A 288,358-nucleotide genomic window follows, 5' to 3' on the forward strand; every position below is an offset into this window, starting at 1 on the left:
TATTATAGAGCTATAGTCCTGAAAACTTCTTGGTATTGGCACAAAAACAGATAGGTAGACCAATGGAATCAAACTGAACACCCTGATATTAACCCATACATGTATGAACACCTGATCTTCGACAAAGAAGCTAAAAATGTAAAATGGAAAAAAGAAAGCATCTTTAACAAATGGTGTTGACATAACTGGATGCTGGCATGTAGAAGAATGTGGGTAGATCAATGTCTATCGCCATGCACAAAACTTCAGTCCAAATGGATCAAAGACCTCAACATATATCCAGCCACACTGAACCTCTTAGAAGAGAAAGTAGGTGGTACCCTTGAATGAATTGGTATAGGAGACAGCTTCATGAATATAACACCAGTAGCACAGACAGTAAGGTCAACAATTAATACATGGGACCTCCTGAAACTGAGAAGCTTCTGTAAGGCAAAGGATACACTCAGCAAGACAAAAAGGCAACCCACAGAATGGGAAAAGATATTCACTAACCCCACATCTGACAGAGGTTTGATCTCCAAAATTTGCAAAGAACTCAAGAAGCAAGTCTCCAAAACACCAAAGGATCCAATTAAAAAGTGGGCTGCAGAACTAAATATAGAATTCTCAATAGAGGAGTCTAAAATGGCTGAGAGGCACTTGAGAAAGTGCTCAACATCACTAGCCATCCGGGAAATGCAAATCAAAACAAATCTGAGATACCATCTTACTCCTGTCAGAATAGCTAAAATCAAAAACACCAACAACAATTTATGCTGGAGACGTTGTGGTGAAAGGGGAACACTCCTCCACTGCTGGTGGGAGTGCCAACTTGTACAGCCACTTTGGAAATCGGTATGGAGATTCCTCAGAAAAATGGGAATAAACCTACCACAAGACCCAGCAACTCCACTCTTAGGCATATATCCAAAAGATGCACATTCATACAACAAGGACGTCTGTTCCACTACGTGCATAGCAGCATTATTTGTAATAGCCATAACTTGGAAGCAACCTAGATGCCCCTTAGCCAAAGAGTGGATAGAGAATGGAGTACTAGTCAGTAGAAAAAGACAGTGGAATCCTGAAATTTGCAGGCAAATGGATAGCACTAGAAGAAACCATCCTGAGTAAGGTAACACAGTCACAAACAGAGAAACTTGGCATGTACTCTCTCATATATAGATTTTAGACATAGATCTTGGGAGTGCCAGCCTACAATCCCATGCCCAGTGTGTCTGGGAAACAACCTTCATTCAGTGGCTGATGGAAGCAGAGGCAGACTTCCACGGCTAAACACTGAGCTGAACTCAAGAAATCCAGTGACAGAGAGGGAGGACTGATGACCAAAGGGGTTGAGACTGGGCTGGTTTAACCCCCAGAAGTAGCTGACCTGACAAGGGTTAGCTCTTGGATCCCAGATTGATGGCTGGGAATCCAGCATGGGACTGATCAAGACCTGCTGAATGTGGATGTCAGTGAGGAGGCCTAGGTAATCTATTGAGCCTTGGGTAGTAAATCAGTATTCATCCCAGGTATACAAATGGACTTTGGGCACCGATCCAACAATGAGAGATGCACTCTCATCCTGGACTCTTGGGGGAAGGCCTAGGCCCTGCCCTGGATGAGATGACAAACTATGGACACCCCCATGGAGGGCCTCCCCCCTCCCTGGGAAATGTGGAGGTATTGGAAGGGTTGGTAGGAGGGCATGGGAGGAGGGGAGGGAAAGGGATATGGACCTGGAATTCACATGTGAATCAACCTTGTTTCTAATTTAAATTTAAATTTAAAAATAAATGAAAAGAGCTGGGCTGTGGTGGCACACGCCTTTAATCCCAGCACTCGGGAGGCAGAGGCAGGCGGATCTCTCTGAGTTCGAGGCTGGGCTAGACTGACAGCCTCCAAAACAATACAGAGAAACCCTGTCTCGTAAAAAAAAAAAAGAAAGAAAAAATAAATAAATAAAATTAAAAAGAAAGTCCATCAGTATAATCCACCATATAAACAAGCTGAAATACAAAAATCACATAATCATCTCACTAGATGCAGAAAAAGTTCAACAAAGTCCAACACTCCTTCATGATAAATGTCTTGGAGAGGTCAGGGATAACAGGTACATACCTAAACATAATAAAAGCTATATACAGCAAACCAACAGCCAACATAAAACTGAATGGAAAGAAACTCAAGGCAAATCCTCTAAGATCAGGAACAAGGCAAGGCTAATCCCTCTCCCCATATCTCTTCAGTATTGAACTGGAAGTTCTACCTAGAGCAATAAGACAACAAAAGAAGATCAAGGGGATAGAAATTGTAAAGGAAGAAGTCAAACTTTCACTGTTTGCAGATGATATGATAGTTTACATAAGTGATCCAAAAAACTCTACCAGGGAACACTTGCAGCTGATAAATACCTTTAGCAACGTGGCAGGATACAAGGTCAATCCAAGAAAATCAGACAATAAAAGGGCTGAGAAAGAAATCAGAGAATCATCACCCTTTACAATTGCCACAAACAATATAAAATACCTGGGGATAACGCCAACCAAACAAGTGAAAGACCTGTATTGCAAGAACTTTGAGTCTTTAAAGAAAGAAATTAAAGAAGACACCAGGAAATGGAAAGATCTCCCATGCTCTTGGATAAGTAGGATCAACATAATAAAAATGGCAATCTTACTGAAAGCAATCTGCAGATTCAATGCAATCCCCATTAAAATCCCAGCACAATTCTTCACAGACCTTGAAAGAACAATTTTCAACTTTATATGGAAAAACAAAAAACCCAGGATAGACAAGGCAACACTGTTCAACAAAGCAATGTCTGGAGGCATCACCATTCCTGACTTCAAACTCTATTATAGAGCTATAGTCCTGAAAACAGTTTGATATTTGCACAAAAATGGACAGGTAGACCAATGGAATCAAAGTGAAAACCCTGAGATTAATCCACAAACCGATGAACAGCTGATTTTCGACGAAGAAGCTAAAAATATACAATGGAAAAAAGAAAGAATCTTCAACAAATGGTGCTGGAATAACTGTATATTGGCATGCAGAAGACTGCAGATAGATCTATGTCTATCGCCATGCACAAAACTTAAGTGTAAATGGATCAAAGACCGCAATATAAATCCAGCCACATTGAACCTCTTTGAGAGAAAGTGGGAGGTGCCCTTGAAAGAATTGGTACGGGAGACTGCTTCCTGAACATAACACCAGCAGTACAAACACTGAGATCAACAATTAATAAATGGGACCTCCTGAAATTGAGAAGCTTCTGTAAGGCAAAGGACACTGCCTGCAAGACAAAAAGGCAGCACACAGAATGGGAAAAGATATTCACCAACCCCACATCTGACAGAGTGCTGATCTCCAAAATTTGCAATGAACTCAAGAAGCAAGTCTCCAAAACACAAAAGGATCCAATTTAAAAGTGGGGAACTGAACTAAATAGAAAAATCTCAATCAAGGAGTATAAAATGGCTGAGAGACACTTGAGAAACTGTTCAACATCACTCGCCATTAGGGAAATGCAAATCAAAACAACTCTGAGATATCATCTTACCCCTGTCAGAATGACTAAAATCAAAAACACCAATGACAGTTTATGCTGGAGAAGATGTGGAGAACGGGGAATACTTCTCCACTGCTGGTGGGAGTGCAAACTAGTACACCTAGATGCCCCTCAGCCGAAGAGTGGATAGAGAAAATGTGGTACATTTACACAATGGAGTACTAGTCAGTATGAAAAGACAATGGAATCCTGAAATTTGCAGGCAAATGGATGGCACTAGAAGAAACCATCCTGAGTGAAGTAACCAAGTCACAAAAAGAGAAACATGGCATGTACTCTCTCACATATGGATTTTAGACATAGATCTGGGGAGTGCCAGCCTACAGTCCCATGGCCAGAAAGTCTGGGGAACAGAAACTTCAGCCAATGGCTGACGGATGCAGAGGCAGACTCCCACAGCTAAACACTGAGATGAACTCAAGGAACCCAGGGACAGAGAGGGAGGACTGATGAGCAAAGGGGTTAAGACTGGGCTTGTTTGACCTCCAGAAACAGCTGACCTGACAAGGGTTAGCTCTTGAATCCCAGGCTAATGGCTGGGAATCCAGCATGAGACTGATCAAGACCCCCTGAATGTGGACGTCAGTGAAGAGGCCTAGGCAATCTATTGGGCCTTGGGTAGTAGATCAGTATTTATCCCTGGCATACAAATGGACTTTGTGTGCCCATCCAACAATGAGAGATGCACTTTCTTCCTGGACTCTTGGGGGAGGGTCTAGACCCTGCCCTGGATGAGATGACAAACTATGGACACCCCTATGGAGTGCTTCACCTCCCTGGGGAAATGAGGAGGAATTGGAGGTGTTGGTGGGAGGGCGTTGGAGGAGGGGAGGGAAAGGGGGAGGGACCTGGGATTGATATGTGAAGCAACCTTGTTTCTAATTTAAATTTAAATTTAAAAATAAATATTAATAAATAAAAACAGCTTGGTACTGGAATAAAAATAGACAGGTAGACCAATGGAATCAAATTGAAGACCCTGATATTAACCCACACACCTATGAACACCTCATTTTTGACAAAGAAGCTAAAAGTATACAATGGAAAAAAGAAAGCATATTCGGCAGATGGTGCTGGCATAACTAGATGTTTACAAATAGATCCATGACTATCAAACCACACAAAACTCAAGCCCTGGGAAAGACCTTAACAAATATACAATTACACTGAGCCTGATATAAAAGAAAGTGGAAAATAGCCTTGAATACATTGGTAAAGGAGACAACTTCCTGAATAGAATACCCTTAGCACAGACACTGAGATCATCAATTAATTAATGGGACCTCCTGATACTGAAAAGATTCTGAAAAGCAAAGGAGACTGTCAATAGGACAAAAGGGCAGTCTACAGAATGGGAAATGATCTTCATCAACCCCACATCTGGCAGATGATTGATCTCCAAAATATGTAGAGAACCAAGAAATTCGACACCAAAATACCAACTATATTCACAGCAACATTATCCATAATAGCTAGAACCTGAAAACAACCTATATGTCCCTCAACCAAAGAATGGACAAAGAAAATGTGGTACATTTACACACTGGACTATTACTCAACTGTGAGAAACAATGACATCATGAAATTTGCAGGCAAATGGATGGAACTAAGAAAAACAATGCTGAGTGAGGTAACCCAGACCCAGAAAGACAAACATGGTATGCACTCACTCATAAGTGGATATTAGGTGTAAAGGATAACAAAGCTGCAATCCACATACCCAGACAGGCTAGGAACAAGAAGGGCCCAAGATGGTTGCATGGATTTCCCTAGGAAGGGGAAGTAATTCTCCTGGATAAACTGGTGGAGGGGCCAGGAGAAAGGGGAATGGTTAAATGAGGGATCAGGTTGGGGGACTGGAGGTGGGATGGAGGGGGAGAGTAATGAAAGAGATGTTTTGATGGGGGAAGTATTTTGGGGTTAGGTAGAAACATGGTATCAGGGAAATACACAGGATGACTCCAGTTAAGAATCACGGAAATAGTGGATAAGTAGCCTGAACTGGCCATATCCTGTAATCAGAGAGGTGACTACCCTACTTGTCATCAGCCTTCATCCAATAACTGATGGAAGTAGATGAAAAGATCGACAGTCAAACACTAGGCTGAGCAAGGCAGAGGGAAGGGGGGGCGTCAAAGTCATGAAAAGGGGTATCCCCCAGAGACAGTTGACCTGAGCTCTTAGAAACTTATGGACTCTGGACATACAGCCAGGGAGAATGCATGGAACTGACCTAGGCCCTCTGCATGTGTGTTTCAGTTGTATAGTGTGGTCTGTTTGTGGGGCTCCTAGTAGAAGGTTCAGGAGCTGTCCCTGGGGCTTCAGCTTGCTTTTAAGAACGTATTCTCCATGCTGGGTTGCCTAGTCCAGTCTTGATACAGGAGGAAGTTCTGGGTACTGCCTCAACTTGGTGTGCCATGCTTTGTTGAGACCAATGGGAGGCCTTCCCCTATCTGAATGGAAATGGAGAAGGAGTGGATGGATGGGGGTGGGGTAAGGGGAGGCAGGGGGGAGAGGATATCAGGGAGAGGACTCGGGGGGAGAACAGGAGGACAGGAGGAAAGGAGAAACCGCAATCAGGATGTAAAATAAATGAAAATCTTCAATTAATAAAAACGATTTACTTCCTATTAGTTCAACATTCATAAAGAAAGCAACCAGAACAATTAAAAATTTCTCTAACTTAGTATTAATTATTCTCATAATCTAAGGACCCTCAACAATTTACAACCTCTCTTCGCTAGCTTCTGCTTAGCCTTGCTCAAGTCAGAGTCCTCTCCCCCAGGACACATGCTCACCCTATTCATTCCTGTCCCCTCCAACCCTACCCATATTGCAAACCCTTTCACATCCTATTTCTACAGTGAGACAGCCCTAAGAATACATCCTCTCCCTGAGTACTGAATGAACACTAAAAATATACAAAGACTTCCCTGTTCCCACAAAACTAATGCTCATACTTCCAGTAGTTGAAGGTTGATCTGGGATTGCTCTTACTGAGTTCATTCCCTCATAGTCAGTTTCCAAACAGACACTACATAGCAACTGGTTAACCCAAGGTATCCTGTCTTCCCTCTCTGTTCTGTACTCTTTCCCTCTCCATTGCAACGAGAATTTCAGTACTAAAGAATAAAGTTCTCATCCCTCTCTGTCCTTATGACATATTACCATTCATAACAACTAACATGTATTTTGTCATCATAGTGTTCATGTTACATCTTCAATAAAAAGTATACTATTACTCAAAATTATCATTACTATTTTTCCTAAATCTTTATTTGAATTTTAGTGAATATGATCAGCTAGCATCTACCTTTTTAGCTTTGTGTATATATGTGTGTTTCTGAATGTATGTGCACCATTTAGGTCCTGCAAAGATCAAATCCCCTTCAATTGGAGTTAGTAGCAGTTGTAAGCCCCCATGTGGATGCTAAAAACTGAACCCAGGTACTCTGGAAGGGTAGTAAGTGCTCTTAGCCACTAAGTGATCTCTGCAGCCTCATCAGCCAGCATTTCAAACGTGCATGTTATGTGCCATATTTTTAGTGTCCAACCTCAGCTCCAGAACGTTTTTAGAGTTTTAAATGACATTTCTTGATTTACTGACGATTGTGTGCAAACACACCACAGTGTGAGTTGGGTGCTCAGAGGACACTTTACAGAAGTCAGTTCTCTCCTTTCTTCCACCCTCTGGGATCAGTGTGGAGGAAAACACGCTCAGGTCATAACACTTGGAAGCAAGTGTCTTTATCCACTGAGTCATCCTGTGGCTCTTATATATCATGCTTTAAAAGTATGTGTTAATCCATCCCATTTTTGATAAGAACCTTGTGAACTGTCTCTGATTGTTATCAGCTTTTACATATGAAGAAATGTGAATTCAGATAAATGAATTAATTTGTATTTATAGCTTCTGAATAATTATGCGGCAGCAGAGCCAGGATTTTTTAAAAGGCAGTTTAACCACAGCACCTGTGCATTTTACCCAGAATCATACAACATTGGTAGCTACAGAGTATAAACATAATACAAACAAAGAGCTCAAATTCAGTGAGATGTTTGTAAAAAGTCAAAAGTGTCACAAGTATATTTATTTCGCTACAAAAGCAATGCCTCTTCTCTAAGGTTTGAGCATTATTTCTGGTCCATTAAAGAAATACAATATCTATGCATACAACTTTAATTTAATATACCAAGTTGAGACATCACACAGAGATGTGGAGAAAACTTGTACAGGGCCTTTTGTTTCCAGGCTGTATCTATCAACAGGAAGAACTTCTGATAACCTATCTTTTTAAAAATGACCTGCTCCTATTCAACTCTCTCAACTCTCTCAACTCTCTCTCTCTCTCTCTCTCTCTCTCTCTCTCTCTCTCTCTCTCTCTCTCTCTCTCTCTCTCTCTCTGCCTCTCTCTCTCTGCCTGTCTCTCTGTCTCTCTCTGTTCATCTGTCTCTGCTTATTGCAATTGAGAAATTCCTCCTCTTAGTAGCTCACCAAGAAACATAAAAACCAGGAGGACAAGTCTATAAAGTCACAAATCAGCAGATGAACATGTAAATATATACAGACAGGGCTAGAGAAAAACATGAGTTACCTCATACCTATAGCAAGCAACAGGCTTTGTGCCTTACTTCTAGTCACTTCACCCACCTTCGAGTCAGAAGAGCTGGTGTGCTCCTGCTCTGCCTTGGAGCAAGGAATTAGACCACATGGATTTCAAATAGATTGTCTCTAATTCATCATAAAATCTTCTGCTCCCATGAAACACACCATAGTTCAAGGAAAGGTTTGCTCTGGGGAAAAAAAGCTAGATAGGGAAAGAATATCAGATTCCTCCTTACAGATTCTGCTTTCTTCCATAAACGAAGTCCCTTGACTAAAAATATCACCAGATTTCCCTTTGAAAACCCAAACCCAGGTCACACTCAGCAATACCACCCTAAGAGCATTTTCTTAAAAAATTTAGAGAATAACTTATAATAATCTTAATTTAACTTCTGAATGTTTAAGAAGAGGAATGAGTCTGAGAGTGGTAAATTGATTTCCCAAAGCCACACTCTATCATTTATCCAGTACTATCATAGAAATTAATGAAATTAATCCAAACCATTAGGCTATGGTGGAGATATTACTGAGGTTCAATGGTTGGATCTGTCCCTTGTGGAATATTTAGAAAACAAGGTTATAGCTAAGACAAATCACAAGGAAAAGAAATTTTAGGCTGTCTGTAACAGGATTAATATTCATATTTACAACTTTTATGATATAACTATAATACATGAGAATAAAAATTCAAGAGTAACAAATTCCTATCAAGATGTATCAATTCTATCTATCCACACAATGTCCAAGGGTTGTGATTAAGTGCTCAGATACTTGGACTATTCATGATAAGTGAATCCACACATATAATCAAGAGACCAACATCCCCATGGAATTTCTTCTCCCTGAAGAAAACTTATTCAAATAAACAATGACTTGAGGAAAGTTTCTAAATCTTTTGCAATCATGTTAGTGTCATTGCAGTCTTGTTCCACACCCAACAATGAAAAGGTACATGAAGAAACATAAAGGTGATATAGCTTATTGCCTAAAGTTCCTGATTGATATAAATATCAGATTTTTTTTAAAGGAAGAGAAAGTCCTGGGCACTAGGTTTTGATCAGCTACTGAGTAAGCACATATCCACCTGAGGACAGGCTATTTCAATAACAACTTCCTATTCTCCTATTATCACTTTTGCACAAAACTATTGTGTTGATCAACATTATTATCATTTCACCTTCTCTTCTCAAATTTGCATATTTGCATATAATATCCATTTATAAAATCACTTGGTCTTCCTGTATTCTCTGTCTCTGGTGATGGTGATCCATAACCACTGAATATGGCAAGAATTGGGCTCTGAAAGATAACATTCATCAACTTGTTCAGCAAAATCCCTAGCTATGTTGCAGTCCTTCTACTAAGCAGGTGTTCATGAGGCAGGAAATTGCACAGACTTCAGCTGCACTCTTAGATGGGCAGTGAGAGTTCAAGATGAGCTGGCTGGGCATGGCCTGGGTCTGCTGACAATGCCCCTTCTCTCCAGCTGCCCTGACATTTGTGTAGGAATTGAGGATAATCAGATAGGATAGATGAGGATGTGATAAGCAGGTGGATAGTGAAAGCCTGAGATTAGAGGCCTTTAGTCACACAGCCATCAAGGTAGTGGGATAGAAGTCTCACCACTAGCACTAAGACATCTACAGTTTTGAAGAAAACATAGTTATGCTATCAAGTTTCATAGTTAGTACAGTGTGTGCCTATGTAGATTTAAGTAAGTTAAAATTGGGGCCCTGAGCAGTGGATCAGTGTCTATTCCTGGAAAACAAACAGTCATCGTGTGCCCATAGCACTAAGAGGGATGCTCTCTCAGCCTGGACTCTTAGGGGAGTGCCTGGACCCTACCCTGAGTGAAATGTCAGACTCTAGATATCCCCTATGTGGAAGGAATTGGCAATAGGGTGGGAGGCTGGGAGGGATGGGGGAGTGCGGGAGGAGGGGAGGCAGAGGGAACTGGGATTGACATGTAAAACAAGCTATTTAAAATTAAAATTAAAAAATCAAAAAAAGTTAAATTGTAGAACTAGAGGTTTTAGTGCCACTACATATACTTTATATACTCAGTAACCATACGTAATGGACTACCATGCATTAGCACAAATAGACAATGTTTTCATCAGCATATAAATTTGTCCATGCCTTGTCCTGCAGCCACAAATTGCTACTGTATATATCTCAGAGCCCAAAAGACACAGTGAAAGCACAGCCTGCTCTGGAATGTCACATGCTCGAGAAAAGCAGGGTTAATAGATGCAAATCAGCACAGTCCTATACAACTCCTAAGCCAGCAGAAACCAACTGTAAGATATACTCAGAACTTTTCTCAGTGGGGACAGACAATGGGGCAGTGAAGAGATTCTGAGAGATATAACAATGCAGATTGGCATAGACTCTTTTATCTCCCTTCAATGAAAAAAAGTAAGCAGGGGCTATTAGAAAAAAATTGTTTTAGCATGGTCACTTACAATAATGGGACAGAGATGTGAATTAGAAATAGGAGACCGTGTCTTTCATCCTTCAAGTTAAGACAGTAAGCATTTCTAACATACTTTATTGTTAACACCTCATAAGGCTGAAAATCATTTCCTTTTTGTGAAAACATTTTATTTACTTCCCAATACAGAGGTAGACTTGCGTCCCTTTGGTGTAACTTTGATTTATGAATGTTGGACATTGTGAGAAAGCCTCCAAGACAGTCTTTAGTGCCAGTATAACACAAGAACTAAACTGTCTTATCTGGTGGCTGAGATCAGATGGTCTGCAATACAAGAACCCAACATACACTCAATAGAAAAGTCCCTGGGTGAATTTCCCAACAACATGCTATCCACATTACAAAAAGACAGGTTGATAACTGCATCACTACATACCCCCTCGTAATACCTCCGATTGATTTCCTTTTTAATAAAATATAGGTTTTAACAAACAGGTAAAATGAAAGGAAAAAGTAGAAGTAATTTGTACCTTCATGCAGATGGATAGAAAGAATAATTCCAAATGTTTTATGACACAGTAAGGTAACCACAAGTGGTAAATATTTCAAAATAGCTACAAGAAATAATGTTGAGTCTTCTCAACTAAAAGAAATGCTACCTTGTGAAATAATAAGCCTGCCACTATAAAATGATTGTTATACACTGTATGTATTAAAATATACTTCACCCTATATTATAAATTATTGCCATGTCTCAAAGAAATGTTCTTTGCAGTTGTACTTGCTTTGAGCCTTCAAATTTCTCAGATCCATGAGTAACTTTCAGAACCCAAGAAATCATGCAGCCAATCAAATTCAGCATGTCAGTGAGACTACCTGACCTCTGTCCTTGGAGTGTTTGGTTACTAAGAGGGGTATAGCAATAGAAGAATGATGCTCTTCTTATTACTCTTATATTTGAATATGGACCAAAACAGAAAAGTCCATATCAACAACAGACTAATTTTTAAAATCATTTCCCATCATTTATTGCTCCTTTCACTCTGTCTCTGAGTTCTTTTTGCCCCACAACTTCTTCATGGCGTTTTTCACCTCTGCATTTCTAAGTGTGTAGATGATGGGATTCAGCATGGGAGTGATGACCGTGTAGAACACAGCCACAAGTTTGTCTTCAGTAAATGTAGAGGAGGGTCTCAGATAAAGGAAGATAGCAGGTCCAAAGAACAAGATGACCACTGTAATGTGAGAGGCACAGGTGGAGAGGGCCTTGCGCCTCCCCTCTGCAGAATGGTTCCTCAAGTTGACAAGGATGGTGACATAGGAGGACACCAAGATCAGGAGAGAGATTATAGAGATTAAACCACTGTTGGCCATCACAATAACACCCTCCATAAAGGTGTCAGAGCAGGCAAGCTTAAATAATGGCTGGAGGTCACAGAAGTAATGATCAATCACATGGGGACCACAGAAGGGCAATGGGATGGTGATGAGGATCTGGATTGTGGAGTGAACGAGGCCCCCCAGCCAGGAACCAGCCACCAGCATGTGACACACTTGGTGACTCATGATGTTCATGTAATGAAGAGGTTTGCAGATGGCCACATAGCGGTCATAGGCCATCACTACAAGCAAAAGAATCTCAGCAACACCAAAGAAATGGAAGAAGAATATCTGAGCCAGACAGCCCTTCAGGGAGATGGTTTTAATTTTAGCAAGTAAATCACTGATGAACTTAGGGACAACAGTAGAGGAGTAGCCAATCTCCACCAGGGACAAAGAGCTGAGGAAGATATACATGGGAGAATGCAGAGTCTTACTGATGTTGACTGTCACAACAATGAGGCCATTGCCGAGCACTGTGGCCAGGTACACAGGGAGGAACAGGACAAAGCACACCTTCTGCACCTCTGGATCCTGGAAAAGGCCAGTGATGATGAGTTCAGTCACATTATTTACATTGGCCATTGCATCAGTTCAGGTGTGCTGCATGTCAGAGATTACTGTTGAAAAAAATTATTTTAACACAAATTCATGACATGTACAGTATTATAGATAACGTAAAACAATGTATAATATATGTGTTACTCATTTATTTAATCAATAAATGCTAGTTACATATAAATTCATACTCTAACATTTTATATTATCTTAGTTTGTTTACCTTTGTACAAATGAGACTTTGTGGGTCTAAGAGGAAAATAAGGTTATACAGTACACAGTGGCTGCTAATGAACTCTGTACCTTAATACTAGTTACTTTACCTAGCTGTAGGTCAGAAGGGATGCTGTATTCTTTTATATTGCAAGAAGGAGCCACGGATTTCAACTAAACTCAAATTATCTCCAACTCAACATGAAGTTTGTCCCTGCTGGAATACAACATAACTCAAGGAGAAGTTTGAGTTTGGGAAAATTAATCTGGGAAGGAACAAGGAATAGCTTATGAATACTAGTCCCTGGGCAAGCAAGGCCCCTTAAATAATATCACTACCCAACAGATTGCTCACTGAACACCCAGTGAGCCAAGTTCCGGTCATCCTCAGCCTGGCCATGCTAAATTAATGTGAAGTAGGTTTAAAGGGATATCCCCTAAATCCGTCTGTTCATAGATGAAGTGACAAAGGCTGAGAGAGGAGAATCAGCTCCCCAAATCCATCTTTGAGTGATTTTTCCATATACTAAGACAAAACAGCAGTCTGGATAGCATTGGGATTTCTGACTATACTGTGTGGTGGTTGTCATTGCAATTCAAAGGTCTCACTTTGTCTCCAAGAAAATTGGAGACAATAGTCCTAGTAGCTGTTAGAAAGCAATGTAACCAATATCTAAAGCTAGTCACAAAATAAAGAGGAAACTCAGGGCATCCACATGAAGGTTAACATTTGAATGTAAACAATAATTACAGGCATAAGAAGCAGCAACGAAAGGAATTTTAAATGTTTTCTTTTCACAAGAAAACCTACCTACTCATTCTTTGTCCAAAGGTTGTGACTAAACACTGAGGTCCTTGAATTCTTTATAATTAACTAACTCATGGGCTATAATCAGGGGACAAATGTCCCCCGTGGAATTTCTTTTCTCTAGAGGGAAACTTTGTGACTAAACTGTGACTCAAAGAAAAGGTTTAAAATTAATCTAAAAAAAAACCCTGAAATGTATACATGGAAATGGGTTGTTGAAAAATTTTGTTACAACATTACAGGACCTTATATTCTATAAAAATCCTATGGAATAGGGATTATCATTTTAAATGCATACTGTATATTATTAAATATATCATCTGACTTTCTATAATAATAAATAAATAAAATTAATCTCAAGTACTTCGGTGACTTTTGCATACAACTCTTTCTCGTGTTAACTGGGAAGAGAAAGAAAAAAGATGAAAATCAAGCACGAGACTTATCTACTGAAAATAAATGATGGCAGATAAGAGAGACAGCACTGGAAGCCAGGACCTGAACACTAACTCTTGTTTAGCAGTAAACTATTTGCTTACAACCATCCTATGTTCACCTCCCCACTTCTCATTTGCCCATTTCTACCCCTACATACATGAACAGTTAACCTAGATTGTTGCCACTGAATCTTCCAATTCTCATATTCAGGCACAGTGTTTATATTTCAAAAGTCACTTCTGTTTCCATGAACCCCTTCTCTCCCTCAATGATGATAGTGGTCATGATCATGAAAGATAGAGGAAATTTCCTCTGGAAAAAAATTATCAGTCCGGGTGGGGGTAGAATAGGGGGAAGAGGGAATCATAGGATCGAAGACAGATCAGGCACCAGAGTGACCTCGAGTGATCTAAAGGTATAACATCAATTGGCAAGCTAAGCAATAGTGGAAGGACCACCTCGAATGCCCATTCCTGATAATGAACTTGATGTCTATAACTATCCGGGAGCCTTCATCCTGGGACTGATGAAAGCAGAGGCAAACACACAACTAAGCACTGAACTGAACCCAAGGAACCCAGTGACAGAGAGAGAGGAATGATGAGCAAATTGGCAAAGAATGGGCTGGCAAAACCAGCAGAGACAGCTGATCTGAACAGGGGAGTGCTCTTGGACCCCAGACCGACAGTGGGGAGGCCAGAATGGGACTGATCTGGACCCCCCAAATGTGAGTGTCAGTGAGAAGGCCTGGACAACCTATGGGGCTCTGAGCTATGGATCAGTGTCTATCCCTGGTATACAATCTGTCTTCATGTGCCTATAGCACAAAGAGAGATGCTCTCTCAGCCTGGACTCTTAGGGGAGTGCCTTGACCCTACCAAGAGTAAAATGATAGACTCTAGACATCCCCTATGTGGAAGGATTTGGCAATAGGGTGGGAGGGAGGGTGGAAGGGGAGTGCGGGAGGAGGGGAGGGAGAGGGAACTGGGATTGACATGTAAAACAAGCTATTTAAAATTAAAAGAAAAAAAAAAGAAAAAAATTATCAGTCGCCCCTTTCACTCATTCATTCACTTACTTACTCAAAAAATACCACTGAGTCCTACAATATGCTAGAAACTAATTTAGGGGCTGGGTTTAGTGGTGCAAAATCAAACTCCCTGGACACACGAAACTTAAATTTTCCCTCTTCCCTGGTTGTACCTTCATTTTGTAGGGCAAGAGTGATCAACAGAGAGCTATAAAAGCAAACTCATCTAATGATTTTTGGAACGTTAAGTCAAGAGTGTATGAGCACCATAAAATATCTGTACCCTTGTCATGCTTTTCTGTTGTTTGTTACCATGGTCTTACATTTATGTACGTAGGCTAATTTTAGAGTACTGTATATGTAAGATGGTATGTAATAAGTCTGATGCTGTAACATATTTAAGATTTTTCCTAATAACAGCCTAGCAGCTATGAGGTCAAGTGATAAAGTAGCCACAGAACACTGTCTTTATGAATTTGTTTTTATGTCACATTGGTATTTTTACCTAAACTAAATATAGTCTATGCTTAGACAAAAAACAAAAAAAAAAGAATTCCTTATTCCCTCCAAGACACAATAGTGAGAGAGAAAGACAAAATTAACAAAAAGTTCATATGAAACCCTGAAAGTAAGCAGTCCTGTCTTAGTTATGATGTCTATTGCTGTGAAGAGACACCATGACCATAGCAACTCTTATGAAAGAAAACATTTAATTGGGGATGACTTACAGTTTCAAAGGTTTAGTCCATCATTGTGGTAGGACGTGGCAGCATGTAGGCAGACATGGTGTGGAAGGAGCTGAGAGTCCTATACCTTGCAGGCAACAGGAAGAAATCTCCATGTCACACTGAAGGAAGTTTGAACAAAAGAGACATCAAAGCCCAGCCCCACAGTTACACACTTTCTCCATCAAGTCCACACCTACTTCAACAAAGCCACACCTAGGGGAAAGAGGGAATCATAGGTTAGAAAACAGATCAGGCACCAGTGTGACCTCTAGTGATCTAAAGGGATGACACCAATTGGCAAGTTAAGCAATAGTGTAGAGACCACCTCTAATGCCCATTCCTGATAATGAACTTGATGTCTATAACCATTCTGGAGCCTTCATCCAGTGGCTGATGGAAGCAGAGGCAAACACCCACAGTTAAACACTGAACTGAACCCAAGGAACCCAGTAACAGAGAGAGAGGAGTGGCAAGCAAATTGGCAAAGAATGGGCTGGGAAAACCAGCAGAGACAGCTGATCTGAACAGGGGAGAGCTCTTGGACCCCAGACCAGACAGCTGGGAGGCCAGCATGGGACAGATCCAGAACCCCTGAGTGTGAGAGTCAGTGAGGAGGCCTGGGGAACCTATGGGGCCCTGGGCAGTAGATTAGTGTTTATCGCTGGCATACAGACTTGTGTGTGTCCATAACACAAAGAGGGATGCTCTCTCAGCCTGGACTCTTAGGGGAGTGCCTGGACCCTGCTCTGAGTGAAATGACAGACTCTAGATATCCCCTATGTGGAAGGAAATGGTGATAGGGTGGGAGGCTGGAGGGGAATTATGGGGAGGGTGTGGGAGGAGGTGAGGGAGAGGGAACCGGGATTGACATGTAAAACAAGCTATTTAAAATGAAAATAATAATAATAATAATAATAAGCCACACCTAATAGTGCCATTCCCTTTGAGGGTCATTTTCTTACAAATAGCCACAGAGACCTGTGTAGAAATGTAAAACTCACACTCTCAGCTGTGAGACTGTGAAGTTTAAAAAAATTTTAAACACTCCCAATATTCAAGGGCACAAATAAAACAAAGGAATGAGAAAACAGCAGGCAAGGACTAAACTAAAGCAGGGCCAAAACCTAGAAGGGCAAACATTAAATACCCTCAGTATGTCTGGCATCAAATATATGCTGTATTGCAGTCTAAGCTCCAAAGGGCTTAGGTGGCATCACGTCTATGGTCTTGTTTGCAATCCCAAGGCCTTTCTCTTGGGCTGCCTTCTCTCACAGGCTGTGATTCTCCTTGACCCAAATTTCATATTTCTGGTACCTCCAGTATCCTGAAGTCTCCACCACAGCTTAGGCTTCATCCATACAGATTCATGTATTGCCTAACCCCCTAGACCTATCTTTAGAATTTCAAAGAAATTTCTATTTCAATGGAGCCTTATAACTCTTCCATTCTGCATTCCTGAAAATCCAGTACCTTTTGGAAGATTCTTAAGCCTACTTATAGCTCAAGCAGCATAGGTCTCCCTTGGACTGTCTGCATGAATTTTCCTGTGGACACATGGAAACACTTCTCTTCACTGCAATTACAGTCCCAACAATAGAGCAAGTCCACCCAAGTCTAACCTGGCAAACCAATGAGTTGCTTGAGGATAATGTCAAGAGCATGGGTGACCCTCAGGTAGCTTCAGGGATATCAACATGAGTGACAGCTCACAAAAACTGCATCCCTCACTCCCTGCCCAGATTGCAGGCAGCTCCACCAAAGAGAATCTCTCTTCTCTGGTATTGTGTTTGGTCTATATAGGCTCAAAGAGGGCCTCCTTGATTCCTGTACATTCCCTAGGCTTCCTGAATCTTATCAACCTGCAGGAGAGAATATTTCAGCTTGGAGAAAACAACTACACAACAGACCACAGCTGCAGAAGGTTCTAAGGACCTGGACAACTAAACCATGAAAACACTTCTCTGGTGGCCCAGCATGAGTAGGGTGCCCCAGCAGCACATAAGTTCACAGTTTTACATAGTTCAGTGAGTGATGGGTAGAGTCTAAGCAATTTCTGAGAGACCCTCAGTGTGGTTTTTCTATTGTTTCAGCATTTTGCTTCCTTTCCATGGTACTAGTCTTTTTTAAAACCATGACTTCTTCTCAGCCACAACTTTTCTGATCAAATTACAATTATTTTCAGCTCTTGTCCCCAATTCATCTTTGATCCCAAATTTCACATGAGATTGTAAGTAGCAATACTAACTGTGCCAGGCTATATGCTGGACTGCCTTAATAGTTGCTATTCTGGTCTTCTGCAGTCCCATCAGAATCACTAAGGCTTGGTTACAATGCCCTATGGTTTTTTTTGCCTATATCTTCAAACTCTTCCAAATTCTCCCACAAGTTAGCCCCAAAGGCTGAAAGCCCAAATGGCCACAGTTAGTCACAGCAGTGACCCTATTTCTTTGGAACCAGTATTTTATGTTAGTTACTTTTGACATCACTATGACAAAATACATAACAGAAGCAACCTAAGAAAGGAAATACTTATCTGGGTCCAGTTTCAGAGAAGTCCATCCATGGTTGCTTGACTCTATGTATTTGGACAGAGCATCACAGCAGGAGAAACATGTGACAGAGGCTGTTCTGCACTTTCTTGGCAGAAAACATGGGATTCCAGTCACCAGCCTGTAGAATGGTGTCACCCACAATCAAAGTGTTCCTTCCCTCTTCAGTTAGTCCTCTATAGAAATGCTCTTAATGATGCACATCAATGAATAAAATCTGAAAGAATATAGAACTCAAGAAAAACAATTCACTGTAGAAACACTATCACATCTCTCATCCTTGGTAGCATAGCTCCCATTCATCTACTTATGATGAATATTGCACCTTGGGTCATACTGGCAGCATTATAACAGGAAAAGGAAAAAGATAAAATAAGTTCCCCTCCCTTGAAGGGAAGCTGAGTAATTTAATTTTTATTGCAGTGAACATGTACTCAGATAAAATTTTAGGTGGTTTAAATATTGTAGGAGAAAAGAGAAAACAAGTGTCAGTGAACACCAGCAACCACTACAAGATCAGCTAGGCACAATACCTGGGCACAAATTCAGGTATTTTGACTCCCAGGACCAATGTGTCCCTCCATGTGATCCCCTGTTCCAGAGACATTTTACCTTTTTTGCTTGACATAAAATTTACATCCAGTGAAATGTATACCTTAAGTATACAATTCAATGACTTTTGACAGATTTATATACTGTACCACCGACATCTCAAACAAGATAGAAAACATTTGTAGCATTCCAGGACCCTTCTCATGACTTCCTCAGAATCTCTGAACCCAACCAGTGCCTACTGATCTAATTCCTGTTTTTGTTTTGTGTTGTTTTGTTTTTGTCTTTGTTTTTCAATACAGGTTTCTCTGTGGAGCCCTAACTGGCCTGTAACTTGTTCTATAGACCAGGCTGGCCTTGAACTCAGAGATTCACCTGCTTCTGCCTCCCAGTACTGTGATGAAAGGTATGTGCCACCATGTCCAACTTCACAGCTATAATTTCTATCATTGTGAGTTCCTATCATGTGTCTTATGATATGCCATTCTTGCTGTAAATTAAATTAAATTAGCGTAACACATACTCTTTCCCGCCAGCTATCTGGGTCCCACCAATGTCTCAGCCCCCAAATAACACACGAGACACTATATTAATTATGAAGTTGTTGGCAATTTGCTATGGCTAACAGCTGATTTAATTATTAACCCATAATTACTAATACATATTTTTACAAGGACTTACCTTACTGAGTATGCAGCCTCGTACGTTCTCTCTTCCCGAGATCCCATGGTGACTGACCCTCTTGACTACATTTCCCAGAATCCTCCTCAACTCCTAGTCCCACCTATCTTGCTTCCCTATTGGCCAACAGTGCTTTATTCATTAACCAATAAGAGAGACATATACACAGAAGGACTTCCCCCATCAAATTAGAGGTGTGTAAGTTTGTAGTGTGTGTGTCTGTGTGTGTGTGTATTCATGTGTGAGAATGGCTGCACATGCATGTAGGTGTGTATGTGGAAAAGCCAGAAATCAAATTAAGGTATTCCTAAATCACTTCTCTACATAATTTTTTTATTGCAACAAAGCCTGTCACTGAACCAGAGCCCATCAGTTCAACTAGGCTTGTTTGCTAAAAAGCCCCAAGGATTCTCCTATCTCTGACTTGAACCCCACCTCCAAACGCTGTGCTAATGTTAAGGCATACACCTAGATTTTATGTGAAATCTAGAGATCTAAACTCATATCCTCATGTGTTCAAGGTTACCAACTGAGTCCAATAGTTTGGTTTTTTTAATATGGTGAGGGATATCCTATTGCATGAATTAATCATAATTATAAAAATATTCTCTTATCACTGGGAGTTAAACTGATTTCATTTTGGCTATTAAAAGTAAAATTTTCAATAAACATCTTAAAATATAGGCCTAAACTGATATATGCTTACTCATTTCACATGCAAATATAAAATTATATCCCTAATTCTAAATGAGAAAGCACTAATAGGGTTGAACTGCAACTGAGTAAATAAAGTTGTATTCAATGGCTTAATCTTCTCCAACAGTTTAGAGACAACAATAACCTGTCCTGACAAGCATTGGAGAAAAATATTATTTTTTGCTGCAAATATTTAACAAAGACAGTTTCCTACAACAAGTGCTTATGGATATACATTTTTAATCTCCCCTCCTGGTGCTTCAGAGATGGCTCAACCATTAAAGGTACTTGTTGCTCTTGCAGAAGACCTGGGTTTCAGTCTTAGCACCCACATGGTGGCTCACAAATATCTGTAACTCAAGTTACATGGGACCTGATGTCCTCTTCTGGCCTCCACAGGCACAGACATACATGCAGTCAAGCATCCATATATATAAATTTAAAAAAATAAAATTAAAAAAGTTCCAACTTCCTTAGATTTATTAAACAGAATCCTATACTGGGTCTGACAGACTTTCACAGAAACTTGACTCCATAGAAACACATCAGAGAATATGTGCAAGTTTTCCTTAACTATTGAATTTTTGATGTAATTATTCACTAGATTACCATGCCTTACTCTCTGTATACAGTGTAATGATTGATTCAGTGTTTACATATGCAAACGCAATTATTTCAAAGCATTTATTAAATTTTATATCTCAAAGTCAACTTACTAATTATTAGTAAAACTGAAAATAACTTGTCTACTCACTTGATTCTTTTTTGGAGACTTGCTTCTTGAGTTCTTTGTAAATTTTGGAGATTAGCCCTCTGTCAGATGTGGGGTCAGTGAATATCTTTTCCCATTCTGTGGACTGCCTTTCTGTCTTGTTGACTGTGTCCTTTGCCTTACAGAAGCTTTTTAGTTTCATGAGTCTCCAAAACACCAAAGGATCCAATCAAATGGTGGGGTACAGAACTAAATAGAGGAGGCTAAAATGGCCAAGAGACACTTAAGAAAGTGCTCAACATCCTTAGCCATCAAGGAAATGCAAATCAAAACAACTCTGAGATACCATCTTATTCCTGTCAGAATGACTAAAATAAAAAAAAAACGAAGACAATTTTTGCTGGAGAGGATGTGGAGAGAGGGAAACACTCCTCCACTGCTGGTGGGAGTGCCAACTCGTACAGCCACTTTGGAAAGCAGTATGGAGATTCCTCAGGAAAATGGGAATCAATCTACCACAAGACCCAGCAATTCCACTCTTAGGCATATATCCAAATGAGGCAAATTCATACAACAAGGGCATCTGCTCCACTATGTTCATAGCAGCATTATTTGCAATAGCCAGAACCTGGAAGCAACCTAGATGCCCCTCAACTGAACAGTGGATAGAGAAAATGTGGTACATTTACACAATGGAGTATTACTCAGCAGAAAAAAACAATGGAATCTTGAAATTCGAAGGTAAATGGATAGCACTGGAAGAAACCATCCTGAGTGAGGTAACCCAGTCACAAAAAGACAAACATGGTATGTACTCACTCATATATGGATTTTAAACATGGATCAGGAGAGTGCCAGTCTGTACTTCCACTGACAGAGAGTCTGGGAAACAGGAAAGAACCTCAAAAATATACATGGTACCCAAGAGAAGAGAAATGAGGCAAGATCCTCTGAACAGATGGGGAACATGGCGAGGGGTTGGGGGGAGGGGGACCTGGGAAATAGAGAGGGGGAGAAGTGGAAGAGAGAGTAGAACGTGGAGGAACAGGAAGGTCGACTGGGGGGGGTAGGATAGGGGGAAGAGGGAATCATAGGTTAGAAGACAGTTCAGGCACCATTGTGACCTCTAGTGATCTAAACGGATGACACCAATTGGCAAGCTAAGCAATAGTGTAGAGCCCTTTAACAGATTTTATTAGGTGAACTTTAGGTTCACAGAACTTAGGAAAATACAGTCATTTCTATATGTCTCCTATCTCAAAATGTGAATTCACCTCTCCCACTATGGACATTTTCTCACTGGACACATCATTGTCACCCAAAGTCTATAATTTATTTTTGGTCTATTCTAGTTTTTGTACACTCTAGAGGCTTGTACATACACAAATGGGTGATGACATACCACCATCATAATAGCATATTTTCACTACCCTAAAAATCCTCTGTATTCACCAAGCGTAGAGATGCACGCCCTTAATCCCAGCACTCAGGAGGCAGAGACTGGTGGATCTCTGAGTTTAAGACCAGCTTGATCTACATGGAGTTCCAGGCTAGACAGAGTTATATAGTGAAACCATTTTTGTGGGTTTTTTTATCTTATCAGAGGCAGGTATGGTCAAAGCTGTGTAATGAACACTCATGTATTCATCACCCAATTTAAATGTATTCAAGGAAATTTTTGTTTATCAATAGTAGAACATCACAAGTCTGTGAACTCCTTGGGTTAGAATATTCTGTTATACAGGAGCATCCTATACACTGTAAGATACTTCCTTCATCTCTGACTTCTGCCTCCTTAATGCCAGTGGCAATCTCCCTCCCCAACCAGGCTGCTTAAGGAAAAATATCCCTAAGCATTACCAAGTGTCTTGTACAGGTATAATCACCCCCAGTTGAGAGCCACTGATTTATACATCTAATTTGCCTCACTCCTGCAGTTCCAAATTCCTGAGCCATCTTTAAAGGATATAATTTCTGTAATTTCACATAACTAAGTTCCTGGTGTGTAGGGGAGATCTCCCCAAACATGTAAGTGCTCTCTGAACAGTGGATAAGTTCCAGTTTTTTTCACATTTCTCACTGATTTCTCACGTTGTTTCCCTCAGAGACTTTAGGGTCCTTCTTCCTAATTAGGAAAGGGTGAGGATGAAGATCCCCAAGGACGCCCCATCTCTCAATCATGACTTCTCCCCCCGGCTTCTCTTGGAGTATACTTAAAGATGAGCTTCCCAGGTTCTTAGTTCTCTGAGTAACACCTGAGAGGCAAATCTACTTTGCTTTTATTTTTAATTCTTGGGAAGTTGAGGCTGTGGATTGCCACATTTCCAAGTCTAAGACTGCATGGGAGCATATCCTCATCTTGGGACTCCATTGAGGCAGGAGTCTATGTCATACCTGGCCTATGCATCTCCACCAGGTAATTGGGAAGCCATCATGAGCCAGGACTGTTCTCACAATTATTTGTGTCTATGCGTTAGGAACATAACAACATATCATTGTGCTCCGAACAGCAATGTAGCTGAAACACTGGTGTGGGCTATGTGGTCATATATAACGATATTCGATACTATATAGGGAAAACAATATATTTATTTACCAGAGAGAGAGAGAGTCGCACAGACTAGGAGTTAGAAGCCTGGCTGGCTTCCAGGAGAAAAAAGGGAAGCCCCTTTTCCTTTCACTTCCTTTTATCTCTACCTTGACCCCGCCCTGTTGGGCGGGTAGCTTTGTGGCATTCACTCCTACAGTCATAGGTTTAATTTAGCTGTTAACAGTTGGTTCCACTTTGACAGTAAAGGGAATAGTACAATGAGACACCTGGCATTTCTCTGAGTATGTCCACATGAATATTAGTGAAAACACTATCTAGACCCTGGGTGGGACTCCAGAATGAACAAAGTGTGATATCATACCATGGAGACTTTTCCTCTTTTGGTAGTTACTGAACAGCTACAATGTGTGGAGCACCAGACTAAGGAAAGTAAGTTTAGATATCAACTATTCATTTATCCTGTCAATCTGCACTGAATGCTATGTCATGAAATGACTTCAGTGAGCACTGGAGATGAAATGAAGATCCATGCATACTCTGTCCTCTGGAAACTCACACTGCATCATGATAAGTTGCAGACTGTCCTGAGAGAAGGTACAAAGGCTGCAAGGGCCTATGAATTGGGGAGGAGGTTTCCCATTTCTGAGAGGAACCCAAGAGGTCAAGGGCTAGAACTTAGCTTATGGGAGAATGGGACAGGACCTAGGATTTTTGGTGTCTTCCTCTAAGGTGTGTGCCACCTGCATGCTACAAGCTGTATCTTGAGTATCTGAAAACTTAAAGAACTCTGTAGACATTACAGAAGTTATTACCTGAGAACAGTTGAATGTTAGCCCAGCGCTTTCCTCCACAAAGAGCTTCCTGAGAGGATTGTCTAATGACCTGGAACATATGCCTGCTCTCCGCCTTCTGTGTGTATAATTGTAAGGAGTATTTCCTGAGTTCCCTCTAGTCTGCAGAGGTCTTCATCACTTCTCTGGATCAGCGAGCAGAGAGCTTTTGTGAGACGGGCAAAACAATCTGTCTCTAACCTCAGGAGTCCTGGAGTCTCGCTGGAGGAAGGGTCGTGTGAATGCACACAGTCTCAGCAACTTTTGGCAAAAGCCTAGTTTTTAAGTCAGTCACTATGCAGTCCAGACAATGCCCTTAGTGTTATATAGCTTGTCCCTGAGGAAGGGTGTTGGACCATTTCTGCCACTAAGAAATTAGAGGAAATTAAAGTGCCAGGAGAGATAAGAAAAGTAAATGGATTGAAGTGAAGGAAAAAGAAAAGATCAATAATTAATCAAACATAGAATAAGGACAAGAATTAGAAGAAATACAATCACAGTCATGTCTGTGGTGAGCCCTCATCCCCTTAAGGGATACTAAGAACCAAGGGAGCTACACCAGGGTTGCTATTCTGGAAACACTGACACCATACATTAAGTGGTTGAGGACTTTGTTCTGCAAACCAAGGGAAGAAGTAACAACGGAAAACTTCAGGAGAAAGAATACTTAAAACCATTCAAAGGCAATAGAAAGACGTGCAACGTATATGGAAACAGTGTCCTAGCAGCCTCTTCTTGATGAGGAAATACAACTTTTTAATGTCTTTCCTTCTTTGGTCTGTTTCCACAGCTCCACATTCTGCCTACAAAGTTACTTACTCATTAGATAGTGGCATTCTTGGTGATGGCCCTTGGCGTCAGGGTAAAGTCCCTAACAGTCCTTCATACACTGATGGTATCTCTCCTATAGCATTACACTTTGCTGTTTCCACCACTATTCCAGCCATACACAATACATTTGCACTTTCAGTCTTCATGGCATGGTCTTCCTTCTCCATGTGACTAACTCCTCATCTTTAATATTGTTTCAGGTCATACCACCCAACTTCCTCCCTCATGGCTAACATACACAATGTGACTGAGTTCATTTTTCTGGGACTGTCTCCCAATCAAGAGGTGCAGAGAGTCTGTTTTGTGATATTTCTGCTCTTGTACACAGCCATTGTGCTGGGGAACCTCCTCATGGTGGTCACTGTCACAGTCAGCAGAAATCTTGGATTCCCCCATGTACTTCTTCCTCAGCCACCTCTCCTTCGTGGAGATCTGCTACTCCTCTACAACAGCCCCCAAACTCATCTGGGATCTCCTAGCTGAGAAGAAATCCATATCTGTGTGGGGCTGCATGACACAGCTTTTCTTCATGCATTTCTTTGGTGGCATTGAGATGTTCCTGCTCACGGTGATGGCCTATGACCGCTATGTGGCCATCTGCAAGCCCCTGCACTACACCAGCATCATGAACCAACAGGTGTGTGCTGTCCTCGTGGGAACAGCATGGATGGGAGGCTTTGTGCACTCCTTTGCCCAGATCCTTCTCATCTTCCGCTTACCCTTCTGTGGTCCCAATGTCATTGACCATTATTTCTGCGATGTGCTTCCTGTGCTCAAACTTGCCTGCTCAGACACTTTGCTCAATGGTCTGCTGATTGCTGCCAATGGGGGTACACTGTCTGTGATCAGTTTTGTGGTCCTCTTAGCATCCTATGTGGTCATCTTGTTTCATCTGAGAACTCGGAGTTCTGAGGGACGACGCAAAGCTCTGTCCACCTGTGGGTCCCATGTCACCGTGGTTGTCTTGTTCTTTGCACCCTGTGTCTTCATCTATCTGAGACCTTCAGCCACTCTGTCTGTAGACAAGATGGTAGCTGTGTTCTACACAGTGATAACTCCCCTCCTCAACCCTATCATCTATTCCCTGAGAAATGCAGAGGTGAAGAAAGCCATGAAGAGTCTATGGATTAGGACAAGGAAAGTAGATAAAAAATAGAGGCTGAGTCTTTGTATGGTCATGGGTTTGGAACGATGTTGAATTCCTAATTTGTCCATAACTGGGCAAAATGAATATAAAGAAAAATCATAGGACTTGTTGACTCTAGAGTTATTCCTTATGGTCCAACCTAAATTTTTCATTTTAAATACTTGTAAAATATTATCTTGCTGTGGATATACTATAAGACACCTAGCCATTTCAGAATGTTTCAGATCTTTACCCCTATAAGTAACAATGTGAAAAATATGCAAAGGGGAATGTCCAGCTATACCTTTAGCTTTTCCTTCAGATTCACTCACTCACTACAGTGAATTTACTTTATTGAAGAATATGAAGGCCTTTGTTGCACTGTGGAATTGAACTGCATGCCCTGTGAAAGTGCTCCTCACAGAATCAAGACATTCTAATTCAGTACAGTGGGTGGCGGGGGATGTGGCTCAGCTGCTACAGTGCTTCTATTCATAAAGCCTTGGGTTTAATCACCAGTTCCTATAAACTTGGCATGATGATGCATTTCTGTTATCCCAAGAACCTGGGAGATGGAAACAGAAGCATCAGGACCTCTAGGTCATCTTTGATTATGCAACCAGTTTTAAGCCAGCCTGGGATATAATATCCTGATTTATTGTATATACATTTCTAATTAATAAAAATATTTTTCTGGGTGGTGGTGGTGCACGCCTTTAATCCCAGCACTTGGGAGGCAGAGGCAGTCAGATCTCTGTGAGTTCAAGCCGGGCTGGACCAGCAGCCTCCAAAACAATACAGAGAATCCCTGTCTCGTAAAAACCAAAAAAAATAATAATATTTTATTGGAGTTTATAATTTAATTACAATATTTTTTCTTCTCCTTTCCTCCCTCTAAACCCTCCTATATATCCCTCCTCACTCTCTTTCAAATTCATAGCCTCTTTTTTCACGGTTATTGCATACAATGACATATATGTGTGTATATATGTATACATACATTTTTCCAACATAACCTGTTCAGTCCATATACATGTATGCATGTATGCTTCAGGGCTGATAGTTTGGCACTGGACAACCTACTTGTGTACTCTTTCCTGGGGAGGACCACCTCTCCCACTCTCAAATTTCCTCAGTTGTCTATAGTTCTTTATGGAAGAGTGAAACCATTTGTGTGTGTGTGTGTGTGTGTGTGTGAGTGTGTGTGTGTTTTAAAACTGTCCCAAGGTATCTTCTAACAATATATCTATTAATTTCAAAGGGAAAATGTGCCATTTTCTACCCTCCTTACAATTGTTCAAAGTTAACATACCAGAATTTGATGAATTGATGCCATGTACCTCCTAATAGTTAAGTAGAAAGTCATAGCACCTCCTCAGTGGGAAACTTGGTCTAAATACAAATAATATATATAAAACAGCTATGTTTAATCTTTAGAAGTATAAAAACTAAGAAAAACTGAAGAATTATTCCATAAAAAAATAAGAATAATTGAGTGTAATATGGGAACTTTTGGGGTTGGGTCTTATCTTAGAAAAAAGGCACCAGTGAGACAAAATTTTATAAACAACCTAAGGAAGTTAGTTATACAGATGCTGATTTTCTTGTTTTGATGATTATAATGGGCTTTCCTCCTTGGGTTTAGGAATGTCTCATTGACATGTTCAGATACAGAAGCCTTCATATCAGCAACTTGCAGACATCTCAGAAATATTTATTTGTCTAAATTATTTAAATATTTAAATAATGTAGATAAATTTTATTTAAATATCTAAATATTTAAGTTATACAAAGTATGTGTTATATATACATATACATACACAATGAAATTATTAGTACAGTGAAGCAAATTAGCACATCCATTACTTCCATGGTTAGCTTATTTTGTTATAAGAGTTCCTAAAGTTCACTCTTGTGGCAAATTTTTAGTATACAATTGGATGTTGTTTGGGGAGATAGATAGATAGATAGATAGATAGATAGATAGATAGATAGATAGATAGAGATATAGGTATATGTATAGATGATGCATAGAAATTATACAAGACAGACAGACAGAAAGATAGATAGTCCAGACTTGCCTCAGACTTGCAGAAATCCTCCTGGTTCAGATCTTCAAAGGCTTAGATTTCAGGTATGTGTTCCTATACACAGCTGCAATAATCTTAAGTATAGTTCTCACGCTGTACACTACATTTCCAGACTTGATCATGTTATATAACTGTAAGTTTATACCCTTTGACCTAATACTTCCTATATCATTGTCTATGTATCTATTTACTTATTGAGAAAATAATGAAGAAAATATGACAAAATATTCTCAATGGGAAAATTGGATTAAGGGACATAAGAAATCACATTTTTGTACTTTTTCAAGGTTTTTTATGTCAAATCACTTTACAATAAAAGTTTATCTGTAGCAGTCTCATTCCTAGACTGCAACAGAACACAGAACACCAGCTGCAGTCTTCCTTCCCATATGGTCTGTCCATGTCATCTGTGAATCCCATAGACCATTGCTGTGGAATCATCCTTTTGTTCACTGTGAAGATTTGCCCCTCAGATTGATTTAATAAAGGGCTATATGTCAAATAGCTAGGCAGGAAGAGGTTAGAGCTTGCTGACAAAAAAGAGAGCTTGAGAAAGAAAGAGGGTGGAGTTACCAACAGACAAAGAGGAAGCAGGAGATGAACGTGCCATGTTGACAAAAGGTACTGCCACATGGCAGAGCACAGATAAGATATATGGATTAATTTAAGATGTAAAAGTTAGTAACAAGCTTAAGCTATCAGCTGATCATTTATAATTAGTAATAAGTCTCTGTGTGACTTATTATTTGGGGAGCCAGTGATCCTGATAAAAACCCCTGCCTACAAATGGCTTCCAATGTGGGGCCACATATATCCATATAAAACCTAATAAAGCTTAATAAAAGGTTCCAAACACACAAAGCAGAGCCAAACACAGTTTCCTAATCCCATAGTTTCTCATGCCCGCCACAGTACAGAGAGGCATCTCCTGGTTACTGCTTGCAGACTTGAGCTGTCAGAGTAAGCCCCACCAGTACACCATGAGCTAAGCCATACGGTGGGTTTAAGTTTTGCTCAGGCAAACAGAAAAGATTACAGATACACAACATGGAAGGAAAACTCCTCTAAATGGGCTAGTGTGTGTTTTAAAATATACATAGGCTTGTGAGTGGAAAGAGAAAGGATTAGACAGTCATAAAAAATAGTTTTAAAATAATAAAGTCCTTAAAGAAAAAATAAAGTAATACAAAGGGAAAAAGTCATTCAAAGACAAAGCATACATGGGGAATCAGGATCCTATATGTTATTGTGTTGTCTTTAATTTTTTTGATTGCTGATGAACAAGCTATAGCTGCTAAGAGACCCTGGATTATAGAAACTTCTGGATTAAACCAACCTATATATTTTTAAAATATCTTGACTTCAAAATGGGAGTCAAAAATATGTTGCTTTGGGGGAGAGATCATGCATTTTCTCTCACAGAAAATGAAAGGCTGTGAATTTGTTCAAAATTGAAGATGATCAGGTTTGATTGGGGAAGACTCTTAAAATCCTGTCTACAAACATAAAAAAAATAAACCTAGAAAAACTACAAGATATGTAATGTATATTTTACCTGCTCAAACATAAAACAAAAAAATCATCTTTGGCTAACTTGTGTACAACATACAGTCTATACTTGTGTTAACCAGATATGTATGTTATCTTTAAAAGTTTATGTATTTTCAGAGCAAGGGGACCAGACACTGATAAAAACAAATGGCCCAGGTGATTCAGCACCTCTTTTACAATTTCCTCTGAGTTCTGCACCCAGAGCAGCTTCAAGGCTGCTTACTGAGATGGTCTAGCCTCACAACTACTCCAGCTAGGACTTAACAATAATCCTGAATTTTCTCAGGATCCTCCAAAGATTCCAGTGCCACCAGACAACAGGAATAAGTCTAGAGAAAACAACACCCACATTCCCAAAAGACAGATTATGAATGTTTGTCATTTATGGAGGATTGATTGCAAATTATTATTGGTCAGAGTAAAGAAAAAAACTAAGCAATGAAGTTAGAGTCACAGATCTCTTTCTGATGGGAAAAGGGGGAATATAATATAGAAATTATGGAATAAAACTATAGGTTATTAAATCTACCTTAACACAAAACACAACTATGACTCTTAAAGTTTTTTCATTGGTATGGATTTTGGTTTATTGATATAAATTTAATGTTATTTTTGTTATACTGTATGTTTCTACTCTTGTTTGAAGTATTATACTTGTAACTCATTGAAAAATGTAATGTACAATTAAGAAATGCAGCTTAGTAGTCATCTGTAATAAGCAAGTCTGCAATCATATTAGATATGTTTTCAATGTTAAATAGATATATTTAGATAGACAGATGGTCTTCAAACACTTCAAAGACCTACAGAAGATGGCATTTAAGGTGTTTAATAATCTATGGCTTTTCTTTACAGTGAAACATGTCTGCTCCTGACAGCAGCAACTTACTTCAAAAGAAGATGATGGGCATCAAAGAACCTCCATATAGAGTTTGCTTTCTTTATGGCAAAGGCTATCCATTTGGCAAAAAACTGCCCTTGTTTTAACTGTTGACAGTATTCTGTCCAAACTGGACCAGCAGGAACTTTGCCAAGACAAGGTAAGATAATTCTTCAAAATTCCTGCTTCAGTAAAATATCTGTCACATTCATTAGGTCTGTAGACCAAAGTTAGATGCCCCAATGTTACTGAGGAACTTTGAGTGACTGTCCAGACAGCCAGATGCCCCTGTCATTACAGGTTGTGGTCTTTGATGAAATTAAAGACTAAATAATTAGACTTAATGTTTTCCTTAGTTATGATAAAAGGCAAATTAGGTATAAAATTTGGACTCACAAAGACAAGATATATAATAGAATATTTTCTCTAATTTTGCCAAATACAAATAGAATGGATATTATAACTATAATTTTATTGATAACTGTTTTTGTTATATGTAGTTTTATTATGTAAAGCCTTCTTATTTTATTTTTAAAAATTTATTTTTCATTTTACACACCAACCCCAGTTCCCACTCCCTCTCCTTCTCCCACCTCCTGAATCTCCCCTTCCCTCCATCCAATGCTCATAGGGAGTAAGGCCTTTCTTGGTGAGTCAACAACGTCTAACATACCAAAAGCCTTCCTTTTTAATTAGACAGAAAGGGGAAATGCTCTGAAAAAAATCCTTTTGTACACTGTGAAGATTTGTCACTAAGATTAATTTAATAAAGGGCTAAATGGCCAACAGCTAGGCAGGTAGCCATTAGGCAGGGCTTGCAGACAAAAGAAGAGCATGGGAAAGAAAGGGGACAGAGTCACCAGTCAGACACAGAAGAAGCGCACAATAAGTATGCCATGTTGAAACAAGGTACTGTCACCTGGTAGAGCATAAATTTTAATTTTAAATATAAGATCTAGTTGGTAATAGCCTAAGATATTGGTCAAGCATGTATAATTAGTAATAAGTCTCTGTGTGGCTATTTGGGGAGCCAGTGGCCCCAATAAAAAACAGACCATCCCTTCCTAACCTCTCTCCCTGACTCTTTGCTATATCCCAGTCCCAAACTCCAGAAGGTACCCCCTGATAAATCATAGGCCATGCATTCCAGAAACAGGTAGGCTGCCTGCAGACCCTCTCTCTCTCTCTCTCTCTCTCTCTCTCTCTCTCTCTCTCTCTCTCTCTCTCTCTCAGCTGCAGCCTTCCCTCCCCAACTCATATTTCCTGTAGATCCCACAGACCATCTGCTCCAAACCTCCCGCCCCCAGATTTTTTACTTTTTCCAAAATCTCAATCCCAAAAGCACCCCCTTCTAACCCAAGGGCTGCTCCTCCTAGGGCAACAAGTTGGCTGAAGGTAGACCTACACCTCTCCTACTATTTCTGAGATCCAATCCCCACAGTTTTATCCCCAAATATATAGCTGGAAATCTACTGTGGTCTCCCTGACATCTCTGATCCCTTCCCACAAGAGAATCACAAAGATCACCCCCAACCTTTCTTCACCTAACTCAGACCCAATATCCCAGACTCCAGCACCAGAAGGCATTCCTTGTGAACATACCAGATGAACAGGCCAGGAAAACAGGCTACCAAAACCATTGTACTCTCCAAAACTCCAGGGAGGAAACAGAAACCAAGGAACAAAAAACCCACTAAACAAAGACAAATCCAAAAGGAGCCCTAGACCCATAACCATCCCAAACCCAGATGCCTAGATGCCAGCATAAAAACACACAATAACAGCCAGGGTAATATGTGTCCACAAAACCCTAGATATCTTATCATAGTAGGCCCTGAATATTCCATCATAGCTGAAACACAAAAAATAGACCTTAAAATCAATTGTATGAAGATGAAAGAGGTCCTTAAAGAGGAAATGAATCAATCCCTTAAGACAAACAGTTGGAGGAAATGAATAAAAATTTCAAGACCTGAAAATGTAAATAAAATCAACAAAGAAAATGGAGAGGGAATTCTAGAAAAGAAAATTGAGGAATTTGAGCAGGAACTACAGAGATAAGCTTCACCAACAGACTTCAAGAGATAAACATCTTTTAAAGACCTGTAAAGGATTGTATTGGAAACCACAAGTACACTTGCTTGGTAATGTTCATAGCAGTGTTATTCATAATAGGCAGAACCTGGAAACAACCCAGATGCCCCTCAACCAAAGAATGGATAAAGAAAATGTGGTACATTTACACAGTGGAGTATTACTCAGCTGTAATGACATCATGAAATTTGTAGGCAAATGGATGGAACTAGGAAAAAAAACATCCTGATTGAGGTAACCCAGACTCAGAATGACAAACACAGTATGTATTCATATTAGATGTAAGGCAAAGGGTAACCAGACAAAAACCCACAGCTCCAGAGAAGCTAAGTAACAAAGAGGACCCTAAGAGGTCCACATGGATTGCCCTGGGAAGGGAAATTAGATGAGACCTCCTGGGTAATCTGGGGATGACAGGAGTCAGTAAAGGGAAAGGGCAGGGGGGGATGAGAACATGAGGAATGGTCAAAGGAGGAGGGATGGAGGGGAAAGCAATAAAAGTTGTATCTTAATAGAGAGAGTCACTATGGGGTTAGGGAGAAAAACCTTGTGCTAGGGTAACTCCCAAGAATCCACAAGGATGACCCCAGCTAAGACTCCTAGCAATAGTGGAGAAGGTGCCTGAACTGGCCTTCCCCTGTGATCAGCTTGATGAATACCGCAACTATCATCCTAGAGCCTTCATCCATTAATTGATCTACAGCCAAGCACCAGGCTGAGCTCTGGGAATTCAGTTGAAGAGAAGGAGGAAGAAATATATAAGCAAGGGAGGTCAAGATCATGATGGAGAAATATACAGAGACAGTTGAACCAAGCTTGTAGAAATTCATAAACTCTAGAACAACAGCTGTGGAGACTCCATGGCACCAAAGTAGGCCCTCCATATGTGGGAGATGGTTGTGAAGGTTGGACTATCTGAGGGTCCCCTGGGAGTAGGACCAGGATCTAAGCCTGATACATGAGCTAGCTAGTTGGAGCCCATTCCCTATGGTGGGATGCCATACTCATCCTTAATACATGGAAGAGTGGCTTGACACTACCCCAACTTAATGTGCCAGACTTTGTTGACTCCTCCCTTATCTGTTGGGAGGAGTGGATTAGGGAGATGGCCTGGATTGGAGGGTAGAGGGGTGGGGAAGGGAGGATGTGTGGGCAGAAAAAACTGATTGGAATGTAAAATGAAATTTAAAAAATATATTTTTTAAAAAGAATTGTATTGGAATTTTGATGGGGATGGCATTGAATCTGTAGATTGCTTTTGGTAGGATAGACATTTTTACTATATTAATCCTACAGATTCATAAGCATGGGAGACCTTTCCATCATCTGATATCTTCTCTAATTTCTTTCTTCAAAGACTTGAAATTTTAGCCATACAAGTCCTTCACTTAGAGATACAACAAGATATTCTATATTATTTGAAGCTATTGTAAAGGGTGTTTTTCCCCTGGTTTCTTTCTCAGTCAGTTTGTCATTTGTATATAGGAGGGCTACTGGCTTGTTTGTTGTTTTTTGTTTAATTAATCTTGCATCCAGCCACTTCGCTGTTTATCAGCTGTAGGAGTCACTTATGTATACTATCCTATCATCGGCAAATAAAGATACTTTGACTTCTTCCCTCTCAATTTATATCTCCTTGATCTCCTTCAGTTGTCTTATTGCTCTAACTAAAACTTCAAGTACAGTATTGAATAGATATTGAGAGTGGACAACCTTATCTTGTTTCTGATCTCAGTAGAATTGCTTTGAAGTTTTTCTCCATTTTATTTAATGTTGGCTCTAAGCTTGCTGTAAACTGCCTTTGTTGGGTTTAGGAATATCCGTTGTATCCCTGATTTGTCCAGGACTTTTATCATAAAGGGGTATAAGATTTTGTCAAAGACTTTTTCAACAACTAGTGTGATGATCATATGGGGTTTTTTTCAGTTTTTCATATGTTGAACCATCCCTTCATCTCTTGGATGAAGCCCACTTGATACTGGAAGATTGTCTTTTTTATGTGTTGTTGGTTTCTGTTTGCAAATAATGGATTGAGAATGTATGCATCTATGTTTATAATGTAAGTTAGACTACAGTTCTCTTTCTTTGCTGAGTCCTTATGTAGTTTGGGTATCAGAGTAGCTGTGACCACATAAAATGGGCAGTGTTCTTTCTGTGTGCACTTTATGAAATAAATTGAGGAGTATTGGCATTAACGCTCTATGAAAGTCTGGTAGAATTCTGCACTAAAACCATCTGGCCCTTAGATTTTTTTACACTTTTTTATTATATATTTAAATTATGAGCAAGGTTGCTTCCCATGTCAGTCCCAGCTTCCTCTCCCTCCCCTCCACACCCACTCCCACCCACCAGTCCACCCCAACCCCCACCCAATCCCCACTCCATTCCCCATAGAGGGTAAGGCCCTCCATGGGGGATCTCTAGACTCTGTCATTTGGTTCCGGGGAGGGCCCAGGCCCTCCCCAAAGTATCCAGATTGAGAAAGCATCCCTCATTGTGAGATGAGTCCCCAAAGACCATTTGTGTGCCAGAGATAAATACTGATCTACTACCCAAAAACCACATAGATTGCCTGAGTCTCCTCATTGACACCCACATTTAGGGGTTCTGGATTAGTCCCATGCTGGCCTCTCAGCCATCAGTCCCCTTGTTCAGGTCAGCTGTTTCTCTGGGTTTCACCAGCCCAGTTTTGACCCCTTTGCTCATCACTCCTCTCTCTCTGTCACTGGGTTCCAGAAGTTCAGTTCAGTGTTTAGCTGTGGGTGTCTGCCTCTGCTTCCGTCTATCATTGGATGGAGGTTCTAGGATGTCCTCAAAATCATTATCAGGGAGGGGCATTTAAGGTAGTGTCTCCACTACTGCTGAGTTTGCCAGTTGGTGTTATCCTCCTAGATGTCTGGAGATCTCACTAGTGCCAAATATCCCCCTCAAACCTAGAATGGCTCCCTCTATTATGGTATCTCTCATCCTGCTCCCCTCCATTCTTCCCCAACTCAACCTTCCTGCTCCCCCATGTCCTCCTCTCCCTCCCTTTTCTCTACCTCTCTTTTTCCTGGCTCCCTTTCCCCTCCACCACCCTGTGATCCCAATCTGCTCAGGAGAACTTGCCTCATTCCACCTTCTCTGGGGTACCAAGTATATCTTTCTTAGGGTCCTTCCTGTTTCCCTGCCTCTCTGGCTGTGGGATTGTAGGCTGTCACTCCCCAGATCATAGATATATCTAAAATCCATATATGAGGGAGAACATGCCATGTTTCTCTTTTTTGTGACTGGGTTACCTCACTCAGGATGGTTTTTTCTAGTGCCATCTATTTGCCTGCAAACTTCAAGATTCCATTGTTTTTCTCTGCTGAATAGTATTTCATTGTGTAAATGTACCACATTTTCTCTATCCACTCCAGTTGAGGGACATCTATGTTGCGTCCAAGTTCTGGCTATTACAAATAGTGCTGCTATAAACATAGTGGAACAGATGTCCTTGTTATATGAATGTGCATCTTTTGGGTATATGCCTAAGAGTGGAATTGCTGGTTCTTGTGGTAAACTGATTCCCATTTTCCTGATGAATCTCCATACTGATTTCCATAGTGGCTGTACAAGTTGGCACTCCCACCAGCAGTGGAGGAGTGTTCCCCTTTTAACACATCCTCTCCAGCATAAACTGTCATTGGTGTTTTTTATTTTAGCCATTCTGACAGGAATAAGATGGTATCTCAGAGTTGTTTTGATTTGCATTTCCCTGATTGCTAGGGATATGTTTTTTAGTGATTCTAGCATTTTATTAATCATAGCCAATTCTTTAGCCACAGCTGACCTGAACTACAGATTCTTAATTCGAAGTCTGAAATTTCACAACCCTTTATTATATGCATTATTTTCTGTGTTTTTATCTTCCAAGCTCCAAAAGAACAGATTGCTAGGGATATTGAGCCCTTTCTCAAGTGCCTCTCAGCCATTTTAGTCTCCTCTATTGAGAATTCTCTATTTAGTTCTGTAGCCCATTTTTTAATTGGATCCTTTGGTGCTTTGGGGACTTGCTTCTTGAGCTCTTTGTAGATTTTGGAGATCAACACTCTGTCAGATGTGGGATTAGTGAATATCTTTTCCCATTCTGTGGGCAGCCTTTTTGTCTTGTTGACTGTGTCCTTTGCCTTGCAGAAGCTTCTCAGATTCAGAAGGTCCGATTTATTAATTGTTGATCTCAGTGTCTGTGCTACAGGTGTTATGCTCAGGAAGGGGTCTCCTGTACCAATTCAAGGGTACCACCCACTTTCTCTTCTAACAGGTTCAATGTGGCTGGATTTATGTTGAGGTCTTTAATCCATTTGGACTTAAGTTTTGTACATGGTGATAGACATGGATCTATCTGCAGCCTTCTACATGTCAGCATCCAGTTATGCCAGCACCATTTGTTGGAGATGCCTCTTTTTTCCATTGTATAGTTTTAGCTTCTTTGTCAAAAACCAAGTGTTCATATGTGTGTGGGTTAATACCCGGATTTTCAATTCGATTCCATTGGTCTACCTGTCTATTTTTGTGCCAATACCACGCTGTTTTCAGGACTATAGCTTTATAATAGAGCTTGAAGTCAGGGATGGTGATGCCTCCGGAGTTTGCCTTGTTGAACAGGGTTATTTTGGCTATTCTGGGTCTTTTGTTTTTCCATATAAAGTTGAGAATTTTTCTTTCAAGGTCTGTGAAGAATTGTGCTGGGATTTCAATGGGGATAGCATTGAATCTGTAGATTGCTTTTGACAAGATTACCATTTTTACTATGTTGACCCTATGTATCCAAGAACATGGGATATCTCTCCATTTTCTGGTGTCTTCTTAAAAGATTCAAAGTTCTTGCAATACAGATCTTTCACTTGTTTGGTTAGCCTTACCCCAAGGTATTTTATGTTGTTTGTGGCAATTGTAAAGGGTGATGTTTCTCTGATTTCTTTCTCAGCCCTTTTATTGTCTGTATATAGTAGGGCTACTGACTTTCTTGAGTTGATCTTGTATCCTGCCATTTTGCTGAAGGCATTTATCAGCTGTAGGAGTTCCCTGGTAGCAGTTTTTTGGTCACTTATGTAAACTATCATATCATCTGCATAGTGAAAGTTTTACTTCTTCCTTTCCAATTTGTATTCCATTGATCTCCTCTTGTTGTCTTATTGCTCTGGCTAGAACATAAGTACAATATTGAAGAGGTATGGAGAGAGTGGGCAGCCTTGTCTTGTTCCTGATTTTAGAGGAATTGTTTTGAGTTTCTCTCCATTTAGTTTGATGTTGGCTGTTGGTTTGCTGTATATAGCTTTTATTATGTTTAGGTATGTTCCTGTTATCCCTGATCTCTCCAAGACCTTTATCATGAAGGGGTGTTGGATTTTGTCAAAGGATTTTTCTGCATCTAGTGAGATGATCATGTGATTTTTGTTTCTCAGCTTGTTTATATGGTGGATTACGTTGATGGATTTTCGTATGTTGAGCCATCCCTGTATCCCTGGGATGAAACCTACTTGATCATGGGGGATGAGTTTTCTGATTTGCCAGTATTTTATTATTTTTCCATCAATGTTCATGTGGGATACTTGTCTGAAGTTCTCTTTCTTAGTTGTGTCTTTGTGCGGCTTGGGGATCAAGGTTATTGAAGCCTCATAAAAAGAGTTTGGCAAAGACCTTTCTGCTTCTATTGCATGGACTACTTTGAGGAGAATTGGTATAAGCTGATCTTTGAATTTCTTGTAGAATTCTGTACTGAGGCCATCTGGCCCTTGGCTTTTTGGGGTTGGGAGACTTTTGATGATTGTTTCTATTTCCATAGGGGTTATATGTCTATTTAAATTGCTTATCTGTTCTTGATTTAATTTTGGCACGTGATATCTATCCAGAAAGTTGTCCATTTCCTTTAAATTTTTGAATTTTATGGAGTACAGGTTTTCAAAGTATGACCTGATGATTCTCTTGATTTCCTCAGTGTCCATTGCTATGTCTCCCTTTTCATTTCTGATTTTGTTAATTTGCATGTTCATACTCTGCTGTTTGGTGAGTTTGGATAAAGGTTTGTCTATCTTGTTGATTTTCTCAAAGAACCAACTCTTCCTTGAATTGATTCTTTGTATAGTTTTCCTAGTTTCTACTTTATTGAGTTCAGCCCTCAATTTGATTATTTCCTGGTGTCTACTCCTCCTGGGTGAGTTTGCTTCTTTTTGTTCTAGAGCTTTCGTTGTGCTGTTAATTCTCTAGTGTGACTATTCTCCAGTTTCTTCATGTGGGTACTTAGTGCTATGAACTTTCCTCTTAGCACTGCTTTCAAAGTGTCCCATAGGTTTGGGTATGTTGTGTCTTCATTCTCATTGAATTCTAGGAAGTATTTAATTTCATTTTTTATTTCTTCTGTGACCCAGGAGTGATGCAATTGTGAATTATTCAATTTCCATGAGTTTTTAGGGTTTCTGCGATTTGTGTTGTTATTGAATTCTAACTTTAAAGCATGTGGTCTGATAAGATACATGGAGCTATTCCAATGTCTTTGTATCTGTTGAGGTTTGATATGTTGCCAAGTATGTGGTCAATGTTTGAGAAGGTTCTATATGATGCTAAGAAGAAGGTTATTCTTTTGTGTTTGGATGGAATGTTCTATAGATGTCAGTCAAACCCAATTGGGTCATAACTTCTATTAGTTCCTTTGTTTCTTTTTTTAAGATTTTATTTATTATGTATACAGCACTTCATGTATGCCTGCAGGTCAGAAGAGGGCACCAGGTTGTGAGCCACCATGTAGTTGCTGGGAATTGAACTCAGGACCTCTGGAAAGAGCAGCCAGTGCTCTTAACCTCTTTTATTAATGTGTATGCCTTTGTGTTTGGGGCATAGATGTTCAGAATTGAGACTTCATCTTGGTGGATTTCTCCTGTGATGAATATGAAATGACCTTCTTCATCTCTTTTGATTTATTTCAATTTAAAGTCTAGTTTGTTAGATATTAGGATTGCTACTCCTGCTTGTTTCTTGGATCCATTTGATTGGAAAATCTTTTCCCAACCCTTAACTCTCAGCCTTTGAAGCTGAGGTGTGTTTCTTGTATTCAGAAGAAGGATGAATTCTGTCTTCAAATCCATTCCGTTAGCCTGTGCCTTTTTATGGGCAAGTTAAGACCATTAATTTTGAGGGATATTAATGACCATTGATTTCTCCATCCAAACACAAATGAATATTCCTTCTTCTCAGCTCCACATGGAGCTGTCCAATTTTAGTATATGTGCTGCCGAAGCGAACACGAGATTTTTTTTGATTGGGAGACCTTTAATGACTGTTTCTATTTCAGTAGGGATTATAAGTCTATTTAAATTGTTTATCTGATCTTGATTAAACTTTGGTAAGTGGTATCGATGGAGAAAATTATCCATTCTTTTTTTTTTTTTAGATTTTACAATTAAGTGGAGTATGGGTTTTTTAAGTATGCCCCTTGTGATTCTAACATATATTTTTAGATTTATCTATTTTATATTTATGAGTGTTTTTATGCATGTCTGTGAGTGCACCAAGTATGTGTCTGATGCAAGTAGAGGTCAGAAGAGAGGGTCTGATCCCATATAACTGAAGTTACAGATGGTTGTGAAACACTATGTGGGTGCTAGAAATCAAACTCAGGTCCTCTGTAAGAATATCAAGTGTGCTATCTCCCAGCCCTCATATATTAAATATGAATCTTCCAGACAGACTTCACACCTCCATCTCCAGGGGCTGACCTCCCCATCAATACCTCCTTGTTAAATCATCAGTTCAAGCACAAGTCTCACATCGAGTCCCTTAGCCTACTATAGGCACACCCATTTGAATCACCACCTACTTTTAAGCCTCTACCAGGAACCGACTTATCTGCCATCAAGCACAGGTTCCACTCCAGCCTCTACACCTAGCTGGACTTCCAACCTCCTTCTCGAGGTTCTAGCCCATCCCAACCTTCCAGATCTAGTCTGGGTTCCACATTCTGTGCCCCAAACTATTCTGCCCTCCCCTACCTGCACTGTAAACAATCTCTGGTATCCATCTAGGACCCTCCCAAACATAAGCCTCTCCCACATCACATCCAACCTTTCCACCCAGTCAGATTTACTCTCACATCCTCCAGGATTGGACCAGGAAGCAAATTCTATAATCCATCACCATCTCCTATTTTATCTAACTTCATTTCAATGAGGCATTTTCCAACTTCTAGGCTCAATCCTCCCATACGTCCTCAGTTCTGCCCCCATCCTGTTCTATCCATATCAGACTTAGAACAAAAGACTTCTATATGTTCAGCTGTCATTACAAAAATACCAAAAGTATGAAAGATCAAATAGTATATTCTCTCCAAAATCTATCAGTCCTATAGAAATGTTTGCTGATAAAAATTTCCTAGACAAATGCCAGGACACAGGAAGGGAAAAATAAACCTTTAGGACACTGCCCATGGCTTTTATCCCAGTACTCAAGAGACAGGGGTAGGCAGGGAGATCTCTGTGACTTTGAAGTCAACCTGGTCTACATAGTGAGTTCCATGAAAGACAGGGTTTTGAAGAGAGACTCTGTCTTGAACCACCCCGCACAAAAAATCACAACTTCATCAAAGAGATCATTAAATAAAGGGCATAGTTTATATAAAATAAATGCCTGAGCGATGCCCAAGAAAACACAAACATAAGACTGGTAGAAATAATAAATAATAATATTTTTTAAAAAGCCCAAGTCTTGAGAATGGATTTCAATAAGGAGACAGAAACAATGAAAATGAATCGAGCGGAAATGAAGATGAAAGTGAAAAACCGAATAACTCAACTAGAAACCTCAAAGGAAAACATCATAAATAGAAAGAATCAAGTAAAAGATAGAATATCAGTACTCACAGAGAAAATAGAGCATCAAGAACAAATAAGCAAGGGATACAAAAAATTTAAAAGCACACAGAGAAAGAACATAAAGGAAATTAACAACCAAGCTTTTAAGTTGTAGGTATAATTGGGGGAGAAAAATCACAAATCAATGACATAGACTAGCTCTTCAATAAGATCATAGAAGGAAATTTCACCAAACTAAGAAAAGACATACCCTTTCAGATATAAGAAGCATACAGATATTAAATAAACAAGACCAGAAAAGAAAATCAACCAAAGCATATCATAGTTAAAACACTATGTACACATAATGAGAAAAGAATATTTAAGGCAAAAGAAAAAAAATACAAGTCACATTTGAATAAAAACCCATCAGAATAAGACCTGAATTTTCAGTAGAAACTTTGAAAATCAGAAGAGCCTACAGCAATACATTCCAAGTCCTAAAAGACTATGACAATCTAGACTATATACCCAGGAAAACCATCATGATTTGTGAAGAAACACTTTCACAAAATAAACAACCTTTAGAAGAAAATATATTCCTGGGCTAGAGAGATGGCTCAGAAGTTAAGGGCACTAGCTTTTCTTCCAAAAGTCTCTAGTTTAATTCCTAGAACCCACATGGCAGTTCGCAACAGCCATAACTGTAGTCCCATAGGATCTGATGTCTTCTTCTGATACTCAGATTTTTTATGTATTTGTGATAGGCGGTTGTGGCACATGCCTTTAGTCCCAGCACTTGGGGAAGCAGAGGCAAGAGAATCTCTAAGTTCAAGGCCAGCCTAGTCTACAGAGTGAGTTCTAGGACAGCCAGGACTACACAGAGAAACTCTGACTCAGAAAAAAAATGTATTTGCAAGAAAATGCAGAGAGCAAAATTTAGAACTGAAGAGATGTATGAGCACAGCAGAGAGACTGTGGAAAGGAACACAAACCCATAATTATTAAGACATCACTGACAATGAAAACAACTCCAGAAATCAACAATGCAATAACCACAATTAACACACATATTTCAACAATAACATTAAATATTAATGGCTCCAATTCTCCATGAAAAGACACAAACTGACTGAATGGACAAATCTGTTTTCTACCAAAAAAAAATTGTAGGTTTAAAAAGATAGGCACTGCCTCATAGTTAAAGGACGGACAAAAGAACTTCAATCAAATGGAACCAGGAAGAAAACAGGCATCAATATCTTAATATCTGCCAAAAATACAGCCCAAAATAAAACGAATCAGAAGAGATAGCGACACTTCATCTTTTTATTTTATTATTTAAATTAAAACATGAATGCTTCACATGTCAATCCCAGCTCCCTCAGCCACCCCTCCTCCCTTGTCCCTCCACCAGCCCCCCCCAGGCCCCCACCCAATCCCCACATCATTCCCCAGGGAGAGTAAGACCCTCCTTGGGGGGGATCTCTAAAGTCTGTCATTTCATCCAGGGCAGGACCTAGGCCCTTCCCCATGTATCCAGGCTGAGAGAGCATCCCTCTATTTGAAACGGGCTCCCAAAGATCATTCATAAACCATGGTAAACACTGAACTACTACCCAAGGCCCTCACTGAGACTACACTCATGGAGTCTGCATCAGTCCCCTGTTGGCCTCTTAGGCATCAGTTTGGGATTCAAGAGCTCCCTACTATTCACCATAATGGTCTTGACCCCTTTGCTCATCACTCCTCAATCTCTGTCACTAGGCTCCATGAGTTCAGTTCAGTGTTTAGCTGTGGGTATCAGTCTCTGCTTCCTTCAGTCACTGGATGAAGGTTCTAAGATGGCATATAAGGTAGTCATCAATCCTACCATCAAGGAGGGGCATTTAATGTAGTCTCTCCACTATTGCTTAGTTTGCCAGTTGGTGTTATCCTTGTAGATCTCAGGAGATCTAACTAGTGTCAGCTCTCCCCTCAAGCCTATAATGACTCAATCTATTATGGTATCTCTCATCCTGCTCTCCTCTATTCTTACCTCGACTCAATCTTTCTGCTCCCCTATACCTTCTTCTCCCCTCCTCTTATACCCCTGTCTTTTTCCTGACTCCCTCTCCCCTCCCCCGATGTTCCCAATCTGCTGAGGATGTCTTGCCTCATTCCACTTCACTAGGGTATCATGCATCTCTCTTGGGAACCTCCCTGTTTCCCAGACTCACTGGCACTGGGATTGTAGCCTTAGACCCCCCTGATCCACATCTAAAATCCATATGTGAGTGAGTACATACTATGTTTGTCATTTTGTGTCTTGGTTACCTCACTCAGGATGGTTTCATCTAGTGCCATCCATTTGCCTGCAAATTTATAGATTCCATTGTTTTTTTCCACAGAGTAGTACTCCATTGTGTAAATGTACCACATTTTCTCTATCCACTCTTCAGTTGTGGGGCATCTAGGTTGCTTCCAGGATCTAGCTATTACATATAATGCTGCTATGAACATATTGGAACCAGACATCCTTTTTGTGTGAATGGGCATCTTTTGGGTATATGCCTAAGAGTAGAATCGCTGGGTCTTGTGGTAGATGGAGTCCCATTTTCCTGAGGAATCTCCATACAGATTTCCATAGTGGCTGTATGAGTTGGCACTCCCACCAGCAGTAGAGGAGGGTTCCCCATTCTCCACATCATCTTCAGCACAAACAGTTATTGGTGTTTTTTATTTTAGCCATTCTGACAGGAATAAGCTGGTATCTCAGAGTTGTTTTGATTTGCATTTCCCTGATGGCTAAGGATGTTGAGCACTTTCTTAAGTGTCTCTTAGCCATTTTAGCCTCCTCTATTGAGAATTCTGTTTAGTTCTGTACCCCACCTTTTGATTGGATCCTTTGGTGTTTTGGAGACTTGCTTCTTGAGTTCTTTGTAAATTTTGGAGATTAGCCTTCTGTCAGATGTGGGGTCAGTGAATATCTTTTCCCATTCTGCGGACTGCCTTTCTGTCTTGTTGACTGTGTCTTTTGCCTTACAGAAGCTTTTTAGTTTCATGAGGTCCCATTTGTTAATTGTCAATCTCAGTGTCTGTGCCACTGGTGTTATGTTCAGGAAGTGGTCTCCTGTACCAACTCATTGAAGAGTATCTCCCACTTTCTCTGTTCAAAGTTTCAGTGTGGCTGGATTTATGTTGAGATATTTGATCCATTTGGACTTAAGTTTTGTACAAGATGATAAACATGGATCTATCTGCAGTCTTCTGCATACCAGTACCCAGTTATGCCAGCACCATTTGTTGAAGATGCTTTATTATTTCCATTGTACAGTTTTAGCTACTTTGTCAAAAACCAAGTGTTCATAGGTTTGTGGGTTAAAATCAGGGTTTTCAATTTGGTTCCATTGGTCTACATGCCTATTTGTGTGCCAATACCAAGCTGTTTTCAGGACTATAGCTCTATGATAGAACTTGAAGTCAGGTATGGTGATGCCTCCTGAAGTTCCTTTATTGTATAGGGTTGTTTTGGCTATCCTGGGTTCTTTGTTTTTCCATATAAAGTTGATTATTGTTCTTTCAAGGTCTGTGAAGAATTGCGCCGGAATTTTGATAGGGATTGCATTGAATCTGTAGACTGATTTTGGCAAGATTGACAGTTTTATTATGTTGATCCTACCAATCCAAGAGCATGGGAGATCTTTCCATTTTCTGGTATCCTCTTTGATTTCTTTCTTCAAAGACTAAAAGTTCTTGATATACAGGTCTTTCACTTCCTTGGTTAAGATTATCCCCAGATATTTGATGCTGTTTATGGCTATTGTAAAGGTTGATGTTTCTCTGATTTCTTTCTCAGTCACTTCATCATCTGTATATACTAGGGCCACTGATTTTTTTGAGTTTACCTTGTATTCTGCCACTTTTCTGAAGGTGTTTATCAGCTCTAGCAGTTCCCTTGCGGCATTTTTCGGGTCACTTATGTAAACGATCATATCGTCTGCAAATAGTGAAAGTTTGACTTCTTCTGTTCCTATTTGTATCCCCTTTATCTCCTTTTGTTGTCTTATTGCTGTAGCTAGGACTTCAAGTACAATATTGAAGAGATATGGAGAGAGTGGACAGCCTTGTCTTGTTTCTGATTTTAGAGGAATTGCTTTGAGTTTCTCTCCATTTAGTTTGATGTTAGCTGTTGGTTTACTGTATATGTATATGGCTCTTATTATATTCAGATATGTTCCTCTTATCCCAGATCTCTCCAAGACCTTAATAATGAAAAGGTGCTGGATTTTGTCAAAGGATTTTTCAGCATCTAGTGAGATGATCATGTGATTTTCCTTTGCAGTTTGTTTATATGGTGGATTACATTGACAGATTTTCTAATGTTGAACCATCCCTGCATTCCTGGGATGAAGCCTACTTGATCATGGTGGATGATTTTCTGATGTGTTCTTGAATCCAGTTTGCTAGTATTTTACTGAGTATTTTTGCATAGATGTTCATGAGGGAAACTGGTCTATAGTTTTCTTTCTTAGTTGTATCTTTGTGTGGCTTGGGTATCAAAGTAATTGTAGCCTCGTAAAAAGAATTTGGCAGTGAGCTTCCTGTCTCTATTGTGTGGAATACTTTGAGGAGTATTGGAGTTAACTCTTCTTTTAATTTTTGGTAGAATTCTGCACTGAAGCCATCTGGGCCTGGGCTTTTTTTGTTTGGGAGACTTTTGATGACTGCTTCTATTTCATGAAGGGTTATAGGTCTGTTTAGATTGTTTATCTGCTCTTGATTTAGTTTTGGCAAGTGATATCTATCCAGGAAATTGTCCATTTCCTTTAAATTTTCAAATTTTGTGGAGTACAGATTTTCAAAGTATGCCCTGATGATTCTCTGGATTTCCTCAGAGTCCGTTGTTATGTCCCCTTTTTCATTTCTGATTTTGTTAATTAGCATGCTCTCTCTCTCTGTCTTTTGGTTAGTTTGGACAGAGGTTTGTCTATTTTGTTGATTTTCTCAAAGAACCGACTCTTTGTTTCATTGATTCTTCTCAATGTTCTCCTGGTTTCTACTTGATTGATTTCAGCCCTCAATTTGATTATTTCCTGGCATCTGCTCCTCCTGGGTGAGTTTGCTTCTTTTTGTTCTAGAACATTCAGCTGTGCTATTAATTCTCTAGTATGACTGTTCTCCAGTTTCTTCATGTGGCCACCTAGTGCTATGAACTTTCCCTCTTGGCACTGCTTTCAAAGTGTCCCATAGGTTTGTGTATGTTGTGTCTTCATTCTCATTGAATTCCAGGAAGTCTTTAATTTCTTTTTTTTTCTTTTTTCCTATACCCAGGGATGGTGCAATTGAGCATTGTCCAATTTCCATGAGTTTGTAGGGTTTCTGTGAATAGTGTTATTGTTGAATTCTAATTTTAATGCATGGTGGTCTGAGAGGATACAGGGGGTTATTCCAATTTTTTGTATCTGTGGAGATTTGCTATGTTTCCTATTATGTGGTCAATTTTAGAGAAGGTTCCATGTGGCGCCGAGAAGAAGGTATATCCCATTGTGTTTGGGTGGAATGGTCTATAGATGTCTGTTACCCAGTTGGGTCATAACTTCTATTAGTTCTTTTGTTTCTTTGTTAAGTTTCTGTCTGGAGGTCCTGTCTAGTGGTGAGAGCGAAGTGTTGAAGTCTCCCACTATTAGTGTGTGTGATTTTATGTGCAATTTGAGCTTTAGTAATATTTCTTTCACAAATGTAGGTGCCTTTGTATTTGGGGCGTAGATGTTTAAAATTGAGACTTCATCTTGATGGACTTTTCCTTTGATGAATATGAAATGTCCTTCTTCATCTCTTTTGATTGATTTTAATTTGAACTCTAGTTTGTTAGATATTAGGATTGCTACACCCGTTTGATTGGAAGATCTTTTCCCAACCCTTTACTTTGAGATAACGTCTGCCTTTGATGTTGAGATGTATTTCTTGTATGCAGCAGAAGGATGGGTTCTGTCTTCGTCTCCATTCTGCTAGTCTGTGTCTTTTTATAGGCAAGTTGAGGCCGTTGCCATTGAGGAATATCAATGACCATTGATTGATGATTCTTGTTTGCGCTTGATTTATTGGTAGTGAAGTTATTTTGTGTAGTTTCTCCTCCCTTTTTCTTTTGGTGTTACGTAAAGTGGGATTACATATTGCCTGTGTCTTTGTGAGTGTAGTTATCTTCCTTGGATCTAAGTTTTCCTTCTTGCACTTTCTGTAGAGCTGGATTCATGGACATGTATTGTTTAAATCTGGCTTTGTCATGGAATATTTTGTTTTCTCCATCTATAGTAATTGAAATCTTTGCTGGATATAGTAGTCTGTGCTGGCATCCTTGTTCCCTTAGTGTTTGTAGGACATCTGTCCAGGATCTTCTGGCTTTCATAGTTTCCATTGAGAAGTCAGGTGTAATTTGATTAGGTCTGCCTTTATATGTTTCTTGGCCTTTTTCTTTAGCTGCTCTTAATATTTTCTCTTTATTCTGTAGGTTTGATGTTTTGATTATTATATGGTGAGGTGACTTCTTTTTCTGGTCCAGCCTATTTGGTGTTCTGTAAGATTCTTGTATTTTCATAGGCATATACTTCTTCAGGTTAGGGAAGTTTTCTTCTATGATTTTGTTGAATATGTTTTCTGAACCTTTGAGCTGTATTTCTTTGCCTTCTTCTATACCTATTATTCTCAGGTTTGGCTTCTTCACGGTGTCCCATATTTCCTGGATATTTTGTGTTAGGGATTTATTGGTTTTGAGATTTTCTTTGGTTGATGACTGTATATCCTCTAATGAGTCTTCAACACCTGAGATTCTCTCTTGTATCTCTTGTACTCTATTGGTGATACTTGCATCTGTAGTTCCTGATCGTTTACCCAGCTTTTCCATTTCCAGTATCCCCTCATTCTGTGTTTTCTTTATTGGTTCTATTTCATCTTTCAATCCTTCAACTGTTTGAGTTGTTTCCTTCATTTTTTTGGTTGTTTTTCCTTGGTGCTCTTTAGATTCTTTGAGAGATTTGTTTAAATCTTGAATTTTTCCCCCATTTCATGGATTTTTCTGTTTGTTTTTTCCTCTATTTCTTTAAGGGATTTCCTCATTTCTTCTTTGAGGGTCTCTATCATCTCCATAAAATGATTTTTAAGGTCTGTCTCCTCTGCTTTATCTATGTAGTGCTTTTCAGGTCTTGCTGGCATTGGTTCCCTAGATACTGGTGGAGTCGTGTTGGTCTTTTGGCTGCTGAGTGAGCTCTTATTCTGTCTTCTTCCCACTTTTTCTTCCAGTGGGTGCTGGTGGGGTCTTTCTGTCTCCACTGGTCTCCTTCCTTCCTGAAGCTGACTGGGATCGCTGGAGTTTGGGGCCTGGAAGGGCTGATGTCTTTCCTGTGTGGGTGGGTCTTCTGGATGCCAGGAGTGTCCCCGGAAGATCGAGGGGATGGGGGTCAGGCAGAGAATGGGGAGTGTCCCCCTGGAGACCCAAGCTCACCTAGCTCAACCTGTGGCTTTTTATCGGCAAGTTAAGACCATTAATATTGAGGGAAATTAATGACCATTGATTTCTCATTCTTGTTGGGTTTGGAATGGTTGGTGGTGGTGGAATTGTATGTGGATTTCCACCACTTTTTCTTTTGCCTGTTGGTAAAGCAGGATTATCTATTGCCTGTGTTTTTCTGGTTGTAGTTAACTTCCTTGGGTTGGAGTTTTCCTTCCAGAATTTTCTGTAGGGCAGGATTAGTGGATATGTATCGTTTAAATCTGGTTTTGTCATGAAATGTCTTCTTTTCTCCATCTATATTGATTGAAAGCTTTGCTGGGTATAGCACTCTTGACTGGCATCTGTGATCTCTTTTTTTTTTTAATTAGAAACAAGGTTGCTTCACAAGTCAGTTTCAGGTCCCTCTCCGTTTCCCTCCCCTCATCCCATGTCCTACCCCCAGGCCTCCCAATATCTCCTCTTTCCCCAAGGAGGCACCCTCCTTGGGGGTGTCCATAGTCTGTCATTTCATCCAGGGAAGGGCCTAGACCCTCCCCCAAGAGTTCAGGGTGAGAGTGCATCTCTCATTCTTGGATGGGAGTCCAAAGTCAATCTGTATACTCAGCATATATACTGATCTACTGCCCAAAGCTCAATAGATTACCTAGGCCTACTCATTGACACGCACATTCAGGGTGTCTTGATCAGGCCCATGCTGGAGTCCCAGGCATGAGCCTGGGATTCAAGTGCTAACCCTTGTCAGGTCAGCTCTTTCTGGGGGTTGAACCAGCCCAGTCTTAATGCCTTTGGTCATCAGTCCTCCCTCTCTGTCACTGGATTTCTTGAGTTAAGCTCAGTGCTTAGCTGTGGGAGTCTGCCTCTTTTTCCATCAGCCACTGAATGAAGGTTCTGTTTCCCAGACTCTCTGGCCATGGGATTGTAGGCTGGCACTCCCCAGATCTATCTCTAAAATACATATATGAGAGAGTACATGCCATGTTTCTCTTTTTGTGACTGGGTTACCTCACTCAGGATGGTTTCTTCTAGTGTCATCCATTTGCCTGCAAACCTCAGGATTCCATTGTTTTTTTCTGCTGAATAGTACTCCATTGTGTAAATGTACCACATTTTCTCTATCCACTCTTCGGTTGAGGGGCATCTAGGTTGCTTCCAAGTTCTGGCTATTACAAATAATGCTGCTATGAACATAGTGGAACAGACATTCTTGTTGTATGAATGGCATCTTTTGGATATATGCCTAAGAGTGGAGTTGCTGGGTCTTGTGGTAGGTTTATTCCCATTTTTCTGAGGAATCTCCATACTGATTTCCAAAGTGGCTGAACAAGTTGGCACTCCCACCAGCAATGGAGGAGTTTTCACCTTTCACCACATAATTGTCATTGGTGTTTTTGATTTTAGCTAATCTGACAGGAGTGAGATGGTAACTCAGAGTTGTTTTGATTTGCATTTCCTGGATAGCTAAGGATGTTGAGCACTTTCTCAAGTACCTCTCAGCCATTTTAGACTCTTCTATTTAAAATTCTCTATTTAGTTCTGCAGCCCACTTTTTAATTAGATCCTTTGGTGTTTTGGAGACTTGCTTCTTGAGTCCATTATAAATTTTGGAGATCAGCCCTCTGACAGATGTGGGGATACTGAACCGAAAAATGGAAGAAAAAACCAAACCAAAAAATGAAAGAAATGGAAGAAAGAACAAAGCAAAAAATGCAAGAAATGGAAGAAAAAACAAAGCAAAAAATGCAAGAAATGAAAGAAAAAGCAAACCAAAAATCCATAAAATTAACAAATGAACGAAAAGATGAACTTAAAATTGCAAGAAACAATTCAAACAGTGCAAGGGTTGAAAACTGAAATATAGACAGTAAAAAAAACACAATCTGAAGAAAGGCTGGAAATAGAAAAGCTGGGCAAACGGTCAGGTACTACATATACAAGCATTACAAACAGAATACAAGAGATGGAAGAGAGAATCTCAGGTGTTGAAGATACACTAGGAGAAATGGATTCATCAACCGAAAAATCTTAAGTCCAACAAATCCTTAACACAAAACATCCAGGAATTATGGGACACCATGAAAAGACCAAACCTAAGAATAATAGGTATAGAAGAAGGTAAAGAAAACCACCTCAAAGGGGCAGAAAACATATTCGACAAAATCATAGAAGAAAACTTTCCCAACCTTAAGAAAGACATGCCAATGAAGGTACAAGAAGCTTACAGAACACAAAATAGAGGGGATCACAAAAAAGTTCCCTTGCCACATAATAATCAAGACCCCAAATATACAGAATAAAGAAAGAATATTAAGAGCAGCTAAGGAAAAAGGACAAGTAACATATAAAGGCAGACCTATCAGAATTACACCTGATTTCTCCATGGGAACTCTGAAAGGCAGAAGGTCCTAGATAGATATTCTACCAACACTAAGAGACCATGTATGCCAGCCCAGACTACTATACATGGCAAATCTCTCAATCACTATAGATGGAGAAAACAAGATATTCCATGACAACACTAGATTCAAGCAATACGTACCCACTAACCCAGCCCTAAAGAAAGTTTTGGAAGAAAACTCCAACCCAAGGAAGTTAACTACAACCAGAAAACCATAAACATTAGAGAATCCCTCTCTACCAACAGCCTAAGGAACAAAGGGGTGGAATTCCATACATAATTCCACAAGTAACAACCATTCCAAATCAAGGAAGAATGAGCAATCAATGGTCATTAATATCCCTCAACATTATTGGCCTTAACTCACCCATAAAAAGACTAGCAGAATGGATTCAAAGACAGAACCCATCCTTCTGCTGCATACAAGAAACACACCTCACCCTCAAAGACAGACATTACCTGAGAGTTAAAGGTTGGGAAAAGATTTTCCAAGCAAATGGACCCAAGAAAGAAGGAGGGGTAGCAATCCTAATAGCTAATAAATTAGACTTTAAAATAAAATCAATCAAAAGAGATTAAAGAGGTCATTACATACTTATGACAGGCAAAATTCACCAAGATGAAGTGTCTATCCTGAATATCTATGCCCCAAATACAAAGGCATCCACATTCGTAAAAGAAACATTACTAAAACTTAAATCACATATAAAGCCACACACACTTATAGTGGGAGATTTCAACACCCCACTCTCACCACTAGACTGAAACTCAACAAAGAAGCAAAGGGTTTAATAGAAGCAATGACCCAACTGAGATTAACAGACATCTATAGAACATTTCATTCACATAAAAAAGAATATGCCTTCTTCTCACCACCACATGGAACCTTCTCAAAAATCAACCAACAAATCAAAACTCAGCAGCTACAAAAAATTGGAATAACTCCATGCATCTTATCAGACCACCATGTGTTAAAATTAGAATTCAACAACAACACAAGTTGCAGAAAACCTACAAACTCATGGAAATTGAATAATACACAACTGCACCATTCCTGGATCAAAGAAGAAATAAAACGAAGAAATTAAAGGCTTCCTGAAATTCAAAGAGAATGAAGACACAACATACCCAAACCTATGGGACACTTTGAAAGCAGTGCTATGGGGGAAGTTCATAGCATTAAGTGCCCACATGAAGAAACTGGAGAATAGTTATACCAGAGAATTAACAGCACAGCTGAAAGCTCTAGAACACAAAGAAGCCAACTCCCCCAGGAGGAGTAGACCCCAGGAAATAATCAAACTGAGGGCTGAAATCAATAAAGTAGAAACTAGGAAAACAATACCAAGATTCAATGCAACAAAGAGTTGGTTCTTTGAGAAAATCAACAAGATAGACAAACCTCTGTCCAAACTTATCAAACAGCAGAGCATGAACATGCAAATTAAAAAAATCAGAAATGAAAGGGGGGACATAACAACGGACTCTGAGGAAATTCAGAGAATCATCAGGTCATACTTTGAAAACCTGTACTCCACAAAATTCAAAAATTTAAAGGAAATGGACGACTTCCTGGATAGCTATGACTTGCCAAAATTAAATCAAGAACAGATAAGTAATTTAAATATACCTATAACCCCTATGGAAATAGAAGCAGTCATCAAAAGTCTCCCAACCAAAAAAAGTCCAGGTCCAGATGGCCTCAGTGCAGAATTCTACCAGAAATTCAAAGAACAGCTTATACCAATTCTTCTCAAAGTATTCCATGCAATAGAAGCAGAAGGGTCTTTGCCAAGCTATTTCTACGAGGCTTCAATAACCTTGATCCCCAAGCCACACAAAGACACAACTAAGAAAGAAAACTTCAGACCAATATCCCTCCTGAACATTGATGCAAAAATACTCAATAAAATACTGGCAAATCGGATCCAAGAACACATCAAAACAATCATTCACCACGATCAAGTAGGTTTCATCCCAGGGATGCAGAGATAGTTCAACACCCAAAAATCCATCAATGTAATCCACCATATAAACAAGCTGAAATACAAAAATCACATGATCATATCACTAGATGCTGATAAAGCCTTTGACAAAATCCAGCACCCCTTCATGATTAAGGTCTTAGAGATCTGGGATAAGAGGAACATATCTAAACATAATAAAAGCTATATACAGCAAACCAACAGCCAACATCAAACTAAATGGACAGAAACTCAACCCAATTTCTCTAAAATCAGGAAAAAAACAAGGCTGTCTACTCTCTCCATACCTTTTCAATATTGTACTTGAAGTTCTAGCCAGAACCATAAGACAACAAAAGGAGATCAAGGGGATACAAATTGGAAAGGAAGAGGTCAAACTTTCACTATTTGCAGATGATACAATATTTTAAATAAATGGCCCAAAGAACTCTACTAGGGAACTCTTACAGCTAATTAACACCTTCAGTAACATGGCAAGCTACAAGATCAACTCAAGAAAATCAATAGCCCTACTATATACAGATAATAAAAGGGTTAAGCAAGAAATCAGAGAAGCATCACCCTTTACAATTACCACAAACAACATAAAATACCTGGGGGTAACGCTAAACAAACAAGTGAAAGACCTGTATCGCAAGAACTTTGAATCGTTAAAGAAAGAAATTAAAGAAGCCCTCAGAAAATGGAAAGATTTCCCATGATTTTGGATAGGTAGGATCAATGTAGTAAAAATGGCAATCCTGCCAAAAGCAATCTACAGATTCAATGCAATCCCCATTAAAATCCCAGCACAGTTCTTCACAGACCTTGAAAGAACAATAATCAATTTTGTATGGGAAAACAAAAGACTCAGGATAGCAAAAATAACCCTGTTTAACAAGGCAACGTCTGGAGGCATCACCATCCCTGACTTCAAGCTCTATGATAGAGCTATAGTCCTGAAAACAGCTTGGTATTGGCACAAAAATAGACAGATAGACCAATGGAATCGAATTGAAAACCCTGATATTAACCCACACATGTACGAACATCTGATCTTTGACAAAGAAGCTAAAAATATACAATGGAATAAAGAAAGCATCTTCAACAAATGGTGCTGGCATAACTGAAGGCTGGTATGTAGAAGAATGGGGATCGATCCATGTCTATCGCCATACACAAAACTTCAGTCCTAATGGATCAAAGACCTCAACATAAATCCTGCCACACTGAACCTATTAGAAGAGAAATTGGGAGGTACCCTTGAATGAATTGGCTCAGGAGACAGCTTCCTGAACATAACACCAGTAGCACAGACACTGAGATCAACAATTAACAAATAGGACCTCTTGAAACTGAGAAGCTTCTGTAAGGCAAAGGACAAAGTCATCAAGACAAAAAGGGAGCCCACAGAATGGAAATAAACATTAACTGACCCCACATCTGACAGAGGGCTGATCTCCAAAATTTACAAAGAACTCAAGAAGCAAGTCTCCAAAATTCCAAAGGATCCAATTAAAAAGTGGGCTACACAGATCTGGGAGATCTGATGAATGCTGGGTGGATCTCTCATCTTAAAACCTAGCCTTCATGTAATATACACTTTAAGTGAACCCTTTGTCATCCTCCCTTCTCATTCTGTTCCCTGAGTCACCCTCACCGCATTTTTTTCAGTTTTTCGCTAATGCTTACACCTATTTGAAACTTAAATGTATGTAAAGTCATTCAATGTTTATTGAAGAAAATTGGCCTATGTTTGGAAAATGGATTCTTTTCATCTCTTCCAAACCAATTGTGTATTAGCATAAATACAAAAAATGAACTGGAAAACTTCAAGTAAATCACTCCTCATTTGGGAAGATGTGTATGTTTATAATGTTAAATAAACTTGTGTTATCAATATTGCTTTATCACTACTAAACTTTGCACTTCCATGGTCTATGAAGAATAAACTTTGTTAACACCTTCAAAAAAAGTGGGCTACAGAACTAAATAGAGAATTTTCAATAGAGGAGTCTAAAATGGCTGAGATGCACTTGAGAAAGTGCTCAACATCCTTAGCCATCCAGGAAATGCAAATCAAAACAACTCTGAGATACCATCTCACTCCTGTCAGATTAGCTAAAATCAAAAACACCAATGACAATTATGTGGTGAAAGGTGAAAACTCCTCCATTGCTGGTGGGAGTGCCAACTTGTTCAGCCACTTTGGAAATCAGTATGGAGATTCCTCAGAAAAATGGGAATAAACCTACCACAAGACCCAGCAACTCCACTCTTAGGCATATATCCAAAAGATGCCATTCATACAACAAGAATGTCTGTTCCACTATGTTCATAGCAGCATTATTTGTAATAGCCAGAACTTGGAAGCAACCTAGATGCCCCTCAACCGAAGAGTGGATAGAGAAAATGTGGTACATTTACACAATGGAGTACTATTCAGCAGAAAAAAACAATGGAATCCTGAGGTTTGCAGGCAAATGGATGACACTAGAAGAAACCATCCTGAGTGAGGTAACCCAGTCACAAAAAGAGAAACATGGCATGTACTCTCTCATATATGTATTTTAGAGATAGATCTGGGGAGTGCCAGCCTACAATCCCATGGCCAGAGAGTCTGGGAAACAGAACCTTCATTCAGTGGCTGATGGAAAAAGAGGCAGACTCCCACAGCTAAGCACTGAGCTTAACTCAAGAAATCCAGTGACAGAGAGGGAGGACTGATGACCAAAGGCATTAAGACTGGGCTGGTTCAACCCCCAGAAAGAGCTGACCTGACAAGGGTTAACACTTGAATCCCAGGCATGGGACTGATCAAGACCCCCTGAATATTGGTGTCAGTGAGGAGGCCTAGGTAATCTATTGAGACTTGGGTAGTAGATCAGTATTTATCCCAGGTATACAAATTGACTTTGGATTCCCTTCCAACAATGAGAGATGCACTCTCACCCTGAACTCTTGGTAGTGGGTCTAGGCCCTTCCCTGGATGAAATGATAGACTATGGATATCCACATGGAGGGTCTCACCCTCCCTGGGGAAATGAGGGGATATTGAGGGGGTTGGTGGGTGGGCACAGGAGGAGGGGAGGGAAAGTGATAGGGACCTGGAATTGACATGTGAAGCAACCTTGTTTCTAATTCAAATTTAAATTAATAAATTAAAAAAGATGTTATGTTAGACCCTATGTTAACCTGTAAGCCTCTCCTGCCCAAGGACCAGAAATCTTCTTGGGATTCTGGGAGTTGTAGTTCTTGAAAATAATAACACAGACTCATAGGAAAGTATGGTGGACTTTGAGTTTTGTCTATAAAAGCCCTGACATATGACTCAGGGCCACTCAACTGCAAAGTTTACATGGAGTGGTCCCAACCAAATTCAAATTGGTCAGTATATGAAATTTTAATAAAGCTTTCTTTAATTTGGACAAAAAAAATAACCAAACAAAAGAGAACTCGGTGACTCCACCCCATCTGCAATGTGGTGGCATAAGTGAAGGAAAGATTCTCCCTCCCTCACCCCTTGCCACCTGTGGCAGGCAGGAGAGCTGGCCCCCGGGGTCATGAGAGTAAGCGATCTGGCCCTGCCCCTCACCAACTTGAGCAATTGGGAGGGCTGGTAGGCCATACTCCTCATGTGGGCAAAACAGTGGATCTGGCCCAGCTGGTGTGAGCCAGACCCAAGGGTGTGAGGGTAGGTGAACTGGCCCTGATCCTTGCTGCCTGCTGCATTGGGTGAACTAGCTGGGGCAGTACTAGAGAACTCACCCTGGTGGAAATGATGAGGGAAAGCTGGCAGGCTGACCAACCCAGCTACCACACAGGCCCTGAGCCAGGGCTATGAGTTCCCCAACATCCACCTCATCTGTGAAATCTGGAGTGTGTGAAGGGGCCAGATCTGCGAATCGAAAGCACAGAATCTCCATTTCACAGGACAACAAGATATCCAGAAGGAGTCCCAGTGTGGTAATTGCCCCCCATAATCTCATAGGGAGTGTCACTATTAGGAGTTGTGGCTTTGTTGGAGTGGGTGTGGCCTTGTTGGAGGAAGTGTCTCCTGTTGCCTGCAAGATGCAGGACTCTCAGCCACCTCTCAGTATCATGTCTGCATGCACACCGCCATGCTCCCCACCATGATGGTAATGGACGGAGCCTCTGAAACTGTGAGTCATCCCAATTAAATGTTTTCCTTTATAAGAGTTGCTTTGGTCATGGTGTCTCTTCACAGCAATAGAAATCCTAACTAAGACACCCAGTAAGGGCCCAGTATCTACAGAGGAGCGGAAGCCAGAGGCCTCAAGCCAGACCAACAATCCGTTGCAATGAACACTTACAAGTGAAGATGTATGGACTAAGGAGCATACTGTGTGATTCACTAGGCCTCACTAAGATTTTTTTTCTTATTGTGGGGGGTGATTTGTTTGCTTTTGGTTTGGAATATACTTTTAAATTTTGTTTTGTTTAGGGGGAAGGTCCCAAAGGCAGAGGACAGAGATGAGGGGACAGGGAGATGAGTGGGATCAGGATGCATGATGTGAAATTCACAAAGAATCAATAAAAAGTTAAAAATCACATATATAGAGAGGAACCAAAATATATATACAGTGAGAGGTAGGCATAGATGTGTTCTGCACCCATTTATCTGTGAAGAACACCTAAGCTGTTTCTATACCTTGGATATTGTGAATCACACAACAATAACACAGGCAGGCAGACATCTCTTTTGTATATTGACTTAGATTCCTTCGAGCATGTTCCCAAATATACAGCTGGATAATCTGGCAGCTCTGTTTTAGTTTTTGTAGAAAACTCCATTAACATTCATACTGAATAAACTAATTTACATCCCCTACCACAAAAGTATATAAATGTATACACACACATACTTAATGATGTGCACAAAATAAAACATTTGTAAATGTTAGAAATAATCAACAAGTGTTGACTTGTCAACCCTACACAAAGAAGTACAGGCAACCAAGGAATGCTGAGAGGGGGAGAAATAGTCTTCTCCTGGGAGGAGCCTACCAATTGGTTATCCAATATCTAATGGCCAGCCCTGACCACATACACATACAAGTAACAGTATACAGACTGGAAGGTTATATTTGGCAATATAAATGTATACACATACATGCATGTAACACAAAAAAGAGGACAGAAATTTGCAGGAGAACAGGGAGAGGTATATGGGAGGTTTTGAGGGGAGGAAAGGGAAAGGAGAAATGAGGTGATTATATTATACTTTCAACAAAAAAATAATGAGTAGGGTTATTATGAAGTAAAATAAAGGTTACTTGAAAACACACACACAATGAACATGTGTATACATTCTAGCATTGGAAAAAGTTCCAAAATGCATTGTTATGAAGAAAAGAGCAAGTTGCAGAATTATGTGTGTGCTATTACTACAGGTGGAAAAAGTACTTGCTGTTTCCACCAGCCCTGCACAACCCAGACACCAGCCTCTGAGCTCAGTAGGAAATATTCTCTGCTGATACATTGGTCTCCAGGGGAAGGGGGAGCCAATTAGTCCTCTGTTCTCTGAGGTCAGCCACCAGTCTTCTGCTTCTGGACCTGTGCCCAGGCTTTGTGGCACTGGAGCGGGCTTCAGCAACTAATTATACCCGAAGGAGCTGAGGCAAAGAGTCAAGAAAAGTTTGCAAAGAAGCAAATTAATGCCTTGGAGGCTCTTCAGAGCTGAGAACTTCTCCTTCCTTGAGATTCCCAGAAGTTTCAGATCTGTAACTAAGGGCACAATTAGAGAACAGGAGAAGCATGTGTTCATAAATTGGGTAAGTCACTTCCATGCCACCCTGAGATACAGTGTCACAGACTTATCTCAAAAATACAACATGAAAACAAATAATAAATTCAAGTCACTAATGAGCCAGGATATGTGATTCTAACCTCCATCTGTGACGGTAGTGTGGACCACACTGTCATCACCAATGACCCCATTAGGGCCATAACAACACATTCAGAAGAACTGCGTCACAATGCCAACAAGGGAAAACAGAGGCTAATTGCCTCCTCTCTATTCCTTATCCAGACAGCTCAAAATGGAAGGGAGGGTACTGTCCTTTAAGGAATGCACATGTACCACGTACAAGCACTAATCCAACTATTTGGCCAATGTGGCAGATAACGCCACCATTCTCAGTTCTTTTCTTCCTGGACATGCAGGTCAGTGTTGCGTGAACTACAGATGAAAGTGATGAAATTTGTCAAAGAAAACTAATACTCTAACTAGTCATTGTTGTAGCTCATTGTGATGTAGGTCCCATTTGATCTGGCGAACACGGCTCTACAGGTGCGATAACACTGCTGCAGGTCTGAACCTCCATTGCTTCATAGTTGGTCTCCACACTTGAGCTCCTTGTTCATCTTCATGTGCTTGGCTATGGATTCCTCAAAGTCACAATATCTGGGATGGTGGGATGCACATTCTACCTGTCAGCCTCCCACATGCCTCAAAGTGTCACATACAGTACCAACACAGGACCTGTGCCCTCACTGAAGGATCCCTAGAGAAACTGCCAATATTCTTTTAAGAAACCAGATGGTGGTCAATACTACTCTGAACCATTAAAAGTAAGTTTTCTTAACTGCAAATCTCAATCAAAAGTTAGACTTAGAAGAAAAAAAAGTTGAGGGTCTTACCTTCTTCATTTTCTGAACACTTAAGGAAATGTTTCCATACACAGGGAGAGGCACTTTTTCTGTTCTGCCTCAGCAAGGTGAAACCACACCTCTCACCACTGCATGTGCATTCGCACGTAGAGCACTCCATTGACTTCATAACAAAGACACTCACATGCAGATTTTTGTCTCTGCCTGCATAAAGGACCTAGTGTTTAATCTTGAATTCAACACTACTCCTTTAAAATTGTGAGCAATCACCCCCATTTATTACAGTATTATTCACAATAGCCAAGCCACCCATCAATGGGCAAATGGTTAAGGAAATGGAGTATGTATACCCAGTGTAGCTTTACCCTACCAAAGAAATTAAACTACAGTGCCAGGGATGGTGGTGCACATCTGTGGTGACAGCATTTGGCAGGTGAATGAAAAAGATCTCAAGTTCAAGAGCATCCTGGGCTACTTGTGGAGTTCACAGCAAACCTGGACTACATAGGATAGTCCTCACTTAAAGAATAAATAACTACATCATTCTCCACTTCCCTTATTCTATACAAACCTTCTCATGTACTCTCTGCCCACAGCTCTCTTTCAAATTCATGGCCTCTTTTTCTTTAAATGTTTTATTGTTACATATATATATATATATGTGTGTGTGTGTGTGTGTGTTATACATATATAATGTGTATTATAATATGTTATTATAAAATAATATATTATTATAAAAATCTCTACAGGCACCATCATGTGCATATATAAATATTTTTAATCTAATGAAAAGAAATTATTTTCAAAATAAGATTATATAATTTTCAGGAAAATAGATGGAGCTGTAGATTATCATGTTAACTAAAATAGACCATGCTTATAAAGATTGTATCATGTTTTCTTTCATATGCAGACTATAGATTGAAAATAGATAAGTGATAGATGATATATAGATAATAGAGATACACATATGATAGATATAGAGATATAGATGATTGATAGATAGACAGACAGACAGACAGATAGACAGATAGATAGATACACATGTATGATAGATAGAGAGATAGATGCTAGACAGGTATATGTGACATGGAAGTAGGAGGTAACTACTGGGGGAAGAGGAAGGGAACCATCAAAAGAGGGAGCAAGAGGGAACAAAGTGGAGGTAGTATAATTAACTACAATAACACATGTGTGAAAAATGCCATTCTGGACAAAACTCTCTAGGGAGTCAGACAGACAGACAATCTGGTAAACTTAGCTGTGCAGATTTGACACAATCCATTTTCTTTCCTAATATTTCTGAGGCTTAGAGTTATGGATTACTGCCTTTACCTGCTATAAATCCAACCTGTTTTGTGCATGGCAATAGACATGGATCTATCTGCAGTCTTCTGCATGCCAATATCCAGTTATTCCAGTACCATTTGTTGAAGATGCTATCTTTTTTCCATTGTGTTATTTTAGCTTCTTTGTCAAAAATCAAGTGTTTGTAGGTGTGTGGGTTAATATCAGGGTTTTCAATTCGATTCCACTGATCTACCTGTCTATTTTTGTGCCAATACCAAGCTGTTTTCAGGACCATAGCTCTGTAATAGAGCTTGAAGTCAGGGATGTTGATGCCTCTGGAAGTTCCTTTATTGTACAGGGTTGTTTTGGCTATCCTGGGTCTTTTGTTTTTCCATATAAAGTTGAGAATTGTTCTTTCAAGTTCTGCAAAGAATTGTGCAGGTATTTTGATGGGAATTACATTGAATCAGTAGATTGCTTTTGGCAAAATTGCCATTTTTATTATGTTGATCCTACCTATCCAAGAGCATGGTAGGTCTTTCCATTTTCTGGTATCTTCTTTAATTTCTTCCTTTAAAGATTGTTAGTGAGGAAGCCTCAGCATTCTGTGGTGCCTCAGTAAATAGACCAGTATTTATCCCTGGCATCCAAATGGACTTTAGGAACCCATACCACATGGAGGGATGCTCTCTCAGCCTGGACACATGGGGGAGGGCCCAGGCCCTGCCCCAGGATGATATGACAGACTTTGGAGATCCCCCATGAAGAGCCTGGAGAGTGGAGTTGGGATTGGGTAGGGGGTTGGGGGTCTGGGGGTAGGGGAGGGAGAAATGGGATTGACATGTGAAGCAAGCTTGTTTCTAATTTACATAAAAAATTTTAAAAAAACAACCTGCTCCAGGCTAGACCGACAACCTCCAAAACAATACAGAGAAACCCTGTCTCGTAAAACCAAAAAAAAAAATCTGTTTTCCCCATTTGCTGTCTGCCCATCAAATCAATGAATTTTAATATTTCATATGATGTTACTGATTGCTTACAACAATAGGAAAAGGCACTGGCCAAGCCTGATAACCTGAGTTTGATCCCAAAAAAACACATGGTAGAAAGAGAGAATCAACTCCTGCAGGTTGTCTTCTGGCTTCCATACATGCACCATGAAATACAAGCACACACAAGTATACACACACACACACACACACACACACACACACACACACAAATAAATAAATAAATACATGAAAAATTAATATTTCACATGAAGGGCAGATATTGACTATAAAATAATTCTAGCTTGGCTTTGGCTATTACATGGATTTCTGAAGATCTTAAGTGAAAAGTAGAATTTTTTTCAATTTCAAAAACTAATTTTTACTCATTGTTTTATTCAGTTCTTCATCCCTGTGACAAGTACCTGAGGAAAACATCAACTTGAAAGAAAGAAAGATTGCTTTTGGTACCTTATTTCAGAGGTTTTGTCCATGGGCAGCTTGCTCCATCACTGTAGAACCTGAAGTAAGGCAGAAATAGGGATGGAAGGGCATGATGGAACAAGGCTGCTCACTTCATGGCCACCAGAAAGTAGAGGGAGAAGAGTCATTCTGGAGACACATTACAACTTTCCTGGATACTTCTCCAATAACCTATTTCGTTAAAGTATTTCCAGCTCCTATTCACCATTTCCAATAATGCCATCATATCAATCAAGTTTCTATACCACCCAGTCCTACAGCTGTTTAATCTCAAATAAACACACAGAGGTTTAAACTAATTATAAACTGTGTGGCCAATGGCTCAGGCTTCTTATTGGCTAGCTCTCTCTCTCAATTATTAACCCATTTCTATTAATCTGTGTATCTCCATGTGGTCTTGGCTTAGCGGAAAATGCCAGGACATCCTGCCTTCCCAATAGTTACATAGTGTCTCCTCTACTCTGCCTATTCCCTTTTTTCTCCCTGTTTGGATTTCCCACATGGCTAAATCCTCTCTGTCTGTTGCCCAAAGCAGCTTCATTCTTTAACCGATAAGAGAAATATATATTTACAGGATACAGAAGGGCCTCGCCCACCAATTGTGGGCCATACTCAGTTAATATCTTCCAGAAAGTTTTAACAATCATTAAAGAGTTTGTAGTTTATCTCTCTTGATTCATACTTTCTGTGAATTTTTTCGTAAACCTATCTTAATATGATACACTCTGTATTTTTTCAGGAGCAATTTGTAATCCCTAACAAGGCAAATTTTCCTTTACCTCTTCAAACACTTTTTCTAAGATATCTGAGTCTGAATCATTCATATTATAGATTGAGAAAACTGTTTATGAATTATTTCCAATGATTTTTGTGCAAAATATTGACATAAGGTAAGGCTGCTTAATATCCCTTGTGGAAGAATTTTTCCACTGACATCTCTTTTTTAGATTTTTTTAATTTAAATTAGAAACAATCTTGTTTCACATGTCAATCCCAGCTCCCTCTCCCTATCCTCCTCCCCTGCCCCCTCCAATTCCCCAACCCCCCCAATCCCCACTTCATTCCCCAGGGAGGGTGAGGCCCTCCCTGGGGGATCTCCAAAGTCTGCCATTTCATCTGGGGCAGGGCCTAGGCCCTCCCCCATGTGTCCAGGCTGAGAGAGCATCCTTCCATATGGAATGGGCTCCCAAAGTCCATTTGTATGCCAGGGATAAATACTGATCTACTACCCGAGGCCCCATAGATTGCCAAGACCTCCTCACTACACCCAAATTTAGGGTGTCTGGATCAGTCCCAAGCTGGTCTCTCAGCCATCCGTCTGGGGTTCATGAGCTCCCCCTTGTTTAGGTCAGCTGTTTCTGTGGGTTACACCCACCCAGTCTTGACCCCTTTGCTCATCACTCCCTCTATTCAACTGGGTACCAGGGGTTCAGTTCAGTGGTTAGCTGTGGGTGTCTGCCTCTGCTTCCATCAGCCACTGGATAAAAGCTCTAGGATGGCATAATAAGGTAGTCCTCAGTCTCATTATTGGGGACTGGCTTTTAAGTTAGCCTCTCCACTATTGATTAGTTTGCCAGTTGGTGTCATCCTTGTAGATCTCTGGAAATCACACTAGTGCCAGATCTCTCCTCAAACCTATAATGACTCCCTCTATTATGGTATCTCTCATCCTGTTCTCCTCACTGACACCTTTTAACAGGCAGGGAATTATTATAAGTAAGCACTGTGAATGCAAATCTTTCTCTATAAATGCATAGTAAAAAAGCACTCTTTTAAATCAATCACTATAATAGTCCATCCTTTAGATAATAAAGTAAGCAAGAGAATTCCAGGCTGTAACGAGCCCATTGGTCACATCTTCTTATTTATAGCTCTTAAATCTGTTAACATTCTCCATTTTCCAGATCTCTTTTTAATGACAAATATAGAAGAATTCCAAGTCCTGGCCAATTCTTCATGTTGAGCACTTAGCTGCTCCTGCACCAACTGTTATAATGCCTATAACTTTTCTGACGTCAAAGGCCATTGTTCCACCCAGACAGATTTGTTAGTTACCCATTTTAAAGGTAGGGCTGTTGGTAACTTCAGAAGATCAGCAGCCATTGTGCCCATTTATGCACAACCTGAGCAGTTGATGACTGCTCTTGAGAATACCTTTTAACACTTTTCTCAGAAGTATATGTTAGTTTATGGTTTGGTTCTGAGATTGGAGGAATGTTAATCTGGGTTTTCTATTGCTGCAACAAACCATGCCCCCATAAACTCATTGTTATGTTAACTACATATATCTTTAATTTTCTTCTCTGTCATTCTTGCCTTATACACTTGACCCATCTTGTACTTTGTTTTATCTGAGATAAAGTTCCAATCCCTAGCTGAACATTTACCTTCTGAAGAGGCCAATTTGGATGCCAAGATTTTGGTGAAATTATTGTCACATTTTCCCCTGTGGCTTCCAAACCCTGAATTTTAATGCCATTTATTTGTATTTTTAACTTTGGCCTTTGATCATTTACAGAAGTTTGCCAAAATACTTGTTTTATGCTCTCTGCTGAAATTTTTGTTTTATCTACTGAAGCTGTTCTGTCATCCAGAGCAGTATGGTTTTCCACAATAGACATTAAGACTTTTAATTGTTCTGTGGAGGAGGTTCCTCAATGCTGACAGGTAATTATTGAACCAAATTTGCAAGAAGCCCCATAAGGCATTTTCTGATGGCAAAGGGTTACCTAGCCTGTCCCATGTTGATCTGCATTCATTAGTCCAATACTGAGTTTTGCCACACCTTCTGCATATACCAGAAGCCTGGGGTCTCCTGCTTGAATTATCTCTAGAAAAAAAATGTCTCTAGGAATGTCTTGCCTACATTCCCTTTAGTGATGACCATAATTAAAACATCTAAACTTTTCATTTTTTTAACACTTTTAGAAATCACTTCTTCTATTCAAACATCACCATAAGTGTGAGATCCAATATCAGCTGTATTTCTAATACATTCATCTATTGGTGCTGATTTTGCCTTTTAAGGCCTAATCACCCTTTCTACATTTTGAAATAGCATCTTCAAAAGCCAAAGATTCAATTAATATTTGTCTAACTTCTGGATCCGATATTCTATTTGAAGTTAGTTTTCAAAAATAAAAAAATCAGTGAAGACTTCTTTGGGGCCTTGTATAATTTTAGTGAATGACTCAGTCCTCTTTCCTAATTCTTCGACCCTGGCCCAAGTATTCAAAGCTACTATATAGTATAGAGCCAAGGTGTGATCATCAAATGTAGACTGTCTTTGCAAACCAGCAAACTGGCCCCCACTGAGAATCTGTTCTTGGGAAATTTCCATACCTCTAGGCCTACTTTGTTGTTCTATGACTCTAGTTTCCTCTCTCCACCATGTTTCCAATCATAACTAAGGACCAACTTCCAAAGCTGCTGAAACTAACTCTTAGCAGTCTTGTGGAATAATTCTATTCTAAGTGGCCCATGAATTTAACATCTGCTTCACAAAAAGTGAATGCACATCATATGAAACTACTGCTTCATTAAATCTCCTCAAATCTAACATTTCTATAGAATCCCAGTTAACTTCTGTATAGCCTTGAAAGTTCCTATCATTTGGTGGTCATTCTGAATGATAACTGGATAAATTAAGGTTGGTTTTCTAATAACCATGAGTCACTCTTCCTTAGTTTCATAATGCAATGGTACAGTAGGTTCTGCTCTAAACTCCTTTGTGTGTGAGTATTAGTTTTTATTAGTTTCATTAGTAGGTCTTTCTAAGGATTGCATCTTATTAGTCAATTTTTCTTATTTGGCATCAATAACTCATTAAGGATAAAATATGAATTACCAAACTGGTAATGATTATAATCAGCATTATGTCAATCCCAGCTAAGTTGATTATCCCTTCATTTAACTTTTCCAGTTTTAAACCATTCATTGTGAAACCAAAGAGACCTAACTCCCTGCATCATAATATTGTTCGCCATCCTTAAAGTGGGGGAAACCTTTTTTAAACTAATTTTCCATGTGTCTCACCAGATCTGACTATGACAGCAAGTGTATGACTAGACAGCACTGCACTCCACTCTACAGCTGGGCAGAGAACATGGACCTGGGCAGAGTACACAGCCTGGCTGAGAGCAGCTGCAGCTGCTGGAATGTAGCAATGGGCTGAGTGTGTGTGCCAGGGCCAGAGCAGTAAAAGCTCAAGCAGGTGTTGAGATGGCCAACCTGCCATAGCAGCAGCTCAATGGGGGGGATGGGGGAGGGTAAGGCCACACCCATGGGAAGAGGGAGCCAGTAGCCTGAAAAATGGGCATAGGGGGACATACGGAAACAGCCCACCTGTTGGGAAGCGAGGGCACAGAGTCACCTGAAGGACAGAGCTGGCCAGCGGTGGACAGCTAACTCTGGCAATGTTTAGGGCCCAGCCACCTATAGAGTTTGGGGATGGGGCCAGGTGGGGAAGCTGGAGGCTGCTGTAGAGAGGCTACAATGGGAAAACCCCAGACTCATACACAGTGTTTGGGGATAGGAAGGAAAAGCCAGCCACAGAGGTGGCTCTTATAACTGCGAAGTCAGTAACCAGCTACCTTTTAATCTTGTGCCCCAAGTTGGATGCCAGATGAAGCATTTATCTAATTATTCTTTAATCAATAAAAACTCAGGGGTCAAATATGGGGGTGAGAACCTGAATAACCAGAGAAGTGGTGGAGAAGCCACCAGTGATCTCATCTATCTTGTCCTCGAGCCAAAAAGCTGGGACTCTCTCTAACCCATGCGCTACTACTTTCTGTGTCTCTCTTTCAGTCCTCCAAAACCTCTCTGGTCAATTTTGGTCAACTAGTAGCTAGCTCAACCCTCTGATTCAAAGCAAACCTTATTGGCAGTCTCAGGAGCATCAGAATGTGGTCAAAATTATCCCATAACAGTAAAGATGCAATTTCTTCCACTCAAACGAGAGTATAAACTGTTAGACAGAAGTTGAGTAGGATTTTATCTGAAGCCTTAACCTTTTGTGTGTTTTATGCTTACTAGAATCTAGAAAAGTTACTAAGAAAGGAATCATGAATGTCTGCAATACTGAGCCACTGAAATAAGTGGCATAACCTTATTTACAGAACAGAATAAAAACAGAGATATTATCTAATGTCAAAAAACAAAAAAGTTCAATGTCATATGTCTGCACTGAAGAATATTATGCTGTTACCAAAATGGTGAGCAAGATAAATCAAGTATAAGAAGTAATTTTCAAGAAATAAACATAAAACTGACCTGTGGTGGCAAAAGACAAGAGGATAGTGAGTGGCTTTTAAATGTGCCTGGAGAGTCCCTAAGGTGGCTCCTAGAATGCTACCATCCCTCCACCACTCACAATGTGCTGCTTTTATTTCAAAGAATATAGTGCTGAACCAACTCTTCAAACTGAGAGAAACCCTGATCCTTGACACAGACTCAGTGAGGCAGGCATTGTCAGAGCCACAGAGCTCTGGAAGAGGCTTTCTGCTGTTCTCCTAGAACACTGAGTAAGATGAGAGCTGAAACCCCTATTCTAGTGAGCTGCTTAACTAAGGGTTTCCCCTTTTCATTCCCTGTAGGGGAGATCTCACGTACCTGAGGTACTGGCCATGCCCGTTTGGGACGTGGACAGAGGGACATGGGAAAGGTGAGAGATATAAGGGGAGAAGAAAAGTAAAAGCTCTCTCTTGGATCCTGGCTGTGGCTCTGAGACCTTAGAGTGCTGACCTGGCTTCTAATGTAATTAACTGCTCTCTCTAAATAAATATCTTAGACCCCCTTTTTTCCAATATTCATTGTATGGATCATTGTTTGGTGTCAGAAGTAGGATTAAGTTTACCCACCGCTGGCTTCTCATCCCCCTTACTTCCCAGAGCTGCTGAAATTATTGTCTGTTCCTGGGTTGTACCATCTGTTCTGTGACTGTTACAATATTTTGTTTGAAAAAATCAAATTGTTGTATTGATTTATATGATCTTGATGTTAAAAACTGACTCTACTTGCTTTAAATACTTTATCCAATACCTTTTGCATTTAACATTAGATATCAGTAAAGATGACAGAAGCTATAAATGGACAGCGGGCAGAGAATGAGAGACTCTGGAGCACTCAGTCCTAAATGGGACAGTTTGATCAAAGCCAGCCCCTTGGGGCTCAGGGAGCTATGTAGAAGAAGAGGTGGAAAGATTGTAACAACCAGAGGGGAAACCGTGTCTTCCAGACATAAAGGACTGGTGCACACGTGAACTCAGAGACTGTGGCAGCACTCACAGAGCATGCACAGTTCAAGCCAGACAGGGTCCCAGCACTGAGACGGGGAGGTGGATCCTAGGTCCATCCCTAACCAATAAGCTGCCTGCAATGGATATCGCTAGCAAAGGTTTTTCTCCACTGGAGTGTCACTGGGTATATCAACCATACTCCAGACCCCAAGTCCAGAAGTATTTGGCCAGCACCAAACAAACTCCATGTTTTTGGGGGGGCGGAGTTGGGGTGAGTATGAATTTTGGTTTGGTTTGGTTTTGGTTGGGCATATTTTGTCTTTTTGGCATTTTGCTTATTTGTTTTGATTTTTACTTTTGTGTTTTTGTGGGATGTGTTTAGTTTTGGGAGAGTTGTTCTTTTTTTCTAAGAGAAAGAACAAGTTAGGTAGGGGGATCTGGGAGGAGTTAATGGAGGACAAAGAACATTATCAAAATATATTGTACGAGACCCCCTGAATCTGGGTGTCAGTGAGGAGGCCTAGGGAATCTATTGAGCCTTGGACAGCAGATCAGTACCCATCCCAAGTATACACACGGTCTCTGGACTCCCATAGAACAATGTGAGGTGCACTCTCACCCTGAACTCTTGGGGAAGGGTCTAGGCCCTGCCCTATATGAAATGACAGACTATGGACACCCCCATGGAGGGCCTCACCCTCCCTGGGGGAATGAGGGGATAACGGGGGGGGATGGGGGAAGGGCACGGGAGGAGGGGAGGGAAAGGGAGAGGGACCTCGTACTGACTTGTGAAGCAACCTTGTTTCTTATCTAAATTTAAAATGGAAAATAAAAAAAAATATTAATAAAATAAAAAAACATTATAAAAAATATATTGTACGAAAAAAATGGTTATTTGAGATAGGCATTGTAAACCTCTGAGATGTTAACATGTTTAGGAATACTTCAGTCATGGTTGTTTTAGACATTACAAACTTGTGTATACCTCTTCCAAGAAAGTATTAGTAGTAGGTCCAAATATAACAGTACAAGTTCCAAAGTGTGACATTTGGAGTGGAACACATGTGCAGAAAGTAAAATAATTCCATAAAATGGCATTGTTGACCGCCCACACTGAATTCTAAAATGTGGCACATGTATTTCCCATTCCAAGCTGTCAACAACCAGCCGTGTTTTTCTATGGTGAGCGCTGCCCTTGGCTGATTTGGAAATAGACGCTCCAGTTCCTTGGATGAGTCAGCCTTCTAGGGCTTCCTGCTTAGCAGCACCAGAGCTGTTCCAGAGAAGGACCAGTGTATTATGAAAGACTGACCTCCAAGAAATCCCATTTTCTCTCTGGCTTCTCAGTCTAGCTAAACATCACTAGCTCAATAATTTGTTAGGAAATAAAAAAAACGAAACTTTCATCCATTTGGACAGTGTGTTCATCTATGATACTGATATGCTACCTTCCTTACAAAATTTCTTAAGGATAAAAGAAAGAGAAAGTTAATGAGAAAATGCACTGATCACATTATAGCTACACACTGGTGGTGTTTTTAATGACAAGCAACAGCTTTGTTCTGGTCCAAATCTCTTTATTTGGCAGCTAATCTGCTTAAATTGAGAATGAGACAGATTTAGCTGTGTGCCTGTGTCTACACATAGAGAGGCTGGCTAAGAACTCCATGGCAATAATTCCAGTCATTGCAGATGGCTAGGGATCCTCCGGGCATCACCCCAGCTCCTCTGTCCGGATGGTCAGCAGTGCACAGCACCAGCTGCAGTGAGGAACCCATGCTCGTGGTTCTCGCTCTTCCCCATCAGGAAACTGCAGCCCACGTTACATGCTGTGCCATGGCCATCAGTAAAACAGTAAGAGATTTCCTCTTTTCAGTCATCTCAGACATATTTACTCAAGACATGGTTAGTCTGAGCCACCATACTGCCACCTACATGAAATACTTTGAGTTTTCGGGACAAAAGATAACTAATCAAATGCTTCCATTTTGTTGCCAAAACTAAGTCATAATTTGTCAAGTCTAAATACTGCTGTTAGTACCTTCCTAAAAGGCCCAAAGTGACAATAATGAAGATCCTGTTTCCCCAAAATGCTTCAACTGCTGTTTCAACATTGGGTAGATTCCTAAAACAGTTTATATTTACAAGTTTCTTTTTGGTTTTGTTTTAAAATTGCATTTTATTTAGTGTGTGGTGGTGGTGGTGTGTGTGTGTGTGTGTGTGTGTGTGTGTGTGTGTGTGTGTGTGTGTGTGTGTGTGTGATCGCCTGCATACCACAGGATACATATCATGTCTGTCTCTTGATTTTGATTCTGGTTACGGACATAAACACATTTCTTTAAATCTATTTAAGCTACTAATCTGTAATTGGTGCATCTTTCTGTCTTTACCTTGCTTCGGTGATAATTTTATTCAAAATGAGGTAATCTCGAAAGAGGTGTGAATGCTACGACAGTCTCTCAGAGAAGAACCACGTATGTAGTGTGGAGAGAGGGTGGGAGACACACAAAGAGAGAGAATGCAAGCATTGGACGCCTCTGAAATCATTTAAATCGTTGTTAGCAGTGGCATCCCCTGGCTGGTGGAGTGTATTAGCTTACATTATTTGTCTCCTCTTGCATGCAATACTTAGTTGTCAGCTTAACAAAACCTAGAATTGATGGGGAGATGGACTCTAGGCATGTCCCTGGGAGAATATGTTAACTGAGACAGGACGAGCCACCCAATGGAGTGGAGCCATTCCCTAGGCAAGGAATCTTGTGTGTATGCTGAAGGAATGCAGACTGAGCACTAGCATGCATGCATTAATTCACGGCTTCTGCTTCTGACTATGGATATAATGAGTTCAGTTCCCTCAAGCTCCTTCCTTTGATTTCCTCAACATAGTGCACTGTCCCCAGGAATTGTGAACAGAAAAATAAAAGAAAGAAAACTTTCTCCCTTAGGTTGCTTTTGTCTAGCTATTTTATCATGGCAACTGGAAAAGAAACTCACTGCATAACAAATGATTCCAAACACAGCTGTTTGAAACAGCAACAACCTCTCAACATGTCAGGAGAACCTGGGTTTGGCTTGACTCAGTGATTCTCTGTAGAAATCTTAGATGAGACCATGGTCAAGCTGGAGTCCCCTGCCTCTGGCAAACACAACAAGGAGTTGGAAACCCACTCCTAAAAAGCTAGTTACTATGTAGCTGAGGCAGAACACTAAGATCCCCACCCCGGGGCCTCTCCTGCGGTTGCTCAGGACATACACAAGACAAGGGGTGGAGATAGGACCAGGGAAGGGGGCAGATGGCCTGCAGTTTTAGGACCTGATGCCAGGCTTGAGTCACCACCACCATTCTGTAGGTCACAAATGACCTTGTCAAGATGTTGGAGGAATGAATGAATACTAAGTAGCAAAGTCACTGGGGGACAGTCTTACAGGATTTTTTGTATTTGTTTTTGTTGTTTTCCCTTTTGAATTTTTTTCTTTTTTTTTCTGAACGTATTATGTCATAAGCAGAAGGGGGCGGGAGTCGTAAAAGCTACCAACTGCTGGCAAAAGCACTTCCTTGGCTTGTTGACTTGGGGGATTCTTGGGTGTAAACCTGGTGTGGTTCCTTTTCAGGTTCTGTTGGTCTTACACCCACCGGACAATTGCTTCTTCAGCTCAGTGCTCTGGCTCCACCTAGTGGAAACATTTAAAACTGTGACCTTCTGCGGGACAATTTACCTGATGCATCAAGGAATTTCTACAGTTGTCAGCTACCAATCATAAATGCCTAGAATCCGGTCCCTCCACTGGAAGCCTGGCTTGCCTACAAACGATGGTCAGTTCCGACTGCATCCTCCATTACTACACCCTCATACATTCCAGAAGTTTCCACTGCACTCGGTTTCCACACCATCCCTCCAGTGCCTCCCAATTCCAGCTGTCTCTCCCCGCACTCTTCCTCTGTGCCTCCCCTCACCGCAGCCTGATTTCTCCCGCTCCCATCTCCCCCGCCACCACCCCCGTGCCCCAGTACTCCCATAGAATTTACTCTATTTCCCCTTCCCAGGGAACGCCATGATTCCCCCATAGCCCTCCTCTTTACCTGACCTCTCTGGTCTGTGGATTGTAGCTTATCATTTATTTAACAGCTAATATCCACTTAAAAATGAATGCATATAATATTTTTATTTCTGTGTCTGGGTTACCTCACTCAGGGTGATTTTTTTCTAGTTGCACCTATTTGTGTAAATGTACCACATTTTCTTTATCCATTCTTCTCTGAGGGACATCTAGGTTATTTCCAGTTTCTGGATATTAAGAATAATGCTGCGATGAACACAGTTGAGCAAGTGTCCTTGTGCTATGGGCAAGGATCCTTTGTGTATATGCCCAAGAGTGCAATAGCTGGTGTAGGGATTCAGGCATTATGCTGGCCTGCCCCTGTTACCTGGCAGAATGCACTCAGGCAGAACTCTGGTCAGCCCAGGGTTCCACCAGTGCTAGTCTGCACGTAGGTGTAAAGGACCCTTTTAAAAGACAGACCCCACCCACTTATGCTCTCTTACCCCCTTCCTCTTGCCCCTCTCTCTGCTTTTTGCTCTCTTCCCTTGCTCTCTTGTGCTTTGCCTCTCTCTCTCTCTCTCTCTCTCTCTCTCTCTCTCTCTCTCTCTCTCTCTCTCTCTCTCTCTCTCTCTCTCTCTCCCCCCGCCCGCATTTAATGCTCCACCCCCCCAGCCCCCTGAAATAAACCCCATGATTAATGTATCTCCTAGTTCGTGTTCCATGGCGACCGGCAATTTAAGCAAAAGAACATTTGGTGTACGTGACTTGGCAGGTTTTCCTGGCATTTCCTCCTGCCTGTGGCCATCTGAGATATGCCTGTAACCTTCAACTCGGTCACTTTTCCAACTAAGGATCTCTGGATTCTTCCATCCACCACTGCCATGTCTGGTAAACCTGCCCCTTACTCCTTACCTCTGCCTATGCTTCCATGAGTTAGGAATCGTACTTCTTTGGAGACTGTGGTCTCTCGTGGTTTTGGACGGGTCGAAAATTCCAGTACTGGGTGACCACATCTCTCTGGGCTCCGGGAGCCCTGGCCCCTGATTTGTGCTTGATGGACCACAAAATCAGTTAGTGCCTTTTGCATCCAATCCTCCCTTAGTCTCTGGGATGCTGGAGATTATAGGCTTTGAATCTTCTCTGCCTCTCTCATGGAAGCTGGACCCCCATATCAAACCATGTGCCCACTTATCGGCTCCCTACATTCTACCAGTGATCCATAGTTGGAGTGCAGCCTCTGCTCTTTCTCACTTGTCTGTTTCCCTCTTCCCAGCATGCTAAAACTCTCCTGCCTGCCACAGCACGGTATTGCAGCTTCCCATCATGCCTTCCCCCCAACACCCCCCCCCGTTATCCCCTCATTCCCGCAGGAAGGGTGAGGCCCTCCATGGGGGTGTCCATAGTCTGTCATTTCATATAGGGCAGGGCCTAGACCCTTCCCCAAGAGTTCAGGGTGAGAGTGCACCTCACATTGTTCTATGGGAGTCCAAAGTCCGTGTGTATACTTGGGATGGGTACTGATCTGCTGCCCAAGGCTCAATAGATTACCTAGGCCTCCTCACTGACACCCAGATTCAGGGGGTCTTGATCAGTCCCATGCTGGATTCCCAGAGTTTTTTATTTTTCATTTTTACCCCACAAATGAGGGTTTCAGTTTTTGTACTGACTGATGCATTCGTTTCTCAGACCCACGAGGGGTCTCTCGGATTTTGTACGCTAGCACTGTCCATAGATGGTACATTTGTTTCTCGGACCTCCAATGGCTTTTCTGAATGCTGTGCCCCGTGGACTCTGGTGTCCTGTTGGTTTCCCACTGCTTTCTTCCTCACTCGTGGAGAAAAAGATCACATCTCAACACTTTCTAACTTCGGCCAGCAGACTGAACCGTGCTTATGGCAGCTGCCGTCTTACCCGCGTGGCCTAGCAGTAGGTTCGCCCGCTCCTTGCCTGGCAGAGGGGCAGTTTAGCCAGTCCTGCCAGACATAATTCATTTACCCTTTTGCCTTCTATTTTTGTCTCTAGCTTCTTTCGCTGGCTCTGTTGAGCACGGCTTGTTTGCTTAGCGGTGTGCCTTTCCACCCGCCTGCTCCATCTGCAGCAGACCCTAGACACTGGCAGTTTTACGTCTACTCCGTCTCTTTAAATCTCCTGTCTGTTTGCTACAACGCACAAATCAGAGAATGCACTCTGGTTCTCCTTTTACTTTTATCCAGTCCTGTTTAATATATCTACTTGTCTCTGTACATGTGATTTTAATTTAACTCTCTCTATATAAATGTAAGCTAGCTCTATGCAACTTAAATTCAGCAATGCTAAGTCTCAAATATTTCTAAATTGTTATGTATCTTTAAATGAAGGAAAACATATAAGGTTATAAAGGTCTATTTCAACTTAACAAAATATTTATACCACCCAGTCCTTCCTGTAAGCCGTTTACAAAGGTAAAGCTTCTGTTACAAAAGGGTGCTTTTATCCACTTCTTTGTCCTGTAGAGGTGTAAATCTAACCTTCTAAGTAAAAACCAGTTACAGCCAGGCTAGAGGACTCTAGTTAAAACAACCCTCCATAACCTCTCAGCTTCAGTCCAGTTCTCCAGACAAATCCTGCACTAATCTGTAGCCATACAAATTAATTACAGGGATAAAGCCTTACCTAGCCACCTATGTGCTTAAGGCAAGTAACTAAAGACAAATTTGTCTGCTGAGATTACTAAACAGACAGCCCTCAAATGCTCAGAGATCTAGAGAATATGGCATTTAAAATGTTTTATTAAAAAGATTTTTATAACAGAGAGACAGGCCAGACGCTGGCCCCACCCCATTTCCTCCAAGAAGACTGGTGGGCACTGAAGAAACTCCACCCACAAAACGGTAACACTAGCCACTGAGCAACCCTGCCCTAAACCTCAACCACTGCAAAGCACTCTTCAGACTGTGGACAAGAAGACAGTGGTCTCAACTTTCTCCACATTGCTTGGGCCAACTCTAGGCAAATCTTCCTACTACCCCTAATCCACAGGTCCCATGCTATCAGCAGAAAGCAGGTCTCCTTAAAACCGCTGCCTTCAACAACTATGGAGGACCTTGGAGGTGACTGTCCATTCAGCCAGCTAACAAGTCTCACTTATTCTGTAATAATTAATTCAAGTAAAATCTTATCCTTCTCAAGAACTCTGGTGCTTTTGACAACTGGTAGCTTTGCTAGCTTAAAGCAGCCACCAAAGCTCCAACTGTCACAGGACAGATGTCAGGAACAGGTATTTTGGGGTTTATCTATGTGAAGATAGGAAAGTGTAAGGTGTATGAATTAAAGTTATGAAGGTCTGAGGATAAAAAAGGCTTAAGTGATCCAAAGTGAGGTGAGGCATTCAAAAGAATGAAGCATATTCCAGATTTCTCTTTCATTATGCTACTGTTCATTAATTCTTAACATTAATCAATAAAGTTCTGATAAGCTACTAATTCCACCCCGACAGAGTTCAAAACACCATATTATACCACCATACAGTAACTGCAAAGTCAAAATTAAGATACTTTTCATTGTCTTAAAGATATTTGTCAGTTTTTAAAAATGTTAGTGCATTCAACCAAGTTGCTTCTAACATAAATATGCTGCTAACATGTATAATACTCATGTTTTCACAAACTCAAAGGATTCTTGTAAGTTCTAGGGAGCCAAACTGGACCCACCCAAATAAGTCAAATTCACTCCAGATATTATTCAACCCTTCCCTGGTCCTGGGACTCCCTTCCCTCATCTTGGGACCCCTTTAGGACCCCCTCCCTCATCTTGAAATCCTCCCCTCAAGTACCAGGACCTAAGAAATTTTTTTTCCTAAACTTAACTTTGTCCTCTACTCTTCTAACATCTCGCCAGGTATAAGAGGTGCCAGAGAGTTCCATACAGCCTGGACTGCAATGAAACAACCAGCTACCCCAGAACGTGGCAGCACCCCATCTTTCTCAGGTTCCCCAAAGATGGTCAACGCCCCCCCAAATCAGCCTTGAGAACTCGACGTCCTTATTCCCTAACCTGCCATGCCTACCCCCTCACCTTTCTAACAACAAGTAAAGGTAGGAATGTAAGCATTCAGGCATTGTGCTAGCAGAATGCACTCAGGGTTCCATGAGTGCTAGTCTGCACGCAGGTATAAGGACCCCTTTAAAAAGACAGACCCCGCCCACTTACACTCTCTTACCCCCTTCCTCTTGCCCTCTCTGCTTTTTGCTCTCTTCTCTTGCCCTTCACCCCTTTCTCTCCCTCTCTCTCTCCCCTCCCCCTCTCACGCCCCCCCCCACCGGCTCCCTGTAATAAACTCCATGGTTAGTGTATCTCCTGGTTTGTGTTCCATTGTGACTGCACCTGCTGGTAATTTAAGCAAAGGAACAACAGTTGGGTCTTGATATAGATTGATTCCAATTTTTCAGAGGATTCTGAAGTTCCATATTAATTTCCATAGTGGGTGTACAAGTAAGTTTGCACTCCCACCAACAATGGAGGAGTGTTCCCCCTTGCTCCACAATCCTGGCCAGCATGAGCTGTCACTTGTGACAGGGGTAATATGGAAGTTTTGATTTGCATTTCCCAACATTCCGTTGAGTTGTTGGCAGAGGAATTTCCATGGAGGTTCCTAAACAACCCAGGCTGATGCTAGGACAGAAGGACTCTGAAAATTGACAGTGGGGCCCCATTGCCAAGGACATCCACACAGCTCGTTGAGTATAGAGGGGTGAAGCTGGTACAGGCTTGGAGCCTTCACCCCTGGTTTCTAGCCACTTGAGCATAGGAAGTACTCTGCACGCTACAGAGAGAGAAGCCTGAACAAAACCTGCCACATACGATCTGCCCTGCCTACAAGTAGTGCTGTGGCAACGGTGGCACAGAACTTGTTGGGGTGGCCGACCAATGTTTGGTTTAATTTATGGTGTGGGGGGGGGCATGGCCTATACTGCCTGGATGGCCAGGAACCAGAGACTGGGTAGCACAGAGATGTAGGGTAGAACCAAACACAACTGACAAAAAAAAATCTTATCAATAAAATGATTCCTAATGATATTCTGCTATACTCATCGATAGGTGGTTTGTCCAGTTGTCATCAGAGAGGCTTCCTCCAGCACCAGATGGGAGCAGGTGCAAAATCTCACAGCCAGAAATAATTCGGAGAGTCTCCATCAGGACCCTCCCCTCGGAGACCAGTGAACCTCACAGAAGAAGAGGAGAGACTGTAGGATTCAGAGGAGATGGAGAACACCAGGAGAACACAGCCCACTGGATTAACTAAGCAGGGTTCACATGGGCTCACAGAAACCAAGCAGCCTACTTGCTTCTGCACCAGGCTCTCTGCGTATGTTATGGCTGTTAGCTTGATGTTTTTGTAAGACTCCTAACAGTGGGACTCCTTTGCCTGCTCTCTAGACTCTTTTCCTCCTATCTGGTTGCCTTGTCCAGCTTGGATATGAGTGCTTTTGCTTCGTTTTGTTTCTTGTTTTGTCCTGTTTGGCTCTCACCTCTTGGAGGCCTGCTCTTTTCTGAAGAAGAAACAGAAGGGAAGTAGATCAGGGGGAGATGGTGGGGGCTAGGAGGACTGGAGGAAGGAGTAGTTGGGTTGTATTATATGACAGAAGAACTATTAATTAAAAGAGAAGGGGGGTCTCAAGCAGTTCAAACTTGCTATGTAACTCCACCCTCCTGACAGTCACCTCCCAAAAGTCCCCACTCCTAATGCTTCCAATGTGTGAAAGGGAGAACACAAGTACATATCATAGCACCTGCCAAATCACCATCATTTATTCCCTAGACCATAGCTAAGCCAGACCAGGATGGTCTCCCTTGTAGCTCACTGTACTTACAGTGATCAACACAAATATGACTGTCCAGTGTGAAACTCTGATGGCTCCCATTGCTCATAGAGCCAACTCCCCATCTCCTTGCATGGCTGACTAAGCCTTGCCTCCTCACCAGCTAATTTCCAGAAAGCTTCATTTCCCAACTACTCTTCAAACTGCAAAGTTGTTTCCTGCCTCAGAGGCTCAGCACACACCATTCCTTCCTTCTTCTCTTCTACCCTTCCTGCTCCCTGTGTAACAGTGCATTCACACTTGATTCCCTCTATTTACCTGTCTCTCTCATAGGTCCTCAAATTCCATTCAAGAGATGTCTGGCTTGCCCACAAATGTACAACGACTGCCATCATAAGACTGAGGCATAAAACGGAAGTTGGACAGCCACCACTGCATTCTAGTACCTCATCATGTTATCACATCAAATGATATCATGCCAAAGGCTTGAATGTGAAATGTCGCCCATAGTTCATGTGCTTGAACACTAGGTCCCCAGCTAATGGCTCTTGTTTGCCAAGAAGTGGGTCCCTATAATCTGGCCCTACTCCCTGCTCATGCTTTGCTTCCAGACTGCAGATGCAGTGTGACCAGCAGCTTCTCCCACTGTTGAAATGACTGCCCACAATAAAGCCTTCCTCTCTGAAGTTGCTTCTGATCAGATACTTTGTCATGGCACTGATAAACACCAAAATCACCCTCAAGTAAATATCAGGAACAGAGACCTGAGTGTAGATTCGATGGCCTGATGATGGCACGGATCAAAGCACCTGGGGCAGGATTCCCAATTAGAAACCTGAGTCTAAACTTGTTTGATTTAGCAAGTTGTCAACCCATGCCCTTCTGTGCAGATCCTCATCTTCGATAAGCTAACACATCTGTGCCCTTAACTCTTGTGAAAAACTTCAGAAAACTTCTGTGGTCTCAACTCCTTCAGTTTAGGTGCCAAGTAAATTTAAGTGAAGGAAAAGCCCTGACTGCTCATGTTTGGAATAGTATGACTCCACCATACATCCAGTACATCAAAAGCAAAATACTCTGTAGCCTCAGCCAGAGACTAAGCCTGTTAGGGACCACTATATTATCAGCTGTCCCAGATTTGTACTTTTCACCTAATCAGAAAAGTTATGAAAAAAAAAAGACCCTTGAGTCAGTCAACTTGGACATACTAAAAGAAATTACATGGAAATTTTATTTCACATTAAATGACTCAAGAAATGTGGTGGGAATGATGATACATGCTTATTTCCAGGAAGCCCTGTCTCAACAACAAAGTATTTTTTATAAAGGGACACAAAAGATGAAATCACAGTGATTCTCAACCTGTGGATTGAATGATCCTTTCACAGTGGTTGCCTAAGATCACTGGAAAACACTAATATTTACATTAAAATTCATAACAGTAGCAAAATTAGTTATCAAGTAGCAACAAAAATAATTTACAGTTGGGGGTCACCATAACACGAGGAACTGCACTAAAGGGTGGCAGCATTGAGATGGCTGCCCTATCCAGTTGTCACCATATCCCAGTAACAATGTAATTATGAGATTCCCTAGATGACTCAACAAAAGACCCTCTCAAGATTCTGGTACTTCCTACGGTGAGCATACTTCTAACAAAGTGAGAACATCATTAGCTCTGTACACCCACACAGCCATATCTTCTAAATCTCATACCTTGAAGTATAAACCTCTGGTGCCTCAAAATGTGACGCTACTTGAAGAAGGGACCTAAGGAGGTAGTTAAGGTAAGACAAGATGGTGTGGATAAGGCTCTAGCCAATATCACTAAGCTCTTCAGGCCTGCATAGAGGAAAGGTCATATGTGGACAGGGAGGCCAGACTAGGACTTGCCACCTCTTGATCTCTGATCTCTAGCTTCCAGAACTGTAAGAAGATGATTCCTTTGGCTTAAACTATACAGTATGTGGTATGTCCAACAGTGACCCTAGAAAACTGAAAAAGTCCAGTGGAGACTTGATTTTGTTAGGAATGCCCTGGTAAAATACAACAAACCAGCAACCTGCTTAGTACACAGTAGATACGTAGACTAAGCGGGGTGGAGATAAAGGAAAGAAGGAATCAAGGACATAATGTGTTGACATATTTTGTATTTGGTATTTGTAAGTCTTTAAAAAAAAGATTTTCAGGCCATTTTTTTCTTTAAAAAAAAGCAACCAACAGCAATACTCTGTACAAGTATAACAGACATTAGAAATGTGCATCATTCCAAAATAGTTACAAGAAAGTACAGTTTAGAGTCCACATCAACACTTCTATTCTGTGCCCCGGGGAGAAAAAGCTACAGTTGTTAAACACACAGTTGCTACACGGTAGTCTGAAAACACAGAATTCCGATTTTGTTTTGAGGTGAACCAACTCCAGTCACCAGGCTTGTTTAGCTGAACAAGCGCAATCAAGCATTGCAGAAGAAAACCAGGCTTCTCCATCCCAGGGAAACAGGTGTGAATCAGCTGCATAGTTGACCCTTCCCTACCTCCTCCCTACCCCACCCCACCCCCAGAGCCTCCAGCCTCACAAAGCACAAATCCAGAGGGTCCACTGTGCCCAAGTCTGGCTGGAGATCACAAAGTGGCCTCAGAGAACAGACACCACATTTCCTTCTGGTGCCCACCGTCACTAGATTCAGCTCCAGAGGAAAAGTCTTTGTTCTTAGGAGAAGACATCAATGGCCCAAGTCCTCCACAGCATCTGGCCACCAGTCTGTAGCCCTTTCGTTGATGGGCAGGTTCCACCCTGGCTGCTTTTCTCTATGCAGCCATCACATCTGAGCAGGGAGCTCCACTGTTCCAATTCCACCGGACTCTTCCAATCTGGGTTCACAGTTCCACCGAGGGCTTGGGGCATCCAGTGAGGAGTGCCTTCCCCTCACCTCTGACCAGCCCTGGCCTCAGTCATGGGCCCTCCTGCCAACATGTTAATCTTCCCTTTCCAATGACTGTGCTACACAAACCCCCTACACAGTCCTCCTCCGGATGTGCAATGGCATGATGACCTTGCTGTGACCTGCCCATGTGGAACTCCCAACCTCTCTGCCTTCCTCCTGAGCCTGGGATTAACATGTGAGAGTGGTTTGCTGGGGCTGGTTCCTAAGAACTTTCCAGACCCACTCGGGCAGAAGCAGAGCTTTCTGTGTTTTGCATTTTTATACAGTATGTTTATGACTTTGCTACTTTCATTTTTTAAGAGACTCCATCAGATCTTTTACAGGACTTTGTTAGGGGCAAGTCCTTTCCCCAGCCTTTCCTATGGCAGCAGAGGCTGGGCTTAGGGCTGCACTGGATTTGACCCCTCACTACCCACTACAATGACTCCTAACACACTGAGGAGGTGGGCAGGTGGTATACTGTCAGACAGGCCCATCTGTACAGCACCCCCAAGTCAGCACGTGCAGACTAAATGGGATTTGGGAATAATGAACCCACATTCAGCTTCACTCCACACCTGGGGACAGCATGGCTTCCCTGATTCACAACTGCATTGTCAAAGTCCCCAGAGAAGGTGAGTCAAGGGGCCTACTCCACCCTGGCCAGCCCTTTCCTTAAAGGCTCTCACACTAAATGAACATCAAAATGCAAAGGGTTTAGCAAAAAGTGCAGTTTCCATTTGAGAAGTACAATTCTCCCCCAAAGCATGACAACGTCCTGACCTCTCCTTTCAATCCTCAGTACCTCCAAGGAAAGGGGGACAGAAGACATATAGCATGACAGCTTTTAAGTATATCATGGTTCACCCTCTATAACCCTACAATACTCATGATCCTGTCCAGACAGGCATCAAAGTGCTGGTGAAATGAAGAGCAAGGACAGAACCCCGAAGGCTGCCCCAGAGCCCACAGCCAGGACCCTCGGAGAAGACCCCGCTCTCATCTTCAACAGGGTACCGTTGTCCCAAACATACAGCAGGATGTGTCACTGTGGAAAACAGCCACAGGACTCCAGAGACTTGGCAATTCCTTCATAAGACCTTATATACTTCATTGCCTACTAGAGAATAAACTCAAAACTTCTTCAAATATAACCTGAGCCACAAGATAAAATAAAAGACACAAATATTGTCATGTTAATGCCTTGAGAAGTTTACAGATTATGTACCAATAAAATAAATCCACATAAATTCTGAAAAACTTGGTGAATACACACCTGAAGCCAAAAAAACCCTACATTTTCTTTAAAAAAATCAAAGTAATTACAGCAGCAGTGTAGTGAAAAGAGGTTTTAAAAATAATAATTACATCTTTGATACAAATCAAACTTTGTACACCTCAATTCATAGGAATGACTGGTGTAAGAGTTTAGTATTTATATATACAGTAGATACTGACATGTGTCACTGCAGATAGAGACTAAAGCCAGTGGACTTCGGGGGGGAAAAGGGTTAATCTGAGTTCACACTGAAATGTTCACAGATCACCACGCTATAAAACACACACACACACACACACACACACACACACACACACGCACGCACGCACGCACACGCACACTCACACACACACGTAAAATGCCAACCTGAGTAAAACATTACTAAAAACCCAGAGCATCGTGAACCACTAAGTCACATATTGCACCTTTAAATAATCCTTCTTACCAAAGACAGAAATGAGAGAAAGCAGAAGACGGGATGGGAAGGGGTACTCACACCATGGTATGACAATTCCTCTGCTTCTCCCATCCCCCACCCCACCCCACTATCATGGTGATACTTTAAATTTCTGTTCTCACCCAACTGATGGGATGAAAATGTCACCAACAGAAGCCTTTGGAGAGAACTGGGGGAAAAAAAGAAAAAAAATGGAGCACAAATGTATGTCAAGGGTGGGTCAAAGAGAAAGCCTCCTCTAATCAAATGAGAACAGGAATGTTACTGAGAAGGCAAACCTCTGATACGAAGCTACTATTTAAATATTCTGTATATTCCAATTATGAGATTCAATATAAAAATAGAGACATCTACTGAGTTTTGCCCGTGGAAGCATAATTCAAAAAAGGCACATGTTCAAATAGAAACCCATGCAGAAAAGGCACCATGTGCCCCTCCCTGCACGATAAACACCCACAGTCATGTATTTCCATCAGCTAGATTCCAAGATACAGTAGGTAAAAATAGACCTCTGATACTTAAAATATATTCAACCCAACATAATCCTTGCTTTTGCATGTGAATCATATAAAAGTCCTAAAAAATGAGAGAGAGAGAGAGAGAGAGAGAGAGGAGAGAGAGAGACAGAGAGACAGAGAGACAGAGAGAGAGAGAGAGACAGAGAGACAGAGAGAGAGAGAGACAGAGAGACAGAGAGAGAGAGAGAGAGAGAGAGAGAGAGAGAGAGAGAGAGAGAGAGAGAGAGAGAGAGAGAGAGAGAGAGAGAGAGAGAACCTGTTAGGAAAAGAAAAATAAAATCGTAGCTCACTTTTCCTGGTTTTCCACAATTCTCAAGGGGGAAAAAGTAAGCCCATCCCATTGGTAATCAGGAATGCAGCTGATTTATATACCACCTGTCCATAGCTCCCGACAGCCCCAACTCCCTATTTGCCATGTTTTACACGCACAGCCTCATGCCCTCCAAGGTAGTTCTAACAGAACAGAACAAAGAACTGAGAAATGAGACATATAAAAACATGTCCACATCAGGGCATTTTCTTTCACTGTGGGTGTGGCGGTCTGGTTAACTTCAGAAAGGGTTTGCTTTGGAACTAGGCGATGTAACCATTAGTCTTTCCAAACATGCTCACTGGCTCGAGGTTTTCATAGATTGTCATTGCGGTTGTGTTCTGATAGATGAGATCAACTTTTGAGTCTTTCTGGGCTCTGATAATATCCAAAACACACTGGTTGAGGAAAACATACTGGTCCTGGGAGAAAAGGCAAGGAAAGAGAACCAATAAGCACCAGTCCCAGGGATAAGCACTCAAATAACCACCACCACATCACCCCAAACACCAGCCATCCACCCGGCAGCCAAGGGTTCAAATTAACACATCTCGGGGTCTAAGAACACCCTGATGAACCGTCAAGACCACAAAGCATGGCTTTCTTAGTCAATGATGCTTAAACATCACTTTTCCTGACCAAGGAAACATCAGAACCTTGGGGACAGTGAGACAAAGATTCGGAGGAAATAAAGCATAAATACGTTCAAGACAGTAAAAGTCCAGTGAGATTTCCATGGTCAAGGAATCTGTATGGACTAAGAGTAAACTTAATTGTCCGAAGAGGAGAAGGATTAAAGGAGACGGGGGACCAGAGTGCGGACCATTCTTTAGGGAAGTGTGATGATTAATCTTAATCACCAACTGAATGAAATTTAGAATCACCTAGGAGACACACCTCTGGGTATGTATGAGGGCATCTCCAGAGAGGGTTACCTGCAGAGGGAAGTCACATCCTGAATGTGGGCGTCTCCATTCTAGGTGCTGAGAAGGGAGCTGAGTACCAACAGTCACCTCCCTCCTTTCCAACTGCAGGCAGAATGTGGCCAGCCATGTCATCCCGCCACTGCCATAGCTTAGGGACACTCTCATTGGTACACCTTCCCTTCCATGATGGGCTGGATCCCAAACCATGAGGTAAAACCAACTTCAGCACAGCAAGTTTTTGAAAAAGTAACTAATACAAGCCTCCAGGGATCTACAGGTAGTTGTTTAAATAGAGGAAGTATATGCCAACACAGAAAAATAACCAGGTGTAAGAAGAAACCTCATAAGGAAGTGTTGTATATAAAACATGATCTGATCTTTTCCAAATTCTCCACCTATGTATGTGTGCACACATTCACATCGTATGCAGAGTCCTACAGCGACACCTGCTGTGCCAGCTACTTCTTTTGCTGCCATGACCAATTATCTGACAAGAAGCAATTTAAGGGAAGAAGGATTTTTTGCAGCTCACAGCCCATCATGGCTGGGAGAGGGTGGTGACAGGAGCATCAGTTAGCTGGTCACACTGCTTCCACAGTCAAGAAGCAGAGGGCAGACAGGAAATAGAACCCAGATATAAACCCGTAATGCCCACCTCTAGTGACCCACATCCTCCAGCAAGGCACTGCTCCCTGAAGGTTCTACAACCTTTCAAAGTGGCACCACCAGCTGTGGACCAAATGTTCAAACACATGAGCCCAGGAGGTTATGGGGATTCAAACCAAAGCTCAAGCTAAAGGTGAATATGGCCTTCCTCTAGGAAGTAGGGTTAGTGAAGTAAAAGAGGTGGAAAATGTAGTCTCTGTAGCCCTACAATGTTAATTTTAATATATTATTTTTGAAAATAGGAAAAAGATGGGGGGCTGGAGAGGAGGATCAGTGTGGCTAAGCATTTGTCATGCAGCAGTAGGACTAAATGGCAGATCCACAAAACCCATGGAAATGCTGGGTGGGTGTGGCCTCAGAACAAGGGAGTCACCCCAGAGCAAGTCAGCTAACTAGATCAGCCATATTTTCATGCTCTGGGTTTGATGGTGAGACCTTGCATCACTAAATAAGATGGAAGGGTAATCTAGGACAATTACACGCATGCACGCACGCACACAGGCACACAAAAACGGAAAAAGTGAAATGAGAGAAGACTCTACAGACAGATAATACGATTTCTCTTCTTCTCACTCTTTAAAACTATAGTAGAAAACTGAAAATCTACCACAGAAGAAAGCAAACTTTCCTTCTTTCTCTCACAATCATGCAACCCACCCGAAAGCACACAATGTACCTAGTCCTCTAGAACACTCCCTGCTAGACTCAAACACAGCTTATATTCATAAGTTTCTAAAGTGGTGCATGGTAACAGCCTGAAACAAAATGAATATTCTGTTCTCATCCTGGTCCAGGAATATCTACCTCTGAGGGGACCCCTTCCCACCACACTGTGATGAGAATGTGCCTCGGATACGAGCTTACCAAGGACACCAGGAAGAACAAACCCAATAGCATTACACACATCACAGTCCATACTGAGCGTGAGTTCTCTCACTGCTCAGTCATCCTTCCATAGCTCCCATAACCGATTCCTTAACATTCAAGGCTGGGTAAGGACAAGCTGCTGCACTTGTGCTTCAACAGCAATGTGCTATTTCCCACCATTAAAATTTGGTAAGTCATCTGTTCTGATAGCTTAAAGACAGCCAGATCTTCTTAGAAACAAAGACCCAAGGTCTGGAGAGATGGATTAGCCATCAAAGGCTAGACTCACAAGCAAAAATATAAGAAACAAAGATCCAAAACTACCAGTCTTATAAATTTAAAATCTGGAAGCAGAGCCAAAAGACTCAAAAAAATTAATCTGAGGGCTGGAGAGATGGCTCAGTAGTTAAGAACACTGCAGAGATCTTGCAGAAGACACGGGTTTGAATCCCATCACCTACATGGTGGCTCGCAACTACCTGTAACTCCATTTCCAGGGTATCCAATGCTCTCTTCTGTCCTCTGCAAGAATGTTATACACAGACATACACACAGGCCAAATCACCCATACACACAAAATAAAAACAAACAATCTCTTTAAAGAAGATCGTTTGAAAAGTCAGAAGCCGTAAGGACTCCTGACACTCTATCTGCACGTGTGGTGCCACTGGTGCTATTGTGTCAAATGATTTAATTAGGATCTACAAAGAAATTTACAACCAAGAGCCAGAAATACCTAGAAGAGGTTAATATTTTAAGCCAAGCATGTGACTCCATATGATGTTTTAGAGACAGTTGGGGAGGGCAGAATGTCAAACCCAGATGGGACCTCACCTCTGTCTGTACCATAAGAGGCCTGTGCATCCGAAGATCATAGACAATACCATACACATCCACGGTGTTCTCATTCTCTATCTGATAGATCAGACGATCGATAGCAATGAAAGTGCCTGTCCTTCCGACCCCAGCACTAGAAAACAAGAGACATGAGCTCATCACCATCAGCTGCCTTCATCATGTGTCTCTCAGTTCCCCCGTTGGTACCCACGTCTCCATTATCACTGTTTGGAGCTAACACAAACACTGTTGCTCAACTGCATCCTCAAGTGAAAAATGTCACAAACAAAGCATCTTGCTAAACCATCTCATACTCCATGCCACTCAAATGGTCCTCTAGCCTAACACAGAAAGTTCTACCTATTTATGAAGGCCCTGCTCTAAATTAATTCTTTGGTCTTTAATTGCTAAATTCATACTGTTCTACTATAGGAGTTCTGTAAATGACCAGATGGCAACTATCTTCAGCTTAGCAATGTAAATGATACATAAGCCAGTGGGCGTGACTGTGTTCCAGTGAGGTTAAATATATAAAAATAAGCCACTAACCCTGTTTGGCCCACAGGTTATACAGCCTGCCAACTCCTTTCTTCATTGCTCAGTGACTAAGTCCCTGGTCTCCTCTTGCAACCTATCCTTGAGTTTCCAACTACCTATTGCATTTCCCCTTGGGTGTTGCTTTGGGAGGTGGTGCTTATAAATATCATTATATTTTATTAAAGTTGTCACACACACACACACACATGAGCTGTCAAATGTGTATACCTGCAGTGCACCAGAATTGGTGATTCGGGGGGAATCTGCTTCATGTAGTCTCGGACCAGGTAACGAAAGTTGATGAGCAGGTCAGTGGTGTCAGGAACACCGTGGTCAGGCCAGGAGGTGAAATGGAACTGCCGCAGAGGATGACTCTCACTTGTCTGCATCTAGAAGCCAACAAAGTGGGTTAGAGACCTAGAGAATAAGGATACCCGACAATATCACAATGAGAGAAGTCAAGCAAAGAACTGTATCACACAAGCGGACAACAGGCAGCCAGGCAGTAACAGTTCTAATCAGAAATTCCAATCACAGCACATTTGATCACCAAATCCTCATAATATTACCAGGAAGGAAGGGCTTCATATCTCCCACTAAAGACATGAAGCAGAAGTTCATGGGAAACAGGAGTACCCCCTCCCTCCCACCCCTCCCCGCTCATCTCACATGGATCCAACACACCCAGCTCAATTCTGAGTTTATATCACTTGTATTCTCAGCCACCAGCCTGTAAGAGCCCCACACCCACACACCTGCTCCTCCTGGGAACTTCATGAGCCCCATCCTACAGCCCATCCACAAATGGCACTTCCCTTAAATCCCAAAATCGTTTCCCTAAGTATGGTCAGAAGGTCAGCAAAAACCACCTAGTAAGTCCTGGGCTTTCCAGATAATCTATGGGACACACAACCACCAAACACCAAGCTGGTCTAAGAAAGGAATGAACACACACACACACACACACACACACACACAGACTCACAGTCTCCTACTTCAACATCTGGCAGGCAGGAGACAGTGAACACTATTATAACAAATCTAGTCAATCACACCAGTTTGTGTTCGACCTTAACCAAGCATGTGCCTGGAATTACCAAAAGCTCTGCTTGTGGGGCCAGTCACGTCCCTTCCAGTCCTTGATTCAACTATACTCATTCGTCATTCGTCTGTACCTGATCTTACCTATGTCCCCCACAGTTGGGCACTGGGCATCTCCATCACTGAAGTTAATTTTAATGTTTATTCATTATAAATCTACATTATTCAAAGTTTGAGAAATAGGAAAGAGGACACTGGAGAGCCTCACCACAGATAACCAACATCATAAATGTTATTGTAAGGGTTTACTGCGAGGATCAGGGAAGGAGACACAGAGAAACAGTAGAAAGTAGAGCTTCTTGGGAATAGCTCTGCAGAGGGACAGGGAGCAGGGACGCAGAGGCAGGAGAGCAGGTGGGCAGGAGGCAGGGGGCTCAGACTAGGGGCGGTAGTCAAGAAAGTGAAGCTCTATCTGTAATGTTCTTATTCTATAAAAGGAAATGTATGCATGCATTTCACATAATTACAAAACACTATTTTAGAAAATGCCATGTGGAAGCCTATATTGGATCTTAAAATAAGAAAAGCCTTCAGAGTGGAACATGTAGTCTCTAGAATCTGTAGAGCTTCCTTTATATATACACAACGAGAGCAATAGTATTTTCTTTAATCATTTGGTCAATCCTATGTACAACTTCCCAGTGAACCCCAAGCAGAAGCAATATGCCAGCCAACTTAAATGGGCAAAGCCTGCAGAAAGAAGCATGATGTATTTCAAAGGTTTCTTACTGGCTGTGATCTTACCTAGTGAGGTAGTCACGCCACTGTATGCTCAATGTCTCCAAAGGAGGACCTGAAATACTTCCTGAGGCCAGAGTCTTTGAACCCAGTAACTAGTAAGAATTAGTATTTCATACACTGTGCCTTACCTATGTCTTCAGGAATCTTTAAGATTGATTCATCCTTACAAACTATGACCCAGTCTATCAGCTCTGTTAAAATATAACACCACTGAATCTACTTATTGGCTTTTCTTTTATGCACTGTATCCATGTATGTAGGTATGTAGGTGTGATATTGATACACACACACACACACACACACACACACACACACAGAGCACCACAAACCTATAATTCCAGTACTGAGGCTGAGACAGAGGTTCATGAGTTTAAGGCCAGCCTTGGCTACCTAGTAAGACACTATCTTAAAACTTGGTCTCTAGGATGTATCACTGACACAACCTTTACACATCTTCTCATGGTAATTACAGTCATTCCTTGACAACCATGTGGATTGATCCCAGTAAAGTCTGAGAATGTTCAGGTTCCCAAAGTAATACAACCATGTGTGCATGCAACCTGCACACACATGCCTGTGCACAGTAATATACACATATGACAACATACATTACACAGCCCAAGTGCATATATAATGTTCACACAGACACCTTCCTCAGAATACACCCATCATTCAACAACATATGATTATACTGTAGAACATTTCTAAACTGCATCACCTAGTGTATTTTAAATAGTTGTTACACTATTGCTATACTATTATATTTTAAATATTATTATACTATACTGCATGGCTTAGGGAATGATGGACCTAACTGTACATGTTAAGTACAAACACTATTTTTATTCTGAATATGTTCAATCCCAGGTTGGTTGAATTTACAGCTGAACCAAGCAGCAGAAGTGAAAGGGCTGGTTGTATGTCGTCTACATACACAGTATGTCTAAAAGCTGGATGACACAGTATGTACAGAAGTCAGAGTTTAGTTATCCATTCACCAGAAGCTAGCTATACATGTGGTTTCCAAATTGTTCGACCACCACAAAGAATGCTGATGAGGTGGGTATGATCTAAATAATTTGTGAGTATATATGAAATTATCAAAGAACATGTAATAATAAAACAGCAGACATTGGACATATACCCAAGAGAAATAAAAATGAAGAGCTTACTCATTTCTTAAAGAAGCTGTTCCTTCTAAATAAACAACCTTCTAAAAATAACAGAGATTGTGACTAGTTACCAACACGAATAACTAATAAACAATGCTGATCTGTAACTAATAAGCCCATTCCTGAATTTCACATTGTTTCTTTATAATCAGAGACTCAAACTTGAGTCCACCAGATTAAAAGGGATGAACATTTTTAGATCCAATCTGAGCTAGAAAATATTAGAGCCATTTGCACGCTCAGCAGCAGATATCAATGGTGACTCTGAGCACTTTTGCTACTAAAAATGAAAAGTCAACTCAGCTCCTAGAATGTCTGTATGATTTAACTGGATTTGTTTTTGTAACTTTTGGGGGAAAGGGAGTACAGTGCATGTGCCCTGGAACATGAACTATGGAATTAACATAAACTGTTCCTAGCAGCAACCACCCACTCCAAGGCAAATCCCTACTAAGATGACCCAAAAGGCCTCCGGTCACCTGGAAATAAATACAGTGTCACTGACACAGCCATGCTCATAAGATTTATTTATTCAGGAAAGACACAAAAGTCCCATCAAAAAAGTAAAGCTAGGCGCTCCTGAGAGAGCATGTAGATGTGGGCATTTTAATTTTGTAAAAAGAAGCAAAAAAACACTTTTCTCATGTATCAAATATTAGTTATTTCCAACCTATAGATATCATTCCCAATTCATATCCATTAATTTTCTCAGATCAATGTTGACTTACATTTTTTACCACGAAATCTCTGATGGTCCATTCCGGAAGAACAACTTCTGAGGTCATTGCCACGGTTATGTTCCCGTAGTCATGAGCCTGCTTGGAAGGCCAGTACTCCTCACATTTGGTCTAGAACACAGGATTGGCTGTGTGAAGACACAGGGATCGCACTCCCACCACATCCAAGACTCACGAGCAAGCACAAGTCATGAGGCTGACAAGGGGACTGCTCGGTCTCTCAGCTGCTTCTGTCTCACCCAACACAGATTTGCACATGTACTAATAATTTCAAATACTATAGATGCATCTTTAAGGGAGATGAATCTGGCTTTTTCAAGGCTAAAGATCTGTGTCCAGTACTCAGATCTCATTTCAAGAAACATTACATGGAAGGTGACCTTTGACTACATGTCAGTTGTGGCATGTACACTCTCCAACACACATATACACATCATACACACAACATAACAAAAATCAATTATAGGGAATGATGTCTGACAAGTTCCAGTTACCACCCAGGACAGCACCATTCATGGTGAACATCTGGCCATCAGCAGCCATACCACTGAGCTGTCAGAACCCCACTTCTCAAAAGGGGGGGGGTGAGGCAGAAACATCCTGTGGATAGCTCTGGCAGATAGGCAGGTGTGGGAATCACTGACTCATGGACTGTCTTACTCTTCAAGAAAAGGATAGGAGGGAAAGAAGGAGGGAGGGAGGGAGGAAAAGAGGAAGGAGGGAGAGAAGGAGGGAGGAAAAGAGGAGGGAGGGAGGGAGGGAGGGAAGGAGGGAGGGAGGGAGGAAAAGAGGAAGGAGGGAGAGAAGGAGGGAGGAAAAGAGGAGGGAGGGAGGGAGGGAGGGAAGGAGGGAGAGAAGGAGGGAGGGAAGGAGGGAGGGAGGGAGGGAGGCAGGGAGGGAGGGAGGGAGGGAGGCAGGGAGGGAGGGAGGGAGGCACGGAGGGAAGGAGGGGAGCAGGGAGGCAGGGAGGCAGGGAGGCAGGGAGGCAGGGAGGCAGGGAGGAAATTCCTTATTCCAGGCATGGAAGCTCATGTCTGTAAACTCAGTCATTAGAAGGCAGGAGGATGGTACAAGTTCAAGTCTAGCCTGGTCTAAGAATGAAGCCCTGTCTCAAAATCAAACAAGCAAAGAAAACACAAAACACTGATAGCTGGGTATTGTTCAGCAGCACAGTACGTGCTTAGCAAAGTCAAGGTCCTAGGTCCAAAGCCAACACTAAATTATAGTAGTAATTCATAATTCTCCATGAAGTAATATTAATTCTCATTCTGCAGGCACACAATACTTTAGCATGTGTTTTTCAACTCATCTCTATTTATGGAAATAGGAGATTTTATTCCTAGGAGAGATTTTAATCTGTGACAGAAATGGTGGGAGGGTTCCAGGCCACACAAGAAGAGAGAGAGCTGATGGGACTCGCCTGGGGATAAGTCTGAAATGTTTTGTTTAGTGTCAAAAATTAGTTTGAAAATCAGAGGTTTGGAAGCTGGCTGCTTAGAGACGGAACAGGCAGGCTTTACAGGAGCAGAACTGACAACTGCAGAGCCGTGGGGTCTTGTATACCTCACTCCAGGCCTGCAGTGTCCACTGCACTAACCCCGGTCCATCCACTCACTAACTCCAGCAGAGATACAATCACAGACATCAATACGAGCCCACAAAGGAACATCATATAATTGTTATTTTTAAGATTCTTTTAAAACCTTCTTTCTAAAAGCTAAAAATAGAGAATATTTTCTAAGGATGAGAGTGTTAACATGTAGGAAAGGGTGCCTTTTAAAAGATGAAGATAACCTCTACCACAATAAAAATTTATATATTTTTTTCCAAAAGATACTTACCCTTCCCTGCTCCACACATTTGGTCAACATAACAATGGCATATACATTTTTCTCCCAAACCATACGCCAAAAATCTTTCAAAGTGTTGGGTAAAGGTCCTTGTGTGGCAATGAAATCTCCCTTGGAATGGTAGCCCTAGAAATAGAAAGTTCAGTCATCTTCAAAGACACAGAAAGAACTGTTCTGGTTCAGAGGAGCCCCCGGGGCTGTGGGCAGCCACCACTTACAGGCATATAGTTGGCATTGATGTAGTCATCCGTTGAATGGGTCAGGACTGAAAGTTTGACTCGAGAAATATCATCTGTGGCATTAAAGGAAAGAAAGATCCTCATTTGAAGCTGAGTTTCAAGCAATCTGCACACAGGGAGCTTTTAGAAGTACAAACTGGAAGCCCTCAGCTGACAGGCTGCTCACACTGTATGCTCACTGCCTCATCTGACTCTTGCGGATTCTGTGACTGTGGCGCAGAGAAGCTGCATGACAGCCTGAGGAGAACTAACCCTGAAACCTAGGCGGCCTGGCAACATGGCCTATGTTCTCACCACCTTCCCAGACTAAACAAGCCTTTGCTCCCAGCAGCCTCGGGTGCCCGTTTTGAGCAGGGCAGCTGCTAAGCAACCACACTCACACCTCAAAACCAGCTCACAAGCTTTTGAGATAAAGAAATCAGGAGTTTCAGAGATGAAGTGACAATTCCAAGTCCTTCTATCTGGGGAAACAACAGACAGAATCTGAACTCAAAGCCTATTCTACTATGGCAGAAAAGACATCCAAGTTAACCTTTCCCCACTGCCTTATAAAGTTGTTACAAGGCTAGTGAGATGCTTCAGGCATTGAAGCTGGCTGCCAAGACCGGTAACCTGAGTCTGGCCCCCAAGTTACACATGATGGAGGGAGAGATCTGACATCCACACACATGCCATGGCACATCCATACCCATACATATGGACAATCAGTAAACCAAAGATAGATGGATGGATGGATGGACGGACGGACAGACGGACGGATGACAAACCAACAGGCAGGCAGGCAGGCAGGCAGACAGACAGACAGACGAATAAAGTTCTATATTTGGAGTTGTGGAGAAGGCTCAACCAGTATAGTGCTGACATACAAATGTAAGGACCTAAATTCAAAACCCTAGTACCCACAATGCACACCTATAATCTCTGCACTGGAGAGGGAGAAACAAGCTTCTTGGGGCTCCATGGCCAGCTACTCTAATTGAATCATCAAGATCCAGGATCAATAATGACCCTTGTCTCAAAAATGAATGGGTAGGGAGGACCTGGGGTAAGATGATTGAGGAAAAAGTGTGATCAGAACATATTGTATTAAAAAAAGCATTTTCTTTTTTTTCCCCTTTGAAGGCCATTTTATTTCAAACCATCACATGCACAAATATAAGCAAACAAACAACTATTCACCCAAACAAATAAACAGACAAAAACCGAGTTCATTCTGTGTTGGCTAACTATTCCTGTTCATAGGGCCTGCCCTGGAGTGTTGTTGATCAAGGTTGTGAACCTCCATTGTGGACAACTGATTTTTCCTTATCAGTGGGAATAACAGGGAAAAAAAGCATTTTCAATTTAAAAAAACAGACAGAGAGCAATTGAGGAAGACAACCCAATGTCAACCTCTGGACCTGTTTCTCCTGCTGCCCCTTTCATCCAGAACAACTAGAACAAGAATACAACTCTGAATGGGTCACATAACACAGTGGTTCATTTTCTTCACCTGTGAAATGGATATCCACAACCTACTCTCCAAGCTGAGGTTGTTAGGGTAAAATTAAATATAACACTCTTCATGGAGTACCTGGTTCATTAGGTAAACGCTTGTGGGAATATGTGGTGCTCAATGATAGTGGAGATAGCAAGTGGGTTTCATTGACGTGAAGGCCAGTACCAGACAAAGGGAAGGCAGGAATAAAACACTCACAAGGCAGGACATTGTTATAGCGATTCTTCCCTCTGTTCTCAGCTATCTCAGCTGTACATTTAGATAGACTTATTCCAATCAGCTTCAGATCCTGAAAACAAAGTAAGTGAGTTGAGTATTTATTCGGGCACAGGGCAGAACAAAGTAGGAATGCAGAGGCAGAGCGGATTACTGCTCATTGGAAAGAGATGCTGAGCATCTGAACTCCGCAATACCTGTGAGTAGGCGCTTAGAGGATATGGCCATGCAAGATGCGATCAGTCAAATGAAGTCACACTGGAATAGGGTGAGTCCTTAACCTAATATGGGTTATGCTGTTATGAGTGCAGAAACAAGGAAACACCCCAAATCAAGGGACAATGGGGACTTTCCAGAAACAGGGAGTATCGTGGAAGGATCTTCCCAAAGGCTAAGGAAGAACATGTCCTGCTGACACTGTGACTTTGAGCATCTTGAACAATGAGACAGTAACTTTGTCAGCCACCCAGTTTGTGGTACTTAGATAGGGCAGCACTTAAGAAACCAAACTAGAGGTAAAAATGAAAGGGAAAGGAGGATTCTTGCCGTCTACAAGCTGGATATTCAGGAGTCACTAGCCTGGCAAGGCAGAGTGAGGCACACAGACAGAACCAGGCCCTAGAAGAACAAATGTAACACAGACTGAGTCTGCCTGTGGGATCTGAGGCATGGGGAGGAGGCAGTGTCAGAACTGACGATGAGCTATGATGGTGGACTCTGGGAATACAAAAGTAGACTTGGCCACAGGGGAACAAGAGTGTTTGCTCCTTCCAAGTGACAACAGTTCCTGGGGAACAGGAAGTAGCAGAGCCTGAAAGTCAAGAAACTAGTAAAGTCCAGAGTCACCTTTGACCCCACAGCTGTCAAGCCCCAGACCTCCAAATGGCCCATGTGGCTTCTTTATTGCTCATATAGCTTATCAATGACCCTGGTAAATGGTCCCCTAGCTTCAATCCCTGTCTCTGTCTCTCCCTGGACAATCTTCAGGTAGACTAAGCACATGTTCCATCACAAGTGAAGGCCCGTGTGTGCTTCCAGCCAACAGCAGGAGCAGGATGCCCCAGAGGGACAGGCACAGTCTTCTCTCCCCTCTAGGCTGCCTCTCACCCAAAGCTCTACCATAATACACAACAGTTTACGACCACGTACCTCGTATTCCTCTGCAAACCCACAGTTGGAGTCAGCTTGCTGTTTCTTAAAGTAGGCTTCAAAATTCTCCACTCGAATTAACTTGGATCTAAGGAGGAAAAAAAAAGTTGGGTTTTATTTTTTGCTTATTTTTTCATTCAATTAAGTTCAGACTCAAAACATAAAAATGAAACGTAAAAATGAAGCTACTCACTTTTTAGGTCTTCATCACAGAAAGAAAAAAGAAAAAAATTAATCAGTTAGAAAGACGTACTCATTTTAGAAGTAAGCATCAACTCAAAAGAACAAAGTCAGACACAGTGAGGGGTGTAGGTTGGAGACTAATGCAATGTTATTTAAAAAAACAAAATGCAAATCAGGAAAGCAGCCCTATCCTGTAACTGGTCATACTTGTGAAATAACTGATTTTCCTCAGCTCCTGAAAATCCCCTCACTTTTGTAAAACAGGACAATTACCCTGTGCGGGTGCTGTGGAGATAGCTCAGTGGGCCAGAGTGCCTGCTGCCCAAACATGGACACTTGAGTCCCAATCCTCAGCACCCACACATAAAGACAGGCATGGCCACATGCACCTGTAACCCCAGTGCTGGATGGGGTAGGGACAGGAGAATGACAGAGGCCGGCTGGTTGTCAGTATAGCTCTGAATTTAGCAGGAAGCCCTGTCTCAGGGGACCACAGCAGGCAGCGATAAGAGCCATCCCCTTCCGGTCTCTGGGCACTCATGGGGATGCATACCTGCACACACAAGTACACTAGGCATGCAGAGAACCCCACTTATCAGTAAAACTGAAGGACTTGTAGGGAAACAAAAACGAACGTAACTTCAGGAGGATAGTAAAACAAAGACTCCTTGCAGAAAACAGCAAGAACTTCCAATGATCGTGGTTGATCTGTCAGTCAGGGAAAATGTCAGCTATTTCTATCAAAAAAATGCTTTAGATAGTCACTGAACAGACTGGGGGAGGGCTGAGAATCTTAAAATATATTTGTAATTCAGACTTACTTAATTTGAGAAAACGAGACTTCATTATTTTTGGCATCTTTCCTATTTTGAAAGGGAGAAGAAAAAAGGCCCATTAGACAAAGACCTTCATCCTGCTCTGCCATCTTTCACGTATCCACAGACACCTTCTTCCCAAGCAGTGGCTCAGGTCAAACGAAAGCCTGCTCACCAGGGCCCCACCAACATAACCATGCTCACTAATGCTCAGCCTAACAGCCGTGCAGGAAACTGAGACGAATCAAAAGTCTATTTGAGTGAGAGAGAGAGAGAGAGAGAGAGAGAGAGAGAGAGAGAGAGAGAGAGAGAGAGAGAGAGAGAGAGAGAGATGTGTGTGTGTGTGTGTGTGTACAGTGTATGTGTCTGTGTACACATTGTGTGTGTGTGTGTGTGTATGTGTGTACACATTCCCTTACTGTAAAAGTCACGGTGGGAATTGATGCAGAGAGGGAGAAGCCCTGAAGCAGAGTCAGCTCCAATACTACCACTGTGAGCACCTGTACTGTTGGCTCAGCTCCGCCTGGTGCAGAAACTGCAATTGGGCAGCGTGTACCAAAATGGGGGGGTGCGGGGAGTATGCCTACTGACCCAGTAAGGATCCTGTTTGGAATTTAGCCTAGGGAAATAATCATGAGCATGCCCAAAGGTTAGGTACAAGGACATGCAACTGTAGCCAAAAGTCATTTAAATAGCCAGTAGAATGAACGATGGTAAATACCCGGCAGTTACTTAAAATGATGCTGAAATGAAGCCCTCCATCGGGTCTTATGTGACCAAAGCAGGGGAGACATTAATGTGTCTAACAACTCTACTGGGTGAGCATCATGTTCACATGAAAATGCTAAGAGCAGATTTGCTGTAATTATGGGTTACCGAATTTCTTTGCTTTCCTTGTGGTTTTTTTATATATAAAAACCAGGGGTTTGAGTTTCGGGTTTGGGGATTTACTTGTTGTTTTGAGACAGGTCCCACTGTGTGGCTCTATCTCTTGCCACCAGCTTCCTACTGAGACGTGACTGCCTGTGCCCTACTGACTTGACTACTGACATTCCAGCTTTTACACTCGGTTCTGATTCATTTTTTAGTAAAGTGTGAAAGATTTAATTGACATGAAGAGAAGCAACCGTATCTGGTTAGGAGAAAGGTAAAACAACTACTGTGGCACACGTGCCTATAGCTCAGCACACACTAGACAGTGGCATGAGTCACCCTCTGCTACATCTGAAATAGTCTAAGACACATAAGAATCGATCTCAAAAGGGGGGCAGGGAATGTTGAGAAAGCCAAATCCCAGATGGAAATTTCCATCTAGAAGCACCTGGCAGTAAGTGAATTCCAACAAGACACAGGCTTCCCACAGTCAGGTAAGACCAAGTTCAAGTTCCTCTCTCGGTGCTTCCAAGCCTGATGCTGCATCCCCAGAAGGGCTTTTAGACCTGCCTGTTAGAGCCTCGGGAAGGTCGTGAAGCAGAGGGCACCCAAAATGAAACTGCTGCTTTCCACTAATTAACTACGTCACGGGGTGGTGGGAGAAGAAACAACGGATAAAAAGACATGGAGTGAGACATCTGCCACCACGCCTCAGCATCCTGAGTCAAGCACTCACTCCCATACCACAGAGGAGGACGCTAGGGCTAAGCCACTTCCGACGGCTAACAAGGGTGGAACCTAAGTTCGAAGTTGGCCAACTCTAAAATCGTATGGAATTCTTAACACATTTGTAGGACCCGGGCTTGAAGGCAGCATCCTGCACAGCAGGGTAGGTCTGATGTGGTGACTGGGGTGAGACTCAGAATCAAACCACCCACTGGAGTCAGAGAGGAGTAATTCTGGTTCCAATGCCTTCCGATGAAAGGTTTCCTTAAACAGCAGCACGCGGTGACTAGAAAAAGTAGTATCACCTTTTCTTCCTCCAGAAGATGAAGCCTCCCACAGCCATAATTGCTAAGGCACCAAAGATACAGCCGAACACTGCTCCACAGATGACACCTGGGGAAGGCCCAACAAGAGGCATTTCAGTTGGTGTTCACAAAGGGCCGGGTGCTACAACCACCACCAGCCCAGGACCCACACAGGACTCAGGGAGAAAGGGGTGTGGTGCATGCAGCAGAAAAATCGGTATCTTTGGACATAAAACTGCAGCTTTCAAGAGCTGGTTTCTTCACCCTGAGCCCGCCATTAGCAGAATGGTCCTGAGACCATCATGAACCCCTGGCTAGGTCTCGGTTCAGCTGCAAATTTGGTGACCTGAGATCAGTGGATTTTCCCATCACCTATGAGCAGATGCACCTACAATACTACACACAGCATGGAACCCCCTTTTTATGGGCTACTTAAAGGGAGGAGTAGGGACTCCCTGGATTTTGCCTCTGAGTTATCTGTTCTACTTAGTAGCTATGAAAAACAAATGAATAGACCAGTCAGTCACTGTGTCTCCATCCTGGAGGGGGAGGGAAATCCTCACCTTGGGTCCATGAAATGCCCATATTTCTAACTCTGTGATACTGGATAGGAGGGGCTCTTTACAAGGAGTCTGAGGCTAGAATTTCAGGCTTGCATTTAAGCCACTGTGTAACACTGGGCCTCAGAAGCTTTATTTCTACACAGAGATTAGATAAGACAACTTTTGGGACACCTTCTAATGTGAACATTCAAAGACTCCTTAAACTCAGTCACATGTTTGCTGGCACAGGGCCCACACATGACTCTTGGAAAGAAAGCAAAGGACTGAGTAATCTGCATACTAGAAGTGTGACTGGTTTTAGAGAAGAAGTGGGGAGCAGCTCTTTGGAGTCGGGAGCTACGCTGGCCCAAAAGCCAAGAGACATGCCAGCTCCTGAGAGGAGAAAGCCAGGCACCTCCTCCGGTTAGGCGCCTGCCATAGGTGCACGGAGAGCAGGCTCCTGCGGACACGAGGTGGAGAACCCACTGCACTGATGTCAGTCAGGGCTGTTGTTTCCCTCTACCTGGGTCCTGAGGCAAGAACACGGCCTCCGAATATTGACTGAAAGACACATAGCTCTCATTCCCATTGATGAGTCCATCATTGTGAAGGTTATAGGTAATATTGGTGAAGCCAGCGACACACACCCTATGGGGGGCGGGGGAACAAAGGAGAAATTGAGTTAACTGAGGTGTATGTACCGCCTTGTTACTTAGAACCTTAAATTCACAAGGCTCAGCACCCAACTGCAAGAACCCATGTTACCGATAGGAGCCCAGCGGCTCCAGCCTCCCGTTGTAATAGCCAAGGGTGGTGGATTGGTTCCCCACATCAATTTCATATTTCAAGACTTCAGACAAGGCCGGAGAGCGCTCCTTCTCTTCTATTCTTATGAGGTATGTCACATAAGTATCCGAGGCCCCGTTTTTGAAATCCTCATATGTATACTTTAAAACATCTGCAGAAGGTTGGCCAGCTAAGAAGGGAACACAAAGGCAAATCATGAGTGACAGCAGAAAGACGTACATGTCATGAAATAACCCAGTGATGACACAGGTGGTGAGCGATGATGCCAGTGGCCACTGTCTCTCATGCCACCTCATTCCTTCATCTTGAGTTTCCCACAAAGGCTTATGATCCATATTCTCAAGCAAGAAAGACAAAGTGCAGAGAGGTAGCAGAAACCTGCCCAGAGCCACACTGCACGGGCCTTGAAGCTGGGTTCCTAGCCCTGATCACCTGTCTTTCTTGTGTCAGGCTGGTGCTGACTGGCCTGGTCACCATGCTACAGGATCTTTTTCATTCAGCATGGGTCTGAGTTTGAAATTTTTTGAAAACAAGTTCAATGACAAAGGGCTTATGAAAAGAATCAAAATTTTCAAATTCGGAGAGAAAGAGAGAGATCTCCACGTTTTGTTTATGTGTGTTCATCGGGGTTCTGGTACATGTGTGTGAGCTAGTTTGGCTGCATGTGTATCCATATGTGTGTAGGAGCCAGAGGACAACCTCAGCTATCAGTCGTCAGGCACCTTCTACCTTTTTTAAGTCAGAGTTTCTCTCTAGCCTGGAACTTCACCATGCTGGCTAAGCTGACTGGCCTGGGAGCTCGGGGATCCTCCTGCCTTTGCCTCCCCAGCCCCAGGATTACAAGGGCATGTCACAATGAATAGCTCTTTCTGTAATGTAGGTCCCAAGGACTGAACTCAGAGCCTGCACAAGGCAAGTACTTTACCAACTGACCTATCTCCCTAGTCCTGGTTTGGGTAAAACACTCCCATGCAGTGATCAGAGATGCCCTCAAATCATTCCCTTCCATCTGGCATAGAGAAGCTATTCTAATTCCCCTCCCCTTTCACCCAGTAGATGCCCTTCACGGAGTCCCACCAGCAAGGGCAATCATTTCGTGCTTGCTTTGAAGAGCTGGTCATCCTAAGTTGGCCAGTTATAGCCTATGGGCCAAATCTAGCCACCACCTGTGTGTAAACAGCTGTGGGGATGGGCACCCTCATCCCTCATGGATATTCCATACATGTTTCCACACCACCATGAAGGTGCTGGATAGCTGTGACAGAGACTGCATGGTCAGGAAAGCTTAAGCTACTTGCTACCTGATCACTCAGCGCATCAAGCAAACAGCTGCCTCCCTCCCTGTGAGTGCTGAAGCGCAGGCTGCAATGTCGAGAGGCATGTGCTTGTGCCGCTGATGTGCTCAGGTCACAGCATCCTCACAGTGGTGGTCCACTGAGAGTGGTCCCCATAGGCTCATACATCTAAATACTTGGTCTCCAGTTGGTGGAACTGTTTGGGAAGGATTAGGACATGTGGCTTTGTTGGAGGAGGTGTGTCATCAGGGTTGGGCTCTGAGGTTACAAGTGTGAATCCCAGTGTGTCATCGCCCCCACACACACCCACTTCCTAGCTGTGGATCGAGACGCGTGCTCTCAGATGTTCCCGCCACTGTGCCTTCACTCCACCATCAAGGGCTCTAACCCTTTGAAACCATAAGCCTGTTAATTAATCACTTTCTTGTATACGTTGCTTTGGTCATGGTGTTTTATTACAACGATAAAGTAATCAGGATAGTTATGTAACACAAGTTAACCCATGCTGGCCCCTCCTTACCTTCCCCAGTGGTGAGAATGATGGCATAGGCTTTGATAGGTCCATTGCTGGCTTTAAAACCACTGAACTTAACCTTTACTGAATTGTGACTGACAGATGTAATATTAGGGGATCCATCTGGAGAAGGTGGGTCTAAAACAATACAAAACAGAAGAATCACTCAACATTTAAAATAAAAGGAGAAAAACTACCAGGTAGACATTATGCTTGAATGCTCTTTACAAGACATGCCCCTGCCCAGGAATATCTACCCATGTCCAAGAAAACCCACCCCTTGTACAGTAAGCTATATGCAGAGCTCATCCAAATTATATCCCAAAGTAAGAGGCAGGAGGGGAGTAAGTACTGTGCAGAGACCTGGATCCTGCACAAGCCCGGATGGCAATGACTCCACAGATGCCCCCACACTTACCATCAGCTCTCCAGCTCTCAGACAGTCAGAAAGGATATCACACTTCCCACCCCAAGACTGGCAGCAGCACACTATGTAGCTTACCCAAGGCAGCTCCAGAACCCACTCCTTCTCTTTCCTCCCTCCCAATGCTAAACTTAGTCCATCCCGTCACATCCCTGACCCCCAGCACACAGGAAACAAACGCACCAGAGTCTTTCACCCCAACTAAACTTAGCCCACCCCGTCACGTCCCTTACCCCCAGCACACAGGAAACAAACGCACCAGAGTCTTTCACCCCAACTCTTCTTTTCTCCAATATTTCCCAACCCAGAGAAAATGTAACTTGGCATTTGTGTTAAATATATGAGTTTATAAATATTCATCTGCAAAAAGAAGCTACCAGTTGAAAAACATGAGAATTGCTGCATGAAGTGATGTATGGTCCTGTCAGTTCAGCGTATTTTTCCCCTTTCTTTTTGCTTATTTTCATATAGCCTAGGCTGCTTTGAAGTCCCTATGACAGCCAAGGCTGACCTCACACTTTTGAGCTTTCTGCCTTTCCCTTCCGTGTTGGGATTACAGGTATGTGCTGCCACATGCAGTTTACGGAGTGCCAGAGACTGAACTCAAACTTCATGCATGCCAAACAAGTGCTCTACCAACTGAGCTACAGCCCCAACCCAGGGATACCTAGTTCTGACGAGCTTCTATGCTCTCTACCAAGCGCTACACTCAGCCCAAGAGACACAGACTCAGCCTCGGTCTCTGTTCTTCAGCAGTTTATACGAAGATGATACCATGAACAGAGGAGCTACAAAGGGGGAAATGAAGTGGTCACTGTACCCACTATGTTCTACAAAGCCAAAGTGGTGTGCCACGGGGTAGGGTACCATCATGTGCTACACAACTTTAGGGAGCGCCATGCATGCTGTTTTCCCTGAGACTGCACAGTACACAACCTGAGCAGCCAAGGGTGCGGCCTTCAATGTGTGATGTGCAGTACAGCAGTCCCAGAAGGTAATCACAACTGAGACTCTTTGCAAGGCTGATTATCTTTTCTAAAGATCGCATGACTGGTGAATGGGATAAACCAAACTCAAACCACGGTCTACCTATCTATTCTGAGCCTCAACCACTTTTCCAAGTCAGGTCCTTATAATAAGAGGCCCTTTCAGAACAACCACTAGTTCTTTAGAAACTGGGAGAGATAGTCTTATGTCCTGAAGAAGATAAAAGTCAAAAAAAACACAAAGAAAATTATAACACCACCACCCCACTGGCTGAACTAAAACACAAGTTTGGCAAAGACAGGAAAGCAATGGACAGACAAAATAAGTCAATTCTCCCCAAGCAGGGAGGTGGGAGAGAAGGGGAGAACGAAAAGGAATAAATAGGAAGGGTTGAATGAGGAGATCCCTATGTAGTATGTGATCTTTTCTTTCCCCAAAGCAATCCAGGCTCTTGTCAACAGACTCCAGGCAAGTAAGTCCTGACTGAATACACAATAATGTTTCTGCTTTTTAAGTCTTCTTCCGTAAGTATGGTGGTCAGAGTACTATGGCTATAAGGGAAAGAGAGTCCTTATCTTGAAGTGGTCCATGTGGAAGTATTCACAAATACAAGGAAACCATGGTCAAATCAGGTTTCAGAAGCATCCTTCCAACAAGAGCTTAGAAGGAAAGAGGAGATGTAAACGTGCTGAGAGTGCCCAAATGCTGACAAGAGTCTCATCCCGCTGTCCAGAGTTAGCATACATCTGAACAGTTCTGTTAAAAATGCCTTTCTTAAATGTAATAAGGGAACTCCATACTATCAGGGGTGGGGGAGGAATGGAAGGGAAGAAATGAAACATGGTAACAAGCTATTCTGTAAGGCCACAGAACACAGAACCACTCAGGATGTGAAACACATACCTCTCTCACTCTGCAGGTTCAGGCTGGGTTTCTGCAGACTAAGGTAAGCAGTCTGCTGGTAAAAATACTTTAAGGGAATGTAAACACCCTGAAAGGATCCCTGGGCGGCCCTTGCATGCTGCTGGACCGGCTGCTCCGGGGGCAGCCGGCTTCGGGACCCACCTGTGATGCCGGTGGTGCAGGTGCTCTGGGTGGCAGTTGCCATCTTTCCATACGACAAGGTGACAATGCTGATGTTGTATGAGGTAGAAAATGCCAAATTTTGTACTTTTCCCCTGCATTCTGTATCATCCTCTGAAGTGCAGTTCTTCAGGTATGTCATATTGTTCCAAGTGTCATTCCGGACCCATAGCTCAAAGCCTGTATTCATGCCAGGGGGGCAGGGCCACTTCAGAATCAGAACCGGCTCCTTGGGGACCATCTCACAGTAGAGGAAGGACACTGGTGCAGGTTCTGCAAACACGTGCAGGGCAAGGTAAGGCTCACAGGAAGCAGAGGGCCTGGCCCAGCACAAAAAAAAAGACAGCATGGATATGCGCAGGCTGAATGAACTAAGAGATACCGGACCATGTGACCTTGGGTCAGCCACCTTATTCAGTGGGGGTCAGTGCAGACTGTCTGAGGATTAAATGAAACATGAGTGTCAGTCACCAAGCAATATTCTCGGAAGAGCTGGAGAGGAGGCTTAGCAGGTAGAGTGCTTGCTGCTCTTCTAGAGGACCCAAGTTCAGTTCCCAGGTCCCATTCCAACCATCCCAGCCACACATGCTCATGTGGGTTTTTCTCTTACAATGACAACAGAAGCCCCAGCAACACGACTCACAACACAAAGTAAGCAAGTAGACCAAGTGGGATGCAGTCACTAAAACCACAGAGATCTTTAACCACGCCATAGGAAAAACCAGGGGCCAAGCACCGAGCTCTGGTGCCTCCTGCCCCTCAAGGTCTAGCTCCTGCAGATCCACTCCCGCCACTCTGGCGTCGCATAAATGCTCCAGCACCCTGTTCTCTCCAGCCTCGCGGCCTCTGCACTGGCCGCTCCTCTGCTCACAATGCAGGGGTCAAAACCCTGTGGTGTCCATGTGGCTGGCTCTTTACTCCATCAGATCTTGATCAGTCACCTTTCCATGGGGCATCCTCACATGACACCCTAGATAGGAGTACCATTTCCCACTTCCATAGTTTTCTTTTCTTTTCCCTCTTAGCCATTATCATCACCTAACTGATATGATGAAGCTCAAGGGGGAACTCGGCAGATTCCATGGCAGGCAAGGGCGACCGAGGCAGAGGCACAAACATGCCAGGCAGACAGAGCTTGGTTTTATTAGAAGGTGGGGGGAGAGAAGGAGTAAAAAGACAGAGAAAAGATAGAAAAGTCCCGCCTGCCCCCAGGGAAAGAGAGAGCAGAAAGAGAAAGCAGAAAGAGAAAGCAGAAAGAGAACGTAAGTGGGCAGAGGTCTTTCTTTTAAAGGGGGCCTTTACACCTGGGCTGACCAGAGTACTGCCTGAGTGCATTCTGCCAGGTGACAAGGGTAGGCCAGCATAATGCCTGAATCCTTACACTATCCGCTCACTTTTATTTATTATGTTTTATTCACCAGGATAAAAGTTCTAGAAATGGAGGTTTAGCAAGTGTTCAGTAAACACATGCTGAATGAAGCAAGGGCGACAGCATCAATGCGTCGTTAATAAGCTGCTGACTCTCTTCCGGCGCTCCACATCCACAGCTGCCCACAGCAGGCACGGTAACTGACAGGCTTGGGAAGGCATCCCGAGTATCACACAGGGAAGAACAGGGACTACTCACCCATACAGAATGACTTCCAGCCAGGTACCAGTGACTCTGTAACATTCCCAACTTTTGCAAAGATCTCCACGGTGTAACAGGAGCCAGGGATTAAATCAGAGACCATCTGAGAAGTGATTCCAACGTCTGTGATGACCATCTTGGTTACACTGCCGCCATCTCCAGCCTTCGAGATGAGAAGGCGGTAGGTATACTCAGGAGAGGCTTTGTCCTCACTGTTCCACCAGATGGTTGCCACGGTGGTGCTGGTGTTTACTTCAATGTCAGACACATTGCTGGGTCCTTGGTTTAAAATTAAATAAACAAATAAAATGAACCACTTTGAATTACTATGCGATTTACTATATCCAAAACTGGCCTGGCTTTTTTTCAAGAAAAAAGTAATATAATTAATATATACTGTCACAAAAGATGATTACCCAAAAAGACATTCAGAAAATTATACATACCAAATCTAAAAAGAATTTAAAATGTTCAGGTTTCTTTTACTATTTAAGTTTACCATGTACATTTCAATACATTATTTCATAGAGGGGGAAGAGGGAACGCGCACTACAATTTCCAAGCTCCTTCTGGAACCTAACAAGGAAGATGAAGCATGTGATAAGCTGCCACTTCCACCATCTTTCCCATCGAAAGCTAAGGAAGCCTCTCTCTCACTGTCACAGGAAGAGACCCTCATCTGAGGGGACCTTCGGTGCCTCAGGACAACAGCTCTCTAGTCTGTGTTTCTGAGGCGTAAGCAGCAGGCAGCACGACATCCTTGATTCTCAGATGATGGTATTTTCTGCTTCCAGAGAACAGGTCTGTGTTCCCATGGCTCCAGCCACAGTGCCCACAAGAGCTGAAGAGTCTCTGCTAAGACTGGTGCTTTTAAGTTAACCTGAAACCCAGAGGCATAATCCGCCCTTCCTCCATGTGACAGGCGGACAAACGCCCACTGCCCCTTCCCCCACAAGACTCACGTGTGTACTGGGCAATGGAGTTGGCGTCACCCTGGACCTGGTCCACTTCTGGAATGACTGTGACATTATACAAGGTGCCTGGGGTGAGGTCCCTTAGTGTGATGAATTTCTGAGAACTGGTAGTATTGCTGTGGCCATATTCAGACTCTAGAACTACATGGTAGTTATATCCAGGAACACGGTCTGTATTCTCCCATTCCAGCTGCATTTCACTGGAGGAGACACTGACCACAAGGATGTCAATCACAGCGCTGCGATCTAGGCAAGAGAAAAAGGAAGAAAAGTGTCTAGTCATGATTCCAGCTTCATTTCAAAGGGTCTGTCAAAAGAACCAATTCGGTTGTTTAGCCAGGAGTTCAGACACAGTGAATCAAAGGTAAGGGACCCTCCGTGGAAAGGCCAAACTGTGTGCCTGGTACCCATGAAGGCCAGAAGAGGGGGCACTGGATCACCTGACCTGGAGTTACAGGTGGCTGGGAGTGCTAGGGATCAAACCCAGAGATCACTCAGTGTTCTTAACTGCCAGCCATTTCTCCAGGTCCATGCTCCATTTCTTACTCTGAACTGGGATTCTGATGCATTTGACCTGCAGCACTTCATCAAGCTATCCACTGAGTATGGGTACCCTTTTTATACCTATATTGCACCTCAATAACGAGTGTGCTTGAAGGTGAGCATGATGCACCCCTCACATCCCAATAATATCTATAAAGCTGAGGCGGGAGGATTTCAAGTTCAAGGCCAGCTTGATCTCCATAGCAAGACCCTGTCTAAATAAATAAGCTAAGCATTGTTTTGCTTGTTTTTCATCATTCACTCAAAAGACCGTGCATTCTTATGGCCCACCTGGCACACTAAAGAGGAAAGAGCTTTATAAACTACAATATGGCTACATGATGAAACCTTTCTCTAAAAGCAGGAAGATCAGGCTAGCATGGGGAGGATCGCTACACACACACAGCAAAACGTTCACATGAAAATAAAATTCATCGTATAACTATGACGATGTGAACAAAAGGTATGGCTGTGGACACAGACAGGAAAGAAATGCAGTCATATGAGAGCAGTTAAGAGTTACATATGTTCCTTTCCCTCTAGCACAGTAAATAAACCATCTGTCAATGTGCATTTTGGCATCGCTAAGTATATCCTTAGTATTGTATAAACATTACCATTATCACACTCAAAATGTTTTCATCATTTTTCAATGTAAAATCTGTACCTACCTCACACTACCTTTCCCTTCCTACCTACCCCTAGGCCACACACAAATACAAGGCTGATTTTAAATTATCCCATAAAATAAACATTGCCAGACATGTTGGCACATGCCTTTAACATAACACTTGAGAAGCAGAAGCAGGCTGATCTCTGTGATTTCAAAGCCAACCTGGTCTACAAAACCTACCAGTTCTAGGCCAGCCAGAGCTACACAGTGAAACCTTGTTTCAATAAATAAATGAGTAAGTAAGTAGCAACGGCAGGGGGAACTATTCACAATACACAGGTAAGTGAAGAGAAAACAGACTATTAAAAACCACAAATGAACAAAGACAGCAAGGTTTATAAAAGGTAAATATGCATGTTTGCATGTGCCTTAAAATAGTATCAGGGAGATAGTTATCGTAGCATATAACCCTGATCTCAGCATTTGTAAGGTGGAGTTCAAGGCCAACCTCAGTTACACAGTAAGTTAGAGACCACAAAGGAGGTAGGGGGCTGATAAGATGGCTCAATGAGTAAATGCACTTGCCACACAATTCCCAGAGTTCAATTCCCAGAACCCAGGGTAGAAGAGAACCAACTCCCAAAGTTATCCTCTGACCTCCTCATACCACTGTGGCACCTAATTGATAGGTTTACATGTGATTTTTTTCTTCACTTGTATTAATGCTATGCACTGCACACAGTCATGAAATATTTTAAGATTCTTTTTCATACAAAGAAAAATATATTTGGAAAACAAGACATCTATAAACTATGCTGGTTTCCGGTAAGAAGCCAGGGTCAGGATACTTACCAGTTATAGCATCAACTGTTCTGGGTGGCCCTTCAGTCCCATCTGGTCCTCGTGGAAATATTTCAAAGCGGTAGCTGGTTCCAGGCTTTAAATTGTCAACGACAAAGCTCTGATTTCTGGTTATATTGTTTTTAATCTTCTCACCTCCCTCCTTCATGGTAAGAATCCTAAATTCTGAGTCATTGCTTCTCCAAGTCAAACCAATTCCCCTTGTGCTGACATTTGTCACTTGGAAGTCAGAAACTGGACCAGGGGCTGTGGAAGACAGGGAGGAAGGTTAGATGAAGGACCTCCATCTCCAGGCATGGTACAGTAGTAGCACTGCCCACAATACCAGCACTTGGGAACCTAAGACAGGAGCAGCCTGGACTACAAACTGAAACCTTGTCTCAAGAACAAAAGTGCAAAGTCTGTCTCCAGAGGACAGGGTGATAGACCCTCATAAAACACTGACCTGTTCTCCCTTTTGCTTTTCTCCAGAGCACCAACTACAGAAGTCCCTTCAAAAAATGGTTCTTCTGGCTAAAGAAGGATCACTTGGTCACAAGAATGCAGATACCATGCCAGTCACCCACAGACAATGACAGGAGGTAAGGGTTCCCAGGCTCTGAGGACGAGTGTTGGCCATGGCTAACTGCTTTATATTCAACATGCTATTCTCAAAGGTCTAATCTCACCTTTAGCATTTCCCTGCTAAGATGCCTGCCCACATTACTTCAGACATGGCTTCCACTTCCATAAAGTAAGGCTACACCAACCATACCACAAGGATGTCCACTCACTCAGCGACACAGTGCAAAAGTAGCACATCACTGAACATGTGATTATGGCCAGTCAATGATCACTGTCATTATGTCTCACACCCTTTAGGGCAAATGAGCCCTGTGGAGCCATGGGCAGTGCTATGCATTCCTTCAGGACAGAATTGGGTTTCCTTCCTTGCCTTATACTGAGACCTAGCATACAGTAGATCACAAGGAAGGGGAGCTATAGAGTGCTGACTAGTTTTTAATGTTAACTTGGCACAACCTAGAGTCTCCTGGGAAAAGGAAACCCCAGCTGTGTAATTTCCCAGACTGGACTGGCCTATAGCCATGACTGTAAGAAATGGTCTTGACTGATGATTGAGGTGGGCAGCCCCAGCCCACTATAAGCACACTGTATTTGGGCAGGTTGTTTAAGAAAACTAGCCGAGCATGAGCCAGGAAGCTAGCCAATAGGCCGAGTTCTGGCTTCTGCTTCAGCTCTGCTCTGACTTCCCTAAGTAACAGATTGCTTGCCACCTGCAAGTATAACCTGAAGTAAACTGTTTCTTCCCCCAACTTTCTTTGGTCACAAGGTTTACCACCACCACAACAGAAAAGCAAACCAGACCAGATACCAAGGAGTGGACTTACAAGTATATACTTGGAGGAAGCCTGGTGTGCCCTCGGTGTGACCCAGGAAAGGACGTACTGTGATGTTGTACAAGGTGCTCGAAGTGAGTCCGTGGATGATGGCCTCAGTCTTATTGACAGTTTGGTTGATGGCAATGGACCCCCCCAGCCACATGTATCTTGTAGGTGTAGCAAAAAGATGACTCATTGTAATTGATCTTCCAGGTCAGGGCCAAGTTTGTGGCACTGATGTTCACAGCTCTCATGTCAGAAACCTGGATGGAATCTTTGAAAACACAGAGGAGTGAAAAATAATCAGAAACGGTCAAGTTTGGACGAGAAGAGAGGAGAATATCACCAGGACCTGCCGTTAGTCCTGAGGAACACGTTTAGAGACTGGTCACCCTCATCAGCAGCTCACGGGGACCAGAATGAATGTGAGTCTCACCGAAGACGGGGATCAGTGAAGACACACTCTGGCCAACTGCACCTCACAGATACTACAGATTCCAGATCAAACCAACAGTATTGACTTATGGACTTTCACATATGCTGCGGTGGGGGAGGGGGGGAGGGCAGAAAAGTCCTCAAGTTCACATTCACCCAAGAACAAACACTATTCTTCATCATGAATTCAGGGTCTCACACCTGGACAGAGAGGACACGGATTCTAAGACTAGCTGGGCCTGACCATCCAGGCAGACCTTAGGAAAGCCACAGAGCTGCTTTCTCATCTGCCAGACAGTTACCCACCCTGACCGTACAAAGAGACCACATGAGAACTAGATATCCTCCAGCTGCTGTGGGATAATCCTTTTGTACACTGTGAAGACGTGTCTTTGCCAAGGCACCTTCTGACTAGTTTAATAGGGCTGAGTGGCCAATAACTAGGCAGGAAGAGGTTAGGTGGGACTTCCGGGCACAGCGAGAGAAGAAGAGATGAATCTGGGTAGAGGAGAGATGCCAGAGGAGATGGAGAGGAAGCAGGACATGCGGGAGGAGAGGTGAAAGCTACAAGCCACATGGCAGCACGCAGATTAGTAGAAATGGGCTAATTTAAGTTACAAGAGCTAGTTAGAAACAAGCCTAAGCTAAGGCCAAGCTTTCACAATTGATAGTAAGTCCCTGTGTCGTTCATTATCTGGGATCTGGCTAGCAGGACAGAAGACTTGTTACATCCAGTTATCAACTCTCCAGACCATCCCGTCTTTCTTCTTGTCTGTCCCATTCCCCAGGAGGCTGCACCCTCCTGCAGGTGACATCACTGGAGTCCTTCCACATGAATGAGATGGACAAGATGCTGAGGGCTGGCTGACAGGGGAATAATCAGTCTTACATCCCACATCTTCTGCTTTTACCAGGATCCAGAAAAACTGTCTCCTCCCTCACTCCAGCTCCACAGGTAGCTTTCAACCAGCCACTAGTTTAGGTCCTAAATATACTCTGATAGTTCCCTTAACCCTGACCCACTTAGCCAGTCACTTGACCAATGCCAGATGTGTGTGTGTGTGTGTGTGTGTGTGTGTGTGTGTGTGTGTGTGTGTACACATATTGGAGATATAGATAGATGATATATAGATATACAGATGTATCGCCCCTCAGGATAGGAGGCTTGTGGTCCAGGGCTATCTTTTATAAATAAACAGAGTCATAAATCTGTCAAAGGCCCTGGGGTCAGCTGCCTTGCCACCATCCCTCCCCCTATTCCCTTGTCCTCTGTCCTCACACGCTAGGCCTGTCATCTGTATTTCTGACCAGGACACTTCCTAAACTGAAGTCCTCTGTCCTCACACGCTAGGCCTGTCATCTGTACCTCTGATCAGGACACTTCCTAAACTGAAGTGTCTCTCTCCCCCACTCCCCTTCCACCCCATCTGCATTTGTCCAAGACCTACCATCCTCCCTGTAGGAGACCCCCCTCAGGACTGGATGCTGAAACCGTGTTCCATAGCATTTGGAAAGCAGCGGAACTGGCAGGAGCCGTGCGCCACCTGTGCAGCAGCCCTGCTTCCTTTCTGAGCAGTGCTCCACACCCCTAGTGGGAGGAACTTCTAGTCACCTACATGAGAGTCAAGGGACAACAGCTCCCTCGCCCAGCACAGCTATTCATCAAGCAGACCACTCGACGTCTATCCGGGGACCTTGAATCCCAGCACACCACCAGATCTAGCGCGGCCCTGCACTCCCCGGATGTCAGCTTATCTTCTGCCCTTGCTCTTGACCCTTGCTTCTTCACCCTCACTCCCTCAGGTCTGCTGACCTAGGACAGTCTTTCAAAATGTTTTCTGCTAAGACACCCCAGCTCAGTGCACACCGAGTCCCTGAGAGGCGCAAAGCTGGGGTGTCTGTTCCTGAGCCCAAAAGACCCCAGTGCAGATGTCTCCATGCCTGTTTATCTCCCCCCATCTACACAGAAAATGCCCAAGACCAGGAACCATACATCTCCTTATTCCATCATCAGCTCCAATCACAAAAGCTTCCAAATACTGAACTCACAGAGTGGGAGTGCCTATGACTCAAGCTAATGTCAACACACACACACACTGAACAGAAAGTTCAATATGAATCCAAACGGCAAACCCGAACAGAAGCTCTCTGGCTAATCAGCAGATACAGGGGTGAGGCGACACCCCACATCTACACCCCTGCTCAGTGCTTACTGAGCTTCACAACAGATACACCGTGGTCACAAAGGTTAAGTAGAAACCCAGTTCCTGGGCTCTATCCAAAAACCCTTCTCAGGAATATCCTGCTAATAACAGAACTAGTTTCTAAGAGAAACAATTCAGATAAAGAGAACTGCAAATGAGACTCAGGCTGAAGCCATTTTGCAAATCCAACCTACTTGTTGTAAAGACTTCTTTTCCAGGCTGTCCTTCTGTGCCATCTGCTGCTCGAGAATAAACTTTGGCTGTATAGTTAGTATCAGGTTTTAGCCCAAGGAGCAAGACCTTTGTGAGGGAGGAAGCTTGGGCAGAGGCTAGGTCTACAGGGCAGAGTAAACTCCTGTGGACTTGGGATAGGTTGGCCACTGGGCTTCTCTCGGTGTCATTGGTATCTGTTTCAAACACAGAAAGCAAAGACATTAACAACAAGAGAACACAACACCCCCTTTCATCACCCCATCCCATAGGATGACACATCCAACAGGGCCCACAGTTGGCACTCCATAAATATCTGTTCTCTGCCTCCTCCTGAGAAAGATCCAGTTCCCTGAAAAGAACTAGGTATTTTGCTTTGTACTATTACTCCAGAAACACCACAGATATCGTGTGGCTGTCTGTGAACTCTGGTATGCTGAACCATTCTCCTTTCTGAGGGAGCTTATCTTCTGCCATCCAAGCATGGCTTCCCACAGACCACTCCCTAACTCCACTTCACTAACAAGTCTACTCAGGAGTGTTTTCCCAGGACTACACCCAGGAGGGGACAGGAACGGCAGGGGATGAAACAGGAATAGCTCATGGGCATTTCTCCTTGAACCATTTCTCTGAGAAGCAGCCTGACATAGCAGGAGTGGGAGATGAGAGTGCCCCATCTTCTAAAGGCCTGACTGCCGACCTATCGTGGGCCATATTTCATTCTGAGCACTTAACTCTGGTTTCTGACCCTAATACCCAATTTGTATCTCTCTTTCCTTGGTGTAAAATGGGGATGAAATCTCTGTCCCTCCTCATTTCAGTTACCAGAGGAATCCACTTTAAAATGCTACAAAGTCTACAAAGGACTCCTCCAAACAAAGTACAGAGGCCATCTGCCGTGTGCCTACTAAGGATCCCTCTTCTCTGTGGAGATGACAGGTTCGGCCATCCTTAGGTTAACACCTGTCCTCTGTTCATATGAGGAAAAAGGGAAAAGGCCTATCTACTTTCCTGAAGTTCAAAATTCAAACATTTCAAGCCCCATGCTGCGTCCCATGTTCATTTGTATAACACGAGCCCTCTTCCTGCTTCATAAATGAGATCAGACTGAACTGTGGCAGGAAAGCCCTCCAGCGATTCTAAGACCCCACATAAATACATGAACCAGAAAATGATAAAATCGGAACCTGATGCACAATTTTGTAACTCTCCTTCTGCAACCAACAAGTCACTCTGAGTCTCATTTGATTCTGGGGAAAGCCAGGTATTGCAGGACCCCAGCTTCAGAACTGAAATATTGAAGGACGAGTGTGGAGTCATCTGTTTGCTGTTTCCAAAGCGTTCAAGAAGCATCCGGTAGGAAGCAGTGCCATTTGCGTCGCTCCAGGTGAGAACAGCCTGCGTCACACCCACGAAAGCAACTTGGAGATCAGACACCGGCCAAGGCTCTGTTTCAAAAACACACAGTGGGTATCAGTGGGAGAGTAATCTTTCCTTACGTGGCTGCCACTTCAAAGTAACCCACTAAAAACATTTCCTTCATATTAGAGTCCAAACATCTCCAAGACATCACAGGGGCAAGGAACAAACACTATCAAAAAAGATGAGAAGGACTAAACCCTAAAACAAAAACTGCTTATGTTCTATGTTACTGCTCAAGATTAACCACAAAAGGAATTTTAAATTCTTAAAAATATCCTTCCACACAGTGACATTTAGCTGTTTTTATTCTAGACACTGAAAATAAAGCATAAAAAATAACTGTTTCTAAATCTAGAGGTCCCAGTTCAAAATAATGCAAACAATATCATTTTATAGTGCCCAGATGTTCTAACCCAGAAGACATCCTTGCACTCCAATGCCAAGGAGTGCAACTTCCTAAAAAGACTTGCCCAGGCCTTCCATCGCCTTATTTGCCTGATGGTAACATAAAGTAAACCATTTCTGTTTAAGGGACATGCACTCCCTTCAGCGTTTGCAACTTTTTAATTGCTTGATTAGTTGGTTTCACTGTGTAGCCCAAGTTGAGCTCAAACTTGCAACCATCTTCCCACCGCTACCTCATGAGTACTAGGACTAGAAGCATGTCCAGCACACCCAGCATTGCTCCCTTCATTTGTGATGAAGAACAGGGAGACCAGAAGGGGCAGGATGACTCACTCGAGAACACACACTTCCGCTGTGTTCCCTGAGGAGACTAGAATGCAGATAAGGCAAAAGCAGTGGTGTGGCAGAAAAGAACCCAGCCTGAGGTCTCAAGAGGACTGATTGCATAGATACTGGCCCAGATGATTCTACGGCTGCCTCCCGCTCTCACATGAGGCGACTTCTCACATCAGATATCTCAAACGCAAAGCCTTCTAAATGAGGTCACTGTGAGTTGCTCGGTTTTGTAGTTAAGCGGGGATTACATGGAAGCCTCCATGCCCATCCAGCACTTACTATGTGGGTGCTGAGGATCCAAACTCTGGTTCTCCCATTTGCACAGCAAGCACTTTACATACTGAACCACCTCTCCAGCCCCAATGAGTGTGAGTGTGTGAGTGTGTGTGTGTGTGTGTGAGAGAGAGAGAGAGTGAGAGAGAGAGAGAGAGAGAGAGAGAGAGAGAGAGAGAGAGAGAGAGAGAGAGAGAGAGAGAGAGAGAGAGAGAGAGAGAGAGACAGGGAGGGGGTTGTTGGTGCTGAGAATTGAACTCACAAATACTAGGCAAGCATGATACCACTGAGCTATATCCCCTACTCTCTGTCTTTATTATTAAAATTTTTAATACCAATAAACTAGACAATTTAATGGATCTTGGTGGCTGTATGGATACCACGGTACTCTAGTAGCTAGAATCAGGCTCTCCAGGTTCCAATTCAACCGCTTAATATCCCGTACTAAGGGATCTTAAAAGAAACTTAACTTCTCCACATCACAGTTTTCACCTTCTACCTTAGGCTTTATAATGACAAAATGATGTTTTTCACATACAGGGTGTGATATGCTCTCATCCATACAGCCCTGTCATGTGAACTCACATGGGTAAAGACACTCTCCTCACCTTCCCGTTACTATACTGCTACTATAGCCATAGCCACTAGCCCTATTTACTTAGTCCCTTACTTGTTGTGATATTTTTGTCCGTGGGGTCTCCCGAGGTCTCATTGGCTATCATCGGAGTGATAGAGAATGTATAGTAAGTAGCCGGACTTAAGTCTGTGATGGTGTACGATGTTTGGTTTTTAGCAGTAGTAAACGTCATATTCTTTTCCATCTTGTTCTCTATTCTGTAAGTGTACTCTGAAGGAGTTGAAACATTGTGCTTCCATGTTAATGTCACGTTGGTTGGGCTGGAAACAGCTTCAATGCCAAACACGGGGCTCGGAGCTATTTAAATACAGAACAGAGAGATATTAATTACATATAATAAATGTAAGAATAAAGTCCACCTCATATGTCTACTTTTCAAAACTCAATTTTATTTCTCTTCATTTGCTTCTTTGATTTTCCTGGAATACTCACTCATGCACAAGTGTGTGTTCTTAAAACTGACAACAAAACAAATAGAAATTAGCCATGCTGTGAGTTTAACATGGAGTGAAATTCTGACATAATCTAGGATGCAAAATGAGGCTCAGAAAATCTAGTCTACCAACTGGCTGATGGACTTGGAGTGAGCCCCTTAAAACTACTCCATGTTAACTCTACTATACCAAACCAACTCTGAAGGGTTATTATTAAGCCATCATGACAAAATACACAAGACATTAAGACTTCAATCCTACTTGCCCCTGGTCATTCAATTTTATCCAAAGCCATCTCAACTATCAGGCTATCAGTTTCATCCTTGGTACAATGCCAGATGTGCAAGATCCCAAACCGATGGAAGCCACAGGGTTTTTCACAGTGACACTGCCAAGATAAAGGAGTAATGCCCCGGAACAGCAAAACAGAAGATAAGCCCTTCATCGAAGGTGCTGGGTAGACCTAGGGTAACATCTTCTCAGCATGGGCGGGATGGTGTGCCTCACCTGGCTCAAGACGGGTGCAAATTCTTCCAGTTTATAGAAAGGGGAGGAAGAGAAACAAAGAGAAAGGAAACACTCTACAAAGTTCCCAGGTATGAGAACAAAGCGGCAACAGCTACGGCAGAGGAGGAGGCAAATGAGCAGCACCCGGTGGGTAGTTAGCAACGTCACCTTCACTCACTCATCTCCCTGCAGCAGGACAGCGATGGCACCATTTTCAATAGATAAACATATGCTAAGAGCTGAATTGTTTTTTTCATTCATACAGGGAATCTGAGTGACACGGGGAAATAGATTCCTACATTTCAACAGTCATGTTTCCACTCCATTTGTTGAAATAATACTGTGGATTTTCTCCTTTCTATTAACCCAACATATCACATATGCTGTTTGCATATGCTGAACCATCCTTAAATCCCTGGGATGAAACTCACTTGATCACCATGAACAGTCTTCAATGTGCTGCTGAACTGGCTTTCTGGTCTTTTATGGAGGAACTGACAGTCATTTATTAGTATAAACTGCCCTCTTAAAGACAGCCTTTTGCCATATCCCGTATGGTTTGAAATATGGTCATTCCATTTTTTCTCAAATGCTTTAACCCTTTTTTTTTCTTGCATTGTTAGTTAGCTGAGAGCATGTCGCTGGTTTCCAAATATCTGTGAAGTTTCCAGAGTTCTTATTAACTGATTTCTAGTTTTCCTTGACTGTGAGAGATACTTGCAGTGCTCTCAGAATTCTTAAATTTGTAAGATACATTTTGTAACCTAGCAAAGGTCTATCCCAGACAGTGCTCAGTCTCCAGTGGAGAAAATCCCCAGATGTGTCTGTTAGGTCTCTTTGGTATACACATAATTGGAACTCAGTCCTTCATTCTTACTTCAGCACTGTGGGTAGTTAAACTGTGGTTACTAAAACTCTCACAGCCTTCTGTGGTGATTTGAAAGAAAATGAACTCCAAATGAAGTAGCACTATTAGGAGGTGCAGCCTTGCTGGACTAGCCATGGTCTTGTCACTGGGGGCAGACTTTGAGGTCTTTTTTTTTTTCAAGCTTTACTCAGTGTGACAGTCAGTCAACTTCCCATCAACATGTAGCCAGCACCATGTCTTCCTGCACGCTGTCATGCTCCCCATCATGATAATAATGGACTGAACTTCTGAAACTGTAATACACCACCTCAATTAAATGTTTTCTTTGTAAGAGTTGCCGTGGTCATGGTGTCTCTTCATAGCAATGGAAACCCTAAGACACCTTCTGAATATGCTGAAAAGACCTCAATTACTCACCTTGCTACCTGTCACAGAGGGTAACTCTACAGATGAATCAGGTTTACAGCCTTAATCCAGAAATCAGTTCTGGAGGCTGAGCCTAAATCCCACTTCCTGAGTATTATGAGCTAAATTGTGTTATCACCAAAATCCACACATTAAAGTAGTAAGTACCAGTACCTCCAAGTATGTGTGTGCTTGCAAGACAGTGTGTATCATCAAGACGTTAAGTTCAAATGAGGTCATGAGGGTGGGGCCTCTCACAATAAAACAGGTGTGCTTGTATGTTGGAAAATATTTGTATACACTGTAACCATGTGTCTCAGCCTAAGGCGCCTTCTAATTGGTTTAATAAAAAACCAAATGGCCAATAACCAGGCAGGGGAGAACAGGCAGTAAGTATTTCCAGGCAAAGAGAGAGAGAAACTGGGAGGGGGGAATCTAGGCAGGAGATTTTTACCTGCAGACTTGGATCAAGTCAGATGTACAGCGCTAAGAAAAAATAACTGAGTCACGTGGCAGAATGTAAAAAAATATGAATTAATAAAGTTATAAGCACTAGTTGGGGGAAAAAAGCTAAGGCCAAGATTTCATAATTAATAGCAAGTCTCCAGGTCATTATTTGTGAACTGGCTATTCAAAGATAGTCCAACAAGAAAGCTTGCTACATTTGGTGTCCAATGCATGTGACATTTAAATCCACACAGGGCCTGAGAAAGGAAAAAAAAGGGGGTCCCAATAGGCTCAGCGCTTGGGGAACACAGAGGCACAGCTTTTAAGAGACCTTGCTAAAGAGACCCTGCTACTGAGCACTTGAATGGGGTTTATGAGCAACGGAGGAGGGCCTAGCCACTGTTTAACAGTTTAAGGTTTGGCTCACACAATCAGAGAGCAAAGGCTGAGGACTCATAAAGTCAGATCCAGACCAAGAAAACCTCTAAACAGATACAGTATGCTTAAAATGTGCTTAGATGCTGAAGAACAAAAGAAAATGGATATATGTAGTCATATAAAAACTAAATAGTTTAAAAATAATAGTCTTTTTGTTTTCCTTTGGTTTTTTGAGACAGGGTTTCTCTGTGGCTTTGGAGGCTGTCCTGGAACTAGCTCTTGTAGACCAGGCTGGTCTTGAACTCACAGAGATCCGCCTGCCTCTGACTCCTGATTGCATGCACCACCACCACCCAGACTTATAATAGTCCTTAAAGAGAGAGTAAAGTAATATAAAAAGTTACATAAAGATGGGAAATACACAGGGTGTCTGGATCCTGTATGGTGCTTTGTTGACTTTAAACTTTTTTAAATGCTAATGAACAAACAAAAAATAGCTTCTAAGAGACATTGGGTTATGGAAACTGCTAAATTAAACCAACTTATATATTTTAAGAATGTCTTAACTTTGGAATGGAAGTCAAAAAATATGTTGCATTGGGGAAGAGATTTTGCTTTTGTTTCCACAAGAAACAAGAAGCTATGGATTTCTTCAAAATTTAATAAAGACCAGATTTGATTGGGGGAGACCTGCTAAGGATCTTGGCTATTGACATAAAGAAGAAAGAAAAACTACAAGACAGGTGATGTATAAGCAGATCCTTCTGCATGGGAACATAGATGAGACATGATAAATCTTGTTAGCCACCGAGTCCTCATGACTTATTATATGTCATCCTTTCACACGGAAAAAATGAAAATTTGTTACAGTTTGGTCATACAGTCCAAATGGACTTATGAAGTTGACAGATGACTTTTAACTGCTCACGCATAGAACAAAAAAAAAATCACCTTTAAATGGCTTGTGCACACCACACATTCCATAGTTGTGTTTATGCAGATATATATAGATATATATATGCATATATATATATATGTTACCTTTGAAAGTTTAAGTGTTTTCAAAAAAAATGGTCCAGGCACCAATGAAAACAAGTATCCCAAGTGATCCAGCCTCTCAGAACGCCTCAAAATTCTGCATCCAGAACAATTTCAAAGCTGCTAGCTGAGATGGTCCAGCCTCACAGACTACTCCAGCCAAGATTTCAGATAAGCTCTACACTTTCCCATCACACAGAGACAAAAACAAAAAATAAAAAAATAAAAAAACACTAACTCTCCTAGAACTTGATCATTATCCCAATTTTCTCGGGGTTCCCTAGAGATGCTATCACCCCTAGACAACAGGAAGCAGCCTAGAGAACATGACACCCACATTCTCAAGAGGTGGGATGTTTGTCATTGTTTAGGGGAGATTAGTTGCAAGTTGTTACTGGTCATGGTCAGAAAAACAAAAACCAAACAAAGGAGATTAGATATAATAATCTCTTTCTGAGAAGAAAAGAAGGGATATAAAAATGATAGGATAAAAGAGTAGATTATTGAACCTAAACAACTATTAATCTCAAATATTTTGCAATGTTATGGATTTTTGTATATTGATACAAATTTAAGGTTATTTTGTTATACTGAATATATGTTTCTACTCTTGTTTAAGGTAGTTTGTATACTGATACAAGTGTGTCTGTGTGTGTGTGTGTATGTGTGTATATATGTTCTTATTTAAGGTATTATACCTATACACCTCACTTAACAATATAATGTAAATTTCTAGTCCTTAATAGTTATTATTATAAACTATTTAAGATAATTAAAATATGCAGGTTAGCAGTTATCTATAACAATCAAACTTGTAGTCATATTAGGTATGTTTTTAAGGTCAAACAAGAGATACATTTTAGATAGAGAGATGACCTTCAAACACTTCCGAGATCTACAGATCTACAGATTTAAGATGTTTTAATAACCTAAGGTTTTTCAGACAGTGAAACACATATGCTCCTGGCAGCAACAATTTACTTCAATAAAAGATGATGGTTGTCAAAGAATTTCCATATAAAGTCTGCTTTTATTTGTGGCAAAGTTAGCCACTGGGCAAGAAACTGCCCTTGCCTCAACTGCTGACAGCATGATGTCCAAACTGAAAGTGGCCGCCCATCTTTGCCAAGACAAGGTAGGACAGTCCTCCAAAATTCCTGCTTCACAGAAAACTCTGTCAGATACTCTAGGCCTGTAGGCCAAAGATGAATGCCCCGATATTGCAGGGGAACCTTGAGTTACTGTCTAGACAGGCAGCTATTTCTGTCATTTCTAAAGTTTTAAAAGTAGCTTGCTCTACAGTTCCTGTTTACTCGGGTAATATTTTTCCTTCTTGGGTCTCTGATGAAGGCTCAAGACTAGATAGTTATAACATTTTCTTTGTTACCAAGTTCAAAAAGAAACTTACAAAAGAGGCATAATGTTTATAAAGGTTGAAAGACATAAACGCTTAAAAGCTTAAATTGTTTATCTGATAAAATGTTTTGAGGTTTAAAAAATTGTTTCAGGCTGATAATACAAATTATGATAGAAAATCGTTTAGGTTTAAAACTTTGGACTCATCAAGATAGGATAGATAATAGAGTGTTTTCTCCAAAATTGCCAAATACAAATGGACTGGACATTGTGAGTGTAATTCTTACCTGATAATTGTTCTTAGTATATACAGGTTTACTGTGTTAAGCCCTTTCCTTTTTATTTAGGAAAAAAGGGGGGAAACACTGAGGAATATTGGTGTACACTGTAACAATGGGTCTCTGCCTAAGGTGTTCTCTGATTGGTTTACTAAAAAGCTGAATGGCCAATAGCTAGACAGGAGAGAATAGGTGCGACTTCTGGACAGAAAGAGAAAATGGGAGGAGAAATCTACATCTCCAATTTCACCAACACACTTAGGACAAGTCAGATATTCAGTACTAAGAAGATATAACTGAGCCACATGGGAGAATGTTGATTTAAAAGGAAAACATGGGTTGATTAAGTTAGCTAGTTGGGGAAAATCCTAAGTTAAGGCCAAGCTTTCATGATGAATAATAACTCTCCAGGTCATTATTTGTGGGCTGGTGATCCAAACATAGTCCGACAAGAAAGGTTGCTACACTCTGAAGGAGAGAGTATTAGTGCATAGGCACAGGGGGTAGGGGAGCCCCATGGTGACATGGGCAGAAAAGAAACAGCCACCTGTATGCATATGCAGAGGGAAGCCCCTGAACTGTAAGAAAACAAAACACACACAGTGACCATGATGGCAGCCCCTGCAGACTAACACAGAGTCCTTCCAGTGGCCCCGGGAGTCCTCAGACCCTAGGGAAAGCCTTCTGGCTTAGAAAAGTTCTGGGGCTTGCTCCCCGCCACTGAGTATTTGATAACACTCCACCCTCTGAGCTGGACTGCATTAGAGAGGTCAGATTCTGCAGGCCAGTGGCTCCAGCTACCTACCAGCTTATCTACCAGGCTGATTCACAGGAAAGACATCGCTTGCGTGGGTTCCCCATGGTTTGCAAAAGCTTTACACAATTACTGTTGCTAACCAAGATTTGCCTTATTAGAAGGGTTTGGTGGGATTTTTCTCCCTTTGTATAGTACTATGAGACCAATCTAATCATTTTATCCCAATAATTCCTAGGCTTTGGGATTTTTTTTCTTCCAGTAAGGGATGAAAAAAATTCCTGAATTTTAGGGACAAATAAAAGCTACCAATTTTTTCCAAAAGAATATGCATTTTTGAAGTACTAACTACCATTATCCTTCTACAGAAACAATAAGGTCTTTTTTAAATTATTTAATTTCATGTGCACTCCTGTTTTGCCTGCATATACGTCTATGTGAACGTGTCAGATCCCCTGAAACTGGAGCTACAAGCAGTTATGACCTGCCATGTGGGTGTTGGGAACTGAACCCAGGTCCTCTGGAAGAGCAGCCAATGCTCTTAACCGCTGCGCCATCTCTCCAGCCCCAACAGTAATGCCTTGATCCCAGAACAGATGGTGCTTTCAGCTGGACGCATCTAGCTATATAAACCATCATTATCAGATCATCAGAACAGCATCATAGTTATCCTGTCTTCCTTCAGGCCAGGGGAAGAAAGGCACCTCGCCATGGCTGGAACACAGTCCCCCAGACCACACGGATACCGAGGGGAAAGGGATTCTGTTTCACTTTCCTATTCTATGGGTAGAGCCCAGAACTTCATACTTGCTGGACAAGTACCCAAAAGTCAAAAGATAGAGGAGGCTCTCTCTGCTTCTATAAATCCACAACACCGTATTTTAAAGGCAGCAAGAATGTGCTTGCAGAGTAACAGCACATGAAATAGGAAAATAAAGTATTACAGTTTCAATTCATTTATCTCACCCATGAGTACAGGCTGGCAAATGAAAATCACAGAAAACCCAATGCTTTTATTAACTGGTGGTTTCACTACGTCCTCAAGGCTGCTCTCAAACTCACTAGCTCAAGAGAACCTCCCGAGGAAGCCTCCTAAGGACCTGGGAGTACATTCCTGCCATTCAGCTTAGAAAACGGGGTTTTTATAGCTGTTGCTACACAGATAACTGACTTTCACTTGCTGTTTCTACCTTTATTTGATTTCTAAGGAAAAATGGAAATAAGTGGGTTTTGGTTTTTTTTTTCCTCAATATGTTTTTATTTAAATTAGAAACATGAATGCTTCACATGTCAATCCCAGCTCCCTCTCCCACCTCTCCTCCCTTGTCCCTCCACCAGCCCTCCCAGCCCCCCACCCAATCCCCACATCATTCCCCAGGGAGGGTGAGGGGGGGAAATCTCCAAAGTCTGTCATTTCATCCAGGGCAGGACCTAGGCCCTCCCCATGTGTCCAGGCTAAGAGAGCATCCCTCCATGTGGAATTGGCTCCCAAAGATCACTCATACACCATGGTAAACACTGATCTACTACCCAAGGCCCTAGTGATTTCTGTGGCCTCCTCACTTTAACACATTTTTTTCTGTGATTTCCCCCCACATTTCCCGTTAATGTAACACTGTGGCCACTAGGGGACAGTAGCAAACAACACAAGAATGGAAAGGAGCAAGGTACTCACCTGCACCTGTGCACAAGACCTGTAACGGAAAAGAAAAGGGAAGTCAGCAGATTCATTCAGCCGTGGAAATGCAAATCAGATACGGAACAGCTGGGGATCTGATATTGGGGGTGGGCGCTGAGTGCCCGAAGGCTGATGGCCATGGTTAGGGTGTCATGGGGCTTTAAATACAGGGAAAGCTCAAGTCAATTACACAGGATTAACCGGGTTTTATGGAAGCCATGGGGGCTGTTGACTACATAAACCCTCCTCACAGCTCCGTAAGCCAGTGCCCCCTCTTGTCCCAGTGAGATGAATCGAGACAGAAGGACACAAAAGCAAAGTCAAGATTGTCTGGACCAGAACAAATGAAAATGGGGAGGGAAGGCTCTTCCCCAGAGCCAAGTTCAGGCCCAGTACACTGACAAAGCCAGGCTTGAAGTCGATGGGTTTGGGATCCTTCATTATACAACAATTCACCTTCTTCAGTCTACCGATTGAGAGCAGTCTTTTTTTTTTTTAAATCATCTGGTATGCACTTTTGGGAAGGAGTGAAATATGATTTAGCTGACAATGTCAATCTTCCATTTGGGGGAGAGAAAATCCCTTTAGTGGTATTCATTACAATCTATACCATAAATTATTTCCCCCAAAGCATAACGTAATTTGAGGTTGTATGTTTCACTGTTTCTTAAATAGATGCTTTGGGAAATTGGAATTTCCAAAGTATGATAATTGTGAAAAAGAAAATAATCAAAAGAATAAAAAAGAATGTCCTGCAACTTCCCACGATACTTAGAATTAAAATCCACCCTTAACTACCCAGTAGGCTCCTCTAGTCTTGGTGACATCCACATTCTAGAAGCTAATTTCCTCTTAGAACCATTGCATATTTATTCCTCTTGTAAAAGAACATTGGCCCAAAACCTCCTTTCTTGGGGTATTCCCAAGATAGCACCCCCTTCAGAAGTCTCTTCACTAATCACCCAGGAAAATTCACCACCCTCATGCTCCATGACCAGTCTCGTACACATGGGCAGAAACACAGCTCATATTGTAGGCACTCAATAAATGCCCCAGACAAGAACAAATTAGCTGAAGAGGAAGAAAGGAGTTCCAAAGATTCCCCAAAAATGTCCACTCCCTTGTCTCTCAAGCTTAAACTTTCTCAGTTCATTTCAAACAATGATTAAAGGTCACTTCTAAGGCTTCCCCCGGCTCCTACCCCTCAAGCCAGGCAATATGTCAATCAATGTATCTATGATGGCTCCTGGGAGAGGAGGGAAAATAGAGGAGTTCATGGCTAGCACAAGGAAGCAAGCATTGTTTGCCCAGTACTTGAAAACAATGTTCAACTACAAAACCTCCATGCTTTAGGATAGTAGCGTCATGCCACCTGCCCAAGGCACATCTCGCCTTGGTATCAATATGCTGTGGACCCTGGAATCCAGACCTGCATCCTGCCCTCCAACTGTCTGCCGGAAAGCAAGGGAAATGAGATGAGTCTAAAAGCAACTCCAGACAGAGAGCACTGTCACAAACATGCCAGTGTGAGGCACCTACAAGCGCTCCTCTTAAGTGCCAGCGCTGCAGTCAATGGCCTTGTTGTCCCAGGAAAGAGGACAGAGGCAGCCAGGCCTTAGGGAGACAGGTAAACAGTACCCCTGGCCTGGGTGCAATGTGGCAGGGGAAGTCAAACGAGGATGTATGCAAAAGCAGGGTGCGGTGCTTCTACATCTGTGTCTTGTGTCCCTTAAGTTACTGGCATGTGCAAAAAGCAAGGATTACATGTTGATGAAAAAGGAATCCCTGTACCCAATGTGTTTAAGTCAATTCACTCAGAGGGTGACTACCGGCTCTGTTCTAAATGGCTCTCAAACGGGAACTCAATCCTCCAAACAACTCATTAGTAAGAGATGAGTGACAGGGCCTGGGTCTGAACCTTGGTACATAACCACCAGCTCTGTCACATCCTAAGTGGAGAGCAATACACTAGGAATTAGTGAAGGTTTAAAAATTAGAGATTGGTGGTGGTGGCACATGCATTCAGTCCCAGTACTCAGGAGGCAGAGGCAGGTGGGTCTGTGTGAGTTTGAGGCCATCCTGGTCTACTGAGTGAGTTCCAAGATAGCCTCCAAAGCTACAGAGAAATCCTGTCTCAAAAAAAAACAAAGAAAAACTTTAAAATTAATTAGAAAAGACCTATTTTATAAGCATGTTCCTTTCTGATATAAATAAATAAATAAACCAAGCAGGGTGAGTGTGCTCTGTGCTCTGTGCTGAGTCAGGCTGGGCCGTGCTTCTCCTCTTAACTCTCCCAGGGGTCCCTGTGCCACAAACAAGGCATCCTGTGTCTCTGTGGGGCTTGTGGGGGGCACCACCACTCACCACTCCACTGCCTGCTTTTGCACTGCCTGCTGTAACAAAGTCACACTGGTTCACACAACAGAGTGAGGTAAGCTGACTGACTTGTTCCTTAACCTTCAATTGCACAGTAAAAACCCTGAAAGGCCCATTACTGCTCTCTGGGGATCAGCTCAGGTCAATGAAGAGCACAGCCAGGACCCCACCCCAGGCAAGCCACACCCCACCCAGCCTCTTCCACACACCAGATAAAAAGACACTTGGAAATAGCACCTGCAAGATGCCTGGTCGGGGGCATGTCACACATACTTTTAAAAATGCCATCAACAGAAAGGCCATCCCTCCAAAAGGAAGTAAAAGCCTAGTTATGCCTGATGGTGAGATGATAGGAGGCTGACATTTCCAGGCTCAAAAACAGCATACCAAATTTACCTGCAGAAAAGTGTCTGGGGGCAACTTCCCAGCGATTGGCAGCTGGACATGGCAAGGACCACAGCCCTGCTGTTCCTTCCTAGTGAAGGAGCTGAGACTCCCCCCCCCCGCAACCCCACATCAGTCTCCACCCACACAGGGATAGAAGTAAGCATTCCTCAGGCTCCTTCAGAGTCCTCAGCCCGCCCAAGTGGTTGTGGTGGCAACAAAAATGAGAATGTCCATTCACAGATAAGACCTCTGTTGCTCAGGTTACACAACCCAAGATCACAGATACTAGGCTTGCTGCAGCACAGGGAGACAAAGAGAGCCCGGAAAGAGATGCTGCAGGCTGGAGACCAACACATTCCCCTGCCTACTCTCCTCCCGCAGAAATGAAACCAGCCAATGAGGTATGAGCAAACTTGAAATTGGGGGCATGTCAGGCTTCACTCTGAGCCCTCCCACCACCGCCCCACCCCCTAACCTTTCCCTTCCCAGGGAGTCCAGCCTAGGAGTTAGGGCTCAAGGGCCTCCAGACGGCTGCTGAAGGTGCTGCAGAAGTACTATTGACACCACCAAAAGGGAAAATGAACCCAATGGCTGTGGTACATCCAAAGAACAAAATCACTGGTCCAAAAAGAGGAATGGGGTACTGACTCCTGCTGCATGGCTGGATCTCACAGTGATGGTGTCACAGGAAAGAGGCCAGACACATGAGCCCACATAGTGTACGAGTTCATGTATATAAAATATCCAGAACAGAAACTCCACAGAAGCGGAACACGGGCAAGGGGTCACGGGGGAATGCAAAGGGAAGAGGCCTGGCTACACAATCTGGGGGTTGCTTTATGGGTAATTCTCAGTGTGGAGAACTGATAGAGATGACAGTTGCACAATAGGGTGAATGCACTGCTAAAGTGCACTTTCAATGGTCCCTCTTACTATGCAAATTTATTCTCAGTTTTTAAAGACAGTGTGCAGCATGACTCTACAGTCTTGCTCAGTCAGTCCCCACCTTGCTCAAGGGAGGGGAAGGGAGCTTCCTGGAAAGAAATGAAGAGGAGGAGGAGGAGGAGGAGGAGGAGGAGGAGGAGGAGGAGGAGGAGGAGGAGGAGGAGGAGGAGGAGGAGGAGGAGGAGGAGGAGGAGGACTAGGAACAGAAGGAACACTGAATTCTTCCTGCTCTACCACAAGGTCACACAGACCTCACTAGGCTCATGGACCTAAAACTTTCAAATTCTCCCCAAATCTACATGGAAACATCACACACCAAAATAGCCCCCCTATATCTTCCTTTCCCCATCTCTCTGGTGTGACTGCCCAGCTGCCCTGTCTCCTAGGCTATAAACTTTGGAAACCCTGAATGCACACACACATGCTCACGAGTGCACAAGCGTGCACACACCGTTCTTCCTGGACCCCCTAAGGCTGTCTACACACCCATGATGTTGATCCCCCACTTCTGTGCTGTGCTCTGTCCTCGCAGCCTGAGGTCCCGAGGACCAGAGGCAGCTGCAAGGCTCGTGCCATCTCAAAACCTCCCAAGACCTCGCCCACATACATAAAACCAACAAGAACCAGGATGGTGATTATCTGCGGCCATTTTCTTTCTGTTCTGTAAGATGATGGCTGTGACTATGCAGACCCCTCGATTTGGAACATAAAACAGAACAAAGTGAACACTGAGGGCAAATCGAGCCTGACCCTGTTCCCTCACTCATTTACCTAGCTGACACCTCCCTTTCTTAACCTGTGTGTCAGGACCTTCATCAGTGTGGAAATAAACAGGGCAGGCAGGAGCCCAGCAGAGGCAAGTGACACACTCAGCCAGAGCGAGCGGGGAGAGTCTTAAAAGGCTGAGGATGAGGCTGTGGGAATGTGCAAAGATCCTGGAGTGCCACAAACAAAAGAGGAGACAAGACAAGCCCAGGGAGGTGCCCCTCCCATCCCTGGCTGAAGATGCCCACCAGGCAGGTGGAGGTCAAGGGCACCCCTGGCGTAGAACACAGAGGTCAGCCTCCTCCCGGGGTACCGACAGGAGGGCAGGGGTCTGCTGGGGCACTGTGAAGGCAGCCCAGGCTCACCCGATGTATTGCAGAGCCTGTCAATCTGGAGGGTGGGAGCCAGGAGTGGTCAAGGAGTTCAGTTCAAGTAGGGGGTGGGAGGGCAGCAGTGCATACCTTTCATCACAGCACTTGGGGAGGGGGAGGGAAGCGGGTGTCTGTGAGTTTGAGGCCAGTCTGGTCTACACAGTGAGTTCCAGGACATAGTGAGTCCCTGTGTTTAACAAAATAAAAATAGCCAGGCGGTGGTGGCGCACGCCTTTAATCCCAGCACTAGGGAGGCAGAGGCAGGCGGATCTCTGTGAGTTCGAGGCCGGGCTGGACCGACAGCCTCCAAAACAATACAGAGAAACCCTGTCTCATAAAAAACCAAAAAATAAAAATAAAAAAGTTCAAATTCAACTTTCCCTGGCCTTTGTACCCTGGAGTCTTACAAAGCCATTCATTTCACCAATTATAAAATAATGGAAGGGCATCTTCAACATACATCCCATGTACAACAAGGTTCCTTGATCCCAGCCCTAACACCCTTACTTCTCACCAAACCCCAAAGCCACCCTTTCAATGCACCTGATGACCTCTACGAACCTTTCAGTCCATGTCACTTAACTCCCTGCCTCAAGCCTTGGCCTGATGCAGGTTACCAAAGACAGAGGGGGCACGTAAGGTGGTCCAGACCCACCAAGAAATCATAGACTGGAAAAGCCCCCAAAGAAAATAGCAGAGCATGGGGGGGGGGTAGATGAGCAGGTAGACCTGGCTCAAAGACACAGAGAATGTGGGTGCAAAGGAAGGGGTCAGGAGAATGACATAACCTTGACAGTGTGGCAGAAACCCCAGAGTCCCCTGAGACTACACTGCTGTAAACTCAACTGACTCTCCTCCTAGCCTCTCAATGAGCTGCAGGTATTACAATGATTATCTCATTTAAACCTGCCGAGACCACAAAAAGCAGAAACTATGTGTACTCCATCTTATAACAATCTAAGATTTAAGGTCTGCCTGGCCCTGAAGCCCTTGGCCTTAACTCCAGGAAGCACTGAGCAGACTCATCTACTGGACAATCTCAACAGATTCCAGAAATCCAAGGTCACCAACACCTGGCCTGGCTAGGCCTGGGCAGGTTGAATCAGCTTGTTGAAGCTGACTGAATGAAGCAGCCTTTGCAAAAGAACCTGAAATCACAGAGCAGCCTGAATTTAGCAAGTGACAAGGCTGCAGGTTTTCTATTCCACACGTTCAGCATTCAAGGGTGGATAATGAGTGACTGAACTGCACAATGGGTAACAATAGACTCCTTATCCGTCTAAAGCCAAGCCCACACACCATATTACAATAGTTATTTTTACTCACTGACGTAATTAACCAAAATGTGAACGCTTCAAGCAATGTTTAAAATCAAACAGCATTTTATAGGGCTCGGAGCAAACTGAGCCGGACTCTGAAAGGCCACCATCCTCCCTGGCTATAGTTTATTTCCTTGTGAATATTACCCAACAGCTCCCTGAGATACAGGCCACAAAAAGGTAAATCATTGACTTATGAAAATGGCCCACTGGCAAGACCTCCCACCAAGCACAGACGAAAAGCACCATGGTTGAAAACGCCACAGAGGCAGGTGTCCCCTGGAGGACCCATCTCAATACCTGGCATTAAATTCCACCTTGGACCCCAAAAGCAGGGCCTAAGCAGGACAGCAGACAACACAGTGAATGGTCAGTCATAGCAAGATGAGCACAGGCTGGCTTACTCTACCTCATTTGCAAATAAGTGGTTGCTAATCTGATGCTGTCGTCCTTAAGAGTCAGCATCACCCACAGCTCCACGCCTTAAAGATTCAAGGTAAAGAAGCTTCAGTGGTTCAGTGATGGGCACCACCCACAATGAAAAGCCCAGCCGCCTTAGCTCTGCAGGTAGCTGAAGGAAGATTACCTCCAACGGAGGAACACAGTCAGAGGCTCTACCTGAGTGAGGCAGAACTGGGTGTGGCTTTGGAAATCCAGCGCCAGGACCTCCCCCCCAAGAATGAACCTTATGAATAATATGTAAGAACACAAATCCATATTACATGTCTACATGCATGACCATGTAAGTGTCTGTGCACACCAGATGAAAACAGCAACTTCAAGTGACTTTTCTACTGTTAGAGTCATCTGTGTGAAACCAGGTGAAGCTGGTAATCTCCCCTATATTCACCTTCCCACACTCAGGAGACAAAGGCAGGAGGATGGCCAGTCCCAGAGCAGTCCAGAGGGATGCACGGCTTGTTCTGAGACGGCACCGCTCCAATTTTAAAATGTAATGCAAAGATACTTGAGCAATTGTTTTCATTACAATCCCAAACACTCTCAAGTTTGGAGAGGGTGGGCTAAGAAAACAAATTTAATGAGACACAAACATTTATGGGACCTTTAAATGGATTTCAGGGAACACAAGCTGGAAATTGGTGGTTTGCTTCACAGTGGGCTTTATGAAGGCAGAAAGTAGATCCCATACACTTTAGCAGCTCCACCAGACCACACGGCATTGAGACTGAGCACAGATACCCAGACACTTGGAAGGGCTCAGCTTTTCATTGGTAGAGGGGCTGAGACCCCAGCCCTTTCTCCTCAGCATATGATAGATATATCAGGGATGCTAAATCCAGGCCTCATTGTTGGATCTAGTCCATCTTTTCTTTGATTGATAATGTTTTGTCATACACAATTTGTAGCCCTGGATAACCCCGAACTTTTGAAGCCCCTCCCTCAGCTCTGAAGTGCTGGGGTTATAAGCATGTACCAGCATGCCCAGCTTCCTAGGTTGTTTCTTAAAATTTTAAGTCTTTTAAGAACAGGGAGAATTGGCATCATTCCTTTTTTTTTTTTAATTATGGTGTTCAGCATCTAAAAAAAACAAATACTTTCTTATCTGGCCACAGTCAAGACATTAATTGGATCTGGGTGACCCTCTCTGTGGGGGTAAGTGCTAAGCAAAAATGGCCCTGGCAGTACTGCCACCCCAATTCTGAAGACAAACAGAAGCTGTCAAGCAACATGGCACCCACACAGCTGGTTTCCTCTATCAAGTGTGAGCATTTAAGAGACCAAGAGAGACTCTATGACTTTCATGCTTCAACCCATTCCATTTCTTTACGTTGCCAACTGCCTGGAGACATCTGAGTGTGTGGCTTGGACAGCTGAGTGCTTTGCAACCAGAGTACAAGGCTTATAATGACCGACGAACTGTTTACTTTCTAAATTCTTCTAGGGGCAGAGCTTTCTGGGCAATGCCACTTGCCAATAATGGTCAAGCCGAAAATACAAACTGCGCCATTCTCTCTACCCCTAAATTATCTCCTTATTTCCTAACCTGTTCCCTACCTGTGCTACCAACTCTACTCACAGACACCCCCACCCCCGCCGCGGGAGCAGAGTACTGGGTGAAGAGCTGCTGGCCTCCAGGTGAAGACTGGACTCCAGACCCTCAAACTGGAGCACTAAACCCATTCCCTGAGCCCAGCCAGTCCCCTCTTGCACTGCCCATCTGCCCTAAAGTCTGGATAAAAGAAGCCATGAGATACTGTTGAGTAGGGGCCTGAGGTACTCAGGACCGGCTCCCACAGCCCTGCCAGCTGCTTGCACCTGCTGTCTATGTCGTCCTGAGTCCCCCTCCCCCAGGTTCCAGTTCATGAACTCTGCCTCTGACTGCAGGCCACCAAGTGCTAAGGGGACAGTCTCTCCCAGTCCACTCTCTGCCCAACAGCCTCCAGGGCGGTTCCTATCACAGAGGCCACAGTATGGGTAGCACGTCAATAAGCCTATTTGCTTTCACAGAACTACAGTGAAGTCAACACGTGCACAAGGATCAGAGGCTCCCACATACCAACAACCTCCCCATGGAGTCCCCTAACTGCAGACCTGAGGAACGGCTGGAAACCAATGGAACACTGGCATCCAGCCTGTGCTGGAACACTGGCACCACCCAGTCAGCAGAGGCCCACAGCCAGTGACACAGCTCCTTGAGTTTTCTCATCTAATGTGTGGCTTGAGTGTGGTGCATCTCCACCCCAGCTGCTGCTGAGACTTAAGTCAGTGCCAGGAGATGAGGTCTAGCAAGAGAGGCTTGGGTTATGGAGTCCCAGCTCTCATGAGAGGACTACTGCTAGAGAGCCAGGCCTGGACGGACTGTTATCACAAAACCAGATGCTGTCATGAAGCAGGGTCTCCCTATGCCCTGTCCAATATATCTGCTTGTCCTTTTCACTTCCTGCTATGACTTGAAGCAACATGGCTTCCTCATCACATACAGCTACCCAATTCTAAATAGTCAGAATCATGAACCAAATTTTTTTTAAAAATTAAATTTCCCAGCCTCTGGTATTCTGTTGCAGTAGGGGGAAATGCTAAAATGACTTACAAATTATCATCTACTCTTCAAAGTTGGTGATGGTCTTCATAGAACACACCTGTAATCCCAGTAATCGGGAGATCTGAGGTTGGAGGATCATGAATTTAAGGGCAATTTGAGCTACACAGTCTCAAAAAAAAACCCCTCATTATTCATCAGGCTTGACAAATATTACGCAGCTCATGGCAACATGGCAGGACTCTATGAATGACAGCAAACACCATGGGCCCCATAAGAGGGTGTCACCCAGGCACTGTACAGGAATAACGGGACACATCCCCAAGTCAACAATTGGCAATAGTGGTATCTAGCTGTAGCAAGGACAGAGAGAAATATTGGTAAGTCTGAAAAATGAACATTTCAAACTTCATTTGTTTACACTTGCTAATTTTCACAACTTTTAAGAAACCAGCAAGGGATATGTGAGTTATCTCTATAACTTCTAATTTTTGTTGTGGGCCTTAAATGCTCAAAAAAACCTGAAACATCTATAATGGTATAAACAGTATTCACCTCACTAGGAGGTTGTGACAATTACTAAGTGATGTAATCCACATGAAGCATTCATGTACATGGAATACACAATAACTATTAACTTATTATTACTGTCACCAACAGGGCCTCAGAAAGGAGGGCTAGATAAAGTAGATAAGGGATGGGCCATCTTGTGAGACTAAGAAAATGTTGGCCAGGAATGATGGCACCTATAATACCAGCAATCAGGAGACTGAGGCAGGAGGATCTTGAGTCCAAGGCTAGACTGGGCTATACATGGAGACCTTGTGTGAAAAGGACAAAGAAAAAGCAGGAAAAATAAACAAAACAAAGAGAAAAGGCAGGACCCATCATAAGGTGATTCTGTCACTGCAAAAACTGAACAGCAATGAGAGCATATTGGAGTCTTGGGTTCATTTCCTGAAAAAAACTTGAGCTAAAAATCTTCAGACTAACTAGGTACCTTATGTCCTACCACAGTCACAATGGCACTGAGTCCCCAACCAGGCTACCCTGCCCCAGCCTGGCTTTCTGCAAAGCCTCCCTCAGCCCTGCTCTTCACATCTCCTCGCTGCATTTGCCAGGTCTGGCTGAGAACCTGAGATCTTAGGTCCCCTCTTAACTATGTGACAGAATAGTCTCAGAAATGCCAGGTGTGGTAAAAGGATACTTCTTGATTTTCCTGCCTACAGTCTCCCAACTCAGCCTGTCCTCCAATGAGCATGTAACAACCACCTCGTACAGCCATCACCCAATACAAGGTTTCAAGGGAAAACCTCTCCAAGAGGCTGAGCTTTTGATAAAATGCACCTTAGCAAGTCACATCATGTGGGCACTGCCAAGACACAGAGAGGACACTATGATATCCAAATAACAGAATGAGACCTGAATTGCCAAAGATCAGATGACTGGGGAGCTAGTACAGTACAAGGAGGTGACTGATTACTTCTGACATCTCATTAAGGCCAGCCTGGTCTACAGAGCAAGTGCCAGGACAAGTTCCAAAGCTACACAGAGAAAGCCTGTCTCAAAAAAACAAAAGATAACTTAGGTTCTGCAAGATACACACATCTGTCTAGGTATGTGTCAAGTCAGTCACCAGTACACTGATGCCCATGACTGTATTCTAATAAAGCTCTATTTATAACTACATTGGTGTCATATAAGTTTCATATTATGAAATTTTTTCCTTGCTTTTTCTCTCAATTACTTAAAAACATAAAAGCTATTTTTAGTGCTCATGGGTCATGCAAAAACAAGTAGTGGCTACAGTTGGGTTGGCCCTACCCTAAATCACATGTTTGCCCTGAACAGAACCACAAGAACAGACTTGCAGCAGTGCAGAGTATGGGCCTGTGGGCAGGTTCGAACTCCACATCCTGGTTCTGACAATTATTCCATACTGAACTCAACCCTGTCATCTGAAACCAAAGACTAAGTCTGTACATAGCCTCCTCAAACACTTGAGAGAATTCCATGAAATGCCATCTAGAACAAGGCATGGTCAAGAAGGGATGAATGTCATTACCATTGTCATCGTCCCTTTACTCAGGGCTAGATTTCAATCAGCTCAATTTTAAAAAGTACTCGGGATCTCTGAAGACTGGTCTGGGTTCCAAATGTCTGATGAGATCTGTGAAACAACGTCTTTCTTAATGAATATGGAGCGTTTGGGAGATACAACAACTTGAATAAAACTCTAATGTCAATAGAGAGCAACGCTGATAATCGAGGGGACAGGGGTGGTCTACATAGCTGCCAGCTCACAGCAGCCCCACAGCCTCCTGAACAACACACAGCCTGACCCTCTCTGCTAGCACTTATCACAAGCCAGGATGCTCCCAGCTCTAGAACAAACTGTACACATTTCACATCTCCCAGCACCTCACGTGCTGTCTCCCCTGAGACATTCATTCAGTTCCTGCTCTCCAGAGCCTGGGACAAAGCTGGTCTGGCCTTCCTTGATATAAAGCTAAACCAGGCATATGTTAACTTCAGGGCCTGGAAGGCAACCAACACAGAGAGACCCATGCGATCAGTCATACCGTAGAACCAAGCCTATCCCAGCCTGCCCAGGCAGATCTAACAAACCTGAGGCTGAAGCACATATGTTCATCACATATCAGCCCCTCTTGACAGAAGGACACACACAATAAAGGTTTCCTAGTCCCAACCACTTAAAGGTCAGTGAAAGAGACAAAGAAATGCATGATCATTTTGGTGTCTCTTCCCTCGCCTTAGGTAGAATCTACCACTGTCTCTACTTTTGTCTTCTGAACCTTTCAGCAAAACACTTTTTCCTTAAGAGCAGGTGTAATCAGTCAGTCTCTTGAAAGGAAAGTGAGCCATAAAATGAAGAGCTCACGTGTCATGTGCCCCTTCCACTATGCACATACCTCAAATTCCTCAATAACCCAGATGTCAGCCCCAGCTCTGGCTCTAAGCAGCCCTACTACCTAGAAAGTGAGAGCTGTTGTCCACCTTTCTCAAGCCTGGCTCCCAGTTCTATGTCAGAACATCCACTGAGCCTCATAGAATTCCTTTCCCCGGCAGAGCCTAGGGTTTCTTTCCTGCATGTGCCAGCACCTGGCACTTAGCTCTTACCACTCGGTATTATCACTGAGCACCTGGCTGGAAGCTTCTTGGTGGAGATGCAATAATTCACATGTAGCACAGAACCTGCACTGGCTGGCAGGTGGGTGGATGGATAGTAAGGAGGAAGGTGGCGTAAAAAGATCAAGTGGGAAAGGGTTCTGCCACAAGAGTTGGACGGGATCTGGGCAGCAGGAAAGAACGGGGGAACTTGGGAGAGGGTGAGGCCATAAGTGCTTGCCATTGTGTGAAATGTTTGGTTTTTCCTTCCTATCAAAGGCAGCTAGCCCGCCAAGGGCCAATATATAAACCTTCTGCAACCTTGTAAAACGTTATATAAATCTTTTAATCTACCCTACCTCGTAATAAAACATTTGCTTACACAAAGTATCCCCTCTAGCTACACACACACACACACACACACACACACACACACAAACACCTGTTATCTTGGCCTAAAGCAGCCAGCCAACCAGCTACTCTTTCTTCATTTCTTTTGCAGGATTCTTTTAAGGCTAGCCAATCAAGAAAGACTGTGAGGGCTGGACCTCAGCCAATGGGGAAAAGTCACTACCTGTGTTAGAAGAAAACCGAAGTGCACTTCCTACCCCAGGGTGCACTCTAGCCTGGCTTGGGTTGTGGTACACGAATTTTTGCAGTGCCAGGCTATTTTTGTTTGCTCATGTGTTCCTTTGAGGTTATTTTGCTGTTGTTGTTGTTTCTAACACCACGAAAATATGAGAGGACCTGAGTTCAGATCCTCAGAGCCCATGTAAAAGTTGCTCACTGCAGCATCCTCTGCAGTCTCAGCCGATGTAGTACTGAGGAGGCAGACAGACAGACAGACACTGGCCAGCCAGTCTAGCCCACTCAGTGAGTATCAGACTCTGGTAAGAAACAAAACCGTATGCGCCTAACACAAAGGGCCAGATCTAGCCTCCTTACCAAGCCTGAGCTCGGCTGCTCATCAGCTCTCTAGGACACTCAAATGCCCTCCGAAGTTAGCGAAGCCACGGACTCACATCGTTACAGATGACGAGAAACGGTGATGCACTGGGGAAAGTCCCAGGGCCTGAAGCAGCGACAACCCAGACACCCACCCGCAAGATGATCTGAACAACCGAAAAGGCTGAGCTAGAAGGTGCTATGACTCGAGGAAAACTCAGAATAAAGTGAGGAGACTCTTTACTGGTTTTAAAACAAAGCAGGGACTTTGTTTTCTGGAGCACAGGCTGAGTTTGCCCAGTGGACTCCTACTGGCCTTCAATCAGGCTAGTCTTGGTTTTGGTTTTAAGGTTTATCACTTACTTTTATTTTATGAGCATGAATGTTTGCCTATGTGTATGTAACTATATCATGTAAATGGCTAGGGCCAAAAGAAGGCATCAGTTCCCTGTAACTGGGGTTCAGACAGTTGTGAGCCACTGTGTGGATGCTGGGAATAGAATCTAAGTCCTCTTCAAGAGCAGCCAGTGCTCTTAACTTCTGAGCCATCTCTCCAGCCCTAACCAGCTCAGTCTTGAGGGAGAAAGATCAAAGGGTGTGTTTCCCTCTTTTATTCCAGTATATACTCCTGAGCAGCTCCCCTGGTTCTCCCTTCAACAAATCCAGTAAGACAACACATATTAAGACACAATCCCATAGACCTGCATGGGACTTGGGACCAAGAGTGATTTTTCTTTCGTTCCCTAAGAACTTGAAACATTTTCATACCAAGGTCAAAAAAACGGGCTCTCTGCCACTCAGCGTGTAGTAAATCCTCTTCCTGACTGTGGACTGGCACCATCTGTCCACATTCGTGGATCTCGTGTGTGTGTGTGTGTGTGTGTGTGTGTGTGTGTGTGTGTGTGTGTGTGTTTTCAGGAAACAAAATCAACACTTAGCAAGGCATGATGGATGTATACCTATTTCACAAACTTCAATGAACTTTGCCAAATTGAATGAGTCAGTACTTTACAGGAAAAAGGAACAATTATGGAAGTCACCGCTAGACTAGTAAGTCTACCCTGTCTCTCAAAGCCATGCAATATTGGTGAGTCCCCAATGCTCCTGAAGCTCCAGTCTGTGCATATTCATGAAGGAATGCTCTGACCTGACTGCCTACATCCGTGCCAAGCTAGGACCTCCAAAGCAGATGCTTCATAAATGTTAACAGGCTCCACATGTAAGGTACACCCTTTCTTCAGAAGCAGCAATGTTTAGCCTTGAACAAAAGGCAGCCCAGCAAGAGCTCACACTCATGTGCGCACTCTCTCTCTCTCTCTCTCTCTCTCTCTCTCTCTCTCTCTCTCTCTCTCTCTCTCTCTCTCTCTCTCTCTCTCTCTCTCTCTGGCATTTTACCCAACTGAAGATAATTATTAACTATTAGCAATAATTACCACATTGTACAAATAAATTGCATTACAGAAAGAATCTCCCTCTTCCAACATTTGCACTGACAAAGAAAAAAGCTAAAATTCCCAAAGTCTCCTAAGTCCAGTCCATCTTTCTTCGCCATCTAATAAACCACTTTTTATTTCCTTTCATGGGTTTAAACTTCACTAAAAGGCAAATTGTCTGAGGGCATGCTGCTGAGACAACAGGACTCTGTGTGTGCTCAAATAATCCCCTGTCCCAGCTGACTGTTTTCTCTTTTTCTGAATAGACACTGCACAGAATCAGGAATCAGAAACGGTCCTGTGATCTCCCTAATTGCTTCCACAGACAAGTCCAAAGTGGGTAGAAATTTTAAAAGACACAACTGATTCCAATCCTAAATGCTCCTCCAGGAGCCCTCAGCCTTTTCCTCCCACAAGCACTTGCCCACCCCTCACCGCCAACCCTTACACCCCAGGGCTGGGCAGGGATTCAAATGGCGGACAGGGCTGCTCTCCAGACAAGACCCGTCTCTGCCCAATAAAGGCCAGAACTTGGAAGAGGAAGGCCAGGAAGTTGAAGACAACATGTCCTTGGGCATCTATCCTCTCACTACCCTGAAGTTGACCCAAAGTCTAATCCAAAGCCTAGTGTTTGGGAGCAGCTGGATGACAAAGAACTTCCACAGCAAAAGAAAAGAGCTCCTTGCCGGCCACATGCAGCTTTCCAACAGGCATGCACTGCAGTAAATGCAGGCAGGGAAACACCTACCCTGTCCCAGATTCAACAATCACAAAGCAGCCAGGGGTCTAAATCTTCCTTGATTTATACCACAATTTTTTATATTAAATCTACAATGAAATAAACCAGGTCCCATTAATCAAAAGATTGAGCTGACACGTCCAAGCAAAAGCTAATGTCTCATCAGGAACAGCTCAAGGTCCGAATTCCCCATGGGTCTGATAAGGGACAGAGCACCACTGACCCCAGTTATTTCCCCACTCAGGAAGCCAATGCCACAGAAAATCTCACTATGACTGAACTTGCTATCGATTGCTGTCGTTTGCTCGAAATAATAAGAAACCCCGGCAAGATTTCTTAGTGGCACTCAGAAATCTGGGGAAATTTCCTACTCTTACATGTTTTAACAAACTAAATATTAGAGATTTTTTTTGACTTGGTCCCTGCTGTTCAAAGAAAAATTTCCCTGCTCACAGTGTGGCTTCTGACATCCTGCCAAGTTTCAGACTCTGAAATATGAATGGGATTAAAAAGGATTAAGACAGAGTAAATGCTATTAACAGCTCTTCTACTGCATGCATCTATCTTACTCAGGAGCCAATGGCCCACCAGGGAGAAGGACGGGCTGAAAGGGAGCTGAGCTCATGCAACACCTGCTCGCTGGGGATGGCAAGGTCAGCAGTTAATGCTGGGCTTTCTCCAACCACAATCCTGTGTCTGTCAAAGGCCTGCACCACTCACCTTGACACATAATCAAAGAGCACGCCATCACACACCACCAGGGCTACAGGAGCCATCAGCCACCAGCGGCTTCCCATTTCCACTTTAAATAGGCGAAATCCTCTTGATAAAGCATATACTGGGGAAACCCCAAATAAGATCAGAGGAAATAGGTAGCAAGATTAGTAAACCTTAATTTGAGAACTCCTTGTTTATTTTGTATATGTTGAACAACTTCAGGTGGTATTCCTTAGGCAACATCCACCTTGAGGGTTTTTTGTTTGCCTGTTTGTTTGTTTGTTTTTCTTGGTTTTGTTTTGAGTCAGCATCTCACTACGTAGTCCTGGTCGGCCTGGAAATTGCTGGCGAGACAAGGATAGCCTCAAATTCACAGAGCTCCATCTGCCTCTGCCTCCCATGTGCTGGGGTTAAAAAAGCATGCACTCCCACACCCAGTACACCTTATTTTCTGAGACTGGGTCTCTCATTAGCCAAGTAGGCTAACCTAGCTACTCATCAAGCCCCCAGAATTCACTGGTCTCTACCTCCCCAGTTCTAGGATTACAAGGGTATGCCACCATACCTAGCTTTTTAGGTGGGTGTTGAAGATCTAATTCAGGTTTGCAAAGCAAACACTTTTCAAACTGAACTATCATCCCAGGTCTTAAACCCCAAATATGTAGTTTTTCGCCATACAGTAGCTTCTAGTAAACCCTAAATATGGAAAAACAATATATTCTACCTCCTTCACACAGATGTGCAACTGTAAATGACAAGAGTTTAACAAGTCAGCTCTACTGAATAGCAGAGTTTATACTCCTGGAAATGTCATAAATGAAGCTGGCAGGGTAAAGCAACGCCTGGAAGGCTGCCAACATTAAAAGTTTTACATAATAAAAAAACATAAAGAATCAAAGATTTAATAGAGTTCCTGAACACCATCACAAATGTTTCCTTGAAAAAGTTCTCTATTCATGCATACTCTGATCTACAACACACCCTACTTGCAGATTTTAGGTATCAATTTTTCCCCATTCTCTAGAGAATATAACCTCAATGCCAAGGCAAGTATAAAAGAGAAAAGGAAAGTTACAGACCGATCATTTGCATTATCACAAATGTAAAACTTCCAGAATTATGTTAATAAAGAGAAATCTAGCAATGTATACGAGCAACAGACTCACAACCAAATTCATTTATCTCAGGAATACACTGGTTTAATAGCAAAATATATACCATTAATCACAGCATTGGGGGAAAAAAAGAAAAACCTCTAAGACTATCTGGAAGGTACAGGAAAGGTATATAGTAGCCATACTCGGCACATTCATGTGAGGAGACTCTTAAAAACTCAGGCTGTAAAGGAACTTCCTTAATTCAATAACGGCAATCAACTCATACTGCAGCACTGTTCACAACAGCCAAGACACAGGAAACAATCCAAGAGCTGGTCAACGTGCAAACGAATAAAGAAATGGAGAACAGATGGCAAGAAAGACAGATTAAGATTATTGAGCCTTTAAGGAGAGCCTGCTATTTGTAACAACACAGATGGAACGCTAAGACAGTAATGTTAAATGAAACAAGCCTGGCAGAAAGACAAATACTAATCCCACTCCAGGTCATGTGATACTTAAAGATGAGGATGCATTCTGAGAACAATGCTGTTAGGCAATTTCACTGTTATACAAACACCATAAGTGTCCTTACGCAAATGTAGATGGAATAGGTCACATTTAATGTGGTCTCTCAATACAAGAAACACAGCAAACACAAGATTCATAGAAGGTCACAAACTGGGCAGTGGTGGCACATGCCTTTAATCCCAGCACTCAGGAGGCAGAGGCAGGTAGATCTCTGTGAGTCAGAGGCCAGCCTGGTCTACAAAGCTACATAGAGAAACCCAGTCTCAAAAAAACAAGAAAAAAAAAGATTCATCACTTAGTCAGTGTAAGATTACCTGTACTGTTTTCCAGTGAAATTAATCTTACAGGACCACAGCTGCACACCATTCCATCACTGTTCAGTGAATATCTGATTGCATATGGAATCTAAAATAAGTCAAAAGCTGAGCAGATGTCTCAACGGCATCTTTTAAGTCAAGTGAGAAACCCTGCCTCAGTATATCAGGAGGAGATCAATGAAGGAAAAAACTCAAAGTTAACTTTTGGCCTCCATGCACACATACATGTATGTGACACACACTTATGAACATGCATACACACACATGCACACCACACAGAAAGTATAATGAAAACACAAAATTCACAGAGTGAAATGGTGGTTTCTAGAGGTGGTAGTGTGAGGCATGGAGACACATGGACTAATGCATTCAAGCTTACAGTAGGCAGACTGAGTAAATTTACAGTGTTAAGATAAGGCACTGGATTTATAGTTAATAAGAACACATTGTTCGAAATTTACCGAGATTTTAGATGTCCTTGACCTACACCCCGACACACACATACACCACAATGGCGACTGTGTAGGGAGATTTACAGAGTAACATGCATCTCTATTCAATAAAAAAAAGGGGGGGAAACCACATTACTCAGAAAATTGCTAAAGTACAAGATTCTCATACCAATTAATGCTTTACACCAATGGAGATGAATACACTGCTACAGCACAAACTGGGTATCAGAAAGCCGATACTGGGTGTTGATAGCACACCACAGAAAACTGTGAGATTCCACTTTAATAAGCAAATCAACATGCGGCCTAGAGATATGCAGAGATATGCTAAGAACAACTTAAAGTGCAGACAGGACGAACACCAGAACAGTGGTGATCTGAAATCACTGGTGTCTACTTTGCTGCTGCACTTCTTCTTATCAAATATGACACAACGTCGATCTGTGAACCACGGACACAGCCCACTCTCATCATCACAGAGCTGACATGGAAGATGCTAGCATTTGTCAGAGGCAGAGCAGAGACCAAACCCTGATCTACTTCCACAAAGGAGCAGTGAGGGAAGCTGGGAGACAGCTGTGCAGCACTGCCAGGAGGGAGGCAAGGGACAAAATCTCACCCTTCCCCCCTTAGTACTCTCTCCACCCCCATATGTATCTGTTCAGTGACGACCTTGTTTCCCCAGGCACGTTAAGGAATGAATCTCCCAAGAGTGCCTAGCATACAGTAGGCACCTGTCATGGTTATTACCAACTGCCAACTAGACAGGATCTAGAATAACCTAGGAGACAGCCTCTGGGCATGTCTATGAAAGACTTTCTAGGATGGCTTGCTTAACTGAGACCCACTCTGAATGTGGGCTGTACCGTTTTGTGGGCTTGGGTCCCAAGCTGGATAAAAAGAGACTACAGCTGAGTAGCATCCTCCATGTCTCCTCTTCCTGTTAGAGGATACCATGCACTCAGTGGTTCTGCCACCATGCTTGTGAGGGACTGTAAACCCCTAAAGTATGAGCGCACACACCCTTCCTTCCTCACACTGATTTTGACAGGTATTTTGTCACAGGATAAGAAAACTAATATAGTGCCCAATAAATAAATGCCTGTGGGCTAGGGCTGGACCCATAAAGGAAGGAACCAAAGCCCGCACAGTAACATGCTCCATCATTTAATTCAGATCCTTATCATCAACTGCCCGGGGTCAGCCACAGACAGCCTAGAACCCAAACAGATACTAGTCCTCAGTTTCTAGAAACAGTTCCCAGCTGACAGGGTAGCAACAGAAAAGTGAGCTGCCATCAGCCATGAGAGCTACCTTCCATCACTGGCTCCTAATAAACTCACAAATGGCTGGCTTGTCAAAGCTAAGCAAATCCAAGGCTCTCTTCAAATGGTCAGCACTTGGATTACCCAAAACCTTCCTAGCTTCCAAGCTTATGTGCAGAGTGGGTGCTGGCAAGTGCTGAGAGCCTGGACACTAGAAGACTGTGAAGGGGCAGAGATAAAAAGAGACAAAGAGAAACTGGGTACGGGTGGTTGGTTGGCGGTGGCGAGGCCATGAGGCTAGAGTGGCACGGTTGGCTCACTAGGTGTCTGGGATCGCAGGCCACCACCTGTGGCAGCTCGAAATGCCTGCAAACCCACATTCTAGTCCTGGAGCCACGCCAGCCTGTTTGGACCACTGACCTCATTCCCACCTTAGACTTTCACAGGCACCATTTACACACCCTAACAGATGTTACATCCTGCTCTGCCCAGCTCAAATGGTCTTCTAATATGACAATGTTCTCTGCAAAAGTACACTGCCTTTATCCGTCTGACAAGCAATGCGCTTGCTTCAGCAGCACAAATGCTAAAGCTTGACAAATAACCTTCCAGCCCACATTAGCGGCAAGAAGCACCTGATTCCTGAACAGTATCCACCCAGAAATAACAACGTATCTTCTCAGAGACTAGGACTTAACAGGCTCGTGGGGAAGGCTTAAAGCTGCCTGCAGAACAACGCTCCAGGCTTCTGGCTAGTGCTCAGCAACACTGCCCATGCTGGACCCCAGCTTTGAGCTGTCTGTCCTCTGGCTGGACAAAGGGACGCAACTACTAAGAATCCAGATCAGAAGACATTACTCTCACTGGCTCACTCAGCCCAGTCTGACACCAATCCTGAGAAAGCAGATGACCTTGAGGACTTTTTTGATCACCTGAAGAAACAAAAGGTCACAGTTGGAGCCAAAAGGGAAAGCTGTGACAGAAACAGCCCTGTTCTTCCCTTACCAGAGGCTAGTCTAGACCTGTCTTTAAGAAGAGGCCATGGTGAGACAACCGGGCTTGTGGCTTTCCCAGCACCTCTACTACTCCAGCAGGACCTCTCCTGCCTGAGAAGTGGAAAGACTTGTACTCTTTGAGCACATCTGCACAATTAACTTCTCACAGGATGATTAAAACAGGCAGCAGATTTGTTGCGCAGTGGTGGTACACGCCTTTAATCCCAGCACTCGAGAGGCAGAGGCAGGCAGATCTCTGTAAATTCAGGGCCAGCCTGGTCTACAGAGCTACACAAAGAAACCCTGTCTCCAAAAACAAACAAACAAAACAAAACAAACAAAAAAACGCAGATTCCTTAATGACAGTGGCATTGCTAAGATAATAGCAGCCTGAAAGCTCTTCTATATGTCAGGAGACTTGTGCCAGCCTCATGAGAAATCACAGGAACCCTTCTGAGATATGGGATGCTTCTGGCTCTACTTACAAATGGGGCGAGTGAGGTACAAACACAGAAAGAGACTTGAAGAAGGCCAGGACCCTGCCTGCAACTCTGAGGCACCCACTTCCCTGATCCAGCCTTCCTCCTTGAGGCATGACCCTCCCCTCAGGCCCCCACTCCAAGCCAGCAGGACTTTCCTCACTGCAGACCAAAGAAACACCCCACACCCTTACACCCCCAGGCAGACACGCCAGTGCCCTCTCTGAACTCTCTGGAACTCAATGGGATAGAATCGCAGGCTGGGGAAACCCCACCACCACCACATGTTTGCCTGCTGGGATGGGACAGACCCTGCCGTTTTCCTAAATTGCAGGAAGTCAGAAGAGCAAAACATGCACTTGGCCTGAATGACTCAAACATGGGGATCACTGGCCACATGCCCAGGCAAGTAGCACCAGGTGACTGACAGCCCCAGAAGGAAACCTCAAGAAGGAAAGTCATATCCTAACATAGCATCACATGGAGCCCACAGGCTCTCAGAATATTCCGGTGCACTCACGTCTGGTCTGGGAGCACAGCGGACACACACACCACCTCTGAGGAGCCCCCCTGAACTCAGCTCTGGCCAGGAGCACAACACCAGGAGACAGGGCAGAAAAGAACAGCAACTAGCCCGTGCATGTTAGGTCCCGGGAGCTTTAGGAAAGAGAGACCTCCTTGCGTGCCCCTGAAACTGAGGTAGTAAGTGACTGGAGGAGAGAAAAAAATGAGTGTGTCAGAAAGAGAGGGAAGAAATGAAGCCTGTGAGGGTGGGCCTGAAGCACGCTGTGGCTATACGGGTGTGGGTGGACGGTGCTGCTCCTAAGCTGATGAGGAACCACACTGCTCACTGGAAATTAACCTTGCTCTTGAGGGGTTACCGGAGTCAGGCTGGGCTGGCTGCTCTGTTGAAGAACGTATTTTCCCACATTTCTCTTGAGCGGTAACAGACATGTGAAGGCAGTAGTGTTCTGGGGCAGGGCAGTCTGCCTTTGAGATCACTCACTCTTACATTTGCCATGAAAACCCCCTCGTACCCTGTGCACAATGGGGGAAGAGGGAAGCACTATGCAATCCTCTTTATATCCCGTGACCCTTACAATAGCATGCCTCATCTCCATTTAAAAGTTCATATATGGATAACATGACATCAACTAAATTTTTAACACATTTTAACTGAATTGAGACCAGCAAGATAGTCAGTGGATGAAGCTGTCTGCTGCCCAAGCCAGAAGACCTGAGCTCAATCCTCAAATACAAGTGTCCTCTAACCTCAAACAAGCATGTGATAGCATACACATGTCCATGTGCCTACATACAATATACTAAGTAAATAAACACTTTGGGGGGGAGAAATTCCTAACTCTAGATAGGGTTCCAATGACAGACTAAAGTACAATTTCACCAAAGTACAACTTGCAGAACCCATTCATTTCCTGGGCTTAGAGTAAGCCTAACACAAAGATACTAGCAAAAAGTGTCACCCCAGAATAGACAAAGACTTCCTCATGCCTGTATAGATGGTTCTTAGCCCCACTTCAGTTAACCGTCCACATTTACATACTCACAGTCTGCCCATGGTTCTCAACCTGTGGGTCTTGAATCCTTTGGGGATCAAACGATCTGACCCTTTTACAGGGGATGCACATCAGATATTTACATTATGGCTCATAACTGTAGCAATGAAAATAATTTTACGCTGGAGGTCACCGCAACGTGAGGAAATGTATTAAAGGGTTGCAGCATCAGAAAGGTTGAGAACCACCGCTCTAGCCCCTCCCAAGACCACATGGCCATGTACAATTAGAACAGATGCCACACAAGCAGCAGGAAGGTGCAGGTGGGTGTGGCTGGGATGCCAGGCAAGGGGCTGATGGGCTTCTGCCCCTGCCTCCTATGAAGGGATGTCAACAGGCCCAATCCAGAGGGATGCTCAGGAGTAGTCACAGCTTCTTCTGATGAAGACAGTAATAGCTGTTAAGCTCAGAGGATATTCATTCTACAACAGTGATGACACCTGCATTCCCAGAATTTGGGAAGCTGAAGCAGATGGATTATCATGAGTTTGAAGTAAGCCTAGGTTACAGAGAAACTCAAAAAAAAAAATAAAAACTGAAAAGATGTTTTGGGGGTTTTTTGTTTTGTTTTTTTTTGTTTATTTGTTTGTTTTTGGTTTTTCAAGACAGGGTTTCTCTGTATTGCTTTGGAGGCTGTCCTGGAACTAGCTCTGTAGACCAGGCTGGATTCAAACTCACAAAGATCCACCTGCCTCTGCCTCCGGAGTGCTGGGATTAAAGGTGTGAGCCACCAACGCCCGGCTTTAAAAAGATGTTGTTAAATCATTACCACTAGTATCTCTAGGTGGCTACAGGTGTTGCTGACACAGAGCATAGCTGCCTTTTACGACTTAAAAAAATGAGACTTTTATTTAATTCCATATAACTCACATTTGGATATAAATAAAAAGCCTAAATAAAATATGCAAGTGTTCCTCAAGTTAGAGACATAGCAAGCTTAGTGGAACACACCTTTAATTCCAGCCCTCAAGAGGCAGAGGCAGGCCTCTATGAGTTTAAGGTCAACTTGGTCAGCATAGAGAGTCAAAGAGAAGCCAGGGATACACAGAGGGATCTTGTCTCAAAAATAAAGATAGTACACAGCCTCTCTGTCACACAACCCCATGACCAAGGATGGGGTAACACCAAAATTAAGAGAGAGGAATATGATACCTGAATAAACGATAGATGATGAATTCTTCACAAATGACTAAAGTGAAAACATGTCAGCCAACTTGGCTGCAGACGGTGCAACATCAGCTTCCCTCAGGTGAGAAGCCAGGATAGAAACTGTTTGCTAACACTCCCAAGAGCCAAGCCCAAGAGGCCTTACTAACAGAATCCACGTATATCTCTCTCCCCTTCACCCTGAGCAGGGGAAAAGACACATGCTGGCGTACACACAGGTCCATACCGAGTGCCTAACCCATCCATCCTGAAGAGCACTAGATATACTTTAACAGCAATAGCAGGCTCTGCCTTGGGATCGGATCACAGCTGGACACCCCAGTGACGATGACCACCCACTGGGTCACAAAGACAAAGGTGGGCATTTTCACACATCACCATGCCTGGGTCGAGAGACAATTCTATGGCATCAAGCCAGATGGATTTAGGGCCATGTGCCAAGTCATCATGCATCATCTATGAACAGATGGAGTCTCCAGGAGAACACGGTACTGCATGATGTAGGTCAGGACCACAACACAGCCCGCAAAATCATTTATGTTGGTTATACAAGGCTTCAAGCTGGAGATGGGATGCTCTTGGGTCTCCAAAGCTGACAGTATGTCATGGTAATTTCTGCACCACAGCCACACTGTCTAAATTTTATTAAAAAGCTTCTGCTCAAGTCCCAGATGGGAAGAAAATGCTATCACTGGATGTTATCGTTGCCAATAATCTTGGGTCCTGGAAGAGAAAAAGGTCTTCTCAAGAATGGGCAGAGACTGACTGTGAGCAAGGCCTTTATCATTGTTTAAAATTTATTTTTATTTGTGTGGTAGGAGGACAGACATACAGACAGGTGCCCATGGGAACCTGAAGAGGATGTTGGATCCCCTAGAGCACCCAGTGTAGATGCTGTGAACCAAACTCAGGTCCTCTGGAAGAATAATAATGTGCTCTTAACCATTGAGCGCTCTCTCCAGCCCCAAGCAAAGTTTTTCTTATCCTGCCCTTCTAAGACCTGTGCCTGGGAATGGAGATGAGAACAGCTGGCAGAGGCATTTCAGATCTCTAAAACCACAGGGAAAAGTGCAAGATCATCTGTTGGGATCTGAGAAACCATACAGGTAGCAGCTGAGATTATTTAGAACATTAAGTAGTAGATGCAGAAACTTGGCTAAAGAATGTTTTGCTCAAGCCCCTCACTGACTTACGTATTAATGAGAGGGAGGAGAAAAGAAAACAGTCTCCTTTGCTCTGGAGCCCAAATTTTTCCTGATCCAAATCATCTCATTAAACCACACTGTGAACTTCTCAGATAAACACAGCAGTTTCGTCTAATAAATACTGAAGCAGAATTTAAACAGGGGTGTGGCTGACTCAAAACCAGTGCTCATAACCATTGTACCTGGAGCTGAACCCCTGACTTGCTTTGGATATACTAGGTGACCTTGTACAAGTTGCAAACCTTCTGTAAGTTCTCAGGTTCCTAATTCCTAAGGGCCCATCTAGCTCTGACATATGGTTTTATGCTAGGGTTCTGGACTTCCCAAACAAAGGTTATTTCGGACATTACACACACCAAAATGGTAAGGGCTGACACAGGGGTCACAAATAAAAACTATTACTATTCTTATAATAAAAGTAAATACTTTCCTGGAAGGCCACATTCTTTCTTAATAGAATGTTTTATTAATTCTTTCTCAATTTTACACAATGTATTTTGATCATATTGATTCCCCACTTCTCCCTGTAACCTCCCCCAGATCCATCCCTCCCAAACTTATATCCTGGGGTGGGGAGAGGTTAATAACCTCAAAGTCCAATTTGTATTGCCCAAATATTCAGGGGTGTGGGACCATCCACTGGAATGTGGCTGTCTACTAGGGGAAGGCCACATTCTGGCAGAAAGATAGGTCTTTAAACTGTAATGCTTACTTCCTGATAATTACAGTCAGTGTGTCTGTGTCTGTCTGTATTGTATCTGAGTCAGTGTCCATTTCCCTCTCCATGACAAGATCTCACTATGTAGCCCTGGCTGGCCTTGAACACACACACACACACACACACACACACACACACACACACACACACACAAATCTACCTGTCTCTACCTTCTGAGTACTGGGAACTTCTCACATGCATCAGTCTCAAATCAGTGTTTGGAAATTCTTGTCACATGCATTTCTAAACACAGCGTGATGGTTTGAGTAAGAATGGCCCTATATGCTCATATATTTGAGTGCTTAAGTCTTCAGAAAGTGGCACTATTCGAAAGGATTAGGAGGTGTGGCCTTGTTGGAAGCAATGTGTCACTGGGAGTGAACTTTGGGGTTTCAAAAGCCCAATCCAGGCCCAGTATATCTCTGTCTCCATCTCTCTCCCTGTCTCCTTGTCTCTGTCTCTCTGTCCCCCCCCCACCTCTCTCTGTCTGCAGATACCAGGATATAGCGCATAGCTACTGCTCCAGTGAATGTGTGCTGCCATGCTCCCTACCATGATGATAACTAAATCTCTAACTGTAAGCAAGCCACTTAAATGCTTTCTTTCATTAAGAGTTGCCTGGGTCATGACATCTCTTCACAGCAACAGAGCACTGACTATGACACATCCTAACACTCACAAGTACAATGTATCTGTGCCTAGTATACAGGAAGAGCACAGCACATTTTAGGTGCAGAATGAACTTGTATAAAATGAGTTGTACAATCACCTATCAGGATTGTTTCAGAGGAGCAGCATTAATGCAATGATAATAACAATAGTAATAATAATGGAGCTTGGTGCACTGCAGGAATTGGATAGATTAATTCTCCCAACCCAACTCCTCACCATTTCCTATCAAAGGTTTACAAAAATACCAGGAACACAATAATACTGAAAGGTTTCCAGGTTAGAAATAAAACAGATTTCAATGTATGCCCTGGATCAGTCTTTTTAAAGCTCTATTGCCGGGCAAAGAACAGCAGGAAGTTATAAAGGAGCAACTAAAATAAACACACAGTGTCATCTTGCAGGCCAACCAGTCAGTCAGGAGAGGCAAGCGGCCCAGAGCCAAGGACCTAAGAAGATGCTCCATAAACCCCGGGAAAAGAGCCTATGAAAGGTCACTGCTGCCACCCGAGGCTACCAAGGGAACAAAGCTCCAGGTAAGAAATGCCTTGGCCCAGAATGAGCACACGGATTTTCACCAGTCACTGTTTACCCATTAGCTAAATGCCAAGGTCCCCAAGAAGCTGCCATTCCACTCAACCCTCCTTCAGCTTCTACACTCCCCTTTCCCTGAAACCTGCTCTGTCTCGGTCCTCCGAGACCCTTCTCAGAGGGGCAAGCAGAAGTAACAGGTAGAGAAGGTTGTGAACCTCCAGTGTGAGCTTTGTTCCCTTTGTAGCCTCGGGTGGCAGCAGTGACCTTTCATAGGCTCTTTACCCTACATGGCATTGTCATCAAGCATTGGTTACCTGGAAAATACCAGTTCACTAAGATTTACAGAGAGAAAGGCAGGAAGCAAACAACAGAGTACTATCATTCTGATATACTTAGGATCTTGCAGGCTCCTAAAAGGTCTCAGGAATCCACAGGGTACCCATTAATTCAAACATTCATTCATTCATCCCATCAAGATGCCACTATGTGTCAGGAGTTAGGAATGCAACAGTGACCAGGGCAAAGCATTCTCATACAGAGGCCAACTGTACAGACAAATAAATAAATGTACTCTTCCACCTCAGGTGCTGAATGAAAAAAAAAAGTGAAGCACTGTTACCACACATCTGCACACGGGGAGCGGGAGTGTTCCCTGGGAATCCAACTCTGCTAGCCTGGGCTTTACTAATTCAACAGCTTTATAATAAAATATGGGTTCTTCTTTTTAATACCAAAATACTGTGGACATGGGATAGAACAGGATGGCCTGCCCCTAGAAGGACTGCAGCTCACTACTGAGCCTGTGCTCCACTCAGGTCCAGTTCTCTAAGAGGGGTCTTCTCAGTCAGAGACCTGCAACCCTCAGGGCCATTGTCCCAACCACCACTTCTGCAAGCCATGCACTGCACAGCAGACTCATATGCAGTCGCTGGTACATACCAAACAAGGGTGGTTCCTCTTCCCCTCCTTTACAGGTGAGGAAACAAAACCTGAATGAAGGTAAGAAACCATTTAGCCTGGAATCCCAGCAACTGAGAGGCTGAGGCAGGAGGATCATGTGTTCGAGGTCAGCCTCAGCCACAGAGTAAGGCTCTAAAAGAAATAGAAGTAAAAGAACAAAAGAAACGTATGGTTTACTCCACCACAATGACTTTTATCATTTCTTTGACACATGTCTCCATGTAAAGAGGAGAGGAAAGGGAGAGAAAAAAAACACTATAAAAAGAGAGCATGGGGGTATGTGTGGCTCAGTGGCGGAGCTCTTGCTAAGTATGCCTGGCTTCAATGCTCAGCACTACAAAGAGGAGGAAGAAGAAAAGGAAGAGGAGGAGGAAATGGATGCAATGTTGAAAACAAAGGTAGCTTATTCAGCCCCCTGCTCCTCACACTCCTTCTTAGACATCAAGTCAAGCCCATTAAGGAGCAGAGAGAGAGCCGAGACTGACATTTGGCAGTTGCTGCTGCTTGGCGCTGAGCTCTGTAATTATTTATGGAGACCCTCCAGTGAGGCTGGAACAACGGGTCTAAGTAGTAAGGGGGAAACAAAACCGACTCCTCAGTCTCTAGTGCTGCTATTCTGGGGAGCCAGCTCCCACAACACGCAGGGCCAAGTGTGTCCTGAAAGAGTTAACTGCACCAATTCATCAACAGCACCAAACCAAAGCCAGGCTCAGGACCTGGGCCTTGAAACACCCCTTTCGGAAGAACAACACCGTATTGCTCTGCCCCTTCGCACCACCCCTTCTTACTGGGAAAAGTGAGCCCAGGGAGCAGAAGCCACACTTTGCAAGTCTCCCAATGAGTCAGTGGTGTGACAGGAGAAGCCAACTCTCTTGTCTTTCCTCTGAAGCCCTGACAGCAGCCCACCCCACCCTGTCATCCACCAGCCACACATCTGTGGTCACCAACAATCCACAAGCCAGTAGGGAAAGCTACTATTTAGAGAGGATGGTGCATATATAGCAGCGACCTGAGCAGCCACCCAAAGCACAACCAGCCCGAAACCTTGGCCAACCCCAAGCCCCACATGGCACTTCCTCTCCTCCTCATTCTCTGTGCCAACTTGGTTCCCACCAAGGTTTAAAAAGAAGTGGAAGTTCCCTTCTGCCTGACTGGCCGGCGCATTCCACTGACTCAGAGTGTTCTGGGCACCTCGGAGAAGACACTGTTCATTTCCCCTGGGCTGAGAACTGGCCCACATCCGGACCTGACGCCAGCAGGAGGGAGCACTTGGCCACTGAGCCTGGGCAGATGAATGGAGAGCTATTTTTAATGTTCTGTTCCTGTCTTTATTCCAGAAGGCTTGGTACCTGTGCCAGAGCTGCTGTGAGTGTGGGTTACAGGCCACCTGCATCCAAAACCACACCTGGGCATTGACATTCAGATGCAGGGGTCCCGTCTAGGAGTCAGAGGAGTGAATCTTTACCAAGCTCCTTGGGTGGGTGATTCTTTTTTGCATATTCTCAAATATAGTTTGATAATCACTGGTAATCTGGGTCTATATTCATTCACACATTCATCCATCCAGCATTTGCTGCATGTCTTCCACATAATGAAGCAGATACGCAAAAATAAATGCCAATTGCTCAACATCTCAGGCCTAAAGCAGACAACACAGTCTTAAGTGCTAAAGATCACCAGGGCTCAACAACAGGAGAGATTAAATTGCCTGCAGGGCAGCTTTACTAAAGAGAGGAACCATGGAGTTGAGACCAAGAACATCATTTCTTACCTTGGCTGGCTTTAAGCACGGCTGCCTTTGGCTTGGCCGAAGTCGGATCCAACCTGTCCTCACCTAACCTAGTACCCACACACAGGTTTGATGGCTGCACAGAAAACTAGAACAGAGTTCAGTGGTAGAATGCTTGCCTAGCATGAGCAAGGTCCTGGATTTGATTCCCTTGATTCCCAGTAAAACACACACACACACACACACACTCACACACACACACACACACACTCAATCTCAATCTCTCTCTCTCTCTCTCTCTCTCTCTCTCTCTCTCTCTCTCTCTCTCTCTAAAGGCTGTAAGACTTGAAGTTCTGCGCTGATGGGACACTTTCCTCTGACCTATGGCACCGGAGACACTGGCTCAGGACACTCGCACTTTGTGACAGTCATGCCTTGTCCTGACTGGGGACAGGCCTCCTGATGCTTCACTGTCCCCATGGACCTCCCACTATACCCTAACTTTATCTTTGTATCTTTTTATAAAGAACTCAGAGGTACTGACCCAAATAAGCAGGCATGAGCAGGGGCAGGGAGGTGGGGGGTGGGTGTGACCTCCCAGCCTTCTCCTCAGTCAGGGTTCACTGAGTGACTGAGCAGGGAAGAAGTATTAACTCCAGCCAGAAACAGAGAGCTCCAACTTCTTAGGTCATGACAAACACACCCTTGAGAAGCCGCAGCTGGGTGGAAGGCAGCCTCTTCAGGGCCTCTCCACATACTTCTCTCTTTCAGCCTTCTCTACAGAGCACAGCTGCCCACTCCAACCTCACCCAGCCAGAAGCAGGCCTCTGAGCTTCACTCTGAGACTATTCACACTTTGCCAGCAGCCAGCAAGAGGTCCCGCATCTTGCCATGAGATCAGTATCTGACTCAGAACTGTCCAGGTAATGGGGTTTACTCTGAGTGCTCACATGCCATACTTCTAGCAATGCCCCTCTGGAGCACCAACAACAAGAAAGGAGTCCCAAGGCGGCGTTGGTGGCACACGCCTTTAATCCCAGCACTCGGGAGGCAGAGGCAGGTGGGCTCTGTGAGTTCAAGACCAGCCTGGTCTATAGAATGAGTTCCAGGACAGCCTCCAAAACAATACAGAGAAACCCTGTCTCTAAAAACCAAAAAAAGAATAAAGAAAAAGAAAAGAGTCCCATCAGAAGAGGAAACTCCCATCATGCATTTCCTCTAAAATGCTCTTTGGTTCTGTTACTCCCTGCCCATCCATACTCTCCGGAATGTCAATGCCAGGAGTCAACAACTGTTTCTGCAGGGAGCCAGACAGTGAATACTCTAACCTTTGTAGTCCACAGACACATCAAATGAGTAGCTATGGCTGTGTTCCAATAAAACTTTGTGGACAGTGACGTCTGAATTTCATAGTTTCACATGTCACAATATACATTCTTTGGATTTTGTTTCAACCATTGAAAAATGTACAAGCCATTCTCAGTTGAGGGCTTCACAAACACAGGCAGAAAGAGCCAGTGACATGGCTTAGCAGGTAAAGGTGCTTGCCACCACACCTGACAGCCTGGATTCAATACCTAGGACCCACATGGTAGAAGAGAACTGATCCTACAAAGTGTCCTCCGACCTCCTAACACTTGTTGTAGCATGTGAACACACACACAGAAAGACACAGACACAGAAATACACACACCACACACTCTAAATGTAATCTCTTTAAAGAAAGGAACTAATAAAAAAAAACCTACACTAAACGTGTAATCTCAAGCCTCTAGGTGTTTACCTGCACAAGAGGCTTTTTCTTCAAAATCTCCCTTTGACCTCTGACTTCCATATATCTGAGCACACATGTGGACACATGCACACACATAAATGAATACAATAATTATTTTAGGAAAAAAAGAGGTGGAAAGTAAGCTGATCCCTAGTGGACACCTTTGTCCCCTGGTTCCTAAACCAAGGATATTCAGCCACTCGGACACCTCTCACTCCTTGTTAAATCCATCCTGCTCCCTCCTACTAAAAAGTTCACTTGAATTTGTCTTTCTTTTCCTGTCTCTAGTGCTCCAGGACACCTTTCCACCATTGTCTCTAACAACTTGAACCACCAAAGTCCATGATCTCCAGTTATACTATATCAATCTATCATTGCAAACGACCCAGATCTCATCCTTAAAAATCGTCTCTGCTCCCCCAACCCCAACCAATGCAGTCTCGATTCCTACAGCACTGAAGCCACTCATTTAGCTACCAAGGACCACCTCTGCTAGGACAAGAGTAAAAAACAGATAATCACATAAGAATAGATTAGTAATAATGCTTGTTTACAGGTTTATAAATAGTTCATTGCTATTTGCAAAGCAACCAACTGAGGGAAAGCCTCCATAAAGGGTTTAACCTTGTAACTTGAATGGTAAATTAAGATCCATGAGGCAATAAACAGTCCGTGGTCAAGAGCAAATGATGACACATTCCAGACTGAAGAGGTCTGTGCACAGGCATGGAGTGGGCCAGGGGATAGATGCCTGGACAGATGGCAAGATGACAGATCACAGCTACGTGGCATGCTCGGTAACATAGAGGAGCAACAGGCTAGAATAGCTCTCTAAGAAATACATTTGGGAACAACCATAAAAACTGGAGTGATCTACGACTGATTCTGAAAGAATCATTCCCAAGCCTCACAGGATCAACACACAAGAGCAACAATGGGCCCACGGAGATCCCGGGCCTTTCATTTCCCCGTAGCGCCTTCAGCCCATCCCCAGGGCTCAAATGAGAGCTGGGCACAAGGGATCACCAGGCCCAGTCCAGTTTGCTACTATCTAACCCCACTTATGAAAAATGCTGTACCCAAGTTAAGGCTGTAATTCCATCCTAAGTTCTGCAACTAGGACGTGGAAGAGCAAGCAATTTTTTAAAAGAAAAAAAAATGTTCATTTCTTCCCATTATAAAATCGCTTTCCTTAAAAAATTTTTAAATTCTTTTCTGGAGTTGTACTGGTTTATATTTGACTTTTATAAAGAGGCAGATGTTTCTGTAACCCTCCCCTCCTTCCTTGAGAAGGGCTTTAAAAATAGAACTCCAAAAAAGCTCTTAAATGCAACCGCCACAGGGTCTTCCATTGATGCCAACTCCTATAGGCTTCAGTGGCCAGCGTTTCTGAGCCAAAGGGGCTTTGAAGTCAACTCTTTGAAGTGAGCCTGCTGCTTTGTCAATGCTAAAAGAAGTTAAAATGGAAGCTAAAAGATGAGAAAGAAGGCAGACACACAAGCATGGAAAAGAGGAAGAAAACCCACTTTAGCCTTTACCATGATTAACTCCAGGCTGGCTTGATTCACTATCAGCAAAACTTTAATGATGTTCAAAGCACTCTGCCTTCTGGGGAAACAGAGAAAGGGCAAACTGCAACATAACCATAACATAACAGCAAAAGTGAAATCCCCGTTAGGAAGACAGAAGAGGTGAGATGTCGTCCTGAGCAAGAGTCTGCTCCAACCCTGTACAAGTGTGCCATCGATGCCATCTCTAGCATCTTCGTGCAAGTTAGTGTTCTACTGTCTCATTTCACACCCCCATCATTCCTTAGATAAGCAGACGGCAGGATTTGAACCACATCAAGTCTCCATGCTCTTCCCACAGGGCAGATTCAATAAAAGTATTCCTGGGTGGGTAGGGGTCAGACCTTGAGAGGTTGCATGGACAAGAGGGCCTTCAAAATGCAGACTGGATGGCCAGATTTATAGTAGCTACAGCTAGGAAGGGAGAGCATTCCATGTGAAAAGCATCAACATCTGGTCTCGGGGAGAAAACCAGGAGCAAGCTAGCTCAACTTGGCTGTGTTTAGGGGTATGAAGGTAGAAAGGGGGGTCAAGGCACGAGACACAGAATGCCAAGGTTGAATGTGACAGAAAATTGCAGCCACCAAGGGCTTCAGAGCAGGTAAAGGACGTGCCCGTGCATCAAAACATTCTTCCTAATAACTGTGAGAAACATTAAGAAGTACAGTATGAACAGGCATAGTGACACACACCTTTAATCCCAGAACTTGGAGGCGGAGGCAAGCAGATCTCAGTGAGTTTGAGGTCAGCCTGATCTACAAAGAGAGCTCCCGGACAGTCAAAGCTGATACAGAGAGAAAACCCCGTCTTGGGGGTGGAGGGTTGGGGGAAGGCACATGTTGGAGGACTGCCAAAGGGTAAAGGGCAGTCTGGGCTCTACAATGAGTTCCAGGCCAGGCAGACTACAGTAGTTCCTGTCTCAAGAAACTAGAAGAGGAGCCGGGCGTGGCAGCATAGACCTTTAATCTCAGCATTCTGGAGGCAGAGGCAGGTGGATTTCAGTGAGTCCAAAGCCGGCCAAGTCTATATAGTTCCAGGACAACTAAGGATACAAAGTGAGACACTGTCTCAAGGAGAAAAACAAAACAAAACACAACAAAACAAAAACAGGAGATGGAAGGGGAAGAGAAGGAAGGGGAGGGAGTTGTTAAAACATCATGGCAGGCATCATTGCTTGCTGTACAACTCTGACCAACAAGATGTTAGAAATTTAAGTTCTCAGCTACTCCCTGTGTTCTTCTGAAGCTAATGCCCCATGTGGAATACTCTCCTGGCTCCTCTATCTGCAGAGAAAACCTGAACTTGACCATGGGATGGAAGCCATCAATCACTCCTCCCTCACTGCACCTCCACTGAACTTCCCAATGAGCGAAACCTGCTCTGACTCCAGTTTCACCCTCAGTTGGTGAAAGTCCATATTCTCTACAATTATTTCAGCAAGTACTGAAATAACTCCAAAAGCACCTCAAAAACACTGACGCATTAGAGAACATCAAACACGAGAGTCAAAAAGCATAAAACATGAGAGCATGGCCTCAGGGTTAAGGTTCAAAGTCTCCATGTGTGTCACACGGACACCGAACCCCATGGTTTCACCCAAACTACATAATGCAGCAACCAAACTTTTTCACCCCAACTTTACCCGCTCCCCTCTTGGTTACAAGGAAAAGAAAGTTGAATTAATTCTAGACCAAGACTCACAACGTTTACATCCGTTGCCAGGGTCGGGAATGGCAGGGAGAGATGTGATCCTACCAAAATGATGCCAGTTTACATCATATATTGCCTAGAATCTAAAGTGTATATTAATTTAGGTCCCATGCTGGGTAATTAGGAATTTTGGCATGAAATCTCTCATCCTTATCAAGTAAAAGGATCTAAATATACCCATGCACAAATTAGTTCAATGTTCCAACGTGCTAACAGCAAAGATAGCTGAAATAATTTTTTCCGGAGAGGGAAAAAAAAAAAACAGAACACAGAACAATGAAGATATTCAAGGTCATAAAGTACCTTAAACATTTTTACAAAGTTTTTTTAATTCTTAGAAAAAATGTATTCAACTGATTTCAATGCAATTTAATGTCTTAAGTATAATTTTGCCACATGAAATATGTGAAAACTCCTACAAGCTAGCTTAAATATTCTGCTCCACACCTACTCTACAGGTGTGTAGCATGTGCCGGTAACACGTGCATCAGAGAGGTGGTAACAGGAGGATCACTGAGTTCAAAACCAGCCTACAAATAAGGCATAGGACAGCTTGCCAAAGAAGGTGACCATCACAGAAGCACCATTTCCAAAGATTCCAGGAAAAGTGTAACCTCAGGTGGGGTCCCCACATGAAGCTGGAGTTGCCTCCTCAGCCTCCAGAGTACTGGAATTAGGGCCAAAATGGAGCAAAAATAATCAAGACACATGGAGAACAGGTGGCATTATTGGGGAGGTGCGATGGCTTGATCTTGATTATCGATTTGATGGAATTTAGCATAACCATGAAACAAATACCCAACCCCTAGTAAATACTAAAGTAGGTATTTGTCAGCTTAGCAAATCAAGTCATTTCAAGCATCAGCATCACCATGACCAACACTTTCAGCACCATGGATCAGACAAGGTCAAGGAAGCCAACCACAGGCTGAGAAGACAGCTCAGTAGGTAAGTGTTTGCCATGCAAGCATGGAAACCGGATTCCACATCTCCAGCACCCACAGGAAAACCAAGCACAATAGCACACCCCTGTAATCCTAGCTAGCACTAAGGAGGCAGAGACCAGAGGCTGCTGGAACTGGCTACCAGCTAGTCTGGCCAAATTGATGAGCTCCTGTTTCAAAATAACAACAACAACAACAACAACAACAACAATAATGGTAATGATAATGTAGAGAATCAACTGAGGAAGACACTCAACATCAGCCTCTGGATTCTACATGCACCCAACATGTACACACACGCGAGTTCACATGCATACACACACTCGAGTTCACATGCACATGAACCAACATATGCACATATACTACACACAAGAAAATAGTGAATGAATTAAAAGAAAAAAACAATGGCTTTTGAATGAAGCAATTTTGTATTTAAACTCCCCACTCTGTTTTCTCTCCAGAGAATATATAGGGAGGTATGTTCTTCTCTGAGATAAGCCTTCTATGTTAGTTGCTTGTCACTGTGACAAAATGCCTGACAAAAAGCACCTTAATGGTTTTTTGGCATATGATTCTGGGGAATATCAATCTGTATGACACAGGACTTCATTAGGATGACTGAAAAACACTAAGTAATATGCCAAGGATCTAGTTGTTTTATGTTTTGTACAACAAACCAACCAATCAATAGTCACTGTTATTATGAGCCATTAAGTCTGTTCTGGACCTTGTAGAAGGTTCCCCACAATGGAAGGCAGATGAGAGAGATGGTGTTTATCCCTTCTTTTAACTTGTGTTCAGTGCAGTGCAATGCAGCTCTAGTTACCCAATAATTATGCAATCCCAGGAAAATCAAATCCCTCTACCACTCAGAAAACAGGTAATAATATACTTCTACAGCAATTAGAGCAACCAGATGACATTCAGACCAGCTAAAGGCCCTATCACATAACATTAAATTACCAGATTTCCCTCTACATTTGAAAATGTCAAAGCCACTTTTAATTAAAGAAAGTAAGGAAGTTCTTCTGCCTTTCCCAGCAATAACAATAAAGGATACTTGCTGCCGTTGATAAATTGCCAGGGGGTAAATAATAAAACACATACTCAATAATCCCACTTAAGATATTTTCCACAAAAAATAGTGAACAGAACAAAAACTCTTAGCAATGGAATTTGCTTAAAGTCAGATCATCAGCCATAGTAAAATCAAAATGCCCATAATGGGGAGTCCATCATTCAAACATATTAGTGCAGTGAATTAAAGTGCACCTGCCAAGGGAGAACTATGAAAGGAAAATAAACGATGGAAGCTGTTCCACCCACACTCTGGAGTAAGCCTGATTTCAGTGCCTAAATTCACTACTCAATCAATGAGCTACAGTCCCCTGGTACCACTCCTTACCGTCCTATGGGGAGCCAATGTTGTAAGAATATGGATTTTCCATTCTATGTCAACTGTAAATATTTATTCATCTGATGCTCAATCAAATATAATATACAGCACTTTTTCAACTCCAAAGGAATGACTTAGGGGAAGAAGCTAGCTAAGAGATGTGCACTCCCCAATGTGGTAGACAAATATTGTTTGTATAATCTGAGATGATTCAACAAATTAATTCTTCACTCATGATTTTACCTGAATCTCATTCTGCCAATTCACTCTCATTTGAGAATCTGTAAAAACTGACATGCAATCATCTACAGCAGATGCGATTCCACCATCTACATCCTTGAACACCAACTCAGCATCATTAATGCTGACCTTGCTCCACAGTCAAAGTAGTATTGTACTGTCCAACTGCACCTGCCCATCATCATCACGAAATGAACGCTCCACTCACCTAACACAAGAATTACCTGTCAGCACAATGGACTAGAATTGCCACGAGGTGAAAACAGATGCACATCTTAGTCTCAACAGTCACCTCCTCTGCACCAGCTAGGCTGACCCCAGAACTGACAATTTTCTCTCCAAAGCTGCGACTCTCTCCATGGGGCTGATCTGGAGTGTAAAGAATAGCAGCTATGGAAAAACACCAGACTTTGGAAGGTAGAGTCCACGTCTTGTTCAGTTTCCAGGAAAGACCAGGGAGGATGGAACTTTTTTGCTCTTCACTTCACACATGAGCCAAGTGACGATTAGAGGGAAAGGGTACTTAACCAGCATTTCTTGAGAAGGGACATACCGGATTCAACGCAAGGCTCATGCAAGCTCTGAGTTCCTCTGCCCGGAAACTCTAATGGGAATGCAGGCTACTGAGGCCTCATCACTACTGAAGTCCAAACTGCATCTGAACAAGGTCCATTTGTGTCTTTTTAAAGATTTTTTAAAATTTATATGAATATGTGTATGTTTACACATGTGTGTATAAATACCCAAAGAATACAGGAGTCAAATTCCCCAGAGTTAGTGGAGAATCAGAACTTGGAGTTACTGGAGATTATGAACCATTCAATATGGTTGCTAGGAACCAACCTCCATCATGAATCTTGACCAACACACCATTTATCCAGCCCTGCTAGGTCTCACCCGTTTTCAGAACCTGGGCAGTGGCTAGCCAGTATTACCTAAATTTGAAAAGTTCCTGATGGCTAAAGAAGGCCATCTGTTCAACCAACAGTGCACCAAGCAGCCCAGCCCCTGTCAACCAGGGGGCCTCAGCTACGCCACCTCTCCAAATGAGGAGTGAGTGGGGAGGCGCTCGCGTGCTGGCTCGTCCTCTGGCTTGAGGCTATCAGCCTGATCTTTTGAGGCTGTGTCTGTTATTAGCAGACCACTCACACTGAGCTGGAATAATGTTTCCCAGGCCAGTAGAGTTTCAAGCCTTTTGCACTCTTAGAAACTCAGTATGTGCCAAGGTCCCTGGGTCACAGAGGCACCTGAGGGTTTACTTCTCCTTTTCAGTTCTTCTTGCCCTATCTGTACCCCGGCTACGTGTTCTTATTTTGCAGGCCTCTCCTATTCCTCCTACTTTCCTGCTTATCTAGATGGGAAACTAAAAGAATTACACTTTTTGGACCAGTCTTTACAAAGTGAGTGAAAAGACTCTTCCCTGAGAAAAACAGTGCATGCCTTGGGGAGCTCTGTTCTTACTGCTTCTTGGGTTTTGTTTTGTTTTTTTTCTTTGTGGCTTCCCTTTGCTCTGGCTTGGAAAACTGCTATTGTGGGACCAGTCAAATCTAAAACTAAGAGGACTGTCCTCTTAGACGAGGCCCTTCCCTTTCATTTCCATGTAAATTCACATACTTCAGGGCACTGGCTGGCTCTAAGCTAAGACTTTCTTTCCTGGACAATGGGCTGTAGAGAGTGAAAGCAAGTTCAACAGGTACCTGCAAAGCACAAGTTCCAGGCATGCTCTGGGGAAGTCATTGGTGCCACCGTTGGCAAACAAACTGCTGTTCTTCCCTTCCCACCATTGTTCCCCAGTGGTGTCTCCTGCAGGCCAGGGAGGCAGCTTCCAGGCTGCCAACTCTGTAACTGCTCTGGGGTGGGGAAAGAGTGTTATCAAAGGAAGGGTCTCCTTTCTAGCGGCTTCCTAACCTGGTAATCCGAGGTCTCTCTGAGAGGGCAGAGGGGACAGCAGAAAGAGAGCCCCTCTGCTTCCCTCTTTTCTATATCCCCACCACAGTTTCGGATGGCGCAAACCGAAACTGAACATCTGCATTCTTCTGTCTTTGCATGAAGTCAATTCCCCTTTTCACTGTGGCCCTGGCAGGTGTCCACAAAAGCCATTTCAGTGTTATGTATTTAGCCATTTCATTGTGGCCCTGCAAGGTGCCCACAACTGCTCAGAAGACCACCTGTCAACAACAGGACAGAGAATTCCCATAAAACAGCCCTCCGTCTAACTCCTTAGGAGGCAGGTTATAGTGCAGAAAACTGAGTTCAAATCCAGACCCATCCCTTGCACCTGTTCCCCTGTCACAGACTTAACTCTTGAGCCCCTGCCCTACCACAGCCAGGAAAATGTAGGGAACCGAACCTGTGTAAGTGCATAAAATGTAAGAGACACAGGGCCCTCTCTTGTTGGCAGTGAGGCCCATCTCAGCATTAAGGAAGCGGGCATTCTCACTTCCTTTTTCCTGCAATGCATGTTGTTTTCTACTTTTTTTTTTTAAAGAAATGATCAGATCAGTATGGCACAGAATACCAGGATTCAGGAGGTGAACTACTCGGGCAAATCCCATTTGGCAAAAGCATGGGCCGAAAGTGTCATCAGGGGATTGGAGTGATGACTTAGTGGGTAACGTAACTAGTACACAAGCACAAGGACCTGCATCCACACTGCCCATGTGCCAAGTCAAGCATAGCCACACATGCATGTCATCCCAGCACCGGGAGGTGCAGAGCCATGTGCAGGCAAACACACTTGTAACAGCATGTAACAGGTTCTGCAGATACATCCCAGCAACTCAGAAGACACTTGTAAAAAGTTTTAAAATAAAAGATAAATAATCACGAGGGAGGGAGGGAGGGAGGGAGGGAGGGAGGGAGGGAGGGAGGGAGGGAGGGAGGGAGGGAGGGAGGGAGGGAGGGAGGGAGAGGGAAAGTGCTCTTAACAGCCAAGCCAACTCTCCAGTCCAAGAAGATGGTTTTCAAGACATCTTTCAAACTGGAACTGAGCACCAAGAACCCACTTAAGAGCTAGCTTTTCACAGAGTAGAAAACCCAACTCACAGGCAGCAGATTGTGTGTGTGTGTGTCTGTGTGTCTGTGTATCTGTGTGTCTGTGTCTATGTATGTATGTATGTATGTACATATGTATATATGTATATATCACTAAGGATCAAAACTAAAGCCAAAGCATGAGTTTGTCTTTACAAACATGCACAGAAGCTGAGAAGTTTCTCCAACAAATACCAGATTCTCACTTCAGAAACAGAAGCCTCTGGGTAAAATAAACAGAAGGGAAAAGCTCCCCACACATAAGTCAGAGGAACCTCCTTCCTGCAGACCAAGCTCTGACCTTTATGTGAACTCAAAATAATTGACTCATGATTTCACAAATCGAGAGGAATGGCAAGCATTTTGAATGATGCTAAAAGTCCTCGTTTCTCCTCTGGCTTTCTGTTGGGAAGCCAAGTGTATCTGTTACAGCAAAAGCAGCTAAAAGTATACATCGTCCTTCTATCAGAACCAGGAGGGAGGTGACTAACAAAGGCCACCTTCCTGGACACTGCCACTGGGTTCGTGAAAACAGAACGTTCAGTGGGAAGTAAGCAAGGGAAGCCACATTCCCTCCACTCAGCAAGTATGTCCTGAACACCTACTGTGCACCAGTCACGTTTCAGACTGGTGCACAGGACAGTCAGAACCCTGCATTCCTTGTGGGACTAGCTACTTCTACGTTGGACTTTTTAAAATGGCATCAATTCTCTTACCTGCAGATCCTCACTTGTTCCCAGAAGTATGTTCCTGACTGGCTCCTATTTCTGCAGAGCTGGGAGCTGGGAACACAGGCCAATCCCAGTGCCCCTGTAACCAGCCAGATGCCGACAAGAACAAATCTGTGTCCAGGCTCCACTTCCGACATGTCTATTGGCAGAGGACGGGGAGGGTGTGAAGTAGACAAACGCGTAAGTGCTTCAGAAACGAAGCTGCCAGAAGGCCGTCAGTGATGGTTCCACGTTTATTTCTTTCTCCATACTCTGCCTGCAGCACCTTGCCTGTCCCTATTACGCTAGTTCTGTCTCCAAGTTCACTGACATTGATTGATACAGAGCTAGAGATCAATAGTTGCTGAAATGCCCGCCAGGGTTGTTGATGAGGATTCTATAACAACAACAGCACACCAGATGGTTCAGTCCCTAAGAAACCTCTATGTTGGTGTAGAACAACACCACACACTGTGTCGTTGCATTTGGCCCTTTGTGACAATCAGAGACTGTTTTTCTCAAACAGCATTTAATAAGCAGGCACTCACCCGACCCCTGCAGCCACTCAAGGTCCTTCCTGCACATACCCTTCGGGATGGGGTTTGCACCCTGGTGAGAAGTGGTAGGAAGAGAGATGGTAGAAACTTCTGCATCTGACTCATAGTGTCCTGCACAGGTCTACTGTCTTATCTGTTCACTGGAGGTGGTCACTGTACCTACCTTCCAGATTAACTGGGAGGATTCAACAAGTTAATAAAAAATACATTGAAGACTATGACAAAGGCAGGTGTAGAGGCAGAGGCAGGTGGGTTGCCATGAGTTCCAGACCAGCCAGGGATACACAGTGAAACCCCGTCTCAAAGGAAAAGGGGGAGGGGGTGTTAACATGGAGACACTACGCCTGCTGGTATCTTTCACTGTCTGAAATGACAGTAGTGTTGTTGCTGCTCATGTAAACCCAGAGTGCACACTCCTGTCATGTTTGAGTCATGCCCTGCATGTGCTCTGATAACCTATATTCATTTGCCAGGAGAGGATCACATGCCACTCCTGTTGTAAAGGAAAATTAAGAAACAGGTTTGAGTCAGGTAGGAGACTGGGAGACAGAGTTCAGAGGCGCTGGAGTTCCAGCAACGTCCACCATAGACATGACAAGAGTCCCTGGAGCCAGGCTGGGCAGAAGCAGCCCTGGCTACTGGTCTCAGTCTTACAGAAGCCATAAGCACCTAGGCCTTACAAACCTGTTCAGCGCACTACCCTGAAAGAGTGGATGAAGATGAGGAAGAGAGACGGGAGTACTTTTCTCTGTTAGAGGCAGCGGGGCTCGCATCTTTTTTTTTTTTTTTTATGGTTTCTTTCTAAAAGAAATTGTTGAGGTGTTAATCCTACTAAAAACACCCATCAGCCCAGGAGCATCTTCCGGACTTACTAAAATTAACAGGAGCCACTCAAGGAAGCTGGCGTCACCTCACTGGCTTCCGATGTCTCCAGTTCTGCATCTTCCAAGCCTGTGGGTGGGTAAAACAAATGCTGGCTCTTCAGATGTCCTCACTGACCTTGCTGTGTGTGGCAACATGAGCCTGGATTATTTTAATTTTAAAAAAACTAGTTTCTGCTCCTGTAAGGTGTGAAGAGACCGCACCTCTGCCTTTGTTTACAGGGGTTCCGGAGCAGCTTCTCCACAGCGACTCAAAAGATACAACTAAATTCAAACGCTTCATTAAGGCAGTTCTTAGCAACTGCAGAGCCCGGTTCCAGGGGATCCGAGACTTCTGGTCTCCACAGGCACCAGGCATATATACACAGGTAAACACTCATAGACAGAAACTAAAAATAAATAAGTTGTTTTCAAAAATCTACTTCACAGGAGATGAAAAGATGCCTCAGCAATTAAACACACTAACTGCTCTTACAGAAGACCCAGTTTCAGTTCCCAGCACCTATATTAGGTGCCTCACAACTGTGTAACTGTAGTTGCAGGGAGTCCAATGCCCATCTCTGGCTTCCTCTGACACAAACTCACAGGTACACATATACATAAATAAAAAGTAAATAAATATTTTTAATCTGCCTCACAGACCTGGCATGTTTGAAAGTTTCATGAAGTTAACTCACAAAGCAAGAGGGAGTGTTAGGAGCTGTAGCTCAGCTGGCAGAGTGTTCCCCTAGAATGTACGAAGCCATGGATGCAATCCTCATCACCACTGAAAACAGTAGTGAATGCCTACACTCCTAACACAGAGGAGGAAGGCAGGAGGATAAGAAGTTCAAGGTCATCCTGGGCTAAATGGTGAGGCCAGCCTGGGCCACATGAGACCCTTTTAAAAAAAGCATGCTATTTAGGAGCCAATCAGTCTTATCTACAAGGGACTCTTTATTTAAAGCACTTCTCCTCAGAGCACGCTTTCCAGGATCCCCTACCCCCAAAGTACCCAGTTAACTATGCTCAAAGCTCCTTGAAAACCCCAGTCAAATACATTCTTATTCTTACAAGAATAGACTTGAGCCAATGGGGTGGAAGGAGCACGGGTTAAGAATTCGTAGGAGCACAGGGTGCAGGAGCAGTCAGAGCAGGCGTGCAAACCTCCCACTAATGAATGGTCCTTTCTCTGTCGGGCCTCTAAAGGGGAAGAGATCAACAGGCGCTACCTATTGGACAGGAAGAGCCATGCCAGTGGACACCTCCTTATCACCGCCCTGCAACACAACCAGACCCTGTGAAAACGGGGCACTGTGTGATCTTGCTCTTGCTCCAGCCCATGTACACAGAGCACAACCTCCAACATCCGCCTGTGTATGAGGCACAGCCCCAGAGGCTGCAACAGTTAACAAAGCACAAAAGGCTCCTCCTGCGCAGCCTGTCTCCTCATCTGGGAAGGGGCAGCGCTGTTTAACAGAGGAAATGATTGCTTTGGGTGAAAAACAGACCAGGGTTACGGAGAGATCAAGAATGCAAAGGAGCTATAACATATATACACGTCCAAACTATCTAAAGTTGAAATGCACTAAAACATCTGCACCACCCAATAGCCCAGCTTAGCTTACATTGAACACGCTGAAGACAGGAACCTTGACCTCCAGTGGGCAACACCTAACACATCTGGCTGCTGGGAGCTATGGACCACTGCCCTACCCAGCACTGCAAATAACTATATATTGTTAAGCTGGGAAAGGATCACAAATCATAATCCAAAGTGCAGTTTTCCCTGCCTGTGTATCACTTTTACACTATCAGAAAACATTCCAAATTGGGGGCTAGTGAGACGGCTCAGTGAGCTAAGCACTCAGACACTCAAGCCTGGTGACCCAAGTTCCCGAACCCACAGGTTAGGACAGAACTGACAATCACAGGCTGCACTTCTACCTTTCTACACATGTGCCGTGGCTCACACAAATGCTCACACACTTAATTCTAAGTAGAAACCAGATGGGGTAGCACATGCTTGCAATCCCAGCAAGCCAGGGAGGTAGAGGCAGGAGGACCAGAAGTTCAAGAACATTCCTCAGGTACAGAGCAAGTGTGAGACCAGACTGGGCTACATGAAATCCTGTCTTACAGCGCCTCCTCCCACAAAAAAAAAAATTAAACTGATGCAAGTCAAGTACTAACTATACTTTGGGAAGATGTTCTGAGCAGTCCAGAGGCATTAAGGAGACACACGTGGTCTAGGAAGCTGCATCAGGCTTCAGGTGACCTTTCACCCTGAATACGGACCACTGGAGGGAAGGAAAATGAGTAACCCGACTTCAATTCTTTAAAAGGGCCTCTCTGGCTGCCTCCTGGAAGCACACGGAGGGACTATGGTAAATGAGGAAAGAGCAGGCAGGTGGCCCTATAGTTATCCAGACCAGAAATGACAATGACTTGGACCTAAGCAGTAGCCAAGTGGTATAAGACGCGGCCAGGTTCTGTATTTGCTTTGTAGGTCAAGTCCACACACAGGCAGGTGGGCTGGATACAGTGTTTATAGGGCAGGCCTCAAGGAGGACTCCAAAGCTTTGCATATGAGCAAATGGCAGAATGGAATGGCCAGAAACTGGTGGGGGAAACAAGCTGGACCCAGAGGAACAGGCTGTGTTTCTGTGCTCAGAGGGGGACAATAGGGGCCTCCCGTTACACAGTTAACATCTTCTGGTATCCAAACAGAATGATTTCCCCACAAAAATCCCGGCTTCCATGTGCCCCTCTTCCCACTCCATTCTCCCAGGGAGCAGGAGTGAGATATCTCCTTTGTAAATGTCTACTCGTGACTGTCACTGCCACCACAAACCTCAGCACTCATGCAAGGAAGTCCCTGGGAACCCAGGATGCCCGTGACTGGTGTGTGCATATACTGAAGCTCAGATTCATGCCAGGAAGTCTACGTTGCCCACACCTCAGCCACATCCTCCTCCTGCGCCTCTACCAGGAAAAAAGATGCTGTTTTCATCTCTCCATTCTTTTACACTGTGCCTCTCAGGTGGTTGAGAAATAGGAGGGAGAGGCTGTTTAAAGCCCAGCAATAACCACCTCAAAAGCACTGAAAATAATATCTACCTTGACTCTTACAGCTCTTTGGAAACTCATAATCATCTCCCTATCCAGTTAATCAGCAAATGAGGCCTAAGCACCTACTATTAAACATCACTAGGAAATGAAGGCCTAGGGCAGAGGAGGATCTGTACCATGGGTCTCATCCAATGGTTACATACTTCATGGCTGGTCACACCATGAGGAGATGGCATGCAGCTGGGCCAGCCACAGATATCCTGATTCTAAAGTCCATGATGCTTCTATTCATCAACTGGGCGATGGTGGGCAAGTTAGTTAACCTCTCTGGGCCTGCACTGTATCATCTCTAAAGTAGAGGTTATGACATCATTTACTTCCTTGGGTTATTATGAGGATTAAATGCGCTAATTGACACAAAGTACGCAGAAGAACAGCTGACACACCGGAAGTACTCGGTAATTGTCATCAACAGCACTGTCACCATCACTACCATAACCACTGCCTCTCTAATAATTAGGATAAAAGCTACCAAATTGCTCTGTGGCAAGAACTGTACACTGAGTGCTTTAAGGGCAATAATGCACTAAAACCTTGTTAGCAGTAAGTTTTGTCCTGCTTTTGAACATGAAGCTTGGAGAGCAAGGCTAAGTATACTGGTGAGAGCAAATAAAAGTCAAAGTTGTGATTTGAACTTGCATCTTACAAATTTGGAGGCAGAAATAAATTAAGTATATACACTGTGTGCTTCTGCCTGCTAGACAAGTGTTAAAAATACACACAGAATTGAGGGCGCCTCCCCAACACACAAAGCTCCCTTTGAGGCACGTCAGTCCAAAAGTACAAAGTGGGGGAGCAGTACCAATCTCCCAGACCACATCCTATTCCCCCCCACAACCTGAAAACCCACTTCCTCCCCCAGAACACATCCCAGGAAGCAAAAGTCAACATTAGACTCTGGCGTCTCCAAGAACACCTTGTATATTGACCTATGCGTGCCAGCAAGTAACCAAGCTGGAAAAACAGCCTCGAAAAGCCTGGAAAGGGATCAGAGTGCCCTGGCACATCTTCAACACTGCTGGCTAGTCCCAGCATCAGCAGGGCTGAGCCAAGCAGAGTCCTGAAAAATCCCCAGATCGATGCCAAGCGCCAGAGATAAGATGGTCCCAGTGACACTTCCCAGACCTGACCCCGACCCTCAGGCACCACCACTCCCAACCTTCCCTACCCCATCTGCATGTGGGATGGCAGAAAGGCACTTGTGTGTCAGCCTGCCTGGGAAGCTGGCTTCCCTGAAGGACAGTGCTATGGGCCCTTCCGAAGACATCGAAACATGAGGTGGTACTCTTCTTCACGTGGCAGTCATAAGACCTGCCCTTGAGCCTCCCCAGACCAGAAGTCATCAGGAATATTCTATGGAGGATGCGACAGTCACAACGGCAGAGGCGGAAGGGAAAAGAATAGAGGACAAGAAAGCAAGCAAGGGGTTGGTATATGTTAACTTCAGAGACCCAGCAGAAGATCGGAGGCTTTACAGACATGAAAAATGGAGAAGGGAAAGTTCCATGCTCACGGCCAATCACCCGGGCAAAAACACAATCCATATTACTTCAAAAGCACACCTTGGCAGGGTGTGTGTTGAGTACCTACATTCACCACCCCCACAGTTGGGTATGGCTAGACAGTAGATTCATTTCATCCTCCCAAACACCTTCTAAGACACCAGAAGTGATCTGATTTTACCAGTGAAGAAATTCACATTCAGGGTTATTAACTTGTTCTGGTGTGAAACAGACTCCATGGAAACACAGAATAAAAATCAGTCTGACTCAGAGCTCACGCGACCCTTTTCATAAAAACGCAATATCAAGGGCAACATCAGGAAACCCGGTGTACGTGCAAGACCACGGACAGGGCAAACACTCAGGGGCACAAAATGACACCAAAGTCAGAAGATGATGAACGTCTAACAGGCTTGGTGGGTCCCTCAAGTCTCACTGTTCACCAGAGATTAGGGTCAATTTGAAAACTGGCAATGAAGCAGAGTATGAGGCACAGGTGACTCACGGACACATCATTTCTCAAACATAATTGGTTAGTGCAGCTAAAGTTCACAGAGCAAGACAGCATGCCTGCCACCTGCATGCCCGCTCAAGTGCCACCATCATCGTCCTCATCACGTTCACCCTCAAGGCACTCACCCTGAGTGCTCTCAATGTCATGGTATTTCAGGTGTGAGCATTCTCTATGTACTTAGATAGAAGACAAGGAAACGATGCTAACGTGAGAGTGACTTTCTCAAAGTCTGAGAGGACAGAAGGTGCTTACCTGGGGAGTCTAACCCCAGAATACATGCTCAAGATACCAGGGAAGAAGCACTTCCTAATCTCTAACCTCAAAAAGTTTAGTGATTTGGTCCCAGATGATAAAACTAGAAAGAGATAACACTCCCTCGCACACTTGCTCCCATCCCCTTCTGGCTGCCTCCTAAAAGCAGTTTCTTCGGGGGTGACTGCTTCCCATGGGGTCTCTCCATCCCTCACCCTGGGACTGCTGCTGAGGAGACCGTCCTGTGCACTACAGGGCTCTTAGCAGCATCACTGGCCTCAATCCATCTGAAGCCAACTGGAATTAAATGCTGCATGAGGTATAAAAATCACCACCAGTTAAGAACTACACAGGAGCCCACAGACAGGGCAGAACATCCACGAACTTACAGGGCTCCGTGGGCATGAACTGGGCCTTGAATCCCACTTCTATTATGGACTAGTTCCTCCTCTGTGAGGTGGGGATGCTCACGCATGGCCCTCACAGGGCTGCTGTAAAAAGCAGAGACTAGTCACACCAAGCCCCGAGCTCAGGGACTGCCTCACAGAAACACTGAGCCGTAAAGATTCAGGTCATCAATTGAGTCCCACCTTATATTACCCTGAAAGCCACTAGGAAAACAAGGAGCACATTTTTCCACTTTTACAGATTAACACAGTCATCAGGAAAAAAAACATTTTCCGTACTTCCTTGTGCTATGGGAGTGGAAAGAATATAATCAAATAACTTCCTCTAACTCAAAAAAGAATCTCAAGTTTCTTGACCTGGAAATCAAATGTAAGAATCTTCCAGCTCTAGCTTGGATCCCAACATTCCATCACAGAGTCTTGGTGCTCAAACACAGTGCATACATATTTGCATACATACCCACACACATGCACACTCAACGGTAGCATGGCAGACACAACTTTCTATAAAAACAATATGTTTAAAATCATGAAATACAGAGTAATGAGATAGGTAAATAAAAAAAATCTTACCATAAATACGTACTGGACTGTTAGCTACTGACAATAGGGCATAAGAGTTATCAATAGGAGAAAGCATACATAACAGGATACTAAAATATTATGTCATATGATCATTTCATGAAGACCAAATGATCACTTCCGTAATGTGCTCTGTAGACTGTAGATTGGGGGATTTTCATTTCTCCATTAACATCTTCCTCCATTTTTCTAAGTTCTTTATTTTCAACTACCACCTAGGGGGTAAGAAGAGCCTTGTGGGTAAGTTCCACACCTACCTAAGGTAACCTTGTGCTGGGTACCTAACTCTTCTCAGTTAACAGCCCTTCTAACTGTAGTTAAGAGCCCTGGATAGCATCTATTCCTATCAGGCCCTGGGAATAAAGGTAAGAGGTACCACAGAATCAGAGACATCATCCATCGGTTAACTGGCCACTCCCTAAGGCAGTTGTGGTACACGGATGAGAAGACAGAAATGTTTACCAGGTACCCTGGCAAAATCCTCTGTTAGACTCACCGGAGAGCTACGCCCACAAGTTACAGCAAAATCAGAGCAGGAAGAGGTCCTCTAGAAAAGCTGCTTCAGACCCTGGTTCAGACCTCACCAGAGAGAGCTCTGCTTCACTAAATTCAACAACACATGAGCTTGCCATCAAAAGTAAGTAAGTTCTGGTTTTACTGTTGCATTTGAAGCTTTTATAAATTACATTTTCTCAGTACAAGCCATCTCCTCCCATCACATCTACTAATGTTTAATTAACTTTCCAAATAAATGCTCAACGGGTCAAATACAACCTGGTACACAGCAGGCACTGAGGCATCCTGACAAATGGATGTGAGAGCCAACAGGGGCCCTACGGAACTCAGGAAAAAGAGATCACCATCACATGCCCAAAGCCACAGGAAGCACACTGCTGCAAGTGAGCCCTAATATAAACTGGGGAGTCTGGGTGATAACGACATGACTGCATCTACCATCCTGACAGGAGGTGTTGCCAAGTGGAGTGACTGTGAATCTGTAGGCTTGTGGAAGAAATGTGAAATTTCTTCTACTTAACTCTGCTGTGAGCCTAAAACTGCTCTCAGAAATAAATTCAGTTCAGCACACAGTGAAGCACACCTGAAATGTCAACACTTGGTAAACAGAGGCAGAAGGGTCAAACCAGGTTGGTTACAGAGTGGTTTGAAGGCAGTCTGGGCTCCCTGAAACCCTGGGAAGACAGTTGTCTATAAAGTGTTTGCAGCCTCAGCATGAGGACCTGAGCTCAGCATAGCACCATGTGACTGTAATCCAGCACTGAAAAGGCAGAGACAGGAAGATCCCTGGAGCTTGCTGGCCAGCTAATCCAGCAGATCCATAGAGAAGCCCTGTTTTGAAAACTAAAGTGGAGAGACAGACGCACAAGACAACATCGACTTATCTGTCACACACACACACACACACACACACACACACACACACACACACACAAATAAACATAAACAATTCAGAAAGCAACCACAGTTGATAAAACTCAGCAGGCTTTATCAGCTCTGTACAAAACCACCTCATACATCTATTCGTGTGCCAGAAAACCTTGCACTCTCAGGCCACCTGACTGCAGAGGCTATGAAACCAGAAAAGCAGGCTCGCCAGGGCGCTCACTAGAGAGAGCACAGGAATGTTCAGCTCACTGTACAGTTCCTGAGGGTCCTGGGGACTCAAAGGAAGGCCTTCCAGTTCTCAGTCGGCCCTTCAACAAAAGCACTTTTATTCGCAAAGCTTCAGTAAATCTACAGCTATGATTTTTTTCTTCTTCCACAAACATCCAGAAAAGGAATATCTGAAGGGAGCTTCACAGATGAGGCCTCCAAAAGGCAGACTCTGCTGCAATTTAATTTTCATTATGAAAGGTCATCCTCCCAAAAGGTCCATGACAAGCTGCCTTCTCCACAGTGCTCTATAATTAAAGCTACCGGGTCTTCCAGATTTCTTAAGCCAGTCTCCATGTCAAATGTACTTGGCCTATCTCCATTCACTGTATATCCCAGTGTAGGATTTGACATGGCTGCCATGACTCAGTGGTGCTCAACTGAGTGAGATTTTGCCCTACTGGGGATATCTGGAAATGTCTACAAACACTCAGGTTGAGCAGGATAGAAAAGGGGTGCCTCTGAGCTGGGTGTTGGTGGCGACACCTTTAATCCCAGCACTTGGGAAGCAGAGGCAGGTGGATCTCTGTGAGTTCGAGGCCAGCCTCCAAAACAATATAGAGAAACCCTGTCTAGAAAAAGAAAGAAAGAAAAGGGGTGCCTCTGGAATCCACTAGGCTAGCATCCTGCCTGCCATGAATAAAACACTGCTCCAATGAAGCATTACCCAGAGCAAACAGCTGGCTTGAGCCCTGCCAAAATGGCAGGCTCTGAAATAAAACTCCTGACTCTGAACACTAATGAAAGTTTACTCCAAGCCATGAATGCTTGTTGGGAAAATGGGGGACCTCTACCATTATCCAGACAATGATTGACTTTACTAGGTTTGGGGGGTGGGAGGATGAGAGTTGTTATTGTTTTAAGTTTTTTTGTTTGTTTTTGTCTTATTTTGAGATAAAACTAATGCTGTGTGAATGTGCAGACACTTGCATTCATGTGTGTGCAGAAGGAGCAGGACATCAGGGATCCTCTGTCTCCCTCTGCCTTTTTGCCTTGAGACAGGATCTCTGAGTAAATGGGAAGCTTACCATTTTGGCAGTGCTGGCTGGCTAGTGAGTTCTCAGGATCAACCTGTGCCTGCCCCCCAGTGCTAGATTTACAGGTACAAACATGGGTCCTGGGGATTCAACCTCAGGTCCTCATGCTTGGAGAGCAAGTTCTATTACCAACTGAGCCATGTCTCTTGCCCCAACACACGTATTTTTGTTAGTTTTATTTTATAATTGAAGAAACATGAGGTTAAGAAGTGGAGGCAGGAGGATTAGAATAAGTCTGGGCACTCACATGAATCACCAAGCCCAAACGCCACACAAACTCGAAACACACTGGCTCAGCTGGTGAAGACTCAAGGTGAGACACACCCCTTCAACATGTCTGCTGAGTTACATGAACAACAGAGGAGAATAGTGCTCAGGGGCCGCAAACACGCCCCCCAGATGCTCCCGAAGTCCACAGCCTCCCCAAGAAAGCCACTAACAACTAGAACCCCACCAAACTGGCAGTAACCAACCCAGAAAGCTCGGGACCCCACAAAAGCCCCACAAGAAGTGAAGACTGCCTGCACAATGGAAAGTCTGTTTCCGAAAGTCACCCTCCAGGTCGCGATCACGCTCACATGCACTGGGAGGAATTTCCACACTTCCATTTTCTACAAGTTTGATCAGTATTCAAAAATTAATACAAGTTAATGATGGCAGCACATGTGAGAAGTCTATTTTTAAAATCTTGTCTCTTTATATGTATGGGGGGAGGAGCAGTGCTGGAAGTCAAACCCAAGCCAAGCACTCTACCACTGAGCTATGTCACCAACACTCAGAATTTCACTATGTTAAAAAAAATTCACTATGTAGCCCAGGCTGGCCTTCAATTAAAGATCCCTGCATCTCAGAATCCTGAGTGCTAGGATTATAGTTATGTACAACCACGTCCAATTTAATAACTTTTTAAAGTGTTTTGGGTGGGTTGTGTTTTTTGTTTTGGTTTTGTTTTTTTGCAGGGAGGGCCATTGTTGTTTTTGACAGGATGGGCATGCATCAGGCCACTATGTACTACCTTACTTGGCTTTTGCTTATTGATTACTTGAGGTTTTGTTTTTCATTCCAGGTATTTTTCCCTGCAATTTTAGTAAACTTTTATACCGACCCCAAACTGGAATGCACATGGAAGACGGCCAAATGCACTTCATTAGAGATAGATTCCCAACCCTACCTCCCACCTCAGACCACAGACAACCCAGACTCTTCTGAGTCTTAATTACAAGCTCAGACATAGGGCTTCCCCTTGCCTTGTTAGCAAAGTCAAACAGTTAGTTGTGTTTGGGGTGCTGCAAATTAAGCCTAGTGCATCACACATGCTAGGCAAACACTCTACTACTGAGGGTTACCACCTACCACAGCCCCAATTTATTTGTTTGTTTGTTTGTTTGTTTATTTCCTTCGTGTGTGTGTGTGTGTGTGTGTGTGTGTGTGTGTGTGTGTGTGTGTGTTCATGCCCTGCATGCCTGCGCATGTGTGCCAGAGTTCTGCATCTGCCTCAGTCACTCCCTACCTTTTTTTAAAGATTTTTTTTAATGTGTATGTTTTGATGGCCACTATATATGACCACCATATATGTACAGTGCTTACAGAGGCCAGAAGAGGGCGTTAGAACCTCTAGAGTTGGAGTGACAGGTGACTGTCAGCTGCCATGTGCATGCTGAGAACTGATACCGGCCCTCTGTAAGAGTAGCAAGTGCTCTTAATCATGAAGCCATTTCTCCAGACTGTCCTCCACTTAATGTTTGAGACAGGGTCTCTCACTGAACCTGGGGCTGGACAGCAAGCTCCAGGAATCTGCCTGTGTCCCCCTCAGCACTGGGGTTAGAGACACACACACCATGTCTGGCTCTGTAGGCAGTTGCTGAGGATCCTGATTCCTATCTTTATACTTGGAAGCAAGCACTTCACCAATTGAACTACTGTGCCAGTGCCACCCCAGTCCCTTTTTTTCCTTTCTATTTTGAGACAGGGTCATGACAAAGTGCCTAGGCTGGTCTTGAATTTGCTCTGTCTTCTATCCTCCTGCCTCAGCATCCTGAGCAGCTGGGATTACAGGCTTCACCACCAGGCCAGGTACAACTTTAAACCAACGAGTGCTCGAGAGTTCACAAAGGAAACCCTCATCCACAGATTCTCAGCACTTTGAGAGCAGGGAGCTTGTCACTCTTGTCCACCAAGGCCAAACTGAAGCCGAGCTCAGCACACAGTAGACACTCAATAATTCCTGGTGGAATGTATACACGAATGAAAGCGACCCTTGGAACAAGGAGCTCTATTATCCATTTCCCCAACGGTAAGACAGAAACATTACTCAGCTCTCTTAGCATGAGGCTTAAATGAGCTGATGGATGAGCCATGCCATCCATCGAGCAGAACTCAAGTGAGATCACAAACAAGAAAACTGGAAATGGTCATAGTTGACATGAACATCATCTGCACGTTGATCTCCTCCACTCGCAAAAACAAATGGAGACTCATACTCATTGCCAGGTAGTCAGGTAGCTGCTACCTCACCCCTGCAGGAGGCAGCAGAGCAGGTCTGCAAAAAGGAGCTGATGAGGATAAAGAGGGGTTCCACACTCAAAGAACACAGCCACCCAACTCAGATGCTCCAACATGTCCCCTCCTTCCCCATCAGGCAGGAGAGCAGAGAGGAGGGGAGAAAAGGAAAAGGGAACAGACTCAATCTTCATAAGAAAAATCCCTAAGAGCTGTGATCATTTCGAGCAGGCAGCCCCGGATTTTCACTTGGACCAGGAGATAGTAAAGGGCAGCTTGACATCAGGCTCCATGCAGCAGGAACTAGGAAGCCTTACATCTCAGAAGATGCACTGGTCACTGCACAGTCCAGTTCCTGGTGCAAGGCCACCTTCTGGGCAGAGAAGGCCCTTCAGTGACGAAGGAAGTTCAAAGTCAGACCTGCCAAGAGCACAGCATCCAAAGCCTCTCTGGAATCTCTTTTCCCTGGATGGCAAAATAGACTCTGAGGACTCCCTTCCAGATCAAAAACAGTCACTCTGTACCAGACATACAGTCAAAATCCAGGCTAACCCTCAAGACAAAGCGCCATTCCCTAAGACTAAGTCCTATCATTTGTGCAGGGAAAGAACTTGATGGACATGCCAACGGGGCTAATTGGCTTGCAGGTATGTCCCTGGGAGGGAGTGACTCAGGCAAGCAGGTGAGATGGACCCCAAAGAAATTCTGTCCACCTTCATAGGAAGCCAAGCAGCACTGGAGATGGGCTACAACCCCAGGGTTGCAGCTTGGACCCAGACACTGTGATTCCCCTTGGGCCTTCACCACCCAGCAAATCTGACCTTAAAGCAGCTGTGAATCTGCCCAACTGTACAGTGGCCCTCACTGGAGGACACACCTCCCACCTTCCAAGTGGGACCCACTGAGGCAGTCAACCCTACATCCAGCTGGGCAAAGAACTAATTTGAACCCACAGGGAGGGGAGTGGGGGGGGAATCAGTCTTGAAATAAACACAAGTGAAAAGGCCAAAGTATACCTCACTGTCTCAGGGAAGGTTGTGAGGACTAAAGCAAAACTCTACAACCCTGTGTCACACTTCCCTTAAGAAGTGGGAAGAAGAAACATATCTAGTGCTACAGAAACACTCGGAGCAAGCTAACCACCTAGGACTGGAACTTCCCAATGTGAAAACACTGGTGAAAGTTTGCACCTCTCGTCAGAGAACAGTGGTCCTTCTCAAGACATCAAGGTTTTCTGCTACCATCCAGCCAGTCAGGATGGACTTCAGAGCCACTCAAAAATGGAAAGATACTGGCAGAGTTGCTCACACTCCTAGACTCCCAGGTCCTTACCCTACACCCATAGGATGACACAGGATCAGGTATGACGCCAAGACTTAATGAGTAGAAGTCATCAGCCCACTATAGCTAAACCCCTCCAAGAACTCCCACCTTTGTCCCCAAGGATCCCATGACCTGTCTCATCAGACTTTGCCTGCCAGTCTTGAACTCTTCCTATTGATGGGGTACAGAAGGGTTGAACAACTCAAGAAAGGGTAAAATAAAACTTCAACCATTTCCTTCCCTATTCTGCTTGGAACGCCCACCATCTCATACAGGTGGCACTTGTTCTACTTAACTGAACAGAGTTTTTTCTAAAGACATAACCGGCTGCTTTTGACTGCGCTAGTTGACTCCCAGCTCCTTCTACCCTCAAGTCAAGAGACGATAGTCTCCACAGGCCTCTTTCTATGTCTTTCCGGCCTGAGAGGTGTGGCCCTGTTCTCTTGGAAAAAAACAAGATCTAACTAAATGTGACCTCATTGCTAAATATGGGGCCAAAAGAAAAAGTCCTGCTTAAGAAGATAATCAAAGGCTGTGAATACCACTGTTCATGCATGGACCAGTTCCCAGGCCTGGTAGGTTAATGTCCACTCTATGGGAGTGTGCTCTTTCTCCTAAGAAAGTCCAACAACTGCATTTATACTTTTAGAAGATTTTCTATACAGGATAACAAATCAAAGGTGTGCCTGATTCCATGGGTCAAAACAAGTATTAAACATAAATCTTACATTTTAGGGAGCCCTGTTCTATTCTGAACACATCCAGCCTTCCCCTCTCCCCATCTCTCCCTCCCTTTCCTCTTTTCTCTTGCCCCTCTCCTTCCATTCCTCCCTCTTTTATTCTTTACACACACACACACACACACACACACACACACACACACACACCAGGGCTACTGATTTATTCTTGCAAATGTCTCCAGTAACCAGGGCTCTCAACTTCTATCCCGTAGCATGGAATATCTCATGCCTCTCCAGGACATACCACTGGCTTTACACATTAATTTCTACTAAATTTGTTAAGGTCCTTATCTGGTCATAGTAACACACACATTTAATCTTACAGGGGGAAGAAGATCTCTGTGAATTCTAAGCCAACACAGTAGTCTACATAGTGAGTTCTAAGACAGTCAGGGCTACATGGTGAGATCCTGTTCTTCAATATTAAAAAAAGGAGAAGAAAAAAAACTGCTCTTCACAAATCTTCACCTCGATCACCCCAAAATGTGAAAACCTACTGGTTCAGTGTTAAGACATCATGTGCTAGCCCTGGTGAGCAGCAATTCAGAACACAGAGTGTCCTATTCATGAGAGAAACATAAGAGGGATGTTTTCATTGACTATTCAGAGCCTCAGTCATGTCCTCCTGGGCAAATAAAACTCATATGACCAAGAAGACACTGAAGAGATCCCTTAGAACATAATTCCCATCATCACAATGCTCCCATCCATCTCTCACAAAAAGGGAACTCAGTCTAAGAAGGATGTCAAACCCTGACAGCATTCAATAAATCCTGACTTATGGATTTATGTGATCTCTATTGATTCAACAGACATTTCCTACTCAGCCTTCACGTAAATCCAAACTCTCTCTCTCCAGAGTGAGTGTGCATACACATGAGTCTGTGCATGTGGAGCAGATTTTCACTCAAATAGAGAGAGAGCGCTGAGCTTTTCATCTTCGTGACATAACTAGTAATACCACTCTGCATGTAGGCATGTCACGGGGACTAATGATAAACTACATAATGCATACAATAGTCATTCAGTAAGTGGTAGTTACTACACAAACCGGAGAGAAACTCTGTTTTCACACGAATCCTTCACTGAGCTCTCACTGTGTGAAAGACACTGGGCAGACACAGAAATGAAGGAGACAACATGCCTGCCTTCCAGAGGTGAGCAGTCTAGCTGGGAGGCAGAGACACAGAACACAGCATAGCCAGCTGCACAACGCACAGGAGTGACAGACCCAGGACAGATCTGACCTGCCTGAACTCCCAGAGATGCCAAGTGGGGGGCCTTGCCCAGAGAAAGTAAAGTCTGGCAAGAAGTAGCATCTACCTGAAGCCCAGAAGGCCTAGAAAAGAGAAGCCCACACTTGCATGGAGCAACACGGAGCTCATCATGACTGGGGCAAACGGAGAAAGAAGAGGCCAGCAGGCCCATCACTGTTAGGGCAACAGGGGACCCGAGAGGATGTTCGGTGGTGGGATGAGACCATCAGATACTGTGTTTTAGAAACATCTCTTTCTCCCTTTTCGCCTAGTAGTAACAGAATGAAAAACACATATTTGTGGAGGCTGAAAACAAGCAAAAACATACGAAATAATGGTCAAATCTGTGTGGATAGCAAATTATCTGAATTTTGATTCTGGGGAACATTTTTTTGTTGTTTTATTTTTTGGTTTTATTGCTGTTGTTGTTGTTATTGTTCTTGCTCTTCATAATGGTCTAAAAGTTGCCAGACACATGTGCATATGTGTACAAGCACACAGTAGTATGAGGGTCTTGCATGGAGTTCCTGATGCTGTTGCTTAGCAAAGCCTGTTATCATGTGTGAACTCTGATGAGTAACATGGAACAGTAGCTTGTCTTCCAAAGAAACAGTCTGAGACTCGCAACTCGGCACAACTGGACGGAACCCTTAGCCACTACCATTACACCAGCATATTTCTCAGGAGTTTAAAAATAAAAATAAAGAGTACTAGAGGAGTAACCCAATGGTAGAGCACTTGCTTTTCTGGGCCAAAGGGTCATCGTGCCTAAATAACAAAACCCAGCTCCCTGGTAGATGTAGGATTACCTGAGCTACTGGGAGCTCACTGACTCTGGACATCGGGGATTACCTGAGCTACTGGGAGCTCACTGACTCTGGACATCGGGGGAGCCTGCATAGGACCAAACTAGGCCATCTGAATGTGGGTGACAGTTGTGCCTTGGGCAGTCTGTGGGACCACTGGCAGCGGACCAGGATTTATCCCTAGTGCTTGAACTGGCTTTTTGGAGCCCATTCTCTTTGGAGGGATACCTTCCTCAGCCTAGATACAGGGGGGAGGGCCTTGGTCCTGCCTCAAAGTGATGTGACAGACTTTGTTGACTCCCCATGGGAAGCCTTACCCTCTCTGAGGAGTGAATGGGGGGGGTGGGATGGGGGAAAGGTGAGGGTAGCAGGAGGAGGGAATGGGAACTGGTATTGGTACATAAAATGAGAAATGATTGTTTTTAAATAAAAAAAGATTAAAAATATACTTACAAAAAAGTTTGCAAAAAGCAATTAGTGTAAGTGCTCAAAACTCAAGGTTATTATGAGTCACTTAATAAATGAAAAGACTGTCCTTCCGAGAGAACTGAATAGATGAAAAGCTGCCTGCATAGAAACTGACATCTCTACTGTCTACACTGCTGCTGAGCCCTCCTGCCACTGGAAGGGGTGCCACATTGGGCATGATGAACAGAATTCACTACAAACTTCCTAGGGGCAAGGCAGCACAGCAGCCTCCACTGAGGGATGAAGTCAAAATGGCATGACAGGACATACAGAAAAGGGTTCCACACGCCAGGCACAGAGAGCAGCTGCTAGGGTACCGGAGGCTGAGATGTCGAACTGTGTGGAGGGTTTATGCCTAAGAAGCACAGAAAGATGATCTGAAATGAGCCTTGGGAAAGACGGGAAGGAAGCCCTGTGGAAGCAGGGATGAGGCCACCCAAGCCACATATGAGAACGTCCATTCTTTGTTCCACCACATTTCACATGCTGCTTAAGCCACTGGGTATCTGCCAGTGTTCTACATCACCCACTGGCTTCCACAAACTCAGTGTTCCTAACTGTCACATCTCTCTGTGCTGCCAAATGCCTTGGAAATCAATAAATCCTGACTTATGGATTTTTGGGATCTCTATTGATTCAACAGACATTTCCTACTCAGCCTTCACGTAAATCCAAACTCTCTCTTTTCCCAGTTCACCTGACCAGAGTCCAAAACCTCCTTTGTACTGTCTCCTGGTTCTAAGATAATGCAATTTATAAAAAGACCACCGCAGCTATCAAGACAGTGTAATAGAAGCCTATGAGCTGGAGGTAACTTGGTGATAGTGTTTGCCTAGCATATCTGAGGTCCTGAGTTCCATCCCTGGAAAAAATAAAGGGAGGGAAAGAGGGGAGGAGGGAGAAGGAAGGGCTATTTTACATATTATCAATACGGAAAATGTCATTTGACTGACCGTAACTGGTAACTAGTATGTCCCAACAGTAATGCTGAGACCCCTGTAAGAGTTCTAAACCATGCAGGTTACATTGAGACTGCCTTCCAACTATATTTTGCTCTTAGATGTAATTTTTTTTTCCAAATAATGTGGTAATCCTTTAACATGGGATGCTTGGAGTGTCCTATGTAAGACAATCTGTCCTCCTGTGAAGTGAGGAATAGTCTCACCCAAGCCCATCCCTGAGAACAATCAGCCATGGAAAGTAGAAAAAGAGAGGACTTCTGGGGCAGCCCACCCTAAATCTCCCAAGTAAGATGCGCTCACTCATGAAGAGCAATACAGACCCAGTTTTGCTAGGAAGATTCTGAAACTCCAACAGGAGAGACAACACCACTAGAGATAGCACTGGATTCAAAGGCTATTGGGTTAAATCCTCAACTGCAGGCTGGAGGGGGGGCTCTGGGAACGGGTGAATACCTTGTTATACAAACATGAGGACCTGAGTTCTGACTCCCAGAACCCACAGAAAGCTGACAGGTCAGCTGTGTCTATAACCCCAGCACTCCTCGGCAAAGAGGGAGGCAGAGGCAAGAAAATCTCCAGAAGCTCCCAGGCCACCTTGCCTGGCACACAGTGGTGAACAAGAGACTCTGTCTCAAACAAGGCAGAAGGGAAGGCCCAACACTCAAGGTTGTCCTGTGACCTCTACAATTGTCAATACATTGCAATTTGCAATAGCAAAGGGGGAAAATCCCACAGGTGAATTGTTAAGTAGTGATGCATAGGAACTACAACGCTTCCATTCAAGGAAACTGTTTCACAGGAGGATTTCATGATGATAAATATATTTAAAATTTGGGTGATATTAAAGGGAAGAGATAGATGTGACACTGGCAAGATGAAATTTATAAAAAATATATATATACATAGGAGAGAAAGGGAAGTACCACATTTATCACCAGGATTGCCTCAAAGAGCAAAACTCTACGATTAAAACAAAGAAGTCAGTGGGCGACAGCGAGAGCATCGTCTGGGCCCTAGTCTAGCTCCCTGGAAGGTTGTGCGCTAGGAATGCTGAGGCAGGCACAGCAGAGACAGGCTCTTCCATCTGTTCCAGCCACGATGTAGGTCAGTGTGTCACTTCTTCAAAGAGGTGAATCGGGATCAGAGGAGCCAATAACTCAAAGGCAGGAGAGAGAAGAGCTAAATTAAAGATGCCCCTCTAGAGAACCAAGTACTCCCCCAAGACTTCAATCTCAGAGCTATTTTTTATGCTGCTATTGACTGAGAAGAATGCACTATTAAACAGATCGCGTCTCCAACTGTCCTATAAATTGGTCCTGTGTTTCCCAGCACTAAAAAGGGTAGTAAGTCATAAGAGAGCAAAATGCCAACAGTACAAATTTAGAAGATGGGTCAAAAAATATTCTGATCAAACTCCCCAGTGACAACCCTGAAGAAACGGGGGGTGCGGCAAGAGCAATAGGCTTCTCTCTAAAACTTAATTCTGCACTGCAATTCAGAGCAGTACAATTAACCCCGAGTCTCACTGCTAACACTGAAGTTTTTCAGCCTGATGAGAATATCATTTAGTATCCTGCCATCGCCAATAATAGCAATATGACACAATGGTGTCTATTGAGGCCCTAATCAGGGCACATAGTCATTTACATAGAACATTTTCTGTGACTCTCTGTAATACAACGCCACAAAGACTCAATTGAGACACAAGGCTCCCTTTCCCATAAACTTAAAAAAAAAGGGGAAGAAGAAAGAAAAAAGAGGGAAAAAAACACAATTTCCTTTACAGGAGCACACAGATGGTCCCCACCCTTGCTGAGGGCTCACACCACCCAGGCACTTCACAGGAAACCCAAGTGCCCTGATGCTGGTCAGCGACTGAACACTGGCACTTGGTGTATCCATCTGCCTGACCCCTGTGCAGAAAGAGGACATCCGCAATGCTATAGGGAAACCTCGGGCACAAAACAGAATGAGGGGTGTGGAGGGGCTCTAGGACATAGAGAGCTTTCCAAGCAAAGCCTCTGGCTTTGAGGGCCGCCTGGGTGACTCATGTCAGGCCTGAGAAATGTGGTCACTATTCCTCTATGGCTCTACTGGGAGCTGTGGGCCATGGGGTGGGTCAGAAAAGGAAGTATCCGGTGACAGACACATTACCAGGGAAATGTAACAGCTCTTCAGGGCTCAGAAAATAGGCAGGTCAGGATTGAGTCCCACCTCCACCCACTAGCTCTGGACTCAGAACAAAGAACCTAATGGCTCTGCTTCTAAAGCCTTTGCAGGGATGCAGGTATTGCTCATGCATCTAAAATATACAACACACTGCACAGCATATAAAAAACAACTACTATTATGGTCCCTCTCATTCTTTTTAAAGACAGGGTCTCAGTTGGCTTTAAGTTTTCTAGTTTTCTACATAGCCAGGGTGACCTTGAACTTCTGATCCTCCTGCCTCTACCTACCAAGTGCTGGGATTACAGACATACACCACCATGGCCCCTTCCAGCATTGCTAGGGATTGAACCCAAGGGTTTTGTGACTGCTAGGCAAACTGCTACCAACTGCCGCATCCCCAGGCCCATGCCGTTATTCTTTAGTAAAGAAGCTAGCAGGCGTCAGAATATAATGCAGAAGAGAGTAGGCCCAAAGTCAGGCTCCCCAGTTCAAGCTCTCATTCTGTCTCTTGCTAATTGAATGATTTATAATATTTCTTCCTGCCCCTGACTCCTTGTCTGTAAACTGCCCAGAGCCACTGTGGAGATGAAACGAGTTAATATGCACAAAGCAGCTACGCTCTGTGTGTGCATGCATGTGCGCGCGCGTGTGTGTGTGTGTGTGTGTGTGTGTGTGCGCGCGCGCACATGTTTTGCACAGAAGTGTACATAATCATGTGCCAGGTACTGTTCTAATATTTGTTATATAAATAAAAATAAGACGAATCCCTTGGGAGGCAGAGGCAGGAAGATCTCTGTGAGTTTGAGGCCAGTCTGTTCTACAAGGGAGTTCCAGGACAGCCAGGGCTACACAGAGAAACCTTGTCTCAAAAAAAAAAAAAAAAAAAAAAAGAATCAGCAGGGAATCTGGGAACAACAGTGTCTTTAATGCAACTGTAGCAATAGCCACTAATGCCTCCATTAGCGTTCATAGTCACTGTGTCATTTCATCTTTAAGTAAGACTTAAGAAAAACAGAATTAAGGTGATGTGAAATCAAGGCCTAAATTGTGAGGAAGGCCTAAGCACCCTGCTTTCTTACAGACTTCCCCTAAAGGCCAAAGGGGGAAACAGCTCAGTTAATGGAAAGCACTGAATGAATTGTCATTTGTTCTTTTTCTGCTCCAGCCTCTGCCTATGCAGCCAAGTTCTTCTTTCTGGACAGAGTGCACCCTCCTCAAAGGCCATCCTAGGATGGCTAGGGCCAACATCCACACCAACATGGGACAGGCATGAAAAGGGAGATTTCAATGTAGGCCAACTTCACAGGTTACTTTCCATCAGGGGAGAAGAGCTCCACTCTGCATGAGCATCCTGGGGTTCAAAGTTACAGTCAGCACAAGTTTCTGCTCTACATCCCCCAGTGTGCTTAGAAGAGAAGGCAGCCAGCAGGCAGAGCATCTGTACCACACTAAGCTGCTACCACAGTCAAACGCTGCTGTCTGGTCTACAGAGATGTAGAATAGGTGTCACCTTCCCTATTGCTGATCCAAACCATTCCTCCTCTCCCTCCTTTGAAAGGCCACACTACCACCCCCACAGCAATGGGGCCACATCTCTAGCACAGACTCATAACCATGCTGGAAAGACTCCATTACTAATCATTGGTCACTCTGCCCAGATTCAGGTCCAAGGCAGTGATGCAGATAACTGGCTATAACCCAGGAATACTGGCAGTCTGGACACCATGTGGCCACTACCACCTCTCTGATATGGTCACCTTGTCCCATCCTATGGTTCCACACAGTTAGCACTCTCAAGTTTACAATTCCAGCCTCAAGGTCCTCCCTGAACTCCAGGCTCATGCTCCAACAGGCTGAGTAGCAATTCGATGAGGATAACCAACAGGCATCCAGAACTCGAAAGTCCAAAGTATCCTCTCTCAACCCACTCAGCATCCCTCCAACCTGCTGTTCACTATTCCACAAACAAGTCAACTGGCCTTGCCTCGGCCCCTCCCACCTGCTGCTGCTGCTGCTTATGTGTCCTCAGCAACAACATCCTTGCTAACAACATATAAAAATGGTACCTCTTCACCCTCTTCATGCTGCATTCCTTTATTCTATTTCACTTTTCTTCATAGTCGTAAAGCCCATCCAACATTAGGCTTTCATTAATATATTTATCTATCTTCCCCATCAAAGGTAAGCCCTATGAGAGGTGGAAGTTGGTCTATTTGAGTTTTCAATATCCCCAACACAATACAGTGCATAACATAGTTAGTGTGAAATAAATCGTATATGCTGAATGAATCAGTTAGTTGGTTAACTTTTTCAGGCCCGAGTAGAAAAAGAGAGGATCAAAGAAATCATGTGGGATCTGGAGCCTAACAGAAAGAATTAAGGACTTTCCACTGATTTTTATGACCTATTATAAAGCTACTATAATCGAGACAGTACGGCGCTGACAGATAAATAGACAACAGAACAAAATGAAGCCCCCCCCCATTTATGGCCATTCAACGCTAACAATGATATGTTTGCATGTATGTACATGTGTGAAGCTCAGAGGAGCAGTATCAGGCATTGGTTCTCTCCCTCTACCTTGTGGAGACAGAATCTCTCTTTTCTGAAATGATTAAGTCTAAATGTTGGCTTAGGGAACACCTGTAGCTACTCAGTAATCACACGTAAGGTTGGGCTTCCCTCAGCTCCTTTTCCTACTTATGTTTTATCTATTGGTGTTTTAAATCAATGGTAAACCAAAATCCAGTGGTGATGAATGGGAAGTCAAGGACCAGGGTTTAGCTCAGTGGTAGAGTACTTGCCTACCATGCATAAGCCTTGGGTTCAAATCCCAGAACTGAAAAAAGTTCTTAAAAAGACACCAGACTGAAAGACATCCTGATGCAGGTTGGGAAAGACACTAGGGGCTGAATCTTGCCAGCTGTCACTGAACCCCAACAAAGTACTGAGCATCAAGCCAGTAGCTGTCTCTATCCCCCTTAATTCATCCTCAGGACCACCTTCTGACAGGGACCCTGTCTTTGATATGGTGTTTGGTACCAATGGGGTAGTAGAGGGGACTGTGGATAAGTCAAATAATACTGAAAATATTAGGACATGTCTGTAATTCCAGCACCAAAGAGGCTGAGAAAGGAGAATTATAAGTTCAAAGCAGACTACATTATACTAAGATATCTTGTCTCATATGTCAGAATATTTACGAACTACTCATTAACCATTGAAAGATAACCACTCTAAAATACAACCAGCAAAGCAAAACGGTATGTATTTCCAGGGCTTTGTTCCCTCTGGGATAAAGCCGTCTGTATATCTGATAAGAAGCAGAACTGGAGTGCTGGAGAGATGACTTGGTGATTAGGAGCCAGTACTGCTTTTGCAGAGAGAGGACCCAAGTTCTTTCCTAATACCCACGTTGGACAGCTCACAACCACCTGCAACTCCAGCTCCAGGGGGCCTATCTCCTGTTAGCCTCCATGGGTACTGCACTGATGTGCACACACACAAACACAGATACACACATACACATAATTTTAAAAAATAAATAAAAATAAATCTTTTATTTTTCAAAAACCGAAGAATTCAGGATTCTGAACCTGGGTACTGAGCCAACTTCCAGAGGCCGTTCCATCTAAGCTCTTCACCTAATCATGCAATCCCAACCCCACAGGTGGAGATCCCATGTCACAGAGTGTTTTACAGACAGACCTGTTGGAAGCACTTTGGCATAGTAGAGTACCCATGATCTGGACAAAATGTCCCACCAGGGCCTTCCACAGCACTGAGCTAGTGGAGCCACAGCAGCCTAAGAGGTGGTCTTATGCCATGTCTTATTGACAAAGCTCCAAGAAGTAAGAGACTTCACCAGGTCACAGTAAAGACCCCAGCTTGACCCAGATCTTCCGGCACCCAGGCCACCGGCTCATCTCAACTCCATACAATTCACTATGTGTTAGTTGGTCTTTGGCTCTCCTACTCTAGGTGCTCTTCATCCCCATCCCATACACAAAGTCAGTAAAAGGAACTAATAGGTCATGATCACCACACAGAACATGGTGGTTTCAGAGGCTAGAAACAAGCAGAAGAGGGGAAAGGACTTCAGCATCCAAGTCCTAATGCCTGCTGCCGAACTTGGCAAACACAGCTTGTTGGCCCACAGAAACTCTTTTCTTCCTCTCCACAGACAGGAGGTTTGAGTTTGAAGTCAGACATCCCACTGCAGACTAAGGCTGTATTCCCACCCTCCCTTGCTGCCAGCTGTGTGCATGTGACTATGGGAGAACCAGAGACAAAAGCAGAAGTGTTCCATGGGACTTCCAGGAAGGTTGCAGCAGGGACATCTCCCTGGCCTCCTGCCAACACTCAGACACGACAGCTGGAGTTCAGGCGCCAGTCCAGACTGAAAGGTGACAGTCATGTGGGTCAAGGTGGAAGATGATGGCCTTGGCCCTCTGAGGGTACTGAGCTGCTGCTCCCATGATAGTGGTATATGAGAGAGAAGTAAGTTTCCATCACTCAAGTCTATTAAATTACTATTAATCAGACTTGTTGTTAAAGTCAGCTAAAGCTAACCCCACCTATGGCCAAAGCAAAACTAAACCATGAGCAAAACCCTGCCCCCTTCTCTTCCTTCCAAACAACTCTATAAAGAGCAAAACATCTGTCCAGATAAAAACCCAACATTCCTGAAAATTAATCTGCTTTACATTTGAATGTCCAGGGCCTCCTACAGTCTCACCTCTATCACTGGCCCCAAACAACATGGAACCAAGACCCTGTCGTCATCTGTCTGTCCGTCCGCCCCACCCCCCACCCCGCCCCGCCACTCTGATCTCACTATGAGTTGGGAGAGTTGGGTAGAACTCGTCTTTATTCTTTCATTCTTTCTCTTTGCAGCTAACTTTGGATGTTTTTCAAACACAGGACAGTGATCCCTATTAGAGCCTGCAGTCCCCCAAATGTCACAGATCTGACCCCCATGCTTCCACACCAACCACAAAAGGATCAGTAAAGAAATCCTAAGTAAACAAAAGAGAAAGTTCCACAAGCACCATTGGTGTGTGCACAGTATAAATCATTTTATCCAGATTAAAGAAAACAATGAATAAGGATTTTGTTAAAAGAACTGGGAAGGAGAGATGGGAGAGAAAACTAAGTAATTTCCCTCCCCCCTTTTTCTTCTTCTATCCTTCTGTCTATTCTGATTTTGTGTATGTATATGTGCTGATGGGAATCAAACCCAGGTTCTCGTGCATGATAAACAAATGCTATGCCACTGAGTCACATCCCCAGCCCCCTGAATTTTATACGTGTGCATTGGTTTTATCGTTTAGTATTTCCCTTTATATAATAATAACTTTCTTTATGTAACTAGACCAATATTCAATGAAGTCGTGGTACACAATTAACACACCTGGCCCAGGAAGATGAGCCCACATCCTACAGCCATGAATGGAGCTGTCTAGAGTTTGACAGGCAGGTGGTGTCCACCACAAACCACAAACCATCTGCAGCTCCCAGCAGAGGGCCTAGCCCACCATCAGCATTCAAAGTCATGGTACAACGCAAGAGGCAACCTGTGCCACAGAATCAGTGTATGAACTCAGAAAGCAGTATGAAATCAGTATCACTCATAATTAAAAACTGTGCTTTAAGCTCAATTCCACTCACTGGAGTCCTTGTTTATAGCTTAACTTCCCTCTCCACTACGAAACTAGACAGAGGCAAAGAATGAGTAGCCCCAGACCTAAATCAGGTTTGCAATGAGTTCCCTCACACCATAATTAAAAACAAGCCTAATCTAAGTCACTTTAAACAATTGCGATATTTTACATTCAAAGACTAGATTTCAGGCTTGGAATGTAGCTGGACTGGTAGAGGGTTCGCCTAGCTTACATGAAGCTTTGGGGTCAACCCCCAGCAGGTCCATAATTCCAGCACCTGGGAGGTGAAGGCAGGAAAATCAGAAATTCAAGGTCAGTCTCAGCTACACAGCAAATCCACCTGAGCCTGGGACATATGAGACCTCCTAGTCTAAAAACAAAAGTCCAGATTCCTAGCTTTTCATGGACTAGTCAATGGGCACACTAGTCCACAGGCTCAGACTGAACACTGGGAGAAGACAGTGAATTAAGGGGACACTGGAGACAGAACAGAACCACACTCAGTTTCTGCACTGTAAGGGAGACATGGCTCAGGGTCCACGCCACTATCAGAAGCACAAAATGGAAGGATGAACCCCAAGGACCTTGTGCTTCAAATAAGGCAAGGCAGCGTGTAACTCAGGAAAGGAAGGAGGTTTCCTTGGTGTCTGATCTAGACGCCCGGGCAGCTGTGAAGAGCTGTTAGCACTGGATACCCTTTCCTTCCGCCTGCAGAGCTTCTCGTTCATTCACTACAGGCAGCTAGAGGTAAAAAAAAAAAAAAAAAAAAAGTTTGGTGAAAGCTGGTGAGGCAGCGCAACCTTTAATTATCTGTGCTATCAAGGCCAGCCAAGGCTACACAGGGAGACCCTGTCTCAAAACAAGTTTTGTGAGAAAAAGCTACAAACTTGCCAAGTGCAGTATGTAATCCTATTTAGTTCCCACAATCTCAGGGCATAGGTCTCAATTCACCCAATTTTTATAGATGAAGCAAAGGTTGGGAAGTCAACTTGTCCCAGGTCATTATCAGTAAAACAGAATTGGCCAAGAGGCTGGCTTTGGAGACTGGTGGCTTATACTGCATGTTTTTTCTTTCCTTTCCATGGAAAGCTGGGGTATCTCACTCCTCTAGGCTCCAGACTTCCCTAAGGCTACTCCTCACTGTCCGAGCCCCAGCTCAGTCATACACTGACTGTCCTTGAGTCTACAGGTCAGCTAGGAAACAGGACCTTTGCCTGGGCCTTTTCACAGCTCTTGGGGGGCCAGATGACCACTGGCATCTACAGAACTCCTTACTCACAGGGCTGTTGAGATGCTCAGCAAATAAAGATACTTGCTGCCAAGCCTTGCCTGCTTGAGTCTGAGTCCCCAAAACCAAGTGGTAAGAAAACAGACTCCTTTAAGTTGTCCTCTGACCTCCACGTACACACAGACACACAGACACACACACACACACACACACACACAGACACACACACACACACAGACATACACACACACACAGACACACACACAGACACACACACACACACACTTTAAGAAACTGGGCCAAACTTTCAAACAGATCTAAGAAAGATAAAAATAGTACCACCAACATTTGCTCACTTACAAAAATAGATCCACTGAAGTCTCATAGTCAAGACCCCCGGAAGGGGTCATAAAAGAAATACCTTCCTTATGCCTTACAATGGACCCTCAGCCTATGTCCCAAATTTCTCAACAACCTGACCTATTCTGTTTTGTTCTATTTTGTAAGGTTCAATTCCACAATACTAGCAACAATACAGAAATCCTGACTGAATCAGCCTCAGAACCACACTGTGCATATTGCCTGGTGGCCTTTCCTTTCTTGGGGACACTCTTGCCCTGGCATATCACCCTATCTCAACTCTTTCTGACTGTATTTCAAGGGAACCTGAAATTCACCTACATCTGACCATGTTCCTGAAACCTTGTTTCAAAGGAGCCCTTTAGCTACCCCGTGCAAAAACTCTTGATTTGGTGGGTGCATGCTGTGTGTGCTAGAAAATGGAGTTAACATGAGCTTACGAGCCTACAGTGATGACAGCGTCACCCTGAGCCATGTGTTGTCATAGCCCAAAAGGATCCAAGCAACCACTCAAGCCAGCTGAGGAAATAAACCCTGAACTGAGGGTCTCACTGAAAGTCACCTGACTAGAAGGGGCTAGAAGAGGCAATCTGATGCTAGAATCCAATTCTCTGGGCTGTCGACCAGGGGTCTCGTGATAATATACTGCTTCTTCCCACTGTCCTTGGGGGTGCACAAGCCTAGTCCACCCCCAGCCACTCACCGCCTTAGAAAACATGGGGATACCACCAGGGTGAGTGCACACATAGGGTGAGGTGCATGTGTGGAAACCACTCTGGCTGAGTAAAGGGTGGACTGAGGTTTGCTTGATTTTGTCCCTACCTTCAGCAAATACAGGACTAAAATCTTAGCTTCAACCCCTTCCCCTTAAGAACAGAGATTCATGCTGGGCGGTGGTGGCACATGCCTTTAATCCCAGCACTCTGGAGGCAGAGGTAGGAGGAGTTCGAGGTCAGCCGGGTCTACAGAAAGAGCTCCAGGGCAGCCAGGGTAGTTTCACAGAGAACCCTGTCTTGGAAAAAAAAAAAAAAAAGACTAGAGATGTGGCAAGAGCCATGCAGTAGGAGAGATGAATGTGTTGGCTGTTGCCACAGGCTGAAGCAAAGTCAGATCTGCCCTACCTTCCTCCTCACACCTGTTCCGGTCACCATCCCTTGCTAATGTTTCTCAGTAGACCTTACACAGCATCCTATTGAGAGACAGTTCTCTATTACCAACATCAAGCATCTAACTTAAAAGAAAAAAATGTTTTCACTGACGGTTAACAAACCCTGAGGGGCCATGTGATGAGTCAGATGTGAACCCTCCATGATGACCTCATCAACTAGGAAGACCTCAGGCCTCTGAAGAGCCATGGCATAAGTGCTATGCTGCAGACGAAGGCAAGTGCCATGGAAGCTGAGAGAAAGCCATGACTGGTTCCAAATTTACAGTGAGGAGGGCAGCTGGGTTCTGGGAAATGTGCCTTTGTGTTAAGTTTCTGAAGGCAGCGTCACGGGGAGGATTTCCATAAACTGAAGGGGTGTATTCCAGGAAGATGGGGCAGCATGAGTAAAATCAGGGAGGGGTGAAACTGTGCACACGTCTCAGAACACCCACTTGTCTATGGCAGCTGAAGCGTTGGGTGTCTGGAAGGACTTGGGGGAAAAACACTGGAGTAGGAGGTCAAGGCCACACAGTGAAGCCCAAGTATCGCTCACATCATATCCCTCCTACACGGCATGGAAGTCCTAGGATGCAAGGCAGGGAAACTCAAGCTTGTAGCAAGAATGAGGGGCAGCCCTGGAGGCATGGGGAAGGATGTAGAACTCAGACAGCTTTCTTGTCGGCAAAGAACTCAGTCCTCACCATCAATGCCACCCTAGTGCCAACTTTGCCTATTCTGTACACCATATGTCTGTGGTGACTGGCATCTGACCACCTGGATAGTGAAATAGCACCTATCTAATCCAGCCCTATGATGGAGGGAGGGCTGGCTCTGGGAGGGACGGAGGGAGGGAGGGAGGGAGGGAGGGAGGGAGGGAGGGAGGGAGGGAGGGAGGGAGGGAGGGAGGGAGGGAGGGAGTGACGGAGGGAGGGACGGAGGGACGGAGGGACGGAGGGACGGAGGGAGGAAGGGAGGGAGGGCACCTTTGTCCATGTGCATGGGTTCATTCCCAGATGACTTCTGGCCCTTACAAGCCCCCATCCCCTGCTCAGAGGCCAGCAGGCACATGGTTGAACTGACCAACAATTTTTGAAACAAGAAACATCACACTGAAAACTTGGAAAGAAGTTAACTGGCAAATGTTCCCTTTAGAGCAGGCGAACAACCTCCATTCCCCACATTATCTCAGAATCTTCGAGACTGAGAACCAACATTCACCAGCCACTTGGCATCTCTCAAAGGGTATCTTCCACACTCCAAAAGATTTTCAAACTCCTGCCACACTTAGCTTAGACTATCAGCCCCCTAAAGTCCTGATCCTTCCAGTTCTGGGTGTTCCCCCCCATCCTGTGGCCCACCTACAAGATCAGGCACTAACAGCCCAGCACCTCGCTTCTTTCTGGATACCTTCAGGCCCTGCCAGATGGCACAGCGAAGGGAAATCAGAAGGCTCCTCCAGGGCACTGGGCAGCGAGCCTAGAGGAAAGCTAATCTATCCTGGTCCCCCCTTCCAGGACCACAGGGCACTGTACAGTGGGCTCTTCCTGTTACCTACTGTGTGTCAGACCTTGCTAGCAGGGCTCAAAAAACAACTGAATGAGATGGTCCCGTCAGACCTGGGAAAGCTGCAGGTCGCCCGGGTTTAGATGCCACGTGGAATACAGGAGGTGACAGCACAGCTCACGCGTGAAGCTGGCGCTCCACACATATTGTGCCACCAAATGTTCAACCCGCTCCAGCTAGTAATCCAGGAAGCAGGCATGGCATTCCAGAACAAGGTACAAGGACAGTGTGCTTCCTCCTGTTAGCACCAGCCACTCTGTGACTCCACGGCTCTGACAATCATTTAAAGAAAAGGTTGAGCAGGGTAGAAAAGATATGTAACTGTGGCTCCTGTCTGCAGTGAGCTAGCAGCCTCACTGGAGAACAAAGTAGCAAACCCCAGACAGAGAAAGCGGGAACTGAAGGTGCGGAAGGAGTGGGATCCTGGCAGGGCAGCGTGGGAGGCCTGCTGGATGAACTGCTGCACCCCGGCTTTGAAAGAGGGCTTTGGGGCAGCCAGGGTATACAGCACTTGCCACACAAACCTGACAACCTGAGTTCGAATTCCACATAAGGCGGGGGGCGCATGCACAGCACATGCCTGTAATCCTTGCACTCCTGTAGGAAAATTAGAGGGTAGAGACATCTCCCCCCGCCCCACCCCAAGCTCTCAGGTCAGCTAGCTGCAGAAAGCAAGGAGGAAGGCAAGGACAGACACCTGAGGCCGTCCTCTGATCTGGACAAAGACACTATGGTATGCATACACCTGCACTTACAGAAGTGAACACACACACACTCGGTCGGGGTCATGAGGCGGCGGGGGAGCCTTTGGGACATATGAAGTGACCCGGGAGGGTACAAATGATCAAAATTCTTGTTGGGACCAAAAGGTTCATCACAACTGAAAAAATTGTAAGAAATACCATATTCCACTTTGTTGTACTTATTTACTTTCTGAAGGGCAAAGGGTGCATGCGCCACAGCACGTGGTGGTCAGAGGACAGCTTTCAGGAATCAGTTCTCTCCTTCCACCATGTAGGTCCTGGGAATCGAACTTCAGTTGTCAGGCTTGGTGGCAATCGCCTTCACCACTGAACCATCTCAGCCAAATTCCACTTTAATGAGTGCAAAGTTCTAAAGCCCAGGAAACAATCTGACTCAAAGCCACAAATTTAGCCTGTGAATGGTTTTGCACTTGGCAAGTCAGCTCCTCGTCTCTGTGTGGTAATGGCAGGGAGTGAATGGGCAACCGGTTTGGGGAAATTCCTAGTGATTATCAGAATGGAAAAGGAAAGAAAAGGCAAGGGAAAGCAAGAGGAGCTGCTGGCACAGCCTCCGTCTCAGCTCTGGCCCAGGCGAGCACTGCTCTGTTCACATGGGGAGAATGCCTGCAAGCTGACTTTCTTCCTCAGTTTGCTCCCTGTGTTTCTGGATGCCTCTCTGCCCCCAAAACTCTAGTCCCCTTCTCCAAATGGAAGACTTGGGACCTCGATATGAGGTATTTGTATCCCTCTAACAGGAAAATCGCCTCCTAACCTTTTGGACAAATTGCTAGCAGCCACCACCACTCTCGTCCACACTATATTTAGCTGTAAGCCAAGTCATGTGATTTTTAGGTCCTCAAATTCCTCTCCCCAAGAAATGCCCACCCAACCCATCCCTTCCAGTCCCCCCTTGGCGCAGGCACACCCACATCCTCCCGTATCTTCTCCACACAGGGCCCTCCGGTCATCTCACTCCTTTCACGCCCTTGTTTTACCACAGCACACACACAGACACACAGACACACAGGCACACACACGCACAGGCACACACACAGACACACAGACACACAGACACACACAGACATACACACACACACACGTGCGTGCGTGCGTGCAAACTTTTATCTCTCTAGCCAAAATCCATTAAATGAAATAAACCTTATAATTATAGCAGGCACAGAAGTCTAGAGGCTTCTGTCACGTGGTCCTGGTACTGTCTCCCATCTTTACCATTACTATGGAGTCTAAGAAAAGTACTGTTCAAGCCAGATTTCATCTTATAGGCATGAAAACAGAACCTAGGAAAAGGAAAAGACCTGGCCGCAGGCACACAGCTTAAGACAGGCAAAGCCAGATTCCAGACTCGCCAGGCCAGTGCTATTCTCACAGCCCTACAGTGCATCTCATCATCTTATATAACCAGTATGAATAAAACTTACCATGTGCCCCAAACTCCTCTTAGCTCGTTACATAGTCTGACATGTTCAATTCTCACATCGATCTGATGGCAGACATTCTGTTCTCCCCATTTTACAGAGTAGGCAACTGAGGCCCAGAAAGGTTAAGAAACTCAAGCAGTGTCAACAGGGACAGACAGGAGAGCAGGTGTCTGAACTCAAGCAGCCTGGCTCTGTGGCCAGGGTTCTCAAGTCATCTCACAGGAGCAAACACTTGCTGCCTTTAGGCAGAAACAGGAATAGTGTCACAGACTGTTTGATAAATGAAATTTATTCAAGAATTTCACTTGAAGAGTGAAGAATTATAAAACGGAAAACAGAACTAAGTGATGACACTAGAAATTGCAACGGGAGGCTGAATGTGCTGGGCTTACAGGAAACGGGAACTTTGTCAGCTTACTGTTGCAAGTGACAGCTGCCTGGGGTGTGCAGTGTGCTGTGCACTTCACCTAAACAGTGCCCTAAATGTTAGCATCTATTCTCGACGCAGCTGTCCTTCAGACATACCCATTTTCAGCTTCATTCCTACATCTGATGCCCCATGAAAGCTTCTAGAAAGGGACTAGGCACAACGCCTAACCATTTATTAGCAGTTCCGTGCTGTGGCGAGCCTCCTCTACCATCGCAGAACAAAAGCACGTTCACTCGTTCTTTAAAAAATAAAATGTTACCGGAAGCCAGTCCACCCCATTGGGAACCATTCTGCACCCACCTCTGGCATGTGTAACTCAAAACAAAGTCAGACATTCTAAGGTGAGCTAGCCAGATCCCTTGGCTTGTCACTGTTGTATTCACTTGTCCCCGAGCTGCTGAGCTCAAACACCTCCACACCAATGAGACGCAGGAAGAAGAGGCTGCGGCTAAGATGCAACTCAGTAGTGCTTCTGGACGACCGAGCTGGAAGCTGGCAATTGTGGGAAGATCTGCAGTGCAGTGTTCGGAGGACTCTGAAGCCAGTGCCCGCTCAGATGTTCCACCTCCAGCACTGAACCATGACCAGCTGCAACGTGGGCACTTGCTCTGCAGCCAACAGCACCAAGTTCAGTTATAAAACACCCAGATGCCAGCTTTACACAAGACTCCCCAAGCCCTGGGAACTCAAACGTCTGAGAGCTTCGTGGAAGCAGGTACACAAGGTCCGACCAGCCCTGGGAGCCATGCTAACCAAGTGATGGATAGACAAGTGAGGTCCCCACAAGTGCAAGAAACAAAAGCATCCCCACTTGCCAGGTCAACACCATTTGTCACCATCACCAAATCCACAGTATGTCATACCGAAAGCTAAGGAACTGACTCAAATCTGTACCCCAACATTTGCATAATGGGTGCTGACATTTGGCTGCCATTTAATGGTCACCAAGTAAGGCACTGGGTGGAGACCTTCCCACAAAGCAATATTTATTGTCTTTGGAGAGCTACTGGCTGAACCCTTCTGAAACCCTTCTCAGCTCAGCGAAACAAAGGCAAAAGAACACTATTATAAATGAAAATTCAACCAAGATCTCAGGACATGTCCGTACTTTGTAGTCTCTGATTTCTGTATAAATACTGGAACAGAGCAGAAACACAGTGATCTCAGAAATAATGTGCCTCTGATAGCCACAAAACCCAATTATTTATTTCACTTTATTTTATTCCTTATCTCAAATACACAGTTCCTTTTCCTTTAACAACAACCACAAAAAAAATCCCTCTTTCAAACAATATGCAAGGCAAAGCAAATGTAGCAGAGTACCAAAACAAACCTTTCCTGCAAAATTTATGGTTCCTTTTCTGTCCCTAGCTGCACACATCACCCACCCCCAGGACTATTGCTGTGCACACACACAGAGGTTTGGTTTGCTTTGCTTTGCTTTGCTTTGGTTTGAGACAGGGTCTCTCTATGTAGCCCTGGCTGTCCCGAAACTCAGTATATAGATCAGGCTGGGCTTGAACTCACCGAGATTACCTGCTTCTGCCTCCCGAGTGCTGGAATTAAAGTCATGTAAAACTGTGCCCAGGTTAGATGTTGATTTCTAAAAGCAGATCAGCTTTTCCTCAAGTCATTAAGAAACAGAAAAAGAGTCAGACACAGTGGTGCACACCTTTACTGGAAGCATTAGGGAGGCAGGCAGATCTGTGAGTTCAAGGCCAGCCTGGTCTACATAGCTAGTTTCAGGTCAACCAGGGCTACATAGTGGGACCCTGACTCCAAAAAAAGAGAGAGATGGGAAGGGGGCTGAAGCTGATAGCATTCAATACTGGGGGGTAGGTGGGTGCTTAAATGTCCTTGGGAACAGATAAACAAAACACATTGTTGGTACCCTGGCAAAATGTCCATCACACCTTGTTTCACCCTTTAACCCTGGCCACTGTATTTTAGACGTGGGCAAAAGTTTACTAAACAAACCTGATGGGGCCACCCCTTCCTGAAGCTTGTCACTCAGTCTTCTCAAGCTCAGGGAAGGAAGTAGGGTTAGAGGGCAGCAGGGAGGTCTAGACAGACTAGGTGGCGACAGGAATGGCCACATACCCAGCCACAGGGAGAACAAGCAGGCAGGACAGTTTCTCTGATGCCACACACAAACCAACGAACCCCCTCACCATCCCTGTGCTCCCACCCAAAGTGTATTCCAACGCAGGGGCAGAGTAGCACCCAGAGCCTTCCCTCCTCTTTCAGCCCAGCAAACATCTCCCCCTCTCACTTCTACTCACAGTGAGTCAAAACAGAATCACACCCCAGGTAATCTGACTCCCCGGTCCCGCCCACTCACCCAGGAAGGGGGTGGGGATGACGAAGGAAAACGCCGGCTCCACCCTCAGATCTAACCCTCCCGGGGCACCCACCATTTGTGCGAATAGAGACTGGTCAGTGTGTACCAGGGAATGACACAAGCCAAATCTCATCAAGAATAAAGGGATCCACCATTCAGATCTGCTCCTGGATTACCCGCCCTCACTGGCTGGCACGGGGCCCTGTCCTCACTGAACCTGTTTCTCCTGCATTCATTCCTAACCTGCAAAGGCAACCTGGGTTACATTTTCTTAGCTGCTGTTACCCAGCTGCACAAGCAGGGCATATGTGACAATCGGAGGACAACTTGGAGAGAGTCGGTTCGCCCCTCCCACCACGTGCGTTCAGGAGATAGCGCTCAGGACACTAACCAGGCAGCCAGCACCCTTACCCACTGAGCCATCTCACCAGCCCTAGCATCTTTAAGATTCCCCCCACGACTGTCTCACAAGAGCCTCTCACCGTCACCCCAGGCCTGGGCTCAGCAGAAGTGGCACACAAAAGATATTCTCAACAAACTGACTGAGAAGAGAAAAGTGCAGAATAGTTTCCAAAATGTTCCGAGTGGGGTTTGAACTCAGGACCCTGAAGCAGGAAGATCACAATTTTGAGGCCAGTCTAGGCAAGGCCCTGGTTGTTGTTTTTGTTTTTTGTTTTTTTTTTTGTTTTGTTTTGTTTTTTTGTTTTTTTTACGAGACAGGATTTCTCTGTATTGTTTTGGAGGCTATTGGTCCAGCCCGGCCTCAAACTCACAGAGATCCGCCTGCCTCTGCCTCCCGAGTGCTGGGATTAAAGGTGTGCGCCACCAACGCCCAGCTGTTTTTAATTTTTAAAAATAGACTAGAAAGATTCTCACCAATATATTAACTGATATGACTACTAGAATTGCAGGTGCTTTAATGTTTAGTTTTATGCTTTCCTCTCTTTAGCAAAACCCACATAAATACATATAAAGTATTTTTATAACCACATTCATGCTTGCATTCACTTTCATCTCTCTGCTTCAGTATGGCATTTTGGTTTTGTTCCTGTCAGTATGGGGGAGTGGAGGGCACCTCTAAAGCGCTTTAGAGTTTATAAAATACTTTTAAAATTATAAAGTGTGGGTGGGCAAGGAGACTGACATCTGTAATTACAGCACTCAGGAGGCTGAGGCAGAAGGATTGCCACAAATTCAAGATTAGCCTGGCCTAGAGAAAAAGCCCATCTAGAAACCATATCCAAGGTTCCCAGGAGTTGACAATGGTTCTTGCCTTTTGGCTTACTGACAGCCTAGTGTCACTTCCCAGAGCTCTCTAAACAACTGCCAACACCCTGAGCTGTCCCTTGTCCATCCCTCCACAGGACAGACAGCCTGTAGGCAGATGGTGGGCCTTGGGCGGCGGTGCAAGGTGCTCTCTGATTGCAGTGCACACAGCCACAGGTAGGTGCACCCAGCTAAGGGCAGCAGGCTGCATCTCTCTCACAGACAAGAACTCTGAGGCCCATGTGGCTTGCTTGTGGAGCTAAAAACTCAGGCTCTTGTCCCCAGCTGATAAGCTGATGCTGCATACTGGAGATGATGTGGCCATTCCAACTTAACAGCTACTATGTGTGCTTTTAGGATGTAACTCACACATCACAGGCATTTTCATGGCAACACGCAAGCATCTCTGCATCCTCAGCTCCAGCTTCCCCCGTCCAATTTATATTTTATCCCATCTTACAGAAAACCAAAGCTCAGAGATACAGACAGCATCCCAAGGCTTTTACCCAACCAAGTTCTAGGTTCTCACAACCTTCCTGACTCATACGGTCTCTGAGCCCCTACCAGACCACTATACACACATCATCATCATCCAAAACAGACCCAAGTTGTTTCCTATGTGGTCACAGTAGGGTCAGCTGCCTGGGGAAACCATGGCTCTGCTACCCAGATGTCTCTGACCTTGAACTAGCTGCTTCACCTTCTTTAGTGTGTGTAAACAGGATTCTTCCCAGCAATGCTGGGACAATGACAGGGCAGGAATCGATGCACACGTTTTATTTTGAAGAGAGATGTCATTTACCCACACACAGTTTGGGCCAGCACTTGGGTCCCACTTCATCTAACTCCCAAGCCCTAAACTCCTGCCGTGCCTCTCAGTTGGTTCGCTGAGCTCCCACTTGAGCTGCCTGGCTTAGCAACTGCCAGGATGCTGGGACATTGTGACACCGGGACGCAGCCTCAGCAGCCTCAGCCACTACCAAGCAGGAAAAGCTGGACCCCCTTCCGCCTGCTGCTTTACCAATATCCTCTTTCCCCACGACTCTGCCAGCCCTGCTGAGGACTGTGAATGGGACATAGCTGAAGCGGCAGACAGCGCTGGTCTCCACACAGAGGCTGATGCCCTGCAACCAATAGTTAGAAGCCACCATGTCTGGCCCTGCTTGCCTTCTATTGCTACAACAGATCACGACTAAAAGCAACTTGGAAAGGACAGGGCTGACTTCATCTAACAGCTTTTAGTCCAGCATGAAGGGGTAACCTTATGGTTCCCTCTTCCCACATGACTTCAGCTTGTGTCAACTCGACACAACACCAACCAGCAGTATCTTTCCTGGCTGGGGCTGAGCTGCCCTTACTGAGGAGAAAGCTACATCCCAGAGCCACCTTCCAGTCACGTATGGGACACTCTGGTCAATTCAAACCACTAAAGACCTCCACTGCAGCCAAACCTGCTTCCTCTGGAACCCACAAAGAGAGCTGCAAAGGCCAAATAGACTAGATCTTACTACAGAGAAACTGGAGCTTCTGACTGGGAAAGGGACCCCAAGCCAAGACGGCTAGCTCTGTGGGAACCCAGGTTCCCTAGGCTCTAATCACCATTACATTTAAATTTTAGCTAGCTCCAGCTCTGTGTTATCAAATATTTACAGTGACTAAACTAATGCAAACTACACACACACACACACACACACACACACACACACACACACACACAATATTAAATGAACAGTCAAAGGAATCAAGCCAGGAGAAGATGAGGGTAGGGAAAATAAAGCCAGGGGGAGGATTAGCACCTAGAAATGAGCGCCATATGCTCTCTTCCTGCAGAAGTGTCAAGATGGGCAACAAATCCAGTTCCGAGGTACTCAGTAAACAAAGCCAGTGAGAAACATGATCAGTCACAAGATTCTGACTTCCTGGAACATGAAAACAACCTGGCAGTTCTGGAGAAAGCTGGCTGTCCCTGCTTGATTCAGGGTCTGCGGAAATGTCTCCACCAGACCTCATACAGGGGTGCAGGGGGTTGGCATGATCATGGCATCCTTACACCAGACCCTAAAGCCTGCCTCACCACCAACTCTCACAGTTCAGAGGCAGAAGCCAGAAAGAACAAGTCAGCCAAAAAAGACAAGTCCTGAACGCCTCAGAGTCCTGGTTATCCAAGCTTTAGAATGGTGTCTGCGGGGCTAGGGAGATGCCTCGGTAGTTAAGAGTGCATAGTGTTCCGGCAGGGGATCCAATTTCAGTTACCAGCACCCACATGGCAGTTCACAGCCGCCTGGAATTCCAACTCCAGGATCTGATGCCCCCACTGGCACCTAGACTAATGTGCACATACTCACACACATGCATTTAATTAAAAAGAAATAAAATAAGAAAAGTGGTGCATGTGTTTCACCAGGTTACATGAGGCTCAAGCAAGATAACTGTGGAACTCACAGGCCTGAACACACAGTAGGTGTTTAATAACCATCAGGCCATCCCTCCTCCTAGAACAAATGTAAGTTCCTCCAGGGCAAGGATATTGGTCTGAACTGATCACTGCTGTAGCCCAAGCCTCTAAAACAATCACTACCGCATAGTGGATGCTCAGTAAATATTTAAGGAGTAAATATTTCTGGTTCCTGAAAACATGAAGGACACAGTAAGATAAAAGCATAGAGACACTTTTGATAACTCCTTCTCAAAGTCAATAGCACAATGAGTCTTAAAGATCCCACAAGAAAAGCATTTCTGACTTTATTTGGCCAAATTCTCCAGTCTTGCCTGACCCCAATACTCCTTTTCCCCTCAAAGAATGAGATAGACCCAAACAGTTCTTTCTTCAACCCCAGGGGACTCTAAATGGTCCTAAGAAGGAAGGGGAGCCCGTGCCCAAAGACAACTGCTGTCACATAACAGCACAAGAACAAAGGGAATCCCCTCCCTGCACCACCACCACCTTCTAACCCTGAGACGCAAATAAAAGTGTAACCCTCCAACCTAACAGTGTCCCTCATCTGGACATCTGGACAATAGGCTGCCCTTGAATATTCTAAAACCTGCTGGCTCAACCCAAATCGGCAAAGCCAACTCCCAGCCCCATGATCCAAGCCACCTGAGCACATAGAAACACCCCAAATCAAGACCCAAGATCTCAGAGTCTGGCAGCCTGATCAACCCCTGGGAGGGAGGCACTTTCTTTGAAGCGGGTAGGGCAGGAGGGATCTGGGTACATGTCTGAGAGTTCCTGCCCACGGGATGTGTCACATGGTTCTGTTTAGCTTACTAAGCCCAGAGGTGCCTGGCAACTGGTTCCCTCGCTGGTTACAGCCTATTTACCCACACAGCTAGCCGCACTCACTGCTGCCTATCTCCACAAGCTGCAGCCACCACTCGGGCTCCCAGAGAACCAGGTCAGGTCACACGAGTGATGAATGAGCATGGGCACCTGCACACACATACACACACTAAGTACAGATCTCCTGGACATACTTTGGACCTTCACCAGGAAGGAAATGATTGACAAGTGCTTACTAAACACTGGGGGGGGGGGCAAATTCTCATCTCCCTAGCTGCCCTGTGTGTTCTCAGTATACTGGGGTACACTTAGTAACTGCCCTTGCAGGTACCCAAGTTCTTATTAGAATTAGGCATTGACCTCTGACGCTTGGATGCTACAGGCTTAGGCTTGCAAGCCATGTCTAATGGGAATTCTACATAACCACCAGATCCATGGTCCGGCTACCACTAGTTCTAGGTGTCCAGCCCATGCGTTTGAAAGAAATGAAGGCAGCCTGTATGATTACGTGATGAGCCCATATGGAGCTTGCCCTTCCTCTGGGGAGACCGGTATCTTCAATGCAAACTTGAACGGCTCCATGCAGCTCCTGTGTGCAGGCCCCAGGCAAGATGCCAGGCTCACCCTGAAGTTCCGCCTCCCAAGGACCCCTCCACACCTCTCTACCTGTCTACCTCAAAATCTACCCCTGCTGTGAGGCAGATGAGTAGGGGGCCTACACCTACACCTACACCTACACCTACACCTACACCTATACCTACAATACCACCCCTCTGGGTAACGGGTACTGCCGACTATGGAGGTTGCTGTCCTACACTTTCGCTCCCTGTTGTTAGACAAGGACAACACGGGGCATGGATTCACAGAAATCCTTGCTGGGCAGCATCTGGGCAGCTGCAAAACAGTACAGCACCTTTTGACACGGCCTCCCAGATGCCAGCTTTGAACCATGACCTTGAAGCTGTGACTTAATTCAATTAGCACCATTTAGTGGGGGGGGCAGAGCCAAACAAACTGTTCTGCAGGGTGCTACTCAAAAAGAGGAAAAGCAGGGCAGCAGCTAGCACCTCAGCGACCCCAGAAGTCCACACTTCAAAGAGTCCCCTCATAAAGTCATGGGGAACACACACACATACACACAGAGCCACCCAAATCATGTACGGACGGGGACAAATGCTCTCTGTCACTTCAAATAGAGCTGCCCCAAAACCTTTCTGTGTTCTTGTTTTGGAAGCACAGCGTATCTCTACAGTTCAGGCTGGCCTCACGCTCCCAAGTGCTGGAGTTACAGCCATGTGCCAGTTACAGCCATGTGCCACTAAACCCGTCTTCGGTGCTTTCTTGAAGTGGTCATTTTTAAAAACTAAAATCAAGAACCCATGTAAGATGGCTCAGCAGACAAAGGCACTTGCTGCCTAACTATGCCAAGTCTGATCACCTGAATTCAATCCCCAGAACCCATCTAAAGGTGGAAAAAAAGAGCAAAACACACACATGCGCGCGCGCGCACACACACACACACTACAAAGAAGAATAAATTTAATTAATTTAAGAAAAACACTAAAATCAGTTGTCACCCTCCCATCTAGGAAAAGGAATATCAGGGGCTTGGCTTGGTCTTAGGCCCAAGTTCAAACAGGAGGCCCTCCCTCCCAGGGTCAGCCCAGTAATCACTAGACATCCCTAAGTCTTTGTTTCCACATCTATAAAATGCAACAACCCAACACGGCCAACATAGCCTTCAGACCGCCTTGAGGGTTCTTCAAAAGGTTCAAAAGGTACATGAAGGACTGGCATGGTCCTGGCACCAGTAGATTAACAGACATCCATCCCATCCTCCTCACAGTAACTGCAGCTGGGCCAACCAAAGCCAGGTGGTAGTGGTGCACTCGGGAGGCAGAGGCAGGATCTCTGTGAGATCGAGGCCAGCTGGTTCACAGAGTGAGTTCCAGGACAGCCAGAGCTGTTACACAGAGAAAATCCCTGTCTCGACAAAAAACAAAAACAAAAAAAGGACTGACTCCAATTGACCCAGCAAAATTGTTGGGGCCAACACACAACTTCTCCAATGAAGGCTGAGTAGGGTCTCCAAGATTTTTTTTGTTTTTTGTTTTTGTTGTCTTTGCTTCTTTTTCATTTTCTCATCTGTGTGTCCATGCACACGCACATTTGCATACACTGTGTGGTTATAGGCACACGTGTTTGTGGGTACATGTCTGTGTGTGCACGTAGAGGCCTGAAATTGAAATTAGGAATCCTCCTCAATTGTTCTCCCAACTTATTTACTGAGACGGGGTCTTTCAATCAAACCAAGAGTACACTGGTATGTCCAGAGCAATCACACCCAGAGCACACTGGTATGTCCAGCTTGTTCTGGGGAATCCCCCATTTTCGCCTTCCGAGGCCAGAATACAGGCAGGCCTCCACTCACCCAGTCCTCAAGCCTGCCAGCAAGTACTTAACCACTGAGCTATCTCCCCAACCCCACAAATGATTTTGCTGGGTTGAGTCAACAGTGTTTTTTAAAAAGGAGATCTGTACTCTTTTTTTTTTTTTTTTTTTTTTTTTTTGGTTTTTACGAGACAGGGTTTCTCTGTATTGTTTTGGAGAGGATCTGTACTCTTAAGCAGAGACTGCACCCCACTCCCACGCCAGGCTAGGTTTTGAAGTGCTATGGGCTGATGCGCCTCCTTCCTGAAGGGTCATATCCAAGGCAGACAGAAAACTGAAGGGCATGAACACTCACCATGACGTAAGCTCCTACTCTACATCTCAAACCAGGTCAAGACCACTGACAGGATAACTGGAAACTGAAGATCTATAGGTGGGTTTATCATATTTCATCAATACTACTACTTCCCTGGCTTTGATATTTTGCATATTATATAATTTGGAGAAGTTAAGCAAAAGGCATTTGGGAACTGCTATCTTTACAAGTTTGAGAAATTATTTCAAATTTTAAAATTAAAACATTTTTAATGAAGCCTTAATTTTTAGGGTTTTGTTTAGGTTTTTTATTTATTTTTTATGTATATGAGTGCTTTTCCTGCACGTATGTATGTGGGTACCATGAACATGCCTGGTACCCACAGAGATCAGAGGGGTCAGAGGATCCCTGAAACTAGAGTTACAGACAGCTGTGAGCCTGTCTGTGTGGGTGCTAAGAACTGAACCCAGGTCTTCTGTAAAAACCACAACTGCTGAGAGGTCTCTTTAGTCTTTTGTTTGTTTGTTTGTTTGTTTGTTTTGTTTTTGAGACAGGGTTTCTCTGTATTTTAGTCTTAATTTTAAAAGAAAACTAGAGAAACAGCTCAGTAGTAGAGCAATTGTACATACAAGGCCCCGTGTTTAATCTCCAGCACTGGAAAAGAAATGATATTTAATATTTTTTAATTTATATTTTCAGCTTTCCTGGAGGACGGGGGTGGGGGTGAAGAGGAAGAATCACTGACCACCCTGCAAGTTAGAGCCCAGCTCTGATGTTGCCCACCCTGGGTCCCCGAGGGTTAGAATCCACCCTACCACTACTTGGCCTTTGGCAAATTGCTTAGCATAGCAGATTCCTCAATTCACAAAGGGAAACTTTAAGGTGTGGATTCCTTATCAGGCTATAGTGAGGATTAAATTAGTATTAAAAAGCACATGTTCAGGGGCTGGAGAGAGGGTTCAGTGGTTAAGCAAGAGCACTGTCTGCTCTTCCAAAGGACCTGGGTTCAATTCCCAGCACCCACATGGAAGCTCACAACTGTCTGTAACTCTAAGATCTGACACCCTCACACAGACACACATGCAGGAAAAACACTGATACACATAAAAAAAATTTTTAAAGCCTAACACAATGTAAAGAAAGATACGAGAAATGTGGTGTGGTGAGCCTCATGGTATGTATACGGGAATCGTGTGTGACAACCAGAACCCTTTAATGGATGTTCCTCATGTTGCAGAGACTGACCCCCAGTCCTTTTCATTGCTACTGTGAAAGGGTCGTTTGGTCCCAAAGGCTGAGAACCAGTGTCCTAGGGAGTTGCATGAGATGCTCACATGCCAGAGCTCAGGCTCAGCCAGCTCTACCTGACTTGCTCCAAGCACAGTATCAGAGAACAGTAGCCTTGCAAACACACCAGACCAATAACTACATCCAAATTCCAGACACACTGTCAAGCTCGCTGTCTCATCATTTTTCTCTTAGGTTTATATTTCACGTTTTAGTAAACACCTTTAAATTTCCCATAAGCATAGTCTTACGTCCTTCAACAGTCTTTCAAAGTAGGTGTGAGGACTGCGTCTCACAGTCCCTGCTGATTTACGGAACGGAGCTTACGTTCATTCGTTCGTTCGTTTGCTCGTTTTGGTATGATGTTTGAAGTGCTGGGGATGAAAGCTGGGTTTTTGTGCCTGCTAGGCAAGCTCTGTACACATGAGCTACACTCCCAGCTCAGCTGCTTCGTCTAACTAGCAAGCCAACCCTAGTTCATCCCAACTTACCCTCACGGGTGGGAGGGGGGAATGACACGACACTGTACCTCTGATACCACCCATGGTGTGACCTATCTCAGCCAAGGATGAGTGGAACAATGACTTTCAACATTACGTCAGCAAATTTTAATATAGAAGGAACTATTTTTCTTCCCTAATCTACCTCCTAAACTCAACTTCCCCATTTTGTCAGCGTAAGTTCATCCAGGGATTGGGTTGATTTCTATACTGAAAGCAGATATGCTAAGTGTGAGCTGAAATGGGTGAGGCATGGCCAGCCTAATGGCCGGAAAGGAAATGGTAGTGCTTCTGGAGTCCAACAGACTCCTCCAATCTTCTCCCCAAAGGAATGGCGCACATCCGAATTCAACTCCAGAGCTCAATCCAGCATCTCTCAAAAACACATCAGAGGCATGCCTGTTCCCTGATCATGCTGTCTGTGTGCTATGAGAGCCCCAGCACCTGAGGGAGCAGTCTGTGTGCTGTGAGAGCCCCAGCACCTGAGGGAGCAGTCTGTGTGCTGTGAGAGCCCCAGCACCTGGGAGAGCAGTCTGTGTGCTGTAAGAACCCCAGCACCTGAGAGAGAAGGCCAGAAGGAGTAAGTGGCGGAAGACAGAAGGCTGACCTGGAGGAAGTGTGTGGCCTTGGGGAAGTCACTCCTCCTCTAGGTCTTGATGTCAACATCTGTAAAACACATCATTAAGGCCCCTACCAGCTCAGCATCAGGTCTGACCACTTTTATAAATGTACAGGGACCATATTTATTCATAACTCAAACTCTTACGTGCAGCTCCCAACCAAGCAGCTGCTGCCTAGAGCAATGACAGCAGGGCAGGCCAGGAAGGGGCAGCCCACCTACATCTGACACGGGGGGGGAGACGGACACTGAGCAGAATTAAGGAAAGCACAAGGGAGCAATTGCACCCTGATTCAGGTGTAGGGGAGAATTCTAGCTTTTTGTTTTAAAAAGCATCAAATTTGAATCACGTTTTTCTGACTTTTCACATTAAGACAAATGTGTTCACTACACTTTAAAAAAGAAAGAAAACCAAAGTGACTGATTCACTAACAACCCGCAAAATAGTGGAGTCAGAACAATGCCAGTCATCTCGACACCCCCTCCAAGGAGAGGCTCCTGTGTCTATTTTCTGACAAGCTTTTCGAAAAATCCAGGGAAAGGAAGCTGCAAGTCAGCGATAAAGGCCACAGTCAGTTACTTGAACAGAGAGGCCAGCCCAGATAGGCCAGGCCACCAAGGGACTGCCAGAGCCCCGGAAGCCTCACTAGCAGTGGAGGTGATGCCAGCAGGAACAAGGGTGTTCTGGGATGGGGGAGCCGCTAGCACTGCAGGCTGCACTCTTCCCGGAGACAAAGGCCCCACGTTCAAATCCCAGGAAAAATTAACAGCTGCTGGGCTACAGCCAGCTCACTAGCAGGAGCTTGGCGGGTTCCAGAACCCCCAAGTGGGCACCGGATCGCCTCCCAAAGCAGCAGGCCACCTGCCCACACCTGCTACAGTTCCTCCCTAGTGCCCTTCTACCCTCTGGACACTCACACAGGCTCCTGTAAACTCCTGCCCCACCCACCTCCCTCCCCCAACCCTTTCCCTTCCTCCTGTCTTTCCCCCCACTCCTCCCTCCCTCCCTTCTTCTCTTTCTCCCTCTCCCTCCCTGTCTTTCTCTCTCCCTCTCAAGTATTTATCTCTCTCCTTTTTCCCTCCATCTCCCACTCCTTCGTTCATACCAGCCCCAAGCGAGGCAAGAAGCAGGATAAAAGCCACAGGTTCCAGATGAGAACGCTGATGCTCAAAGGACAGATCACCCAAGGTTGCAGAAGTGACCCTAGGTTCCAACTTCTGTCATGAGTCTAAAGCAGGGTACTTTCTCCAGTCACAACTACACAGGAGGCCGTGCTGGGAGCTCCCCACTCCCACCCTCTCTCCTTTCTCAACAACCAATCCTACATGCATGCCTGACCCACCCAGACCCACTTGCTGGCTCTGCAACAGGCTTCTCCTCTGGGGCCCGGAGGGGCATACTGGGGTTGGATAGCTACAGAAAATCTAACAGCCAAGCAGGGTCGGCCTCACCCACTTTCCAACTAACAATGCAGCTTAGGCAAGATCCTAGAGGTTTAGTGGTCCCATCTGCACAAGGGACAGATCAGACCCTGCCTCAGGGAGTCTTTTAAAGGTAGGCAGGGCACATCCACACAGGTTTTTAGAAGCCAACATTTCCCAAAGGCCCCAGTGCCTTCTCTGACATTCCCCTAAATCTTCCTATACTGAAAACCTATGTCTGGGGCTGGGGAGATGGCTCAGTCTGTAAAGAATTTGCTATGCAAGCATTAAGGCCTGAGTTCAGATCCCCAAGACCCACATAAAGCCAGACATAGTCTTGTGGGTCTCTAATCCCAGTATTCCTATAGCAAGAAGGGAAGCAGAGAAAGGCAGGATGCTCTCAGGCCAGCTAGCCTTCAAAGACGTATCTCAAAGGAGGTGCGAGGTTAGGGCTGACACCAGAAATCGTCTCTGACTCTACACACGTGCTGTAAAACGCACTCGTGTACATCTGCACACGACCACGCGCACACACACACCATGCATAGCATACGCATGCATATAAAAAGATTTTTAAAAGAAATAAAAACTTGCAAAAGAGTTCACAGCAGTTTCATCTTTAAGAGCCAAGGGGCAAAAAAAAGTGTCCACAACTGGAAAAAGGACAAGGGCACACGTTGTATGATTCAGTTCACATAAATACAGATCAGGCAAACTCAGAAGGAAAACATAATGAGTGGCTGGGAGGAGGGGGAAGGAGGAAGTCAGGAGTGACTCCAAAGAGCACAGGATTTCCTTGGTGATAATGAGAGAACTCCAGAATTTGGCAGTGATGATGGTTATACAGACTAAAATATAATAAAAAAGAAATGCAACTGTACACTTTAAAAGCTGACTTTTATTGTACGTGAATTAGATGTGGATGAAACTAGTTTTTCAACTGCCATTAAAAATAAAACAAATGCTGGGTGGTGGTGGCACACGCCCTTAATCCCAGCACTCCGGAGGCAGAGGCAGGTGGATCTACGTGAGTACGAGTTCCAGGACAGCCACAGCAGTTACACAGAGAAACCCTGTCTTGCAAAACTAAAAAAAAAAAAGAAAAGAAATGACTACAATGTACAACATGATAAGAAAACTCTCCCATGATGCCTCTGTGAGACAATCTAAATCACACAGGATCCTGATCAGTACAAGTCTCTCTTGCCACACGGACTCTGAACTGCTGAGCACTGTACCCTAAACGAGCCTTCCGCACTGCAGGTCTAGGCTCCTAACACTTGCCCAAAGCAAGAGCAATGGTAGTGACCACAGCTGCTGGCTTACTCCCCTGGCCTCACGCTTGTCTCGGTGCCCTTAGAGCCTACACCAGCTATGAACTGAAGCTGTTTTGCACTAGCTCAGTTCATCTCTCAGCTAACCTGGAACCGGCTACTGAAAAGAAAGACAAACCAGCCTTTTTCCTCCCCTTTTCTTTCCACTCCTCATGCCATAGTTAGGTTAGGTCAATTCCAACGGCAGCTGTGCCCAGGACTTCCTGTGCTAAATCCTTGATGACACAATGTCCTCACAGGTGGGAAAAGTTAAAGCTGGTACAGAAGACAGGAGGGGCTTGGTCATGGCTAGGCAGCAAGGGCAGAGCTGGAATCCGACCTCAGTGTTCTCTTCCACTCTGGGAGTGGAGGCTGCCCTCTGGAGATTCAGCCAGGAGGCCAAAACAGCTAGCTAGCCATGCTCCACTCTGCAGACGCTGACCAGTCGCGTCATTTGTAAGCTAGGCACTGGATAACGGGGCCCCTTGTGTGAACTCTGAGCGGGACACCCTGATGAACTCTGCAGCCAGGAAACAATATTTGGTCCAGCTGACTCCAGCTTCATTGACAATTCTTCTAGGCGCCAGGCCCCCAGAAAAGTGCAGATCATATTCATTTGTTTGTCTTAAAGTAGACGTTTTCCATGAGCATTTAAAAAAACAAAGGTTAAAGTTCAAATCCCAGAACCCACGAGTGGTGACATGCATCTGTAATACCAAGGCTACAACGAGGGAGAAACGGCTTTGACCCAGGGGTGCTTGCTGGCCAGCTAATCTAGTCAAAACAGCAAGTTCCAAGCTTAGTAGAAGAACCTGTCTCAAAATGTAAGAACTCCTATACAGGCAACCAGGCAAATATACATACAGGCACAAACATGCATATACAACAAATACATGCACTAAAAAAAATTAAAACAATTATTTATCAACCCCTGCTCCCCAAAAAATGACACAAAACAGACAAAACTGGTTCTATATGAGTCACACATGGTCAGAAAGTAATGTGAAACAGCCACCACACAGCTGGTCTGTCTGAAAATATGAATATTAAATTAAAATAACAGTAACACTCAGTGTCAGTGTAGGCGTCATGAAACAGTCTCATGCATTCTGATGGCTATATAAGCAAAGCATCTTTCTTGGGAATTTGTTTGGCAAGTAGAGTCAAATATTAGGAAGATGTCTGGAAATTAATTCTGAGTAATCTTCATAGCTATACACATCTCTATGCTATTAAAAATGTGAAATTTTGGCTGCTACTTAACTGTCAATAGGGGGAAAGTTAAGCGGATTATGGCACATCTACTCTGACATCTACCACAGCTATTAAAAGCCATGGTCAGGAGCTGGAGAGATATGTTATGCAAGCAGGAAAACCTAAATTTAATCCCCAGAATCCATGTTCTTAAGAAAGCCAGGTGTGAGTCAGTGGGGTCGCCCTTGCAGCCAAGCCTTACAATCTGAGTTTGATCATCAGTGCTCATGGTGAAAGGAAAAGACAGACTCCAACAACAGGGGTGCCGTAGCACACAGGCAACACACACACACACACACACACACACACACACACGCACGCACGCACGCACGCACAGAGCGCTTGGTTTTTGAATTTCAGCCTTGAAAAAGTGCCCTTTCTTTCAGTTTTCAGTGAATAGGAATTCATTGTCTCTAAAGGAAATGCATTGTTTCTTTACTTATTTGAGGTGCTGGAGATTGAGTTCAGGACCTCATACACATGATGTAAACACTGTGCCACTAAGCTATATTCCCTGCGCCACACTGTGTGTGTTATAATTCCTAAGTTATAACTATACTACTTCCAAGCTATAACTATACTACTTAGTGGACAAGACTTCAGAGCCCCTTATGATGGTCCCTTCTCAACTATGGGTATGGGTGGAGGCCTCTGGAAGGTTCCATTTTGATGCCCTCTATGAGACCAAGTGATTGTGGACATCTGGGTTTCCCAAACTCCCCAAGTGATATTAATATGTAGCCAGGACTGAGAGTCATGGAGACCAAACCTCTTTCAGAAACAAGGCTCAGGTAGGAACATGGCTGTCCAGAGACCATGGCTGTCCAGAACTACATAGCACTACTGGCAAAGAAGGAAGGCTTGGGAAAGTCTGGACATCACACATTTATCAGGTGCTAGGTCTTAGTCCTTCCTTCCTGCTGCTCCCACCCACCCTTCTCCATGTATCACATGAATTGAGCTGTGTTACTGGTATCACATTGCTCTTAATATAGATCTGAATGGAGCCAAGACCCAGACCTTCTAATCCTAATGACCGGCCACACCTCCCTACCTGCGCAAACTCAATCCTGTCCCTTCATGACTTCCATCACCTGCTCAGTTGTGCTGACTTGGCCCCTCTCCCTCAGGGTTTGTCTCTTGCTGCAGTATTCTTTTTTAGATCTCCTGGCTCCTTGCCACTCAGTCCCCTCTCTCTCATTATCCTGCTTCATTTTCTCATCTTTATTAATTGCCCAAACCAAACTCAAAGTTCTCCTGACCCAACTTTGCAAGTCCTGGAAATGCAGGCACAAGCCACTAAGCCCAGCAGGAGCTGGACATTCTTATACAATTCCTTAAAAAATAAGGTCGTTACAGTTTTATTATTTGGTGAGTGGCTGTGTAGAGGGCAAGTTAGACATCATCTATAACCAAATTCAACAAATAGGAATGCCACCCTTTGCCTTCCCTATGGCCATGGCAGACATAACTAATCAATTCTAGCATTCTCTTATACTGAACCAGGAAAGTCCAGACAGTCTAAGAATCTATTCAGGGGCCAAGCTGTTACTATCAACCATTTCAAGATGGACACAAACTAGGAACCATCTGCTTTCCTAGCTTCATGTCCCCAAGATTTTTTTTCCAGCACAGACATTCTTTGACTAGCAATCATTAACTGCCCACTTGCCTGGCAATGAGCTCAGCCTGTGCGAGGCTGATCAGCCCATGAGATCACATGTTCTATCCCGGAGGGCAGGCTTTGCCTGGTTTCCTGACTCTTGGGCTCTTTGTCCTTTCCACTTTACCCACCCCCACCCCCCCTTGGCAGCCACAACTCCAAAGTTTACTGACCAGGCCTGAGATAGAACATAGGATTAGGCCAGGGAAAAGCCTTAACTGTGTTCCTGGAAAACCTCATCAAGGCAGGTGCCTCTGCTATCACTGGTATTTAAAACAATAACAATGCGAGCAGCTGACATTTATGGAGAGCTTTCTGTGAGCTCAGGGCTCAAACACATTTTCTCAAGGAATCTAGATCACAATCCTCTGAGGTGTTTATTAGCCCCATTTGGCCTGTGAGAAAATTTAGGCTCTGAAAGCTGAGTTCCTGTTGATGAGTAAGTAATAGAAGTGAGATTACACAAGAGGCGTACAGCTGGCCCCGGGCCAGCTCCTTTGCCTCTGGGCACCTCATCTCTAAAATGGACGTGATAACTGTAAAGAGAAACAAGAGGCCAGCCTAGCCTATGGCAGTTGGGTGGATACCACAGAAAGGCCTTCTGGAATCTGGGCAGTGTCCTGATCAAGTCTGTTCAGTGCTGAGCTGGGAGATCTCTTTTGGATCCTGATAAATGATGTGAACGTTGAGTCTGCAGAAAGCCAATCAAGCTTCGCTGGCAGGCAGCACATTGTAAGTGGGTTTCTCCTCCTGCTGCATTCCTGCCATCCTCCAGTGTCACGGGCTCTGAAAGCATTCTCTCCTATTGTGTGCCCTAAGGCCCCAAACACTCTAAAGGCTGAACAGAGAGTTGGTGTGGGGAGAACTTGGCAGTGAACCTCTTTGTAATGGGATCTCCCTTTAACGGGGCTTATCTCCTGTGTGGAACTTGGCACGTCTGGCCTCACAGCTCCCAGTAAATGTGGGCCTCCCCTTCACCCCCACCTGCCCACAGCAGAGCTCAAAACCATCCTATCACATTAACACAGGCTTCCTGTCCCACCCAAGCAAGGTAGTGGAAGTATCAGCCATCCCCACTGGGCAGAGGAGGAAACTGAGGCTGGGAAGCCAAGGGAAAATGGTGCAGAGGCATCCAAAACCAAGTGCCAAGACTCCCAAGCTGGACTCACACCACCAGGCACTCACTCGAAGGAGCGGGGTTTGGAGGAGAAGCCCCATGTATAAGCTTTTGCTAGTTGGGCCACTGTCCTACTGGAGAGACACTGGAGAAATGGCCATTCCCCACTAGGACCATCTCACCATGACCTCAGAACAGTTACAGAGAACACAGTTCTCCATCAGGGTGGTCCCTCCCTCCTCAGCAGACATTGTCCATAATCTCTAAAGACATCCACTGTCAGTTGTCACAACTAATAAAGGGACACTACCGACACCCTGAAGGCAGATGCCTGAAATGCCACAACTTACATCCTACCTGCATGAGACAGCCTGCTGAAACAAACTGTCCAACCTGAAACGGTAATGGTGCTGAGGTTAAGGAGCTGTGTGCTAAAGGGAAGGAAGCCATTGTCACTCACCTCAACCATAGGGCTGAGCAAGTACAAAGCCTGCCTGCCTGCCAGGCTCCAGAGAAAGTCAAAATCAAAAGAGAATCCAAAGCCAACATCCCGTGTGCCTCTTTCTGAAGTCAAACGCTGGAGACACACCCTGTGGTCAGATGGAGACTGAGGGTCTGAGTCTCTCCCACCCCCAACAGGCCATCTCAAGTAAGATTTCTCATTTGCTCCCCAAACAGCAGGATCTGGTTGTCTCTCTAGTGAGCAAGTGCTAAGGCTGGTAAAACTGCTGAACACACCCTGGGACAATCCTCAGCAAGTCTTCTGTGTCACGTTGTGCAACAGTAAGGAGGAGTACGTATATAAGAAACGCCCAAGCACCATGCTCTGAGGACGGTACCACGCACAGGTCTTCTCATTTGACCCTGGTATCTCTGTGGCCTGGCACTTCTACCATTTCCAAATGAAGTCACATGTTCTGGGGGGTGACAATGCTGGGCAAATAGCAAAATCACGTGGCTACCAGTGAAAAATGTGCTCTGGATCCATGCTGCTGTCAACACTGAAGCTCTTCCCATGTGCCTCAGGGATGTCCTGAAGTCATGTCATCTGTGTGGACACACAAGCAAGTTCTATAAAACCCAAGTTCGATCACATGAAGGCTAAGAGTCAGACTCAATGCCACTATGCCATTCATTTGATCAGCACCAAGGCTCCCAAAAGTCAGACAGCTTTTACCCAATATCTAGCTCCAATATCTAAAACCCACAGTAAAGAGACTCTTGTCTTCTGTGGTTTGGGGAGGCATGTCTCTCCTGTCATGTGCTAAGAACACTGGACATGAATTCATCATCCACCTGAGGACAACCATTAAACCCAGCTGTCCTCCCCAGGGACACAGACATGCCCTAGCCTGTGTAGATGCCCCTGCCCAGCTCACCTTTGTACCCTAAAAGAAGCTCACAGTGGAGGGATGAGCCTCAGTTTCCCACTCTGTGTCCACATAAAAGGATTAAATGAGTTAACATGTACAAAGTGCTGACAATGCTTCATATCAAATATACTATGTGGTAACTACTTAGTTCAATTATTTCAGTTTATCCTAAGACCAACATCAGAGAGGTCTGTTTATCTGAGCAATGTTCAGCATGGCAAAAAGTACTCAAAACCAGACTGAAGACTTGTCACAGAGAATACAGTCACTACCCCACATGACTATTCCCTGGCTAGTAACAGCCACATTTCAACAGCTGGCACAAAACACCCTAAAGAACAGCAGCGAACTTGTGGTCCCTGAGGGTTGTCATCAGGGTAAGCTTTCTTTGCTGTCTCTTGCAGCTTCTCTCTCTCTCTCTCTCTCTCTCTCTCTCTCTCTCTTCCTCTTCCTCTCCCCCCCTGCCTGTCTAAGTCCCTCCTGCCCCACCCACATGGTGGCTTCCAGCTTCACATGGCACAATGACAGGAGTAAATAAGGACCTCACATGATTATTTCACTGTTGCTGGAAACACTGTCTACCTCCTTCCCTCACAGGGCACCACACACTGAAGAGATGGGTTTGGAGGTTTGGAAATTTGGGGGGACAATAACTGAATCAATGATTTTAAAAAATACTTTTCAAGCAATGCACACACACTGTCAACCACTTGCGGTAGCAGCTTCATAGTGCAGTGCTTACCAGTAAACTCAAATATTTCCTGTTCTATCATTTTTAGTGCTGGGTAAAACTCATTAAATTTACCCTTATAGTCAGTTTTAAATACACTGCCTTTGGTTTTCTTTCTTTCTGTTTAGGGAATAGGAGTGCTGGCACTACATCTCACTCTGTAGCCCAGGCTGATACTGAACTCATGGCCAATTCTCCTGATTCAGCTTCCAGGTGCTAGGATTCCAGGTGTCAGCCACTATGCTTGACAAATGATGCCCTTTTTCCACCCCAGTGCTGGGAGTTAAACCTAGGGCCTGGCACATGTCGGGCAAGTTCTCCCACTGAAGTACATCGCCAGACCTTTCCTTTCGTTTCCTCTTGTTTCATTGAGGCAGAATCTCAGCAAGCCCTGTAGACCAGGTTGGCCCTAAGCTCACAGATATCAGCCTGCCTCTACCTCCAAGTGTTCAGCCTGCCTTTGGTTTTTGAAACTTCACTATACATGTTCTGGAAGGCATTAAATTCAAACCACACACATACCCTCAGTAACAATGACAAACTCAATGAGATGCCAAGTGGTGGTTTGAACAAGAATAACACCCAAAGACTCATGCATTTGAATGTTTGGCCCATAGGGAGTGGCATCATCAGGAGGTGTGGCCTTGTTGGAGTATGTGTGACCTTGTCAGAGGAAACGTGTCACTGTGGGGGCAGGCTTTGAGGTCTTACATGCTCAAGGTAGGCCTAGTATGGGAGTCTCCATCTCCTTCTCCAGCACCATGTCTGACTGCATGTCACCATGCTTCCAAACCAAGACGATAATAGACTGAACTTCCCAAATGTGAGTCAGCCCCAATGAATTTAATGTTTTCCTTTATAAGAGTTGCCATGGTCATGGTGTCTCTTCACAGTAATAAAATCCTGTTAGGTTTGATGAGTTCTGGTGTGTGTAAAACCACCTATAAACTATAAAGTTTTTCTTAATTTTAAAGAGTAAGTGATGATAATGTCTCAGCAAAATAAAGTGATTCTATAGCAACAAACACCCAAGTAGGGAAGAGGTACTAAGCATTAAAGGAGACAGCCCAGTGTCACACAGCTAAAAAGAAGAGTGAAGCTAACTCCAAAGGCCCTGAACAGAGTTCTGGGTGCAGGTCCCTCAGTATCCCAAGGAATCTGCAACAGGACTGAAGGGCCCGACGCATCGATGGCTCTTCAGTGGGCAACAGGAAATGCCCTGTACCTGGGCTGCCTCTGTGGAAACAGGTGGCATATTCAGAGCCGACTGTCACAGCCACCCATCTCCCAGCAGTTAAAGCAAGGATTAGGCCTTTACACTTTTCACTTTTGACTCTACAGAAAGCATAGCCAGTGACAGGAGGTGGGCACGGTCAGAGCTGGCCCAGCCAAAGATAAAGAGACATGCTCAAACGAAGACAAAGAGAATCCTGGTCTTTTTAATGGACATAATATCCCTCTGCTCCTTTTTGGGCTAGGATCATATTGGCCATTCCTTGATCATATCCCAAGGTCATTTACTCCATATTAATTCAAATATACACACTTATTAAAAGAGAAATATAATTTAAATGGTGCTATCAATCTACACCTCACATTTTAATACATTCATGGAGAGGGAGGATATGAATGTTCACAGAATGCACAATCTATGACAGAGTTAATCTCTTTTTTGCTGCTGTTTTGTTTTGTTTTTAGAGACAGGGCTTCTCTGTGTAGCACTGACTGTCCTGGAACTTGCTCTGTAGACCAGGCTGGCCATGAACTCAAGAGATCCACCTGTCCCTGCCTGCCCAGTGCTAGGATTAAAGGCATGAGCCACCACCACTTGGCTGGATTTAATCTCTTAAATCCAATTTAAAAGATTCTATAGCATAATTTTGTCTCATAATTATAATGACTCCCTTAACTTTAGAATCTATCTTTAAGCAAGCACCTCAGTATTTTGTAAAATATTGTTCTAATTTTGTCCATTTGCAAAGTAGAATGTGACCTCTCCTAACTTATACAATGCCCTGAGTAAGAAGCACTGGTATCACCAGTACTGTAGAGATAGGAACATCAAAGGTCAGAAAGATCAGGGCAGTTGCCCAGAAGCACACAGCTAGTTAGGTGATAGAGTCAGGACTCCAACTAGGCAGGCTGTCTCCAAGTCCTCACTTTCTTACATCTGAGATCCTAAGGAATAGGGGTTGTACCTAAAACAATTAGGGGAAAGCTGGTTTGCAACAGAATGAAAGTGTAAGAATTCATCCCCTTAATTTTCAAAGAGCATGAACAAATGAACAAAAAGACAATTTTTGATGCACGTGTGTATGCATGTGTGCACATGGATACATGTATGCACAGGTGCATGGGTGCATTGTGTACATGGGCACATGGCTGCATGGGTGCATGTACATATGAGGGCAGAGGATGAAGTAGTGTCTTCTGCTATCTCTGTCTACCTTATCTTTGAGACAAGGTTTTTCACTAAACCCAGAGCTCACTAACCGGTTACACTGGCAAGCCAGCAAGTTCTAGGAATCCACCTGTCTCCACCTTGCCCTTTCTCCCAGCCGTAGGGTTACAGACATCTATTCAAGGCTTTTACATAGGTACCAGGGATCCAAACTCCTCAGGTCCTCATGCTAGCATGCCAAGTACTTTACCAAGTGAGCCGCCTCCCCAAAAAGAACTTTTTTTAATTGAATTGAGCGTTAACTAACAACAACAACAATTAAAAATACTGCCCCCCAAATGCAGGAAAAGATATTCAACTAACTCAAAATTAAAGATACAAATAATTTTCACCTCTCAGACTTATGAACACTTAGAAGTTTAACAATCCTCAATCTAGGGAGCATATGAAGAAGCAGGTCTCTTCAAACCCCCACATGTGGGTCCAACTGGGTAATGGTTCGGAAATCCATTCAGCAGCTCTGAGTTTTAAATGAACACCTGCTTCTTCCAACTCAGCAATCCTAGGACTGCAACTGTACCAGGGGACATCCCTCTAAACTATTTACCACGTCCGCAATTTTCATAACAACACCCTCATGCTTCCGTAATTCTTAATTCACTGTGTGTTACTGAGAAGGTTACAAGAAATAAACGGTGGAGGCATTCCAGGAAAAACTATCAGTGAGAGGGAGAGGGGTTATGCTAAAACAATGGAGGGCCCATATGTCTGCATTCCAGGCAGTTAGTTAGAAGAATGGGTTTATACGGGTACAAAAAAACGGCATAATCTTCAAGATAACTGAATAAATTTAAAAGGCTAAGCACAGAGCATGACATGTACATAATATGCCCCATAAGTGGCTTTTATGGGCCAGCAAGAAGGATCAGTAGGTAAAGGCACTTGCTGCCAAGCCTGATAATCTGAGTTTGAGCCCCAGGACTCACATGATAGAGGGAGAGAAATAGATCTCATAAAGTTGTCCTCTGACTGCCACACATGCTCCATGATATACCACACACATACATGGGCGCGAGCACACACACACACACACACACACCTCCCTCTCTCTCTCCCTCCCTCCCTCCTTTTCTCTCTCTCTCTCTCTCTCTCTCTCACACACACAACCCTCCCTCTCTTTCCCTCTCTTTCCCTCTTTCCCTCTCTTTCCCTCTCTTTCCCTCTCTCTCTCTCTCTCTCTCTCTCTCTCTCTCTCTCTCTCTCTCTCTCTCTCTCTCTCTCTCTACACACACACATACACACACAACCCTCCCTCTCTTTCCCTCTCTTTCCCTCTCTTTCCCTCTCTCTCTCTCTCTCTCTTACACACACACACACACACACACACACACACACACACACACACACACACACAAATCTAGTGTTCATAGGAAGATGCTGGAGATCAAACCTGGAACCTGCTGTGCATTAGCACTAAGCTACATCTACAGCCCATGAAACAATTTCTGGAAGGTGGCATGAGACACAGCATGAGTTCATCCAGTCCCAAACTCACTAAGTAGCTGAGGACGAAGAACTTCTAATCAATATGCCTCTCCACACCTAGTTCATCACAAGAAACTACTTTTTTTCCTGCAAGAATATCCATCTTTGCTGGGCGGTGGTGGTGCACGCCTTTAATCCCAGCACTCGGAAGGCAGAGGCAGGCGGATCTGTGTGAGTTTGAGGCCGGGCTGGACCAGTAGCCTCCAAAACAATACAGAGAAACCCTGTCTCCTAAAAAAGAAAAAAAAATATATATATATATACACGTATATATATATATATATATATATATTCATCTTTGGTCAGGCATGTAGTACACAAATCCAGCCCTCCAGAGGCTGAGACAGGGGCATATCTGTGAATTCAAGGTCATACAGAGCTACATAGTACGACTCCACCTCAAAAAAAAATCTTTGAAGAGGACTGATAGTTCTCTAAGCTTACAGTGGTCCCAAGTAACCATGGAGGAGACATTCCGAGACTACAGTGGATGCCTCAAGCCATGAACAGCACAGACCTCCACAAGTAGTACATAGAATTTTCTTTCCTATCTGCCATGCCTATGATGAAATCTGACTTACCAATTAGACACAGTAAGATATTAGCAACACTAAACTAATAAAAATAGAAAGTTATAACAATACATTCTAGCAAAAAATTATGTGAATATGATTGCTCTCTCAAAATACTCCACTATTTCTAGCCTCAGTTGAGCACAGGTAACTGAAACCTCAGAAAACAAGACCTGGAAGGTCAACTGTGCACAGGTTTACACTGGAGGGTTTTGGCCTGGGCTTCAGAGGCGATTTTTAGGAGTCCAGGGGCTAGAGATGTAGCTCAGTGGAGAGTGCTTTCTCGATAATGAGAGGCCCTGGGTTGCAATCCCAGCACCACAAAAAGGAGGAAAAATAATCCACTCTGAAGAGTTCATTAAAAACTGGGCATGGCAAGGCAGGATGGTGCATGCCTTTAATTCCAGCACTAGGGAGACAGAGGCAGGTAGATCTTTGAATTCAAGGTCAGCCTGGTCTACGTAGTGAATCCCAGGCTAACAAAGTCTACACTGCAAGACCCTGTCTGAAAAACAGAAAAAGGAAAAAAATCTGGGCATGGTGGTGTGTACCTGTAAACCTCCACTAAGGAGGCTGCAACAAGAGGAACACAAGTTTAAGGTCATCTCTGGATGCACGGTGGGCTCCTATCTCAAAAACAAACAAACAAACAAAAACTAAGAACAGCCTACTAAAGGGTCTACAAAACTCCAAATTCCACATGTATCCATTCCTTCTACTGAGAGTCTTGTTACCCGACACCAATAAAAACAAAGAACATTGCTCTAAAGTCCGTGCCGGTGCTAACTTTTAATACTCACTCAGGTATTCAGAGGGCATGAGATTACACTGTGCTGGCCCCTGGCACATCTACCCAGAAAAACAAGCACCCCACTCCTGCCCTGGAGAAGCAGCTAATTTGTGACATAATAACAGCATTGTCTGCCCAGGCCTCAGAAATGGCAGCAGGGTACAGCTTCCCTCTAACAGGAAGAAGGAAAAGTGGAACTGAAAATTTATTTGCGTATCTAAAATTAGAGCTTCTGTGGGAGCTGCACTGCTGGTCTTGTCGCCACCACCTCCAACCCCGGCATTTCCATGCCATGGAAATTCTGAGACAATAGGACGACTAAAGCTGTCAGTAATAAGGAAGTAATAACAAGTTTCCTACAGCTCCTGTCCTCTGAGGGGTCACCAGAAAAGCCACTGGAAAGCCAGCCCGATAGTGAAAACCCAGCTGTGGAGTCCGCTGATCCGAGATTTCTGACACTTGTAGGGGTCTCCACCCAGGGACTCTCTGCCCCTCCTCACCACTACCTCGTTGGCATGTCTAGCGCCAGCTCTCTCTCTGAAGGGATGACACCCAGGCAACATCACCACTGGCGAGCTAAATCATGAGAGAGCAGGCTCTTATTCCCAGGATCACTCTTACTCAGGGACTGGTCCCCAAATTAAGCATTTATCATTGTGTAATTTCACAAAAACTACCTCATACTCACATGATCATTTACTGAGACTGCCTCCTCAGATTCACTGTTACATTTAAACAAAATTTCCTTAGCATGACCCTGTATGCAGCCTAGTCTGCCTATATACATGGGCTTGATACAGTTTATAAATACTGTTTTGCTAACTAAAATAGTTCCTAACATATTAAAAAAAAAACTTCTTGGAAACATTTGGCAAATATGTGTTCTAGAGACTAATGACTTGAAGTCCCATTTCTTCCCTCCCCACCCTGCAATCCCCCCAAACAACAGCAGCAGTCACTGTCAGCAAATGGATCAGGCTGTAGGTTTAACTTGAGTCTTCCTTCTCTTATTTGATCCCTCTACCACCCAGCTAAGCAGGAAGTATTAGTTCCATTTCCCAGATAAGGAAATGAAGAGTCACGGAGGGTGACTGCCTTGTCTACTGGTCATGGAGCTACTAAGTGGCAGAGCAAAGCCCACACCCATTCTCCTCCCTTTTAGTTTGTGCGCACCAAGACACAACATGTGTGCCTCTGTACATACACTCAGGCTCCAAAGAAACATAAGTAGCCAAGAGGGGCCTGAAGGTGTTAGTTTGACACGATTTGGGACACAAAGAATCTAAAGTAACTCCCAGCCCTGTCAAGGGCCAGGGCCCACAAGCCTGTCTCTTGCCTCACCAGTCTGGCATGGGTGCTCAGTTACACACACTGAGAACCTTGAAAACACGTCACTTCTACAGCACAGAACACTAAACTGCGGCAATGGAGACTGGCTCTACTTATGACTCTTTGGGAATTGTGAACTTCAGTTTTCTCACAATAAAATGAGAACATGAGCAGCAGAATTTCTGAAATGGTCAAGTGAGATAATGCATTAAAAGCCATAACACAGTATCTGCCACACCTAATGCTACCTATTAATTATAATATTATCAGTGGCAAGATGTTAGAAGGGAAATACACAGAAAATTGCATCTTATCCAGCACTCAAAATAATTCCCCTGGCCAAGAAGTGAATGAACTAAGAAGTAATTACTTATGATGCACCGGCAAAAGCCAGGCTACAGCCACCCAGCTACTCGGCCTCAGCCTCAAGCATTACTTTTAGGAGCTAAATAACATCTTTGCTGACCAAAATTACTCACTCCGGAGCCAGGATTCTCTCTGCTCAGGAAAGCTTGGTTATTCCTGGTCATCTTTGTCCTGGGGCTGAACTTGAAGTTAACCCAAAGTCACAGACTAACCATAAACCAATTTGCTCTGTTTTCTTAAACTGTCTGCAAACAAAACAGAATCGCAGGGTTTTCCTTTGTTGTTCTGAAGCAAAACAAAAAATAAAGTCACTCCTGTGAGAAATTTTAAAAGCAATGATAAGAGAAGCCAAAATATTTAGTATGTGTACTCTGGTTAAAGCCGGAAAAGTAGTCAGGCTGATGGATTAGCCATAGTACATAAAGATACAAACTTATCATCCACCAGGAAACAAGAAAAGAAGACAAACCAAAAGGGAACCCTGGACGACCACTAAGCGGCTACCAGCTGTTTTTGTTACTATTACTATTACTATTACTATTACTATTACTACTACTACTACTACTATTTTAAAGCAGACTGCTGTCAAGCAGAACTATACATATCAGGACTATACCTAACACACACATAAACCAAAACAAGTGTGTAAAAATGCACCAGAGAGGGATGGTTAAGACAGTACAACCATGAAAGTCCTCGCCCTACAGTCATCTCGGGCTGCTCTTCCTGTCTTGAAGAGAGGGAGTGAGATGCCAGTTTCAAAAACGGCTTTTCTGGGCCCACTAAGTAATGAGCCTTCCAGCATCTCAGCTCTCCAGTTTCCACACCCTGTACTCATTAGTGTCCAAACAGACCTGGGTCTTTCCTGTGACCTCTCCTTCTTTTCCCCCACTTAAATAAGAAAGCCTTACAAAACCAATTAACTATTACGGAGGCCGTCAAATATACTCCCTCTTATTTCCTACACAAATAAATTTCAAAAATATCTCACATCTGACTTTTAAAAGATTTACTATCTCTATTTTATTTATGTGTGTGTCTAACTATGTGACTGTCTGTCACATATGTGTGGGTGCCTGTGGAGATCAAAAGAGAGGGTCAGAGCCCCTGGAGCTGGAGATGGCTGTGAGCCTGGTCTAATTGACTTTTAAACTCAATTTGTAAGCAGTTTGGGGCATACACAGTAACACAGCACTATACCCATAGAGAAAACATAACCAAAAATACTAGGCACGGGCTGGACACTCAACTTCCACTCCTGGCTTGTTCATAACCCTATCTTATTAAGTAACTTCAGGCCATCTTCGCTCAACTCCAACATTCTCATTTAAGATGTATGAGAATTTGAGCTGTCTTCAGAGCCAGGAGCCATCTATCACCAAACTCAAAACTCAAGAAGCGCAGGGTGTTGGTGACACACGCCTTTAATCCCAGCAGAGGCAGGCGGATTTCTGTGAGTTCAAGGCCAGCCTGGCCTACAGAGTGAGTTCCAGGACAGCTTCCAAAACAATGCAGAGATGCAGAGAAACCCTGTCTCAAAAAACAAAAAAAAACAAAAGCAAAAAACCTCAAGAGGCAGAGGCAGGCAGATTTCTGTGAGTTCAAGGACAACCTGGACTATATAATGAGTTCTACCTGAGAGGGCTGGATAAAGAAACCCTGCCTCAAAAAAAAAAAGTGTAACTGTGAATATGTATATCAGGATAACACGCACATGCACATGAGGCAGAGGACACTGGGCCTTCTAATCTATCGCTCCATCTTATTCCTTTCCAACAGGGTCTCTTACTGAATCTAGAGCTAGGCTGGTAGCCAACAAGTCCCAGTGTTCTTCTTGTCTCCACTCTCCACAGTAAAAGGGTTCTAGGCACACATGACCACAATCCACAGTTTACATGAGTACTAGGGATTGGAACTCAAGTCTTCACGCTTGTGCAGCGAGAACTCACACTCAATGACTCATCTTCCAGCCCCTGAAACTCAGTTCCAAGCGCACTGACTTGGAGCTGAAGATATAACTCAGCGGTACAGCACACACAGCATACTCCCCACCCTGGGTTCCCACCTCAGAACCACAGAAGAGTCAGGGTGGGGCTCCAATTCCCTGTGATAGTCACCATCAAAATGAAACTGCTGAATGTGAGCTTTTGGAGATATTTCTTCACAAAACCTTTTACATTTCCTATTTTGTAATAAATCCAAAAACAAGAATATGAAGACAGTACTCTTGCGTTTCTACAGAACCAGCTACAGAGGAAGGAAATAACCAAATACAAGGCAAGTGGAGAGCAGCAATATGCTAATGAAACACAAGGAAGGATTGAGCAAGAAATAAATTTACCCAAGATACTTTTTGCTGATTCAAAGCACAGCTTGCAACTTCTATAGTTGAAACAAAAATGTATATGCATACAGACAGACAGACACCAAACTAAACTAATGGGAAATGTAGATCAAATGCTTCTATAATATAAACCTTAGCATAAGGGAATATCAAGACAGGGCCATCCCTATATGTGGGAGGCAGAGGCAAATAAATCTCAATGAGTCTGAAGGCACCCTATTCTACATAGTGAATTCCTGGGAAAGGGGGACTGGGAGACTTCAAGCATAAAGCAGTTCTTTTTCTTTAACCTCAAAGACTTATGCACATGAACTTCTTATAGAGACAGGATGAAGACGGCCCATACACACTGTTCCTTAATGTTAATTCCATCTGGTAAAGCTTTATCTGAAAAGTGAATGTTTGATGTCTACAAAGTTCTTTCAGACACTGTCCAATTGAAGGCCTACAAACAAGTCTACTAAGCACTGGTCTGGCCCCACCCCCATTCTACAGATGCTTTTCACTGAGGATGGAAGAAAGGGCAAATCCAACTTTGATGCCTCACTAGACACTGGCACTCATCTCACACCTACTCTAGTAAAGAACCAGAGGGTCGCACCACCTTCCAGGCCTCCCTGAGGCTTGTGCAAATCCTGCTTGTTGAGAGTGAGGGCAGTCCCCAGACTCAGGCTCCCTTCTTCTGCCTGCCTGTCTGCTGCCCAAGTGCTTATGTTTCCTCTCAGGCAATCCTGCGTGCGTGCGTGCGTGCATGCGGAGTGTTCCCTTGCAGCCAGGTTCCATCCCCAGCCAATAATACTTCATTGGTGTTTCACTGTCAGCTTGGAGCTGGTATCTATAAAGTAAGGGAGATTTTCATTAACAAAAAGCAAGACAAGCGCATCCTTCAGGCCACCTTCTGCTGCAGGGTTCAAGACCACAGCCAGCTCCCAGAAGGCTGTGAGGCAGAACTGGCTTGCTCAGCTTCCGAAGCACCGCTGGGTGATTCCACTCTTTCACTTCTCTCCCTCAGTTCCCTATCTGCAAAATGGGACTATCCCCCAACTGCCCTGCATCACATCCCCACCATGGGAATACCACAGAAAGGAAGCATCCAATATTCGAGGCGCAACATTACCGAAAAAGTGAAGCAAGAAAGAAAAAAAAAATGGTTCGCAGGGGCGGGGGTTAGCTAGCACCCACAAAGCACGAATACACACCTAGAAAAGCCAGCACCATCTCTAGTGTGATGATGAGAACAAGGCCGGCAGCCTCAAGGGACGCCTTTGAGCGGCCACCTTGGCAAGGCTGGGAACTTTCCCCATAAACAGCGCCCTCCACCCTGGGGTCCCGCGATTCGCCCACCACCCGACTGCCCAGTGCCAGGCCCTGTCCCCGAGCACCCGGCCACCGCCACTGCCCTTCCGCCCAAGCCCTCGGGCCCCTCCAAGCCAGGTCGGAGGTCGGCCTCGGTTAGCCCAGGCCGGCCCTGCTCCGCATCCACAACCCTCCGCAAACACGCCCCCTCCGGCCGCCTCGGGAGCTCGAGCTGGGCCCGCGCTGGCCAGATGTGACCAGCTCCGGCCTGCAACCCACGCGGGGGCTTCTACAGTGAGTCTACGGGGACACCCTGGGGGCCCCAGGATCCCGCCCTCCCCCTGGCACCCGGCAGCCGAGGAAGGGGCTCGGTGGCGGGAGCCGGAGGCCGGCCAAGATCCCCACCAGCCCCCTCCAGGAGGAAGGCTCCCAGCACCGCGATCCACAGCACCTTACCGGGTAATCCTCGAGCGGGTGACACACGGGCAGGTGCAGGGGATGCCAGTCTGGCCCGCGTCCTCCCAACACACGCCCAGGCCCACCCGAAGGCTTACCTGGCCCAGGCGTAGCAACAGCAGCAGCGGCAGCAGCGCCCAGCGGAGCCCGGGCGGGCGCGGGGGTGGCCGCGTCTCCAGCGCCGCGGGCTTCATGCCCTGCGCGCCCTGGAACGTGCCCGGGACGCGCCCCGCCGTGTGCCCGAAGCCGGGCTCCCTCGTCTCCGCCTCCAGCCGCCGCCTCCGCCTCCTTCTCCGCCAGCCAGTCCGCCTAGTCCCCGCTCCGCCCGCCCCGGGCTTCCCCGGGGACATGGCAGCGGCGGCGGCGGCGGCCACACGGCGGAGCCTAGCGCGCTTGGCGCGGAGCGGCCGCGGCCCTAGACACGCAGGGGCTTCGCGGGGCGGAGCGAGCGACGCCCACCCCCCCGCGCGTGGCGCCCGGCTCCCGGCTCCCGCGGCCCCGGCTGCTCCCTCTGCCTCCTCCGCGCGTCATGCGGCTCGGGCTGCAGGCAGCCTCGCCGAGCGCTCGGCCCCCTCTCCTCCCCTCCCCCTCTGAATATTCATCGCTTCCTCCGGGCCGCTGCCGTGCTCCGCGGCCCCTCGCCGCCCTCTCGCCGCGGCCCCCGCCCCCAGCGAGCTGGCGGCGGGCGGGGAGTGGGCGGTGGCGGACCCGGTGCACGCTCAAGCTTCTCCCCTCCCGCGGCCAGAGGAAGCGCCCCCCCCACCCCCGCCCGCCCAGCCCTCCCACATTCCTGGGACTCGGGACGCGGGACGCAGCTCCACTGTTCCAGAGCCACTAGTCAGTGCGGATGGGTCACTACGGACTCCCTGGCCCCTGGTTGAGTGTGCTTCTTGCCCAGGTCACAGCCGTGCTTGCTTCTAGCCTGCAATCCGGTGAAACCTGGCCCGTGGCTGGGTTGGGGGAGGGAGTGGGTGAACCCCGAAACTATTGGAAGCACACCATGCATTCTGTTCTCTCCCCAGGCGCTGGGCTGGGAATTCAGAGCCCACACAGAAGCTGGTCCAGTGATTAAAGCCCCAGTTGTGGCATGCGGCAAGCCTAGCTGTGCTATATACTAGCAGTTTAATCCGGGTTGTATGACCTAGAGAGAGATGCTGCACCTCTCTGGACCACTCTTTGCTCTTGTATAAAATGGAGATACCACTGGTACCTGCCTACAGAGACTTGGCTGGCGACTAAATGAGATCATGGGTAAAGTCCCAGGGAGGGTGGGATACAGAGTGAGCCCATCTGGCAGCTGTCATCACACGACCTGATCTGAAAGGAGTTAGACTACCATGAATATTACTACTCTGCCCAGACTGACAAAAGGAAACTGAAGAGCCCAATTCACTGCACTAAGAAGTAATGAGAGACAATACCAAACTGAGGCTTGCTAGGAAGGAAGGGATTGAGTCCAACCAAAGGGAGAGGTGACACTTGAGCTGGGCTTTGAAGAGTGGTTGGGTTTCACTAGGCAGATAGAGGGGAGCAGGGTGACAGGAAGTGGGAGCAACTGGGGGGGGGGGGGGGAATGATGCTTCATCAACCTTGGCCTTCTAAGAAACAGAAATAGGAGGCTGAGTATTCTATTTTGGGAAACGAGTGACCAAGATTTTAAAAAAAAAGTCTAGTCTGAGAACTGGAGTGTAGACCACCAGGTGTCCAACCTGTCTCCAGGCATCCTTGGGTCCCAACTGCACGGTGGGAACAAGGCTTCACACAGAGAGACGGGTGTAAAGGGACAAGGACTGCACCTGCCCTTTTGTACTCTGAATCTAATTAAACACTATCTGTTATCATAGCCCATGAGGAATTCTGTTTGTTGCTCCCTGTCTAACCCTTCGTGAGACAGAAACAGGTGTCATTTAAAAGCATTCATGGCCAGCCTAGTCAACACGTGAGTTCCAGAACAGCCAGAGCTACATTAGAGAGAGACCCTGTTTCAAAATCAAACAAAAAGTCTTCATGTCCATGGTGCACAGAGCAAAGGAAGTTTTAGTGCTCCGACGTCTGTATACTGTCCCTGATACTCACAGACCCTATTCACCCATCCCAGTTGCCACAGATACACATCTTGGATCTGCAAACAGCTGTGTGAATTCCTGCATGCACTTAGATTTCCTCCAGGGTAAGATGTATGCCCCCACTTAAGAATGAAGAGCCTTGCCGGGCGGTGGCCACACATGGATCTCTGTGAGTTACAGGCCAGCCTAGTCTACAGAGTGAGTTCCTGGACTGTTACACAAAGAAACCCTGCTCGGGGGGGGGTGGTGAACAGCCTTTTCAGAGAAGAGGTTACTATATGCATAATAAACGAATGGCAATGGACTGATGCTCTGTGTGCGAAATGAACTCTGAACAGTGATAGTTGTAAACTCCTTGTGGGCAGAACTTCATCCCCTCCGTCTACTCTGTAGTATCTTGTTCAGTGCTCTGTCTGCAGTAGTGTAGGCACTGGAGCTTTGAGCAAATGTGTGGTTACCTGGTGGGAACATGGATTCTTTGCAAAGACAAACCAGGGGAGAATCACTCCCTCCACAAAAGGATTTCACAAGGCTGATCTCTTATGCAGCTAGAATGTCCCAGTTTATATGGTATGTACTTCTCTTCAGTGAACCATAGCTTTCTATGGTTAACTCTGTTTATGGAGTTGTTTTGCTTTGTATAAAGGTCTCATGTAGCCGAGATCAACCTTGAACTCCATATATACCTGAGGATGGCCTTGAACTTCTGACCTTCCTCCATCTACCTCTTGCGTGCTGACTAGGATTATAGACACGCACCACCACACCCCACTTACTCAGTGCTGAGGATTGAGCCCAAGCTTCGTGCATGCTAGGCAATCCCCTACCGACTGAGCTAGATCCCCTCTGTTTATTTGATTGCCTTCCTCATGGAGTCTGAAACAGCCAGGCAAAGACAGCCGGTGTCTTGTTCATCACTACATTGACAGCATATAGCAGCCATTCCAGTTACACTTACTTAGTTAAAGTGAGTGTGTGCCTTTGAATAGCAAAATAAGACACGAATCATATTCTTACACAGCACACACACACACACACACACCAGATTACAATTGCAAAATAGCTTTTCAGGAATAAATCTACTATACCAAGTTCAATATACATTTGCCTTGAGAATATACAGCAAGATGATATTTGACCTTTTTTCTATCATTTCTCCTTCACTCAAAAGCTAAATTTTTATTGAATAAAGGGGCAGGCACACAAAAATGCCAAAACAAGAGGGATACCTTTCCAAGCTGCTTGGTAAGAGTCTTGTGGAGCCCTGGGGTGGGGGTGCCTGGCTCTTTCCTTAGACTCTAAAGGGGTGATGATACCAGGAGTCTGTATTTCCAACCAGCTTTTTGGGCAATTTTTGCTGTCAAGCATGCTTAGAATATTCTATTCAGTCACCAGTATCGTGTCTCTAGTAATAATGATATCCAGAGAGATAAATAGATAAATAGGTAGACAGAGGATCGGTTACTTATGTGAGGTCACGCAGCTGCATATGATAAAACCAGGAACTGAAACCGTTTCTTTCTTGGCACTCTGCCATAGTACCTCACCTCTTGATGTTTGCTGATAAAAGTTGCCGTCCAAGTGCTCTTGTGTGTTGACTGTAACTGTTCATTACATTCTCAAGTCTCCACTTCCCACCCATTTTAGGATAAGAGACAGAATTTGTGAGTTTTCACTTCACACCCCACCCCCAAAAACCGGGAAGAGGAAGACAAGTCCTAAATGTCCAGTCCACATCCCGGCAGGAGGCAGGCCTGCTGGGCACCAGCCTCAAACCAGGTCACCAGCCCCACAGGGAGTCCATTCAGCCTGGCAATCCTCTGTGTACTTTAAAAGCCACCATGAGCAAACCATTCTCCAAGGCCCTCCTAAGCAGAATGGAATGTTTCTTGAGAGTCTGATTAGCTAATGCTGCAGGCATGGCTGCCCTGAGACCTTCCTGCCTCGCTAACTTGAATGGAAAGGGAGACTTTTAGAAAAAAAATATTTGTGGCAAAGAAGAAGAAGAAAAAAAAAGCAGCATTTTATCTTCATAATAGTAACAGGATGCTTCCTATGGACTAACAGCTGAACTGTGGTTAGAATGCCATGTTTGTCCATCAGACCTCAATTCCTCCCTCAATAAAGCCTGAATCACCTGCATAAGTTCACAGCCTGGGAATGCCTTGGCGACCTTTTCTGACTTCAAGCACCTGCATCGTTCAGTATTTTCCTAATTCTTTACTAGAGAACGACACCCCCTCACTCGTGTGTGTGTGTGTGTGTGTGTGTGTGTGTGTGTGTTATAGAAAACAAAGCTTGACTTTCTTGTCTTTATTATTAATTTCTTTTTTACATTCCTCAAAGCTTGACTTTCAAAGACACATATTTTTCAGTTTTCAGTGCAGCCACCTGAAGGTGTGGGAAAGACATCTGTTGCTTTCAAGGGTCCCTAGCATTTCCACGGCAGATACCCACCACGAGAAGCCCACTTGTGTCTCCAGTCCACCTCCAAAACTAGTAGGACCTACCTTCAGCTTCCAGTGATCCCAGGATCTTCGTGTCCTGGCAGGACAGACCCAAGATTCGTGGTTTTGGAGTACCTAGAAAGAGGAAGTAACAAGGAGACTCAGAGCCTAAAAGACAAGGAGCTTTTTGTCTAAGGCTTGTGTTGTGGCTTGAGTAAGAATGGCCCATAGATGCATAGATTTGAATACTAGGGGGTGGCACTGTTTGAAAACAATTAGGAGGTTGGCCTTGTTGGAGGACATATGTCACTGGGGGTGGGCTTTGAAGTTTCAAAACCTATGCCAAGCCCAGAGTCTCTGTCTCTTCCTTCTGCCTTCAGATGGGGATGTAGAACTCTCATCTACCATGTGCCTGCGTGCTGCCATGCTTCCTGCCATGAAAATAACAGACCAGAAACTGTAAGCAAGCCCCAGTTAAATGCTTTCCTTTGTAAGAGTTGCTGTGGTCATGGTGTCTCTTCACAGCGATTGAACACTGACTAAACAGCTTGAGGACAACACAATGCCCAGAAGTGGCAGGCAGGGGGCAGAATGCATAGGAATGACTGCAGGAATATCCCCTCAAAGGAAGAATGAGGAAAGATGAGTGGGTTCAGATGTAGAAGTCTCCCACTCCCCTCTTTTCCAAATTGAAAATAAAATGTAATCACATTGTTCTAGATATGTAGAATATATGAATCTCTAAAATCAGCATAAAAAATCTACGAGAATTTCTGATAGAGAAGAAAGTACCCTACAATCTAAATAAATAAATGTTGATAGATAGATGATTGATAGATAAATAGATGATAGATATAATACAGCTCAATTTTACACATAAATTATATAATTAGAAAGACAGACAAACAGACAGATGTATGGGCTTTGACTTTAGGAACCAAATGCAGTAGGTACAGGCAGAATCTGCTGCTGATTTCCAGTCCTGCCATGTCTTAGCTGTGTGATCCTGGGCACATTCCATAGGTTCTCTGTGCTTCAATATCTTTATCTATCAGTGAGAGTGGTGATAGTGACAATCCCTCCTTCTCAGAATTGTGTTAAAATAGTTAAAGCACTGAAATTAAGTACCATGAATATGCTTCCAATTATTTAAAATCTCTTTTTTGGAAGATATGGAGCAGATAATAAGATACGAATATGTCTTTTGGACCAAATGGACCAAGTTCAAAATCTATATATTGACCATAGGTGGCACACACCTGAAACCCCAGCACTCGGGAGGCTTAGACAAGTAGATCTCCAGAATTCTAAACCAGCCATGTCTACAAAGTGAGTTCCAGACTAGCCTGGGTTACACAGTGAGATCCTGTCTTGGAGGGTGGGTGGGGGTGTGAATCAGTCAGGATGGGCTAGGTTTAGCTGTAACAACAAACAAACCCCCCAAATCTCAATTACTTAATTTCTGTTTTCACTACCTGTCCACCTCAGGTCAGCTGAGGGTCATACTTCATGTCATTCTCTCTCAGCTCAAGACCCACCAGCTGGAGCAGACACTATCTGACATTGCTAATTCTCCAGTAAAGGGATAGAGAGGTTTAGAGGGTCTTAAGGTTTGACTCTTATATGTCCTTCAAAGGCTAAAGGACTGCACACCAGCCTGTGTTGTCCTTGAGAGATGGCAGGGCCTTCACAAGATGGAGCCTAATGATGTAAGGAAGGTCACAGGGACATGCCATCAAAGGGGATCCTGAGATTGTGGTGCCATGAGATGAACAAGTTCCCTTCACCTCATGCTTAGGTCATGCCATGTTGCATGACCCCACCACAAGCCAAAGCATAAAGGCCAGTGACTATAGACTGCGGAGACCAAAATGTGTCTGTCCTCCCTGTTAGTTCATTATCTCCTTGCCATGACCAGAGAGAGCATAAAGGCCAGTGACTATAGACTGCGGAGACCAAAATGTGTCTGTCCTCCCTGTTAGTTCATTATCTCCTTGCCATGACCAGAGAGAGCATAAAGGCCAGTGACTATAGACTGCGGAGACCAAAATGTGTCTGTCCTCCCTGTTAGTTCATTATCTCCTTGCCATGACCAGAGAAAGCGCACTAAACTCAGACAGACTAAGTCAGCAATCAAGTGCTGTCCCCTAGAAGTGACATCTATGTTCCTAGCAAGAACCGGTGCTGGAAGGAAAGCAGAGGCAGAAATGTCCTGAGCACAGGAGCAGGGACTCTGACCAATGCCTCAGACAAGCCCTAGAAATGTGTCAAAAGGGCAACATGTCTGGCCTGGTCAGAGGACTACGGAGTCCAAGTTCACACTATAACAAGATTCATATAATTAAAAAAATAATTTATTTTATGTGCATTGGTATGAAGGTGTCAGATCCTGGGGAACTGAACTTACTACAGACAGTTGTGAGCTCCCATGTGGGTCCTTGAACCTGAGTCCTCTAGAAAAACAGCCAGTGCTCTTAACTGCTGAGCCATCTCTTCAGGCCCTGCGTAGTAGGTTTTTACAAACATATAAGGACTGGTCAAGCCCACAGAGTGGCAGGGCATCCGCATGCTTAGGGATATGCCTCCCAGCTCTTGTCACCCTTCAGTTGACATGCTCATTTCTTTAATTTTTTTCTGTAGAAATATATATTTTTTTATTTTAAAACAATCTTTTTTTTTTAACATAGCAATCCCAGTTCCTCTCCCTCCCCTCCTCCCATGGGGAGCCAACAAAGTCTAACATGCCCATTACTGTACACACACTTTGAGCTAGTGGGCTAGAGCTCAGGACTCTGCACTGAGAAGCATACAGGTGGCGTCAATGCAGTTAACTTCCCCCACTCACATTCTGAGAAGTATTGAGTCAAGTTTTCTCTGGAGGTTTTGGGAGTTGGTTGCTTGTTCTGTTTTGTTTTTTGTTTTGTTTTGAGGCAGGGTCTCTGTAGCTCAGGCTGGCCTAGCACTCATTCTGTAGACTAGGTTGGCCTCAAACTCATGGCAGTCCTCCTGCTACAGCCTCTTGAGTCCTGGGATTACCAGTATGAGCTACATGCCCAGCTTGAAGGTTTTTATGTTCATGTGTATACAGATGTACATACATGTTCAGGTGCGTGGGCACATGTATGCATATGCCAGTGAAGACAAAAGGACCATCTCAGATGTCATTCCTCCTAAGGAGCCATCTATCTGTTTTCTTGTTTTTGGCTTTTTTGTTTTGTTTTGGTTTGGTTTTTTTGAGACAGAGTCTTTCAATGACCTGAGGCTCGCCAAATAGGCAAGGCTGGCTGGCCAGGGAGCCGCAGGGATCTGTTTGTCTCTACCTCAGATTTGGATTACAAATGTGTGCCATCATAACATACTTTTTACGTGGGTGCAAGTATTCAAATTTGAATCCGTATGCTTGCATAGTGAACACTTTACTAATTGAGCTATTCCCACACCACTGTTTGTTTGTGAAGTAGGGCTTTTCACATTTATTTATGCTATTCTGTATGTATGTAGGGAAAAGGGGGTGTTCATGCCACAGCACATATATAGAGGTCAGAGGACAACTTGGGGGAGGCGGCTCTCTCTTTCTACCATGTAAACCCTTAGGCCTGGGACTTGGGCGTAGTGAACTCAAGCTATGGCTGCAGGCAGATCTGAGTGTCTCCTCTGTGCTTTTCAGAGAGTCCCTTGAACTTCAAATTCTTTGGCTTTTCAGCCATGAAATGGGGATCATGATGGCATTTCTGGTTATAGGTTTGGGGGAAAGGAGTTAATGAGATCAGGTGAGCCTGATACACGGCGGTTACCCTCTTCCTGTCTTGGATTATAGTTTCTTGCAGGCAAATGGACATTCACTAAGACATTCTTCTTAGTTGAAGTGGCCTAGGCCTTTCAAAATTATTTTTGTGTAAACCTGGCATGGGATTGTGCACCTATATACTCCTAGCACTTACGAGTGACAGTGGAGAATCAAGAGTTCTGTGTCAGCCTCAGCTACAGAGTTTGAAGCTAGTCTGCACTAAATGAGAACTGTCTCCAAAAAGCAAAAGAAGGGACCAGCAAGATGCCTCGGCGGATAAAGGAGCTTATCACTGGGCCTGATAGCCTGAGTTCAGTCCTACAGAGGTCCCGCTACAGAACCCCTTCCCCGTCTCAAGCAATCTTCTCCATGCCTCTTGAGCTTTCAGCCTCCTGCCAGGATAGCATGAATGTCGCTGGATCCCCTGCTTACATGTAGTAACTTGTGATTTCAAGACATGGATAAAGTCCTCATCTCCCTCCATTCTTATTCGTCTGCTGCAGTTGTTTTCCCACTGTTGATAGTTCCACCAGGAGGGCTTCTTTCTTTCCTGAGCCTTGCATCTATCTGCTAAAAGCTGCTGCTGCTCTCTGGGTTTATCACACTGAGCTGCAGGAACTGCACAATGCAATTCCTGTGACAAAGGAATTCGGAAGCTATACAATTCAACCTGCTCGACTGTACAGATAAAGAAACTGACAGTGAGGTGAAGCGATTTGCAAATGATAACATGGAAGTTCTGGGAATAAGCAGTGTTTCTGTAATAGCCTGCCAGCCCAGCCATCTCTCTCCTCCGTGTGACTAGTAGAGAAGAAAATGAGATCTCTTTTGCCCTGGCCTCCACCCTTCTCGACTGATCCCCATGCATTTCTGGGATGTAAAGAAATGCCAGTAGGCTTGAGTTAACTAGACGTTGAAGGTTGCCATCACCAAAGGCATGCAGAGTATGAAGCATTTCAAGCCTCTGGGACCTGGAAAAGCGAGCTGGGTTGGGCTGGGCTGGGATAGGATGGGATGGGATGGATTGGACTGGGCTGGTTTGGGGCTTGTTTCTACCTTGGTCCCGGTCCTCAAAAGAGAAATCTATCAGAAACAAGCTTGCAAACCAGCTGTGATCCTGAACGGGGGCAATTACACAGAAGTTTGCCTTCCTATCCAGCAAGGCCAAGTTTGCCTTCCTATCCGACAAGACCAAGTTTGCCTGCCTATCATCCCTGCTGACACAATAACAAGCATGGAAGAACCATGCAGCTAAACAGGACAGGGCAGTGAAGGATCCTGCCTGACTCCCTCCCATGACCTGGTATTTGACTTTTAAGAGGATCCCTGACTTCTGCTTCCTGGCTCTTTGGTACCAACTAGAAGTATGCAATCAGGCATATTTTCTTCGAACCTGAGACACACAAAAGTATTAGTCACCCAACTGCCGTTAAAATTTGGTTTGGGTTTTGTTTTGTTTTTGCTTTTGTTTTTTGTAATGGGGGCTCATGTAGTCCACGTAGCCAAGGCTGACCTTTAACTCCTCATCTTCTTGCCTCCCCCTCTGGAGTACTAGACTTACTGGTGTGTGCCATCATGCCCAGCTTCCAAGTCTACTTTTGACTCCTAGAGTTGGAAAGAAGGTAGGAAGTCATGTATTGGACCCCAGTGTACTGATCAGTAAGTGAAGGCCCACAGGACAACAACCTGTCAAGGCGTGGAAATGTTTATTAAAAAAAAAAAAGTCAGGCTGGGTGGTGATGGCACACACTCTTAATCCCAGCACTAGGAGGCAGAGGCAGGCAGATCTCTGAGTAGAAGCCAGTCTGGTCTACAGAGTGAGTTCCCGGACAGTTATGGCTGTTGCACAGAGAAACCTGGCCTCAAAGAGAAAAAAGTCAGAATGGGGCTCTGGGCATTTGTGAGTTCGAGGCCAGCCTGGTCTACAGAGGGAGTTCCAGGACAGCCTCCAAAACAATAGAGAGAAACCCTGTCTCAGAAAAAAAAGTCAGAGTGGGTATGGAGATGTGGAGGGGGAGAGGGAAAATTACATATTTTCTACATCATTTTTAGGGTGTATAAATTTGTTATGAGGCTGGGTGTGTGAAGTGCTTGCCATGCAAAATATGAAGACTAGAGTTTGGATTCCCAACCCATCTAGATACCAGGTGGGTGTAGTGGCCAACCTGAAATCCCAGTGCTCAAAGGGTGGAAACAGGGGATCCACAAAGAAAGCTGGCTGCTAATGTAGCCAAAACAGTGAGCTCTGGGTTCAGCGAGAGATGCTGCCTTAATGTAAGGTGGAGAACAATCACAGAACTCACACTATATCAACCTGGGACCTCTAGCACACATATATATACATGCACACATACCAGATACTCATGAAAAACAGTTGTTATGATTTGTATATGAAGTATATCCCTCAAGAAGTCTCATGTGTTGAAGGCCTGGTCCCCATATATTGGTGGTATTGAGAGGTGATTTGATTATAAGGGTAATATCTTCATCAAGGGATTAATGAATTGATGAGCTGAGCTCATAAATGATTGGGCATAAGAAGCAGTTGGGCATAATTGGAGAATGTAGGTTACAGAAAGAGTACCTTTGAAAAGTATATATACATACATATGTATGTATTACATATACAGTGTATGTGTTTTGGAATATTTTAAGATGTGTTACATTTGTTTATGCTGTGGAACATTGTTTAATGATGCAAAGATGTGATGCATTCCTTCATGCTGCATTTGTTTAACTCTGTGAAGCTGTGTAACTTTGTCTGTCTAAAACACCTGATTGGTCTAATAAAGAATTGAATGGTCACTAGCTAGGCAGAAAAAGGATAGGCAGGGCTGGCAGGCAGAGAGAATAAACAGAAGGAGAAAAGAAGGGGCCAGCCACATAGCCAGACACAGAATAAGGTGGAAAGGAAAGATATACAGAAACAGAGAAAGGTAAAAGCTCAGAGGCAAAAGGTAGATGGGATAATTTAAGTTAAGGAAAGCTAGGTAAGAATAAGCCAAGTTAAAGCCAGGTGTTTATAAATAGCAATAAAACTGTGTGGTTTATTTGTGAGTTGGGTGACTGGCCCCCCAAAAAGTCAAAGAATAAAAACAACCAACAACATGTGTGTGTTTCTCTCTCCCTCCCTGTCTTCCTCTTATCCTCTCTCCGCCCGCCTCCCCATCCTGGTCCCCTATCTTTTCCTGGCTGTCATGAAGTGAGCAGCTTTCCTCCTTCTGGATATGCTGCCTCACCACAGACCCAAAACATGAATCCAATCCACCATGGACTAAAACTTCAGAAACATGAGCCGACAATACTTCCTTTAAGTTTTTTTCTCGGATATTTTCTCACAAGAGATACAAAAATTAACACACAAGTTCTTTCACACATAATCAGAAGTGATACTCAAAACCTTAGCCGATGCACACAGGCTCTGATGAATGAAGGTGGGTGTCCACTTTCAGCACTGCAAACAATGCATGTGCCTGTCTAGACAACCCTAAAAGGCTGGCCCCATCCCCATAGTAAAGGCAGGGAAACAGAGGTTCAGGTTTGCATTTAGCCCCCCCACCACCACATCACTTACAATCTATGCTTGTAACTGGGGTGGTGGCACAAACCTTTAATCCCACCACTCAGGAGGAAGAAGCAGGCAGATCTCTGTGAGTTTGAGGTCAGCCTGATCTACAGAGTGAGTTCCAGGACAGACAGGGCTACACAGAGAAATCCTGTCTTGAAAAAACCAAAACGAAAACAATATCTATTCTTGTTTGAAGGTCACAAGGATGGTTCAAGCAAAAAGTGGGGAGACTTGCGTATAAGAACAGCAAGGCACAGAGGCAGCAGAGGGAGCAGGGCCTCGCCGTGGTCAGCCCCAAGTGTCCAGTCCTGCTCTGTTTCTGTATGTCTGCTTGCAGGCATTCCTTCTCTGCATCTCTCTGTATTCTGTCCAGTTGTCTCTAACTGTTTATTACGGTTATTTCATTTCTGTCTCTGAGACAGGCAGGATCTCCCAGTGTGGCCTCTGCCAGCCTCAGCCAGCCTCAGCCTCCTGAATCTGTTTCAGTTCTTACAGCATCTCCTAATCCATCTCAAATCCCATGCCCAGAGGGAATGTGATTATCCCAGGTTGTATCCCACATGACTGAAGAGACATAGTTATGTCATATAAAAATGGCCACCTCTACCAGGATCAGACGCACAGCCAGGGGGACACTGAACTGGACAGATGTCCCAAATATTATTGTTCTATAGAATATCCAGAAACAAAATTCTCTGGTCCCCAAACTCTCAGAACAGGATTCTATGTCCCTCTATTTCCACCATCCAAATATGTGGCTGCTCAAACATACAAATCCTCAGCAACCAAAGAAGATCCCCACAGCTTGGAAAGACTTGGGCCTAGGGCTGAAGTTCACTGCCAGCTGTGGCTAGCTTCCCGTGTGTAGATCAAGGGAGACCCCCTGTTGGCTTTTGGAGGTATTAACGAGGAAGAAAGTGGCAAAGGAAGGATCAAACCTTCCTTCAGCCTCAGCCTCGGGAGCCCAGAAGCCGGCCAGCTTCCTGCTCTCTGGCTGTGCCTTCTACTGGAGGTCAGTGTGTGGTTCTACCTCTATAGGGCTCACCGCATGTGGCCAGAGCTGGTGAGAAAATATCTGCAGGGAACATCAAAATTAAAAACCTGCTCAGTGCCAAGCAGGAAGCCAGGGTCAGTGAGCCAGAGCCTGGCAGCACAAAGGGGCCAAACAGGAAAGCCACAGCTGATACCAAAAGGCAGGGGTGTAACCAAGAGAAGAACTCAGGAAGGGAGACCCTGAGCAGGGAATGGATGCCCAGTCCACTGCACACACATGCTGCAAAGATCCTGGATCTCCTTTCAAGGACAATGGTGCACATAGGAGCCATAGGAAACCCACACTGTACAGGTGGAATAGAAATCCATCTAGTCTCAGGCTGGAGTGATGGCTCAGCGGTTAAGAGCACTGGCTGTTCTTCCAGAGGTCCTGAGTTTAATTCCCAGCAACCACATGGTGACTCACAACCATCTGTAGTGAGATCTGGTGCTCTCTTCTGGCGTAGAAGTATACATGCAGGCTGAACACTGAATACATAAGGAAAGAAGGAAGAAGGGAGGGAAGGAGGGAGGGAGGAAAGGAAGGAAGGAAGGATTAAAAAAAAAAAGGAATCCATCTAGTCTCTCTGGAGGCAGTCACTAATATATATTAAAGCCACTGAAGCCGGGCGTGGTGGTGTATGCCTTTAGTCCCAGGACTTGGGAGGCAGAGGCAGGAAGATTTTTCTGAATTTGAGGCCAGCCTGCTTTACAGAGCTAGTTCCAGGTCAGCTAAGACTGTACAGAGAAACCCTGCCTCAAAAAAAAAAAAAAGAAAAGAAAAGAAAAGAAAAGAAAAAGCCACTGAAGAAATCCAGGCATGATGCTGTGTCACACACCTTACTTGGGAAGCTACAGTAAGAGGATCACCTGAAGCCTCAAGTTAAAGACTAGCCTTGATAATATGGCAAGCAAGACATATTTTAGTTTTGGATTTCGTTTTTGTTTTTCAAGACAGGGATTCTCTGTGTAGCCTTGGCTGTCCTAGAACTCGATCTATAAACCAGGCTGGTCTCAAACTCACAGAGATCCCCCTGCCTCTGCTCCTGAGTACTGGGTTAAAGGTGTGCTCCACCACAGCCCAGTGACACTCATCTTTTAAAAAAAGAGAGAACAATGGTAATGGTGATAATGGTATCATACGCCAGGATCCACTGTTGTTTCTCCAGCTCCTAGAAAAGAACCTGATAGGAGAGACTCAACAACAACAACAAAAAGACAAAACAAAACTGATGAATGAATGATGAGCAAACACACAGATATGAATGAGGATGTTTGACATAGTAATGAATTAAGAGTAACCTAAGAGACATCCAGTACAGGGTTGATTAAGAAATTGTGGCATAATCCTGTAAGAGAATATACATATTTCAAATGACATCATTGATAAGTGCCTCTCGGTTCAGAAGAAGAGTCTCAGGATTTTGTTGGGTGAAAAATAAGAGCAAAAGTCATCACTTCACTTCATAATTGAGATGAGGTCTCACTCTGTAGCCCAGGCTTGCCTGAAACTCTGATATACCCCAGCTTCACTCTCCATGTGTGGGATTATAATGTGAGCTACAATGCCCAGCTCAAAAATATTTCACAGTTTATATTTAACAATTAAGCATATGCACCAGTCAGTGGTGGGACATGTCTTTAATACCAGCACTCAGGAGGCAGAGGCAGGCAAATCTCTATGAGTTTAAGGACAGCCTGGTCTACAAAGTGAGTTTCAGGACAGCAAGGGCTACACAGAGGAATCCTATCTCAAAAAACAAACAAAAAAGTTAAACACATATACAGAACAGTGTTAATAATGCATCCAGATAATAACAAAAGCAGAAGAGATTTAAGATTGTTTTAATGCTTTTTTCATTTAGCTTATTTTTTATTTATTATATAGTTTATTATTTCATTTAGTTTAGTTCTAGTTTTCTCCAAAGGTTATGTGTTATTTGTATGATTTAAAACAGTGTAAGAAGAAGGCTAGGTGTGTAGCAGAGTGGTGGAGCATTTCCTAGCATGCACAAAGCCCGGGACTGAATCTCCAGCACAGGAAAAAATAATTGTAGTAAGAAGAGAAAATGAGGCAGAGGCAGGTGGATCTCTGTGAGTTCGAGGCCAGCCTGGTCTACAGAGCTAGTTCCAGGACAGCCTCCAAAACAATACAGAGAAACCCTGTCTCGACAAACCAAAAAAAAAAAAAAAAGAGAAAATGAAATGTTAAAGTGTGTGTGTGTGTTTGGGTGTGTGTGAGTATGAGTGGGTATATGCATATGTATGTGAGTATATGTGTTTGGGGGGTGTGAGTCTGTAAGCATGTATATGAGTGTGTATGTATGTATATATGCAAATGTGTGTGAGTGCATAGTTTTGGTGCATGTGGGGGGGTGTGTGAGTGTATGTTTGCATGTGTGTGAGTGTGTGTTATGCAAGTATATGAGTGTGTATATATCAGCATATGTGACAGTATATCTGTACATGAGTGTGTGTACAGAGAGCAAGGAGAGCCCTCACAGGTAGTTTGCTAGAGAGCTGCGGATGAGCCTGGGGGATTTGCTATGGAGAGCAGAGGAAGGAGACTGAAGATCTGAAGATTGCCTATCCTCTTTGCTGGCTTACTGGCTTCTCTGGCAGGCTTGGCTTTCAGGTTTCCAGGAAATGCCTGCTGAAGTTCTTTCTGGATAAAGCAATGAGTGTGTGGGGGGATTTGGAGGGGACGCTCTATGTGATCCACTGGAGATGGGGACAGAGAGGAAGAGGAGGGCAGCAGGTGGTCTCCTACAGAGCTGGGGATGAGACTGGAGGATTGGATGTGGAGGACACAGAGAAGTGAAGATCTGCAATTAGCCTGCCTGCTTCCTGGGCCACACCCTTTCTGTCACTTGTTAGACTACAACCATGCTTTCCTCCCTCTTGTGGACCCCCTCAGTCCCTCCCTAGTACCCCATCTCCATTACTAAGTGTCAGTTCTCAACACCTAGAAACAACGTTTTACCTGAAACCCCTAGTAGTCACACCTATCAGGATGTCAGGATTTCCTACCAAGCAACAAGCAGCCATCACACTCTCCTAAGAACCAGAGAGGGAAACAAAGGAACGAAACACCCACCTAATAAAAACAAGACCAGTCATCAGCACCTAGGATTACTATCTTCCCAAACCCAAGTACCTATATACCAGTGTGAAAACACAAACGTAACCACCAAGACAGTACGTCTCCACTAGAGCCCAGTAACCCTACCACTGCAGGCCCTGAGTGTTGCAATGTAACTGAGGCACAAGAAAAAGGCCTTAAAGTACCTTTAGGAATATGATAGAGGATCTTTAAAGAGAAAATGAATATATCTCCTAAGGAAATCTATGGAAACAAAATCTGCTGCTGGGACCAAAAAAAGGGGGGGCAGGGGGAGAAAATGAATAAAACAGTTCAAAATGTGAAAGCAGAAATAGAAGCAATAAGGAAAACCCAACTGAGGGAAGTATGTAAGTGGAAAATTTAGGAAGTCTAACAGGAACCTAGGAGGTAGGTTTCACCAACAGAATACAAGAAATGGAAGAGAGAATCTCAGGTATTAAAGAAAAAATGGGCAACTTAGCCAAAGAAAACATTAAATCTAAAAAAATCCTGGCCGTGGAGAAAGGGGAACATTCCTTTACTGCTGATGGAAGTGCAAACTTGTACAACCACTTTGGAAATCAGAATGGTGGCTCCTCAGGAAAATGGGAATCAGTCTACCACAAGATCCAGCAATTGCATTCTTAGGCATATACTTAAAAGATGCACATTCATACAACAAGAACATCTGTTCCATTATGTTCATTGCAGCATTATTTGTAATAGCCAGAACCAGGAGACAACCTAGATGCCCCTCAACTGAAGAATGGATGGAGAAAATGTAGTACGTTTACACAATGGAGTACTACTCAGTGGAGAAAAACAATGAAACCCTGAAATTTGCCGAATTTAAATGGAATTAGAAGAAACCATCCTTAGCCGGGCAGTGGTGGTGCACGCCTTTAATCCCAGCACTCGGGAGGCAGAGGCAGGCAGATCTCTGTGAGTTCGAGGCCGGACTGGACCGACAGCCTCCAAAACAATACAGAGAAACCCTGTCTCGTAAAACCAAAAAAAAGAAGAAGAAGAAACCATCCTGAGTGAGGTTATCCAGTCACAAAATGACAAACATGGTATGTACTCACTCATACATGGATTTTAGACATAGAGCAAAGGATTACCAGCCTACAATCCACACCACCAGAGAAGTTAGGAAACAAGGAGGACCCTAAGAGAGACACTTGGTCCCTCTGAAAATAGAAAAGGGACATGATCTCCTGAGCTAATTGGAAGCATGGTGGGAGGGGAGAGGGAGTTAGGAGAAAGAGAAGGGGAAGGGAGGAGGGGAGAGGAGGACATGAGGGAGCAGGAAGATTGAGTCAGGGGAAGAATAGAGGAGAGCAAGAAAAGAGATACCATAACAGAGGGAGCCATTATAGATTTAAAGAGAAATCTGTCACTTGGGAAATGTCCAGAGGGCTATAAGGATGACCCCAACTAACAATCTAAGCAATAATGGAGAGGCTACCTTAAATGTCCTTCTCTGATAATGAGATTGATGACTACCTTATATGCCATCCTAGAGTCTTCATCCAGTAGTTGATGGAAGCAGAAGCAGACACCCACAGCTAAACACTGAACTGAACTCCTGGAATCCAGTTGCAGAGAGGGAGGAGTGATGAGCAAAGGAGTCAAGACCAGGCTGGAGAAACCCACAGAAACAGCTGACCTGAACAAGGGGTTGCTCATGGACCCCAGAATGATAGCTGGGAAACTAACATAGGACTGTTCTAAACCCCCTGAACAAGGATGTCAGTTTGGAGGTCTGGTTAATCTATGGGGTCTCTGGTAGTGGATCAGTATTTATCCCTAGTACATGAATAGACTTTGGGAGCCCACTCCACATAGAGGGATACTCTCTCAGCCTAGACACACAGAGGAGGGTCTAGGCCCTGCTCCAAATGATATGACAGACTTTGAAGATCCCCAGTGGAAGACCTCATCCTCCCTGGGGTGCAGAAAGGGAATGGGATAGGGTCAGTGGGGGTCAGGGGAGGAGGGGAGGGAGAGGGAACTCGGATTGACATGTAAAGCAAGCTTGTTTCTAATTTAAATTTTAAAAAAGGAAAAAAAACTGAGAGCCACATGCAAAAGAATAAAAAAAAAAAAAACTGGCACAGGACATCTAGGAAATATGGAACACCATGAAAAGACCACATCTAAGAATGATAGGAATCAAGGAAGAAAAAGAAACCCAGGTGAAAGGCACAAAAAATATTTTCAACAAAAATCATAGAAGAATTTCCCTATCTTAAAGAAAAATATGCCTATCAAAATACAAGAAACATACAGAACACAAAATAGGCTGGACCTGAAAAGAAATTCTCCTTGGCACATAATAATTGAAATACTAAACATAAATTTATGTTATAATCTGCAAGGGGAAAAACAATTAACATATAACAGCAGACCTATTAGAATTATATCGGACTTCTGAATGGAGACACTAAAAGTCAGAATGGCCTGGGCAGATATTCTACAGACTGTTAAGAGTACAGACATGTCAGCCCAGATACTATACCAGCAAAGCTTTCAATTGATAGATGGAGACAATAAGACATTCCATGCTAAAACCAAATTTAAGCGCTGGGTATTAGTGGCGCGCGCCTTTAATCCCAGCACTCGGGAGGCAGAGGCAGGCAGATCTCTATGAGTTCGAGGCCAGCCTGGTCTACAGAGCAAGTTCCAGGACAGCCTCCAAAACAATACAGAGAAACCCTGTCTCAAAAAAAAAACAAACAAACAAGAACAACAACAACAAAAAAAAACAAAGCCAGCCCTTCAGAAGGCACTAGGAAGAAAGTCCCCACCTAAAGAAAGCACAAGGAATGAATAATCCCAGACCATCAAATCAAAAGAGGGAAAACACACAAACACACCACCACTACCACCAACAACAACAACAAAATAATAGGAATCCATAAACACTGTTCAGTGATATCTCTCAACAGCAAAGGTCTCAATTCCCCAATAAAAAACACAAATTTAGGGCCGGCATTGGTGGTTCACGCCTTTAATCCCAGCACTCAGGAGACAGAGGCAGGTGGATCTCTGTGAGTTCGAGGCCAGCCTGGTCTACAGAGCAAGTTCCAGGACAGGCTCCAAAACAATACAGAAAACCCCGTCTCGAAAAACCAAAGGAAAATAAAAAAAGAAAAGAAAAAAGGAACACAAATTAAAGCTAGGCAATGGTAGCACATGCCTTTAGTCCCAGCACTCAGGAGGCAGAGGCAAGCAGATCTCTGTGAGTTCAAGGCCAGCCTGGTCTACAAAGCTACACAGAGAAACCCTGTCTCCAAAAACAAACAAAGACTGATAAAAAACACAAATTTAAAAAGTTGGTATGGTGATGCACACCTTCAATCTGAGCACTTGCGAGACAGCAGCAAGTAGATCATCCTGTTCTACAGAGCAAGTTCCAGAACAAATATATGTACAAATACATGCATATATATATGTGTGTGTGTGTATGTATATATATATATATATATATATATATATATATATATATAGTGTGTGTGTGTATGTGAAAATTTCTACTGTGTTTGGTTTCCATCCTACCCCTCTAAAGGTCTTTAATTTCAGCTGTCTCTCCCCATATTCCCTCACTTCCTCCAGTCCCCAGCCACTCCCCACTTGATTTTTCTGTTCCAACCCATGCCCCCCATCCATCAGTAACTATTCTGTTTCTGTTTCCTAGGGAGGTGTATTTGTGCCCGCCTAGTCCCTTACTCTATATTTAACCTCTGTGATTATAGACTTGTTTATCATTGACTTCACAGCTAATATCCACATACCATATTTGTTTAACTGAGTCTGGGTTACCCATTCAAGACGACTTTTTTCTAGTTCCATCCATTTACCTGTGAATTTCATGATTTTGGTTTTTTGACGTCTGAGTAAAAGTCTCGTGTGTAAATGCACCACATTTTCCTTATCAATTCATCTGTTGAGGGACAGTTAGTTTGTTTTTTCCCAATTTCTGGCTATTATGAACAGAGCAGCAATGAGCATGGGTGAGGAGCAAGTGTCCCTGTGGGAGGATGGGGTGTCCTTTGGGTGTATGCCCAAGGGTGGTGTAGCTGGGTCTTGAGGTTAATCAATCCCCATCTTCATGAGTCTTCAGTCCTGTGCTCTGGTGTCTTTGGTATAGGAAGGTACTCTGCGCCCTACTAAAGGAGAAACATGAACCCCAATCCATTTACAAGCCCTCCAATCTACCATGGTGTCCCACCTGCAAGACATGCTACTGCCTCGGTGGCACAAGGGTTGTGGGAGGAACCAACTAACACCTGATTTGACTTAAGACCTGCCCCGTGAGATGGAACCCACCCCCAGCATGCTTGGGAGACCAAGAACCTGAGATTAGATAGCCCAGGGATCTAGTGTAAAACCAAATATTACTGGAAGAAGTAAGGGGTAAAAGTATTGCATATACACTGTCAATAAAAAAAAAAAGAAAAAACTATCAAAGTCCGGTTTTCCTGTAGTTTACGTCACGTGGAGGCAGCAGTAAACTGACTGATAGACAAGCAAACGCAAGAAAAATTTTAGACAGCAATATTTAAACCTCATCCAAATGTCCATCTGCCTTACTTCAGCAGGAACACGCCCTGGGAAAACACAATAAGCACTCGTGTGCCCATCACCCTTAACATTTCTTAGCATGTTCGCTTCATCTGTTTCTCTGTTGCTATTGGTGTTGGTGATGTTTTAGATTCAAGTGCAAACATCATAACATTTACCCTTGAATGCATCAGTATCCATCTCTGAAAACTACACATTTTTAGCCAAGTGTGGTGGCCTATGCCTGGAATCCAGGAAGTGGGAAACAGTAGGATCGTGAATTCAAGGTCATCCTCAGCTACATAGCAAGTTCAAGGCCAGCCTGGGCTACAGGAGACCTTGCCTCAAGAAAAGAAAGTGGATTTTTCTAGTTAGCACAGCTCTATTAACTATGCCATGAAGAATTTGTAATAGCTCTTTAATATAATCAAGTTCATGCCTATGCCTATTATATAAATATGCAAATTGTTCCCAAAATATATTCTCCTGATGATCTTTCAGACAAGGGTCTGGTCAGATTCTGCATGTTCCGCCGGTCATTTTTACTTCTAAGTGTCCTTTTATTGCCTATCTCTACATCTTCACCTTTATCTGCAGTTATTTTCAAAATGACTGTTAACCAATTGTCATATACTCAAAATAAGACACATCAGCCAGACCCGGACAAAGAAATGCCATTTATGGGCAGCTAGTGCTGCAGCCTGATCCCATGCTTGGTAACTGGTGAAATCACTGGCCTTGAGCAAAGAGAAATGAGAGCTAGGTGTGGTGGCCCACACCTGCAATCCAGCTGCAGCAGGAAGATCACTCCAAACTGGAGGCCAACCCAGTGTACAAAGCAAGCTGCAGTCTGGACTAGCTGAGGCTACATTGTGAAGCCCTGTCTCAAAGAAGGGAGAGAGGAAGGAGGGACAGGAGAAGAGAGGACAAATGACATCCTCATATGAAGCATCCCACACATAAGGAACGGCGGCTTCTCTTTCTTTACCTTCTTGTATAGTTCAGAGGAGCAAACATATGTCATGGGAAGTGTCTGCAAACATGACCTCAACGCTGGCTTATGACTACGGAGCTACATGACTTTAGTCAGGTTTTTCACCTTCTTGTACCTTAGCTTCTTTATCTTAAAAATGAGAACGAAGCTGGGCGTTGGTGGCGCACGACTTTAAACCCAGCACTCGGGAGGAAGAGGCAGGCGGATCTCTGTGAGTTGGAGGCCAGCCTGATCTACAGAGTGAGTTCCAGGACAGCCTCCAAAACAATACAGAGAAACCCTGTCACAAAAAAAAAGAGAGAGAGAACAATATCCACTATGGTGTTTAAGAGTGACATGAATTAACTTACCCTCCATGCCCATCACAGTGCTTAATTTTCATTTATAGGACCAAAAAAGGTGTTTGCTGCCAAACCTGGTGACCCGAGCTCAAATCCCTAGAATCCATATGGTTTAAGGAGAGAACTGACTTCCGCAAGTTGCCCTGTGACCTCCACACACAAGCAATGAAACATGCCCGCACGCGCACGCGCGCACACACACACACACACACACACACAACTAAATAATTAAATACAGAAATAAATGTAAACATACAAACAAAAACACAGAAGGGAAAGCAAACCCTTCTCCCATAAAACCCAGAACAGAAATCATTACATACTCCCAAACCGGTTCTTTTCTTCCTGACAACTATGCTAGTCTACATTCCTAGTCTCCCTCGAAGCTTGATGTGACCTTGTACTCACAGTCCCACAGAGATGTAAGAGTGTTCTGTGCACGCTTTTTCTGGGTATGACACAGAACCATCTACTCTTATGCCAACCCCTGGTGTGGCCTGTTGAAATGATCAAGATTTCCTTGCCTCGATCCCTATCAAGAGCTCTTACTGCCAACAAGGAACCTAGCTTGAACTTCACATGAGCAAGAAACTGAGGAGGTCTTAGGGTTTGTCTGTTCTAGCCACTAGCTACATCTGAACTGACACAAAGCCTAATGCAAGACTTAGAATACCCAAACAAGATTGGTTTAAGCCATGGATGAGTTTCAAAAGTAGATTCGTTAGAATCTACAACCATAAAGTCCTACAAACATGACTGCTCAGTCAGATGTGAGCTGAGCAAGGATACCAGCAAACATGCCAAATGGCACAAAGAAAAGCCCTAAACCCTTGGCCCTAAAGCAAAGAACTATAGACAACTGAAGAAGGCTGGGAGCAGGAGAGATGAGCCTCCCCAGGGAAGAACACACCAATTCACAGATCGCCCAGTGCCACACAGTCAGCCCTGAAACATACATACGAGTAACATTTATTGACTCATCGTGTTATATTTGGGGATCTACGTGTATATACAAATACATACATGTGTGCAATAAAAAGATACAAAAGAAGCCATGAGTTTGACCCAGAGTGGAGAAGGGTATATGAGAGAGTTTGGAGAGAGGAAAGGGAAGGGAGAAATGTTGAAATTAAAATATAATCTTCTGGGAATCTAGCATGGGACTGATCAAGACCCCCTGAATGTGGGTGTCAGTGAGGAGGCCTAGGCAATCTATGGGGCCTTGGGTAGTAGATCAGTATTTATCCCTGGCATACAAATGGACTTTGGGTGCCCACCCCACAATAAGAGATGCACTCTCACCCTGGACTCCTGGGGGAGGGTCTAGGCCCTGCCCTGGATAAAATGACAGACTATGGACACCCCCATGGAGGGCCTCACTCTCCCTGGAGAAAGGAAGGGGTGTTGAGGGGTTGGTGGGAGGGCATGGGAGGAGGGGAGGGAAAGGGAGAGGGACCTGGGATTGACATGTGAAGCAACCTTGTTTCTAATTTAAATTTAAAATAAAAATAAAAAAATACAATCTCAAAAATAAATAACATAAAAAGTCTAAGGAAACATACATCTGTTGGGGGTATCATTTAATTTTTTCTTTTTGTTTTTTGTTTTGTTTTGTTTTTGTGTAGCTTTGGAGTCTGTCCTAAAACTCTATTTGTAGAGGAGGCTGCCCTCGAACTCACAGAGATCCGCCTGCCTCTGCCTCCTGAGTGCTGGAATTAAAGGTGTGCGCCACCACAGCCCAGCTTAATTTCTCAGGCATTTCATCAAGCTTACAACACTTTTTTTCACATCTTTACAGTGATGTGTAAATCACTATAGAATCAGTGGCACCTCTACCACTAACAAAATACTGGAATTTGGGGATCACTTCGTGGTTGTCAGATGATAAAAGGGAAATTACATGTCCCCTTGGGGTTCTTAATGCTATTAATAAAAGAATTTAAGAATGGACTCAAATGGAAGCTCAAGAACAATTTTATTAAAGTTTAAAAGAAAAACCACAGGGCAGGCAAGCTACAGATCTCAATAACTGCCCCGAGAACCGAGGAGGGAAGTGGGGGAAAACCATGCCATTTAAGTTGGCATGAAGGTCAAACACATGGTCAACAAACAGTCACACAGCAGGGAGGCTTTAGAGAAAAGTAAGGAAGTCCAGAGTGTTGGGGAAGCTGGGAGTGTTAGGAAATGTATGCTTAGAAGAGAGACAGAACAGAGAAAAGAGAAGTTACACTCTTCTGAATAGATTCAGAACAGCAGACAGACTTACAAAGTGACGTGACTTCAGCCTGTAAGCTATTGCACTTGGGGCCAGAGATCTGTTATCTCATGAAAGGACTAACTATTCCATTACCTCTTTAGCATGGCTTAAATGAGCCCACTTTCTTAGGGCGGGCCCTTGACCACGTGACTGACCTGGCCCACCTGGGATTTTAGGTCTCCTCCCAGGTCAGAGGTTCTATTCTCTTGACCTGAAGTTTTTTATTCTAACCTCAGTCATAATATAAGTGTCACTTCCACAGTCACAAATCACAAATCTGAACACAGCATTCCTGTTTTGCTTTTCTGTCCTTTCCCTCTGTTATGTGATAAAACTTTTCCTGGAGAGATGTTACACACACATCTACTCACCCAAGATAGGGAGCCCTAGACAACATAAAGTATGTATACCACTGAAGCACAGTTTGTCGAACCAGTTTTATTGGGGTTCCTTACAGGAATATGGGTGAGGTATTACTTACAGGAGCAGAAGTGACTCACAGTCAGCTGCCATCACCAAAACCCACCCCGGCATGGGTGACGACGGCTCACAAAGCTGGGAACCTGGAGCTCACTGCACAGCCTGCAGGCAGCTCATTAGGTTGAGACTGTCCTTTGCACGTGACTCTCAGCTGATCTCTGCTTCTTCTTAGCAGCTGATCTGGTCTCTTGAGTCTTCTTTGTAGCTCTTCTCTGACAATCTTCTTTGCCACTTGACCTGTCTGCCTCTTTTTTGCAGCTTTTTTGCTTACTGGGACAGGAGGGGCCTAGTGAACCTGGTCAGTTTCAGGGACTTCCTGAAGCTATTTTGAGTTGTTTACCTTTCTGTTGTAGGAGTTTTCCTACGAGGTAGAATGTTTCAATCTCAACAAACTGTTATACAGCACTGTTTAGGAAGCTGCATTGTTAGTACTGCAAGTATTGGTTTAAGGGCAACTTATGTCTTCAAAAAGGTTCCAAGCTGTTTTGGCACTAAAATGAAGAGTTATTAGGTACTGAAACTGAGGGTGTAACTAAGAAGAACTTGCCTAGCATGCAGGAGGCTCTATATGCAATCCTCAGTACTGTATAAACCAGGTGTGCTGGTATATGTCTAGCTTTCAGCAGGTAGAGGCAGGGGGATCCGAAATTCACAACATCCTGGGTTCCATAAAACCCTTTTTGTTTGTTTTGTTTTGTTTTACAGTGTTTTAAAAGAAAGACCAGCAAGATGTCTCAGCTGGTAAAGGAGCTGCGGCCAAACCTGGTGACAGGGGTTTGATCTCAGAACCCTCATGGTGGAAGGAAAGAACTGATTCCTGCAAGTTGTCCTCTGATCACCACATGAGCTCATGGCACATGTGCCTATGCTGTGTCCATGTTCACACACTGCACACACACACACACACACACACACACACAAACAAATAAATAAAACAAACTGTCACACTCAAACTTTGAATACTCAGAACAGAAACTTTCCAGTGACAGGAAAACTTTCCTTCCTGGTCTTTTCATTTCATATAAAGACACCAATAGCAGTGTGGGATACAATTAATGATACCTTAGATTAATGAAGTTATCAGTAATGTAGATGTGCCAGTGGTTTTAGGCTAGGAAGGAAGGCAGTGTGATGATAATGAGAACTAAGAACGACTCCCCTCAGACAGGTACCCACCCGTTCTGCACTTTACCTACACCATCTTAATCACTGTCGTAACCCGATGAGTGGGTGACCCTCAAGTAAGGTTACAAGGAATAAGGTGCTATAGGGATGAATACCAGACAGAGCATATATCAGTTGGTAGAGGGCTTGCCTAGCATACATGAAACCCTGAGTTCAATTCCCAGCACAAAATAAAGCAGATGGGTGGGGCAGGCTTGTAGAGGTTCAGATCATGTCTCTTTGCCACTACTCATTCTGCAAGACAATACTAAATCAAATCGGCAAATGTAGGTCTGGGGCTTGGAAGAAATCAACTCAAAGGGATTTTAGCCAGCCCTGGTAGCTCAGTCTTGTCAACTCAGCAACTAGAGGCTGAAGGAGAAGAACTGCTTCAAGTTCAAGGCCAGCTTGAGCTACAGTGCAAAACCCTGTCTCAAAAATTTTAAAACAATAAATAAGCTTCAGTGGGACCAGGTTCAAAGGCAGAAACCTAGAGCCCAGCCACTAAAAAGGTTGAGACTGGGGGCCTGCTCAGGCCCAGGAGTCTGAGGCTGGCATGGGCAACATTTCAGAGACATTTGAAAGACGATGCTCAGAAATGGAAGATGTAGGTCACCAACCCTAACCCTATCCCTGAGGCCAAGAAAAATATGTTCAGTGCTCTAATCTCTACTGCCCATGGACTTAAGACCAAACCCTGAGTCTGTTCTTGCTGTCCCCTGCAGACTTGTCTCTCACTGAAACTCTTTCACCTTTTTCCTGTGTTGTTCTGTGTTACTCGGGATAGAGCCCAGGGTGCTGGGCTCATGTGTGCGTAGCGAACTCTCTCACTGAGGTGAAGCCCAGCCCCCTCTGTCCTGCTGCTGCGATCCCAAGCCAGCCTGTACTTTCCTCACTTCTGGATTTTGTCCCTGTTCCCTTTCTACTCTTTCCAGTTAGTGACAGCTGTAAATTTCCATTTCCTTACCCATCATATGGGAAGTTCATCCCTTTGTAACATGTTATAAGGGTTATAAAAATGAAATAAAGCATGTCAAGACATTTAAAGTGATTAGAATATTGCCCGGCACCATTGAAATGCACAATAGGTATGAGCTACGCTTGTTACTCAGGAACCTAAGTTTTGAAGACGTTACAAATCTTTAGCCTTTCCCTGTTTGCTGTGTTTGTGAATGTCTAGACCGAGCATTGGGAGCCCAGGGTGCTGCTATCCCCCAGCTCCCCTTTGCATCTCCACTCATCTTTGTCTTGACGGGACAAGCACATGACTGTTTTTGAACAGTTCATCCTCAGAGGGATAAGAACTGGACTGACAAGGGACAGGATGTGTCCATCAAGGCCATGTCGGAGACTGAGGTACTAGGCTGGGCAGAGAGACAGCCTCCATGGCTGTGCCCTCTTGCTGGCTGCGGGGCCACATTGAGAAGTGGAGCCCAACCGCAATTTCACAACAGAACTGTTAGGAAAGTCAGGCTAGTTCATTCAGTGGCGGTGTGCAGTTAAGGCCTGTCAACAGGCGTCTCCTGCAAAGAGAAGAGAAGATGAGTTCCGAGCCCCACTGGCCTCCCTCCCTCAGCCCAGCGGCTGTGACTCAGCAGGAAGCCAGCCAACATTTGACTCACTCTCCCTCCAACTGCCACACCCAGGGTTTTCCTCCAGGGCTTGGAAAGTCCGCTTATAGCTGGAGGTAGAACTCTAGTACCTGAGTCTACTCAGGCCAATGAAAGCGTTTCTGCAGCAATTCCATGCCTTAGTATTTAGAAGTACAAGTTCTGCCTTGGTTCGGAGTCTGACTGCTTTGGCTTCTCGTGCAGCCTGGAGCAAATTCCTTGGCCTTCCTGGCCACAGTTTGCCCATCTATAAATGAGAAAAACAATGGTGGCTTCCTCACGATAGCAAGAAAATGTAGACTAGAATGTGGTATGAGAGGTCTCTTCAACCGACAAGGCCTGGCCCCACTTCAGTGCCCTTAGACGATGTCTAGATTGCTTTTGCTCCTGTCAGCCTCGTGGCCAACTATCTCACTGACCTGTAGTTTTTGCTAAATATTCATTTTATAAACCTCCTCTAATATTTTCCCCTACCAAAAGGCAAAAGTTAAGCCTGGCTGCTCCTTTCCTTGATCTGATTTTGTAGATCAAATTGCTTTTATTTGCAAAGTCATAAATCAGGGAAGCCCCTAGTCTACAAAATAGACTGAGCAATTCCACGGGAGAAATGGTAGAAAGTAGGCTTTCAGGGTGGGCCCAGAGATGCGCCCGCTGGTAGAGGGCTTGTCCCGTGTGCCGCCTGTCGTGCCCGATGCCCTGACTTCAATCTCCAGGATGCCTAAAAACAAACAAAGAAACCTTGCCATGCTAGGAGGGGGTCTTCCTATCACACTGACTCAGGCTGACTAGAGCCTCCCATTCAGGGAAACTTGCTATCTGTCCCTTTGAACTTTCAGTTTCATCTGTGGCTTCAGTGTGAGTGACTCCATTTCAATTTGGAACTGTCCCCTGAGGTCTAGTGCAGGAAAGAGCTCAGTCAAAGAATGGTTTTCCGTAATTTTTGTTAACATCATTTTCTTTCTTTCTTTTTTTTGAGGGGGCGGTATTTTTGGTTTTTTGAAACAGGGTTTCTCTATGTAGCCCTGGCTTTCTCTATGTAGCCCTGGCTGTCCCGGAACTCACTTTGTGGACCAGTCTGTCCTCGAAATCACAGAAATCCACCTCTCTCTGCCTCCCGAGTGCTGGGATAGCACCACCACACCCGGCTAACACAATCTTTTTCCCACTTAACCACTATCCAACAACAGATTGTGCCTATTGATTTGCCACAACCCACGGTGCAATTCTAGTTCCATGTTTTTCTCACGACTGTATTCCCAACACTGAGAAAGCTGCCTGACTTGAAAGAGCTCTCAATAAACACAAGCAAAATGAACGACTTATTCACGCTTGTATAAAAAGCATCAACTCCCATTATTCCTAAAACACTATGTTACCAAATGAAGTTCACCTTTACTATTCCCTACACCACAGAGTCAGAGAAAGTTTCAAAGTTTCAAACCGCAGCACATATAAGGCCACTCTGAGTTCACTCACTCATGAATAAATGATGCCTCACAGGCAACTGCTGTTAGTATAGAAAACCTGGCTAGTTCCAGAGGCCAGACAGGTGGCTGGTAAATCTGTGAAGTAGATGGGATGTCTAGGGAGCTGTGGAAACCAGCAAAGTTCATGATCCCCTCTCACCTACTGGCATTTAAATTCCAATTTTAAAGATATCCTCCAGCAACTCAGCACAGCTCTTGGTCACATCCCCTGATTCTGGTCTCTAATTGTTAGCTCCCTCTAGGTACTCCTGACTTAGAAATGCTCACATTACCCAAAACTTCTGTTTCTCCCACAAATGCTTCTTCTGCGCGAGGTCACCACCACGGCCATATCAAGACCCCAGACAGGATTCCTTGACACAAGAATCAATTGCAATCTTTTTTTTATTTTATTTTTAGTTTTTAAACTCATATGTATATGTATATGTCTGTGTGAGTGTGTGCATTTGAGTACAGGTGCCCATGGAGGCCAGAAGCAAGTGCCAGGTCCCCCGGAGCCGACCTTACAGAGGCTGTGACCACCTGATGTTGGGAATTGAACCCAGGTCCTGTGCAAGCCCATACTGGCTCTTAACTACTGAGCCCAACCCATCTATCTCTCCAGGCTCTCAGTCACTCAGTTACAATCCTGATTTGAGATGGCCTTACTAAGGAACCACACACAAGCCCTCTGCCCAAAGTTCGGGCGCTTTCCCAAGGCCCGGGAAAGCACCTGAAATGAAGGAATGAGTGAATGAATGAATGCTGATGGCCAGTGCCAACCATCCCAATGGAATTTCCCTCCAAGAACACTGCGTCCCTGGCTCTTCAGGGCGAAAGTCCACTGGCAAGAGTCTCCATTCACTTCAGTGTGTAGAAATCGGGGTGACCCCACCCTGGTCCCCAAGGACGATGAGCAGGAATTTGCCTCATGTCTGCAGAAAGACCCATCCTGGTGAAGTTCCCAAACAAAGGAAGGCAGCTGGGAATAGAGAGCCGGCACTCCTACAGATGGAAATTGCCAGCGCCCCTCCCACGCTCCCCACCTCCGCCACGTGGCATTTTCTCATTGAAACAGAGGGAAAGAATTAAGTCACTGTCTCATACACGCCCGCAACAAACAGATGGGGTAAGGAGCCTAGGATGGACTTAAATTCTAATTTCCATTGGGCCTCCGCCCTCTCAACTGTAAGACAGAAAGAATCATCGAGTAACCTGAGAATATTATATAAAAATCACTCCCCATTCTGAGGTAGCTCCGCCCCTGAACAACCATTCAGAGGAGTCACTGTTACCCCCCTGCCCTCCAGGTCCGGAGCTGCACCCCGGCCAGTGCACCCGGCTAGTGGAATGTTAGTCACTGCAATTGCAAGTTAGGTTCATGCCTTGAATGCGGAGCCTAGACAACCAACCCACGCAGCGGCTCCTAGCGCCCACCAGCACCCTGCGACTCAAAGCCTGTCTGTGCAGCTTGTGAGGCCTTGCCACCACCCCCTCGGTTCTCAGCTGTTTCCTAGCCCCACCATTTCTCTACAATAATCATTTTTACGGAAGCTATAAACTCTCACTGCTCACTGACAAACACAGGAGTGGATATTTTCTGGCAACTTCTGCCGGAAGCATAGGCCCCGAGAGACGTCACCGGCAATGCCTGGTAGCCCCACAGCCTTGAAGGCACCACTCAACAGTAACACTGCCATAGGGCCTGGAGGGCTGGGATGAAGCTTTGGTCCCATATTCACACTTTTTTACCTGGTGTTTGGTACCCTGCCCTTCTGAATAAATACTGCTTGCTAGTAAATCTGAATGGAAGCCAGTCAGACATGTTTTCTCTTGCTCCCCAGCCGCTGATGGGAAGGGAAGGATATAGAGTCCAGGCCGAATTCCCATCCTAGTCCTGGTCTCCTGGAGTGAATATGAGATCTTCTGTAGGCCTGACAGCTGTTCATCTTTGTCTTCAAACTAAACCTTAAGTAACTAGAGTAGAGTTGGATCTGGGAGGCCCTGGAATGGAAACTTGGCTGCTAACCCACTGAGATACCTTCAGCAAGTCATTTCTTTCTTTCTTTTTAATGAAAATAGATTCTTTTTTTACATGATAAATTCTGATTACAGTTTCCCCTCCCTCTACTCTTCCCAGTTCCTCCCCACCAGAGTCTCTCATTAGAAAAGAACAGACGTCTAAGACATAACAACCAAACATGACAAAATAAAATAAAACAAAACCCACCATATCGAAGTCAGACAAGGCAAGCCAACAGAAGGAAAAGAGCCCAAGGGAAGGCACAAGAAGCAGAGACCCACTCGGTCACATACTCAGGGGGGACATACAAATGCTGAACGGAAAGCGGTAATACATATGCAGCGGGTCTGGTGAAGACCCGTACAGGCCCTGTGCTCGCTGCTTCACTCTCTGAGAGTTCACATGGCTCTGCTCAGTTGATTTAGAGGGACCTGTTCTCCTGGCGTCCTCCATCCCCTCTGACCTTACACTCTTTCTGTCTCCTCTTTCCATGGGGTTCCCTGAGCTCTGAGGGGAAGGGTTTGATGGAGACATCCCATTTAGAACTGTATGTTCCAAGGTCTCTCACTTCCCATGTAATATTTAGCTGTGGGTCTCTGTATCTGTTCTCATCTGCTGCAGGAGAAAGTTTCTCTGATAATGGCTTTGTAAGGCACTGATCTATGAGTATAGCAGAATATCATTAGAAGTTGTTCTATTGATTTGGCTTTATCCTAGGTAGATGTCATCCATGTTGCTGAGCTCAGAGACAGCTGCCAGGCCATGGTGGACTGCAACCTCTGACCATCAGGGCCTCCCAGCACCTTCCTATATACATAACCTCTCTAGATATACAGGTTGTAGGTTGGTTATCATTTATTTCATGGCTAATATCCACATATAAATTAATGCATACCATATTTATCTTTCTGGGTCTGGGTTGCTTCACTCAGGATGATTTTTTCTAGTTTCATCCACTTGCCTGCAAATTTCATGATGTATTTTTTAAGATTTATTTATTTATTATGTATACAGTGTTCTGTCTGCATGCATGCCTGCATGCCAGACAAGGACATCAGATCTCATTATAGACGGTTGGAAGCCACCATGTGGGTGCTGGGATTTGAACCCCGGGTCCTCTGGAAGAGCAGTTAGTGCTCTTAACTGCTGAACCATCTCTCCAGCCCCATATGTATTTTTTTAACAGATAAGTAATACTCCATTGTGTAAACGTGCCACATTTTCTTTGTCCATTCTTCTGTTGAGGGACATCTAGGTTGTTTCCACTTCTGGCTATTATGAATAGAGCAACAATGAACATGATTGAGCAAGTATCCTTCTGGTGAGAAGTCCTTTGAGTATATGCCCAAGAGCATATGACTAGATCTTGAGGTAGATCGATTCCCAACTTTTGAGGAACCACCATATTAATTTTCATAGTGACTGTACAAGTTGGCACTCCCACCAGCAATGAATGATTTCACATCCTGGCCAGCATGAGCTGTCACTTGTGTTATTGATCTTAGCTATTCTGACAGGTATAAGATGGAATCTCAGAGTAGTTTTGATTTGCATTTCCCTGATGGCTATGGGTGTTAAACATTTCTTTAAGTGTTTCTCAGCCATTTGTGTTTCCTCTATCGAGAATTCTCTATTCAGTTCTGTAACCCATTTTTAGTTGGATTATTTGGTTTTTAAAATTTAGTTCCTTGAGTTCTTTATACATTTTAGATATTAGTCTTCTGTCAGATGTGGAGTTGTTTAAACTCTTTTCCTGTTCTGTAGGCCACCACTTTGTCCTACTGAGGGTGTCCTTTGCCTTACAGAAATTTTTCAATTTCACAAGGCCCCATTTGTTAAATGTTGGTCTTGGTTCTGTGCTACTGGTGTTCCATTCAGGAAGTTGTCTCCCATACCAATGCATTCAAGGCTATTTCCACTTTCTCTTCTGTCAGTTTCAGTGTGTCTGGTTTTATGTTGAGGTCTTTGATAATAATATGAATCCATTTGCATTCTTCCACATGCAGACATATAGTTTGATCAGCACCATTTGTTGAAGATGCTGTCTTATGTCCAGTGTATATTTCTGGCTTCTTTATAAAAAAAATCAGGTGTCCATAGGTGTGTAGATTTATGTCTGGGTCTTCAATCTGATTCCATTGATCAACATGTCTATTTTTATGTCAATACCATGCTGTTTTTATTACTGTAACTCTAGTGTACAACTTGAGGTCAGGAATAGTGGGACATCTAGCAGTTTTTTGTTGTTTGGTTGTTTTTTTTTTTTGAGACAGGATTTCTTTGTGTAGCTTTGGAGCATGCACAGCAGTTATTTTAGTATTATGATTGTTTTAGCTATCTTGGTTCTTTTTTGTTTTTTTCATATGAAGTTGAAACTTGTCCTTTCAAGGTCTGTGAAGAATTGTGTTGGAATTTTGATAGGGATTGCATTGAATCTGCAGGTTGTTTTTGGTAGGATAGACATTTTTACTATGTTAATCCTACTGATGCATGGGAGATCTTTCCATCTTCTGATATCTCATTCAGTCTCTTTAAGATTTGAGGTTTTTATCAGACTTGTTTGGTTAGAGTTACCCCCAAGATATCTTATATTACTAGAGGCTATTGTGAAAGTTGATAAGAGAGTTGCTGACTTTTGTTAGTTAATCCTGTATCCAGCTACTTTGCTGACAGTTTTTATCAGCTGTAGGAGTTCCTTGGTAGAAATTTTTAGGGTCACTTATGCATAATATCAAGTAACTTCATTTCTAGTCTGAAAAGACTGTGGTTGACACTAGCTGTGCCTCTGTCCCGTGTTTGGGCAGCACACCTCCATGCTGATCATACGTTTGGTCAGGAAATGCAGCTGGATTATAAAGGTCCCCGATATCAAAACCACACCATCTTTCCTCAGAAGCAAGAAGCTGTGGCATCACAGAATGCCTAGGATGGCCATGACCATCTATCTGAATATTCTAGGTTGTTGTCTGATCTCAATAGCTGAGCAGGGCCAACCTTGGTTAGTATTTGGATGGGAGACAGAGAGCCCAGGATGTGGAGATAAGCCATCGAGGGTTTGAATGTTTAGTGTGCCCCTTCCTAACTGAACTGACATTAAGCAAGACAGATGCTACTCTGAGTCTCATTTTCCTCATCAACAAATGTGAACAATAATACCTCCCTTGCATTATTGGGAATAAAATGGGATGGTAAATACAGAACCTTGCACTTAGCAGATAGTAGGGCTCATCCACTGTTGGTCCTGCCCCATTCTAAAGCTACTCAAAGATGGCTTGAACCCACATGTGAAGGTACATGACTATATTACTAGCACCTGGCAGGCAGAGGCAGGAGAAACACAAGTTCCAGGCCAGCAGAGCCTACAAAATGGGTCCTGGGTCAACCTGGGTTACAAAGTATCTCAACAAACAACACACACACACACACACACACACACACACACACACACCACACACACACACTAAGGAGGAGGAGAAATATAACAACTCAACAGAGAGTCTTTGTGTAAGTATTTCTGCTCACCTCTGAAATCTTCGGCTTTGGTTGGGTTTCCAAGAAGGAAACAAATAATTACATCTGACGTCCTGAAACAGTGCTGAAGGCTGGGCTTTGTCTCTGCACATGGTGCTTTCACCACAAACCCCAGCACGGTCACCCTCCCTTCTGGACTGCTGCCCTGAAACAGGTATTTCTCTGAAGAAAAAGGAAGGTTTTTCTTCATTACTAGGTTTATCCCAGAATCTGAGTCACTTTCTCTGAGTGGCTTTCCTTGATAGCCCTCCCCAACTCCAGGCATACACACACAGTTATAATTCTAGCCCCTACCTCTGGTAGCTCTGTTACCTCTTTCTTGCCTCCCTTTTCTCCATGGTATTTATGATCATGGAATACACACACACACACACACACACACACACACGAACGCACGCACGGGCACACGCACGAACGGGCACACGCATACATACCTCTGGCAAGTAAACCCCAGTACAGTAAGAATTGCAAGGGCCATGTGCACTGCGGTGTCTCGGTGGCAGGAACAAGACCCACCCTGGTAAGCACTCAACAGAAGCTTGTTGGAGAAAGAATCCAGGCTTCAGCTAGTGCTAAGCTGGCAGTTCTGGCCAAATAGGAATGAAGCATCACATGAGGCCCTCGCTGTGTGCTTCCAACCCTCTCACCGCATCTACCAGGTCCTGTGTAGAAGACTTCGCCTCTGTGTCTTCCTCAGGAGATCACTTAGGAGGCTTCTGCCTCTGAGCCTTCAGCAAGCCGCCTCCCAACTCTAATCCCATTATCCTCTATCTGTAAAATAAAAAGCAAATCACTAGGTCTGGGGCTGAGACTTCTAAATCTTTCAATCCTGTGACCAATTGTTAACTCTTTAAAGGGTGGACTCAAATGATGTCACCTGAAAACCACAGATGCAAAGCCCAGATGAGCTGCAGTTGCATTCATCAGATTTTATTTCTAACTCTCTGGAAAGAGCCTCTTCACCCCACCCGGCCTCTGAGAGACATTCCACCCAGGTGCGCAGACGAACACTCTGGCAGTAAGATCTATGCACATGTGAGCTGCAGTTTTTGCTGGTATGTGGTCAAAGCAGGAGATTTAGTAAGGAATAGCTGGGGGCAGTGGCACCGACATGTAATCCCAGCACTTGAGAACTGGAGGCAGGAGGGTAGAGAGTTGAGAGTTCGAGGCCAACCTGGGCTACAGAGAAATCCTGTCTGAAATAGAAAAAAAAATATATCTTGGCTCTGGTATTAGTCATCTAGGAAACCTTTCCCTAAGTCAGTCAATCAATCAACTTCACTTCTAACTCAACACCCTTCTTCTAAGTTCTTTTCTTTCATTTCTTTTTTTGTTTTTGTTTTTGTTTTGTTTTGTTTTTCAAGACAGGATTTCTCTGTGTAGTCCAGACTGTCCTGACACTTGCTCGGTAGAGCAGGCTGGCCTTGAACTCACAGAGATCTGTCTGCATCTGCCTCCCCAGTGCTGGGATTAAAGGCGTGTGCCACCTCCACCACCTGAGATCTAAGTTCTTTTCTAATTCCTCATGAACACTGCTTGCTGTCAGTTAAACAAGACTTGCATTTCCAGAATCAACAACATTTCGTGCCTCCTTGCTGCTCACAGACTTTATGTGCCTCCTTATTCTTTCCCTAAGACTTTCAGGCATTTCTCCGCATCCTGCTCTCTACTTTGTTTTACGATAATGTTGTTTCAGTCAACCAGCTCATTCATTCATTCATTCATTCATTCATAATTATTTACTGTAGGGTGAGCCAGCCGCTTAGGCTCTGCCACAGTTGCAGTCCCCAAATAATTAATACACAGGACACTGTATTAATTATAAAGCTGTTGACAGTTTGTTTGGTTTCTTACTGGCTATCTCTGACTTAAGTATTTACTCCATAATTGTTAATCTAAGTATTTCTCTTACCGGAGAAAGGGTCCGGACTTCTTACTCCTATGGCGGCTACATCGTGGCTCCCTGTGTTTCTCTTTCCCAGAATCCTGCTCGACTCCTAGTCCCACCTATCTTACTTCCCTATTGGCCAACAGTGCTTTATTCAACAACCAATAAGAGACAGATTTACAGAATGGCCTCTCCCATCAATTTACTATATCCTATATCTCTATTATTGTCAGACACTCACAGCTCAAGGGCACCAGTACAATGACCAAAACAAGATTCCATCTTTAAAAAGTATTCAGTCTAGAGGGGAAAAGACAGACATAATAGACAAAGAAACAAGTGACGAGAAAGCACCAGGCCATGTGACATCACAAAGGAAGAAGGACACACGGGTGGATAGACAATGTGGCTACCTTGACCTGGCAGTAGGCAGTCCTCTCCAGGAGGTCACATTTAGGGAAGACCTACAAGAGGGGGAGGAGAAACCATCAGCAGCCCAGACCACAGGGTGTTCCAGACTCAGGGAGAAGTCAGTACAGAGTCCCAGGGTGAGAACCATTTCTACGAGTCCTCAAGGCAGCAGGAGGAAGGGTTCCATGAGAGGTGTGTCAGGAGGGGCCAGCTCAGGCGGAGCCTGGCAATGCACTTAGACTTATTCAGAGTAGTGGAGAGCTCTGGTTAGAAGCTATTCTGAGGAGAGGTACATGAAAGCTTGTTTTTTTCCCCCAGAAGTAAGCTTACTGTGAACACCAGCTCAATTATTTTCTAATCACAATTTAATATTATAGGATGATGTCCTATCATCTTCATAAGTACAAAAAAATAAAAAACAGTCTTCAGGACTCAATCCCATGGTCGAAGCACTAATCATTGGATGGAAGTGTACACCCTTCCATGCCCACCTTCCAGAAAGCCAAATCCAAACTAAATCTCATATCCTGGCCATCACAGAAGAGTGCCAGAGGTGTGACACAGGCTGGACTAACTTTTACTCCTAGCATGGCTGCTAATATCCATGGCTTGGGAGCTAGAGAGGCAGTTTGGTGGTTAAGATTGCTCACTATTCTTCCAGAGAATCCAAGTTCAGTTACCAGCACCCATGCTGAGCAACTCACAACCACCTGCGACTATAGTTCCTGGGTATCCAACACCCTTTCCTGGTCTCCAAGGGCAACCACAGACATGTGCTACACACTCACGCATATGCTTAAAAACTAAAATATTTTAAAGGTGTGTTTTAAAAGGTGATTCTAGCTGTTTCATGGATAACGATTCATGAGAAATCCAAGAAAAGAAGCAAGAGGCCAGTGTGAATGGTCTTGTTGGAAGTGGTATGGCCAGACCTGGGGAGGAGGTAGAGGTAGACAGAAGGGGAGGGGTCCTGGGTGTTTCTGGTGAATGGCCTAACAGACCAGATTCTAGATTCAGTAGGAGGATCTAAGGTAATAGAGAGGAAAGAAACCAATATTTTCACACTTGTGGGCCTCTTACTGAGCTTTCCTGCTCTATTTCCCTCTTTATTTTCTCTCCACATTGCCACATTGCTCTCTCACTGTCTTAAGCCTATCTTGTTCTTTTTTTTTTAACATTGTGGTGTGCGTGCGTGTGTGTGTGTGTGTGTGTGTGTGTGTGTGTGTGTGTGTGTGTGTGTGTACCACCGTGTAAGTGTGGAGGGAAAGTGTAACTGTGGCAGCGACTCTCTCCTTCTACCATGTGGTTTGGTTCCCAGCGATGGTTCTGAAGCTGTCAGGTTTGGCAGTAGGCACCTTTTACCGGCTGAACCATCTTGCCAGCCCACTTTTCCCGATTGCGTAGGCCTCTTACTGCCTGGCTGTACCATGCACCCTGCTTTCAGCCTCCTTACTCCCAACAACCTGCCTTCCCTGGGCCTCTGGCTTCTTGTCAGCAAGCGTGTATCCAGCAGGAGATTCTCAGTTCCCTTCTATTCTGATGACTGTGTTCTGCTTCCCCTCACATGTGGTGGGTTCTTTCGGAGTAAATTCCCAGATCTGAGTGTGGAATGCCAAGGTAGCTGTAGGTACAGCCAGAATTTCTTTTCTTTCATTTTCTGTCTGTTTGTTGTGACACCAGACAAGGTATTGACTTACCAGATCTCAACTCAGAAATAAAGTGTGTGGAGGCGTGTGATTAAATAGGCACTGTACCCAAAGCACTTAGTGTAGATTGGGAACCTAGGAAAACCCTGGAGAAATGCCAGCAGTGTTCTCAGTGTCAGTAGGGGAGTGCTGCTTGTGGCCATGACTTTGAGCAACGTGCTTTCCCTCTCTGCATCTCAGTGGGCTCGTTTGTAAAATAAGTTGTAGATGTACTTCAGCTCTGAGAATCTCAATGCCGCCATCCTACTGGTTAACACTTGAGAGTCCTCATTTAGTGATCCCCAAAGAGTGTGGGCTGTGGCTTAGGCTTTGCAATGCTGCAGCGCCCTCTATTGAGGCCCTAGATCAGCATTTGCTACAGCCTTAAATCAGATGTTTGTGAAAACAGTAGCAATTCTGCACCATGAGCTAGTTTTGCAAAACAAATGAGGAGGGAAAAAAACTTATTTTTTTATAATTCAAAAATCTGTGCCTATGTGTGTGTATGTGATGTGTGTGTATATGTGTATACGTATGTGTATGTGGTGTGTATGTGTGTGGTGTGTGTATATGTTTATATGTATGTGTGTGTGGTGTGTATATGTTTATATGTATGTATGTATGTTGTGCATGTGTATATGTATGTGTGTATGTGTGTATATATGTGTGTGGTGTGTATGTGTATATATATGTGTGTATGTGTGTGTAAATGTGTGTATGGTGTATATATATGTGTGTATGTGTGTATATGTGTGTGGCATGTATATGTATGTGTGTATGTGTGTGTATATGTGTGTGGTGTGTATATGTATGTATATGTGTGTATGTGTGTGGATATGTGTGTATGGTGTGTGTGGTATGTATGTGTATATGTATGTGTGTGTGTGGCATGTGTATATGTGTATGTGTGGCATGTGTGTATGTGTATGTGCGTGCGGTGTATGTGTACATGCATGTATGTATATGTGTGTGGCATGTGTATATGTATATGTGTGTGTGGCGTATGTGTATATGTGTGTATATGTGTGTAGCATGTGTATATATGTGTTGTTGTGTATGTGTATATGTACGTATGTATATGTGTGTGGCATGTATATATATGTGTGTAGTGTGTATGTGTATATGAATGTGTGTATATGTGTGTAGCATGTGTATATATGTGAGTGTGTGTGTGTGTGTGGTGTGTATGTGTATGTGTATGTGTGTATATGTGTGTAGCATGTGTATGTATGTGGGTGTGTATGTGTGTGGTGTGTGTATACATATTGTGTATGGTGTTTGTGCATGTATGTGTGTGAATTTAAGAAGCAGGGTCAGGGCCACACCACATTTCTTGAACTGATTGTGATCTTCTGGACTGAAATAATCCTCCTACCTCAGCCTCCTGAGTATCTGGGATTTTAAAATATAATGTTGATAGCAAAACAGTCATTTATCCAACAAAACTCAAAGAATGTTTTAGGGTTTTGTCTCTATACATCAAAATCAAGCATTTTTTGCTAAAACTAAGATCTATCCAAAAGGCTCAGTAGTGGGAAAACAAAATCTAGGAGTCTGGATTGATTTAGTAGTGTAGCTGCATTTTAATTGCTTTTGTTCTTGGGAAAAATAATTGGAAAAATATGCAGGCCATCTACTGTAAGCCTTGCAGAAAAACACAGCGCTGGGTCAGAATCTCAGGCTGGGGTCAGGGCACATCCCTGCTCTGTTGTATCTCCTTGTTTATGAAATGAAAGCCTGAGGACTGGGCACGGTGGCTTGTGCCCGTTGTTATAGCATTGAGGAAGCTGAGACAGGAGGATTGCTTTGAGTTTGAGGCCAGCCTGGGCTACAGAGTGAGATACTTTTGGGGGAGAAGTAGGCTGACTTAGACAGTCTCTAAAGAATAAAGAACTCCTTTGATCAAAGTCCATCTTGGGGCTGGAGAAACAGCTCAGTGTTTCAGAGCCTCTTGCAGAGGACCCAGATTTGGTTCCCAGAACCCACATGTTGGTTAACAACTACCTATGTCTCCAGTTCCAGGGGTGCTGACACCCTCTTCTGACCTCTGCCATCACCAGGCACACAGGTGATACACATACATACACGCATACAAAAATACTCAAACACATGAAAAATAAAAATAAATAAATCTTTTAAAATTTCATCTCTTCCTATTTACTACACTTATTTTAAAACCCTTTCATCGAATTATAATTATGTACAAATAACTGCATAATATGTTTAATATGATTAATTTGCACATTAATTATGCAAACACACATTTTGTCTTTATAAAGTAATAAATATTTTTAAAATCACTGATTTGGGGGACTGAGCCATCTCTCCAGCCCCAGAGCTCAAAAATTTAGACAATGGTTGGATAGTGGTGGTATACAACTTTAATTCCAGCACTCAGGAGGCACAGACAGGCATATCTCCATGAGTTCAAGGCTAGCCTGGTCTACAGACTGAGTTCTAGGACGGCCAGGGCTAAACAGAGAAACCTTGTCTTGAAAAATCAAACAAACAAAATATTAGACAATAGAATGAGAATGATGTCCATAGGAAGATTGATAATAATCATGACAGTCCCAGGTGCAGGACCAGGCACTTCCTTTTGCTCTCTGTCAACATTCCTGTAACCTCCCCCATGAGGTGAGCATGTAGATTATCTCCAGTTTATGAATGATAAAACTGAGCCTTAAAGAATTCTTCCCAAGGTCACCATAGGAAGCATATGAACACAGTCAACTGACTCCAAGTCCATCGCTTATGCCTTCTAACCTCCAGCTAAAGGGACAGACAGACAGACAGACAGACCCATGGCTTATTGCATTGGATATTATCTGTGTTATCATCCTCTTGGGCTCTGCCTTAGTCACTGAGAACACAGCAGTGACCCCAATCATGTCTCCACAGTAAAGAAGTAAGCAAATAAATAAATAAAGGAGACCACCAAGACGCTATAAAACAGGGTGTCGTGATGGGCAATGACAGCATTAGGGGCTCCTTCAGGCTGTGGTGTAGGAAGGCCTGTCTGAGGGACGACATCTGGGCAGATAGCTGAATAGTGACGAGAAACCAATTGGAGGATGGACAGTAACACCCACAGAGCAAACACCGGAAGACCAGCAGAGCTGGGTGAACCAACAGACCAGAGGGGCTGGGGGGCAGCGGGGAGACAGAAGAAAGCATGAGGGTGTGGACAGAGCCAGTCGGCTGTCCCTGCCTTAGCCTCAGGAATCGCTCTGCTGCCTCCACTGTGGGAAAGAAATGAAAACCTAGACGGCCACCCAGGCAGCTCCCGCCCAGTCATCCATCTCTACCCTGACCACCCTGGTAGCAGTTGCCCTTTCATCTTATCCTAATTAAAGTGTTGTCATCTGATGTCCCCAACTTCCTCCCACTGATCCTGTGGTTGGTCAGGTCATCATGCCTCAGCTCATCCCTCTCCAAGTGCCCCATGTCATTCAGAGTGGTGTCCAAAGACAGGTTGATGGCCTGCAAGACCCCAGTGTATCTGCTCCCAGCGCATCCCTGACTTCGTCTTCCCTCCCTGATCTCCAGCAGACACTGGCCTCCTTACTGCCTCAAAGCAAGTCAGACCCTTTCCAGCTCAGGGCCTGATGCTCTGAGAGACCTGGCAGGCATTCATCTCTGTGAGTCCCTCAAAGTTCACTGTCTCATTCCCTAAGGCTTACCTCAATGTCATGGTTTCAGAATAGCCTTCCCAAACCATATATTCAAAACCCACAACTGACCTTTCTGTTCTCCTTACCACTCATCCCCTGCCATGGTGTAAGTTTTCTGGTGTTTCTTGTCAATATATGCCCTGTGTCTTGTTTAATTCTTCGCTGAGAGGTTACCTTTTCCATGAATACAAAACTCTGGATGGACTCAGCCCCTAGAACTTGTATATGGTAGAGTACCCAAAACATGATTTTTAAAAAATTAATGTAGAAAGAACATTGATCTCCTGTCATTTAGGAGTCCTCTAATCTAGAGGTTAGTGGGCCCATGTCTTGGCATGGTGAATGTACCAGAATCTCTTTCTTCCTATGGCCTTCTGGGTTTTTATGATTGGTCAAATGAAACGATGCACGTACAGCTCTTCCAGAGGATCTGAGTGTGGTTCCCAACACCTATATTGGGCAATCACCACCACCTGTAACTCCATTTCCAGGGGTTCTGAAACCCCTCTTCTACCCTGCTGTGGAGCTCCGAGAGTCAGGAATACCTACTGGTTTGATGAAGATACCACATCCAGATTCCTTGAGGTTATTCTTGTTGATCCATTCATAAAGTCATCAGTAGAAACCCTGGCACCCAGTGAATCACCAAGCAATCCCACAAGCACAGGGAGACAGTGGGATGGAACCATAGACATAGGGGGTCTCTGTCTTAGGAAAGGTTACAGATTGCCTTCACCTTAGGTGAATATTACTGTGTAATTTGGAGAAGGTACAATATTCCCCTGCTCCTCCACTGCTGCTAACACAAGTAATGTCTGTAAAATACATGGCTAATAACAATTTAAGACAAGCCAAAAAAATTAGAAAAGAAACAGGCAAAATAAATTTAAGGATATAGTTTCCTAATTTGAGGAGATAGCTTAGTCAGTAAAGGGCTTGCCTTGAAAGCATAAGGACCTGAGTTTGATCCCCAGAACCAAGAGCAGTGGTAGGCAACTGCAACCCCAGCACTGAGAAGATGTATACAGGTGGACCTTAGAGCTCACTGGCCAGCCAGCCTAGCTAGCCTCGTCAGTGAATCTCCGGGCCAGTAAGAGACATGGTCAGTAACAGGGCAGATATTACCTGAAGAGTAGGAGTTAAGGCCAGGCATGGTGGTGCACACCTTTAATCCCAGCACTCAGGAGCAGAGGCAGATGGATGTCTGTGAGTTCAAGGTTAGCCTGGTCTACAGAGCGAGTTGCAGGACAGCCAGGGCTACACAGAGAAACCCTGTCTCAAAACAACACCAAAAGAAAACAAGACTTAAGGTTTACTTCTCACCTCCCCTTGCCCAGTACATGTGCACACGCATCAGGCTTTCTTTCTTGTAAATCTCTCACTGTGTAGTTCTAGCTGGAACTAAGTTTGTAAACAAGGCTGGCCTCCAACCCACAAATATTTGTTCACCTCTGCCCCCAGCCCCACCCCAACTGCTAGGATAGAAGATGTGTATCACCACACCCAGCAAAACATTTTTCTTTAAACTTGTATTCTAAAATATTACCAGATCAACATGTCATTATCATGGAAGTTACGAAATAGATATTTCATATTCTTTTTCCATAAAAAAGACTTTAAAATTCAGGGTGTGTTTTATGCCTAACAGCACTCATCAGTTTGAAGTGCCTTCTGCTTCAGGACACGGAGCTGCATGGGGTCGTGGGCCCTGATGGACGGGATTGGTACAAAAGCTCACAAACGGCAGCAGGTCCAAGAAGTGTGTGTCCTTGCCTCTCCTTTCGTGGACCCCTTCCCTATGCCGTGCTGTGCTTCTGTGACTCCCTGAGGTGCTGGGGCTTCCTATTCCTTGCAGGCCTGTCAGCACCGCCGGGCTTTCCATGCTGAGACATATCTCCAGACCCATCGGGGACCAGACTCAATGCAAGTGTCTGTCTGCCCTCAACCTCCTCCACCAAGGGGAAGAATTTGGGAGGCCAGCATCCTCTCTCCCAGCAGCCCCCCCAGGAATGGAATGTGCTCCATGGGTTTCTCTTCTCCAGACAGAGAAAAACTCCACACTCAGTCCCAAAGAACCCTCAGAGAGGGCAGGATCAAGCTGGAATTTCTGTTCAGTATCCTTTCCAGGAAAAAAAAAACCCTCTAGAAAAATTTTGGCTTCCTTCTCTTACAAGTTGGGGTAGCTGACTGGTTGCCAGGGTGAAGTTACTTGGACTCAGTTTGACTTCTCAGGAAGATGTGCGGCTGAACATTCTCCCATCTGGGCTTGCTTTGCATCTGCTCTGGGTGCGGGTTTAGCCGGGGGCCACCCCATCTCTAAGACTTACCCAGTTCCTTTATCACCCTCCCCGAAACCCCACATGTTCATTTCTGCCTTCTCCTCCACCCCATCAGGCTCTGTTGTGGTTTTTGATGATTTCCCTTTTGTTTAATCATTCTGGTAAAATGGGACCCAAAATAGAAAATAAGACGCTGTCAACTTGGGTGGGAAACAGACCGGCTAGAACAACTTCAGGCAACAACAATGTGCTAATCGCCCTTTGCTAAGCTTTGCCAGCAAGAGTTTCTGTGCACAGTGTCAGGGCAAGTCAGGGACAGCGCTTTGACTCTACTCAACTGTGTGCACTGTCAGCCTAATAAGGACACGGTTTTTATACTGCAGGCTCAAGGAACAGAAAAGTTTCTGCCCCAAAAGACCTTGCAGGGGCAAAAGATGATGCTTGCTATCCACCTAAGGCTTAAATTAGCCTAGAAGAGAGGAGGAATCATAGACAGGGCATATTTGAGTTGGGATTTGGAAGGTGAGAGCAAGAGAGAGCGAGAGCGAAAGTGAGAGAGAGAGAGACAGAGACAGAGACAGAGACAGAGACAGAGAGATTGTGTGCAGCTGTTCCTGCCCATGATACATGTGTGGAGGCCAGGGACAGTGCTTTGACTCCATTCTACTCAATGTCGAGCATCTTCCTCAATCATTCACCACCTTTCTGGCCCCACCTTATTTTTTAAGGTAAGGCCTCCCACTGAACCTGGAGTTCACAGATTTAGCAATCAGCAAATCCCCTAGATCTGCTTGTTCTCCCTCAACAAGTTCTGGAGTGGCAGGTGTACTGTCCCCTACTTTTACACGAGGGATATGGAGCTGAACTCAGATGCCCAGGCTTACACAGCAAGCACTTTACCTATAGAACCATGCCTCTGGCCCCAAGAAGGATTTCAAAATCAAGGTCAATAAAGGACCTGTCTAACTTGCAGATGGAAAGCAGAGCAGTAAAGTGTGTGTGTCCCAAAAGTAGAAGACACACACTATTTGGTCCAGAAGAGGCTTCTGCCTGATTGGTCAGTGCTGGTGCTGAGCTGATGGGTCTTGAGGAAAGACAGATCCCCCTACCAATGCGCTTGGGTTTCTAGTCAGGTGTCCCTTCACAGAGCCTTGAGGCTCTTTACGCATCTGAAGCACGTGGTTAACCGCAACGAAGAACAACGTTCACTGACCCGTCAGCTGAGCTGCCACCACCATATGCACCTACAGGACACAGTTTTTGAAGGCTGTGGGCCCCTTGGAGGGGAGGAGAATCCTGAGTTCAGTCAACTTGAGTCATATGTACCAAGAACTCCCAGGCCTCCCAGGCCTCCCGGGCCACCCCTGTTGGGGGAAGTCCTGTGTATTTGTCAATAAAGTACTGTTGAGCCTATAGGGAACCAAGATAGGAGGGACTAGGAGTCCAGGAGAACTCTGGGAAGGAGAACACAAGAGAGTCGACATGTAGCCGCATGGGGTAGGAAGCCCGGGACTATTCTCCGGTAAGAAACATACTTAGATTAACAATTATGGGGTAATTACTTAAAGCAGAGCTAGCCAGTAAGAGACAAGCAAGGCCAACAGCTTCATAATTAATATAGCCTCCTGTGTGTCTATTTGGGACTGATGCGGATCTGGAACCAGGCGGGCGGGACGGCTTCTCTCAAGGAAAGCTTCTCGTAACATAATGGTGATCAGGAGTGGGATTGAATTTCCACGTAGAATGACAAAAGCTTTAAAGGAATTTTAGAAACAGAAGAATGGAGAGAAGCACAGATTTTTGGTAGCAGCATTTTTCTCAGGTGTGCTCTGTTTTGCTAGCCACAAGCCGAGATTCACGTGGCTCGCTTACCGGAGTCTTCCTGACTCGGCATAAAAAAAAAAAAAAAAACAGCCAACAAGGTTGTTTTAAGAGACTCTGCTAATGATTGAAAAGTTGTACGTACAGCTGGAAGTGGCAGCTTTTGCTGGATGTCAACATGGACTGAGGCGGTAAGCTGGAGTCACGCTTACGCCCGCCATCTTGACGAAAAACCAGCAGTTTAAAACAGCCGAGGTTTTACAAATAAGACACGTGGCCAGAAAAACATAAAGATTTACAGTAAAGTCAGACTTGGATGAACAAAACCTTTAAAGGTTTACAGTGTGTTTAAAAATATACGTGAGATTGAGAGAGAAAATAAAATAACAAAGTGGTATATAAATACAAAAGCTGGCGTTGTGGTGGTGCACGCCGGTAGGATTTATTCCAGAAGCAGAGGCAGAGGCAGGCAGATTTCCAAAGAGAAACCCTGTCTCCGACAAAAATAAATAAAAGTAAAATAAATAAAGTAATAATAGATAAATAAATAAGCCATGTAAAGATGGAAAATACACAGAGAGTCTGGATACTGTATGCTATTGTGTTTTTCAGTTTTTTGATTGCTAAGGAAGGAACAAATGCTAAAGTACACTTGATTATAAATGCTGCTGAATGAATTCAACTTCTATCTTTTAAAAATGCCTTGACTTCAAAATTTAAGTATAAGGATATGTTACTTGGGAAAGGAGATTTTACTTATGTTTCCACAGGAAATGAAAAGCTGAGGATTCCTTCCAGGCTTCTGTGGTTCGACGAACCAAGACCCCCGGAAGCAGTGGACCAGGTGTTCCAACAATCGAAACAGCTAAGATGATGCAGTTTTACAGACCCCGAAAATACGGACTTATACAGGTTTCTGAGTTTTGTCATGATCCCCATGGTATGAACAGCGCCCCCTTTCAGCACGAAGCAGTTTGGGATGAGCGACGTCCTAATTCCCATCTTGTTTATAAATCTTTGTTTTCATTTAAATGGGATTGTTTATAATTGGCTAATGATCACAGCCGATCTCTTTTAATGGTAAAAGGGGAATTATGGTATGGCTATTGTTTTTCATTTATTGATACAAAATTCAAAGTCAATTTTGTGATGTGTATATTTCTCCTCTTGATTAAGTATTGTGCTTATAATGATCTTTTACAACGTAATGTGTAATTAAATACAGACTATAGATAGTTACTTATAATAGAATTTATAGTTAGGTAAGTTAGGTTTTCTAGATATACAGAAATATATTTGACATAAACAGTCTTCAAACCTCTCAAAGACCTTCAGAACATGGCATTTAAAATGGTTTAGGGTTTTTCTTGACAATGAGAAATGTCTGCTCCTGGCAGCACCAATTATGTCTGAGAGGAAGATGGGCATCGAAGAAACTCGTTATGGAGTTTGCTTTCAACATGGCAAGATTAGCCATTTGGGCAAGAAACTACTCTTACCTAGACTGTTTGATTGTTGTTGTATAATCTGGACATGCAGGACCCACAGGAAAGTGACTGCTGAACTGAGTCTTACAGGGTTCCTGCTTCATGGAAGAATCTACGGTACATTCTACAGGACACAGAAAAATAACTGACAGACTACTGATGCAGATGGACAGTTTTAAAATTTCCTGCTTGGCTGAGAAATCTTCTGGATACATTGTGGCCTATGGGCTGAAGATGGATGCCCCAACGTTACAGTGGAACTTCGGGTAACTGTCCAGGCAGTAAGATGTCTCTATCAATCCTAGTGTTTGTATATTATCCTTCTGTGGTCTTTGATGGAGTTGAAGACAGATAGTTATAATTATAGTTTTCCTTAGTTATGATAAAAGATAAGCTACATATAGGACTTTGGACTCACAAGGATGGGATGGATGATATTTTCTTTAAATCTTGCTAAAATATTGTAACCATGTTCTTACTTAATAACTGTTCTGTTATGTATAATTTGACAGTGTTAAAGTTAAGACCTTTCTTTTTGTTTAAACAGAAAAGAGGAGATGTTGGGGGAAGTCCTGTGTATTTGTCAATAAAGTACTGTTGAGCCTATAGGGAACCAAGATAGGAGGGACTAGGAGTCCAGGAGAACTCTGGGAAGGAGAACACAAGAGAATCGACATGTAGCCACATGGGGTAGGAAGCCCGGGACTATTCTCCGGTAAGAAACATACTTAGATTAACAATTATGGGGTAATTACTTAAAGCAGAGCTAGCCAGTAAGAGACAAGCAAGGCCAACAGCCTCATAATTAATATAGCCTCCTGTGTGTCTATTTGGGACTGATGCGGATCTGGAACCAGGCGGGCGGGACGGCTTCTCTCAAGGAAAGCTTCTCGTAACATAATGGTGATCAGGAGTGGGATTGAATTTCCACGTAGAATGACAAAAGCTTTAAAGGAATTTTAGAAACAGAAGAATGGAGAGAAGCACAGATTTTTGGTAGCAGCATTTTTCTCAGGTGTGCTCTGTTTTGCTAGCCACAAGCCGAGATTCACGTGGCTTGTTTACCGGAGTCTTCCTGACTCGGCATAAAAAAAAAACAGCCAACAAGGTTGTTTTAAGAGACTCTGCTAATGATTGAAAAGTTGTACGTACAGCTGGAAGTGGCAGCTTTTGCTGGATGTCAACATGGACTGAGGCGGTAAGCTGGAGTCACGCTTACGCCCGCCATCTTGACGAAAAACCAGCAGTTTAAAACAGCCGAGGTTTTACAAATAAGACACGTGGCCAGAAAAACATAAAGATTTACAGTAAAGTCAGACTTGGATGAACAAAACCTTTAAAGGTTTACAGTGTGTTTAAAAATATACGTGAGATTGAGAGAGAAAATAAAATAACAAAGTGGTATATAAATACAAAAGCTGGCGTTGTGGTGGTGCACGCCGGTAGGATTTATTCCAGAAGCAGAGGCAGAGGCAGGCAGATTTCCAAAGAGAAACCCTGTCTCCGACAAAAATAAATAAAAGTAAAATAAATAAAGTAATAATAGATAAATAAATAAGCCATGTAAAGATGGAAAATACACAGAGAGTCTGGATACTGTATGCTATTGTGTTTTTCAGTTTTTTGATTGCTAAGGAAGGAACAAATGCTAAAGTACACTTGATTATAAATGCTGCTGAATGAATTCAACTTCTATCTTTTAAAAATGCCTTGACTTCAAAATTTAAGTATAAGGATATGTTACTTGGGAAAGGAGATTTTACTTATGTTTCCACAGGAAATGAAAAGCTGAGGATTCCTTCCAGGCTTCTGTGGTTCGACGAACCAAGACCCCCGGAAGCAGTGGACCAGGTGTTCCAACAATCGAAACAGCTAAGATGATGCAGTTTTACAGACCCCGAAAATACGGACTTATACAGGTTTCTGAGTTTTGTCATGATCCCCATGGTATGAACAGCGCCCCCTTTCAGCACGAAGCAGTTTGGGATGAGCGACGTCCTAATTCCCATCTTGTTTATAAATCTTTGTTTTCATTTAAATGGGATTGTTTATAATTGGCTAATGATCACAGCCGATCTCTTTTAATGGTAAAAAGGGGAATTATGGTATGGCTATTGTTTTTCATTTATTGATACAAAATTCAAAGTCAATTTTGTGATGTGTATATTTCTCCTCTTGATTAAGTATTGTGCTTATAATGATCTTTTACAACGTAATGTGTAATTAAATACAGACTATAGATAGTTACTTATAATAGAATTTATAGTTAGGTAAGTTAGGTTTTCTAGATATACAGAAATATATTTGACATAAACAGTCTTCAAACCTCTCAAAGACCTTCAGAACATGGCATTTAAAATGGTTTAGGGTTTTTCTTGACAATGAGAAATGTCTGCTCCTGGCAGCACCAATTATGTCTGAGAGGAAGATGGGCATCGAAGAAACTCGTTATGGAGTTTGCTTTCAACATGGCAAGATTAGCCATTTGGGCAAGAAACTACTCTTACCTAGACTGTTTGATTGTTGTTGTATAATCTGGACATGCAGGACCCACAGGAAAGTGACTGCTGAACTGAGTCTTACAGGGTTCCTGCTTCATGGAAGAATCTACGGTACATTCTACAGGACACAGAAAAATAACTGACAGACTACTGATGCAGATGGACAGTTTTAAAATTTCCTGCTTGGCTGAGAAATCTTCTGGATACATTGTGGCCTATGGGCTGAAGATGGATGCCCCAACGTTACAGTGGAACTTCGGGTAACTGTCCAGGCAGTAAGATGTCTCTATCAATCCTAGTGTTTGTATATTATCCTTCTGTGGTCTTTGATGGAGTTGAAGACAGATAGTTATAATTATAGTTTTCCTTAGTTATGATAAAAGATAAGCTACATATAGGACTTTGGACTCACAAGGATGGGATGGATGATATTTTCTTTAAATCTTGCTAAAATATTGTAACCATGTTCTTACTTAATAACTGTTCTGTTATGTATAATTTGACAGTGTTAAAGTTAAGACCTTTCTTTTTGTTTAAACAGAAAAGAGGAGATGTTGGGGGAAGTCCTGTGTATTTGTCAATAAAGTACTGTTGAGCCTATAGGGAACCAAGATAGGAGGGACTAGGAGTCCAGGAGAACTCTGGGAAGGAGAACACAAGAGAATCGACATGTAGCCACATGGGGTAGGAAGCCCGGGACTATTCTCCGGTAAGAAACATACTTAGATTAACAATTATGGGGTAATTACTTAAAGCAGAGCTAGCCAGTAAGAGACAAGCAAGGCCAACAGCCTCATAATTAATATAGCCTCCTGTGTGTCTATTTGGGACTGATGCGGATCTGGAACCAGGCGGGCGGGACGGCTTCTCTCAAGGAAAGCTTCTCGTAACATAATGGTGATCAGGAGTGGGATTGAATTTCCACGTAGAATGACAAAAGCTTTAAAGGAATTTTAGAAACAGAAGAATGGAGAGAAGCACAGATTTTTGGTAGCAGCATTTTTCTCAGGTGTGCTCTGTTTTGCTAGCCACAAGCCGAGATTCACGTGGCTCGCTTACCGGAGTCTTCCTGACTCGGCATAAAAAAAAAAAAAAAACAGCCAACAAGGTTGTTTTAAGAGACTCTGCTAATGATTGAAAAGTTGTACGTACAGCTGGAAGTGGCAGCTTTTGCTGGATGTCAACATGGACTGAGGCGGTAAGCTGGAGTCACGCTTACGCCCGCCATCTTGACGAAAAACCAGCAGTTTAAAACAGCCGAGGTTTTACAAATAAGACACGTGGCCAGAAAAACATAAAGATTTACAGTAAAGTCAGACTTGGATGAACAAAACCTTTAAAGGTTTACAGTGTGTTTAAAAATATACGTGAGATTGAGAGAGAAAATAAAATAACAAAGTGGTATATAAATACAAAAGCTGGCGTTGTGGTGGTGCACGCCGGTAGGATTTATTCCAGAAGCAGAGGCAGAGGCAGGCAGATTTCCAAAGAGAAACCCTGTCTCCGACAAAAATAAATAAAAGTAAAATAAATAAAGTAATAATAGATAAATAAATAAGCCATGTAAAGATGGAAAATACACAGAGAGTCTGGATACTGTATGCTATTGTGTTTTTCAGTTTTTTGATTGCTAAGGAAGGAACAAATGCTAAAGTACACTTGATTATAAATGCTGCTGAATGAATTCAACTTCTATCTTTTAAAAATGCCTTGACTTCAAAATTTAAGTATAAGGATATGTTACTTGGGAAAGGAGATTTTACTTATGTTTCCACAGGAAATGAAAAGCTGAGGATTCCTTCCAGGCTTCTGTGGTTCGACGAACCAAGACCCCCGGAAGCAGTGGACCAGGTGTTCCAACAATCGAAACAGCTAAGATGATGCAGTTTTACAGACCCCGAAAATACGGACTTATACAGGTTTCTGAGTTTTGTCATGATCCCCATGGTATGAACAGCGCCCCCTTTCAGCACGAAGCAGTTTGGGATGAGCGACGTCCTAATTCCCATCTTGTTTATAAATCTTTGTTTTCATTTAAATGGGATTGTTTATAATTGGCTAATGATCACAGCCGATCTCTTTTAATGGTAAAAAGGGGAATTATGGTATGGCTATTGTTTTTCATTTATTGATACAAAATTCAAAGTCAATTTTGTGATGTGTATATTTCTCCTCTTGATTAAGTATTGTGCTTATAATGATCTTTTACAACGTAATGTGTAATTAAATACAGACTATAGATAGTTACTTATAATAGAATTTATAGTTAGGTAAGTTAGGTTTTCTAGATATACAGAAATATATTTGACATAAACAGTCTTCAAACCTCTCAAAGACCTTCAGAACATGGCATTTAAAATGGTTTAGGGTTTTTCTTGACAATGAGAAATGTCTGCTCCTGGCAGCACCAATTATGTCTGAGAGGAAGATGGGCATCGAAGAAACTCGTTATGGAGTTTGCTTTCAACATGGCAAGATTAGCCATTTGGGCAAGAAACTACTCTTACCTAGACTGTTTGATTGTTGTTGTATAATCTGGACATGCAGGACCCACAGGAAAGTGACTGCTGAACTGAGTCTTACAGGGTTCCTGCTTCATGGAAGAATCTACGGTACATTCTACAGGACACAGAAAAATAACTGACAGACTACTGATGCAGATGGACAGTTTTAAAATTTCCTGCTTGGCTGAGAAATCTTCTGGATACATTGTGGCCTATGGGCTGAAGATGGATGCCCCAACGTTACAGTGGAACTTCGGGTAACTGTCCAGGCAGTAAGATGTCTCTATCAATCCTAGTGTTTGTATATTATCCTTCTGTGGTCTTTGATGGAGTTGAAGACAGATAGTTATAATTATAGTTTTCCTTAGTTATGATAAAAGATAAGCTACATATAGGACTTTGGACTCACAAGGATGGGATGGATGATATTTTCTTTAAATCTTGCTAAAATATTGTAACCATGTTCTTACTTAATAACTGTTCTGTTATGTATAATTTGACAGTGTTAAAGTTAAGACCTTTCTTTTTGTTTAAACAGAAAAGAGGAGATGTTGGGGGAAGTCCTGTGTATTTGTCAATAAAGTACTGTTGAGCCTATAGGGAACCAAGATAGGAGGGACTAGGAGTCCAGGAGAACTCTGGGAAGGAGAACACAAGAGAATCGACATGTAGCCACATGGGGTAGGAAGCCCGGGACTATTCTCCGGTAAGAAACATACTTAGATTAACAATTATGGGGTAATTACTTAAAGCAGAGCTAGCCAGTAAGAGACAAGCAAGGCCAACAGCCTCATAATTAATATAGCCTCCTGTGTGTCTATTTGGGACTGATGCGGATCTGGAACCAGGCGGGCGGGACGGCTTCTCTCAAGGAAAGCTTCTCGTAACACACCCCAAGATTGCTCTTCTGAGATAGGTCTTCAGACAGTATGAGGCCATCCCTGATTGTTTTTGTAAGAACAAAGAGAGGGGTAGTGGGATTGGTAGACTGCCTTTAAACACCCCTCACCCCTATAAAACTAAGTGCTGCTATTTAGGTAACCAACTGACAGGGGGCACAGTCTGAAATATCTTAAAATGACACAAATCCATAGCAGGTGTGGCGCTGCGTGCCTTTTATCCCGGCGCTAGGGAGACTGAGGCAAGTGAATCTAATCTCCATGACTTTGAGGCTAGGCTGATCTACATAGCAAACTCCCGGACAGCCAAGGCTGTCCAAATAAAATCCCACAAATCAAAGGACTGAGTTTGTTTTTGCCTCTTCTGGTACCATCCCTCCACCCCACGAGGACAGCCCCGTTTTTCCAAGAGATGTCCGTTATCTATGAGTCATCCTGAATGCCAGTGACATAGCACCCCATGTTCTATCACGCCACCTCCACGTTTGTCACTCCCTCAAATGCCTTGTTCCTGTACCCCTGAAAAGATAGGCCCAAAGGTGTCACTACCGTGTCTCCAGGGCTAGCATAAAGTGACTAGTGGATGCACACTGCCAAACTCGCAGAGCTGAATGGTAGTATGCATCAAATGTGGGCAGAATGGCAGTATGCATCACATGTGCGCAGAATGGCAGTATGCATCACATGTGCGCAGAATGGCAGTATGCATCACATGTGCGCAGAATGGCAGTATGCATCACATGTGCGCAGAATGGCAGTATGCATCACATGTGCGCAGAATGGCAGTATGCATCACATGTGCGCAGAATGGCAGTATGCATCACATGTGCGCAGAATGGCAGTATGCATCACATGTGGGCAGAATGGCAGTATGCATCACATGTGTGCAGAATGGCAGTATGCATCACATGTGCGCAGAACGGTCTCAGAGGGACTGTTTAAGAATGGTTTCTGTTAAGAAAAAGAAGAGAAGGGGAGGGGAGGGGAGAAGAGAAGAGGGCAACAACTGACCAACCAACCAAATGAAAGATCACAACGCAAAGACAAAATATTCTTATTGTTTCAAACTACAAAATATTGTTAGAAACATATATGTGCCTAGTACTGAATATGATTTCAATATTGGTTAAAATTATGGTATTTTTTATTACTAATCTGAAATAAAAATTATCCTTCTTTTCCAAAAAAAAAGAATGTTTTTTGTTTCTAATTATGTGTAAATGTGTGCGTGCGTGCGTGTGTGCGCACACGTGGGTATGTAAGTGTGAATGGAGGGCCTGACAGTGACCAGAGGCACTGGTTCCCTTGCAGCAGTAGTTAAACAAGTAGTTGTAAACCGATGTGGGTGTTAGGAACCAAGCTCTGGTCCTTTCAGAGCGACTTGGAGTGAGAATGTGAGGTGGAAGCTGACATGCTTGGCTACATAAACTCTGGTACACTTGTGCACTCGGGATACTACCCACAACTATAAAGACAAAGCTCCCTGTGAAGCAACACGGTGTGGTCCCCAGGATGTAGTAATTGGAAAAGCAAGGCACAGAAAAGGGTTAGGCACACTGTCACTGTCTGAAAAGGATGAGGGAGAATACAGAAGAGGGGAGATGCATGTGCATATTTACACAAGCTATTTCTGCCAGCAAACAAACAAACACTAGCTATTCTGACTTCTTCCAGGGAGGGGAAGTGGGGTTTGGGGAATAAGGAAGAGAGAGGTCTTTTGTTTGGGTGTTTCTTTCTTTCCCTTTTTTTTCCTAACCACAAACTTTCATGTAACTTTTTCAAGACACTGTTGCTTTTTTCAAAAAAAAATTAAATTAAATTCATAATCACATTGGCAACTCCTTATACATATATATTTAATTTAATGGCAAATGTAGCAGAGTTTCCGCGGGCGGTCTACAGGAAGTGTCAGCCAGTAACCCCTCCCATTCTCCTGCTGTCACCGCCCTGGGTCACAGCTCTTCTTCTCTAGGCTTTGGTCCTCCCTTCAAAGATGAAGGTCGGGCCTGGTCGCAGCTGCCTCCTTTGCTGAAGGTGTACGTAATGGACAGGTAAACAGTAGCCTGTGGTGGCAACAGAAACTCCCTCCATGCCAATGTGTCCTGTAAACAGAATGAAAGAATATCTCATGTTTACCTCATAGAGAGACTTTTACAAAAACAACTTCCTGGCTTCCTTCAGCTACTAGATAAAATAAACTTGACTCTGCTCTGAGTCAACTGACTTCACTGGAAGCCAGAGCACTTAAAGGAAATAACTGGGAAAGTGGCAGAACTCTCCTCTACACCTGGTGCACCCTGGCTATCTGCAAGAAGTCTCCATCTGATTCTGGGGGGAAGGATTGCTGAGAAGCTGCAGTGTCCACGCCAGAGCAGGGGTAGCTCAGGAATCCTAACAAATCTCTTGCTGTGTGACCTGGGCAGGGGTGCGACCCAGGCACTGAAGGACTTTTACATTAAGCTGAGTGCTCTGACATCTTGAAACTCTTACGGACTTTTAGAAGGGGGCCCACATATTCATGTTGCATTGAGCCTTGAAAATTATGCGCTCAGTACTCCAAAAATACTCCCCCAATTTTTTGTCCACCACACATGCACACACATACTCACACACACAT

General features: G+C 44.1%; 3 protein-coding genes and 3 long non-coding RNA genes across 7 annotated transcripts in view; 3 read left to right on the forward strand and 3 right to left on the reverse strand.

Annotated features, from left to right (window-relative positions):
* Positions 1–11,640: 11,640 nt before the first annotated feature.
* Positions 11,641–12,567, reverse strand: LOC101828061 (olfactory receptor 142). The gene has a single exon (XM_005064964.3). The coding sequence runs from the start codon at positions 12,565–12,567 to the stop codon at positions 11,641–11,643; it is 927 nt and encodes a 308-aa protein (XP_005065021.2).
* Positions 12,568–25,384: 12,817 nt separating this feature from the next.
* Positions 25,385–26,315, forward strand: LOC101827463 (olfactory receptor 4X2-like). Its single transcript, XM_040744925.1, is given in 2 exon segments — positions 25,385–25,546; positions 25,548–26,315. Coding segments are annotated over 2 exon segments (930 nt in total).
* A 54,324-nt stretch (positions 26,316–80,639) lies between these two features.
* On the forward strand, positions 80,640–83,046 carry LOC121140418. The gene is made up of 2 exons (XR_005877249.1): positions 80,640–80,815; positions 82,858–83,046. It is a non-coding gene; the product is annotated as an uncharacterized LOC121140418 (long non-coding RNA).
* Positions 81,159–232,643, reverse strand: Ptprj (protein tyrosine phosphatase receptor type J). Its single transcript, XM_013121916.3, is given in 25 exon segments — positions 81,159–84,940; positions 87,812–87,947; positions 88,580–88,740; positions 92,094–92,213; positions 93,944–94,078; positions 94,171–94,244; positions 95,888–95,978; positions 97,055–97,142; positions 97,248–97,256; positions 98,059–98,100; positions 99,957–100,044; positions 101,022–101,146; positions 101,264–101,474; positions 103,121–103,252; positions 105,591–105,881; positions 107,236–107,517; positions 108,201–108,458; positions 110,221–110,475; positions 111,618–111,750; positions 111,752–111,882; positions 114,442–114,654; positions 115,645–115,905; positions 117,564–117,827; positions 125,671–125,689; positions 232,256–232,643. Coding segments are annotated over 25 exon segments (3,930 nt in total). The 5' UTR covers positions 232,508–232,643; the 3' UTR covers positions 81,159–84,781.
* Positions 231,654–234,457, forward strand: LOC121140419. Of its 2 annotated transcripts, XR_005877251.1 has the most exons (3): positions 231,654–232,160; positions 233,180–233,408; positions 234,256–234,457. It is a non-coding gene; the product is annotated as an uncharacterized LOC121140419 (long non-coding RNA). The 2 variants fall into 2 exon arrangements; XR_005877250.1 differs by lacking the exon at positions 234,256–234,457 and having other exon boundaries at positions 233,180–234,000.
* Positions 234,458–287,583: 53,126 nt separating this feature from the next.
* The window catches only part of LOC106022004, a 964-nt gene continuing 189 nt past the window's right edge, over positions 287,584–288,358 (reverse strand). Inside the window, exon 2 of the long non-coding RNA XR_001197106.3 lies at positions 287,584–287,843. This is a non-coding gene — a long non-coding RNA (uncharacterized LOC106022004). The remainder of the gene's footprint in view (positions 287,844–288,358) is intronic.

This window comes from Mesocricetus auratus, unplaced genomic scaffold, assembly GCF_017639785.1.
Source record: "Mesocricetus auratus isolate SY011 unplaced genomic scaffold, BCM_Maur_2.0 Super-Scaffold_100004, whole genome shotgun sequence".
In the NCBI taxonomy this organism is placed as follows: Eukaryota; Metazoa; Chordata; class Mammalia; order Rodentia; family Cricetidae; genus Mesocricetus; species Mesocricetus auratus.

Excerpts from the sequence above, each read along its gene's own strand:
- LOC101828061 (XM_005064964.3), bottom strand. The coding sequence starts at position 12,567 with ATGGCCAATGTAAATAATGTGACTGAACTCATCATCACTGGCCTTTTC.